This window comes from Linepithema humile, chromosome 1 (assembly GCF_040581485.1).
Source record: "Linepithema humile isolate Giens D197 chromosome 1, Lhum_UNIL_v1.0, whole genome shotgun sequence".
Lineage (NCBI taxonomy): Eukaryota > Metazoa > Arthropoda > Insecta > Hymenoptera > Formicidae > Linepithema > Linepithema humile.
Genome location: NC_090128.1, coordinates 5,140,353 through 5,422,538, shown reverse-complemented (window position 1 = coordinate 5,422,538; position 282,186 = coordinate 5,140,353). Strand labels below are relative to the sequence as shown.

General features: G+C 37.2%; 25 protein-coding genes and 3 long non-coding RNA genes across 51 annotated transcripts; 11 read left to right on the top strand and 17 right to left on the bottom strand.

Annotated features, from left to right (window-relative positions):
• Positions 1-533: 533 nt before the first annotated feature.
• On the top strand, positions 534-14,102 carry MTA1-like (metastasis associated 1-like). Of its 4 annotated transcripts, XR_010891707.1 has the most exons (13): positions 534-1,572; positions 2,648-2,715; positions 2,917-3,010; positions 5,896-6,075; positions 7,876-8,121; positions 8,232-8,500; positions 8,598-8,786; positions 8,873-9,295; positions 9,598-10,189; positions 11,356-11,502; positions 11,630-11,811; positions 11,901-12,080; positions 12,325-12,465. XR_010891707.1 is itself a non-coding variant. In XM_067361151.1 (12 exons), the coding sequence occupies exons 1-12, from the start codon at positions 1,458-1,460 to the stop codon at positions 13,123-13,125; spliced, it is 2,742 nt and encodes a 913-aa protein (XP_067217252.1). In that variant the 5' UTR covers positions 536-1,457; the 3' UTR covers positions 13,126-14,102. The 4 variants fall into 4 exon arrangements, 2 of the variants coding, with proteins under 2 accessions (XP_067217252.1, XP_067217253.1); XR_010891706.1 differs by having other exon boundaries at positions 11,630-12,080; XM_067361151.1 differs by lacking the exons at positions 11,630-11,811; positions 11,901-12,080 and adding an exon at positions 12,969-14,102 and having other exon boundaries at positions 536-1,572; positions 12,325-12,586.
• A 146-nt stretch (positions 14,103-14,248) lies between these two features.
• Positions 14,249-17,194, top strand: LOC137001919 (dynein regulatory complex subunit 7-like). Its single transcript, XM_067361267.1, has 2 exons — positions 14,249-15,177; positions 17,021-17,194. Exons 1-2 carry the CDS (start codon positions 14,836-14,838, stop codon positions 17,183-17,185), a joined length of 507 nt encoding a protein of 168 aa, XP_067217368.1. The 5' UTR covers positions 14,249-14,835; the 3' UTR covers positions 17,186-17,194.
• Positions 15,997-23,424, bottom strand: danr (distal antenna-related). Its single transcript, XM_012380139.2, has one exon. The coding sequence runs from the start codon at positions 21,584-21,586 to the stop codon at positions 20,264-20,266; it is 1,323 nt and encodes a 440-aa protein (XP_012235562.1). The 5' UTR covers positions 21,587-23,424; the 3' UTR covers positions 15,997-20,263.
• A 28,227-nt stretch (positions 23,425-51,651) lies between these two features.
• lobo (lost boys) lies at positions 51,652-137,665 on the top strand. Of its 2 annotated transcripts, XM_067361166.1 has the most exons (11): positions 51,652-52,169; positions 113,132-113,485; positions 113,605-114,022; positions 121,943-122,200; positions 123,351-123,507; positions 127,842-127,908; positions 127,984-128,196; positions 128,274-128,492; positions 128,764-128,985; positions 130,568-130,795; positions 131,485-137,665. In XM_067361166.1, the coding sequence occupies exons 2-10, from the start codon at positions 113,174-113,176 to the stop codon at positions 130,745-130,747; spliced, it is 2,046 nt and encodes a 681-aa protein (XP_067217267.1). In that variant the 5' UTR covers positions 51,652-52,169; positions 113,132-113,173; the 3' UTR covers positions 130,748-130,795; positions 131,485-137,665. The 2 variants fall into 2 exon arrangements, with proteins under 2 accessions (XP_067217267.1, XP_067217266.1); XM_067361165.1 differs by having other exon boundaries at positions 130,568-137,665.
• On the bottom strand, positions 96,265-99,690 carry LOC137001933 (uncharacterized). The gene is made up of 2 exons (XR_010891747.1): positions 97,619-99,690; positions 96,265-96,972 (listed from the first exon to the last, which is right to left on the bottom strand). It is a non-coding gene; the product is annotated as an uncharacterized lncRNA (long non-coding RNA).
• Bili (FERM domain-containing protein 8 Bili) lies at positions 130,881-136,327 on the bottom strand. Of its 4 annotated transcripts, XM_067361217.1 has the most exons (8): positions 136,186-136,327; positions 135,957-136,050; positions 135,438-135,887; positions 135,161-135,348; positions 134,891-134,998; positions 134,613-134,771; positions 132,272-132,440; positions 130,881-130,998 (listed from the first exon to the last, which is right to left on the bottom strand). In XM_067361217.1, the coding sequence occupies exons 2-8, from the start codon at positions 136,045-136,047 to the stop codon at positions 130,958-130,960; spliced, it is 1,206 nt and encodes a 401-aa protein (XP_067217318.1). In that variant the 5' UTR covers positions 136,048-136,050; positions 136,186-136,327; the 3' UTR covers positions 130,881-130,957. The 4 variants fall into 4 exon arrangements, with proteins under 4 accessions (XP_067217318.1, XP_012235559.1, XP_012235561.1 ...); XM_012380136.2 differs by having other exon boundaries at positions 134,891-135,348; XM_012380138.2 differs by having other exon boundaries at positions 130,881-130,994; positions 134,891-135,348.
• On the bottom strand, positions 136,586-139,046 carry LOC105679803 (eukaryotic initiation factor 4A-III). The gene is made up of 5 exons (XM_012380062.2): positions 138,786-139,046; positions 138,070-138,405; positions 137,747-137,969; positions 137,418-137,672; positions 136,586-137,344 (listed from the first exon to the last, which is right to left on the bottom strand). The coding sequence occupies exons 1-5, from the start codon at positions 138,925-138,927 to the stop codon at positions 137,092-137,094; spliced, it is 1,209 nt and encodes a 402-aa protein (XP_012235485.1). The 5' UTR covers positions 138,928-139,046; the 3' UTR covers positions 136,586-137,091.
• A 258-nt stretch (positions 139,047-139,304) lies between these two features.
• On the top strand, positions 139,305-144,937 carry Bub3 (mitotic checkpoint protein Bub3). Of its 3 annotated transcripts, none has more exons than XR_010891714.1 (6): positions 139,305-139,531; positions 139,760-139,955; positions 140,013-140,082; positions 140,169-140,479; positions 140,573-141,077; positions 143,441-144,937. XR_010891714.1 is itself a non-coding variant. In XM_012380066.2 (5 exons), exons 2-5 carry the CDS (start codon positions 139,761-139,763, stop codon positions 140,975-140,977), a joined length of 981 nt encoding a protein of 326 aa, XP_012235489.1. In that variant the 5' UTR covers positions 139,306-139,531; position 139,760; the 3' UTR covers positions 140,978-141,119. The 3 variants fall into 3 exon arrangements, 1 of the variants encoding a protein (XP_012235489.1); XR_010891713.1 differs by lacking the exon at positions 143,441-144,937 and adding an exon at positions 141,163-142,515; XM_012380066.2 differs by lacking the exon at positions 143,441-144,937 and having other exon boundaries at positions 139,306-139,531; positions 140,573-141,119.
• DPCoAC (dephosphocoenzyme A carrier) lies at positions 141,762-145,107 on the bottom strand. The gene is made up of 5 exons (XM_012380065.2): positions 144,967-145,107; positions 144,324-144,640; positions 143,958-144,223; positions 143,472-143,646; positions 141,762-143,145 (listed from the first exon to the last, which is right to left on the bottom strand). The coding sequence occupies exons 1-5, from the start codon at positions 145,105-145,107 to the stop codon at positions 143,004-143,006; spliced, it is 1,041 nt and encodes a 346-aa protein (XP_012235488.1). The 3' UTR covers positions 141,762-143,003.
• Positions 145,108-151,389: 6,282 nt separating this feature from the next.
• LOC137001924 (uncharacterized) lies at positions 151,390-153,159 on the bottom strand. Its single transcript, XR_010891734.1, has 2 exons — positions 152,889-153,159; positions 151,390-152,718 (listed from the first exon to the last, which is right to left on the bottom strand). It is a non-coding gene; the product is annotated as an uncharacterized lncRNA (long non-coding RNA).
• Positions 153,160-153,554: 395 nt separating this feature from the next.
• Positions 153,555-157,592, top strand: Sf3b2 (splicing factor 3b subunit 2). Of its 3 annotated transcripts, none has more exons than XR_001101897.2 (4): positions 153,555-154,077; positions 154,218-156,297; positions 156,456-156,583; positions 157,218-157,592. XR_001101897.2 is itself a non-coding variant. In XM_012380034.2 (3 exons), exons 2-3 carry the CDS (start codon positions 154,255-154,257, stop codon positions 156,522-156,524), a joined length of 2,112 nt encoding a protein of 703 aa, XP_012235457.1. In that variant the 5' UTR covers positions 153,556-154,077; positions 154,218-154,254; the 3' UTR covers positions 156,525-157,592. The 3 variants fall into 3 exon arrangements, 1 of the variants encoding a protein (XP_012235457.1); XR_001101896.2 differs by having other exon boundaries at positions 157,213-157,592; XM_012380034.2 differs by having other exon boundaries at positions 153,556-154,077; positions 156,456-157,592.
• LOC105679784 (GPI ethanolamine phosphate transferase 1-like) lies at positions 156,868-160,638 on the bottom strand. Its single transcript, XM_012380032.2, has 8 exons — positions 160,261-160,638; positions 159,931-160,151; positions 159,644-159,869; positions 159,267-159,552; positions 158,719-159,163; positions 158,169-158,505; positions 157,674-158,058; positions 156,868-157,592 (listed from the first exon to the last, which is right to left on the bottom strand). The coding sequence occupies exons 1-8, from the start codon at positions 160,548-160,550 to the stop codon at positions 157,161-157,163; spliced, it is 2,622 nt and encodes an 873-aa protein (XP_012235455.2). The 5' UTR covers positions 160,551-160,638; the 3' UTR covers positions 156,868-157,160.
• Positions 160,639-160,859: 221 nt separating this feature from the next.
• On the bottom strand, positions 160,860-162,439 carry LOC105679789 (optic atrophy 3 protein homolog). 3 transcript variants are annotated; one of them, XM_012380042.2, is made up of 3 exons: positions 162,286-162,439; positions 161,721-161,907; positions 160,860-161,655 (listed from the first exon to the last, which is right to left on the bottom strand). In XM_012380042.2, the coding sequence occupies exons 2-3, from the start codon at positions 161,860-161,862 to the stop codon at positions 161,135-161,137; spliced, it is 663 nt and encodes a 220-aa protein (XP_012235465.2). In that variant the 5' UTR covers positions 161,863-161,907; positions 162,286-162,439; the 3' UTR covers positions 160,860-161,134. The 3 variants fall into 3 exon arrangements, with proteins under 3 accessions (XP_012235465.2, XP_012235464.2, XP_012235466.2); XM_012380041.2 differs by having other exon boundaries at positions 162,081-162,345; XM_012380043.2 differs by lacking the exon at positions 162,286-162,439 and adding an exon at positions 161,972-162,059.
• A 499-nt stretch (positions 162,440-162,938) lies between these two features.
• LOC105679788 (uncharacterized) lies at positions 162,939-165,140 on the bottom strand. Its single transcript, XM_012380040.2, has 2 exons — positions 164,478-165,140; positions 162,939-163,949 (listed from the first exon to the last, which is right to left on the bottom strand). Exons 1-2 carry the CDS (start codon positions 164,697-164,699, stop codon positions 163,392-163,394), a joined length of 780 nt encoding a protein of 259 aa, XP_012235463.1. The 5' UTR covers positions 164,700-165,140; the 3' UTR covers positions 162,939-163,391.
• Positions 165,141-165,324: 184 nt separating this feature from the next.
• LOC105679785 (ATP-binding cassette sub-family F member 3) lies at positions 165,325-169,001 on the top strand. Of its 2 annotated transcripts, XM_012380033.2 has the most exons (9): positions 165,325-165,536; positions 165,633-165,738; positions 165,921-166,107; positions 166,456-166,799; positions 166,872-167,364; positions 167,568-167,791; positions 167,869-168,224; positions 168,310-168,530; positions 168,622-169,001. In XM_012380033.2, exons 1-9 carry the CDS (start codon positions 165,464-165,466, stop codon positions 168,766-168,768), a joined length of 2,151 nt encoding a protein of 716 aa, XP_012235456.2. In that variant the 5' UTR covers positions 165,325-165,463; the 3' UTR covers positions 168,769-169,001. The 2 variants fall into 2 exon arrangements, with proteins under 2 accessions (XP_012235456.2, XP_067217263.1); XM_067361162.1 differs by lacking the exon at positions 165,325-165,536 and having other exon boundaries at positions 165,633-165,733.
• A 348-nt stretch (positions 169,002-169,349) lies between these two features.
• On the bottom strand, positions 169,350-173,485 carry LOC105679787 (WAS/WASL-interacting protein family member 1). 6 transcript variants are annotated; one of them, XM_012380037.2, is made up of 5 exons: positions 173,221-173,485; positions 172,651-172,814; positions 171,970-172,265; positions 171,114-171,861; positions 169,350-170,046 (listed from the first exon to the last, which is right to left on the bottom strand). In XM_012380037.2, the coding sequence occupies exons 2-5, from the start codon at positions 172,799-172,801 to the stop codon at positions 169,922-169,924; spliced, it is 1,320 nt and encodes a 439-aa protein (XP_012235460.1). In that variant the 5' UTR covers positions 172,802-172,814; positions 173,221-173,485; the 3' UTR covers positions 169,350-169,921. The 6 variants fall into 6 exon arrangements, with proteins under 6 accessions (XP_012235460.1, XP_012235459.1, XP_012235462.1 ...); XM_012380036.2 differs by having other exon boundaries at positions 173,306-173,485; XM_012380039.2 differs by lacking the exon at positions 173,221-173,485 and adding an exon at positions 172,975-173,213 and having other exon boundaries at positions 169,350-170,288.
• Positions 173,486-173,620: 135 nt separating this feature from the next.
• RpL32 (Ribosomal protein L32) lies at positions 173,621-174,949 on the top strand. Its single transcript, XM_012380058.2, has 4 exons — positions 173,621-173,744; positions 173,924-174,035; positions 174,343-174,495; positions 174,747-174,949. Exons 1-4 carry the CDS (start codon positions 173,635-173,637, stop codon positions 174,903-174,905), a joined length of 534 nt encoding a protein of 177 aa, XP_012235481.2. The 5' UTR covers positions 173,621-173,634; the 3' UTR covers positions 174,906-174,949.
• Positions 174,950-175,205: 256 nt separating this feature from the next.
• Pli (E3 ubiquitin-protein ligase pellino) lies at positions 175,206-181,649 on the bottom strand. 3 transcript variants are annotated; one of them, XM_067361204.1, is made up of 8 exons: positions 180,823-181,649; positions 178,464-178,646; positions 176,998-177,180; positions 176,663-176,894; positions 176,363-176,569; positions 175,921-176,208; positions 175,499-175,830; positions 175,206-175,397 (listed from the first exon to the last, which is right to left on the bottom strand). In XM_067361204.1, exons 2-8 carry the CDS (start codon positions 178,496-178,498, stop codon positions 175,271-175,273), a joined length of 1,404 nt encoding a protein of 467 aa, XP_067217305.1. In that variant the 5' UTR covers positions 178,499-178,646; positions 180,823-181,649; the 3' UTR covers positions 175,206-175,270. The 3 variants fall into 3 exon arrangements, with proteins under 3 accessions (XP_067217305.1, XP_067217306.1, XP_067217307.1); XM_067361205.1 differs by lacking the exon at positions 180,823-181,649 and adding an exon at positions 180,341-180,482; XM_067361206.1 differs by lacking the exon at positions 178,464-178,646 and having other exon boundaries at positions 180,823-181,648.
• On the top strand, positions 180,399-186,418 carry Cbp80 (Nuclear cap-binding protein subunit 1). The gene is made up of 12 exons (XM_012380053.2): positions 180,399-180,533; positions 181,971-182,122; positions 182,508-182,976; positions 183,060-183,554; positions 183,681-183,852; positions 183,923-184,128; positions 184,372-184,475; positions 184,810-185,045; positions 185,132-185,310; positions 185,439-185,694; positions 185,820-185,933; positions 186,066-186,418. The coding sequence occupies exons 2-12, from the start codon at positions 182,083-182,085 to the stop codon at positions 186,177-186,179; spliced, it is 2,385 nt and encodes a 794-aa protein (XP_012235476.1). The 5' UTR covers positions 180,399-180,533; positions 181,971-182,082; the 3' UTR covers positions 186,180-186,418.
• A 400-nt stretch (positions 186,419-186,818) lies between these two features.
• Positions 186,819-188,814, top strand: Ntmt (N-terminal methyltransferase). The gene is made up of 4 exons (XM_012380057.2): positions 186,819-187,330; positions 187,486-187,672; positions 187,742-187,850; positions 187,923-188,814. The coding sequence occupies exons 1-4, from the start codon at positions 187,151-187,153 to the stop codon at positions 188,167-188,169; spliced, it is 723 nt and encodes a 240-aa protein (XP_012235480.1). The 5' UTR covers positions 186,819-187,150; the 3' UTR covers positions 188,170-188,814.
• LOC105679797 (heparin sulfate O-sulfotransferase-like) lies at positions 188,458-190,491 on the bottom strand. The gene is made up of 7 exons (XM_012380056.2): positions 190,106-190,491; positions 189,772-190,004; positions 189,482-189,567; positions 189,282-189,420; positions 189,110-189,207; positions 188,820-188,977; positions 188,458-188,695 (listed from the first exon to the last, which is right to left on the bottom strand). The coding sequence occupies exons 1-7, from the start codon at positions 190,215-190,217 to the stop codon at positions 188,484-188,486; spliced, it is 1,038 nt and encodes a 345-aa protein (XP_012235479.1). The 5' UTR covers positions 190,218-190,491; the 3' UTR covers positions 188,458-188,483.
• Positions 190,492-190,792: 301 nt separating this feature from the next.
• Positions 190,793-193,305, bottom strand: morgue (modifier of rpr and grim, ubiquitously expressed). The gene is made up of 5 exons (XM_012380054.2): positions 193,043-193,305; positions 192,712-192,837; positions 191,549-192,639; positions 191,267-191,438; positions 190,793-191,071 (listed from the first exon to the last, which is right to left on the bottom strand). The coding sequence occupies exons 1-5, from the start codon at positions 193,187-193,189 to the stop codon at positions 190,955-190,957; spliced, it is 1,653 nt and encodes a 550-aa protein (XP_012235477.1). The 5' UTR covers positions 193,190-193,305; the 3' UTR covers positions 190,793-190,954.
• A 643-nt stretch (positions 193,306-193,948) lies between these two features.
• On the bottom strand, positions 193,949-196,987 carry LOC105679657 (Peptidyl-alpha-hydroxyglycine-alpha-amidating lyase 2). 2 transcript variants are annotated; one of them, XM_012379813.2, is made up of 8 exons: positions 196,818-196,987; positions 196,389-196,588; positions 196,064-196,215; positions 195,808-196,006; positions 195,418-195,610; positions 194,954-195,142; positions 194,455-194,567; positions 193,949-194,312 (listed from the first exon to the last, which is right to left on the bottom strand). In XM_012379813.2, the coding sequence occupies exons 2-8, from the start codon at positions 196,539-196,541 to the stop codon at positions 194,211-194,213; spliced, it is 1,101 nt and encodes a 366-aa protein (XP_012235236.1). In that variant the 5' UTR covers positions 196,542-196,588; positions 196,818-196,987; the 3' UTR covers positions 193,949-194,210. The 2 variants fall into 2 exon arrangements, with proteins under 2 accessions (XP_012235236.1, XP_012235235.1); XM_012379812.2 differs by having other exon boundaries at positions 196,389-196,574.
• A 450-nt stretch (positions 196,988-197,437) lies between these two features.
• On the bottom strand, positions 197,438-198,952 carry LOC105679658 (uncharacterized). Its single transcript, XM_012379814.2, has 4 exons — positions 198,818-198,952; positions 198,318-198,443; positions 197,979-198,194; positions 197,438-197,818 (listed from the first exon to the last, which is right to left on the bottom strand). The coding sequence occupies exons 1-3, from the start codon at positions 198,950-198,952 to the stop codon at positions 198,012-198,014; spliced, it is 444 nt and encodes a 147-aa protein (XP_012235237.1). The 3' UTR covers positions 197,438-197,818; positions 197,979-198,011.
• Positions 198,953-199,632: 680 nt separating this feature from the next.
• On the top strand, positions 199,633-200,719 carry ND-18 (NADH:ubiquinone oxidoreductase subunit 18). The gene is made up of 3 exons (XM_012379827.2): positions 199,633-199,796; positions 199,961-200,281; positions 200,388-200,719. Exons 1-3 carry the CDS (start codon positions 199,738-199,740, stop codon positions 200,563-200,565), a joined length of 558 nt encoding a protein of 185 aa, XP_012235250.1. The 5' UTR covers positions 199,633-199,737; the 3' UTR covers positions 200,566-200,719.
• Positions 200,720-203,437: 2,718 nt separating this feature from the next.
• On the top strand, positions 203,438-232,230 carry LOC105679782 (uncharacterized). The gene is made up of 5 exons (XR_001101894.2): positions 203,438-204,267; positions 204,559-204,593; positions 221,334-221,570; positions 230,496-230,638; positions 232,030-232,230. It is a non-coding gene; the product is annotated as an uncharacterized lncRNA (long non-coding RNA).
• On the bottom strand, positions 205,365-275,798 carry LOC105679779 (Na channel protein 60E). Of its 2 annotated transcripts, XM_012380027.2 has the most exons (21): positions 272,174-275,795; positions 241,994-242,202; positions 238,966-239,186; positions 235,117-235,297; positions 232,214-232,291; positions 230,486-230,627; positions 229,884-230,018; positions 229,549-229,763; positions 227,315-227,793; positions 226,418-226,506; positions 224,589-225,949; positions 224,151-224,466; positions 222,137-222,253; positions 221,868-222,026; positions 221,361-221,657; positions 220,892-221,046; positions 217,716-218,202; positions 217,231-217,550; positions 216,755-217,114; positions 216,186-216,554; positions 205,365-213,988 (listed from the first exon to the last, which is right to left on the bottom strand). In XM_012380027.2, exons 1-21 carry the CDS (start codon positions 273,575-273,577, stop codon positions 213,610-213,612), a joined length of 7,473 nt encoding a protein of 2,490 aa, XP_012235450.1. In that variant the 5' UTR covers positions 273,578-275,795; the 3' UTR covers positions 205,365-213,609. The 2 variants fall into 2 exon arrangements, with proteins under 2 accessions (XP_012235450.1, XP_067217369.1); XM_067361268.1 differs by lacking the exons at positions 205,365-213,988; positions 216,186-216,554; positions 216,755-217,114; ... (1 more) ...; positions 217,716-218,202; positions 220,892-221,046 and having other exon boundaries at positions 221,606-221,653; positions 272,174-275,798.
• A 1,698-nt stretch (positions 275,799-277,496) lies between these two features.
• LOC105679781 (facilitated trehalose transporter Tret1-like) lies at positions 277,497-281,839 on the bottom strand. Its single transcript, XM_012380031.2, has 3 exons — positions 281,092-281,839; positions 279,285-280,161; positions 277,497-278,376 (listed from the first exon to the last, which is right to left on the bottom strand). The coding sequence occupies exons 1-3, from the start codon at positions 281,258-281,260 to the stop codon at positions 277,938-277,940; spliced, it is 1,485 nt and encodes a 494-aa protein (XP_012235454.1). The 5' UTR covers positions 281,261-281,839; the 3' UTR covers positions 277,497-277,937.
• Between the last annotated feature and the right edge of the window lie 347 nt (positions 281,840-282,186).

The following is a 282,186-nucleotide window of genomic DNA, read 5'->3' as shown; positions in this document are numbered from 1 at the left end:
ATAAATGCGAAATAAAACTGCTTTTTATTTTGTCGGTGTATATTTTTATTAAATAATTCTCAATAGCCTGCTTGAAGACATTTAGATATGCAAATAGATACGAGAATTTCTATCGAATATCTATAATAATAATATCTATATAATAGTTTATGTAAAAATAGTTATTTTTATTTCTGCAGTATTTAGTATATTTTTAGTATATTTTTTAATTAGAAGCATCGTATCTAGATATTTATGCATTATGGCATAAAAATACAACTAGACTGCAGATTGCTGTAAATATATAAAAAATTAAATATATAAAAAAAAAATACATTATATTAATCAACAAAAACCATTTTTAATTAATTTTTAATTAACTATTGTAATGTATTCAAGCAAATTTAAAATGTAAAGACATATGACGTCATTTCCAATGAACTTTAGAATATAATGGATTAAAAACGAATGGACTAAATTGCATTTTTCGAGTTTCCACTCTAGATTGCACACAAGCGATGATCTTGTTTTGCGTGATCTCCTCGGTAGATCCGGTAGTAGCGCTCGCGCCGCGCGTTTTCCATCGGTTGCTCCTCGTCGCATTTGAGTGTGTTGGCTTCCCGCGAGTCATACAGGTGCGGGCGAGGAGAGAAGCGATCACGCTCTCGATCGCGAAGGACGTAAACGACGCGTCGATTACAGCAGTGAATGATTCGCGTGGACACGTTTGTAGGAAGAAGCGAGTCGTACTCAAGGTTGGTGGAGGGACTGTCTTTGGAACAGTCTTGTCCGGTCGTGCGTGTAGCGGCTCGTGCTCGCCGAAATGAAAATGGCGGGCCGTGTGCTTGGCTTTATAAGCGGAGGCAGTGGCCGCCGTCGACGATGCTAATCACCGTAACGGACACGCGAGTAGCCAATTGTCGACCTCTGTTGTACGTGGGTGCATCGAAATTTTCCCGCCTTCGGTGTGTTGCCGCGTGTGCTGTTGCTTGGTTATTGTACGCCGATCCGTTATTTTTGGGAGTATCGTAAAACGGAGCGACTGGAGGAAAACGACATCTGAGGTGTTGTGAATAATAGCCGATCCTAAGCGCGGACGATATTCGGACCCGTAAGAGAGACAAGGTAGCGACCGTGCGAACCGTGCGGGCGGGAGGGGGGAAAGGGAAAAAGACAAAGACAGAGAGAGGGAGAAACAGAGAAGGACGGAGATAGGGCAATAGAAAGAGCGAAAACCCCGAGGGACAGGGACAGACGGACAGAGGACGCAGGGGCGGCAAGGTAGAGACGAGAGCGAAAATTTAGTAGCGGATCGACAATGAGCAAACAAATACGATGGAGTGACTGCGCCGCGAGGTGTTGACCAGTTTGACGAGGACTGCGAGAGTGTGTCGAGAAGACTGCCGAGAAGGATCGTGTGCCGCGATCGACGGCGACCGCGAAAGATTGTGACACGTTGTGGAGGACGAGAAGCCTTGATGCCGATGCCGGCCGAATACCACGAGGGCCACGGTAACCACGAGAACGCCAATTTCGCTCTCGGGTCCACGCAGGACGCCAGCAACATGACGGCCAACATGTACCGGGTGGGAGGTAAAGTAAAACCACATGCATTCCGCCGCCGCGTATCGCCGTCGTCGACGACGTCGACACGACGACGACGACGACGACGGCGACGACGACGGCGACGGCGACGGCGGCGGCAGCGGCGACGGGTACGATGACGCTACGCCGTCTACGCGGCCGTATCCGCGGGAAAGAGAGAGGTAGCGGCTTTAATTAACTCCGAGAAATTAATGTTTGCAAATGGCATCGCAATGGCGTCCCCTATACCCTCCGCGCGGCGCGTTCTTCATCCCTGCTCCTCTACCGCTCTCTCTCTCCCCCGCTTTCCCCTCGCGCGCGTTCTCTCTTCTTTCCACTCTTCATCTGGATCTCCCTCGCACCCTCCATTACCCCTCATCCCCCTTCCCGCTCATTCCCCCCGTTGTAACGTCCTATACCTACGCTCCGGCTTTTCCTCCCCCCTTTCTCTCCCGACTCCTCCATTCTTCCTCCTCTTCTCTCTTTCTCTCTCTCTTTCTCTCTCCCTTGCCTCCCTCCTTCCCACCCGCCATCTCCCTCTCCCACACACCCGCACACCCGTCCTCTCTCATGTCCAGGTCACGCTAATTTCTTGCGCGACAAATCTCGCGGATCAAAATTGGATCCTGGCGATAACAGTCTAGAGCTGTTTCTCTATTTCGTTGTATCGATGCACCGCACGAGAAGTCGTGCATACGCGTCAGCCTTCTTCAACGATGAAAGAGCGATGTCGCCCGCTTGCCCCCCCTTCTCTCTTTGCTACCCCCCTTTCGATTTTATATTACCGGCGACGGCGTGCACGTCTAGCCGAAATTTTCATCTCCGCTTTTATCACGATGAACGCTCCGAAACTCCCTTTTTTATGACAAATTTCTAAAAGGGCCGTTTGTTCTTTATTAAACACATATATTTATAATGATGATTTCCTGACTTAAAAAAAAAAGATGTTGGTTACAGTTACTGTTGATTGGATAATTAAAATTTCGAAAAGAGAGATATGTGTGATAATTTTTTTTTTATTATATATTTCTCGTTATTCGATTATTAATACAGTTCGATTATTAATACAGTTGTTAATTTTTAGATTACGTATATTTCGAGACTTCCACCTCTTCGCCGTATCAGATCAGGAGGATAGAGGAATTAAATAAGGTGAGAATCGATATATTCTTGCATTTCGGTGGGAGAAAAAAAAAGTATGAGCACCGTAACTATTTATTTTCTATTTATATTACTCTCTGTCGTCTCATTCAAGTGTGTTAATCTTTTTAATATACAAGTAATATACATAGGCGCAACTGTATATGTAGATCCAATATACACTCGTTGACTTTCTTGTTTTCCGTTTTTCAGACCGCAAGCGGGAATGTGGAAGCAAAAGTCATGTGCTTCTTCAGGCGGAGGGATTTACCCACTACCTTAGTACAGCTCGCCGACAAGCATCAATGTAAGTAGCATATATCCGTGCGCGCAAAATACGCGTTATCGTAAATATTTGTAAATGTATGGGAGGATTGTGTGTGCTAGAGTCTTATATATTAGAATATAATTATTCAAATTTTCTCTATGTTACTACATACACGTTTGTACGAGGAAAATAATGCTTCCCTCTTTGTAGATTCAGTTAAAAACTATGCTTCTTCAAAGATCCATTCTGACGAGCCTTTTATGACTCCAATCTCAAGTAGTATACTAACAGCACACGAATGTCGCTTTTTATTAGAGTAACATTAGACAAAAAAATTTATTACATGTACTCGAAAGATTACTTTTCTCCATCTAACGCTGTGTAACTTGGGAATGTTGTGAAGGGAATCGGCAATTTTCAGACGTACGCAAAATTCAATAATATACGAGCGAGCCGCTAAATTAACGCAAAGTACGGGAAGGACGAGTTAGTTTTAACCTCGCCGGCGTACAGCAGATCGATAACTGTTCATAGGTGAGGAAAATTCATCCGCGAACACACGGTTTCATCTCCCAACGCGGAAGATTCCGGCCGCAATTTCCAGGCGGTATCGATTTTCTCTGCTTTGGCAATCATTATTGACGAGAGACACCTCTCTCGCGATACGCGGCCGGCACGAAAATTCGAGAGATATCGGGCGACACCGCGTGTAACACGAATCGCGCAGAGCGGAAGAGAGCCGCGTAGCGTTGCTCCGTCAACCTTTGTAATCGTCATCGTGTAACACGGCGTGTAATCGCGGGGCTCGGGTCACTCGCGCGGGCGACCGTTACGACGGGAATTTCTGGGAGATTATCCGTATCGAGGGAAGGAAGTGAACTCGGTCCGTGAAATTTTCACGCGTTCTCTCCGTGATCGATCGTCCGTGCGGAGGATCTCGCAAGGTATGCGAGGTATGAATGTTTCGCGCGCGCACCCGATCTTAGGCGCGAAACCGTTCGTCTTATTTGTCAAGCATCGATACGTTTTCCGAGGAAAGAGGAGAGGGGAAAAAAAAACCTCTTACACGCGACGCAAACACGCACACGCATACACGCGCGCGTATTTCTGTTCCAGCCGTCGCGCGCGTTGAGTTACGCGTTATCCCGGGGCTTTCTCGATTTTTCCTTCGCAATGACAAAGATAATGAGACGCGGGGATTTGGGGTGGGAATGTATAATAAGTAAAGTTGCGGGGGTGGTTGGGCGGGTTGGGAGACGGGGGTTGTATCGATCTGCCCGGGGGGGGAGGGAGGGAGGAAGAGGGTGGACGAGGGGGGACGCTGGTGCACCCGCTAGGTCCCCCTTTTCCACCTCCTCATCCTCCTCCATCTCCATCTACCTCCCGGCCCTCCTCTTCCTCCCCCATCTCTCCCCCTACACCCACCCGGTCCACCCGCCACCCTCAACTAAATGGATGGCTGACGCAGGGGTTGCTTGGGTATATGTTACGTGTATTCCCGACACCGACACACACACCGATACACGTACGTGTGTGCCCGGGCGAAAATGGTGGGCCCCACTAGCCATCTTCGTTTTAAGCATTTGCTACCACCCTCCCCCCACGTTCGTCCCCCTCGCCTCGTCGAACTCCCCCCGTTCCGCCCCTTCTCTCTTCTTTCGCGCGCCACGTATATGTATATATGCATGTCTCTCTCTCTCTGTCTCTCTTTTTGTCTGTGTCTCTCTGAGTGCGAATGTGTGCGTGTGTGTGTGTATGTAACGACTCGTCGTCCGTGTACATGCGTTCGTCCGGCGGTATTTGCTCCGAATTGGGTTCTCTTCCCTTTCCGCCGTATTTTCTCTCTCCTTCTTTCTCTCCTCCACTTCGGGGGTACCTCGAATTTTGCGAGAAAAAAAAATATACGCTTCTCCTTTGTCTTTCGCGGAAGTCGATATACACGCACTACGGGCGCTATTGCACCCGGGTGTGCCCGGGGTGTGCGATTGCGATCGAGAGGGGGGGAAGGGGGGGGGTCAAAGGAAAAGAGCTTTATACAGGAATTGGCCCCGCGTCTGCCGGCCGCCGGCCATGGAAGACTCGCGTATGGATCGCATTGAAAAATCAACGGTTAATTAGTCGATGGCGAGAGTTCGACTAACTGTAATAACTTTTACCTCGTTCTGCGCTCCGCGATCGACCAGCGCCCGCGGGCACAGAAACAACGCGGATGATTTTCATGTTGTTTTTGCGCACCTCTCTCTCCTCTCCGTCTCGAGCACAGCGAGTAACCGCGGCGGCGGCGGCGGCGGCGGCAACGGCGGCGGCAGCAGCTCGGACCGAAAATGCACAGGCGCTAATTACATGGTACTTAGTATCCCGTCGCATCACGCACTCGTCTGAAATACGAAATGAATACGTATCCAATATATATATATATTTTATATATATATATATATATATATATATATATATATATATATATATGTGTGTGTGTGTATATGCTGGAGGAAATATTTCGATTCACGCTTACGCGGAGTTAACGGTCAACGCGGTGAGGTATTGATCTCGTACGTCGCAAATGAAAATACAACGTGAAACTATAAATGGTAAATAGAAACGTAGATGGAATTGGCTGAGATAATTAGAATTGCGAATCACGCGTGATGCGATTGTGCGATGCGCAATCTCAATTGCGTCCGAAACGGATTAGAGGTCAACACGTTGGTTGATGGTAACATAAGTTAATAAGATAAAGCGAGAGGGAAAAACTGTAGAGATGAACGTTTCGTTGTGTTTTTTTTTTTTTTTTATTTTTCCAATTCGTGCGGACTGTAAGGTGGTGTAATAGTTACAGTCGTACGTATCTTGAAATGTCTGTTGTGTACAAAATTAAAGAAAAACGAGAAATACGTAGAGTGGGTTTCTTGTAATGAAAATTCCAGTGGCAAGCGCGGAGCAGCAGAGGTCAGAATCCCCTGCGAGTACGCAGAATCAGAAACTCGAGAATCCCGACACTACTAAGGAAATGAGTAAAGATGGGATCGGGCCCAAAGTGATGATCAAAGGGGGCGGGAAAGGGGGTTGGCTGAAGGCCCCATTATCGGAGGCCCAAGAGCCCCACGGTGAGTGAGAGTAGTTGATCAAAAGATGACCATTACCGATGAATCTGATCGAGTTTTGTAGGAATAGCTGCAAAATAGTCTTTGCTATTAATAATTACGTTTCTTTTTTTTTCCATTCGTAATGCGTATATATTTAATTAAACAAAATTTATTTTTGTACATTCCTTTATCGAGTGAGATTCCATCATCGAAGAGCCAACTTGGACACAATTTTATTGGACACTATTTCTTTTATACTTGGATATTAACAGCTAGCTTTGAGTATAAATATTTTATCCAATATCTATTTATTCTACAACTTTATATTTAATTTTAGTTGAGAACATTGATTTTCAAAGAAATAATAATTTATAAACCAAATACTTATAGTGATATAATTATATATTGTAGTATATAAAAATCATATTTTGTTTTGCATTATTAATAATGATATTTCTGTATAACACAATTGATCGCAAAGTGCGGATGCGTTTAGTGAAGCCAGAGGCGTAGATTCGTCGATAAATGGCATACAAACTTGCATCTTTTGATTATCTCATTAATCTTATATAGAAGCCAGTGACGATACAAGGCTACTGATTTAGCGGCGGGATTTATCAAAATTCTTTGTAATCTTGGTGTGTGCCGTGAGTCAAGGCAAGTTTCACTGTAAGGCCAAAGAGACAATGAATTGGGCGTAACCGGACTCCTTCTATTAAGATAATTGACAAGGGGTTCGGCGACTTTTGTTACAAAAGTGTCCGTACAAGTTATTTGTTCACACACATTCACAATTATTTATACAAATATTTTATCCGTCTTTTTGTTCTCGGTCTTCTCTGTTCAATAATCTTAAATATTTCTGATCTTTTCTATCTATTGAATTAAATAGAGTCTATGCTTATTGATCCGACACGATACATCTCTTTTCGTCGTCATTCACTTATCATTTACACTCACATACACACACACACACACACATACAGAAAAGAAATCCCGCCGCAACGTATATGATGACACTTTAGTAATCTGAGGCTTCTCTAAATGACGTAATTTTCTATATCGATATTTAATCGCCTTTCCGTTGCAGATTATTATTTTTGCCTTGCGATTACTCTTCGTTTGTCTTTATGTTGCCCGCTCTTGCTGATGTTTCCTTTAATTTTTTTTTATTTAGTTCAGTATTTACTCGAGTTTTGATTGATTCTGCCATGTCCTCGCGTTTCATTTACTTCATTACTTTAACTCTGAGCGCGAAGTGTATCAAACGAATAGAAGATTAATTAAAGAGATAACACTAGCCGAGAGATCTCAATCTTGGATTAACCGATAACGCAGAATGTCGTGGAAATACGGGAAATCACTCGTTAGGAATTTTGTTGCGAATAAAGCAAGTAGAAAAAAATGATATGCGAAAAAAATGGTGATTATTTTATGAATGTTTAAGCATGGTTGCTTTCTGTTCATTTATATACGATACAATGCATCTCATTATTATTATTATTATTTCTTTTCTTCGAAACGAAGTTGATCTTTCTTTTTTTTGTAGATCGACAGCTGCCTTCTGAGTTTATATAGATTTAATAGCTTAATAAACGTAGTAATTTATGAAAATTTTAGAATTTTTCGCATAAAGTTAAATGTATTATTTTTTTCAATAGTTTATTATGCAGCTTTCTTAACTTTTTTTTATCGTTGATAACATTTTTTTTTTTTTTTTTTTTTGTAAGTCAAACTTTGTATTGATTTGTAAAAGATAATATTCTGTCTTACAGAGTACGCGACATAAATATATTAATTGGTTTCTTTTATGGTGTATAGGGATGGATGAAAGCGTTCCGGGAGGAGTAACCGAATTAAGTTCTAAGCAACGTCACCAAATGAAACACAGAGAACTGTTCTTGTCGCGACAAGTGGAAACTATGCCTGCTACGCATATTAGGGGTAAATGCTGCGTGACGTTACTGAACGAAACCGAATCCTTGCTGAGCTACCTAAATAAGGAGGATTCATTTTTTTACTGCTTAGTATTTGACCCAACTCAGCGTACTTTACTCGCTGACAAAGGTGAGATATCAAGGTGCACTTTTCTATTAATAGACACATTTGAGAATTGTAAACAACACTGCATAGATATAAATAATCAATTAATGTAGTTGTACGCAATTGTGTTACAGGTGAAATTAGAGTAGGTAGTAGATATCAGGCAACGGATATACCGGCGGTATTGTCGACCGCAGAGAGGGAGGCGGATCCTCGCAGGTTACAAGATCTGGAAACCCTGGTGTGGACTCCGAGACACAATCTGACGGATCGTCAGATTGATCAATTCCTCGTTGTTAGCAGATCAGTAGGTACCTTTGCGAGAGCCCTAGACTGTTCGTCCTCCATCAAGCAGCCCTCTTTGCACATGTCCGCGGCTGCTGCATCCAGAGACATCACCCTGGTAAGAGATCCGAGGATAGATAAATAAATAGATTAATTTACTTCATTCAGAGCTGTGTATCGTTGTTTTTCATTGAATTTTGTGATTTGTGTTACAGTTCCATGCGATGGACACTTTGCATCTACACTCCTATGACTTAGCAAACGCCCTGGCGTCTCTAGTACCTAGCACCGGTCCCGTGCTATGCCGAGACGAAATGGAAGAATGGAGCGCATCCGAAGCGAATCTATTCGAAGAGGCGCTCGAAAAGTACGGGAAGGACTTTGCCGATATACGAGCGGACTTTGTAAGCACACAATTATACTCGTATAGATAAATAAGAATGCGATTGTGTTCCGACAAGTGTACTAATGTGTTTTGTTTGTCCTCTAGTTACCGTGGAAAACGCTGAAGAATGTGATCGAGTATTATTACATGTGGAAAACGACGGATCGGTATGTTCAGCAGAAAAGAGTGAAGGCCGTGGAGGCGGAGAGTAAGCTGAAGCAAGTTTACATACCAAATTATAACAAAAACCCTCCCTCGACCACTGCCCCTTCTACGGCCACAATTGTACCTCTGGGCAATAGTAACAGCAATAGTAATGGAAAGCCGACTAGCGTTTTAAATGGTAATAGTAACGGTAGCATGGCGGGTGACAATTCCGGAATACTTATGGTCGGTGTTGGTGGCAAACCGTGTGAGGGTTGTCAGGTTGTACAAAGCTCACAATGGTATGCGTGGGGACCGTCACAAATGCAATTCCGTCTGTGTCAGTCCTGTTGGACATATTGGAAGAAATACGGAGGACTGAAGGTGCGTATAAAATTTTGTTTTATATTTTAAGCTTTGTGAAATTACATTTGTCACACGTTTGGCCATACGTATGTAAATACATATTACAAATATATCTAATTTTTTTAATGTAAATACTTTGACATTTTATATTATTATGCGTGAATGCCATTTAAACTGTACAAATCTCAAAGTTTGCTCGGCTTTGAATTTATGTGGCGACAATTCATCAAAGTTAATGATAACAATACCATAGAAGTGTCAGTAACGATAAAAGTATGAATTTATATGTTTTACATCATTATTTTTGTATTAATAATTAGGTGCCGCGTCCGGATGATATCGACCTCGAAAGAAAACGTGCCGGTGCGGGATCGGACGAGGAAAGTAAGGGAATCAGCGGTGCACACAGGCCGCATCGGTGCAGCATTCCTACCTGCGGGAAGGAATTCAAACTGAAAGCTCATCTAAGCCGTCACTATGCAAGCGCGCATGGTGTCGATTTGCGTGGTGCCGCTGGAAGTGGCGGTGGAGGCGGTGGATCACCACGACCAGTTATGAAGACCCGATCCGCGTTCTATCTGCGCACTTCTTTGCTGGCGCGTTCCGCGCGACGATTGTGCGCTGCGCAGTTGCGTACGCGTCATGCTGCGCGGGCACCACATCAGCCGGTGAATGCCACGCCATTGCGACACCTATGTGCCCAGCTGGCATCTAAGACTCCTGCGGAACTGCGTATTTTAGCGCGTGCCGTAAGGCCACGACCACGTCCGCGAGTAGCCGACATCGCTTCACGCCTGGGCGATCATCCTGCACCGCGGCAGCCTGGCGACTGGGATTGGCTTACGCTGACCGCCCCAGCGCAACGCAAACAACCTGACAGAGTTTCGTTTCCACGTCCGCCGAAGGCACCTGGTACATAAATCACTTTATATTTAATAGGAATAATTGAACGACGTGTAAAAGATCGAGTAAAATATATGATATAATGATTTTTTATTGTTGGAAACTTATAAAATTATGAAAAGTATAATGACAGAGATGTATTCTCTTTACTTGTTGTGTATATAGTTTTATTAACTCATTGATTTCAATTATTTCAATTAACATTTGTTTTATACAAGATGTTACATACAAATATACACAAATCATGCAACGATTATTGATGTGAGACTGATAGAAAAATTTATTTTATCTATTTGTATTATTTCGTATTTTATCTGTATTATAAATCTTGTTTCTCGTGCATTGTTTACTTTATGTTTGTTATTTGGTTAAAGTATGTCTCGATAAATTATCCTCCTATCTTTCTAACACTTTCGCGGCCACTCACATATTTTTACGTTTATATTTTGATCAAGTCAGGAGCCGATCACGTAATTTTACGTTTACTGTTTTTTGCATCATTGTATTAAGTCGTATAATATGAAATGTCGAATTTTTCAGGAAAGAAGGACGTCTTTTTTAATTCAAACAAACATTCTATTCGTCAAATGCACTGGTGATATTGCAAAAATTACAATTATCTAAAAATTAAAAATACTAAGTGGTAATATGCTAAGAATTGTATAAGCTTCAAGATAACTTAAAAAAATTTACCTCAAACTAAACACGAGTGATGAATTTGCCTCTGCTCAGAAATCCGACATTTTACATGACCTAATAATATTTACGTGACGTTTGACGTGTAAGAATTGTCTGTAGTCGCTTTATACTAGTCACTACGCATGCGTATATATTGTTTACATCAGTTCAATATAACAGAGCGACTCCAAGCGTTGAGCAGAGCCGAATATGTAACGGTCGCGAAAGTGTTAAAAAAGTAAAGTCGATACTCGCATTCATTGCCGCTTTTCCGCAACGTCGATTGATTATCTCGATGTGCGTTACTGCTTACTATCGAGCGGTTGTTATTGCAAAAATTGCATTTTTTTTATTACTTTTGTGTTTTATAGAAAATATTCGAAGCGTCTTCGTAGAGTTATAATATATATTTCTTTGTAATTGTGTGTGTCTAGTTTTATATATTATATATGTTTGTATTATACATAATTTTATGGGATAAAATTTTAATATTACAGATGGCAGTCTTCTTTATGAAAGGGTACCGAATAAACCTGAAGTGGACAGACTCCCGTTGACGCCACCACAGCCACAACCCGTCATGCCAACCCAGCAAAATATCCTGAAACGCACAAGACCATTTGATGAAATCAATGGTTCAGATGGTAAGTTTCGGAATCTGATTATATATATATATACATTAACGATTAGGCCGTACAATTCCGAGTCGTAGTGAAACAAATTTTATTTTTGTTTATCGGTTTCTACTCGGATATGGATTGGGAATTGAAGTTTAGTCAATGCATATGACGATGATGATTATCATGAAAGTTGCGTAAGATATACACATACTTCTCGAGAGTGTGGAGCTAATATGACAATTTTTTAGGATGCAATCGATGGATAATCATAAATGCTGTAATTCAACTTTGTTTATTCGTACTGTGGAAATGTGGTTCTCGATCCTTCATTCCGTCCGTATTACAGTTGTAAATTAAGCGTATCGTACAAAGCGCATAATGTCATTCATGTTTTATTACAGTAGAAAAACAATTTTATACAGGCTTAAACAATTCGTAAATCTTTTATCAACGAGTAATGATAGCAACGACCAATGCTCTGAGATGAAATGGTAAAACAAACTCTCATCTTCGCTTATGCTAAATTATTAACATAAGTAATAAAGAAATAGAAAGACATTTTATATTCATCCCAATAAGCGTCTTACGTCGCGTCTGTACAGGTATCTACCAAAGTAAACGGTTTGTCTTTATCTGAAGTCACTGGCTGTACTAGCGGCGATTATTATATGTTTTTTTAATCATCTGTCAGCACACAAAATAGTTAAAAACTATAACGTTAATAGACCATTAACGTCAATAATTATTAACACACCACGGAGACATCTCGCAAATTTTTATACGATTACGCCTAAGCTTACAATAAGAAAATTCTTCAGATCTAACTTTTGTTTTTTCCATTTTTAGGAATCGCCCTGAGTTCAGGACTTCCTTCAGGTCCACCTCCCGCGAAGAGGAGTCATCACCCGCAGCAACTGCACCCGAAGCATACGCTGGAGCATCCCGCGCCCGCTGTTCTTCCTCTTGCGCCACCTCTCAATGGCAGAGCCACTCATCCACATACACTGCCTCACGGGCCGCCCTTGTCTAGAAGTAATGCGCGTAAACAAGTTATCTCGTGGATGGATGCACCTGATGACGTCTACTTCCGCGCCACCGAACAGATCAAGTTAGTATAAGAATCAAATGGAAACTGTTAAAATCATGTAGGCACCAATTATAGGTGGTGATGCGTAGATAATCAATTTATATGTAAATCCATAGAAATTACGTGATTTCCAACTTGATTACAAAATTCATTAATTGATCAAGTTCCGGCTTAACCACTCGCTGATATTTGTTTTCTCCCTCTTCCTTTCTTTATTTCCTTAATTTAATTTATATACATTATATACATTCTCCGGATTCTCTGTTATGATATCAATGTAATTAACTTTTCGTACACTAATTTAATTATTTTACTGGAATTTGAAGCATTTTTGTAATCACAAATGTATGATAACCCATGTGTTTGATATACCGTATTAATTTTTTTATTTATTGAATTGCAGAAGAGTCAGAAGAACTCTGGCTTTAGTGGAACTGCGAAGAGCGGCGCGCAAACCGTGGCGTAGATTGTCGATCCCTTTGCATCCGCCTTATCTTCAAAGAACGGTGCGCAGCGATCGCAGTGATCGCAGCGATGATACAGTTGTCATTTTGGACTGAATCCGTAATACAGTCGGATGAATTGATATTACATGTTGGTTTGCTGCACGCGAGAAAACGCTGTTATCGTAATCTTTAACGAGTGAAGCTATCCAAAATGAGGATCACAGTTTTGTGTATTATCATCGGCAGCTCCGACCGATCGAGCAAGGATCACTAGAACAAGATCCCAACGTGACGCTCCGTGACGGTATTTTTTTCTTTTTTCGAGCAAGTTGCCGTAATCGAAAAAAGAGGCCTCGCTTGACCGAACATGCATGTTAATAACAGCAACAACGGAAGACATCGTCAAATTGTAACTATTACTTAATAGAGTAGCAGTTTGACAATGTTTTCAGTTGTACTTACTGGAGAATTAATGTTCAGTGAACTAAGTCATTCAACGTGAAACATGATTTTCTATTCGTATTAATTAATTATTGTTGTTATTAATAATTATTATTAATAATTAAATGTACATATACATCCTACTATACACATTCATACCACACATAGCCAGACAACATGACACACAGGACACACCCAGGTGCCGATAGGCGTTCGGTACGAATGTAACGGTGGAAAAAAATTGGCCCATAAGCTCACGAATGTCTGTATTGAGAAAATACAACGATTGCGTAATCATTGACTATTAAGAAGAACGAGTGTATATTTCTAGATGTACACTAATACATTAACTGCATTTTTCGATAACCATCACTTACAATTGTTGTAATTTCTAAATGCGACCAATGTTAGGGCCACGCAAGCAACAGATACGAATGTATGAGCAGAAGTGAATGCATGAGAGAAAGATAGAGTGAGAGAACGAGAGAGTGAGAGAGAATAAGTATAAGAGAACACGAGAGAGTGTGAATTCGTACGTGCGGGAGACAGAAAGAAAGAATGCTCACTGTGAATATTTTTATTAAATTTTCAAGTTTGATGACTTCCGTCGCAACAATTAATAAATAAATATAAGCATAAGTGAAAAGAAACATTCAATCATTTCTCTACTTTTATTAATCCTCACTTCAGAAAGTTGAATTATATCCAATATAACAATGTACAATAGCAATATTTATATGAATTATATTGCGTACAATTGTCAAATATGAAACATTTATTTTTATATCTCGTACTTCAATATTATAATATTAGTTTCAATATTTATTTTCAAGAAATTACATATTTAATGTCATTTAATAAATTATTGCAATTTAATTTTATTATTTATTCCTTTTTTAGAAATTACGAAACGTGAATAACAATCACTGAATATTGCTCAGGTTAGGTATATAAAATGCAGCGCTATTTTTTCCTGAAATATTTTCTGTATTGCTGTTATTAAAGATTATAATTAGAATATGCAAAAATGTAATTAAAACACTGTATTATTTTTTGCTGAAGATTTTAGACTAAGTAGATCCTACAAATTTGATATAAAATCACAATCGGTAAATAATTTTTGCGGTAAAAGCACTGTTTTAGCGTCACCTATGTGAAGTGGTGTTGCAGACGTTGGAACGTGCTGCTATCTGTCGATTGTTACTCGAAGGACTTTACGTTGCTATGGTAACGGCAAATTGTTAGTAGTTGTTAAACCGATTCGAATTGCGGTTTAATAATCGCGTCGCAAACATTTGCAGCCGGTTAAACACGGATGCACGCGGATTTCTTTTCGTTTCAGTGATCGAATCGCGTGTTATTATCGGACTGAACAACGTCGTAATGATGAATCGCGCGGGTGGAAGAAAATTCGACGACAGCACGAAGGCGAGCATGAAAGATGAGAACGCAAAATCCGTTAGCGCGTCATTAACCGTTACAAGATTCGAGAAGATTCTGCGGCAGGTCCAGCGTGAATTATGCTTGATCAAATTATGCTGGACGGACATTCCTCGCATGACGGAGGACCTTTACTTGCGATCACTTCCGGATACTTATAAATGCGTCAGCAATAAAGAAAGATTATTGCTATGGTACGCGGAAAATTTTCGTCGGCAGTTTCATGTGAAATATGCAAGTCGCCGGCCATTGTTAATGGCGTGCGAGAACGAATGTGATATACAAGTAGGTGACAAAATTTAACTCAAAATAATTAAACTTACCTCTCTGGGGAAAGAGATTGTCTAATAAATCAGCGACATAAACTATACATGCTTATAATAACCTAATCTAACCTAACCTAACTCGCAACCAATTCATAATCTAATTAAAATCTAATTAAAATAATCATATATCATGGACTTTAATCATAATCTTATTGAAATCTTTATCTTTAATCTTCATCTAATTACGTATAGTAATTACTCATTTTATATATTATCATAATAGCCTGATTATGCCACTATTAGCTAAAAAGGAAGAAAGAATAATATGATAATAAAACAATAGTTGATAATTAATAATCATATTATAAAAATATTTTACTCACCTTTCTGAATTCTTGAATATATATGGAAACAATCGATTAGAAGTATCGAAAAAGCATTAGAGTTGTAAAAACTGGCTAAATCACAATATTATATATTTGATAATGAGAGAATAGTTAAAAAAAAATGCATTGCTATTAGAAAATTCTTGTTTCTTTTTGGTATTGTCACATATTTCTCAATAGAATTGCAGAGAAATTGATAGTCACTCTAATCATACTTATATATAAATAAGCTTACTTGTAACTTAGAAGTTTGTATCTAAAGCATGTAAAGTTTTTGAATAGATAGACTATCTAGAAAATTCTTACTAAAAGAGTAATATTTAACTTATAGATATTTTGCTCGTTAATTTTTATTAAAGATAATATATATAATATTTAATTTTCTAATAATGCGCTTTATTTATAAAGGTTTATAAAGGATAGGATTAAAAGATTGAAAAAAAATAAACAAATTCAGTTTTTTAATATTTTTTATTTTTTTTTTATTTTTGTTTCCAGAAAAAAAACTTACTTCAGATATTTCACACATTTCTTCAATCATCACCATTTTATCATTCTTATTAATACTTTTGGTTTAGAGTATAAAGATCTTTTCTCCTCATTACAAAAATCAATATACATCACAAATAAGGTAGTAACCGACGATTGAATCAATTGTTACAATTTTAAGAATTTGTGAGATTGTAAAAGTAATGAGGAATGTCGTTATTATGTTGAATCTATAATATTAAATTTTCTAATTTTCTTAGATTACCACACACTTTCCAAAAAATTATAGAAGCGCTATATGAGCAATTATATGAGACTGGATTTTAATAAAGATAAACAGGTGTATAATAAAGCAAATATTGAAAGTATAAATTCTCTAGATTTTTATTTTTCGAAATTATTTAGTTATTTCTTTAAATTTTATTTGGATAAAAAATAAATGATATAAGTAGCGCATCACATAATTAAAAAGTTTGTGTGTGGTTTATTTTATTTTACTCGGTTTTATGTTCTACATAAGAAAAATAAATTCTGTTATATATACTTATATATTATAATATATTACAGTTTCCCCTGCACAATAATGCATCTAAGTGCTATAGTTGCATTTCTAGTGAAGGCGCAGTCTTTATTTACAACCACAGCATTGGTTGTCTTTGGTTAATACTTTTTCTGACTTAAGTTTCATATTATTCTATGTACAATATTTCGTAAATATATAACTAGATAAATACTTGGCGAGTGTGATGTGTCATACCTTTTATTAAATATTTGCCAGGATATTTAATTTCCAATCAATTCTATTTAATATGGAAATGGATCTATATTGTAATGTTTGCTCCACTAAGTCAATAAAATTTCGGAACGTGTCCATAAAGAAAAAAATTGTATCTCAATAAGAAGCACATCTCTAAATATGTACATGAATTCAATGAATATATCGAATACTCAAAATATTTTAACACAAGTCTATTTTGTTCTGTGCAGAAATTCGTATCTACCAGTATCAGAAGAAGTACGCTGCCATATCCACAGCTGCACAAGTGGCATGGATGCGCAAAGTTTATCAGTGATTACATCGATTATCAACCACCGGATGAAGTGTTCAATATGGTAAGTGACAATGTTCTTATAAAGAAAGATTTAAAATAATCATAAAAATGATGTGATAAAAATGATACATATATACATATATATATATAAATGAAATTTTAACTTTATGGAGATCTAATTCCACGATATTATTTTTTACAGTTATTTTAAATCCACTAAATTAATTAATTGATAAATAATGAATGATTCTACAGCAAAGAATGTTAACAGGAAAAACAGCAATGAGAACCAAAGTGGTCATTATAGCGCAAAAAAACTACAAGTTTATTTTTTTTATGTACAGCATAAAACTACCGAATTAAATACAATAAACCACACACAAACTTTAATTTTGTGATGTGCTATTTATATCATTTATTTTTTATCCAAACAAAATTTAAAGGAATAACTAATGAAAATTTATTGTATTCTACTTTGTATTTTTTTTTATTTTTAATTTTAAAATTTTTTTTTATTTTTAATTTTAAAATTTTTTTTTATTTTTAATTTTAAATTTTTTTTTTATTTTTAATTTTAAAATTTTTTTTTATTTTTAATTTTTTAATTTTTTTTTAATTTTTAATTTAAAAAAAATTTTTTTTTTTTTTTAATTTTTTTTTCTAATAAATAACTTAGTTTTTTACGCTCCAACATCCGCTTTGGCTCTTATTGTTTTTTTTCCTGTTAACATTTTCCTTGCTGTTATAGAATCATTCATTATTTATCAATTATTATTAATTATTGGCGGATTTAAAATAGTGAAAAAAAATAATATCGATGACTTAGGTCTCTATAAAGTTAAAATTTTATTTAGCAGATTTAAAAATTAATAAATACATATATATAATGCAACATAAGTACAATATACTACAACATAAATACAATATAATACAACAAAAATACAATATGTGTAATCATATGATAACATTTTAAAAATAAATAATTAACTCAGTAATTCTGTTTGTTTCAACAAAAGTTTATATCGATATGAATGCATATCGTATGGATATTAACATCATTGTTAATTATTTTTTATGCGTGTTTGCGTGTGTCTGTGTGTGTGCGTGAGTGTGTTATTTATCTATAAAAAATGACTATTTCTGATTAAAAATTACATATTTACATATACACATGTCATATACACTTTGCACATACTTAATTTCCTAATAATATACATATTTACATAATAATATATACGTATTCAACTACGGATACGACAGAGTATTTTATCTAATCGTAGATATGAATTTCTGCACAAAATAAAACTTACTAAGTATTTAGAATATTATTCATATTCATTGCGCTTTTTATTGGAACAATAATTTCTTGATGCAAACATGTTTCATTAACACTAAAATCTCGTTGACTCTCATCCCACAGTGAAACAAACATTAAAATATAGATCCATATTTATCAATAATTCAGTACTTCTTTGAAGATAAATATCAATGATATTCGTTTGAAAATAATCGATGAAAATTGATCATAGTAGCAAATATCTTGATTGAAAAATATATCTTCTACTTATTTGGCTTTTTATAATCTTAACTATTTTTTTTGTTCTTTGACGCGGACACATCACTTGGTACAGTTGCCATGCATTTATCGAATTATATATAATTTATAAAATCATGAATTAACCTTTTGACTGCAATCCGTTAAACGCTCGATAAAAGTCATCTGCGTACTATTAGCGGCTTTAGATGCTTGATAAAATCGTTTGAAAATTTTTAAAATTATTCAGTGATTCAACATTTTTTTTAATGTACAAACAATGTACAATAAATTGTTTTAGCTCGCCTGTACACAGCGTCGTGCACCTTACTTCTGAGCGTTCCTTAGTCAAAGGTTAACAATACGTGCGTTAACAATACGCGCGCGTGAATTATAAGAAATATAAATATAAAATGATAAGAATACAAAATGTTTGATAATACAAAAGAATTAATTTTTTAAATGAGTGATTAACTTAATAATACCATTGATTTTGACACAAATTTATGCCAATATGAATTTAGGGATATTAATATCAATGTTAATCACGTCATGCTTTTGGTGTCTATATTGTATCTATGATAATCTAAACGAATATATCTAAAAGAAACCAAAATTAAAAAAAAAAAAAAAAAAAATTTTTTTTGAAATTTAAAAAAAAAAAAAAGAGAGGTAGGAACACGTTTAGAAAAACGCAATTTATAAAATTTTTCATTCCATCGCATTCATACCTTTCGTAGTACTTACTAATAATATAAAAAATTAAATTTACGCAAGTTTGATTATAATAATTACAATTAATATTCATGTAAACCGAATGTAAAATCCAAAAAAATGATCTAATAGTAATTTTTAAATCAGTAATTAACTAAATTTTTTTTTGTATTTTAATATTTGAATTTTGTTGATATGAATGGATGTTTATTAGCGTCACTGCTAATCACATATGTATGTTATTATTTATTCGCTATACCAGTACGTATATCAGTACTTATATTTAGGATAGCTGACTGTGACAAAAATTGAAGTTATTTTGTCTTGGAAATAGATGTCTTTTCCTATTATTAAATTTATCTCATCCATTTCATTTCACATTTATTTCATTAATCTAAATACTTACAACTTATTTAAAAAATAAAAATAAACCTAATTTAAAAAACAAAAATCTAGAGGTAGAAATTACAGGAAAACATACCCGCGAAGTTTCCTAGGAACATCGCATCCTTGTTTCGATAGATTTTCATTAATGATATAAAAGTTGAATTTACATAACAATTTAGACTAACTGCGTTAGTATTCGCAATATCATTTCAATATGTATCTGAACAAGGAAAAACGACATAAGGCGGCGCGGATATAATATCTAAATCGTACGATGTTTTATCGCACTTTTGATTTGTCACAATTTCTAAGGTAACTTAGAGTCGCGATCGGCGACATTTTTCGTAATCACGTGTTACGTATGGGGATGAGAGTAACGAAACTTTTTCTCCCTAACATAGTAGGAATCTAATTATATAATATGTACAGACTATATGCAAAGATTTTTATACATATTTATATATATAACACATACCTCCAACAATCTCATCGTTTTTATTTGTCCTTCGGTGTCTCGCGACACCGTTTTCTGCGCTGCTTCAGCTAGCTCGCGGTATTATTGTTGTTCTTTGATGGCCCCTCAGATTTGCTTCCCTCCATCCAGCCTTGTAGCTTATTGATAATTGTTTGCATCATTCTCACGTTCTCGAAGGTGAAGTACGGTGATCCATATTCTTTTAACCATTTCTCGAGCGCTTGTGCCTGATTAAGGGCCGTATCGATACCGACCGGAATACCATTTGGCCGATTTTCGTTTTCATTGCGCGTACTCTTATTTTGTTGCAGTGCTTCTTCTAACCTTTTTTTCCTCTCTAATAATCCATTTTCTTCGGCTTTCATCAGGATCGTTGCGCACAATCTCTGATAAGCTTGCGTAAGGATTTCAGAAAGAGTGGTTTGTTGTTGGTGAATTTGTTGCGCATGAAATTGCTGCATTAGATCTTCGTAAGGTCTATTCTCTGAGCGAGGCCTGCTGGTTGACGACTCAATCATACTGCCATTAGTTACCCCTGACGCCATTGGAGTTGTCGATCTCTCTGTTCCATCAACAACAGATGCTATATTGGCATGTTTTCTATTAGAACTCAATACTTGTCGTGTGGCGCTATGCTTTCTTTTATTTTCGTTATTTACGCCATTTAAGACCACATTATTGGCCATAATCTGACTGCCGGTAACCGGATTGCTAACCATATTGGAAACCATGCTGGAAACCACACCATTATTTCTCGTATACTGTAAACCATTTTGAGAGTTCAAAAGATTCAAGTTGAAGGCGTTGTAGAACGCCGAATTTTGTTGGAGTATTCTAGCGGTTTCAGGATTGGAATTTATAACATTCATAAGTCGTTGATAGTGTAAGGTGGTGCTTAAATCGCCGTTGTAGGGAAGCCCGTGAGCCTGCGACGATGTGTTAACCATCAAATTAGACATCGAATTGGTAACGACGGGTGTCGTGCAGTTATCCACCAGTTTCGCTCGCTTCGCAGGTGGGAGAATTTCTGCGTCGTCGTTGGATGTTTCTCTCATAACAAGATTCGCCACTCCGGTTATTACATTACCATTCGTAGGCGGTGAACGCGACGATCCCGATCTAAGTGAACTCCTGTCGTCGTCCGATCCGGACTCGATCGGTTGAATCGATCCCTCGAAGCTACTCGATTGATTTTTTGCTTGACTAAATAACTTGTGCTGCGCTTTGCACCATCCTCGCAGAGTCGACTCCGGCACGCCGATGTCGCGTGCCACCGACGCTTTCGATTCTCCATCGTGAACTCTTTTAATCGCGTTTACCTTCTCCTGAGCGCTGAGCGGCTTTATAGGACGTTTGCCCGCTTGCCGCGGAATTGTCTCGTTGCGCGGCATGATGTTCTCGTAAGATTGAAGCTCACCTATTTTTGTTACGCGATACCCGGCACTCTGCCGCAGCTGTCGGCGATCCCGCGTACCTCGCCCCTGGGTGAGGTCCACGGCGTGGCCTTGGCAAGCGTCAAGCCTTGATAAATCCAGGTTGACTAATCTGGCGATAACCCTCTTGACCCACTATCTTCCCCACGATCTTCCACGATGACAGGTACCGGTGATGGCACCGATGATAGTCGATTTGACAATCACACCATTCGATAAATCCGTCTGTTGAAACACGTCTCTAAACTCGTGCGCACACGCGAAGAACTCCGTTCGCAACGTCCGTTCCGGCGCGATAAATGTACACGGAGCAGTTGGCGTCCTGCTGAAAAGAGATTCCGATGGCGACTGGCACGAATAGAACAAGCGACCGATCCGTACGCCACGCTGTCGGTGCGGCGTATGGCGCCGATTCGTATCTCGCACAGTAGTAAATAATGCCGTGTGTAAACGTGGTTACGCCGGCCGGGGGAGTAGTAGTAGTCGGTCCTCCTCCGTGGTGGAATAGCACATGCGCTCACAGAGAGTAATAAAGAACTTTTTTATGAATGAAACAAGTCGGTCGGTCGGTCGGCTACAACCACCACCTCTTCTCCCTGTCCCTCTTCCCTCTCACCCTTCCCCCTCTTCTCTGTAGCGCGTCACGCTGCTGCCCTCCGTTGAAGCAAAGCACCGCTGTTGCTGCTGGCTCCTGGCTCCACTGCACCTTGCCGTTCTTCCGCTCTTCCGCTCTTCTCTCCCTGGCACACCTCTCTCGTCGACGGCGCTAGTGCGAGTAAAATGGAGCGCGTTGCTTCACCTCCTCTCACTCCGCGGTTGTGGCTGCATCAGCCAATCCGCAGTGCGCGCGGGAAACGATATTATTACTGTACCACGAGGAATAGCGTGGCCGGGGTGGGTAGCTGAAGCAAGACAGACGTACCGAGAGAAATCGAGACGGCAATAGCACACACGGTGCGACGAGAGGTCGCGTACCGGCCTGAAGATCAGTTTTCGCCCCGGCGCGCTCGTCGTCGTCGAAAACTGCTTTTCCTCGTCCGAATTCGCGCACGAAATCGCACGTAACGCCAACGTATCTACGTGTGTCTCTTCGCGTCTTCCTTTTTTTCCTTCCGTCCGTGCGCGTTGCTGCACCGTGGAAGCACTCAACGGTCGCACAAGCGCGCGTCGTACGTGCGAGAGTCCGCGATAGAGCACGAAAGTATGAAAAAAAAGTATATGAGTTTTTTACCTAATGTCGCGTTGTCGTATCCAATGGTGCACACGGTCGAAAACGATGAGAAGCTCGACCACGAGAACAAATTCGGAGCACCGTTCGACGCTATTGAAACCGTTCGAAACCGTTAAAGCTGCCGATCGCTACCTGAACTAGTTGCTCTCACCGACCAAGAAACACTGACCGAAGAAAATTGATCGACAGCTACGACTGCCGTTGCTTTTAGAACGCTGCTCAAACTGCGCGATGGTTTCGACAAACCATGACAACCTTGTCAACTCTTCGACGATCGCAACCCGATGCACACCGTGCTACAAATGATTTTAGTTTATTCTTTGGGTTCATTATAAAGCAATTAACAATACGCCGTTCAGTATCTATACACCGCACTACTCTCTTCTGAGAAAGCTAACAGTCGGTAAAGCCTACGTGTGTCGTACTAACGAGATGCACCGCTTGCTTCGAAATGATGTTCGTGCTAGGCAACGACTCACTAGCTACTGGACGAAACCTCCCTTCCATGAATTCTGTCCCTTCCATGCGCTGCGCCGCGATTTGCTCGCCCACTCCTACTCGAGCCCCTACTCCTGGGTATTCTCCCTCCCCCCCTTCCCCTTAGTGTTTCCACCCGCCCTTTTTCCTCTTTGTTCTTCCCTGGCACCTCTCTTCTTTCTCTTGCTTCGTCCAAAAATCCTTTGACCACGTTGTCACGAATCACGAAAATATTTGGTGGAACTCTTAATTCATAATACAGATTTATCAATTAAAGGTATGAAAAAAATTTATTTTTTAATTAAAAAATTAACAAATTGTTAAAATTTTTTTTTGGACATTCAAATATCTGCAAATCGCAAAAAAAATCATGGACTTAATAGCAATTTGAAAAAATGTGCATCGTAAACTTAATAGTTGTAATAATTATATAGATTCTATCAAATTGATATTATGTACGTGCAAAAAAAATATCGGTTTCTTAAATTTATGCTTGTGATAGAGAAATCTACATCGATCACATCGATTTTTTATCATAGACTCATTACTTGATTTATTCTTTTTTTGTTGTTGAAATATTTATCAATTATTCAATACACCCTACATTTTATGTAACAGATAACTTAAAGATCAATCATAAATAATTTCTTCAGATTTTTGACACATTTTTGCCAAAATAAAAATGTAGAAAGAACAACAAATGCGTCTTCGTCGTAGCGCGAACAGGCCTTTGCTTTCATTTTGCATAATGATAGAATTTCGCAATATTTATAATATTTACCGAGAGCTGCTGGTCTTCTGTGTGAAATATGAAAACCAGAGAGAGAGAGAGCGAGAGAAAGAGAGAAAGCGACAGAGAATGTGCAAGCAGCAAAACCCTTAAATCCTCCCTGCCGTCTCTGTCGGCAAACCTCGCGGGAGAAAACCGGATTTACGAGTGCACGGCCTAAAATCCGTACGAGCATTTGAGATGCGGAGTTACATGCGCGGCCCAGCATGCTGTAAGGTCCCCGTCGTCTCTCTCTTTCTCTCTCTCTCCCTCTCTCCCTCTCTCTCTCTGTAATTCGCGGATAAATTTTGCCGCGAGTATCGTTGCCGTCGTCGCCGCATCACGATATTTACCGCTCGCGCTCGAATACGCGACAAGTGTTGTATTTATTACGCGCCGATATCGCGACTTCGTTGACGATACACGCGCACAAGGACCGACCGCATTTCGTCACGTATACCGGCTCGTTTTTCACCACACGGCACAGCACGGTGAAAGGCAGGGGGGAGAGGAAAAGAGGCAGAAACGCCCTGGTCTCGATAAACGCAACGACCGACGCGTTAAGGGTTTCCTTGACTTTACATACCTGCTAAAATCTCGGAACAAAAATCATTCAAAAAAAATTTTTTCCACATTCTTCTTCATATACTCCAATGTGAATTGTGATCTCTTTATAATCGTACGAAATCAGCTAAGTGCTTTAGCACGTACAACTGCGCTTGGCAGAATGTTCCAGAATTGGAAATTTTATTGAATTAACTCGTAATAAATACAATTTTGGTGGACTGCAATAAAAGAGATGATTTGATTTTTAGTTCGTGATGTTAATATCGGAACGTAGTGCGAGGATAAATTTTCTTTTTCAACGAGGCCGTGGCTCGGGTGAGACACCGTTCGTATCTCGTGTGTGGCTTGTGTATCGCGGAGAGTAGCTGACCCCAAGTTTCAGCGTGAAATATACGCGCACACGCGTTGGTTGGTTATGGCGTTGCTAAGAGCGCGACAGCGACAAAAATATGATTTCGCGGATAAGGCGGTCGGTTCGACGGCGCGCGCGCTGACGCGGACGCGGGTTCAACCTACGATTAACGAATCGAGTCTCGCGCGCGCTATACTACGCCGCGGGAGGCGCGAGGAAGCGTCACGCTCGAGGGGAACCGATAGGCGGAAGGGGCGGAGGGGGCAACAGGAAGGCGACTACGACGCCGGGAGGAAAATCGATCGATGGCGTCCTGTGTTATAGGACGCGCGAAGGCGCACACTTTGCACGCCGTCGCGGGTAGACGCAAGTGATGAGAGGCTGCATGTTCCACGAACTCGAAGCGGAGCGGAGTCGGCGACCTGTACAATTAATTTTCACCTGCTTCTGCTCGGCGAGAGCGGAGTCGAACGAGCAATGTCGAGTCGCGCCCGTCGTTGTCGTCCGGTTCGCTTGCCTTTCGCGGAAGGATGTGCACACGTGAGCGCGGACGCGAATGCTCGCTCACACATGTGTGCCGAGACCGCGTCGGGACTGTATATGACACACACATGTGACACACACGGCAACGCGCCGGCTATTTGCGCGACATGTGTGCCGCCGCGTCGCGTCGCGGCCCGAGTTAACGGTCGTTCGCTATCGCTCCTTCGAAGCTGCCGCTGCCCGCACGATAATATCGATAAACGGGCTCTCCGGGCGAGAGTCCAGCACGGCGTCTCGTCGTCGCCGATACTCGCGTTTGGACTGTTCTTTCTCGTAAGCATTAGTGAAGCGGCTCGATATCTTTTCTAATGATTAGTCATCGCGGAGATAATGTCCAAAAAATTGTGACGGCTGAAAAAATACATAAATTACGAGATTTAAGAGTAAACGTCGGAAAAAAAGAAAAAGATCTACAATTATTCAGAAAATCAATACAAAATCCATGTTAAAAACAAGACAGATATGATGATAAACGAGATGTTAAAAACAAGATAGATACAAATTTTGTTTGACCTTTAGATCGCCTCGCCAACATATTCCCAATTCTTCAGTATTCGGAAAGAACTTTGAAGGAGTATGTATTTAGAAAGAAAAAAAACTCCAACAAACTCGCGCGTTATGGAGACGACGTTGTAATTTTTGAATTTCTCCACACGATTTCCATCTGTAAATTTGACGATCTATTGATTGAGAATCAGTGAAGCTCGCGCTAATTTTACCGCAATTCTTTACGTGAAAAATACACGCATTACTCATTGCCAGCTATTGTTGTCGATGTCACCAACAAAGACGAATGTCACGTTCGCGTCACGTGCAGCTCAGATAGAATTCAGTCTGCGCGAAAACGGTGAGAAGCGAAACGGTAGAGAAGGAGAGAAAGAAGGGAAGGTCGAGATAGTTGGTCGGTGAAGAGTTAAGTTCATTCATAAAAAAGAAAATTATTACGAGCGGTGAAGGAGCGCGACTCCCGCAAAGTGAATGATACCTCCTGCTACTCTTACTTCTCTGAATTCCCTTCCCCACCCCTTTCCATCCCCCGCATGCCGCCCTCTCAGACTCCTGAACGACGATTACCCCCACGCTGCAACCTACGCCCCGCGCTGCACCGTCCTTGCAACCGTGAAAGATCTTTCTCGTGATAAACCTCGATCCTTTTCCCATCTTCTGTGAATCATTTCTCTCTCGCTCTCCCGAGTCGTCGGCGCGCGCTGATAGGAAATCCTGTGAAACTTTGACCTCGTCTCTCGTCCCGCAACTTCTTCGAATAACATCGGGATTAATAACCGCCGGAAGGGCACTGGTTGCTGCTGTACAACTCGGAAAAGAGTTGACGTGATCGAATGTGATCGGGCTCGATATATTAATCGGGTGAGAGTGAGCGTTCGCAGATCTGCGAGCCAGAAGTGGCTAACCATCCTCGACCCGTTGACCCCTAAAGTTTGCAAAGCGAGAATTCACATTTCGTGAATGGAGTGACTCATGAATGTATATCTCAGTGTCTCTCACCTTGCGGAGGATTCCGTGTTAGAGTTTATGCCGCATATATTCGGACGCATGCAAATTGTTCTGCTATGAAATGATTTGAGATTCAATTAATTGTATTTAATTTTTGGAAATGATATAGAGAGATTTAATGTAAAGGTATCCCGTAACTAATAATGTAAATAGAATTATTTTATTTGTGTGGAAACTCATAAATAATTAAGAATTCTGGCTTTATTTTCAACAGTCCTAGAGTTCTTGATAGTTTAAACAAATTCTGGCCATTAAACCAACAAAAATGCCTCAGGACAAACTAAGACACCAACTTCACGCAGCGTCTCACTTTGTCCTACAATATTTTCTTTATCAATAATTGTTAGAATGTAAAAAATTTATAGTTCTACAAGAGAGAATTCTAAGAGAGAATTTTTGTAAGTAAGATAATATCCAATAAAATTGCCAATGAAAACTATAAACTAAAAGGTAATTTAAATGACAGCCTATAGCTACAGTATTATTGCGTTAATGGATTCATAACATCATTAAAGCATCAAAATTACACACACAAAAGTATTACGTATTAATTTCATAATTTATAAATACGATATATTGACAGTAGAGCTGGAAGGCAATAGAATTTTATTACTGTCTAAGTCTATGAGGACACGAAATCTTTAAAAAAAAACCCCCTGCTCTCAGAAAACCCCCTGCCTGCGGATGGTGCTTACTCTAATCGGCATGTTAAAAACGTACCTGAGCCGTAAATGAACGAAAATTTTGCTATAGTATATTGTAAATAGGCATAGGCTGAATCAGACTATTGTCAATCAATCGTCCGAGCAAGCTCAGGAGCCTTAAAGATTATTTCAACTTAAAAAACGGGAAGATTTGTTTTTCCTTATCTCCGCTGTACTATCTGTGTACAAGTTATACATCCGAATGAGATAAAGCTGAGAAGAGGGAAATATTTACCGACCAAATCCTATATTTTTGAGGAGAAAAATTGTACAATGTCGGTCGTGATATCGGTAGACAATTATGTTCCATCGAATGAAGCCGCCCGTTAATCGTTAGGCCCGGACGATCAAAGGGTTAAAGTCGCGTTGCAGCATGGTGGCTCGTGCACGAGAGAGGCTTCATTATTTTTTGCAAGAATTAATCTAGTCGATGCTTCCCGCGCACGATCGATCAACCCTACGCCGCGGGGGTGGACGTGTTCTTCCTTCGCCCTTGATGGCGTATCGGCCTATCGGCCTCGCCCTCGCCGTTATTCGCATCCTAATCGAGCTAGTAGGCTCTCTCTGACGCCATCCCTTAAAAGAGGGAAGCAAGAAAAAAAGAATGATTTCTTTCGATAAATTTCTTCCGATACAATGCTAATATATCTGTGCGAAAAGTCCAAGGAACCGCCAACCTATGTTAACGTTCTATTCTATTCTAAAGAGAAATGCGTAAGATAAAACGTCGTTTCTTTTGTGAACCTTAAAACGACTTTGCCGCCCGCGAAAAAAATCTTTCTTGGTAACAGAGAATACGTAAAGGGAAGAATTTGGTGAAACGCAGATTTTTGAGAATGATTGATGTTCGGGAACGTGAAGATATCTCCGCTAGAGCTGTGTAAAGTTGTACCATTGGACCATTTAGAAGTAGGTCGTCTCTGCGTCTTCTCACTCTCTGTCCCTTTCTTCCTCGTAGCGTCGTATCATCTCCTCTTTCTCACTCCCGTTACTTTCCTAAGTGTTTTCTTCGTCCTTGTTTCTATTCCGCTCTAACTCTCTTCCTCTCTTTCTCTCTTGCGTGCGCACTCTCGCACCTCCGCCTCTCTCTGCTATTATGTTCTCCCTCTCTCTGTCTCTTTCTCTCCTCCGCGCTCTCCCTCTTTTTTCTATCTTTCTCAGATCGAGCGAATATTTCGTATAACTACCATGCGAGAAGTCGGACCCTTGCATGGCCTGCAGCTGTCTCCTTAACTCCTCGTGCCTCTTCAATACCCCTTATCCACCGTTTTCCTGTCTTCCGTCCCTTTCTGTTTTTTCACCTCCGATACGGTTTTTCTCTCTCCGCAGAATTTCTCGACACCCACTGTTTTCGCTCCAATTTATCCCGCGAAATGATGAATGAAAGAACCCGTGAACCAGTGAAAACTGACCATCGTTTTGAAATGCTTTTGTCGTATTCTAGGTATTAGAATTTAAGTTTTGTAAAAAATCTTTCACGGACTAACAGGAAACGGTGCTATGAAAGAGACAATCCTGGTTAATATGTAACTCTATAATACATAATATATTTTGTTCCGCTAAAAAATCTCATTTGTGCACATTATTTGTCATTGAAAGTCAATATTTAATTCCGTCTATAGAAAGTCTACAAAAAATATTTTTCTGTCTAATTGTCGCAGGACAAAAAAGTCAGGATAAGATCACCTGCGTTTTAATAAATTCTAGAAAGATTTCACTTGACGAGGCAAAATGCGAACCTTTCGAATGTTGTCTATATAATTTTTTTCATAATTCTATACTTTTGAAAATTTCTATAAACCATAACTCTGTTAGCGTAATTTATAATTGTGCACACAAATATCATTTTCTAAAGATTAGAAAAATAGACTTCTTATATAAATAAATTTTGAATATTGTCAATCTCATTTTTTTTTTTTTTCAACGAGAGATAAACGTGATAGAAAAAAATGTGAAAAGTTAACACACGTAAATAATTTCACGCAGTTTAGAGAAAATGTTCAATCTTCTCTAAGTGATTATTATTACGTCTAATCGCCCACAATTTGGATAAACCTATAATAATAATTTACATTAGTAAAGTACGTACCTCGCCAAGGCTAGGATTAAATTTCAAATAGTCGCGCCGCCGATCGATTACTGCGAATGTCAATTAAATCGCTCCACTCAATTAGGTAACGGTGTTATTATCAAATTAATCGGTACGTGGCTTTTGTTTGCCGCCCTCAATCGGAGATCTCGCGTTACTTAATGGCTCCCGTTTCATCCCTTATGATAAAGCCATTACGGATGCTTCGAGCGTAGTATTGTGTATATATGCCTGTGTGTGTTTGTGTGCTTCGATGTGTACGCGTGCGCTTGTATAGAGTCGTATATCAGAAAGCCGGTTCGGAGTTATAGAAGCGGGTCGATCCTATCTTTCTGCTTGGGGTGGCGACGCATTGCAACAAGTGCACGAGACGATAGCTACCTACATTGAGATTCGGTCTGTTCGGGCTCAATTCCATTCATCGTCGAAACAGTTCCGACCAGATGCTTTAACGATCGGCACTCAAGCCAAAACACACAAATTATCGAGTTAACTGCGTACCCTCCGCTTTTGCTTGCGAAACTCGTGACCTCCTACCCTCTCCCTCTCCCCCCCCCCCTCCCTTTCAACCCTCTCTTCATCCTCCCCCGCTTGCGGACGGTTGCGAAGTAATTTTAATTAGATCACACGAGCGCCGAGGTAATAACGGCTATTATCCGACCGTAAGTTTCGCTTTCGTTTCTGCCGGCCGCACCGTTACCGTCTGTTTTTATTGCGAGCTCTGTTATAGATAGCGAAAAGTACGGAACTCTCTCCCTCGGTCTCTCTGCGCATGTATTTATGTCCGCGTGTACTATATTGCCTGTCCTTGACCCACAGCACACTCCGCACGCTTTTCTTGACAGTCAGACGTTACGTAAGCAATTAAAAAATGGACACAAATTCAGACGAGTGTGATAAACGAGTTTTAACGCTGGCTTTGTTGAACGTACAATAGTTATAAATATACGTTTATTCGATTTCGGCAAACTGTGAAACTATTTCACGCGAGCTGTTTATCATCGCAAAAGTTGTCTCGGGATACCCACCGCATTTCTACAAACACATTGCATCTATCCACGTGGTATTCCATTCCGCTGGTGGCTGAGCGAAGTATAGGTTGGAGAGAGAAAGAAAGGGAGAGAGGGAGAGAGAGAGAGACACTCGCCGTATACGTATACACACATAAAGTAAACGCAACAAGTTTCCTTTTTATGCGGTGACCTACAGGTTATTCAAAAGAAAACTTAAACCGAGAGGGACAGTATTATTACTGCGGGAGGTCACAGGGATGAGAGAGAGAACTACTTATCGGTCCTCTCTATTTCCTCTTTTGCAAACGGGGGAAAGGGAATTCCACGACGGGAGAGGGATCGATTTTAATGCCCCGGAGAATTAAAGAGCCCGAGTTCTCCATCGATCCGATGCCCGAAAGCAGCCCTTTCGCTAATCGGCCGATGCTCCCGTGAAATACTCGTCGTACCAATTTTTCTTTTTCCGTCTCTTTTTTCCTCTCTCTCTCTCTCTCTCTCTCTCTCTCTCTCGCCAAGTAGCGATCGTTTCACACGGCGACAAAAATGTCCCTCCCCCTCCTCCCTCCCGACAAAGTATGATATTTAACGAAGTAACGTGGCGTCAAAGGGAGCCGTACGAGCTTGGAAAAAAGGTATCGTGCGCTATTGGCAGTATCAAAGGCCGTCAAAAAATTACGCTCCATTTTTCCTCCTTTTTCTTTTTTATTTTATTCATTTTTTGCACACACACGCACACCCACACATGTGTACATATATATGTATGTATATACGTAAAACGATGCAATGTCATTCATGCGCATTTTGCCATTTTTAACGTAACGATTGAGGCAAATCGGAAATAGAGCGACAAAACAATGTTAAATTTCTGTATATGTTTTACCCAATACATGCTAAAGTTTAGTTGTCTTGGAAGATTATGCGTTGCACTAGTCTATTGACTGTTAACTTTTTTCGTTATCGATAAATCTCGCTCTTTTGTTCTTTATCTGAAAATTAATGTAACGAGCGCTGCCGATATTTTTCTGTTACAATATAAAAATATTAATGAGCGCGATTTTCATTTTTTCTTGATTTTTTTATGTCTTTATTATTATTTTATTATTACAATACTATTATTTGATGTACAGACATATAATAAATGCAACTGCTATTCAACAATTAGGTGCCGGAGTGCGTAAAAGTAGATGTTTGAATTTTATTGGTTCTAAAGAAAACGGTTTTCCGCGCGAGTTTTATTAGAGTTTTAAAGTAGCTTTGTTCTTTTCCTTTATATTTTCCCCTTGCACATAAATTCAAAATATTTATCTAATGAAATGTATAGAAAAGTGAAAGCGCAAAATGCGGTTGTATTTCATGATACAAAGAATATCCTTGTATAAAATTTTGTAGCTCGTAAATGTAATAAATATAGTGTCGGGCTACGTGACCCATTGATGAACTCATAGTACAAAGTTGTTGAGCATTAAACCGTACCGACGCGAAATATAAAATATACACTAGTGTGTTAAGCCAAATACAAGATTTTTGGTAAATTCTAGCGGTTTGTCATCGATAGATTGTCTTTTTTTTTTATTCAGATTTTTAAAATTTGATTTTCTCATGCGGAAGAATACACAAATATATATATCTTTGATTTCAACAAAATTTATTAAATCCAAAGAAACTTTCAGTGTATAAGAAGAATTATTCTACATTTTCGATTTGCTTTTACACGCGGAATTATTTATTTTGCGACTGTATTGTCCAGTTATAAAACACTTTGTAAGTAATCTTAATCGATAATTAGTGCGTTTAACCAAAGAGACTTGACTGCAGGGGACGTAGTTAAAGCGGAACTCTAAAATTCCAGACGTACTCGCTGACGCGCATAAAATGCATCTTTATCTGTTCCCGGACGTCTGCCTCTCCTCGCGTCGTTTTAATAAATAGCTTTCGTGGACGGCATAATGGTAATGGTCATGGTATGTAATCGCCGCGATTTTCTCGTCTCTGTGGTTGCGCCAGTAGCAGTCGTTCGTAGGTACGACGAAACGTCGTCGACTAGACACGGCAAAGAGAAGGGAAGGAGGAGGAAATGGAGAAAAGGCATCGCGGTAACGGAATCGAATTAAATGTTGCCGCCGATGATGCCGTTCCGACAAATGTTTCTAGGTCTCGTTATAACGGCTTGGCTCATACATTATGCGGTCATAACGTACGCACGAAGATCCAAGCATTAATCGCTTAATCAGTTGTAATAAGTATGACGTTATCCTTTAGCTTAATTCTTTATCTAAAAAAAAAAAAACAAAGCGGCAAGAAGCTCCTGATAAACAGGAGCTTTTATTTTTCTTTAAAATATTTGTGGCAAACGAAGGAAACGAACGGAACAGATTCTAATAAATTCGTATCAGAAAATTTCTATATATATAAACCTAGATATTCTATATAAATCCAATTTTTCATATTGTCATTTTATTGTGTTTTTTTGTACCCGAGTATCATAACAAAAAAAAGTGAAAGCAATGTTAAAATAGGTATTCCAGAGATCATATAAATGTCTGACAACGTAGATCTCCAGTGTTTTCAAGTTATTTCCATTTATCTTGTCGTCGTCATTGTCGTTCCTCGATTTCTCGCGCGGCGTCGGAACGAGCGATATGACATAGCGCGAGCGCGAGGCGAATCGATTGCCGACGCGGATATCTCGTATACCGCGTGGCCTATATAAATGCGACCAGGAGGAGCGAGAAGAAGTGTTGCACATCAGAAGAGGGATCTCGACCCCGAGATCTAACATTCTATGATACGCACGCACGCACGCACGCACGCACGCAATGCGTCGTTCACGCGGGAAATTTGAGCCGCTCTTCCGTCTCGACGCGCGCGCTCGTCATCATTAGGGGGACATATGGGAAGTAGGAGCCGCGAGTGAGCGAGAGAGCGAACGCATGCATGTGCGAATATATATACACAAAGCGCGCGTATCTGCGTAAACGGAGGGACTTTACGCGCCGCGGCACTCCTCCCTATCTCTCCCTCTCTCCGTCGCTCTCTCTCTTGCGCTGTTATAAATTATCGGGTTACCCGCAGCGGGCACTTGTCCGAGAGAAAGAGTATCGGGAAGGGCGTTAAAGTGTGTTTCACATACGATCGCTTTTCCATCGCGACATCCACGGAGAGATCGTAGAATTTTATAAAACTGAGTTCGTCGAACTTGATCATTCTTCTGCAGTCAATTAAGTTATCTCTCTTCTGTCATCGTCAAGTAATCATTGTAATGTTCGATTGATCTAATATATTCTCGTAATAAATAAAGCTGGCTCTATACACACATATATATATACACATTGCGGCTGCAGAATTTGTCGTTAATATGCAAGGCACAGGCTGTGCATGCGTTTTAAAAATTCCTAATTTATTCTTTCTCGCATAATTATGTTCAATCGTTGTTTCTATTCAAGATTATTTTTTTAGAAGTTTATATTGATCTTTTTCGAAACGATTATTTGGGCGATATTAACTGAGAATTTCTTACACAGCTCCGTATCGCTGATGAGAGTTCGTCGTGGCAATTATCTCGTGAACAAACGACAGCGAAACGACGATAAGCCAAATTCCAACGTTTGCCGCGATATTTTGTCGATATCTCTTGCCGTCGGTGGTGACGGTGAGGCATCAGCAAGGCGACAAAGTCGGTCTTTGTTCGCGCAGGATGGAACGGCTCACCGGAGAACCGCGGGCGCTCCTAATTGACGGCTCTCGCGATTTTTACCTCGCTCACCGTTCAGGCCAGAAGTCCGCGGAGCGAGAGCCTCTCCCGCATCTTTTTCTCATTTATCTTTTTCTCTCTCGTCTACGGCAGCCTCTCGTCTCACCGCCCCCTCCGGGCCCGGTTGCGTCCGCGTCCGCCTCTTTCTCTTCCTTCCCCTCGCCGCCTCCCCATGCCTGCTCTCCCTCGACGAAGGAGAGATCTCTCGAAGGTCGCGCGAGGCGCATGTAAAAGAGAGGAAAAAAACTTGAGGACCGGGGGAGCGAGGGGACGCGGCAGAGGAGACCGCGAGGGGACCGCGAGGGGAGCCGCGAGACGCCCAAAGCCGCATTAACGCCGGCGCGGCCGCGGTTCGGCGCGCTATGGCGCGGCACGGCGCATTCGCGATCGGCCAATAACCACGGCTGGTGCCTCGAAGCCTCACGTTAGCGCTCTCGCTTCTGGAACGACGGGATGCCATTCGTCTTGGGTAGGAAGGCTGCGCGAAATTTCTGCCCGAATCTCACCGGTCTCATTCGACCGACGATAATGAATGCGTTCCGCGAACGCGCGGCGGCGAATGTTATGTACGTTGTGCTGGATACGATGCGTGATGAGCGCTCGAAAGTAGTAAGAAATTTAAAAAATTAGAAAGCTTAGTAATATAAACCAAAAAGTTACGCACAGAGTTACGTAAATAAAACATTCTGATCTTTGAGATCTTTGACAGAAAAAGACTTTATTAAATATTATTCTCTCTTTATATTCATTACTGAAAAAAAATAACATGGTTTTCAATTCTTGTGATGAAATTTTCGAAAGAGTATTGCAAAGTATTTCTGGAAAATATCACAATAAAATAATCCTATAAAGTGAATTTGGAAAAGTATTGCGCTTTTGCAATAGAAAGTTCTTGTGGGGAAAAAATTATCTGCACATTTTAAATGTTCTCGATTAGTTGTACGATATTAGCGTTATCGTCGCAGTGAGCGTCGCGAGACTGATTACGTATAAGCATCGCTCGGCGAGCAAGCGAATGTGTGTGTGTGTGTGTCGCGCGAGACTCGAGTTGCGTCATTCCGCCCTTCTGCGGCAGTGGTAACGCGGATCTCGCAGCAACGCGGCCCTTCAAAGGTCCACCCCGTGGCGCAAAAAAGCCGCCCGTAGATATCCGTGACGTCCAATCTCCCGATTTTGCAGCGAAGCGGTTTTGTGTACGGTTCGCTGGAGCCTCACCTCTGCCCTTTCAAGGATCCACCGTGAAAGCCGACGGTGACGATGACGACGACCGACGTGTGGTCGTTCGCTCACGTATGTACATACGTATGTACGTATGCGCGAACGTAAGAGCGCACCTACGTGTTTAACTCTATATATATAGTTAAACTATATACAGGATGACCATTGGAAAGGTATCTAAAATAAATTGCTATAACTTTACAACAGATAGACAGAATAATATAAACTAAACGTCATTTTGTGGAGGAAACTTGTATATGAAATTTTATTACATATAGCATGAAAAAAGTATGTAATGATTAAGTAATTAAAATAAACATTAGAAAAAAATGCTACAAATCTGTCCGTTCAATGATAAATATTTTTGAAGTATTGTCTATTGGAATCGGCACTGAAACTCAAAAGTTTTTGAAAATTTAAATATACTTTTTAACCCTTAGTCCCGACGGTTCTTTTCGGCACCTGTAATCCCGACTCATGGGTCGTTTGCGTCTTTGCGTTATTTGGATCAGTAAAAACGCTTTAAAAAATCTGAAAAAATTCATGGAGCTTCTTTCAACCTTCAACTTGAAGTCCCAATTATAATATTTCGATAAAAATTATTTTTTTATATAGTTTGTTATTAAGAAATGAAGGTATCTTACAGCACTTTGAAATTTCACTTGGGTCGAAAACGACCCATGAGTCGGGACTAAGGGTTAATATGCCTAGAAAAATATCGTGAAGGTATTTTCGAATACTCTGTTTCAGCTTATTATTATTTTTCAATGGACAACATTTTGAAAATATTCACTACTGAGCGCCCAAACAAATTGGTAGCATTTTTTATCTTGTTTATTTTAATTACTTAATTATTGTATATTTCTTTCGTATTATATGGAATAAAACTGGCAAGTTTCTTCTACAAAATAATGTTTAATTTATTTTATTTTGTCCATTCGTTGCAAAGTAATAACAATTTACTTTAGATATTTTTTCAATTCACCCTGTATACATGCGGCATATGCGTAAAGATGCAAATGTCGGCGTTTTCACCTTTTGCACAGCATGCGCTCCCAGTCAAATACCTTCCTATTCCGGATTTGTCCTCCCAAATTTGTTTGGGAAAAGTGTGAACTGTCAGGAAGATAGACGACGAAGAATTGATCGATAAAGAATCAATTAAAATTGAGTTTAAATCTCGATTCCCTTCTCATTTTGCATGACTCAGTGATTATTTCGAAAAATTTGTCAAAACCATTTATCATCAGAAGATCGTTTTCGAAATCCTTACAATTTGGTACGGAAAGGTTTCTTTGAAAATGCGTATTTCTAACGCGAGAAATATTAACTAATGCAATATTTTTTGTGCACTTTTGTCTGATTTTATGAATGAATATTCGTATATGCATGGGAATATATCTCATCCACTGATAATAGTCGCCTTTTATTTCAACTTAGAAACACAAAGTGAGATTGTTCCACGTGAGACTTTTAAGATTTTCTAAGGCACGCAGGAAATTTTATTCTTTTTTTTCCCCAGTTTGAACAATAAGATGGAATCCATAATACTTTGTATTGCACCTGCACAGCGAGTTGTGAAGTAAGCGGTCGCGAATAGGAAAACACACGTGCGATACACGTGCATGCGAATGTTGGCACGCATTTCCATCCCTTCTTAAAAAAGGCATGAGAAGTCGATACTCGAATGTATCGAAAGTCTCCAAAAAAATTTTATTAAAATATTTAGATTTCATAATTATTAAATTATTACAATAAGCGCGCGTAGCGCGCGCCTGTATTGTTCTAGTGATTTCAAACTTTTGATTGTTTTTTTTAAATTGCTCACTTGTCACTTTGCTTCGTCAGTCTTTTATCTTAGAAAGAATTTACGATAACAAATAAAAGCCAGTCCTTCATCTTAGAAAGAATTTACGATGACAAATGAAAGGCAAGAGAAGAAGTAAATATATGCGAAAAATGTGCGAAAGTTAAGGAATTTTGAGCAGCCGAGAATAATTGAACGATTTAAGTGTCTAATGCTGTTCGAATAGACGCTGCAAATGTTTTTTCCTCTCCAAACATATTTTTTTTTTTGTTTTTAATGTCGTAAAAGTCATTTCAGCACGCCTGTTGCTAAAAGCTCCTAGGTAGCTTGATTTCGCAGCTTGATTTCGAATTGATAAATTTTGTTTTATTTTGATATATTGGAATATTCTATAATTAGAAAAGTTACATATTTACAATAAATGCCTGCCTTTTTTTATAACGACGACAGCAATTCTTGGGCATTTTCTGTGACGATGCTTTCTCGATAACACGATACAAAGAGAGATCTACTCGTTTATTTACTGATAAATCATCTACAATGATAGATTTACCTTATTAGACAGTGAGATAAGAAACCGTGAAGCTAATTTTTTGGATTTTTTGAGGTTGCTTTTTTTGGAATGTTATTTGACATATTCATAAATTATAAAATTATTTGTTAGATTTAAATTGTGGGAAAACTTTATTTATCATCATATATAAAATCCGGAGAAAAGAAGTAACGCCAGTTTTTGCATGTTATTTCGCAAATAAAACAATCAGCTCGCCAAATATTTATAAAGCATTTTCAAAGACTTTGTGGATAGCAACACTTTGATTGGAAAATCTTTTATTTCCTGTTATCGGATATCGCACATCAGACATACGGACGCAGCCCGCATTTGCTATTACGCTGTAAAATCATTTGACTCTCAGTGCGCGATAATCTAGTCGAGCCGGCGTTTCCCTGCGAAAGATAACACCCACGCGCATCCATGGTAAACAACCGCCGAAACTGTCCACGAAAATCGGCCAACTCGGCCAGTAGGAAATTGCCGACGATCGTTTTGATAACCTGTTTCAGACTGTTAGAATAATTCGAACGCCTGAGCGCGCACATACGCGGCCGCGTTGCTAGAGATTAATGACTAAACTGTATAAGACGATTTTTGTCGCACGCAATATATTATTAAACAAAAATTAAGATATCTTTACGTTCGGTATAAAAATACTGTCAGATTTATTTAATATGTACAATAGTTTCTTTCAAGTTCCGCTTATTTTCTGACAATTCTTCCTTAATTTAATAATATATCGATATATATATCGATCGACATAATAGAATATAAGAAAATGAGAAAAGTTAATACCTAATTTTTACGTTGTTATAGATATTTTAGATGTAAAGAAAAACGCAAAAAAAAATTATATTTTTATCGCGTACGAGTCTCCCGAGCATAAAATTGACGTTAAACTGCAATAAAAATCATAAAATAAAATTTGTCGTCATTGTCGCTCGATATATTCCGTAGGATATTCCATGTTTACACAGCAACTGTCGTAAGAACGGGGGATGTAAACCACCCGGGGAGGAAAAGCGTCTCTCTCTCTCGGTGGCGCATCCATTACTGGTCAAGCTCGGTGGATTTACGGCGGGTCGCGCGGGTTTTACACCCTCGCGTTCTCGCTTCGCGAGAGCGTAATTATTTAATAATAACGTTAAACGTCCGTCCACCCTCGCGCGAATCAATATATCGACGACGGGGAGATGATTTACATGGGACCAGGGTCCACGAAGGCCCCGAGCACGACAACGGCGCACGACGACGATGACGACGACGACGACGACGGCGACGACGGGATATATTACGGTCTTGTCTATGTATTTAAACGTCAGTCACCATCTCCGGTGCGTACTACGGCAATATGGAACGCGGGAGTCGCTATCGATTATAGATAATCGACCGGTCGGTCTCTCGTCTCTCTTTCTCTCACTCTCTCTCCACTAATCACCGGATTCGTGGCCTCGAGGTGATAGGGCCACCTATACGGATTGATGAATAAAGGACAGGTTCGGTTCGGCAAAGTGAAAAATGTGTCAGAAATGTGCGTGGGAAAAGCCGACAAAAGACTAAAGAATAACAAGTAAAATTTGATATATAAGATCAAGAAAGGTAACAATGTCTGCTCAATATAACAAAAGTCCGCTCAAAAATTAAAAAAGAGAAACGATTGTCACGAGCTGTCACTGCTACCATCTTCTAAAATTCATATAACCCACGATTCCTATTTATATTTTGACTACCTGCGCGGCGTAAGAGAAAATATGCAAGAGAATTAGGGAAGTTAGGGAAGTTAGGGAAGAAGAAAAGAGAAGCGATTTAGGGACCGGATTTTTCTATAGTCCGTCACTTCCTGGAAATAGTAGGAAGTTGAAGGATTAGAAGAATAGTCTCGCTGCATTTTTTATAATAAATAAAAGACGACCAGACGAAAAGTATTCATAGTCACACGCATAAATCAAACATCGTGTTATTTTACCTTTTGAAATTTTTTTGAAATTTTTCACTTTTGTTTTCTTCCTTTATGCGTTACTATTATCGAAAGTCAAAAGGAAAACTCTAATTGACGTTTTGCAAAACACAAAGCAAACACAATGGGTTACAAAGCACATGAGTGATTGCTAGACTCTGTAAATCATAAAAACTCCATGGCAAAGGGTAGACATCAGGTGAAATGCGCAGCAGAATGCGTAGATAGATGGAAAGAGGAATCTGAAGAGGTCGGAGCGGAGAGGGAAGAAGCAGGGAGATCGGCTGTACTCGGCTTGATTACGTAAATCGCCGATGCCGCGTCGCGTGTCCTTCCTTTCAAACGCGTTCGCGCGTGTGTCCGGAAAAAAAATCGCGCGCGGCCGTATATAATCGTGACGGATTAGAATTTCGAGGTGGCCGCGTCTCGACGCTCGCAGGACTAAAATCCTTAAAAATAAGCGCACAATAGAGAAAATATTAAGAATAGAAAAAAAGATTAAATATTAGGAATAGAAAATTGGAATTATTTCATTTCAGAACAAGAAAATGGGATGTATTGACGTATCATGAATTAAATTAAAAATTAAGAATTAGAAAATAATACATTTCATTCCTTTGAAGTAAAATAATTCCAAATTCTTCTTCCTAATATTTAATATTTATTCCTATTCCTAATATTTTCTATTTCTAATATATTCTCTGTTGTGTCTGAATTACGCCCTTATTAGGGCACTAAGGCCTTGTTAGGAGGCCCTAAAGCTCTGAACAGATGAGTCTTATTTTTTCATAGGACATGTAACACAATTGGCGCAATCAATCACTGTAACAGAAATTCTATTCCATAGACTACTAGCGGGACGGAAGAATTGAAAATAAAAAATCACAGATATAATAAAAAATTACATCGATATCAAAATATTTTTATTAGTTTAAAAAAAGTTTAAAAAAAGAAGTCACAGACAAATATATATGTAATAGTTATTTAACTATTTATATTAACTATTTAACTATTGATATAAACGAAATGTACATAATAATTTTTTATATAAAATATTAATATACTCAGAGGGCTTCTAATTAGGCCATATTTTGTTTATATTTTTTATCTATTCCAATTTTTTTTTTTTTTTTAATTTTTCGAAAATCTCATGGAATATTCTCTTTTATTATTAGAACATTCAAGTGTATGCAACAACCAGCCATTTGTAAAATTGAAAAATTTGTGTTTATAAAAATTTAATAACTCAAAAAATAGATTAAATACGTCACTTTTATTTAGTATACGTGTATTTATGTGTCATCAATGCCATGATATTTCACTTTAGTCTGTCCAAACTCTTATTTCTACGCAAGATGACGATTTTTGGAGATTTTTGTTCCTTAGAAATTTCAAGAATGTTGCTAGTCGCATGCCGTTTCACTCTATTTTGTCCTTCCTCGTATTTCGGTGTTGTATTGTGAAAAATGACGGCTATTGACAACATAAGAATCGCGTGTTTGTTAACACGAGGATCGAATATGCTTCGCGTATAAGTACATAAATATCGGAAGGATATACGAAAGGGATAATGTACACGAAATATATATTACGCAGAGTTCCAGATTACTTGCAGAAGCGCTATGATTCATTTTTGCATTTTAAATCGCAACAGCTGGCAAATAATTCTCGAGTTTATATTGCCGATTATGTCGGTGAAAAATGTGTAAACTGTACTAAACTGTGCTATAAAATCGTAAATTTTAATAAATACACGTGACTTCTGCATTTCACAGTATCTTGGCTTTTCGGCAAGCGTGACGAGAATCGTTTCTCTTTAATAATAAATAACAGAACAGAGGAGATAGTGCGTTGATTAGAGTGTCGCTAAACGAATAGATAAACAAATTATGATAAATGTTAACAATAACGAAAATCATGAAAAAAAAGAGAATGATAATATCAGGTGTCCTTTTTTTTAGCGTCGCAAAATTTGTAGTAGTAACGCGCGTCATCACTTCAAATTAGGCGACGAATCACGCGGAAAGAATAACGGGTTATTTCTCCAGTGATCAGATATGCCGTTTTCTTTATAACGTCATAGCGGCCATAGTAATCTCTGGTTTAAATTACGTGACTATTACGTGACGAAAAGAATAATGGACCTACAAAGAAAATTTCAACTTTTGATACCTGAAGTTCTAGGAATTTGGAGAATCACCGATTCAAGGCGAAAGGCCAGCCAGACATATATGCAGACGACTAGTCCATGCTTGATGTTTTTGTGCTCTGCAAAGGCATAATTTTAACGGTAAATCTGAGGATTCATCTATCGGAATCTATAAGATCCACTGTAGCTTTTGAAATATTTTTGAAGGTATACGGTGCAGGCTCTCCAAGCTTGCTTTCGCCAAAGGCGAGGTCCTAAGGGCGTACAAGCAGAACCGCGTTTTTAGGCCATTTCTCGCGATCGCAACCGTCGACACTTACATTAAAGATATAAATAATCAGAAAAAAACTTTCAAGAAAACTATACATCCTAATTTTCGACTCGCCTTTCTATCTTAAAAAAAAAAGAAAAACACAAACACCTAGCAACAGCTTTTTTTGCCTTTTTCTCCCAAGATTATTTGTTAATTTATTGGAGCCTTAGTATTATTATTAATTTTGTTTAAAAAAACCATCTATAAGCGTTAATATTAAAATAAATGATTAAGCACTAAGATCCAGCTACGGCTCTATTTGCTTTATATTATTTTTCCTATTATAAAACAATAGAAGAACCCTCAACTATTATTAATTATTGTTAAAAAAAGTTATTTCAGTTTAAAATGTTATAAGAAAATGATCACAGTGTACCATAGTTTATATGGGGACACTAACTGATACAAGATTTAAGTAAAATACTTTAACACTTTAATAATCCATTTTTTAACCATCGTTTCAGACATGTCGCTTCGGAAATGTTGGTATTAGATCTGGCAAACCTATTCCTAAGGTAACGGCGTTAACACACGTGTAAAATATATTATATCGAAACGTGTAGCTGGTTTAAAATATTCGAGAGATGCATTTTTTAAAATCATTACCACTACAATACAATAATTTTTTTTTTAAATCATCACCAACAATGCGATGGACAGATCTTGTTTATATCACTCGACGATTTACACGATGAAACAGTGGGTCGCTTCATTCGGTGTGCTCTGGACATTCAACTCGAATGTTCAGAGCACGTCGTTTTCTTGATAGTAAAATAGTAGATGTTTAGATTAATCAGCAATTCATGCGGAAAGATGACGATTAAATTCGACTTTTCCCAGATGTATTATTCTTTTTTTACGTTGCCAATCACATTAAAGTTGTGAGACAAAAAGTGGCAAACATTGCTGCTTCCGATTCTTAAGCAGAAGCTTGTTCGTTAGCAGCAATGGCGTCGCCCAAAATGGACAGCCGAAGCCAAACAGAGCCTTCTACACGCGACTATGCGGGCGTGGATCGATCGAGGGGCCCAGTTCTCTCTCGCGAGGAGCGCGCGTGTGGCGAGGGAAGGGACGGGGGGGGAGGGGGGGAGGACACGACGGCAGCCGCCTTTAAATTTCACGCGAGAGAGAAGCGCGCGTTCACGACGCGACGGTTACGCGGCTCTGCTTGGTCGCCCTTAGGGCCTCGCTTTTGCCGGGAGCAAGCTTGGAGAGCCTTCACCGTATACCTTCACGAATATTTCAAAAGTTATAGTGGATCCTATTCGATAGTCGTAGTTCGACTCGACGTTCCGTCAGTCGCAAAGTTGCTTCATAATTATTCTACAACGTGTTGCTGTTTTTAATTCACTAAATTTCTTCTTATATAATATTAATTTTTTTTTCAAGCTGAACGATTAATAATAATTAAGTTAAATAACAACGGTTAATGTAAAATGTTTCGTGTTGAAAAATGCAATTAGATTGTATACAATATGAACAGTGTGGAAATATAATCGGATAGCAATTGATCTCTTTTGTTCGAAATAATAAACGAATGATCGATCCCCTTTAAAAATGCGGCACGAAAGGCGAATACGGTGAACAATGTCGCACGCGGAAAAATCCAAAGTTTAACAAAACGTCATTAATCCCCTTTACCGTTTTCTGCATAAATACGAAATTTTTTTACGCCAACATCGCTGCACAGGTGTTTTCGTGGCGGTCGTGTCGAAACTTGATTTATTACAAGTTATTACTGCCGATTGTTTCCTTTCACGATTGGCGAACGAAAATTCGTCACACGGATGTGACGGAAAAAGGATACTGGTCGGCGATTCAAACGCGTTTGCGGCTTTACAAGAACAAGTTTTGGACGGACTTCTTCGCGATGAAAGCCGCCACTTCCTTACGTAAAAATTCGATTTCGCGATAAATTGTCATTAATTTTGCCTTCTTGCGCCAATGCAGCGACGCTTTTCCACCCCTCGGCCATTAGCTATTTATATAATTATTTATTTCTATACTATTAGCTATATTTATTTTTATATAGTTTCTCAATTGCAAAAATACATCTATGCTTAGAGTTGTTGCAAAACATTTACGTGTATTACATCATTAGAATGCCGAATACACTAATTTACGATATTTTCGATAATGAAGAAATTTCAGCTCGCAAATTGCGACATAACGTGACGAAACCACGTTTCGCGCGATCTTCGATGAGTAATCCTTATTGATGGATTTTTTATCGCAGGACGAAGTGATCGTGCGATACATTGACGGAAGTTTCCGCGGAAGTTTATCGAAAAGTTATTCCGAGTGCGCTGTTTTCCGAACTTCTTACGACGTTTAACTACTTTTATCGAGGACGTATTTTGAAAAAAAAATTCTAAAGTATTATTTTCCTTCGTCGAGTTTATTCATCATCGTTTTCTTGCTAATCATAATTCGCCTAAAAGATACAGGTGTATATTATATGATGTTAATTAATCTCATTTCCAACATAAACAGCTTGCAAAGTGTTTGCCATCGTCGATATCATTGTTGAAAGAGAAGAATATAGAACACACAAGTATCGCGTGTTTTGTGTCGACGATATAATAAATTTTGATGCGATGCGAGAATTTCATTTAGTGAAGTTACAAAGTTTTTATTTGCGCTATTACGCGATCGCCGCTGCCCCTCTCGTATACGTATACACATGCTCGCATATAAACCGGCGATATTACGGCGCGAGATTAATTGGAATAACGCCGAGTGTGCGCTCCCGTTCCCCGACCCGAAAGGTCGGAAGAGTTTGTAAACGATCGTAAAGCCGCAAGGTCGTTTACTAACGCATAGCGTCCGTGAATAACCTATACACGGCCGCTATCGTGGGCCGTCGTGAGTAAGTGCTTATGTGTGCGTAAATGCATGCGTGTCTTTCAACGTGATCATATGTCGACACGAATGTGTAGAGACTTGTGTGTCAGGTTCAATCGGCTTCTTTAAAAGATGCGTCTCTTCCACATATTGGAAAAAAAGCTCGAATAAAGTGCTGCTTTGTCACGTTTATCCTTTCTATTCATTTTCTGACAATCGAGCGTAATTATACGTGAAACAATATTAGTTAAAAAGTATGAAATAAATTTTCGGCACGATAATCTAAGGTGAAGTGACATTAGTAACGATAGTGTTATTCGGTATTCTAAAAAAATAAGCCGCACACATGTTAAATGTTTCTTACGTCTTGTGTAACATTAGTATAACATTTTTAATAACGAAAAATGGGTAAAAGAGCAGTGCATGCTGTTATTACAAAGACGTATATTAATTTAATAGTATATCTTAAAGCATAGACGTTTCAGTTCTATTTCGAGCCATTTTTAGTATAAATGCATCATATATATATATATATATATACAGGGTGGATCATTTTAATTCATCCACGCAAATAACTCCGTAAGTAAGCCAAATACAGAAAAATGGTTCAGACAAAAGTTGTTCAGGACAATGGGGGTCACGTATTTATGCTAGTGACTTTGACCTTGAAGTCAATTTTCAAGGTCATTTAACCCTTAGTCCCGACTCATGGGTTGTTTTCGACCCAAGCGAAATTTCAAAGTGCTGTAAGGTATCTCCATTTCTTAATAACAAACTATATAAAAAAATAATTTTTATCGAAATATTATAATTGGGACTTCAAGTTGAAGGTTGAAAGAAGCTCCATGAATTTTTTCAGATTTTTTAAAGCGTTTTTACTGATCCAAATAACGCAAAGACGCATGAGTCGGGATTAAAGGTGCCGAAGAGAACCGTCGGGACTAAGGGTTAAAGGTCAGAGTTATTTTTTTAAATGGAAACCCCTATTTTTGATTCCAAAATCTAATAGCTGGTGTCAAGAGCTTTTCAAAACACTATAATGAAGTTATTTTTCATTAAGTATTTTTCGAGTTATGAGGCTTGTAAATTACAATATTTTGACATAAAATACAAAATATCTTGTAAAACATTCAATTTTTGGGAATCTTACCTTTATACTTTTATACATAAAATAATGAGACGAATCAATTGGTATAAAGAAAACACATAGTTGCTTTAAAAAAAAAATATGTAGTTTGCAACATGCAACTGCATACTTTTTTTTAAAACCAATGTGTTTTCTTTATACTAATTGATTCGTCTCATTATTTTATGCATAAAAGTATTAGGTAAGATTCCCAAAAATTGAATGTTTTACAAGATATTTTGTATTTTATGTCAAAATACTGTAATTTACAAACCTCATAACTCGAAAAGTACTTAATAAAAAATAACTTTATTATAGTGTTTTGAAAAGCTCTTGACATCAGCTATTAGATTTTGGAATCAAAAATAGGGGTTTCCATTTTAAAAAATAACTCTGACCTTCAAATAACCTTGAAAATTGACTTCAAGGTCAAAGTCACTAGCATAAATAGGTGACTCCCATTGTCCTGAACAACTTTTGTCTGAACCATTTTTCTGTATTTGGCTTACTTACGGAGTTATTTGCGTGGATGGATTAAAATGGCCCACCCTGTATATAGTCAGAAACAACATGAGTATGTTTCTCATTTTATTCATCAAATTTATTTCATTTAGCAAATGAAAATGTGATATCTCAAACGATAGATTATATTGTCCACGTCAAATTTTATACGATTGGAGTTCTGCCGGATGAAAGAAAAACTTATGCTTGCACGTTAACTAGGAAGCTGACTACCATATATTGCAAAGAATGCTCTAGGGCAGGGGCGAACATTAGGCTAAATAGGCAATAGCCTAGGGCGGCAGATTTTAGGGGGCGGCAAATTTTTAATTTTTGAATTAAAAAAAATTTATTAACACTCGATTTATATTCGAAATACATTCTGATTTTCATCAAAAGAGTCATAATATAAATATGTTCGTGATCATTACTGTTAAAGAGTGTATAAAGTGCTATTTTTTCCGGTGCGGTGTTTTCGGCGAAATTTATTTCCCGTTTTTCTCCTCCAATTCTCAACCAATTTTGCTGAAATTTTTTCTTTAAGTTTTTTTAATATTAAAAATTTTTTTACGTTCTTTACATTTCTGGCTTTATATGCTCGGGGTAACATTAAATATCATAGAAAAAATGTCAACAAAATCGGTTGAGAATTGGAGAAGAAAAACTGGAAACGCGCGCGCGCGAGAGAGAATGTGTTATTTATTATTATTCAAAGAATCCTATATATAAGATACCTGTTTCCTATTTTATTATCTATTTCTTATTTAATTAATAAAAAAATTTCCCCTTGCTCCACTGTCATTAAGGAGCGACAAATTTGATTCAGCCTAGGAGCGGCAGAAACCGAAATCCCTACTCTAGGGATACTCAAAGAAACCGCCGTTCGGAACCGATTTACCTTCGACCATTGTGCGTACTATCGTTACGTGCTTTCAAAAAAGATACGGAAAAGAAGGAATTCTTTTTTTAAAATGAAGGATATTCTTATTTTAAAATCTTTTTTTTACATGAAAATCTTGAAATGAGATTATATTGCTTTAAACGAAGAAAACTGGCTTGAATAAAGTCATTTTATATAGTTCAACCAAGAAAAAAATATTCTTATTATTTAAGAATAATTTTCTTGAATGGAAAAGAAAAAATGTTGGATAGAAAATAACATATTTTTCAAATACAAGATTATAATTTTCTTAGAGTAAAATTAAATATTGTATTCTTCTAGTGATCATTATAAAATGGAAATAAGACTATAGTATTGTTAAAATTTAAGATTATTAAATTTTTATCGGAAGATTATAAATTGTTGCGTATATACGAAACAATGAATGCGTTAATTTGAATATATAAGCTTTGATTTGACACTACTTTTTTTTCCGTGTTGATAACAATTGCAGATAAGTGTTTTGTATCGCATATGCACATTCCACATGCACACGTTTACAATTGTTCAAAGTTAACTTCTTGATTTTCTCATTGAATGGTTTTTCTAATCGAATGTCTCGAAACCATAAAATAATTCTAAATAAATTACAAGGCAAAAAGAGTTGAGTTTTTTTATAGATTGTACTTTTTTACTTAAATGATGTTCTTTTTTGTATTGTTATTGTGTGCTTAAGAAATATTTGCAAAATTGTAGGCAGTTTATTTTACCCTTAATTCCACGGAATTGTAAGAAATGAACGACAAAAAGATGAAGTGCGGATGTAATGCAGAAGATTAATGATGATATGAGTCGCGTCAAAACGATACGACAAATGAAAGTTTGGTTATCTGAATATAAAAAACATCCGTACGTGCTAAACATTAAATAACGACTGCTCTATCCTCCTTCGCTCTTCCACTTTTGCTGCTCTTTCTTTTCTTCTAATATTCTTTGCTTCTCATTATTGCCATCGCGATAGTTACTTTCTTTCCGCTTTATCTTAATCTCTTTTATCTTTCCCGCTTTTATCGTTTTTTTCGTCCGCTATCGGTTCTATACTCTATTTAGGTATCTATCTAGGTATATTCTATCTGTACCCTTCGGATTCCCGCGGCCCTATACTTTACTTTAGCTCGTATCGCGCAGAAAAAAAAGATAAAGAGCAAGCAACCTCTTCCGCCACCGTGTTTTTGGGCTTATGTGCGTGCGCTACGTCCATGTAGTAAGCGTTCTCGCGGCTCTCGCGACCGCGAGATTCCTCGCCGTCCTGTTCTTTCCCTCGCCCGCCATCGTCGTCTACCTTCTTTTTTTCTTCACTCCCCGTCACGCCCCGCGGACCCACGAATCCGTTGCGCACGTATATTCGCGTCCCGTTTTACCGAGCGCGGTCGAAGCAACCGCGCGCGGCGCGTCTCCCTCTCGCTCGCTCTCACGTTGGTTATTAAACGGGAAAACGAGACCGGCGGCGCGACGCGATGTAAAGGAGAGAGACGCGAGCAAGATAAAGATCGAGAGAGAGAGAGAGGGCCCCGGCGGCCTCGCGATCCGCGGCCAGGCCGCCGTCCGCCGCGGATTCCCTGGCAGCGGTTCGATATACCAGAGGTTATTTAGACTTAGCGAACACGCTCTCAACGCTGCCTGCCTCCGGGCCGTTCGGTCTAAAGTCGATATCGAGGAGGAATCGGGGGGAAGAGAGAGAGAAAGAGAGTGAGAGAGAGAGAGAGAGAGAACCTCCGTGTCGCCGGCCGCCGCGGCCATTCTACGCTATAACGAGACCGCCGCCGCTGCTGGCGATCCGTTCTACGAACAAGTCTACGAACGCGTTCGATGCCGTCCAGATCCCAATTAACTTCGCAAAGACTACTCTAAGCATTGTACGTTTAATATTGATGCATTTAATTTTTTCCCTTCGAAATATTATCCGTTATCTCGTTCAATATGCTTTCTGATTCTACGTTTTGTACAACACGAAGATCGCATCCGACATTAATATGGAATGAGAAACAGACGAGCACAAATTTGCGATGAGAACACGAACCTTGATCTTCTATCTTCGAGTTTAGAATGATATTAGTTATTCTACCAACAATATACCAACGTATACGTATGCGTACGTGGATGCGAAAGCTATTTTGCGTAAGCGTTGTCCCGGACATCCGCATTATGATAAAATTAATTAAAACCCAAAGGTAATGGAATACAAAAAAAATGTTAATGTGTTAATAAATTTAATAATTCACAGCGCAACGAACTGCAAGTATAACGATATCAATAAAAAGAACATGCAAAATTGACTTTTTCTCAGGAGAATTACTTATCGCACATTTAAAACATACAGAAGAGAATATAAAAACTGCACAGTGAATACTTTTTTTGTGAGATATAATACATAAAAACTGTATAATTTACAGAATAAAATAGATATTGGAAAATGAAATGTAATTAGTGACTTTGGGTCATCGAGCGGACTTTACAAATTGATATTACGTTCAAGTTGTTCAAATTCAAAGCTCATTTTTTTTTTTATTTTAGATGTAACAATATGTTCAGATATTTCCCAAGCTTTAATTGTATTTGAAAATATTTAAGAACGCAATAGCAACACTCCTCACTGATCTCGTCGATATAACGTTCGCATTGGATCGCTAATACTCGTGCGAATTATCTCTAGGCTCGTTGCGAAATCAAAAATGCGCATCGCGTCGCGTCTCGCCACGTTTCGTCGCGTCGTGTTACCTCGCGCGCGCCTGCCTCCGCATATATCCGACGCGATACACGTGGCGCGACCCGAAAAGTATTCGCCGCGCTCTCGCGGTCCCGCGGTCGCGCTCTCTCGCGTCCCTGGAAATCCGCGAAGCGCTTGAAAAATATATTTGAGTAAAACAAGCGGCGTGCACACATGTACACATACATACAGCAGGCGAGAGAACGGCCTGTAAATATAGCGCCACCGCGCGCTGCCGGTTTATCCGCGTCAACGAGCAGCCACCCGTGTTTTCAGGCTTACGTATAACGCTGTATAACGCACGTTTATACGTGGGCGTTATATATCCTCCGCGCAACGCGCCCTTTACTCCTATGCGGCTACGCGTCTCTCACTCGCTCCTTCTCTCTTTCTCCTTATTCGCATCGCTCGACTCCCGTTCGAGCTGAACATCTCGGTTATTAAACCAGAAAATGAGCCGACGGCGTTTCACGAAAATGGAAATTCCATCGCAAGGCGACAAGGAGGCGACACGAAGGCGCGAGCGCCGTGCAATTTAGGCATTTCGAAAAGCAACGGCCAGGCAGGTAGGTAAGCTGGCCGCGCTGATCGGCCAAGCAAACCGACAAACAGACGGACACGCAGGCACCGCGAACTTTCTCCGAACGGGGAACGGTCGGCGGCGGCAACGGCGGCGCAACAGCGACGGCAACGAATTCATGACCTTGCGAGACCTTCCGCTCGTGGCACCCGGCCGCTACGTGGCTGATGACATTGAGAATCGCGCGTCGCGAGTATTCATCGCCGGTACGATCACGTGGAGCAAAACGCGCTCGTTCTGTGGAAACATCGACTTCGAACCACGATGCACCGCTATAACAAATGAGGAGAGGATTCCCCGTGCTCCGTACCTCACTTGCCGGCACTAACCGGCACGCTTTAGTTTGCGCATTCCTATACGTTTCCTTTCGCTCTCGCTCGCGCCCCTACCATTTGCAGTTCGTTCGTTCGTCTCTCTTTCGCCGCCGCCGTCGCCAGTGCGCGTCTCTTTCTGCCGTCGCGTTGGAGGAAGAGGGTATGCACGCCTATAACAACACGTGTATATATATATAGATATAGATATATACATATATATGTACATACGTATAACTACACATAACTCGGTCTCCGAGTTCTCCAAGTGTTTCTGTTTTACCTACCGCCACCGACTCGTAAACGCAGTTTAAGCGACTTCGAGATGGCAGTCGGCGGCGCCGTTCTCGTATTACGGAAGTAAAGTTTTCAAGTTCCACGACACTGACCCAGTTTACCCTCTCCTCCACATGGCCGTTCCCCATCTCTCTTTCTCCGACTCTCCGCGCATCGAGAATCTTGGCCTCTCCCTTCCACCTATTTAATACTTGGCACTCGACGATACAGCTTCTCGAAGATATGTAAGTATAAATGCCGAACCATCGGCGGAAAAGCGCTCTCACTCTCGTCCTCCGCGTCTTTATGTTTTAAATTTCAAATGCCGCCGTGCCTTGGATGCGAGCGAGACAGGTGAATACCATGTGGATTTCCAAAAAAAAAAGAAAACAGAATAAGATTAAAGCAACGCTTTATCCATTCTCAACTCTTAGCTCCTTTGATATTTTTCAAAGTTTCGGTCCTCCGATCGCCACGCGAGAGGCGTTTCAATTGCGTTTGCATGCCGCGCGGATGGGCTAAGAAACACCAAGGCAATTAAAACAATGCGCCGAGCGTAATTGCCCGGCAGTAATGAAACGAGATGCAATAATGAGCGAGGAAAGTCTAGATGTAGAGAGAAGCGGCTGTTATGAAATAATCAGCTGTTGTGAGAAAATCGACGGCAAGGTTCTTCTGTCGTGACTCAACTCGAAATTCACGCGTAGTATCACTTTTGGTTCGTCCCTACGGTTGAAATAACAATTAGTATATTACGATGCAGGAACGCGTGATGATTTGCGGACGCGAACCGATAATTTAACACGACCTAGAATCGTCGCGAGCGCGTGATAATAAATGAGATTCCTTCGTGCGAGTAATAGATTTACGATGACATGCGTGCGAGAATGTCACACCGCACGGTGTTATTGACCCTGACACTGACATAAACCACTGTCGGCCGATCACATTTGTCTATAACGTAATACAAATTTCGAAATGTAATAATCGTGCGTTCGCAAAGTATCTTCTGCAGTGTCTGTTTGTTTTTAGGTAGCTCTTAGAAAAGAGCATTTTCTCGCAAAGAGCGACTTTCGTCGCTACGCCATTGTAAAAATCAACCTTTGTTATTTCCATGTCTCTTTTCTTCTCATCTGGGTCATTCACTCTAGGGCCCAAGGGGGGACACGTGACGTATGCTTTTGTGCAGGTTTCCCGAAAAATCAACAAAACCGGAATAGTGGCGCCGGGACTGCGATATCGCATCACTGCTACAGAAAAAGTTACGCGTTCATTATGCGTTAAATACAGAAAGTGTCATTCAAAGACATCTTAATGTTTAAAAGATCCTTCTTTATCAAAGCAGGATGTGTCCGTAGCGTGCTCAATATTGACAGCGTTTTGTTGTTACATTAAAAAAAGAATTAATTAAAACAACTCGAATTGTTCTTACACATGGCGAAGAAACAATCGTACTTTCCTGAACAGAATTTTTTTTTTGTGTTTTTAATATCTTATTTGTGATCTGACTTGATTTTTAGTCAATCTGACTCGATTGTAGTGAGTGCGACCACTATCCTGCGCAACTCGAGTGCGACCACTGTCCTGCGGAACTCGAGTGCGACGATATTCTCGCAGCAACTTTAAAACTCGGTTGCTTTCAGAGAAAAGAAAGAAGAAGAATTCGACTTATAGAGGTTTCGACGGAATTTAATTTTTAACACTAGCACACATGAAAATATACATTAAAATTGACATAAATAACTAAAAGTTATCATAAGAAATCCGCTGTGCTGCGCCGCGAGCGAGGCAAACGAAGGTAGGAAAGGCGGTAAGAAAATAAGAGTCAATGGGAATACAAGGAACGCAGCGTGAAAAAGAGCGAGAGAGTCATTTGGCGGGAAAAGCGAGGAAGTGGGTAAAAGGAAGTCCGTGAAGCGAAAGAGAGAAAGGTAAAGGATATGGAAGTGAGCGGATAGAGCACATTAAACAGAACAGAAAAGTTCTTTACGTGATTTTACTTTGCTTTATGGCTTTAATTGCTTGGGAATCTATAACGTTTTCAATTTTTATAAGAATATTACGAATTGATCTCTATATCTCGAAACAATTCGAGTTGTAGAGGTGAACTAAGATAATTGTTATTCGAAAATACTTCGAGTTAATTTATATTTTTCCTCGAAACTTACATTAAAAAAAGAATTAATTAAAACAACTCGAATTGTTCTTACACATGGCGAAGAAACAATCGTACTTTCCTGAACAGAATTTTTTTTTTGTGTTTTTAATATCTTATTTGTGATCTGACTTGATTTTTAGTCAATCTGACTCGATTGTAGTGAGTGCGACCACTATCCTGCGCAACTCGAGTGCGACCACTGTCCTGCGGAACTCGAGTGCGACGATATTCTCGCAGCAACTTTAAAACTCGGTTGCTTTCAGAGAAAAGAAAGAAGAAGAATTCGACTTATAGAGGTTTCGACGGAATTTAATTTTTAACACTAGCACACATGAAAATATACATTAAAATTGACATAAATAACTAAAAGTTATCATAAGAAATCCGCTGTGCTGCGCCGCGAGCGAGGCAAACGAAGGTAGGAAAGGCGGTAAGAAAATAAGAGTCAATGGGAATACAAGGAACGCAGCGTGAAAAAGAGCGAGAGAGTCATTTGGCGGGAAAAGCGAGGAAGTGGGTAAAAGGAAGTCCGTGAAGCGAAAGAGAGAAAGGTAAAGGATATGGAAGTGAGCGGATAGAGCACATTAAACAGAACAGAAAAGTTCTTTACGTGATTTTACTTTGCTTTATGGCTTTAATTGCTTGGGAATCTATAACGTTTTCAATTTTTATAAGAATATTACGAATTGATCTCTATATCTCGAAACAATTCGAGTTGTAGAGGTGAACTAAGATAATTGTTATTCGAAAATACTTCGAGTTAATTTATATTTTTCCTCGAAACTTACATTAAAAAAAGAATTAATTAAAACAACTCGAATTGTTCTTACACATGGCGAAGAAACAATCGTACTTTCCTGAACAGAATTTTTTTTTTGTGTTTTTAATATCTTATTTGTGATCTGACTTGATTTTTAGTCAATCTGACTCGATTGTAGTGAGTGCGACCACTATCCTCGAAGGTCGAACCTATAAAGGTTTTCTTTAGGGAATGAATAAAAACTGGAATTGTAGAAATTTTTGTCGAAGTAGTTAACGAGCTTTTCGACGCGAATTATCCCTTTCTTCGTAGTGACAGAATCAGGCAGAACGATGAAAATTTTTGTTGCTAGTGAATGATGTCCACCAATCCATACTGCAGATAATGGTTAATGGTCGAAATATTTTTTCCCGTCAAAAAGACGGGACTCTCTTTCGCTTTTTTCCACGCTGCGTCCCTTGCGTTTTCCTCCGCCTTTTTCTTACCGCCTTTACTACCTTCGTTGGCTCGCTCGCGGCGCAGCACAGCGGATGCGTAAACGAACGAACAGGCGGGCGTGTGAGCGAGTGAGCGAGTGAGCGAGTCGACGATACATATGGCAAGCGAACTACGACGCAGCGAGTTTCAAACGCGCCGATTTAACTCGCGCGATGGAACTCGCTGCTCGCTCGCCCGTAAACAATCGTAACGGTCTCGGGTTTCAAAACGCGGGTTTCGAGAACCGCCGCGCGTTATCTGCGACGGTTTCAGCGGCCGACTGGCTATCGCTAATCAGAGAAGACTTAGTTGCTCGATTCCTTGAGGTGGAAGACGCGGGAAGAACGATTGCGCCCGATGCCGATACGTGCGTATGAGAGATACGCGCTGATACATTCGACATTATCGCTGACTGTAGAATGCGTAATATGATTCCGTGAATATCGCGCAATACGTAAAATTATCACGTCAATACACAAACTTGACACAGGCGTCACGGAATATCGCGATCAACATATGTACAACCTCGAAAATGTCAACGATATCGATTTTTAATCCGCGACCCACAATATTTGTATGATTTGAGAAAACATCGCGTTCTTTTTTTGCACTCTAGAAAAACTTTATTCGTGTGCATATTTGGGAAACGTGGCCCTCATAGTAGCCTATTGTCGAGGTAACCCTATAGTAACGGGATAGTCTTCCTTCGTCGTTCCTAAATAGTCTTTAAATATATTGTATCTTAGATACAGTCTTCCGTATTACGATCGATTTTACGTCTGAACGAGTAAGATTTATTAAGAAATATTTAAAAATCTAACTAATAATCGTGAGAAATATAAAATAGAGATGTATGCAATAAAATCAATGCCAATTTTCACTTATTTTTCATTGTTTTCTCGCCAAAATCGTTACAAATTTTAGCAACGCATTATTTTCCTTTTCTAAATTGTTATTTCAAGTGCAAAGCAAGTTATATATTCAGCGTAAAAAAAGATTATATATATGAAAAATTCTTGTAAAGATTCGAATCGAATCTCATATTTGTATATTTGTATCGACAACTTTATTCGTCGGTCATAAACGTTTCTCGTGACGACATGTCGATACAGGATGGATTTGAGGAATGCTGGTTTAGGTCCGATAGAAATCGTTCGCGAGCACATTCTTTTGTACCGACTATTTACCGGAGTATCGGTACTTTATCTCTCTTTTGATAAGTTATCGCTGCGCCCGGCCGCGCACGGTCGCGCGATTGCCCTCGCATAATCGTGGACACTCAGCTCTCGCTCCCTCGAAATTGCGAGCGTGGCACGGAAACGCTCACGGTTTCGCTGCTCGGATTCCCCTGGCCAAAGTCGGTTGGGTCTACGACGCAGAATACATAGCACTCGCGCGAGCGCAAACACGAAAGAGAGAGAGAGAGAGAGAGAGAGAGAGAGAGAGAGAGAGAGAGAGAGAGAGAGAGAGAGAGAGAGAGAGAGAGAGAGAGAGAGAGAGAGAGAGAGAGAGAGAGAGAGAGAGAGAGAGAGAGAGAGAGAGAGAGAGAGAGAGAGAGAGAGAGAGAGAGAGAGAGAGAGACGGAATCAGGGAGATCTCTAGACCGCGGCGATCGTAAATTCTCGAAAGGAACGTAGCAGCGGCTCTGTTACCTTACCTACGCTCTTCCCGCGATAATATTACTCGGCTTATATTGCCGGGGACTTTGCGGCGGGTGGGATCGGGAACGAGCAGAGAGGGGGGAAAAGTCAGGCAACGCAGCAACACGAAGGGCGGAAAACTGTGGGCACCTTTTGAATGGTTTTCTAAAATGTCTGCCAGCGCTTGGTCGCGGCTAATACATCGCGTGGTCAGTAAAGTCTAAGGGTCTAACCCTTAGGATCGACCGCGTAAGGCCTTGGGTTTAAAAGTGGACCCCATGAAATTATATCCATTGGAATGTATGCGTGCGTGTAAAGGTGGTAGAACTCATGTTTGTGAAGGAGCAGCGAAACGCGGTATGCTCTCAGGTATACAATACAGTGCACCATCACCGTACCACGCAGCGAAGGTTAACAATCACATTCAACGTATACGTATACGTATACGGTCGAATTTTCTCGCGCGATTATGCCGGGACACCGGGATGCCGAGACGGCGGTGGACTTCAGTGGAGTGCAACGGAAACGTCGTGCCGTGAATGCAAAGATTTTCACGACTGTCGAGAAACACGATTGCCGAAAAACACGACAGCCGAAAAACACGACAGCCGAAAAACACGACAGCCGAAAAACACGACAGCCGAAAAACTTGGAAATGTCGAAACAACAAAATTCTTGTTTCAGAACTATGATACGAAAAAGAATACGACGATAATGACGATGATGACGATGAAAGAGCAACAATATCGATAATAAAGACTACAGATGATAGCCAACGAATTATAGACGATAGACACGTGAAGCAATCTAAGATAAGTAAAATCAGAAATTTAGTCACCGTGGTCATTTATTGTGTTTTTTAAAAATCATGAGTTTTTTCAATCTCTAATCAGATTTTTAAAGTTTTTCTACTGATATACAATAGAAGATAGAAGGTTTCAAAAGTTTGTTTACTGATATACAATATAGTTTAGAAAAGAGAAGCCGGAAAAAAATAAATCATTTTTTAAAGTTGCTTTCTGATTGTTGCTTTCCAAAGGTATTATCTGCCTCAAACTTTCTTCTTCTATTTTTCTTTTTTTCTATTTCAAATACATATTTAATCTGGTTAAAAATTTGATCAGATATCTGCAAATACAATGATATTGCTATGAGAGCGGTGGTGTAGAAATGACGAAAATAATGACGACGACAGTGGTAATGAAAAACTGCGATGACTGTATAACAATTGCGAATATAACGACAATGATGATGAGTACGGCGACACCGTGACGATAATGACGACACCGTGAGCCCTCGCTCGGTGAGAACGGCAGCTGGTCAGCATTGCCGTGCATGCGACACCTCTTGTGATCTGGTCGCGGGACCCGCATGCCACGGCGATCGTCGATCGTCTGGCCCGAGGGCCAGATACGCGGTTCTCTCTCTTTCTCTCTCTTTCCCGCACGCACACGATACGGTCACACAAAGGCGGGGGAGAGAGCGTATGTGCGGGCCCCGCGGGGTGTGTTCGCTCCGGTCGTCTCTCTCTCGCTCCGGATATGTCGCGCTCGCGTTCGCTTCGAACTCGACAACGGGCTTGGTAGCGGAGCGAGCGAGCCGAACCGTTATAATTCATTCGCGCGAGCCTAATATTCGACGGCATACTTTCGCGAATCTTATACCGGATGCGCTTTCCGAATGATGTTCGGATTTTATCGAGCGCCGATGGTATATTCATTTCGATATTTTTACAATAAGTTTTTTTTCGAAACTACTAATGCTGCATAACGTAGCTACTGCTTGCTCATAGTGCAAATTGTGCAAGAGAATTATGCAACAACACATTGATCAATATAATTGAGAATGATTAACATTTGCTATATATTATTTATCATTATTATTATTACATCTATATCTCTTATATCTTTCTGCTTTTATATTATTTTTATTATCTTTATATTTGACATTTTATGCGTGCCGAGTATTGTATTATAGATGTTAACACTATATATGAAAGATAAAATATAGCACAGTCATAAATTTATCAACAACTAGGAATCGATATTGCGACGTCACCAAAGTATCGTCAGTGTTTTTATCCAAGTCTTAATTTTACTTGCGGGTGTTTGATCGATGCGTGCGTGCAATAGAAAGAGAGAGAGAGAGAGAGAGAGAGAGAGAGAGAGAGAGAGAGAGACAGAGATAAAGAGACGGCGCAATCGCTCGTTTCATTATTAATTTCTTGCGTATCTCGGAATATCTAGATGTGGCCACCGCGTAACGCACGTATTATACAATATCTCGCGAGAGGAATTTTATCAGGAATTCGGATGGCACGAATATCGGTTGCTTATTGGTAAAGTAATAAAGCGATGCTGTGGATCGGATTATCGGGCGCGCGGTAATTATCGAAAAGGGAAGGAAGCGTCGGTCGGTCTTCGACCTAGAACGCACGCGCGCGATCGACGTTTTAGGTAATATTTCACGTTCCTCCGCGAAGGCTATCGCCACGATGGATCGCCAAAATGGAATTCGCCCCCGCGATATTTTACGTCGTGTGCTATAATGCGCGCGCGCCCGCTCGCACGGCCGCCATGTGCCAATTAATATCGAAGACTATAACCCCGAGGGTCGCGCGGCATCGATTTGAACTTTGCTTTATGTACAAAGGCACCAAGTACCGCGCGTTGGGCCTTAAATTAAGAATTGATTCCGTGCGAGCAAGTGTTTATTAATCTTGCAGACGGAGGCTAAGCGTCGTATGAGAATTATTCGTGCCGTGCGAGTCCTCCGCTCGTCCGTGCTCTCGCTTAAAAGTGCGCGAATGCAACGCGTTGAATATTTTACGCAGATCGCAGCAGGAAGCGCGAAACGTTATCACTTGCGAGTTGCAAAACACATGTCACGAGCAGATGCAATAAAAGAGGTCGTCGACTTTCGGAAGACAAACTGAAAATTTTACGTTCTCACAGAAATTGACAGCTAATTGACTGATGGAAGTTAGCTTTGACGTATAAAAACGAACGAAAGGATAAAAAATCATTCTATCGATTCTAAAAAATTCTAAAACTTAGCAAATTATTGAGACTTTGTTTAGGATCGGTGGAGTTCTAGATCAAGCTTTGTACACCTTTTTTAAGGTATTGTATGTCTGACAAATTATTATACAAACCTTTTGGGATGCGAAAGGTAAATCTATTCACATAAATCACATAAGGACTTTTTATCTTTTGCATAGATTGGTAAGTAAAAGTATAAGTAAAAGTAAAAATTAGTTGTAAAGAAATAGAATGGTTTACGGTTATATGCTGAGAAAAATGTAAGTCTTTAAAAGAATTCCAAAAAACTATCTCAAATCTATATCTATCTAAAATCGTTCGGTAAAAACTGACCAATGTGTTTTGAGTGTGCTACGTTCTGTTCAATCGGCGCGTCAAGCGCAGACAAAAGGGATCGGGCTTGGCGACCAGCGGGATACGGGAAGAAGGGAAATCGAGGGGAACGGCTAACGGCGACGCGACGCGAAACGAAGCGCGCGCGCGAGCGGGAACGAAGGGCGAGGGGAATGACGACGACGACGACGAGCACGACGGACGCGCGGGGCCTGGCAGCAGGAAGCTCGCGATGCGTGACTCACCGAACGAACGGCCGCGTGTGACGTATAGCGAGCGAAGCGAACCCGCGGGTTCGTTCGCGTTCGCGCGTTCCCCCTCGCCGCCAATCTACCGATTTCCCCCTTTGGACGCCCGCTGCCTGATCCGAGGGAGAAGGAGCCCCCTCGGCCGTCTCTTCCCGCGGTTACCGCCGGTTACCTCCCCCCCTCGCTCCGGCTCCCTTCTCGTGTTCCCGTCTAGCTCCTAATACCACGTCGCGGAGCCTTTGTCCTCTGCCATCACCTCGCGTTATTTCGCACTCTCGCGTGCGGGTATGTCTGTGTGGCGTGTCCGGGCGTCTGTCTGTGTACGTCGGGCGGACGAGAGAATACTCTTGGCGAGTTCGGTCGACACGGCGAGTTGCGTGCCGTACACGCTCGGACCCAGCGAGTGCATGCGTATTGGTGCGTGTTGGTGCGTGTGTGTGCGTGTCTGCCCGAGCGGCATATGCGTCCGTCCGCCTGCCCGTCTGCACGCGTGCACGCATACGTCCGCGCTCTGAGAAGCGGTGCATGCGTGCGCTCGGGTAATCGCGCGCGCGGAATAAGCCGCCACTCGCATCGCTAACTGCTTGCGAGCGAGAAATTAGCGAGTGCGAGCGAAAGAGCATCACGAACCAGCCGCGCGGCTTGTTACGAACGGCTCGAATATGTGAGATACGGTGTCTTCTTTATTGTCTTCGCTGCGCTTGTTTGACATATTCGAAAATTGATACGTGACACTTTTGTTCTTCTAAAAAAAAAAAAAAAAGGAAAGAATATTAACTTTTAACATTGTTGCATCTATTACCAATAGATAGCATTCAAGTTAAAATGCTCGGAACACTAAAAACGAATATTTCATATTTTTTTGGTCTCGTGGACTGAAATCGTGCCATCTCTTGCAAATTGTTGTATTGAATTCAGAGCAGCAGGATACACACGGTCCCTACTTTCGAGAGAATTATGCTCATTCGCGATTTTCGAAGTTCGCACATACAGCTGCGGCCGACTCTGAAATGGTCAACCCGGGCTTTGACGAGATACCTTTGATAATTTATTTCGCCGGAGCGCAACCTTTTCCTCTTGCATCGTCGTTTCGTCGGTTCGTTACTCGCGGCTACAAAGAGCTCCAGGAATCGTCGACGCAAAGTAGAGAGCGCAGGATCGATTTTGCGTTCGATTAAATCCGAAAAATTCCTTGAATCGCACGAGTTCTGAATCTACATGCATGTTCGGCAAGAGAAAAGTCTAATTATGTGTGTGCCAATTAGAGTTGTAAGTCGCGCTGGGTGGTTAAAAAAAAGCAACCAGCATATTAATTGATATTAATTGAGTCTGCGCATCAATAGCTCGCTGCTATCTCTATCTCGACTTTATATCATCGTGACGTGACGGTGTTTTTTTCTTTTTTTTAGAAGAATTTCACATTTCGATAATAATCCATTAATCTACAATCCGTTCGGAGAAACAAAATTCGATAACGAAATTATTTCTAGCGAAATAATTCGAAAATTTTGTTCACTAGCTATTCGTTCGTTTTATATTATTTTTTGTTCGTTATCATAATTTTGATAATCTTTAAGTGTAATAAGTGTATTCTTTCCTTTTTTTATTTGATACGGTAAATCTCGTGTTTTTCGTATTCTTAGAAAATATTGAAAATAGACCTTCGGATTAACGGCACGGTAAAAAGTAATCAGCTTTGAGATTGTATTTAACACGGCTACATCTTCTCGAAATGTTCCTGCGGCTTCCTGTGGAACTTGTATAGCGCGATAACACAAGTAGCATCCGATAAGTAACACGCTGATAGAACTAAAATTTGACGAGCAGTAAGCCGCTTAGTCCTGAGTGGCCAAACAGGCCGCGTTGCTAATTCTTGGTCAACGGTGCATTAAGCGTACAATATTTATACGGAATTAAGGTTGGCTCTAATTACTCTCGCTATTCCTCGCTTACTAATGCCAGAAGAACGTGTAAAATCGATCGGTGATTGTATCTTCTGCCGAAAAATCGAATCAATCAAGTAATTACTCTCGCGCAAACAAATGTCAGATAATGAAAAAGAATCAACACGTAGAATGCTTTTAAAAATTGAATTATGTGTATATTTACTGTGCATATTTACTGTCAACACAGTCATTAGCCTTACAAGACACATTAATATTTATTTCAAATCCGATTTCTGCGATCTCATAGATATTAAAAAACAAATAATAATGTTAATAAAGTCGACAAAAATTCAGGTGTGTAGGAAATTAATTAAGTACAACTCGTGTAATATAAAGTAGTTGAAAATCCTTTGTACTGATGATGGCCAAAAGATTGGCCGAAACGTATGCAAGTTAAGAGAAAATAAATAATATTAACAAGCAAACGACATCTGGTTTTTGCTTTGGATCCTCGAAGCTTAATACGCTTTTAAAAATGTTTTATTTTATTAAAGAAAAAATCTCTATTTGAAACCATGACATTAAATTTATTTGGTTTATTTTTATACGAAATTCTTGTACTGAACTTAAAAATAATAAATATTCATATTTTTGTCGATTTCGACAACTAAATTTATCTGTGGGATCGAGAAACGTTGACATTTCTGTAATGATATGACCAATACGCGCTGTGGCCGCGAAAGGCCTCGAAACGAGACGCGAGAAACTCGCGTCCTTTTGGCGTGTGGGGGGGACTCGCGCAATTCTGTCCCGATATGTTAATGGGTAAGGTTAAACCGTGACGCGCCGATCTTTCGCTTGCGAAACGACGGCACGTTAAAACCGCGCTTCGTCCGCGGTGGCGACGCGGCTTGGTCGCGCTCGCCAGCTCTCATGTCTGTGATGTAATCACGGCTAGCAAGCAGGCACAAGATTACGCAGAGTTCCGTTTGCGATTTCTACTCGTCGCACATCGACATGCTGCGATTCGCCAGATAGGTAGTGAAGCAAATTTTTTTTTTTTTTACAAAAGTGGCAGTAATGGATATAACTCTTTTTTTATTTCGGCAGAGAATATTTTTAAAAGATAAAGAAATTGTTTTCCTCTGTATATCCACATTTCTTTTTACACTGGCCAGTAAAGAGCGGTATCTAAGAGATGCGATATCATCGAAATGTTGCTAAAATGGACACGTCGATCAGCTTGCGCTCGTATTTCATTTAGACTGTGTAAATCGCCGCGTACAATGTTTCACGGCGTTGGATTTATGCCATTCTCAGAATAAACGGCTCGTTCGATCGATCGTGGAACCGCGGTGGCGCGCGAGGCGATTTCGCGAGCTCATTAAATTCGCAAACGTAGATCTCCAGGACTTGACTTGTCGCAGTTCGATAGCTCGCGGAAAGATTCATACTGCTTCCGGCCTAGATTGCTATTTAAACGCTTGACGCGCAGGACGTATTTCGCGATTTGGCTGCTTTCACGACGGAATTATTCGGTGGATGTTGCACCATTACACGTAAATAATGTATAGACTTAGTTTTAACGCTTTAGAATTAACTGCTGCTATTTTTTCGAGAAACCGATTTTTTTGTGTTGGATTTTTTAAGAAAAGGTATTGGAAATGATCGAAAATAGTCGAAGACGACAAATATTGAAAGAGCATGAATAAAATAGAATTTGAGATGTATAATGATTATAAGTTAAATAATTTTAACATTATATAATTATTTAAATTTTAATTATCTCTTTCTTCGTATAATTTTTGACGTTTTTAAGTTTAAGTTAGAAAGCTAAAGTAGCGCTAATGCAAATATTTTGCAAATGGAAAAAAATTTCAACATGTACGCGTAATGTCACGAAAGCGAACGAATTTTCAAGCGTCCGAGCTTGCTGCCTGTCAGTTTTCTTAATCGTTCTTTTTCACGCTTCGTAACACGTAACGGGATTTAAGAAATATGATAAAGTATTCCCTTCGATATGCGGCAAAAATGCGTCGTATGACTTTAATCTTGTCGATAACATTTATCATCTTGGCAAACGAATTAAATATAAAGATTGTAAAAATTCTTTTTCTTTTCCAAAATTTAACATTTATGTGCACGTTTTTACAGCATTTAAAAATTTCATGCGCAAAAATTCCAGGAACTCAACTCACATATTCTCTGAAGTTGTGAACTTTTGGAGTGATTAATAGATTTGTATACAATTACCATACTGAGAAAAATGTTCTGTTTAATTCAGCAAACCTGTCTGTTCGATTTTGGACGAAACAGACAGATTCTGGTTGAATCTGGTAGATTCAACAATCTGTTTGATTACAAACTTGTAGAGCTTCTGGTAGATTCAACCAGAATCCGTCTGTTTCGTTCAAAATCGGAACAGACGGTTTGTTGAATCAAACAGAAGATTTTTCTCAGTGCATCTTTGTATGCGGTACCACCTGTGGCATATCTATCAATCCACGTGTAAAACGTCCATCTTAAATTATTTGTGTAGATAATTTTTGCAAGTTGAATCTCAGAAATGATAGAAAAAAGAATGGTTTTCTCCTTTTCGCCTCACGCAGCTCGTTCGATCGTAGACGCGTCCTGATTAACGAAATTAAAACCAACGGACCAATTTGGTGCTGCGGCACGGCGCAAATAGAGATTACCTATGCGTGTACGGGATAGAAAATATTTGCGTATACAGAATGCGCGTTGATAGAGCTAAACTAGTAATCTAGAAAATTATAAAAATTGCTAAAATTAGGAAACATCCGCACAAAAATATCATTTGCCATATTAACTAAATATTTCGTAATAATATTTATCGTATTACAAATTCGTAATTTAAAATAATAATTTCATAATCATTGACGCACATCTCTCTTCTTTCCAAAATTTTTTATTTTTCTTTAAAGTGTCGCGGCTTTGAAGTTGCAAATTAGAATATCTCAAGACGGGACGTATGTGCTTCCAGTCTTTGCGAGTCATGCGCCAGAGAGATTAATATTTCGCGATGTTTTCTCGGCGCGCGATGGCATCGTTGCCATCGAGGGATGCGGTCGATAATTTCGCGAAACGCGCGAGGCGAAGAAACGCGCGATTTCGACGCGTTGTGTGGCGAAGAAGACGGGGGCGCGCGGAGGATGTCGGAGAAACTTTAATTCGCGCGCACTCAATAACGCGTATCAAAACTCCTCTCACCTCTCGCGTCTCTCGTCTTTCCAACGGCAAACTCGTCGTTTCGTCCATCCCCCTCTCTCTCCTTTTCTCTCTCTCTCTCTCTCTCTCTCTCTCTCTCTCTCTCTCTCTCTCCTTTCTCTTTTTTTCTCCGCCCTGCCGTCCGCTTTCCTCTGCTCTCGTCCTATCGGCAGTTTTTATCACGCACCGAAGGCACGGTGCTCGCCTCCATTATACCCACATCCATTCTACCGTAGCCCTGCTGGAAAAATCTGGCATCGGGGGTCTCTCGTCGACGGACGAGCTTCTCCCTCCTTCGTCTCACCCTCACCGCTCCACCTCTTCCTGTTTCCTCGTCCTTTTCTTCTTCTCTGTCTCTCTCCTTTTCTTCTCTCGCTTTCCGAGCTCGTTCCGCGAATTTGCGCGCCCTGTTGGATTATGGAAGAGAAAGAGAGAAAGAGAGAAAGGGAGGAAGAGAGAGAGAGAAAGAGAAAGAGAGAGAGAGAGAGAAAGAGAGCGCAATTCCCTTTTCCGATTTTCGTTCTAGAAACAGAAACTGCGCAGTTCGGAATCAGCACGAGGCGACAGTAGAATTTATTGCGGTCGCGCGGAATTGCAGGCGTACACGAGAGAAAGAAGGTTTTTCCAAATTACGGATAGCGTCGAATGTGGCATTTTGGAAGGACCTTGTGAATTCTTACACCGAGGTTAAACGATGATGTACAGCGTCGAGTTGAAATTGCCGACATTTTGTACAGCCAAGATTTCGAATTTAGCTTTCCTCCAATTTAGCTCTCCCCCCTCTCCCCCCAATGTTTTTCCTTTAACTTCTACGTTCTTTTTAACGTTGAGAAAATTCAGTGAACGAATGTGAAAAATTGTTACTCGCAATGTCACGGTTGTTCCTCGAAATATCAATGTGACATTTTACCACGCGATATTCATAGTACGCGAAGGGAATATCGTGTTGAATTTTTCACTAACAATTAATGTCGCCGAAATTTTTTTCCCCGTTAATAATCACTCGTGTCCATCAATTAGTCACGCCTTGTGTCTTCCTCGAAAGTTCCTCGGCACTTTTTCTGCCTCTTAGGTTGCCTGAATTCCAGCCGTGCGTTAAAGGGAGGAGCAATCGCGGGCTGATACATATATATAGTATACCTATAGACTGGTGTACTCGTTCATTGTCCCGCGCGCTGGTAATGGCGCTTCTTCGCGAAGTCAACGTTTTCCTAATGAGATAAACAATACCGTATTCGCGAATCTGTTACAGTTGCTAAGCATTGGCGTGTTCAAGGCGTCCCGGTTCGCGCAACGGTCCGTACACGTGACCCAGATCCATCTATCTTGGTCGAAACGCATCATTGGCAAGCCATAGCTCTCTCTCTACACCTAATTGAATCTAATTAAAAGCTGCAGGCTAATTAGCGCTCATAGCCGCGACGTTACGTTGAAAAAGATGAGGCAATAATCTTATAATTTTACGCGTTCGTGCGTTCGCGTCGATAAATTGTTCTCGTCTAAAAAAATTCACTACTCTTGTATTCTTGATATTTATTATCAACTTTGTCCTTTGTAAGATCTAGACCAGTGTCGTCCAATTTTTTTGTACATGCAAACTATTTTTTTTTTAATAGAGCGACCTCGCAATCTACTCATGTACAGAGGAAAAAATATAATATTAAATATAGATTGAAATTGTGAGTGTATGCTCTTGTCCAAAATAATAAAAAATACGTGAAAGAGGATTGACAGCCAAAGCAGGATGTCAAACAGCCTGTATCAATCTTGTTAATTATTGATTATTAATCAAAGATAATTACATTCATAAACGTTTCAGTCAAATCTTGACCATCTTCAGTACATACAGTTTATATACTATTAGTAAATTATTTTTAGTAAATGACTTAATTTAATGTACTATCTTAAGGAGGGATTCTAGTCTAGAGGTTTGGAAAAATCGAAAAAAATTTTTTTTTTTTATTTTTCGCAAGTATTTGCCCTATAGAATAAGTGGCTAAAAGGATTTTTCCCGATTCGAAAAGCTAACATGAGTTTAGAGCCTAGAAAGCAGGACTCCCCTAAGTAAAGTAAAGAAGTTAAAAAAACTTTAAACGCGTTTTTCGCGAGACCATTTTTTTTCAACTGGTACCCATGATATCTCAAAATCCATTGTTTCGATCATTCTCAAATTTTACACACATCTTCAGCACACGTGTGGCTATGGTTGGAACTAGAATCTTTTTGAAATATGATTTTTTGCAAATTCTACAACACTTTAAAGTTGAAAAAAGTCGCGAAATTCGATACCTTACTTTTAAAAGCGCACAACTTCCGTAAATTTTAACATTTTATAAAAATTCTAGTTCAAACTAGAGCCACACTTTTATATTTTGAAAATCTCTTTGAATTTTTTGTTTCCGATCACTACAACGGCCGGAATCATGGGTACCGTTTATCACTTTCTTTTTAAATGGGTTAGAAAAACCACATGTACCGCGCTTCTTTATTTATATTTTAAAATAAAAAAATTTTGAAAGATACTTGAAAGGTGCACTAATAGGTATGTAGGAAAAATCCCCATCTCAAAAAATTCCGTAGCTTTTTCACAAAAAAATCGCAGATAACCTAAAAATCGGGTCTCTAGACTAGAATCTCCCCTTAATGGACAATTAACGATTATGCACTGAAGATGGTCCGAACTGAAGATTTGACCGAAACGTTTATGAATGTAATTATCTTTGATTAATCAATAATTAAGAAAATTGTTACAAGCTGTTGACATCCTACTTTGGCTCTCAATCCCCTTCTTCACATATTTTTTATTAAATATAAAATTAGAATATGATTTTAACATTTATTAAACATATTAATAGAGGCAAACTAAGTGTCAGTATATAAAGAAATTAATAGAAACAAAATAAATAAATAAAATAAAATTAGGAATATAAATTTTATAATAAAATCAAACAAAGTAAAAATCAAAATGTAAAACTCTGTCAAAAAACACAATGCCGATCGACCGACAGATCACGATCGACTGGTTGGGCACCCTTTTTGGACACCTAACATAACGAAAGGAAGGTAGGTTAGACGTTACCGATGCTCGTTCTGAGTTTCCACGCACACAATCGAGAGCCATGTTCATGTGTTGCGCAGAGTTTTCTGATATCGTGATCCGGTCGAGGTGACGTGTTTTTAAATCTTTACATTTTAATTTTTACTTTGTTTGATTTTATTATAAAAATTATATCTAATAATTTCTTTATATGTGTGCCGAAATGATTCCACGCGACAAAACAGCATAAAAAATAGAAACGTAACAATCATGTGCCTCTCTACGGTCTGCACATCATTTGCACACTTTTTTGCATCGATCTAGAGATGTCGAGATAAGGAACAGTGGAGATAGGGAAGATTGTTTGAAGGTAATTGTTCACTAGATTGAATTCACCGATAATATTCAAGTCCAATTTATAACACTTAATTTAACACTTAATTAACTAACACTTAATTAACACTTAATTTATAACACTTAATTTAATTAACACTTTAATAAATTGAGCAATCCGTCTTCACATTGAATATTCTTGTGATGTTAAATGTGATATTCATGTGAATCATATTAAAGTGCAAAAATTTCATTAAAATAACAAAAAGCCTTACTAAATTCAAATTAAAAAAACTGCTTCATTAACAATCAATCGGATTTAATCCTATATAATTGCTTTTTCATAAATCGTTTATCGAAATAAATTTTCGCCAATGTTTACGAAAATCGCACGTGAACGAAAATTCCGGCCGACTAAATTGCTTCGATGAATTTCCAGGATGTTTTCAGAAACACTTTTCCGCGATTCAATCTTTTTTACTTTTAATTCTTAAAGAGATTTCTCAGGATAACAATTAATCTCTTATAACGAAATATTCGATAATCAGACATAGCAAATTTTATTCTAAAAGTTGTGATTTTATTCGACACATCGAATGATCTCCCACATGATGCAGGTTTTAGAAAGTACGATTCACGTGATACAATACCGCATTTTCGGTCACCGTCGTGCCATTCGATGAGCAAAAAGAAATATTTTTTTAATTGCCCAAAATGCCAATTTTTATTCATGTTCTTTTCGTTATTGACATAAAAAATGGTATATCAGAAAACACCTTTGTTGGAGCAAATTTTCAAAGAAAACCGAAAAACCAAATGACAAAAAAACAACCAATCAGATAGATAAGTAGTGACTTCGATCTGCGACGAACAAATAACATATACATACAGCCAGTGTCTGATTTGAGAAGCTAAACAGGCGACCCCGCGGGGGCCTTCGCGGGGCCCCGACTTAAGTAAGTTTGACTCTGCGTGAAGCTCAGAACGCTTTATACACGCGATTTTCTCTAAAGGCCCAAAATAGATTCGAGAAAAGAACCTAAAATCCAGGACCCTGAACCCAGAACAGGTCATAGAACAGAACAGGTCACACTCTATGGTTCTATCTTTCTCGGATCCGAGGAAATTTGCGAAGGCTGGTAGGCTTCAGACATCACGTTTCTTTCCATCAAGCTAAAAAGTTTAGCTTCCTAAAAGTTTTTGGTTAATTGGCGTCAAACGAAACTGTCCGACGAAAAAGCGATGTAATGTAAGTAAAGTAAAATTTTTATAATTCCGATTTTTGTGCCTTTCGAAAAATTTTTCGAAAGTTCTAAACTTTTTCTTTGCTGAAGCGTGAAGTAAGTGCAATGAAATTGACTGAATTTTATATCAATGAATAACTAATGAATGAGTAAATAATTTGTAAAAAGTACTTGAGAAAATACCTTAAATTAAAAAAACTGTTGTATTTAATTTCTTTACTGAAGAATTTTTTTCTCGAATTTTCTTTTTCAAAGTTTTGAGAATTTTCTTCTCAAAATTTCTCCAAAGTTGAAACCTATGTGTTTCTCGTAAATTTTTCAATATTTTTTTTCCAACATCGCAACGCACTATCTTATTCTCAATAACACTCGCACGCTCTGAAGTGTACGTACAGCGCATTTAAGAATAGAGGCATAGAAATGTGTGAATAAATTGTATACGAGAAGAAAATTTATTACTCTAGTTTTGATAAATTTAAATTATCTCAAACTGGAAAGCTATATTCACATGCGTTTATGCGAAACGTTATATTTTGCATTTCATCTTTGACGAAACCTGTATATTGCCTGTAAATCTGCACATTTACAAAATTACGAGTTTGATGAATTTATTAATCTAGAAAATGAAATCACATGCCAAAGGTAGAACTGATTCGTATTTTTTGGAAATTAGTCGAGAGAACGAGTAAAGAACGTAAAATGAAAAATTGAGATATAATTAACTAGACAAAGTTACATGTGGTTGTTTGCGTGTGACCGTTATGAATCACTTAACGTAATGCCTTAATTATCTGAAATATCTCGAATTTCCTTATTTCGTCAGCATTGTTAGTGACGAATAGGTTTGGACCATGTTGAACACACGTTTTCGAAATCCTTGCGATAAGATTCGTTACATAGCTTGGCTTCACGTTGCTTTCAATGATTCACCTTTTAGCTCTTTTCCACAGCGGACAAACAAGAGCACCGGTTCTCAATCAATTAAATATATCAGAATCATTCTTGAGAATATCTCACGATAGTTATTCTCTCAAAAGTCAATATATCTTGTACTATTATTATATATTATTCTCTCTCTTTCTCTCTCTTCCGTTATATATATATATATATATATATATATATACGCGCTACTCCTATTCCCTATATAGCATGTATGTGTGTATGTGGGTGTATGTATGTAGTAGATAGGGTGGCAGAGAGCGGTGGCCATGGGTCGCGCGGCGCAGCACACGACGCGGCACGGTGGCCAGAGAGCGAGTAGCGACGAGGAAAGGGACGCTGAAGGGGACGGCAGAGGGACGAACGTCGACGCGGATAGTCGCGGCAAGAGGGTAGACAAGGGGCAAACAGGGGAGGGACGGGGCAGCGGGTGGCGAGGGAGAAGGTAGAACGCGGCAGCGGCGCGAGGGAGAGCCGACGCGCGAGTATGGGCGAAGGAGAGCGGTGGCTGCGGGGTAGCGGAAAGGGGGGCACAAGCAGCGCCAGTGGGCGACTGTGGCCCGAGGGGGGTACGCGGGGAGGGGACGAGGAAATGGGATGGGAAAGGGACGCGGGGAACCGACGTGAGGGGGAAAGCGACGAGGGGAGAGACGTATCAGGGAGGACGGAGGTAATTTGAGCGTCACACGCCGAGCGAGCGGCAACGAACGAACGCCAGGCAACGTCTATGTGCTACATAAAGAGGGTCCCCCCTCGTGTCCCCCTCCGTTCTCGCGCTCGCGCTCGCGCTCGCGCCCTCGTCCCCCTCGCCTGCCACGCCACGCCACGCCGTGCCGCGCCGCGCCGCGTCCTCTCCCCCGCGTTCTCCCCCTTATGTATCCAACCCATCGCGAACCTACGATGCGACGCGACCCATGTACAACGCGACCCAAAAGTCTGCGTTGCCTGCCTGCCTGCTTGCCCTGTGCCTGCTTGGTTGCCTGCTTCTATCGCGTTGCCTGCCTCCGCTCCGCTTCGCTAGAGAGAATCGCGCTTTCGTGGGTAGAATATACGAGGTGGGACCACGGAGATGCGTTCCTGGGCGAAGCCATGCTGGGAAATGGCTTTAACCCTCGGGTTAGAGAATGAACCGTGAGAGAGCCATCGGAGAGGCGCGGGAGAAACCGGAAGATGCAGCAAGGATAAATATTTAAGTGTTTTAATTGTTGGATTTCGAATTTACAATGCAGGCGGTCTACGATTTCTTTTTGTAAAAAAATCTAAAGAAAGGAATCACGACGAAAAAATGTGAGGAGAAAAAAAATATGTCTTGTAACAGATGCTGCTAAAATTCCGTTTGACTAATTTACAATGCAGGGTGTCTGCGATTTTTCTTTCCACGGATTAGTCCTTGAACAAAGTCTTCTATTTTCGAGCTCAATGGTGATGTATTGGTTTTTCTTAAAGGTATAGACACATAAAAATCAGATGCATTGTTCGTGTAACGCTGCGAAGACAATGCAAAGTTTTAAAACCGCTGCGCGGTATACCGGGAATTCGTGCGCGCGTCCGTTAGAAATATTCTTGCGTCATCGCGGTGGATGCGCGGTCTCTTTCATTCTTTTTTATTCCATCTAAATATAAGCAGCAGGAAGTAACGCTGATGTCATACGGTGAACCGTATTGACGTTCGAGGATGCATCGCCGCGTAAAAATGATTAGATATAATTGGAATCACATCACTCGTGATGTGTCTCAATGACATTGTGTATCTACATATTTGTTCTATGTTAAGGAACGCTCATATATCTTCACAGGGCTCATAAAACGTTTCGATGGCACGACAAAGCTTACCGCCACACCTACTTCTTTGCAAAAAGAATTGTTAATGCTCTCAGTTTTAATAGCATAAATAATAGCAGCGGAGTTTTTGACTTTCGCACAAATCTATTACGTGTTCTATAAACCAGAAGTTCGCCATCCATTCATGTTCTAATCTTGAACAAATTTATTATAGATTGTTTGTTCCCTGTTGGCGCCTCTATGTAACAACGCATTATGTACATCGAAGTAACTCATTATGTATATTGATTCTTTTTGCGCATTAATTTAAAAAAGCCTACCATTATAGACGGCAATCTATTCTCGGAAATGTAAAAATAAGAGGCGAAGCGCGTTTTACGACAATTCAAAATATATCATACAGAAAATAAATATTATTTATTTTTTACATAATATTATTTCTCAATGCAGACTAGAAATGCGTTAACTGCTATTCAGTTGTCAAATAACTTTCACCATCAACCTAAAAAATCCATTAAGACGAATCTTAAAGTCCGAAATGTTAATTTTGAATCTGCGCGATCTAACATAACGAACCAATGCATCCGGATTCGTAATGGATGTATTGTATTGTATGTAAAAATAATCTAAATACGTAAAATAACAAATGGATCTTTTTAGAAAGGATTTATGGATTTATGAATCTATACAAAGAGATCTATACAAAAAGTAATAATTTAGAATTTCTGTAGAATTCTATTGAAAAAAAGTGCACGGTTTGTGCACCCAACAGTATTCGGTATGCATTTTTTCAAATTATGACTTCTTTCGTACCGAATATTCTTACGCACTGAAACAGCGGGTAACTGACGGTTTAAAAGCAACAAAAAGGGAAAAAGTAAAAAATGGAAAAAAGCGTGAGAAGAGAAAAACACGATCCTCACGGATACGCGCGTATCAGGTAGCTCGCGAGATCATTAAACCTGATAACGACCTCTCGATACAGTGACCTCTCGCGCGTTCGAGCGGCTCAGAATTCACGAGTCGAACTTCCCGAGCATACGGTAAGTCAACGTCCCTTTCCCTACCTACCTGCGTTTCCTCGTATTTTTGCAAGCAACGGTGCAGCTTTCCCGACGTCAGTCGCGTACGCTTCATCGGTGCTGTCGTCGTTGTGTCCGATGTCGGCGGCCCGATGAGAAAGAGAGAGAAAGAGCCGTCACCTATTAGGCAGCAATTTATCCCTACAGCCGCGTCATTAATCACACGCTAATTAGTGAGCTTCGCGCTACTTACGTTTATGGGCGCACATACGAGAGTTTAGTCGAGACGCCGCCGCGACGGGGCGAAAGGAAGCAAAGGAGGTGAGCGCCTCGCATTCAATATTGAATGCAAATATTTCGAGAGCGAGAGCAGTGTATCCGCGCGCGCGCGCCGGTTTCTTAAAGGTCATTAATCGCCAAGTAATAATCTGTTCATTGTTCTCCGACGAGTGTAGATTATACGTGCCTGCATATCAAAGTTGCGATTCAGTCGCGACTTTCGGTCGATTTTCGAAACGGATGCCCGCTCTCTATTAATCTCATTTGCCGGCGTTTTAATCATGTGAGTAGATTAAAAACGCGTTAATAATGCATCAGTTGTTAATATATCAATAAATGTTCGTAGAGATAATTTTAAAACATGTTACGCATATGAAATAGATTTGTTATTTTCAGAAAACGCATACCGCTTGAAGGTATTTGCGATTAGATGGGAAAATAAATTCATATCAGCTAACGTGAGATAAATCGCTTCTGAGAATAAACAATGTTAAGAACAAAATGCATTTGAAAAAAAACTGTACAATGAGTGTGTTAGAGAGAGGAAGAGAGAGAGAGAGGAATAAAATTTCCGTCTCCCTCATGACGGTTCCCCGAAGCATAAAAGCTTATCGATATCGGCGAGCTGGAGCGCCGAAAATCCGGATTCGTCGCAGGCGTCGATCATAATGGGCGCGGAGACGATGATAATGGGCGCGCGCACCGTCGTCTCTTGAAAGTTCCTACCGGTGGAAGGCTGCAGCGTACCCGAGATACGTGTATCGGGTCGGTATTGGGGCGGAACGAAGAGGGTACACGGACACCCAGGCGTGCGCACGCACACACATGTACGTTTATGTGTATATAAATATATATATATATATATATATACACATATATATAGCTACATGCATATCCGGCGAACACACGAGCGTGCCCATATGCCCCTGCGATGGGACGTGATGATAAACATGACGTTCGAAAAGTTTTCCGTTGCCCGTTTTCCGAGATAGGTCGCGGGCGAGCGAGCGAGCGAACAAGCAAGCGCGATAAAGAATCGGCGGCGGCCGCGACGGGACGAAGCCGGCATTAACGAAATTGTTGCGGTGAAACCCCCGGGTTTTAGTCCTTCGCCGTACTCGCCATCTCTCTCCCCTTTTCCTCCCCTCCCGACCACCCTCGTCCGCAACGGCCGTGCGCGTACCGCGTTCCTGAGGTACCGTTCTGCCGTATCGCGGAAGGGTTGATGAAATTGGCGCGCTGATTAAATTGTTGCCAGGCGGGAAAGCCGGCGCGCATACATATGTAAGAAATTTCTGGCCCTTCGGGCCAACCAACACCTTCGATATCGTTGCAAGATTCTTCGGCCCTTCCGAACGGAATTATCGGGAATAATAATTTGCTCGTCGATATTCATCGGAATATCAAGAAAGACGAGACTTGAAAAGAAATCGGTGAACAATTGAGAATTAATCATTGAGCGCTGTACTAATAATAATAATATAATTAATGATAAATATAATAATTCAAATTAATGATACACCGAGAAAAATGTTTTGTTTGATTCAACAAATTGTCTGTTCAATTTTGAACGAAACAGACAGATTTTGGTTGAATCTACCAGAATCTTGTTGCATTAATAAGAATTTTGGTAGATTTAATCAGAATTTGGTACATTCAAACCAAAATCTGTCTGTTTCGTCCAAAATTGAACAGACAATTTGTTGAATCAAACAAAACATTGTTCTCAGTGTATTATTACAACTACTATTATTATTTATTATTTATCAATTATAGCGTTAAAAATAATTATTCTAAGCCATGGTAGTTTTGTTTTCAAATCAAAAACACTTTTCTCATCATGTAGGAAAGGTAAGGTAAGACGGACCAATTTAAATATTTATCCTACTTATATTTTCTACTTATACTTTCCTCTTATAATTTTCTACTTATATATTTGCTCTGATTTGAGAAATATTTTACATCTCTTTTTCTCTTTTAACAATTTCTTATTTTTTAACCATTTCTCTAGTTGCTAAAGATGCCTAGAAATTATAAAAGAAAATCGAATCGATGTAAATGAAATGAGAAAAATTTATACAGAGCCATGTTAGAAGAAAACATTGGTAAACGAGAAGCTGCAAAAAAATTCTCTGTTCCAGCAACAATTCTTTATCGGCTTGGTCCTTTTTACCCCACTTATGGGGTAAAACGGACCAAAATTAAATTTTATAAAAATCGTAATAATAATTCAAACTTTTGCAAGTTTTGAAAATTTAACATTATGATCTTATAGTAAACAATCTACATTTTCTTTATGCTGAATTTCAGTTATTTTTTGTCATTAATACAAAAAATATGGCTATTTTTGCTTAGGGGATCCGTCTTACCCCACCTTCCCCTGTGTATTTAGTTTGTAGTTTTATGTGCTATTTGAAAAAAAAAGAGTGGTCGAAATAATTTACATCTCGTTATCTAATCATCGATGATAACAGTGGACAGCGTGAGTGCACTTACAGGCTTTAGTTCAATATCTCTTTGCTATACAATCATATACAACGAACTCGTGTAAAGAGAATCAATCGTGCAGATAATCCGGCCATGAAAGTTCTGAAGAAGTTTCCGCGATTTCAACGAGTCGCAGTTGAAAGCTCATGAATGAACGGGCGGCGCGGTGAGTTTCCACTACACTCGAAACAACATATACACCGAGAACCCATTTCTTAGTGGAATGGGGGGGAGGGGAGGAGTTTCTCTCTCTCTCACTCTCTCTTTTACTCACTCCGCATTCTGAAACTTCCAAGTAGTAAAGTTGCGGCGGTAACGACGCGAATGCGCGTAGCAAAACGCGGATACCAGAAAATTAAAACGGTCACGCCGCTACAACACGTGCGTGCGTGCGTGCGTGCGTGTTTCGTTATTTCGTTTCTTTCGTTTCTCGTACATTTTTCACGCGAACTCGCGTGGCGAGGGGGGAAAAAAAAGGACCGTTCGCAAGATAAATTGATATCAACTCCGTGGAAGAGCCCGCGGTATCTCGCGAATTTCTCACGAAAGAGCGGGGAGGAGGGAAGGACGAAGTACGTATGTTCGGCGAAGACGAAGAGCTCGCGTGACGTCGGCGACCATGACGACGACGACGGCGAAGACGAAGACGACGACGACGGCGACGCCGACGTAGCAAGGACGAATCGCGAACGTCGGTATTCGAGGCGCGGCACAAAGAGGATAGGAGAAGGTTGATGGAAAGGTCGAGCGGGACAGACGAGAGGCGGACGAGGACCGGGGTGGAGAGGAGCGGGGGGACCCACCCGGGGGTCGAGGCGGAGGGTCGCGCGATTAATTCGCAGAACGGCGAAGGATATTCCCGCGGCTGGCCCCATATAAACCCTCCTGCCTTCCCAACGTCCCCGGCCGCCGCTATCGTCGCCGCCCCCGCGTCTCTTCTCCTCGCCTCGCCTCGCTTCGCCGCCGCCGCTGCCGCCGCCGCGGCTCGGTTCCCCCCCTCGTCACCTCCCCCCGTTGCGCGCCACCGTTTCTCTTCTCATCTCCACCCGGTGTCCGCGGCATTAGGCGTCGATCTACCGAGATACGGAGATCGAGCCGGCGAGAGAGCTGGTGGTGCGCCTCTGGCCTCGTCGATGCCAGGCACGTCTGCCTTTTGGGGCGCTCCCGAACACATATGTAGATCCCAGCGTGCACATGCCCATCGCGTACATATATATATATATATCTCTATATATATATATATATATATATATATACGTATATACTCGCGTGAGCGTTTATAGTATATAGACAGTATACATATAATATATACATATATATATACCGCGGGATACCTATATACGCGCGCGCGGATGCACGTTTTCACGTCCGCGGGCGCGCACATACGCGCGGCTCGGACGACGTAGCGCCGCGGTATACCTAACGTATATCCCCCCCGGCCGCCCACACCCCCTTCGCCTCTCGCGAGGTATATAACCGTAGGTGTATGTACCGGCAGGCAGCCGTGGCGCGGTATGCTATGTACGCCGCGGTGCCGGGGCGGCGAAGGGAGAGCGCTGCCGCGCGGTTATATACGGACGGATCACACGACGGTCGGTCGCCGCGGTACATAGCGTTGGTCCCATGTAAAGGGCGGTAGGACCACCGCGTCGCCCGTCTCTCTCGCATCGCCGTCGTTGCCCGATACTCTCGTCCTCGTTCCTATCCGCTCCTCTTCTCCCTCGACGCGATCTCCCTCTCTCTCTCTCTCTCTCTTTCTCTCTCGCTCTTTCTCTCGCGCTCGCTCGACCGCGCGTTCGCGTTCGCTCTCCCTCATCAGCGCGGCTCCCGCGAACCGGGGTCACTTATGTATATAGGGCCGACCCGACTCCACGGTCTCTCTACCTACCTACCTACTCGCCTCGCGAACTCGCCTGCAGACCAGATCCATAGTTAATTACCGGCCTAATCTCTATTCGCGATTGCCCGAAACCGCTCGTAAATCCCTATCGGTGTGTGCGTGCAAAGCGCCATCGCGAACGCGACGGTGTTCCCTCTCTCCCTCTCTCTCTCTCTCTTTCTCATCCTCTCTCGCACCGCCGTCTCCGTTTCCGTCTCTTTCCCTTTTGCTCGTCGTCGCGGACGTGTTTCGTACCGACATACATATACACACGCACATCTACATGTACACGGAAAAGTGTGCGGGAACCGGCGATTGTGGAACACGATGGGGGAAACGTATACCGCAGGATCGATCTTCGCGATCGATCGCCGCGATATATACCGTTAAGAGTGAGAGGGCGAGAGAGAGGAAGAGAGAGAGAGAGAGCGTGAGAGAGAGAGAATCGACGAGATCGCCGAGTTCCGGGCTCGAGACCCGCGTCGCTTCCGGTCACGAGGAGAGAATCGCGGCGTCCAGCGAGGAAGCGCCTGGTGGGCATCTCTATCTTTCCTCGGCTGTTTCCTCTGCCGCGTCGAGCCGCGTCGGTTGGCCAGCGAGCGAACGTGGCGTTCGATTCTTTCGTGCGAACGTCGGGAAAGAAGTAACGATCGCGAAACCTCCGATGAAACTGGTCTCGAAGCCGTAATTCTCATTGCGAAATAAAGTTGAATTATATCTGTCGCTCGTTGACGGTCAAGTGCATGCTTTGTATAAGAATGTCCGAAAATTATTACTACAAAAAAAAAAAAGTAAGATCAAATATTTAGAAAAAAATATGTATTGTTTAAAAAACTTGATCGTAATTAAAGCAATCTTTCGCGTCACGATTGAAGCGCTGCTCGATCAATCTCGTCTCGGTAAGAATCCACGGCTCGTCGATTGATCCGTAAGAGCGATGTACCGAAAAGATCGGAAGCCGCGTGCAAAATTGGATCGCGTCGCTGAAGAAAGGCGCGGCTTTAACGAGGAAGTGCTCGATCGACGTCTCGCCGCTTGTTCGCTATCGCGCCACGAACACGTCTCGAATGTCTCGGTGGTGTACATATGCAGGGTCTGGCGACTTAGCTAAAACGAAAGATCCAACGTGATTTTTTCATTGTTAGTGAACTATTGTACGGCGATGGGCGTAGCCCTATTGACTTATTTCGCCGCTTTTGACGAAAATTCTTCAATCGAAAGTTCACACGCATATCACCAATAAGATATTTTCTGCAATATAACGTAACATATGTTGTCTATTAACTCCTTGTGTATTAGCTCCCTTTTTATCTGAATCTTTTGTGCTGCCCAAACACGTTCGCCAAACAAACGGTATATATGAAGGTCTGAGGTCTAAGTACCAAGGCTTCTTTAGAATGCTGGAAAGCCTGCCGATTGTAAATTAATCAATAGACATCGTTGACTCTTGGACTACACAACAAATTGTCTCGACATCGTCTTATAGATAAACTTTCTAAAGAATGCATATCTCTAAAAGTAAAAGTTGTTTGACGATAAAACGCTTTTATTTGAACAAGTTTTGGTTATTCCGCGAAACCGTAACGAAACTTAAAATTTTTAATAGAAAGATAACTTTGGGGAATCCATAGATGCAATTTAATTGTGAAGAAATTTCTGAATAACGAGTGATACATTTCTAGAACTAAGGTTTGGCTGGCATATCTCTCTCTCTCTCTCTCTCTCTCTCTCTCTCTCTCTCTCTCTCTCACGAGGAGGACAAATCGAGAATCGCGAAGGCGATCACGCGCGAGCACGGCCGCGGTGCCATTAACTTCTTCGCTCCTCATACGCCGCCGCCACGAAGCCACTCTCGCGCTATCTCCCCGCGGCTATCTGCCACGTAGTCGCGGCACGGCGCCGCGAACTGTACGGCTTCTTTTTCTACGGTCACCGTCCGGTGCGGTCTTCGAATCGCTGAGCCGTGATGAGGCCGCCGCCGCTGCCGCGCCTTAGGTTTAACGCGTGTTCGTTACGTCTCGCGAGCGCTCTCGCTCTTGCCCGGCTGTGTAGCTAGCGAAGTCCTGATCGACAATTACCGGTGGCAACGTAATCGCGCGATTTTGTACGCATATGAAAATAGAGTGGAGGAAAGAGAGCTAACGACGGCACTGTCAATAACAATAAGTTTATCACGTCGCACTTTGTTATTACCTCGTAAAGGTAATTACTAGGGTTTAGGAAGTTTATGCTCTAAAAATTGCTTTAATATGCATGTAACTATGCTCTTAAAATGTGCAAAATATGCACTAAAATTTGTGAAATGTATCATTAAATCTATGTAAACTTATATTTATTGTTGGGAAATTAAAGTGTTTGTTTTCACATCTAAAAATAAGATAATTAAATTATAATTGCAGTCTACAAAAAAATAACATTGCTTCAATGCATCAAACAACGCAGTAAAGAGAAAAGAGATCAAGTTCAATATGCATCATTAATATTTTAAAGCTGTTTTCCAATAAATTAATTTTTTTACGAGGCTAATGTTAAAATATGATATATTTAGAATAAAGTAATGCATATATATATATATACTTTTTAATTTTTACATTTTTTTACGAGGCCCGTATTAAAATATGTTTTGTTATAATAAATTTATGAAAATATGATGCAGTTATTTAGAAATGCAAAAATATGCATTAATATGCGCAATAAAATTTATTCAATAGGTTAGAAAATATGTGATTTGTACAGATAATTGATCAGCACATCAGTAACAACCGAAAAAAAGTATTCAAATGCACAGTGAGAAAAATATTCTGTTTCATTCAACAAACTGTCTATTCGATTTTGGACGAGACAGACAGGTTCTCGTTGAATCTACCAAAATCTTATTGCATTAATAGGAATTCTAATAGATCAACCAGAATCTGTCTGTTTCGTCCAAAATCGAACAGACAGTTTATTGAATCCAACAGAATATTTTTCTCAGTACACAAACTTTCTAATTCTAGTAATCACATGAAATAAAACGAAATTTTCTTGCAATAATATAAGTGTCAAATATAAATTCTTATTCACGATATACTATAGAAAGTGAAATTTTTTCCCGTTATCTCGTTTTTTGTAAGTCTTTTACGACAGCCATTTGAACTTTTTTGTTTCTTTTGTGCATTTTGAATAAAATATTTTTAGGTAAAATTATGGCTGTGAAACTATTTGTCTAAAGAAAAATTTGTCTTGAGAGACTCGACTAGGGTTTCAAATTCCGATTCCAAAGAGATGCTGCCTAATGACCATTTGACCAATTGACATAGTGTTACCTTCATGCATTTTTACAGTAGGTGAATATATAGGATAGCCATTTATGAATGTCCTTTGTTTGCTGTGAAAAATGACAGGATCCCAGGTAACTAGTGATGCATCATAAAAAGCAAACTACTGCCCGCAATCGTGAGATGTTACTGCTATTTCTACTATTTACTTTACTGCTATTCGCTTGAATTAAAACAAGTTGTACTTTACCGTGATTTTTTTATCCGCAATATTTAATAATTACCAAAATACTAAACGCTGAATATTGCAAAAATTAATGAAAAATAAAGAAATTATTTCATTCAAATGTTTTAAAATTCAGATTTTTTTTGAGATTTTTTCAACAAGACTAAAGAATGACGAATATTTTGCAACGACAATCTCTAGCTTTAATGAGATTACAATAATTTTTCATAAAAAAGACGAAAAAAACGATTTTTTAAAATTATGGAGCTTCTTTTTACGAAAGTACACTATTCAGAACAATTCGGAAACACATTTATATTAAATTATTAACGTCTAGGATTTAAATATTTTTTTAACGTTTATCATCTTATTGTTGGTTGTTAGTGTAGATCATCACTGCACTGTTTTGCAGTGACGTGAACATCTTTCGACGTTGTCCACGTGCGACGCGCAGCATACGAGCAAGAGAACACGGCGTCCATTACAGCAGGCGTGTATAAGACACGATCGTGCTGCGGTAACGTCATGCCTAATAAACTACTAGCCGCCAGTTACTGCTTTACATCAATATCGTGTACTTGCTCGCTCTCTAAGCCCGGGATTCCAGGCCTCAGATTGACCTGCATGTATCATCAATTATTTCTCAGAATAATTTTTTCACAAAGGTCCAATTTATGATTATCGAATAAATAAATTTTACTGTGATACGATTAAGCACTCGTATGAAAATGCACGTGTTCTCGAGTAAATCATTCTCAGATGCAGCTAATTCCGAACAACAGAGATACATTAAATGAGCGACTAATATATATTTCAAATGAATATAGATCTGTTTGATTTTTTACGATTTCGATCTCTTTATACTGTATAAAGTTTCACAAATTCGTCGTCGAGTAATGCAAACGCCGACGCAAGATTCTCGATAGAACGTTCCGAGGTCGATCGAGGCCGCGAAAGGCACAATGGGGAAAAATATTTCGGCGACAGCTCGTCGACGTAGAGCCGGCCGACTTGGACGCGCGACAGGTGGTGCAATCTCGTTTAGCTGCTGTGCGCGCATATCCTGTGCACGCATTGCCATGAGTTACCGGTTAAATTACATTCTACGCGCCTAACGACGTCGCGCGCGCCGCGTAACTTCGCCGCGCGTCGACGTCGAAGTATAACTTGGAAGTAGCAGCATGTAAGCGTGGCATACAAATTATCGGCCCCGATAAGGCGCGTGTCATCAAAGCGATGACTCGCTCCGCCGTGTCACGATAACGTCGCCGTGCGGAAAATCCGGTATCCGGATAGCGGCAGCATCTGCCGCATCTCTCGGATCGTCACGAGATAAAGGACACGGCGCAGCAAACTGCGCGCAATATTGGATCCTTCGCGTTCACGTTTCCGTTAACAAGATTCTCGCGCTGCTCGGCAAGTCGATTTTTCGTCGTTTAATAACAATTTAATTGCGTGTCATCCTTCTCAAAGATATTAAAATATCTCGGTAATTAGACTTTAGATTAAAATTCCCCGTGTCTGCAGATTTATTCTCAGCAGAGCGCTTGAAAAACAGACGGAGAGTTATAGGACGGGCAGGAATAAAAAGTATTGCGAGTATCGACGGCATCGATGGCGGAGAAAGGTTTCTCGTCGGCCGTGGAATTTCCCTCATTGAGATTTTTGTATCTCGCAGGCGCGTGATCGGCACGTCAATCGATAGCGGATCGCGGTCATGATTAAAGGGGGGTCCGCGGGTTCTGGGGTGTTGGCGACCAATTAGAATCGAGCCAGCCAAGCGGAAGACTCGGTCGTGACTGAGTACACTACCGAAGAGACCTTCAAGAAGGCGCCTTCTTCTTCTTCTACTTCGTTTACACAAACGCGCCGTGGTCGCGCTTGGTTTCGTAGTCGCTTCGCGAATCAGGAAGGCGCGCACCGTGGCGCAAAAACAGGCGTTACACATCGAGGGTTTTAAGCGTTTCGCACGCCTCTGCGGCGAGCAGAGGACGCTCGATCGCTGCGAGATTACCGAATCGCGAGATCGCGAGATCGAGCTAGATCGAAGGCTAGATTTAACGCGCTGGAGCGTGCATTACTTGATTTTTCTCGTTATTTTTCTTTCTACGGGAACAAGTGAGATCGTTGTTCGATTATGAGCCATTTTTGCAAATTTCTGCCTGCAAAACTTATCGTCAAAATAAAATTCAAATAAAATTATGAAGTCGCGAGATTATTTAATCGTTTAAGAGCCAAAGGATCACAATGTATCTTCAATTATGCAGATAATTAATTACTTTTTACTAGTATTGTCATTTATAATATATTGCACGAACAACTAGTAACGGCTGTTTTCGCCTTTTGCTCCTAATGTTGATTGCCAACAATAATAAATGATGATGGTACTAGAGATTTGATAGCTTCATATGATTAATGCTTTTCTACTAAATTAACATTGGTCGGATGTCGACAAAGATTCAGACAAAGAATCAGATTCAACAGCTTAAAAGTATGCCACAAAAATGCCGCTTTTATTTGCCGCTCTGCGGAGCCCATTCAAGTCGATCTTTTTATGTTCCATTTATCAAAATTTTCGGAAAATTCAAGATTTTTTAAAAAGAGACTGAATGGCCAATCTGAGCCGCCAATCGGCAATGGTCATATTCATAATCAGCGCGCAATAATACAATAAAAAACGTAGTTTGAAGCAAATTGGAGGTGTGGACTTTTCGGAACTTCATCTTTATCATTTAACAACCTTCTTACACCGATTGTGAGTGAAGCAATGGGGGGAATCATGAGGGGTTTTCAGACATGATTGGCAGACACTAACTGAACACCTCTGCAAATTTTCAGATTTCCGCGAATTATTTTGAGGTTTTGATAAAATTTTGCCTTTATTGACTGGGCTAAAAGAGAGGAAAGTAATGTGTCGCAGAAAAGCTGAAGAAATTTCAAGCCACTGACACTGCAGGGATCCAAATTGGCTTGTATGTAGTTTTCTTTGTTGTTTGTGGAAACTTATTATGCCGAATGTATCGAAAGTGTCTTTGAATATCATTCATCACGATAAGTATTTCATCTGTTATTTTCTTATTTATTCTTTTATATACTGAAAATGAGAAAAATGATCTTTCTTTTGTTCGTGTGTCGTTTTATTTGTGCGTGCACTCGTGGATGGTTAACCGTTTTTCTTATTTGGAAATTTCCATAACTTTTTATTTTCTTTGCAAGAAAAAATACACACTGAGTAAAAATAATCTTATACAATAATTAAATTTATTTTAAATTTGCATTTTAAAAAACATTATAATTTTGCCTGAAAGTTTCAATAAAAATACCCGAACTAGAGAATTCTCAGGGATTTTTTTTTCGAGAAATCAATAGAATGTATTGTATAAATTAATCGTCCTCAATTTTTGTGATTAAAACACAATTTAGGATAAATTACTTGTACATCTTATTGTTCTGAATTAGACAAAAAAGAACAATTGTTTCTATTAAAACAATTTAATAGAGACACTTTGCAGCAATTGCATAAAGAGTCGATCAAAAATACTTTATAGAAGCACTCTCAGTCGAATAATCAGTCGAAGTCTTTTTTTTTTGGTAAAATTATTCTAAAATAGATAAACTAATAATAACTAATACTGTTTCAGTAACTCTACATCGCGTATACACTTAAATAAAAATAGTAGTAGTAGTAATAATATAGCGGGTGGGGCTAATAGCAGCTCCCGCCTGTCACCTAGATCTTAATATTCTTCTGATATTCCCCTACCAGACTTCTTGCATTCGAGCCTTCATGTCATGTCTTACGCAGAACGTTTTGGGCAGCAACCGTACGCGCTTTTCGCTTGTGGGGTCTTTCTGACGCTTGTGTGTTTTCGATTCGCGCATAATATTTTTTAGATCCCGTCCGGAAAACAAGTCGTCAGTGCGACATGCATGTCGTCGCGGTCTTTTGGTGTAATGCTGACTTGTCTTTATTTTTCGTTGCCCAGACAACGATTGAGCTAAAAGAGGAAGAGGCTCGTCTCATAAAGCCGCGATTCCACGGCGCGTAGACATTCGCCGAGCCAAAGTAAAATTCGGCACGTGGAAGCTTGCATCTAGGAAAGACATCGCAAACGAAAAGAAATTTCAAGTCAGTAAGTTGTAATTTACTACTACATCTAATTATTATAGGATTATTAAAACATTTATTATTTAATCTCAAGTTACTCATTGTTACTCATTGACACATTATTTAAACTTCTCGTCGGCAAAAAAAAGACAGACTTAATTTTATTTCAGCAAAAGCGACGCTCAGGCGTTTTCAATAGCTGCTTTCCGAAATTCACTGCCAGTACTGAATCTACAATATACGTAACGTAAACTGCAGATTTTCAGTACTGGCAGTGAATTTCGGAACACAGCCAACGAAGAAGGCAGACATCGCACTAGCTGACGCAATACTACACTGAGCATTTTACGCGCGACATTTACCTCAAAAATCATCGTCCGTCGTCGGCGTCGCATCGCGCCGAGTCGCGCCAGCGATTGTTTCCGTAGCGCCACTTTCCAGTAATTATCGAAGCAACGGAGCCTCTCGGCGCGGAGATCCCACACCGACTTCAATTTGTAGGCTGGCATTAATTCAATTGCCCCGGCGACAGTTACCAAGGTGGTATACGTGTGGGCGTTTTATCGCCTCGGTTATACCCGCGTATGTCTCTTCGCACCCTCTCTCTTCCCTTTGCGATGCTTTGTTCGCTCTCTCGCTCCGTTTTCTCCTCTCTCTCTCCTTCTTTCTACGTTTCTCCATCTCCATCTCGTGTGCTTACGGCTATCATCGTTCTCCTCGTGGTCGCCGTCGCGATCGCCGTTCCGCGTTCCACGTTTACCGCCGCGCTCACGATACGCTCGCGATGAAGAGAAAAAAAACGATCATCGGCATTGCGTGTTGCTATATTGTGCAAATTCGCATGACGACGATAGCCTGTAGCGGCAATTACGACTCCTTGCGACGCTCACCGTGGTGTCTTTTCGTTTCGTCTTTCGCAACGTTGCCTTAGCTATCCAGAATCGACTAGAATTTTCTAGAATTTTCTAGAATTTTCTAGAATTTTCCAGAATTTTCCAGAATTTTCTAGAATTTTCTAGAATTTTCGCTCCTTTCAACTACTTTGCTTTTTTCTTCTACTTTAAATTGATCTGCGAAAACGAGTGAAAAATTTTCAAAAATATACCATTGTGTTATTATTATTTTAATCTAATTTGTTCGTAACTCGTAACTGTTATCTAAATTAAGGCAATGAGCAGCGAAAGGCACAAGTAACGCATCATGTAAAAAATTACACAATTTCTTATTAAGGGCATAAAGGGATTCCTTATTACATCGGTCGCTATATTAAAAAACGAAAGCAAAAATCAGTCGGTGAAATCGAAGCAGCATCTAATCGCGATGTCTTCATTGCAAATCGGATGATCTCTAGCTCTTCCATTTGGCCAAACAACATGTCGCAACGACGTAATCGCCGGGATCGCAGGAATGCAAACAGCGGTCCGATTCCACCCAGGAATCTCGGTAAGATTCCACGTGGAATTCGATCGTCGAGCGATTCGTGCGTTTTTCGTGCACATTCGTGTCGTCGATCGACGAGACGACGAGGAAGCGAGCGAGCGTACGAGCGAGAACGAATGCGAGTCTCGCACTTCAGCGCGCGACGAAGTTCGCCCTCGTGACAAATTGCGCGAGATTACGTCGGCCGGGTAGAACGGTCCATCATCCGGATGAACCGCGATAATTTGACGATGGATAAGTGCATCGCGCCCGGGTTGCCGCCCATCCGATGTAGTGTAACGCGCGTAGATATCGCATGATAACACGCGCGCGCACGGATGTCGTTATGAAACAACATCGCGAAATTTTGCGTAGTAGTCCCCGTCGCGTATCGGCATCCCGGCATGCGCTTGCACGCGCGCAAATGCTTTCCAATCTAATTAATCGTAGGAGGAATGCTCTCTCCATCACGATACGTCGTAAAATAATTATTGTGTAACTATTTATCAGAAGTAACTATATTATGTGTAATTGTCACTACGTTATTGGGCTATCACGTGCGTCACTTAAGTAATACACAACGCGATATAATGAATCGTTATTGATAATAACTTGAGTGTACGCAAAGGTCAGGCAATTCGCGATCGCTATTTACTAAATTCATGCCGTGTGAGACCATCGAAATCCGTCTCAGATAAACGGAAAGTGACGAAAGTGGTTCAAGTTTAAATAACGAGACTGACTTTTTTTAAAGTAGTGTAAAAAACATTTATTTAAAAATATATCGATTATTTTACACATTTCTCTTGGAGTTTGAGACTTTTTCCAAATTTTTTAAAAGGTTCTGTATATCTTTTTTGAAGAAGATTATTAATGGAATATTCGATTAGGGACTGTAGCGGTTCGAAAAAAAGAGGATCGAAAAAATCAGTTATCTGTCAATCTGTCAAATAAGTCAACCTTTATAAGTCGGTCTGTGATAGATTCTATTGTGTTCTTAATTGTTGTTCCTAGTTTCTATTGTGTTCTGTGTGTGTATGGTCCATCTTTATTAGCAGAAAACCTTTATTTTTTTAGACTTCTGCGCCTAGAAGAGCGGATTTTCCTTTATTATTCAAAATAGAGAAATAATAAACTGTGTTTACAGTTCTTTGTTCGCTTAAAAAATCGGCATAAATTACGCCTTTGAAATCCAAAAAAGACATTGTTACTTTTCCGATGACTGGCGAAAATGATATTCATTTTCGATGTGTTCACGTCCTTGTCTGAATAAATCACCACTTAAAGACTTGAGATTTTGAAAGACAATCATTTGTAACTGTTTTTTTAATGTCTTTTAATTTCGTTTAATTTCGATTAATTTTATATTTTTTTTTACCAATTTATTCACTCTATGGATAAATTCAATTTAAAATAAAAATGTGTTAATTATTGATTTATCTAATTCAAAGGTAGACGTAAGGCAAGTTATACTATTACTACTTATGTTACTTTCTGAATATTAAAGGTAATTTTCATGTATAGATAAATTTCTCTAAAAATATAGATTTCTTTTATAGCGGTATCTGTCATTTGCTTGAACTCACAGACAATGACAGCACTAGTAGAAAAAGGCAATCTTTATTTATAACCGTACTTTAATTTAACGACAGTCATACATTACAAAATACAATCACAATATTTAATAACAAATAAAGTCTTCTTTACATTTATAAAAACCAATGTCTTCAGGATCGGTGCTAACTCAGGTGTAAAAAAGGCAGATAGACCGCCTAGGTAGGATAGTTAGGCATGCCAATAATCATTGTCAATAAAATTTCAAAGAAGTTAGACCTTTTTGTTTGACATTTTTGTTCGAGTAGAAGAAGCAATTTACTTTTAGTTCAGGGTTTTTTTGAGCTCCTTTTGTCAAAAAGTCGAATTCCAGTCGAATTGACTGAAACTATGACATTTTATAGCTTATAAGGTAATCAAAAGTTTTCATCAAAAAGTGTCAAAAAATGGACATTTTTTTTCTGACAAAAAAAGCTTAGAAAAATGTCTTATTTTAAAATACCTTGGACATACTTTCGGCAAAACCCGAAAATTGGCAGAATTCATTGTACTCTGAAGGAACACATCTTTGGTTTGTCAATTTTAAGAAAAACTATTTCACGGAGATTATGAGTGTAAAGTATCACTTTTACACTCAAGTGCGGTACGCATGGCTTAATTATCGACTAAGTGAATGTGTCGTTTAAACGTTGATATATTATTTATGCCTCACGAGATATCTCATTTTTACGATTTTTGTTCAGCTCAAAAAGCACGTAAGCCACAAGCACGTAAAATATAGTAAAAGTAAGTCATTAACAGCTCGACTGATTACCGAGCGAATCAATTTTATATTTTGCCGTCTACGCTGATATATCGCAATATACATACTTAAAAAATATATGTATATTGTTAAATCATAAAAAAATAAGGTTACTTAAATGCATTTAATTTAATGCTCAATAGTGCATTTGTTATTTTATATTAATAATACTCAAAATCTTATAACTATTGTGGATTATTTGTTAAAACCATTGTAGTTAATTTGAATAACGTTCTGGCATCATTAAGAAATCGAGTACTGGTCATTTACCAAGTCTGACGCATACAAATATGTTCAAATTAGAAAATCGGTTAGATTCTAAATCTACTTTTGATTAGGTCTTTAACTTATTGACTTTCGTTTGTGATTTTAACACATTCTCCTTGCAGGACCGCACACAAATATGTTCTAGTTAGAAAATCGATTAGATTCTAAATCTATTTTTGATTAGATCTTTAATTTATTAACTTCCGTTTGTGATTTTAATACGTTTCCTGCCGGACCGATTTTTGACGATTTTCTATTCAAGTCGTGTGAGACGCATGCAGTAACTCATGTAATACTAAATTGGATTACTTCAAATTTAGCAGATTAGTATGCTATTATAATGAAAATCATAAAACGAGATATCCCAGATGATTCATAGGCGTTGCGTTAAGATGCTCAATATAAAAAATCAAAATTGCGAAAATAGCGATAAGTTATTACTTATGATGATACTTAAGGTAGTTCCAACGATTTTTCAATTATTCGAGATTTATTTGATATTTAAAAAAATAAATATATGCAATGTCAGGCATTATCTCAAATTTTTTACCACATAGTTATTAAAATATCCTTTATTTAACATATCATTTACTCAATGGTTTTTATAGACTAATCAGACAAGAATCAAATAATTTTGTTTAATTATAGGAAAACTACTTTCAAAGTATTTACAATTGAATCGAAAAAATTGAATATAATTAGATAAATATGTTATAAGAATTATATTTAAATTTTGCGATTATTTATCACGTTATTGTTGAATAATTTTTATGACAAAAATGGCATTTAATATCATGCATGGAGAGCAAAAAGACAGCAGCAATAAATATTTACGTCGTCATTTGCGTGTAAAAGATAGTCAAGTGAAATGAAAATTGTTCTATCTGCTCTGTCTTCATATTTTCCGTATCTTATTTCATATCTATATTTTTATCTTACTTTTTCCATATTTTTTGGCAACGATTATATCGCGTCGGACCTTAAGAAGGTAAAAAATATTATTTGGAACTTGGAACCTGGAAATATTACCGGTTAATAAAACCTTGAACAACACAGTCATTTGTGCTACAAGTTATATAGTTTTATTGTCCCTGTTCACGCTTAAGCGTTTATCTTTGTATTGAGGCGCGACGCGCACACAATAGTAGAAAAAGAACCGGGGGAGATATACGACAGGAGAGAAGAGAAAGTGAAATGAGAAAGAGGAGTGTGGGCCGGCTCAATAAGATAAAAAGAGAATCGGTGAGATTTGTCGTCGCATTCAGTCGTGCGGAATATTACGACTCGGTGACGTCTGTGTTAGAACAGTTCCGCTTTAAAAAGAATACTTTAAAAGCCGGAGGGTTTATAACGGGGCGGCCGGGTGGGGTATACAGAGCGGAGAGAGCGGCGTATAGTATAGGGAAGGAAGAACTACATATAGAGGTGTAACGAGCAGAACTCAACTCACGAACTCACTCCCAGTTTTTAGTGGCAACTTGTTGCTCTATGCCCATTCATACGGCTCTAACTCCCATTACGTCACGTCACATCAACTTATAATAATGGTAATAGCGGGAGAGCGGCTGCCGCCGCCGCCGCCGCCGCCGCCGCTGCTGCTGCGAAACCCGAATTCGAAACACGATTATTCGTATCTCCATGCAGGGTCGGGGACAAAACATTTCTTCCCCCGTCCCGTTCTGTCCCGCTCCAGTTTTGACGGATCAGCGTTAAACGGATTTACATACGCATATCCCTGCCTCCTGTTTCGCGTATTTACGGAAACGATTTCGCGATATGAATCGCATGTTATTTGACGTTTAATCGGGCGCTTTATGGATTACCGTTTAAGAAACGGATCGGCAAGAAAGGCGTAAAATAAAAGTTTGAAATTCCAATACAATATAAAGTGCGAAATGTTTAAAAACATAAAATATAATAAATATCGATACAATAGACTTTTATTTTTTTTTTCAAATTTGCGTAGTTACAGTTTTTAAATGCGTAAAAGCATAAGAGCTATTTGACTGTAGTATTTTTATTTGTAAAAATTTAAATTATGTCAAAAATTTTGATAGTTTTGGTTAGCTTTGTTTCTGAAACAAAAAAATCAAAATTACAATCTAAATAAAGATTTACGATAATGTATCTTAAAATTGTATTGGTTTTTGGGAATAAAATGTTATAGTAGATTGCAGCTTCGACTTTTGTCCTGACTTCAATAAATACTGTCTCTGCCGGTAGAGTGAATTATACCGGTTATTGTGTCTGAGATATTGTGTAATGCGCGAACTTGAACTGTAAGGCGTGCTAACAAAACGTCCGTATTCTCTGCTTTGTCCTTGACGCATAGCGTAATTGCACTCGCGTAACTATCACTCAATCGCTGTTTACAGTCCTTCGCGAAGTTTTGTGACGACGACCTGTAGCGTCGTGAAAATTTTCTTAAAGAATAAAGAATTGAATTTTTTTAATTCAAAATTTTCGTCACAGTTTGTTATTTTAAGTATTCTTTCTGTCAAAGTGCCCGTCACTATTTCAAACAATGTGTTGCATGAAAAGGATCGTTTTACGATGATGAATAAGTATTCCATTCTGATCTATATCTTTCGTATGTTCTAGATCTTATATTCTATTTTATATCTTTCTATTCTATATCTTTCTATTCTACAAGTAAAATGTACAAATTTTAATGGTTCTAAAACATTTTCTTAAAACATATTTTTTTTAATGTGATATATTTTTAAAATAGTGACCTATATTTATCCATTTACCTGCTCCCTTTCAGTTTGGTCTTCCACTGATTTTGGTCTTTAGAATGGTTCTTGAACAGTAGGACACACCTCCAACTGGACACAGTCCTCACAGGCCTGGTTTCGTTGATCATATGCGTTTGTGGTATAACATATTTTAGTGTGTTACGAAGAAAATTCGAAACGTGGGTTTTTTAATATACGAACCATATTACATTATGGTCTGGTTCGTATATCTGTGTATATTCAGTATAATCGTATATGGTTCGAATCTTTAGCTTGTGAAAAAACATGTATTGTAATATCACTATCCATTTCGAATTAAAAAAGGGACAACCAATCTCCGACCTCTTGGATTTCATTCAAGTTTAATATGTTGTATATCCTTGTCACTAATACAGGGTATAATACTCGCGCCAATGTGTAATACTTTATGAGATATTATTGTTTAAAGTTTTCCGATACAAGTAAACTCGATGAGCTGGAAACGAATCTATCCAAGCCGCTAATTGTGACAAGTTAACGCGCTGTGGGACATACGTGGCTTGTTATAGCTCGTTGCTTATCAATTTGCGAATCCAGCATATGCAAATATCTATGCCAGTCAGTGCCGGATCTACACATAAGCTAGATAAGCTACAGCTTAGGGGCCTCACATTATAAGGGGGCCTCTTAGAAAAGATTTAAAAAAATGTATTTTTTGTTAATAAGAGAGGGCCTCCTTAAGATCATAGCTTAGGGGCCACAAAATGTACATTCGGCCCTGATATTATAATAAGCAAGTCACGAGTCATGACAAATCAGTCGTGGGATACCTGCTTAATAAAGATCTTCTAAAATTATTTATTTTCCAAAATTTACAAAGTTACGTAGTGCACGTTTCACGTTTTCCTTTTTTTCGTACTATTTACAACATTGACAATGATTTATTGATTTATATTTTAAAGCCGTGTAGTAGGAATTTTTTAAACCACGTGGGCAGGCTTTATTTTCTTGCCTTTTTGAGAAGAAGTTGTCAGTAAAAAAGTATTGCTGCGATTATAGAGAATAAAAACCGATCATCGAATACAGTCGCAAACAAATTATCGTATTGTACACTATCATTGTACATTATCGCTATATATCTCTTAATTTGAATTTATTTTATTGTGCGTAATGAGTGTTTCGGACACGATTGATACAAACGCGACATAATTGACATAACTGAAAAATCAAATTAACTTATCGCGGCGTTGCACTTTCGAAATAGGTCATCTTGAAAGTATCAATGAAAACACTTTTACTTTCTCCGTATCGTTTTGCTCGGTGATTGACTCGTCTCTGCAATAACCAAAGAAAGTAAAACTTGGTAACGGCTTTCTTCTTTTCCTTCGGAATTCCCGAACTTTATCTCGGGGATTTTTCGCTCAACTTTTACACTAGTGAGAGTTCGCTATTCTGTGCAGATGTTAGGACATATTAATACTTTTCCAAAATGTTACCGACTTTTGGTTTTTGAAAACTCATTAATTTATATGTGTACCCGAGAAAAAAATGGCACAATATGGTTAGATGTAAATATATATAATTAGTTATGAAAAGGTCTGATAACATGTAATATTTTATATGATTATATAAAATTACATATATTATGAGATCTTTTCATAACTAATTATATATATTTATATCTGACCAATTATACCATTTTTTCTCGGGTAAAGAAACTTTTGAAAATAGTTTTTATCGCTTAATCGTATAAGAAATGAAATATGAATTAGTTGGTGGAACCGGACATTAGAAATCGTGCAAGAATATGACATTTCAAAGGCATACATATATATATATTGTCTCGTCGCATTATGCGTATCGAGAGTAAGTTGAACCGAGCTTAAAGTTAATCTACGTTGGTAGAACCGGGCATTAGATAATTTTTCCTTTTGTAAAATTTTGTCTAAAGCTTGATTTTAGAGTTATAATTGAAAACAGTTAATCTAAAAACCAACTCAAAACTAAATATATATAACTCAATATAATATATAATATATAACTCAAAGACATCAGATTGTTTTGAATCATTCTGTATATTGTCTTTGTATATCTGTATAGAAATCGCGAGATACATACAGATTTCAGAATATAGAGGAAGGTGGGGTAAGACAGACCGCGGGGTAAAATGGTCCATTTATTAGATCTTATTAGTAAGTACCTTTATCTGCTGGATGAACATACAATTACTTTCCTTTTTGATGCTTTTCAACGGTTTAAAAATTGCGTCATTATATCATAAGACTATCGTGAGTTATTTATAAAAAAACGTCAAATTCTTGCAAACAGATCTCGTGATCTAATTTCTTAGTATTACATTTGAAGTGACTAAGATTGCAAAACTTAATATTTTTTTATTTTTCTACAAGTTCCATGTTTCTGGTTATTTGGAAGTAATAATTCATAAGTTACATTTAAAAAATAATTTTGATAAAGGTAAATAAAAATAAAATAATATTAATGTTGTTATGTGGAGTAAAACGGACCAATTTAAATATTTGTTCTACTTATACTTTCTATTTATAGTTTTCTACTTATATATTCTATTATATTTGCTCTTATTTGAGAGATATTTTACATCTCTTTTTCTTTTTTAACAATTTCTTGTTTTTTAATCATTTTTCTAGTTGCTAAAGATGCCTAGAAATTATAAAAGAAAATCGAATCGATGTAAATGGAATGAGAAAAATTTATACAGAACCTTAAAGCCATGTTAGAAGAAAACATTGGTAAACGAGAAGCTGCAAAGAAATTCTCTGTTCCAGCTACAATTCTTTATCAGCTTGGTCCATTTTACCCCACCTATGAGGTAAAACGAACCAAAATTAAGTTTTATAAAAATCTTAATAATAATTCAAACTTTTGCAAGTTTTGAAAATTTAACATTATGATCTTATAATAAACAGTCTACAGTTTCTTTATGCTTATGAAACAATTCTTATGCTAAAAATCAGTTATTTTTTGTCATTAATACAAAAAATATGGCCATTTTTGCTTGGAAGGTCCGTTTTAAAGGAAGGTCCACCTTCCCCTATGTATTTAGTGAAATAAAACGATTTTTTAAATCATCCGTTTCTTTACCTCACTCTGTATTAATGCTTTTCCAATCGCCTTGTCGACTCTTGGTTTTTGGAAATTCATAAGTTCATATGTATAAAGAGAGCTTAAAAATTTTAAATAAAGTAAAAAATATTTTATTACTTACTAATCATATAAACAATAAAATACGCATAATACAGTTTTAACACTTATAAAACTGTAAGGTGGTTATTTTTTTATAGGTTTAATTCGTAATTTTTTCATTGGTTTATACACATTTTATATTTTTTCCTCAGCAAATACTTATTTTCGTGTTTCTTAATCATTTACTTTTCGTATTCGCAATTTTAGGTCGCAATTGCACGGGTTATGCGTCATAAATTTAGCGTATATAAAGTACACTGAGAGTCGCGTAATTCATTAGTCCACCAAACGCGACGTCCTTGAATTATTTTTCGCACCCGTGGCGTTATTTAACACATTTTTAGCGAATTTTGAAATAATTACGAGTGCACTCTTGACCCGCGCATCGAAATATCATAATTACAGAAGGGAGAGAGGCATATGGAGATTTTTTAATTAAACACTGGGCACACGAAAATTGATGCACAATCCTGCGGAATGAGTCCCCGTAAGGCGTGACGCAAACATTTTCAGGGCCTCGGGCAGGGTAGATAGGAGGTAGTTAGCGGAGGAAGGCTCGTAAGATTTCGATGTGGTGGTACGTACTTTATCCTGTCCACCGCGCCGACCTTAAGATTATTCCACACCGGAAAGCGCGGTGTGATTTCATACCTGCTTGCTCCTGCTTGGTACCTGCTGTGTTTCTTGTACCTGCGACAGAAGACTGTAACACAAAAATTGCACCTACGATGTAAAATTTTATTTTGATCGCGGTTTGTAAAGAAAGCAAGAAACATCTCGCTATAAAATATATTAAAGAGATACAATTTGTTATTTCTTTGGCAGATACAATTTCAAATAAAATTACTTGATTTCGAAGTAAATGTATTTGTCAAGATTAATTAGAATTTTAATGTATATTTTACAGAAAAAAAAGTTATCAAATCTCATTCTTGGAATGTCAAATAAAATTAATTTTTTATTGTTTAAACAACTAAATTCAAAATTTGATAGAAAGCGGCAAATCTTTGACATTAATTTAGTACAAATTTGTATCATTGATATTTTCTCAATTTTCTTTGCACGATAAAAGAATATATTTTTCTATACAAAATATAGACAAGTAATAATAATTAATGCTAGCGATTACATTACATAAATGAGTGAATAAAATATATTTAACGTCTCATGGATGACTGCTTTGCTTTTTAACTTTTCGGAAATATATGCTTGTGTCCTGTGTACGCAGCTTAAAACTTGCGGGTCGCCCACCCGCGCACAAACACACACGAACACAGCATCGTTATATATATATGCAACTCGCGGTGCACATACTTGTGTTTGCTTCTCTCTACATCCTACTCGCTCACCCAGCCTTCAACTGCATCTCTCCTTTTCTTTACCCTCGAGTACCGTTGGCTGGTCTCCTTCTCCGTCTTTCGCACTGCAAACGCGTCCATTCCTCCTTCGTTTCGGACCTGAACACCGAAGGTAGATCGATCGGACGATTTTCCTCGGGGTTTTCCTCTGCGACGACCACCCCGCGACGAGTCGAGAAATTGCTCTCAGGGCTCCCGATTCGAGCGTGGAAAAAAATTCAGGTCGATCGAACGCACTCTCGCGAGAAGGACGATGGGAAAGAGGAGTGGGAGCTGAGGGTGGTTGGCAGGGGTCGAATGAGGGCGGAAGAGGGCCGCGGGCGGAAAGGGGAAGCGGTGAAAAGAGAGAGAGAAAGAGAAAGCGACGCAGAGAGAGAGAGAGAGAGAGAGAGAGAGAGGGAGGGAGAGAGAATGAGATAAAGCGAAAAAGGGTGTCCCCAAACGAAGCGTGGACATCGCGGATCTCTTGACGGATTTACCATCGGGAGGGGAACGAACGAGGTCACGGACTAGAGAAAGGAAAAACCCGCGTTTCGACGAAAAATTTTTACCTTTTTTTGTTTTTTTTATTTTTATCTGTAACTAATCGGCCGAAAACCGCCCTGCTGTGTTGCCTTTTTTCTTTTGTCTATTCTTTGGGTCCGTTGGGACGATTCGTTCAACTTCCGGCGGGAGAACGCAGAATCGAGGGACGCTTCTTCGCGATTCCCGCTCCCGGCGCGATAACGGATCTTATCGGTGCGTGCGAAACGAGTTCGTTCCGGTTCCGCGCTCGCGCCAATTACGGTCGCGTCGTTATCGCTCGTTTTCGCGCGCTCGCCGTCTCGTTTTATACATAGCCCAGCACGGGAGAGAACAACGACAACGAGCAACGGGTTCTGCAACTTCGTACGGCCCTGCTTTTCGACAAACTCGCACCATGGCACTGTCGCCGACCGATAATTCGAGCCACCGCGAGCAAACTCCGGGCGTCTGCTCGCGACGCGACGCGCAAAGTTGGCGGACGACCGGCGTGGAATGAGATCGCCGCTGTATCCGGAGATAAATACGCCGGGAGAGAAAGAGTGAGAGGGAGAGAAGGAAAGAAAAAGAGAGACAACGAATGGGTGAAAAAAAAACGCGCTACTCGTTCTGGCGAGTACTCGCGGCGACGAACCAGGTGATATCGCCTCGTTTCACGTGGCTTTATTCTCGAGACTAGTGACGCTTAAATTTAATGGGTCGTCGATATTTTTTTGTCCACTTGTATCGAACGCCGCAGGTATTAATAACGATCAGTTACTATATTCATTATCTGTCCGAATATCAGCCTGTCACTCTAAGTATCTCTCGTCGGCGATAGAGCGATGAAAATTCCTACATCAATCAATCGAAAAATCTTTCATATCGATCAATAAAATTAGAAGGAAATTGATTATGAATTATTGATAAATCTTTGACATTTTTGTTCTAATTGCAGTTTGTGTTCGATATCGTCCTTGAAATATCGAATGCGTAAAGACCGAGCGTTATTTCTATAAAATTATTCGGCGCAAAAAGCAAAGTATTATTCAATACTATCAATACTGTTCGATAGCGTTGAAGTTTCGTGAATCTCGCTGTGTAACTTTTACGTGACGCCTCGAAATAAGAGAGCGGGCGTACACGGCCGCTGGTAAACGAAGGAGAAACGTGCGCCAGCATCGAATGAAATTCAATTGGATCGACCGTACGAGATAAGGAATCTCGCGTTCTATCTTACGGCGCTGTTATGCCGATTACGGCGTCTTTAGTATCCGGTGATACAGCTATTGACCGGCTTAACGTGTCGCTCGGCCTGCTTAACCCTGCACTTACTTCGATCTTTAGCGGAGTATTAAAGTTAACGCCGGAAAGTACCATGCAAGCGTGTACAAATCGTTTTATTAAATATTCCCAGGCTCTAACGGCTCTTGAAAATTTGCAACAAACTTAATGAGTGTGCTAATTGAAAGCGTTGCAACTCCACGCGAAACGCGTTAATGATTTCGCGCAATGTGTGAAAAGTATAAAAAAAAAAAGAAAAAAGCATTCGAACGTGTATCTCGCCGTGAAGACGCGGCGATAATCCGGACATATCCTTAATGACACGAGTCTTTCGTTATCCGGCGATAATTGAAGTATTGCGATTCGCGCTCGAGACGAGATCGTGTCCAAGGCGCTTCCTCCACCGGTTTTAATTTCGACCTCTGATCCGCTCCTCCGCACCGTTGCACCAAGATTACCGGTTTGCGCTATTATCGCCCCGTTATTAGCCATTTAATAAATTACTGTGAAAGCATCGGAATAAAAAGAAAAAAAAGAATATCGATCGATCGATTGCTGGGAACGAGCGAACGAGCGGCGCTCATTAATTCTAACGACCCGACAAACGGATAATGACGCGTACGCATCGTGACTATTCCTCGATTCGCACGAACCGGCGGCAAAATGACACTGTTAACCTCGCGCCCGGCGATAACAAATATCGGGAGGGCAATAATCGTGCACGCACCGGCGAAATGTTCGCGACCCGCGGGGCTTTTAACGATTCGCGCGAGTCTCTCGCTTTATCTGGACGAAAATATGTAAGTGTAATTGTAACGCAATCGCAATTCACGCGTGATGCGATATAAAAGATTGCATTCATTTGATACAAGTACATGCGTCACTAATAACCTTGAATTAATCTTAATTTTTTTCGCTTTTAAAAAAATTATCAACATATTGTTATTCAACCTATTACGTATTATTCGCTTCGCTCTATTATTAATTACACTTCTCACGCAGGAAACTAAATCGAGAGCGCATTTCGCTTTTAATAAAGTTCATCCCTTTTTTTCCACCTTCGCACGACACGATGTTTTTCGAACTCGCCGCTCGACGCGAATGCATCGGTTTTTACAAAAATAACGACGCTTTCGCGTCGCTGCGCAACAATATCATCCCACCCCATCATGCCACCCTACGGACGGCACCTTCTACCTGCGCACACGTGTGTTATTTATGATTAGAACTGGGATTACCTCGGGGGGACATCGATGTAATGACCGATCCTGGCCGTTTCTCGACCGTTTCACGACGGAGAGTACGGGACATGCGCGAAATTTTTGCGAGGACGAAATCGCCGGCGTGAACCCTCGTACTTACGGGAACGAACGCGCTTACACACGTGGAGTAATATGTGTGGCGATTACGTGGCGCACACAGGGCGGAACGAAACGGCGCTGCCGTGACGTTACATAGCTCTCGCTATGACTATGCCTGTAACGAGCGAGGAAGGGAGAGTGAAAAATAGAAACCCGGCGGAGAGCAACGTAAAATGACGTCATTCAAGTTGGTGGACAATTCTGGGCTCGACCGCCCACGTGGCGGCCTCGTGAACCTTTTCGCCGATAATCTTCAGGTTCTCCCAAAGTCCTTCGGAGTACGAGGTGACGGTCGATGCACTCGAATCGAGCGAAATTGATTCACGCGGAAACTTTGTGCATGTATCAAGCGGCCCGGCCCTTTGACCGATTATCCTTCGATTATCTGTCCAATTTGTTTGATAGAAATATCTTTTTAATATAGCTTCTTACATAATCGATTAATAATAGAGACGTGAGGAAGAGGGAACACAAGAGAGATAACACGCGTATAAACAACATGAATAACGTTTAATGTCGATTCTCTCTCGCTTTACGATATCGATCTAAGCTTATTAAAATACGCCTTTTTATCGCGCATCCTACCGAAAAAGTAAAAAAATAAAGAAACGCGGGAAGAAAGTCGTTATGATGTCTTTTCACGTCGTTTGAGCAGTTAAACGAGTAGTACAGATGTTAATTTCATATCGCGTTCTCTCTTTGTGATTCCAGATTAGCAATTACAATCGCGCTGCCGCTTTAACGCGATATCCCCGGAGTTCGCGCGGATTATTATGTATTTGTGCAAACTTGCGAAACTTAGTTACGAGATGTTAAACCGGATAATTTCTGCTTAAGAGTACCTTAACCCGACCTTTATTACATCTGCCCGCTAATCGTTTTAATGAAAATAAGAGATAAACACGAGCGGGAACGGAACAAAGATTGCACGATAAAGTCCGTTCGTGATCCTGGATCCTTAAAGGTAGTGGACTTTAATCGAATGCCACTCGGAAACAATAACTTCAATTATCGTTCTCGTTGAAAGCGCCCTTTATTCAATGCGTCATTATTGTTTCTCTTTATTAATGCAATTGGCATTATTCAATGAAGATATCGACGCGAGTGCGTCGATAAACCGCTGAAATCGCGCGCGAGGCAATGAAAAAACTAAAACAATTGGAGATTAATTTGCAAGCTACTTCAACGGAAACAATTTGCAGCAAATTAAGTCCTCGTTTAGTGCATTATTCGCAACAGCTTGCGTGAACCGTCACGAGAGCCCGGAACAAACGTAAGAAGTCGCGGGAGATATTTATCTGGCTTATGCTAATGAGACGAGGAGCCGAAGCCCAATCGGTGATACCGATTTTAATCGTGTACCTTGGCGGAAGAATCGAAAATTGGCGAAATTACATCGGTATCGTCGAAATTATCGCGCGGCCGAGCGCCGCCTCTCTCGTTCCTCGGCCTCGGAGTCGCTCGCGAGCGAATATCGCGAGATCGGATCGACCGACCCGGTATATCCGCGATCTCTCTCGCCTCCCGAATCGGCTCCCGACAAAGAAATACACCACCCTTGGCTTGCCTTGCCCGAGCCCATCGCGTGTACCGTCGCCATCATCTTCGACGTATACATAATTTCGCTCGGTCGCTCCCTAATCGACTCCTCGCGCTCTCCCTTTATCCCTCTCTCCCTTTCTTTCCCATTCCCCATCTTTCTCTCTCTCTCTCCCTCTCACTCTCCTTTCCTCTCGTCCCCTGTTCTCGCGTATCAGGTGCGTCACGAAGCTCTCCCGGTGCCCGCAGGCATCGATTTCGATGCCCAACGTCGCAACCCGGCTCAACGTCGTAAGAAACTCGTCTCTACCCTCCGCCCCTCCTTCCCAGCCTTCGCCCTCCCTATCGCCGGCGGTAATTTTGGACCGGGTTGCCGCACGGTTCTCGCGCGCGAGAGGAGACGGCGAGGAGCTCTGCCTTCCACGATACCTCCGATCGCAGGATAGGACCGAGGAAGCTCCGGAATGGGGTAGATGTTGGCGTTCGAGGGTGTAGAAGGTGGACGAAGAGGTCGCGGACGACAAGGGGGGAAAGGCCGCCACGACCGTGTGACGGAGAACGTGAAGGGTGTGAGGGCGCGGAGGGTGGTAGAATAGGATGGCCGGAGAGGGTGGCGGACGTGAAGGTGGTCGTGAAGGGTGACCCGAGGGTGGCCGGACGGACGAAGAGAGTTGGAGAAGGAGGGACACCTTGCTGGAAACGCGTCGGTTCGCCGGCACGCTAAGTATAGGCGTCCTCGCGACGCCGGCCGTCAATATACTACCCCTAACTAACCCCCCGGAGGGTCCGTGGGTGGTGTGTTGCTGACGGAGAAAGGCAGGCGGATCGTGCCGGAGCGAGCGGATCGAGCGAGAGGGTGGAAGAAGAAGCGGGAGAACGCGCGATGGCGCGCGAGGGACGCTCGAGCGAGAAAGGGCGGAGGGACGACGACGGCGACGACGGCGACGGCGACAAGGAGGACCGCGAGACGTAGTCGTAACTGAGAGAAAGGAAGACGGCGTGTTGGAAGGAAGAAGAAAGTAGATGCACGAGGGGTCGTGCCGTTGCCGTCGCCGACGTCGTCGTCGTCATTCTCCTCGTCGCCGTCTCGCTGGTTGTTGTGTGCGCGCGCGAGGAAGTAGATGGGCACCGCTATCCGACCGAGCATCCTATCCCATCCTATTCCTCCCGGCACTATCCTATCCTGACGTGGCTTAGTTTAGCTTAGGGCCTCGCCACCCTGGAAGCTTCCTTGTTGGAGGGACGAGGAGAGATACACGCGAATCACCGGCGCGAAGAAGAAAGAGAGAGCGGATGGGCAGGGAGAAAGCGAGAGACAGAGACTCGGCGAGCGAGATCGCGGAGGGAAGGCCAGAGACCGCGATGGTCGGAGGGTGGTGGTGGGCGGCCGGGTGGATGGCGAGTTGGTGGAGGACTCGCAACGACGACGACGACGACGACGACGGCGAGGGAGATAGAGCGCGGGCGAGAGAGCGTAGGGTTGGCGGCGGTAGGACATTGCGGATATATTCGCCTCTATCCGCCAGAGCGCCGGCGAGAGAACCGGCCTCCTCCGCGCGCTCGCTCTCTCTCTCTCTCTCTCTCTCTCTCTCTCTCTCTCTCTCTCTCTCTCTCTCTCTCTCCGCACCACCAACCGGCGTGGCGTAGCACAGCATCCTCTCTGGGGTTTCTCTCTCCTGGCCATCCTGCGACGTAATCAGCGAGAGAACCCGCGCCTCCCGTCCACCCCACCCACCCGCTCTTCCACGTCAACCTCCCCCGTGCCACCGCCACCGCTGCCGCGTTCGCGCTCGCCCACTGCCTCCCCCTCGTCGTCCTCCTCTGCTTCGGATCTCGCCACCGACCCACCCTCTCCCTCTCTCTCTCTCTTCTGCTTGCTCTCCCGCTCGCTTTCTCTCTCACTTTGCGCTCCCTCGGCACCCCCTCGGCATCCCTTACACCACTGCCTGCCTGCCTGCCTGCCGTGGCATGCATCTATCCGGACGTCTATCTACCTATCTATCTCGATGCACTGGGTGTCCGTCCGAAAACCAGCTTCCATTTCTCCGCTTGAATAAACGCGAACGGTGCGAGCGGACGCGCGTGTCCCACCGCGCGATCGCAACGATGCAAATCCGCCGCGATTTCCCCTCGCGTTTTAACTCGAATCTTTAATTCGCACGAAAATCTTCAACGCCGAAAATGTCCAGTCACTCGATTTTCGCACGGACACTGCCCTTCCCGCATTTCCATCGAGGTGACAATTCGTCAATTTGAACTCTTAATACGTTTCATATGTTTAGAAATAGAAGTATATGCTAAACAAGAGGCGATTATCGAAGGAAACTAAGCAACGCTATCCTGCGATATAATGTCCTGCGGTTCTTATTAATAGTGTCCAGTTTCATTAGCAAACGATCAGAATGGACTGCTGAACATCATCGAGCGACTGCCAAATGAATGTTAATAGTTGTAATTGAATTCCAAGTGACGGTTGAGAGATGAAGGGGCATCTTTCACAAAGTTACGCGAAAATTGCGCATGAAAAAACGAGAACCGAGACAGCGTCGCGGCTCGACGAAAGCGCGATCGAAATTTCATTTTAATACCGAAATCGCGCGGCTCATAATGGCCACTTTACTGCCACTTTACTCTCTTTCCGTTTCTCTTTGTCTCTCCCTCGTCCTCTTTTTTTCCTTCTTTTTTCGCAATACGCCGCGTCGCGAGTAATTATGGCGAACGCGAGCGGACAGGCGGGAGAGAGAGAGAGAGAAAGAGAGGGAGCGAGACGACAGTGTGGGAATACAGCGCGGCGTACACGTGTATCTGTTATTGTGATATGGATGTTAATAGGTTAGGGGGTCTCCGGAGAATGTGGGGTGAATCACGATTTCGATAAGGGTTTATGTTCCTCCCTCTCTCCGCCGGCCGTTCTTGCCCTCCCGCCCGCGCGCCCATCCCTCGATGCGCCCTCACCTCCTCTCTCCCGCCCCTTCCGCGTTCTCTTTCTCTCTGTGTTACGCTGTTCTCTGTTTCTCCCTCTTCTTCCGGCCCGCACGCTCATTGAAAACCGGTTCTAGAGTGCTTCTCCATCGCGCCGCCGGCCGGCCGGCCGGCCGGCTCACATTCTCGCACTCGCTCGCACTCGCTCGCGTGTCTCTCGGCACGGATGGTGGTGGTAGCCGCGCATATATGAAACCCGTATGCGCGTGTCCGTTCGTATTTTATAGCGCAGACGTCAGAACACGTGTACCGCTCGTTAGAGAGTACCAGCGAGCCCCGATCGCGCCGCGTGTACATACGTTACACCGCTATATAACGTAACGATCGCCGGCCGCTTCTCATCGGTCTCGGGCGGCGAGTCCTCGAGGTTCATTCGATCTCGCAATTGATACGGCGATTTTTTTCTCTTTCTCGAAGACTGCGGATATTGAATCGTTAATACGTCAATTCGTGTTCACTGGCGTAACGGAGTATCGTTGAAAAGATCGCTCTCTCTCTCTCTCTCTCTATCTCTCTCTCTCTATCTCTCTCTCTCTCTCTTTCTCGTGTGCGCGCCGGAAGCGCGTATCCGGCGAAACATTTTGGAGATATATACGTTGTATTTATTACATTTTGTTTCGTGCAACGCGCGAGAATTAATGGAGCGCCATAAAAATCTCGACCCGAGCGGGTCAACTTTCCGGCGTCCTTCTACAACTCGGCAACTTCTTTTCGCTTTCGTCGTCTAAAGGCGCGTGCGGACGCGGTGTTTATAAAGTTTCCGGCTCTCTTCCCGCGCGTCCCTCCCGCCCTCCGCCCCGCGCACAATCAACGCGCCATAATCCGTTCAGTTGCACGACAAAGTTTCAAACTCGTCGGGCGGCCGCCCACGCGGCCGTCCGCAAGCGGCGTGGAAGGGCGTGCGGGGCGGAAGCGCGCCGCATACCGAGAGCAATTATGACGTGCATGGTAACGTTTAACGGCGCAACGCCCGGCCGCGTTAAATACCGTCGAATATAACATTTCTGCCGGCGACACCCCCCTCGTTCACCCACTCGTATTCTCTCCGTCTCTGTGCGCCGAGCTCGCGGCGCGTCATCGCGCGTAAATACTGACGTCACCGCGTCGTTCGCGCGCCGCGGACGCCGACGTGCGAAAGAGGAGCCGAGGCACGACCTCGCCTCGCTTCGCCGCGCTTTGTCGCGAACGCGGCGTGCAAAAATAGACGCGCTTAATGCCTTCGCCGCCGGCCGGCAGCGGTGAGGCGCGACAAGAGGAACGGAGGAGAGGAGACGTCCGCAGAATGGCGTTTACGAGATTCAAATTACGTGGAAATCCCGATTAACGACGCGAAATCGCCGCTCGTTCGCCGGCGATTACCGAGAAAATACTCGAAACCAGTTTTACGCTGCCCGGACGAGAGCTGTGACGTCTTTTACATCGCGCTCTCGATCGCGTCTCGCGATTGCGGTCGCCGTATCAGACGTATCCGGCCACGAAGAGGAGCGCATTTTTCAATAATCGTCTTCTCGTACGTCCATCTATATTTATGAAAACATCTTTAAAAATATGATATGAAAAATATAATACGGATGACGGCGTTCAAAAATAGAGAGGAAGTCTAATGATCCTTATTTTTCAACGTTCCGCCTTAATGAACGTTCCCTTAGTATGTAGCTCGTTTTCAAAGGTACGAATCTTGAAAAAAAAAACGAAAGGAAAAAGAAAGGAAAACCCGTGGAAGGTTGAAAAACGGACGCGAAGCCAAGTAATCTCGAGCGCTTCGACGAGCATGCTCGCGCATCTTCGACGTAGCTGCGGCCCTCATTTTTCGATATTCGCCTTTAACGAACGTCCCCTTCGTACGTCCTCTCGAGTTGGTACGGCGCGCACGTAATGATGCCGCGCGATAAAACCGCGCGTCTCGTCGTTGGCGACGACGACGAGAACGACAACGATAGCTCCCTCGTCGTCTCTCGCGCGATCGCGGGGGTTCGACTTTATTCCGCAGTTTTCCGCACACCGCGTACACACGCCAGCGAAGGGATGGCGGCATGTTCGATGCTCTCGCCGTTGGCTCTCCCGTGTGCACGGTTCGCAGGGCATGTAACCGCGTAGGTGTAAGCACACCCATACGTATACGCGCGCTTACATAGATAGTATACGTTTACGCGTGTACGTGTATGTGTGTGTGTGCAAGGCGTTTTCCACCTCGCGCACTTACACGCGCGTCTCTACGGGGACGAGGCGAGGTAGTACATAGGCTACGGGCAGAGGCTAGGTACTATCTAGTATCTAGTAATACGGGGTACTAGGTACGTGCGCGCCGCGGACGCCAAATAGTGGTTCGCATATTCAGAGATAGCGACGTCGCTCAGCGCGATCGCCCCTGATTTAGGCCCTCGTTCCGTCCCTCTCCCTTCCGCTCACTCTCTCTCACTTACTCACTCACTCTCTCTCTTCTCTCCCAGCTGTCGTTCTATCTCTCTCTATCATTTCCCCTCTATCTCTCTTGCCCTTTCGTACTCGCGAGAGCGAGCACTCCTCCCTTCGTCGCCGACCGCGCTTCTCCCTCGGTCGCCGTTCCATCTTCCCTCGCGCGCTTGCACACAGGCACACGGGCTATATATATGTGTATATATATATAAAATATATATATGTGTATGTATGTATATGTATGTATGTATGTATGTATATGTGTGGACCCTCGCGCGCACGGGTTCACACATATATACACGCACACAGGCTCTCGGGTCCACGGATAACGTCCTCGATACGCCGCGCGGCACCGGCGGCACGACATCGAGGCGCTCCGAAAAGCGCTATCTCCGCAGCACCTCGCTCGAAGCCTCGACTAATCAGCGCTTCGATCCGTGCTTTCGAGCGTCCTACTTTGATCATCGCCCGCTCGCTCGTTCTCTGTGAGAGCGCGACGTCCTCGTCGTGTAACGACGTTGTACCGTTGTATAAATCCGGAGATCCGAGACGCGAAGAAATTCTCTCTCTCGCGCGCGGGCGAATCGTTCGAGCGAGCACCGCGTGCGCGGCAACGCACGGACATCGCAGAAGACGATGAAGACACGTCGATGAGAGAGGAGCGATATATTTAGACGCTTCGGACGTCTATCCTTCGCGATTCGCCTCGACGCGCGCGCGTCGAGCTATTCCTCTCGTTCGGTTCTATCGGCTTTAAAGTGCGATTTCGTCCGCGCTTAACAATCCCGCGCCTTCGTTATTGCGCGCCATTTTGCCGCGTATTTTGCATCGTCCGGGTCGAGTTAAAAATCACGAACGCGGCGAAATAGGTCACCGCGTTAACGAGGAAACGCGCGCCCGCGAAAAAGCGATAATTAATTATAAATTCGCAGAACCGCCGGTATAGCATTACTTCGTCCGGTAAAATGGCCGATTTGCGAGCGTAGTGAAAGCGAAGTTTCGAATTAACTCGACGACGACGAGAACTGCGGCTGAAAGAAAGGCCGCAGAGCGTGAGAAAAAAGCAGAAAATTTCAAAATACCAGGACGCGTTCGTAATTCCTACCAAAGTGGCTGTTAAATCCTCTAGTCTATTTATCATCTCGCTCGCGCTCAACATATTTTGCAATATATTTGTCCATATGTGCGAGACGCGTAATTCGCGAGTCGTAAATTTTCGCAGCTCGCGCTCGAGCGTGGCCCGCGTTAAGTTCGCGGTTGAGAAACACTGAGCCAGCTGCCGCGGCGCGGTGGTATCTCTGCGTTGTCTGCTACCTCACACCCTCGTCTTGCGTCCCACGTGGATGCCGGTCGAAGGGGTCGCGCGGAATGAGGGTGACGCGCGGGGCCGTGGCGGCGCGGCGCGGCCGGGGCGACGGGGAGATGCGGGGGGAAGGACGGAATGACGGCGAGGCGCGGCGCAGCGCGGCGAGGCAAAGCGCGGGGAGAGAGACGGCCGAGGGCAACGGCGGCGATGAGGGAGGCCGCGAAGGGGAAAGGCGCGGAAGGGAGGTAGGTAGGTTGCTTCGGTATGGGTTGGGTCGGGTGGTCAGAGGGGGCGGAAGTGGGCGAAAGGGTCGAGGGATATCGTCGTTGCCGTCGCCGCCACCCACTGACCATCTCTCTACCCTGCCCTCATCGTCGTCGTCGTCGTCGTCGCCGCCGCCGCCGTCGTCGTCGTCGTCGTCGTCGTCGTCCAGGCTTCTTTACTACGCATCTGCAAAAAAACAGTCCCCCTATATAGCATTTCGAGACGTGGCGAGATCCGCGAAAGGTGAAAGAATAAAATGCGAGGCAGCGTCCGTCCGCGTACGCGGCGCCTGTTATTTCGATGGATTTTCCCAGTGAGATTGTTCTTCGGCAATCTGTCGGAGATAAAAAGTTGAAGAGCCAGGAGAAGAATGAGCGACGCAGCGATATCGAGAGCCGGCGGAAGGGTGGGAGAGCAAGGGGAGAGCGGGTGGCGGGTGGAAAGTGTTTAAACGCGATCACTGGGACACGCGTTGTTACGCGCTCGCAATGTATTTTTCCGTCTCCGTCAGTTCCTATTCCCGCCCGCTTTTCCCGTCTCTCTCTGTCTCTCACACACCAAGTGCGAAGAGAGAACGAGAGTGCGGCGTTGTACGGTGCAATAAATTCTACTCGTAGATTATAATACGGTGGTGTAGGTCATGGACCGAGGACGATACGCACGCCACGCCACGTGCTCCCCACGTTTGCTTGTATACATTCTGTCTCGCTCCGTTTCACAGACCCTACCGCTCCACGTCGACGATTACTGAATGTGTTCACGTATTTACTCTTTGGTATTATTATTATTATTACTTCTCCGGTGGAGACTGATACGGAACATATGGTGGATACACTCGAGCGCTTATCCACCGCTGATGAGGCAGTGTAGTCGTCGTAGAAGACGAGCTCTCTAGTGCAACAGTTGGAATATCACGGTATACATTGTAAAAATTTATAATAATTATATCATTTGCAATTCCCGATGTTTCATAAATGTCTATATATATCTTTGGCACCGTGTATTATATATTTCCGCAAAAGTGCATTCTTATAGTTATCTTCAGAGTTTAGCTGGATTATTATTTCTTGCTCCGACAGCAATATTTATTGAAAAAGCGCTGTGCACAGTGCATCTATGCACATTTATGCAGTACTGCATTTTTCTAATGGTATCTCGTTGATAACTTCTCGTATAATCTTTGTTAGATTATAATAATTCTGTACTGGTTGATGGTAATAATGTACAAAGTAGTGCTATTATTTATCCGAAAATACTAGTAGAGGGCAGCTGTAACCACCAGTAAACAAGGTGTTTTATTTTAATTTCCCCGAGCAAATATTTCGAAAAATATGAAAAAACGTTTCGTACAAAAATTTTCGAGGGGAACATAAGATGATGTCATTGATTTGACCTTGGATAGTCGTTTGAACATCACATGAAGATCACCTTCAATTTCTTAAATGGAAATCCCCATTTTTCATTGCATATTCTTGTAACTTACCTCGAGAGCTTTTCAAAACACTACAGGGTAGACCATTTTATTTAATACACGCGAATATCTCGAAAAGGAGAAGTTTTTTCAAAAAAATGTTTGAGATAAATGTTTTATGGCTTCGAGAGGAAAAGACGATGACATTATCAATTTAATTGTAGATGGCGCCACTTTCGAGATTTTATCATGGCTGTCATTTTTTTAAACAAAATACTCTATTTTTGATTCCAGAATCGAATAGCTGATGTCAAGAGCTTTTCAAAACACTATAATGAAGTTATTTTTCATTAAGTACTTTTCGAGTTATGAGGCTTGAAAGTTACAGCATTTTGATATAAAATACAAAGAATGAAAAATCCTTTTCTGTAATTAAAGTATATATGCTTATACAGGGTGCACGGTCGATTTGAAAGGATTTTTCATTCCACGCAGCCAAAAAAAAGAAATTTACGAAAAATTGAAGGTAAAACAGATCGGTACCTGTTTTTACCTTCAATTTTTCGTAAATTTTTTTTTTTTGGCTGCGTGGAATAAAAAATCCTTTCAAATCGACCGTCCGTAGTGTATTAGCATATGTACTTTACTTACAGAAAAGGACTTTTCGCCTTAAAGGGATCCTAAAGTGGTCTGTTTTACCAATTTTTTTCAACAGACTATACTTTTTTTTTAGCTGTGTAGAATGAAAAATCCTTTTCTGTAATTAAAGTATATATGCTTATACAGGGTGCACAGGGTTTTTTTCACATTATGGATATTCCATGTATATACGTAGGATATCGAATGTTTACTGGGTATATGACAAAAACACTTGGCCTAATTAAATAATGAAATAATTTTAATTTTAAATAATTTATTTCATAACATTAAAAATTTTATGGAAAGTGGAGTCTACACTGGACTCCACTCTTAAGTCAATAAAAAATAAACAATTTTCATTTATTCGGATATTTATCTACTCAATTTTTGAATAATCAGTTTATCTAAATTCCCTGTGTTGGGATTCAGATATTAAACTGATAGAAAAAGTTTCTACATCTTCAATATTATTATGCTGTTTGTAAGTTTTATGTTTTCATGATTAAAACTTAGGCCGGTATTCACACATAGTCCGTTCTTATATTTAAGATTGTCTTAAGTTTTGTCTTAAAATGCTACGAACCAATCAAAAAGCCATATTAGTATCTTAAGACGACGATGACGACGACTTAAGACGATCTTAAATATAAGAAATGACTATGAATACCGGCCTTAAATACGAGATCGATAGCACATAATGCGTCACATAGCGGCAAGCAAACGAACTAATGACTGATTCTATGGGCGGTATTCATAGTCCGTTCTTGGCTGCGTTCCGAAATTCACTGCCAGTACTGAAAATCTACAATATACGTAACGTAAATTATAGATTTTCAGTACTGGCAGTGAATTTTGGAACACAGCCCTTATATTCAAAATCGTCTTAAACACGGACTTATATTCGCTCTCTTCGTCACACATAGATTGTGTCTGACGAAGAGAGCGAATATAAGTTTATACTTAAGCGATCTTGAATATAAGAACGGACTATGAATACCGGCCTATGTATATCCATACGATATGATTGTTGCCTATGTATGCCTATGTATATCCATAAATGTATCTACATCAGCGTATATCGTATGTATATACGTTACATGTGTATACATGGAATGTACACGAGGTATATTCTATGTGTATACAGGCAGCGATCTCGTTCGAATATACATTCTATGTATATCTATAAAATATCTTATGTATATCCACAAATTTATCTACAGCGTATATCATATGTATGTACATAGTATATACAGTACATTTTTTTCACATTATGGATATTTTATATATACATAGGATATCGAATGTTTACTGGGAAATTTTTATTTTGTATTTTAAAAATGACTGAAATAATAAATACTCATTATTTCAGTCATTATCATATAAAATACAAAATAAAAATGTATTGAATATACGTGTATATGTATATATTAATTGATTAATTAATTTTGTATTTATTACATAAAGATAAAAATAAGAAAAGTGTCAGACATAACGGCCTACTGGGTGGGAAAGATTTTTTACCGATTTTCCATGAGTGACTCTTTTGCAACGTGTTCTTTCAATCTTCGAAGCATAGAATGTTATGAATTCTTGTGATTTTTACATTAAAATACAGCATTTATGTTACATGATGTTGTTGAGAAAGATTAGAATCGCCTTTACAAAAGTAAAGTCCTCTCATAGGACCTCTCATAAGTTTTCTCATAGGACGATAAAGTTTTAAAATCATAACGAAAGCAAACATAATCGCAAGACATTATTAATAAAAATTTTATCATTAATGACCGTGATTTCTGTTTCAGCCAAAATACTTGCGATCGCCGACATGGGTGCTGAATTTTCAGATGGGCAATAGCTTCGAGTGTGCGACACTTTTGGTCAGCTTGTTGCTTGGACAGGGTTACAATGCGTATGTTGTAAGCGGATATGCATCGCGCGAGCAAGTGTTGTGCGATATGACTAGAAGAATTTGTCCTTATCTTCCGGAAAAGGAACAAACACTACCGCGTACTGAGATGCCTAAAATCGTCAAATATCAATTAAAAGCACCGCCAGATTTCAGAAGTCAATTTCTGTTAGAGCTAGAAAATCGTGAGAGAAAAAGAATAGAAGACGATTTGCGACAGCAGGAAGAAGAGCGACAAAGGATGATCGCTGTACGTGTTAATAAAAGCGCGTTTTTTACTTTAATAAATTATTCAATAAATGATAAATATTATTAGATCTTTAGAATTTATTGTGTTTTGCAATTGTTTATTTAATTCTACGATTTTAGGAGTTCGAACATCCGCGACCAGATAAATATTTCGGCAACAGAATACATGCATGGGTGGTTATTTTACCGGAAGAAAAAGGCGTGCGAGATCGAGAAATTACGGAGCCAATTTTTATCGAGCCTTCCTCCGGAAATTCGTATAATCCTACCGAGGATGAAACCAATTTATTGTATTTGGGAGTTGAAAGTGTTTGGAACGATCAAAATTATTGGATAAATATGCAGCCCCGCGAGAAGAGCTGCGCGGAGATTATTTGGGATTTGAATAAAATTGAATTGTGGGAGCATTTATTGCCCGGTGAACCGCGAGCTACGCGAAAGGACACGGACGAAGTTGAAGAAGACATCGGCGTAGAGCAAGATAAACATTTAGATATGCCGGCTTCGTATGTGAGTGAGATTCATCTTAACGATTTAGGTATGTAATTTTTTTATATCAATTGCCTTCAATGACATATTTCGAATATTAATATGATATGATTACTTTTTAAGCTATTTAACACATTGCTACCGTCGTGCGGTTGAAATATATATATTATAATATATATAATACCCATAATATTATAATGTATGTATATATTATAATATATATTATAGTAATTAATAGGAAACGTTATTTTTAACGCAATTCCTTCTTTCCTCTCTTCTGGAGGAGAGAACAATTTAATATTTTTGACTTGTGTCATTTTTCTTACGGGTGTGCGATATACTAAGTGTTTTATAATCTTCGTCAAAACGCGCGTGTATAGGTAAACTGAATAGAAAAGTCCTTTACCGTTTTGCAATTATATATTGCACAATAATGTATGAGATATTAATTAAAAAGTAGCAAATGCCTCAACTGTTGAGTACTAATAGAATCTACCATTATTTATCGTTTTTTAATGATTTTTATTTTGTTAGCTTTATATCATGTTAGCAGGACTACGATTTTTTTTAAATAACACGCGGTACAAAATTCTTTCTGGTAGTACAAAATAGTACACAATAGGTAATAAATAAAGCGATAAATATAATTTGATTTTGCAGATTAAATGTTTAAGAGATCGGAAGAGAGAGAAAGATCCTTCTCGAGGTTAGATGAAATGGGGGTTGTTTTAAAGGGTTAATGGAAATATTTTGATTTTTTTTGGATGGCACAAATTAGTACAAATTCAGCACAATTGTATACATTGTGTATTTTTCATTTATATATATATATATATATATATTTTTTTTTTTTTGGTTCTGCTAGCTTAGTATAAAGTTAGCAGCGCCTTTTTTTTTAAATGGAGTATAGAATTATTTTTTGTGGTACAAAATAGTACGAAATAAGTACTAAATAATTTAATAGGTCGCATTCGAGTCTGTTGATTTGGTCCTGCTAGCTTATAAGAGGTAAAATAATTTGGACTGCCTAAATCGGCCAAATATCTGCGCGCTCGTCCGATTTCGATCGTTCAGTTTCCAAAATTAACATTTGTAGGCGTATAGAACCGTAAGACTTATTTAGATATTTCGTAGACGGTTGGGAATATGCGATTGACCTTGAGAACCGTCGTGAAGGTCATGTCAAGGTCGGCATAAATTTTTTAAACGGGAACCCTATATTTTTATATCATATTCTTGTAGCTGACGTCAAGGCGTTTTCGAAACACTGATTACAAAACCTTTTTAGATGATATTTTCCTGAATTATGAGTTCAAAATGTAAGTACCGCCGGCGTAGCGTTACCCCCCCCCCCCCCACACGTAAGAGGCAAGGAGACTTACTTTCATCAAGCACCTCGAAGCATGTAAATCCGATCGTGTGTTCTCCACGCGATACATCTTGGGTACATTTGTCCTACCCTGAGTTGCTGCTGCAAGCTACCGGACATGGTCAAAATCCTCTTTATTCCACTGCATTTCCTTATCAGTCCATTTTCATTAAATTGCTCGTTCATTAATTTTCTGCCGTTTCCTTTCCTTTTTTTCTTTGGACAAGGGGGGGGGGAGGAGAACTTATCATGGATCCATTATCCATAATCTTCTTCACATACTATACATTTCTTATTTGCTTCGCATATCATTTTCACATGTTCAAATTTGAAACAATTATAGCACAGGTTCTATTCTGATTATTTAAATTTTTAATGTAAGTGTCGATGATTGCAATCGCGAGAAATGGCCTAAAAATATGAGATGAATCCTGAGATTTCATTAAAATTATGCATTTCTGGGATAAAAAACTTCCATTGCTGGACACGGGATCAGCCGATAAATTCCGGGACTTTCTCGGAAATTCAGGACTTTCCCGGCGGCAACCATGATTCTTCATTCTTGTCCTTACTTACTTGAACCCTACGGAACCCTCGATTCCTTTCTTTTTAACTCAACATTCTCATGCCTTTTTTCTATCCCTCCTACCTGCTCCGTTCTATTCTAACCTGCTGTACCTCTTTATAAGGACCAAAATCTCAGATTTTTAAGTATACGTTACGTATATTATAGATATATGCGCGCATATGTGCTTTACGGAACGCAGTTAAGATCATACAGGATGTCCCATTTTTTATTCCAAAATCTAATAGCTGATGTCAAGAGCTTTTCAAAACACTATAATGAAGTTATTTTTCATTAAGTACTTTTCGAGTTATGATGCTTGAAAGTTACAGCATTTTAACATAAAATACAAAATATCTTGTAAAACATTCAATTTTCGGGAATCTTACCTTAATACTTTTATGCACAAAATAATGAAACGAATCAATTGGTATAAAGAAAACACATAGTTGCTTTCAAGAAAAAATATGTAATTTGCAACATGCAACTGCGTACTTTTTTTTAAAACCAATGTGTTTTCTTTATATCAATTCATTTGTCTCATTATTTTGTGCATAAAAGTATTAAGGTAAGATTCCCGAAAATTGAATGTTTTACAAGATATTTTGTATTTTATGTCAAAATGCTGTAACTTTCAAGCCTCATAACTCAAAAAGTACTTAATGAAAAATAACTTTATTATAGTGTTTTGAAAAGCTCTTGACACCAGCTATTAGATTTTGGAATCAAAAATAGGGTGTTCCATTTAAAAAAACAAAGTTGACCTCCATATGACCTTGACATGTACACCCTAGGTTAAACCAATGTCATCATCGGATGTCCCCTTCCGAACCCAACAACTTTTGTAAGGGTTATTTTCGGATTGGTGGCTCCCCTGACGAGATATTCAGGTGCGTGATTTAAAATGGGACATCCTGTATATTAGATACAGCAACTATCGGAATACTAGAATACGATAAATCATGCTTAACACAAACATTTTACAAACATTTATAACATTTTATTACGGCGTCTGTTTCGCCCTATCCGTGGATCAGCTTCCCTCACGGGAACGCTTAAACAATTCTGTAATAAATTGATCTCTGTGAAGTTGGCCCCCCCTTTTTTAAAATTGAAAAAAATTATTAGAGTTCTGGATGCCCCCCGAGGAGTTCTAAAGTTTTCAGACCATTTTAGAAAGAGTTCTGCCATTTAAAGTAAAGAAAACACCATTTGAAAAATCGGGGGGCTAACTTCACGACGCCCCCCATTATGTAAAAAATCCAAATATTTTTATAGTTCTGAGTAGATTTCAACTAGTTCTATAGTTCTAGATAAGTTTCAAAAATAGTTCTGCTTGAAATACTACGTAAATTAAATTTGAAATTCTCGACTTAGAAAACGAAAAATAGCGAGAACTCATTCAATTTTGATTTTAGCGTTTCGTGCCTAAAGGAAAATCGTTAGAACTCGTGAGAGGCTATAAAGAACTCTCAACAGAACTGCCGGTTACCGAGAAACAATTTTTTTTCCTATAGGACTTAGAAATTTTTCGAATCCGAAACTTCAACCATCGAGAACTTTTTTATTTCGCCTCTGAGCGCTTCGAGTGTTAATAATTATCGCTAGAACTATTCGGTGGGCATCCAAAACTCTCAACAAAACTATCGGTTACCGAGAAACAATTTTTTTTCCCGTAGGACTTAGAAATTTTTCGAATCCGAAACTTCAACCATCGAGAACTTTTTTATTTCGTCTCTGAGCGCTTCGAGTGTTAATAATTATCGCTAAAACTCTTTGGGGGGCGTCCAAAACTCTCAACAAAACTATCGGTTACCGAGAAACAATTTTTTTTCCCGTAGGACTTAGAAATTTTTCGAATCCGAAACTTCAATCATCGAGAACTTTTTTATTTCGCCTCTGAGTGCTTCGAGTGTTAATAATTATCGCTAGAACTCTTCGGGGGGCGTCCAAAACTCTCAACAGAACTGCCGGTTACCGAGAAACAATTTTTTTTCCCGTAGGACTTAGAAATTTTTCGAATCCGAAACTTCAACCATCAAGAACTTTTTTATTTCGCCTCTGAGTGCTTCGAGTGTTAATAATTATCGCTAGAACTCTTCGGGGGGCATCCAAAACTCTCAACAAAACTGTCGGTTACCGAGAAACAATTTTTTTTCCCGTAGGACTTAGAAATTTTTCGAATCCGAAACTTCAATCTTCGAGAACTTTTTTATTTCGCCTCTGAGTGCTTCGAGTGTTAATAATTATCGCTAGAACTCTTCGGGGGGCATCCAAAACTCTCAACAAAACTGCCGGTTACCGAGAAACAATTTTTTTTCCCGTAGGACTTAGAAATTTTTCGAATCCGAAACTTCAACCATCGAGAACTTTTTTATTTCGCCTCTGAGCGCTTCGAGTGTTAATAATTATCGCTAGAACTATTCGGTGGGCATCCAAAACTCTCAACAAAACTATCGGTTACCGAGAAACAATTTTTTTTCCCGTAGGACTTAGAAATTTTTCGAATCCGAAACTTCAACCATCGAGAACTTTTTTATTTCGTCTCTGAGCGCTTCGAGTGTTAATAATTATCGCTAGAACTCTTCGGGGGGCGTCCAAAACTCTCAACAGAACTGCCGGTTACCGAGAAACAATTTTTTTTCCCGTAGGACTTAGAAATTTTTCGAATCCGAAACTTCAACCATCGAGAACTTTTTTATTTCGTCTCTGAGCGCTTCGAGTGTTAATAATTATCGCTAGAACTCTTCGGGGGGCGTCCAAAACTCTCAACAGAACTGCCGGTTACCGAGAAACAATTTTTTTTCCCGTAGGACTTAGAAATTTTTCGAATCCGAAACTTCAATCATCGAGAACTTTTTTATTTCGCCTCTGAGTGCTTCGAGTGTTAATAATTATCGCTAGAACTCTTCGGGGGGCGTCCAAAACTCTCAACAGAACTGCCGGTTACCGAGAAACAATTTTTTTTCCCGTAGGACTTAGAAATTTTTCGAATCCGAAACTTCAACCATCAAGAACTTTTTTATTTCGCCTCTGAGTGCTTCGAGTGTTAATAATTATCGCTAGAACTCTTCGGGGGGCATCCAAAACTCTCAACAAAACTGTCGGTTACCGAGAAACAATTTTTTTTTTCGTAGGACTTGGAAATTTTTTGAATCCGAAACTTCAATCTTCGAGAACTTTTTTATTTCGCCTCTGAGTGCTTCGAGTGTTAATAATTATCGCTAGAACTCTTCGGGGGGCATCCAAAACTCTCAACAAAACTGCCGGTTACCGAGAAACAATTTTTTTTCCCGTAGGACTTAGAAATTTTTCGAATCCGAAACTTCAACCATCAAGAACTTTTTTATTTCGCCTCTGAGTGCTTCGAGTGTTAATAATTATCGCTAGAACTCTTCGGGGGGCATCCAAAACTCTCAACAAAACTGTCGGTTACCGAGAAACAATTTTTTTTCCCGTAGGACTTAGAAATTTTTCGAATCCGAAACTTCAATCATCGAGAACTTTTTTATTTCGCCTCTGAGTGCTTCGAGTGTTAATAATTATCGCTAGAACTCTTCGGGGGGCGTCCAAAACTCTCAACAAAACTGTCGGTTACCGAGAAACAATTTTTTTTCCCGTAGGACTTAGAAATTTTTCGAATCCGAAACTTCAACCATCGAGAACTTTTTTATTTCGTCTCTGAGCGCTTCGAGTGTTAATAATTATCGCTAGAACTCTTCGGGGGGCGTCCAAAACTCTCAACAGAACTGCCGGTTACCGAGAAACAATTTTTTTTCCCGTAGGACTTAGAAATTTTTCGAATCCGAAACTTCAACCATCGAGAACTTTTTTATTTCGTCTCTGAGCGCTTCGAGTGTTAATAATTATCGCTAGAACTCTTCGGGGGGCGTTCAGAATTTTCAACAGAACTATCGGTTACCGAGAAAATTTTTGTTAAAAATTTTTCTAACTACAAAAATTTCTAACAAAATTTTTTCTCTGTAACCGATAGTTCTGTTGAGAATTCTGGACGTCCCCCGAAGAGTTCTAACGATAATTATTAACACTTGTAACGCTCAGAGGTAAAATAAAAAAGTTCTCGATGGTTGAAGTTTCGGATTCGAAAAATTTCTAAGTCCTACAGAAAAAAAAATTGTTTCTCAGTAACCGGCAGTTCTGTTGAGAGTTCTGGACGCCCCCCGAAGAGTTTTAGCGATAATTATTAACACTCGAAGCGCTCAGAGGCGAAATAAAAAAGTTCTCGATGGTTAAAGTTTCGGATTCGAAAAATTTCTAAGTCCTACGGGAAAAAAAATTGTTTCTCGGTAACCGACAGTTTTGTTGAGAGTTTTGGACGCCCCCCGAAGAGTTCTAGCGATAATTATTAACACTCGAAGCGCTCAGAGGCGAAATAAAAAAGTTCTCGATGGTTGAAGTTTCGGATTCGAAAAATTTCTAAGTCCTACGGGAAAAAAAATTGTTTCTCGGTAACCGACAGTTTTGTTGAGAGTTTTGGACGCTCCCCGAAGAGTTCTAGCGATAATTATTAACACTCGAAGCGCTCAGAGGTGAAATAAAAAAGTTCTCGATGGTTGAAGGTTCGGATTCGAAAAATTTCTAAGTCCTACGGGAAAAAAAATTGTTTCTCGGTAACCGACAGTTTTGTTGAGAGTTTTGGACGCCCCCCGAAGAGTTCTAGCGATAATTATTAACACTCGAAGCGCTCAGAGGCGAAATAAAAAAGTTCTCGATGGTTGAAGTTTCGGATTCGAAAAATTTCTAAGTCCTACGGGAAAAAAAATTGTTTCTCGGTAACCGACAGTTTTGTTGAGAGTTTTGGACGCCCCCCGAAGAGTTCTAGCGATAATTATTAACACTCGAAGCGCTCAGAGGCGAAATAAAAAAGTTCTCGATGGTTGAAGGTTCGGATTCGAAAAATTTCTAAGTCCTACGGGAAAAAAAATTGTTTCTCGGTAACCGACAGTTTTGTTGAGAGTTTTGGACGCCCCCCGAAGAGTTCTAGCGATAATTATTAACACTCGAAGCGCTCAGAGGCGAAATAAAAAAGTTCTTGATGGTTGAAGTTTCGGATTCGAAAAATTTCTAAGTCCTACGGGAAAAAAAATTGTTTCTTGGTAACCGACAGTTTTGTTGAGAGTTTTGGACGCCCCCCGAAGAGTTCTAGCGATAATTATTAACACTCGAAGCGCTCAGAGGCGAAATAAAAAAGTTCTCGATGGTTGAAGTTTCGGATTTGAAAAATTTCTAAGTCCTACGGGAAAAAAAATTGTTTCTCGGTAACCGACAGTTTTGTTGAGAGTTTTGGACGCCCCCCGAAGAGTTCTAGCGATAATTATTAACACTCGAAGCGCTCAGAGGCGAAATAAAAAAGTTCTCGATGGTTGAAGTTTCGGATTTGAAAAATTTCTAAGTCCTACGGGAAAAAAAATTGTTTCTCGGTAACCGACAGTTTTGTTGAGAGTTTTGGACGCCCCCCGAAGAGTTCTAGCGATAATTATTAACACTCGAAGCGCTCAGAGGCGAAATAAAAAAGTTCTCGATGGTTGAAGTTTCGGATTCGAAAAATTTCTAAGTCTTACAGGAAAAAAAATTGTTTTTCGGTAACCGGCAGTTCTGTTGAGAGTTCTGTATAGCCTCTCACGAGTTCTATCGATTATCCTTTAGGCTCGAAACGCTAAAATCAAAATTGAATGAGTTCTCGCTATTTTTCGTTTTCTAAGTCGAGAATTTCAAATTTAATTTACGTAGTATTTCAAGCAGAACTATTTTTGAAACTTATCTAGAACTATAGAACTAGTTGAAATCTACTCAGAACTATAAAAAAATTTGGATTTTTTACATAATGGGGGGCGTCGTGAAGTTAGCCCCCCGATTTTTCAAATGGTGTTTTCTTTACTTTAAATGGCAGAACTTTTTCTAAAATGGTCTAAGAACTCTAGAACTCCTCGGGGGGCATCCAGAACTCTAATAATTTTTTTCAATTTTGAAAAATGGGGGGCCAACTTCACAGAGGTAATAAATTGCTGTTTCAGATTTCGAGAAGCGATATCCGCAAGGCAGTAAAACAATATTTTACAAAAAGGCTAAAATAGAATTATTCGCACCACACATAGAAACAGACGGCTTAATTCAGCGAGTAACAACTTATGAAGATTACGAATATACCGTTCCTATTCAAAGTTACGAGAATTATTTAAACAGAAGCGACTGCCTTACGGAATCCAGGAAGCACTTCGAGACAAATACTGTCACGGATTATTTTATAAAAGGTCGATTGGATCACTGCAAAAGTATGATGAAATATGTACTTCACGAAATCACATTGGCCGATTGGACACTGTTAATTCGGCGCCGTTGACATGTCAAAAAATCACACGGCCATTGACGTGAGTCTCACAGATCCAATTTAAAATTTTGATTAATTACAAAACTATATACAATATGTGACGTATTAATTATTTGCATTACTTAGTAGTTATTATAAAATCAGATTAAGATAAATAAAACACACATGTAACGTACGTATCTCTGGCAGCAACACAGAGATATGCACGAATTAAAAAATATCAAGTTGTAAAATTGTCTCGGGTCTCTCAGATCCGACGTCAACGGCGCCGGGTTAAAAAAATAGAATATCAATCAATAAAAAGGAAAGAGCGTAAAGAGCCAAAAACGCTAAATTTTGATGCGAATCAACTTGTGTATTAGCCTATATCATCTTATAAACAAACGTTTCTGCCTGTTATCAGGCTATCTTCAGTGTCATGTAAATAATTATTTATTATTTAGGCTAATACACAAGTTGATTCGCACGAAAATCTAGCGTTTTTGGCTCTTTACGCTCCTTCCTTTTAATTTATTGATTGTTTAATTAGCAGAGCCTTTAAATTTTATTTTAAAATAGAATATCTCCTGGTAGAAATTTACTCTGGACCTTATTATGATCCCGACTAGCTCGTCAGTCACCAACTCGGGCGTGATACTGGCGAATTAGTCGGAACCACACACGAAATCATAAATAGCTGTGCCAGCGCCATAGATTCACCGCAATACTGGGGCGACTGGGACTGTGAATTGGCACTATCTATCTATCTATCTATCTATCCCTTCTAATTTTCTTAGATAAGCTATGATTTGGTAAACAAGTAAGGCCCAAACTTTTTTTTCCGGGCAGCAAAGACTGGCGAACGCTACTGATTAAATATAGCGCCAGACTAAATATCATTCTGGGCCATACTATAGCCCTTCTAAATTTTTTTAGATAGGCTACGTCTTGGCAAACAAGTGAGGCCCATACTTCTGTCTTGGCGTTAAACTGGCAATTTCTACCAGGATCCCTTCAAGTTTTATTGTTATATGTGAATTTTTTATTGAATTTCAAAAAAACTTTCTAATTAACCCAGTATATCTATCTATATTAACATAAAGTAATGTCGACAGCGCATCGCTATTTAGCATCCGGCAATAATACAATAGACAGCGAAAGCGTAATTGATTTTTATGTTAGCGCGCAATTTGATGGATTATCGCGCATTGAAATAGGCCCACTTTATTTGACTCTTTATTACACGGATCGTGATGATTTTCTTTATTATAGGTAAGCATGTTTTTCTTTGATATTATTTCACCAATATTTGATAACACGCATGGCAGCAACAAAACTATATATCAACAAACAATTTATCATTAGCTCGCGCTAATTTTCTCTTTATATTTACACTATTTTAAAATCTATACATTTCTCCCATCTACGGTTATATTATCATTTTATTACATTAATTGTTTGTTACATTGCTTGTAGTTGAGCGTGTATTTCAGTTGATTTTTATGGTTTTCTAGACAATACACATGTTCAAAATCGGGACATAAGGCGTCTTGAAAACTACATTAATTTAGGGTGCAGTTCCGAATAGGTAAAACGCCCGATTGTTTTGAAACTCCACTATTTTATGTAGTTTGGCGCGCTGATTACGAATATGATAATGAAAATCGCCGACTCAGGTCATTTTCAAGGTCAAAACAAGGTCAGAAAAAATGAAAAAATATCACTTTGAGATTATTTCGAGAAATATTGATGTAACAAAAAAAAGTTTCAAATAAAAGTTGTAGTTCTTGTAAAAATACATCATTTATGTCCTATGCATTTTTTGTGTAAAACTGATAGTTTTCGAGAAAATTGACATTAAAGATTAAAAACTTTGGTAAGTAGGATGAAACACGTGGGGTTCGGGGGGCGGAGCCCCCCGAGGGGGAATGGGTGCTGGCGGGGAGGGGGGTGCAGGAGGGAGGGGCGGAGCCTCTCCCCCCCGCCTATTACATAGCTAGTGTCTATTATAGAAGTTGAAAATAACTTTCAAACACAATATGCTCTCTACCTTGCGTAGGGGTCTTGCTAATCTTTCCTGTATTTAAAATTTTTAGTATATAGTAGACTCATCATACTTTTAGTAAGGCAAAGATTTAATTCATATAAACTTTCTGCGCGCACACACCTTGCGTTGGGGTCTTGCTAATCTTTTCAGTATCTAATATTTTTAGTATATTGTAGACTCATTAGATTTTTAGCAAGGCAAAGATTTAATAAATATACACTCCAGGCCAAAAGTTTGGATACATTGCTCTAAGCAGCATTTAAATGTGCTTAAACGGAATTTTTCGCTTCTATAGTATTTTCTTTTATACTTATCGCGTTTATTATCCTATTAGGTATTTAGAAAATGCATATATGCCTAGGTCTAAATGTACCAGAGAGGTAAATTAATTAAATTTGAGTAGTGTGCATATTTATTTAAACACTTGAAAAAAGTTCTTCGTACGTACTCGAATTTCTGTAAGTAACTACTTGTGTTTATGTTTTGCTTGCGATAATATAATCACTTTGAAGTGCGCTGCGGACTTGTTTGTGTATGCTAAAACAGATAAACCTTAATAGTGAAAACGACAGCGAAGCTTTAACAACCCAATAAACATTAGGACATTCTATGTACGTCCTATGTATATACATATATGTATATTGTATATTCTATGTATATACAGAAAATGTGAAAAGTATATAAAGCGCATATCCTATGTATGTGAAATAATTACCACATGTATGTACATAGGATGTCCATAGTACATACATAGGTATATTCCAAAAATATGCAGTGTACATTTGTGGTATATACATGGGGTATATTCCGAGGATGTGCAGTGCACGTTCGCAGTATGTACATAGGATATATTCCGAGGATGTGCAATACAAATTTGTGGCATGTACATGAGGTACATTCTATGTATGTACATAGTATATACAGTACGTTTTTTAATAATAAACAATTTTCATTTATTCGGATATTTATCTACCCAATTTTTGAACAATCAGTTTATCTAAATTCCCTGTGTTGGGATTCAGATATTAAACTGATAGAAAAAGTTATTACATCTTTTCAAATTGAAGACTTCAATATTATTACCCGCCTTTTGCAAGTTTTATATAGTTTTCATGATTAAAACTTAAATACGAGATAGATAGCGCATAATGCGTCACATAGCGGAAAGCGAACGAACTAATAACTTATTCTATGTATATCCATAAATGTACCTACATCAGCCTATATCATATGTATGTACATAGTATATACAGTACATTTTTTTCACATTATGGATATTTCATGTATATACATAAGATATCGAATGTTTACTGGGTATCCTCTAATATTTTTTCCATATCTGCTATATATTTAGATTTGTCCATTGCCACCGTGGTGTTCCCCTTGTCCGCTCTTGTAAATATTATATTAGGGTGTTTTTCGATAAATTCTTGTGTTTGTTTTTTATATTTAGTAATTAACTTTTTATTGTGATTTATTTTTGTGTTATTGTTTCACATATTATTTATTGTTTCTATGGTCTTATTTCTCACCACACTCTGCAATTCTTCGTCTTCTCTTTCTATATTTCTTTCTATATTTTTGATGAGTTCAATGGTATTTCGTTTTTTATTGTAATTAGGAAGATTGAACCGTTCTCCTAATTGTAATAAATATTGTACTTCTGTAGGTATTTGTGTTTCTGTCAGATTTATGAACCATTTATCTTGTACTTTGTGTAAATTTTTGCTATTATCTATGTTGAAGTTCATAGGTGATATGATTTGTTCTACGTTATTACCATTGTTCTTATTATTAATTATTATAGGTTTTATGTTTAACTTTATTGCAGAATGCCGTTGTGAAATGAGCCATTTTAATTTTTTATCGTGTTGTTCATTTATGCATTTCCAAATTTTTTGCCTTCTTTTTTCTTGGAAATACATAAATTGATTTATAATATTTGTTGGTAATCTGTTGTATAAAGCTCTGAGTATTTTGCAAATTTCTTTTTTGTATTTTTCTAATTTTAAGTAATTATCTTTTATTTCTAATCTTAATATTCTTGTCTTTAATGTTTGGACTAATTTTTTTAATGCATTTTGGTGTCTGTTATAAGTAATTAAAATGTAACGTGTTAACGTGTAAATTATAGCGCTGAAGAAGGCCCAAAAAAAGGTGCCGAAACGTTCGAATGACAATTATATGTAAGATATATTAATAAATAGCACTTAGAACAGGCTAAGGCTCAAAAATAAGCGTTTATTATTATTTTAATATTTAAAAATTTTTAATGTTTACTGTAAATTTGAATTATTTAATTTAATCTTGTATTAGAAAAATTGTGCATAAAATTTGTATTATATATAAAAAAAAGTAACGGAAATTGTAACGATTCGTTACTTTTTGAGTAACGACAATGACGACGGCAACGAGTTCCTTTTTAAAATTGGTAACGAGTAACGATAACGAATTAGTTTTTAGAAAAAAGAACGATAACGGTAACGAGTTACTTTTACAAAGTAACTTTCCCAACCTTGATTACATGTATATACATGGAATGTACACGGGGTATATTCTATGTATATACAGGCAGCGATCTCGTTCGAATATACATTATATGTATATCCATACGATATCTTACGTATTTATATCCATACATGTATCTACCTCAGCGTATGTATATCATATGTATGTACATAGTATATACAGTACATTTTTTTCACATTATGTATATTTTATGTATATACATAGGATATCGAATGTTTACTGGGCTGCCACAAGAAACACTAAATAAACTTGTCGCCAGAATGCCACGACTTGTAAATGCGGTTTTGAAAGCTAAGGGTTTTTTCGACGTTTAAGATTTATGTTTGAAAAAGTGTAAGATTTATGTTAAACTGTAAATATTTTTTTTTTTATTAATTTAGAGTTAATAATTTCAGATTATTTTGAATTTAATATAACAACTTTTTCTAATAAAATATTTTTTTATAATAATTTATCACATTTTTGTTAAGTGTATCCAAACTTTTGGCCTGGAGTGTACATAAATTGTATACCCACACACGCCGCTACATTCTTGAACGGCATGCGCATGCAAACTAAAGCCTACCTGTTTACCAAAGTTTTTAATCTTTAACGTCAATTTTCTCGAAAATTATCAGTTTTACACAAAAAATGCATAGAACATAAATAATGTATTTTTACAAGAACTACAACTTTTATTTGAGACATTTTTTCGTTACATCAATATTTCTCGAAATAATCTCAAAAAAGTGATATTTTTTCACTTTTTTTGGAGTTTTGACCTTGAAAATGATCTTGTCGGCGATTTTCATTATCATATTCGTAATCAGCGCGCCAAAATACATAAAATAGTGCAGTTTAAAAAAAATCGGGCGTTTTACCTATTCGGAACTTTATCCTTAATTTATTTGAGAGAAATATTTAAAGATTGTAATATGTCAAAAATTAAATCTTTTGATTGTTATTTATGAATATCTTCTTACATGCAAACTATTTCGTATAAAAATGTGATGCCACGCATATAATAATATATACTGCATTATTTTAACAGACACGTGGAATATTTGACAGACAAAGGCAATTCAATAATGGATGGTATTCATTTTCGACGTATCTCTGTAATATCTTATATGGAAAAAAATTTTGTATTATTATGAATAAAATGCATAATTAATCTTTGATGTAATTTATAGAAAATAGTTGAAAAGTATCAAAGAAACAAAGAAATTCCGGCTTGTAAAAATATAGCCGAGCGCGAATTTACGATGATAAAAAATGAAATATGCATCAAATTTCATTATAACGAAGGCCAAAATTCCAGAGCAACTCGTACATTTATAAAACCATTGGTAGCAGATAGAGGAGATCGTTTAATATTCGATCTTGCAATGACTCACGGATACAATGTAAACTTTTCCTTTTAAAACAAAGATATTTGACTAGAAAGAAATGCAATATAATTGTGCATCTTTGTTTCTTACAGCCAGATTCAACTGCACTGCCAGAAAAAAATCTTGATCTCTTTTACGATCTCAATAAACACCTGATAGATGAAGATTATTCCACATCTTGTATCAGAGATGCCGAAATCGAAATTGCAACATTCCTGAAAAAAAGAGCCAATGAAAATATAAATCCGCGGCTTACAATTTCATTGTTCGATAAAAATCGTGTTGTGAAAACAACAGCCGAATTGGGAACGGTATTTATCATTAACATTTTATCGGCAGTTCTGTTGAGAATTCTGTATAGCCTCTCACGAATTCTAACGTTTATCCTTAAGGCTCGAAACGCTAAAATTAAAATTGAACAAGTTCTCGCTATTTTTCGTTTTCTAAATTAAGAATTTCAAATTTAATTTATGTAGGACTGTAGGATATGAAAATGACCGTTAGAACTGTGACCGTTACAACTGTGACCGTTAGAAAAGATATAATTTTTCATAGCTTTTAAGGAAAATTTCCTTTGTATAGGAATTACAATTCACACAAAAGGATGCCATTCAAAACCCATTGAACCCATACTTTGCACGATTTGGCAACCCGCGTTACATTAGTAAAGCGGAAGAATACCTGCTGCGCGACGAATGTGTAAGCGACTTCAAAGAATTTATGATAAAAAAAGCAAGTCAGGTAGTTTCTCGAATAGAAACATTATATTCACAAACGAAGAAACTTCAAATTTTGCTGACTCAGGTATTTATTGCACAAATATTTTAGAACAGCGCTCGGAATTAGTTGCACATTTCGGGCCGATTTCCGAGACAACGCCTCCTGTTCCCCCACTACCGCTCGACCGCTGGCGGCCGAGCCGCCGATAGCTCTGGCTCAGGAGCGTTTTATATTAGAAATAGGCTGGATTGTTTAGGCATCTTTCGGAAAATCGTAACATTTTCTTCACTACATAAATAATGTTTATTTTTATTAATACATAATATATATATATTTAATTATTTGTGCAACTAATTCCGAGCGCTGTTTTAGAAAACCGTTAAAATTTTTTTTTCGTATTTTTTTAAATTTGGTAAATCTTGGGAACAGGGATCGGCATCATCGATATTTTCAGTAATATTTACAGCTTTGATTAACAATTACTTAGATCAGTGCTGTCAGTTATTTGCAACTTTCGGCCGGATTTCTCGATTAACCAATAATCAAACTCGAAAATTATTTGATTACTTTATCAAGCAGTAATCAGAAAATAAAATTTTTGATTACTCGATTAATTGGTAATCAAACTCGAAAATTATTTGATTACTTTATCAATCAGTAATCAGAAAATAAAATTTTTGATTACTCGATTAATCGGTAATCAAACTCGAAAATTATTTGATTACTTTATCAATCAGTAATCAGAAAATAAAATTTTTGATTACTTGATTAATCGGTAATCAGAAGAAAATAATTTCAATTACTTGATTACTCAATAATCGAGGTCTGATGTTGAGTAATTTTTATTTTTTACGTTCTCCCAAAGATACAATTCGCTTTTGACAGTACTCTTTTTTCAAAATTGTCATCTGTCAGTCGATTAAATTTTGCAGCATCAAACATGGTGGCAAAACTGAACATTCTTTCGACTGGAGCCTTTTGCTTATTAATTAACTAAAATAATCAAGAAACATCAGACCTCGATTATTGAGTAATCAAGTAATTGAAATTATTTCCTTCTGATTACCAATTAATCAAGTAATCAAAAATTTTATTTTCTGATTACTGATTGATAAAGTAATCAAATAATTTTTGAGTTTGATTACCGATTAATCGAGTAATCAAAAATTTTATTTTCTGATTACTGCTTGATAAAGTAATCAAATAATTTTCGAGTTTGATTATTGGTTAATCGAGTAATCGAAAAATATTTTTCTGTGATAAATAATTAATTAAATAATTAAATAATATTAATTTATTATTAATTTTTTGCCGATCTCTGCTTGGGAATATTGTCCTCAAAAAAGTAATGGACAAAAATGCTCAATTCCCATGTATTTTTGCCTTCTGAACACGAATATAATAATAATATTTGGCGGTCGCCATATTTTGGTCGCCATCTTGAAAAAACATGCAAAAAAAACATTTTATTACGATTATCTCCGCAACTATTTCCGGTATCAAAAAATTTTTCAAACAAAAAATGTAGAAAATGAGATTTACTACAAAAAAGGTTACACACATTGAGCATTTGAAATTGAGCATTTTTGTCCATTACTTTTTTGAGGACCATATTCCCAAGGTTTACCTTAAATTTTTATATAATTTAATAATTACATAATTGTAGTCTGAAGATTTATCGAAAACGGAGGAAGAACAGATGTTAGCCAAGATTAACGAGATGAACTTCGATATACACGTGCTAGAAACATACCTCAATCGGCACAGAGATATGGTATCAAAGAAATATAGATTGTTATTTGATCGTTTACAGCAACATTCGCAACTCCAAGTCCTTCAGAAATAATATTTGAAAAAAATATTTGGAAAAAGAAGTTTGCACGGAAAAAATTATGTAAGTATACGCGATATCAACTTAAATTAATTTAAATTAAATTACGACAAAGAACATTTGTTTAGAAAATATTTAAAAATGCATATTCAATTTATATCGTCAAGGAATATATTGGTGTCACAAAATTTACAATCACAATGTATTTATTGAAATCACAATTATTTATCGAAAGGACCATGAACCCATTTGACCAATGCATCTACCTAAAATAAATTTGAAGAATAAATAAAGAGAAATAACAATAAAAACACTAATAAATTAAGGAGCCAAAAGCCTATGCTGGATGGACATGCGTATTTATTTCAAACAAAATATCCACAACAAACGTTTCGATCTCTATAACTATGCCTTCTTCAGTGTTGTCATCAATATACAGGGTTATCCCAGACTTACCCGTATCATAACCAAAATTCTGACAAGCTGATTGGTAAACTTTAAGCCTTTCCCATTCAAATACTATAGTAGCCTCGACATTTTGGTATTAAGATTTTCGTCTCCAAATGACCTCAGGAATGTGCCATTAACGGGTGATACGGTAAGTCTGGGACACCCTGTATTACAATATAAAATTTAATAATTGCTTCGCATGGTATGAACAATTAACTTTCGCTTGGAGTCTTAGGATCCCAGTCAGCAAAGTCTGTTCGAACAGATATTGCCAAACGTCTGCTACAAATTTTTGTCAACAGAAAGACTGCAGATTGTATACAAAACCTGTTACATCAGATGATGATAGCAGAATGTCAGCAGAAATGTTACAAAACCTGCTGACATAATTTGACAGCAGAAACCGAGTAGGATTTGCTCGGAATTATTACAGCAGATTGGCGGCAGAAACCGAGCAGGACCTGCGCAACGCAGTTTGATATCAGATTGACGGCAGAAATCGAGCAGGAAATCGCGCACTGATTACGAACACGACTATGCCGATTGGCGACAAAGTCATTTTCAAAGTCAAAACTACTTGAAAAAACTCAAAAATTATCGTTTATTTTAACATTATCTTGATAAATATTGATGTAACAAAGAAATGTTTCAAATAAAAGTTGTAGCTCTTAAAAAAATACATGATTTATGTCCTATACATTTTTTGCATAGAACCAATATTTTTCGAAAAAAATGAGATAATACGAAAGACACTCCCCCCGCATTACGCAGTGTCTTCCGCCTTCCTGCGAGGGGCTCCACCATCATAAAACTATACACATAGGTTTGGGTTAAAACCTCGCTTTGCGTGGAAAATTGTAAACCTATGTGAAACCTCGCTTCACATTGTACAATGTATAGTGCATAGTGCAGGGGGAGTGTCTCCCCTATACGTCTTTCCTATACGTATTTATACGCACGAAATAAATACGCACGTCCATCCATTATAGGCTTTTGGCTCCTTATTAATATTTTATTAGTGTTTATTAGTGTTTTAATTTATGAGGCCTCTGATATAATTTAGAAATAACAATATATTAATTTCATTACCTTCATCATCAAAAGTGGCCAGCGTAAATTTACTGAGCTTATTTGTGAAACTACTTCCGGTAGGGGAAACTAGCGGATGATCCAGTTGATCGTTGTTGCCGTCGCTGTTGATAAACTGTCGACGATAGTCCTCGGCAAAGCCAGATATTAATGTGTCCATCATAGGTGCCTATGAATGCAAAATATCAATGTATATCTTGAAACAACAAGCTGATAGAGCAGGAGCTAGTTATAAGTGCTCAAATTTTCCATTTATTACAAAATAATTACAAATACAAACGTTTCGGCCTAAAGGACGTGGCCATTTTCAGTGTAACAAATTAATATAAATAATGTCGTCGTTAGTCGAAATACGTTGACAAGATAAACATGTTCTCAGACAATACTTATGATTTAGGTAACGCATCCTGTTAATGTAAAACGAACAAAACGAGTTAAGAGCGTTCTCCAAGCCCGAAATTAACAAACAACAGATTTTAGAAAAATAATTATGTATAAATACCTTTTATGACACGGATTGTACATTTTGTCATATCAAACTTATGTGAAGCCAAGGATCATCTAATTTGCAAATAGAAAAAATTCTCGCATTCTGTTTTTGAAGAAATGTATTCGTTATAATGTCACACCTCCGCATCTTAAATGGTCTATTACAAAACATTTATATCTATACCATATGAACTCACTCAAAAAGTTGACGAACATAAACAAAGATGTGACTAACAAAATTATACGATTGAAGTTGAGCGACGCCTATTTCTTTTTGCGACATTTAAGAACTGATATTTAAGACAATTTTGAACATATTTCCAATGCGTTACCGATGAATCTAACTTGCGAATTTTTCACTAGTCAGGAGAGACGAATGTCGAGACTATTATACAAGAATCTTAGGGATCAGGATCGAAAGATCGAGTGGCTTGTTGCATTGCAGAACAAGGAAAAGAAGTCTAGAATTAAATCTGTCAACTATTCCTTTAAGACAAAAACGGATGATCCTCATGGTGAAGTATGGGCGTTGTCAAAATCGGATAATTGCAATAAAGAAAATGTTACCATAAACATCACACCGGATAGATTCAAGTTCAGTAATGAGTTTGAAAGAATACACGATAACTGGTTTCTCAACATTTCAAGCGTTACTATCCCAAAAGAAGTAATTCTGTTATTGCAATTGGGTGATAGATTTAATTTACCTACAACTAACGAAAGACTGATTTCTTTTAAATTTATCAAAAATATAGAAAGGAGCATAGAAAGGTATGATAAAGAGACTCAGTGTTCTGTGAGGAATAAAGCCACATCGATGGCTTCACACGAAAGGAAATCATGACTTCAAATGGGACAAAGTTGACATACTAGACAAAGAACCGTGTTATAGCAAAAGATTAACTTCCGAAATGCTACATATAAAAAGACAGAGTACAGAACTGAATAAACAGAAGGACACGGAATTATTACTTGACACATATCTACCTATTCTTAAATTCCCCACCCTTTAAACTTCTCCATAATCTATCCCCTCTTCTCTTTCTTTCCTACATTTTTGCCAGTCAAGCCCGGCTCACTACCGTCGACGCATGTCTTACTTTATTTGTTTGATACACATGTCTAACGGATCTGCTAAGGTATATATCTTTTTCGAAACTAATTTATTTTTCGGTTTATTTTTGCTTCTTCTTTTAATTTTTAATTTTTAATTTTAATTTTAATCTAATTTTTTTTACATTTTCTTAATTGAGTTAATTTTCATTCCTAAATTTTAGTAATCTCTGACCTATTTCTTAAATCTTATTTATTATATTTTTTCTATTTGCAAGTTAGATGATCCTTGGCTTCACATAAGTTTGATATGACAAAATGTACAATCCGTGTCATAAAAAGTATTTATACATAATTATTTTTCTAAAATCTGTTGTTTGTTAATTTCGAGCTTGGAGAACACTCTTAACTCGTTTTGTTCGTTTCATATTAACAGGATGCGTTACTTAAATTATAAGTATTGTCTGAGAACATGTCTATTCTGACTATCTTGTCAACGTATTTTGACTAACGACGACATTATTTATATTAATTTGTTACACTGAAGATGGCCACGTCCTTTAGGCCGAAACGTCTGTATTTGTAATTATTTTGTAATAAATAGAAAATTTGAGCAATTATAACTAGCTCCTGCTCTATCAGCTTGTTTCAAGATTATTATTTTAATATTTAAGAAAAAGAGCTATATATTTATACTATTGTATCAATGTATATGTTTGCACGAACATCTAGCATCGACGCATTAGCTTCTTTTATTTTGATTTAATATTTTGTATTTGGTATTTTGAAATGCTTTTACCTGTCTTGAAAATACTTGTAAAATCTTATAAACCCTTGCCCCATTCTCTCGTACCGGAAATTGCAGAAACAAGCAAGGCAAGCAGTCAGGATTATTTTCATCCGAGGGTTTTGCCATTTCCCAACTCAGTTCCGAGTATTTTAGCCCTAATAGTAAGCTCTGTATAAATATATTTCAAATGTTACTACGCTATGTACTCTATAAATATATTTTATACGAACTTCTATTCAAGATTGTCATATTTAAATGAGGATTTCAGCTTGATATATTGTACTTACACATTGCATGTCGTCTACTATGTATACTCCTGATGTATTAATTGCTATGAGCACCTGCATGTCGCGATTAGTGATCCACGATGCGAGACTTCTAACGGGTCGCTCAATCTGTCCTTGAAAGAAGGCCGCGCCGTAGGAAGGCAAATTCCAACAGAATTCGAGATATTTTCTGATCAGTTTCTTAGGATTCGCATTTGCACTACCATTATGGCTAGGTATTCGCTTATATTGTTCGAGAAGATGTGCTTCTGGTGCGCCTTTCCCACCTACCAATCCCAATCCAAGCCCCAATCCAAGCAGGAGACTGGGAGAAGCGTGATGGTGCGGCAAGAATCGACCGCGGTGCCTTCGGAAGAAAGCTAAAGTATGTGTCTGAGCATTGTAGGGACCAAGTTCAATTCTAGCTTGTAAAGCTCCTAAGCTGGCATAACGTGCAGGACCATCGCACGCATATCGTCCTAGAATATAACACAAGTTATATATTTCTTGTAATATGATTTTAATATACTTATAGTTTTATTTTCAGAAAAGATTAAAAGCTACTTGCCTTGTAAAACATTGTGTCTCGCTTCTGCGTAAAGCAATTCGAGCACTTTGGTGTCTTTGATCTGTTCCTCCTCTGCTCTAGAGAGAAATATGTTTCTGCGGAAATATAACAAAGGCTCTTCATCGTTGGAATTTTCTGTGTGAGAACTATATTTATTGACGAGATAATTCCACTTAGCAGCCAGTTCTACAGGCTTGTGTGTTGGACGCAATTGTATTTCCAGCTGTGGAGAACACATCCACAGTGCAAAAACTGGAGTAGTGGTCACTAAGACAAATCTCGACAGACCCAATTCTGCTTCCGACTGCACTATTGCGAAAATCTGCTGTGCAGTCGCGTTTTGTTCGACTTCCATTGTCAGAAATACTCCTGTCATCAGATAAACTGCTATGCGTACTGTGGGTCTCCCTGTATTCGAGTACTGTGGCTGATTTGTCATTGATTTATTTACTACAAACAAAAGAAAAGAAATTAGTACTGCAAAATAATAATGCTACAATTCTAGAAAAAATTACACACTGGTGGATGAATGTCCCTCCGTCTTGTACTCATTTGGATAGCGACGCAATGGTTGGCCTCTTTGAATTGTGCAATCATTTTGTTGTTCCATTGTCTAGTTGTCAATTTTTACAAATTGTAAGTTTTATCGACACAGCAATAAAAAACAATTTAAAATCACAACAAATGACGATCACACACATTGAATTACAGTTCTACCAGTCTATTAATTAATACTGATATTGTTTACCTTCTTGATTTAAAATCTTGCAATCAATAAACATGCATACCATCTGAAACTATATAATGTTTATAACTCTTCCATTTGCAAAAATAAATGACTGCTCTCCTAAATCCATTGTTGCGTCTTAAATATTTTATCGACATTTTTAACACGATAAACTATGCTCACTGGTATCATTAACTCATATATTATCAACGAAACATATTTAATTTCATTAATTTAGTTTCGTGTCGAGTTCAACGCGTGTTACTACCTCTGCCACGCTGCCATCTGAACTATGGAGCTACAGCAGTTATTGATTATTTGTATGTAGATATAGCATATACTATACACTAATGTCGTTCACATTTTCTGTGAAATAAACATTTATATAGAAAGTGGAAAATAATGTTAGGAGACTATAAAATACTTCGTTAATAAATTTATTGATTACTTTTCATATAATTAGAATTATTCTCTACATAAGTAATAATGTTGTGCTTCATGTACAAAATAAGAGATTTATTCCGTTTTCATGAAAAAAACTATAATGTATTATCAACTTAAATAATTCAGTAAATATACGAACAAATTATTTGTACAGCTTTCTCGATCCAGAAATACATTTTAACCAGATATTTATCATGTATGATAATATACAGAATTATATATTGTTTCCTGAATATCAAATTTATCGACTTTAAATAATGTGCAAAAAAAGCTATCAAGCAAGAAATTTTTGTATATGACAGATACGTGATCGTGAAACGATCTGATCATAGAAAATGCAAGAAAGCTATACATATTTGTTCGTATATATACTGAACTCGATTCAATTTGACAACACATTCCAGTTTTATTCGTGAAAGTTACGAAAATTAAAAGACATTATAGTACATGACAAATATTTGGTCTGGCTATAAATATCGTGCTTTATATCAGATCAGCTACATTCATTGGCATTTCGTCTATCTGTGTGGAATAATACTGCTCGATATCTCGGAGAATCCTTATATCGTCTGTTTTCACGAAATTTATCGATACGCCCTTACGACCGAAACGTCCTGATCGACCTATTCTGTGAATATATAATTCACGATTATTAGGCAAATCATAATTAATCACAAGTGACACCTGCTGAACATCGATTCCTCTTGCCCAAACATCCGTTGTGATCAATACACGACTGCAAAGAAAAAGAGATATTAGAATAGTACAATTCTTTATCTTTGAAATTTATCTTTGAAGTATAATCTCACCTCTGACCAGATCGAAATTCTTTCATTATGTTGTCTCGTTCTTTTTGTGGCATGTCTCCGTGCATGGAGCATACTGTGAAGTTAGCTTCCCGCATCTTTTCTGTCAACCAGTCCACTTTACGTTTAGTGTTACAGAAGATAACTGCTTGTGTTATCGTTAATGTGTCGTACAAGTCACAGAGTGTATCAAATTTCCACTCTTCCCGTTCTACAGCAACGAAAAACTGTTTGATCCCTTCCAAAGTCAATTCATCACTGAAAAAAAAAAAAACAATTAAAATCAGTTATATTCATATTTAGTAAAATGCAAGGTAAAAAAAATTATTCACCGTTTGACGAGAATGCGGATTGGATCTGTCATAAATTTGCTAGTCATCTCAAGAATTTCATGTGGTAAAGTAGCCGAAACTAAAACGACTTGCGTTGCTGGTGGTAAATATCTGTATACATCATAGATTTGCTCCTTGAAACCCTTGTTCAACATTTCGTCAGATTCGTCCAGAACTAACATTTTGATAGCTCTAGTTCTGAGTACTCGCCTCTTGATCATATCTAAAAATTTCATAAATTTTATATAAATAATTTTATATAAATAATGGTACTAATAATTATTTAAAAATAAATCATGTTCAAAATTAAGCATAACACTTACCAAATACTCTGCCAGGTGTACCAGATACAACATGTTGGCCGTAATCCAGCTTTCTGATATCTTCTCCAAGATTTGTACCACCAATGCAAGCGTGACATTGCACATTCATAAAATCTCCCAATGCAAGAATAACTTTTTGAATCTGTGTGGCAAGTTCTCGTGTCGGAGATAAAACTAGAACTTGAGTCTCTCGTACTTGTGTATCCAATGATTGTAATATTGCAATCGAGAAAGTAGCGGTCTTTCCTGTTCCAGATTGTGCCTGAGCTATTACATCTCTGCCCTTCATGATAGGTTTAATGGATCGTTGCTGAATAGCAGATGGTTTCTCAAAACCTATTCAGAAATAGAAACATAAATAGTATTTATTTCTGACATGTTTAAGTGTTTAAATTAAAACTATTACATTAAGCTTAATGAAACATTCAAAATTGTTGATAAGTAAATATTGTGGGTATTTATTCTACATAATTATTATAATAATGAAAATAAAATAAACATACATGGAGGTAAGCTGATAAACTTGATTAGCAAATAAATTGCTAATGATTAACAAATGGTGGATGAAAAATTGACAAAATTAATATCTGTAGAATAAAAACATGTCTCGCATCGATTGTGTACGAGATAATTTTTATAATTTAATATAGGCCTGATGTAAAAATAAGTCGCAAACTTAAGATAGGTTAGATAAAATGAATGGAGAAGATCCGCACCGTACGCATAGATCCCACGTAACAATTCATCGCGAAGACCCATGTTGTCGAAAGTAGGAATGACTTCGACATCTTCGCTGGTCTCAAACTCAACGTTTGACAAATCTTCTGATTGTGCCACACGGCGTGATTTTTCAGCCATTTTGTCAAAATGTTTAATACAGTTCAACACAATTCAATACAATTCAATACAACTTGTGAGTTCAACTGATAAACTTGAGAACAGTGGGCATATGTATACTCGGCGTCGTTGCAGTGTTACCAACTGAAATTTCTCAAAATTTTCGAGCGTACACTGAGTAGGGAATTTCGTTAACATGTGCATCGATCAATGGCCGCATTCAGCGAACTCAACAGTTGAGCAAAGTTACTAGATTTTCCGCTGAATGATGCTGTTAATTTGTTGGCTCTAAAAGTAAGAGCCAATGACGTTTGATTGCTACTGAGCGGTTTGTTTCGTTGAATGCGCCCATTCATGCATTCATGACTGTTTCCCTCTCTACTCTTTTTAGTTCGTTACTTTCGGGGTACACGGTATGATGGCGTTTTAGTTGCGTCTACTTTTTCAAGAGAGAGTGAGAGGGAATTGCGACTTCTTAGATTGCTGTGTTACAACTGTGGTTGTTATAGAACGAAGTTTTTTTTCTTTTAATTATATTAAAAACTACGTATCAATAATTGTAGATTTTTATACTGCATAGAAGTTGAAAGCTTCCTTTTTAAGTGTTCTATTAGCTCTATATCAAGTAAGTACAAAAAATGTTGCTCAAGTATTCTAATCGAAATTATGTGGGTTATGTTATGTATTCAAGATTCATTTTTAGCTTAAAAAAGAAATATTTAGCAACGAAATTCTCTCTTTTTATTTGTATTTTAGCTAACATTAGGATTTAAAATAAATCTGTATAATTAGTTAAGGTTTTTTTATACATCTTACATTTAGCTGACAATGTACATTATTGTCTATTTTGTAGAATGGAATCCAGGACTGAGTTTAAAATAAAGTCCCCACCGACTGATGCGATTTCTGCAGTAGAATTTGGACCAAACTCCACGCAATTTCTATTAGTATCATCATGGGACAGTACAGTACGATTGTACGATATTCATGCGAATACTATGAGACTGAAGTATAATCATGATTTACCAGTATTGGATATCGCATTTCAAGTAAGTAAAAGCTGTTAATTTCTCTATAATTCTTTTTACAATAAAATCTTTTTGCAGGATGCTGTTCATGCGTATAGTGGTGGTTTAGGAAACACTTTAAAGATGTATGATATCAACAGTACTACTGGTATTACATATATTTTTTCTTTAACTTTTGATACATATAATTAAGAATTGCAATTTTACAATTGTGCAATAAACAAAAATTTATAGAGTCTGTTATGGGTACACATGACAAGCCAATCAGGAAGATTGAATACTGTGCAGCTGTGAATGCAATATTAACTGGTGGTTGGGATGCTGCAGTAAAATTGTGGGATCCGAGAACACCTACTTGCGTTGGCAGTTATTTGCAACCAGATGTGGTGCTTGCTTTGTCTGTATGCGGTGACAAATTTGTGGTTGGAACGGCAAAAAGAAAAGTTTGCATTTGGGATTTGAGGAACATGGCTGGCATGTTTCAAAGACGAGAAAGTAGTCTAAAATATCAAACACGTTGTATCAAAGGATTCCCTAACGAACAGGTGAGTTTATATTCTTACATATTCCCTTATACTTGCATATTGATATGTTTTATATCTATAATCTGTCACGTTTTTGTTTACTTTTATGTTTAGGGATATGTATTAAGTAGTATAGAGGGCCGAGTTGCTGTCGAGTATCTCGACACAATGCCGGAAGCTCAGAAGAAGAAATACGCTTTTAAGTGTCACAGGATAAAGGAAAATAATGTCGAGCACATTTATCCCGTAAATGCTATTAGTTTTCATTCCGCGTACAACACATTTGCAACTGGTGGTTCGGATGGTTACGTGAACATTTGGGATGGTTTTAACAAGAAACGCTTGTGTCAGTTCCACCGGTACAACGCTGGTGTTGCTGCACTTAGTTTCAGTCATGACGGCTCTGTACTTGCGATAGGTGTCTCATATTTGAATGAAACTGAAATTCCACCTGGTGGTAGTGACGAGCAAGAAATTTACATAAGATATGTCAACGATCAGGAAACTAAGCCAAAGTAACAGTCAAGAATAGTAACATAAAACGATTGATATGATTAGAAAAACTTCTAAGACGCTATGTATTTGTAACAGGGAGAACAGATAAGAGGAGAAACATTCTGTAAGTTATATAAATTGTAAATAAATATTCTAACTAAATTAATTTATGTTTTATATGAAAATAAGATATTAGTAATTGATTATAGGTTAAATAAATACATTTTATAGAAATATTTTTTCTCAATGTTCAAAAATAGGAAGACAATCACATTTGTACCCACAAAGTTCTTATATCTTGACATAAAAATTTGATAGTGAGTATCGATATTTTTTTTTCAACAGTCAGCATGTCAATATTAAATATTTCATTATTATTATTTAATTAGTTATTATTCATTTAAAAATAAATGTTTTTTTACGTATATGAATATAATAATTTTATATCAAATAGTTAATATTAAGATTCGTTATTATTATAAATTATATCGAATTATATTTGATTTCGAAAAACAAAAAGTTTTTCTACTTTTGATAAAATTATAAAGACAAATATAAATAAACTGGGACGACAAATACCGTATAAAATTTATATATTTACTAATGGACTTCATTAATCAATACAATGATCGCAAACAAGCTACAAAACCTTTACAGAATAAATAGCAGTTTTTACAATGCATATGAGTATGATATAATTGACATCAATTCTCTAAAAATTTTTACTTTCAAAAACCAGCATCTCGAAAAGAAACATTATCAAATAGCAATAGCATAAAATATTAAATAGGATAGAGAAAATAACGAATTTTTCATATCAGTCATAAAACTTATTTCTTTTCGAACGATACAAAACGTAGCCATTTCCCATTCTTGTCGCGCTAATTCTATACTTCAATATCTTTTTCAGCGTAAAATAGTACAGCATTTAGCAATATGTACAAGATACTTAAAAGTATTCGATCGTAAGATACTCAAATGTAAAAGTAAATCAAGTACCTATGTATAATCTTCTTTAACACTAACAAATTGCAAAGCAGATTATTATTGTAAACAATTTATCATAATATAGCAACGGAACATTATATAAAATGAATCTTCACGATGCTTCAAGCTCTAAGCTTTATTGTCGTTATCAATTGCAGTTATTTGAAGAAACGTGGATTATTCACTGCAGCATCAAAACGAATCAATCGATTACATAATCAATAAGCATAACAATTGTATAAAGTGTAATCTAAATTTCAATTTTGAACGCAACTTATAAAATCTGTACAATAGTTTCATATGTTACAAGATCTTAAGAATTGTCATTGGAAATTTTTTGAGTATTTTTATCTTTAAAGTAAAAGATAAAAAAATTAAAAGTTATTTGAATTATTATATTACATAATACATAATTTTGAGCGCAAAGTATACCAGCTTGTTTACTTTTACCATATGTAGAACTTGTAGAAATAATTTCGCGCAGAGTCAAAAATCATATTTTTACATCATGTTTCAAATAAAAAAAAAAAAAAAAAATGATTGAGGCAAGCTAGAATATTATATTGCCGGATCAACATATAGTGCATGTATGGTTTTGTGTATGCACATGTATACTCTTATTATGTCTCTCTAACTTTAACGATCTCTATAACGTTTGGAATAACAATATGTACATAATATTTAACAATTTGTACTAATGATCTCCTGTTACCTTTGCAGAAATGCCCTCACAAATTAACAAAATCATTATTCTCTCCGCGCATCGTTATAACGCATCCACTTCATTATCATTTTATTCTCTTTGCGATCAACTTTGTGCATTTTTCTTTTCGTTCAAGTTACTCCGAGATTTAAGCTGACATTTATCCATCATTAAAGCGATTTACGTTAGATGATAGAATTAAGTCATTATTAATAATTATAATTATTAACTAAAAAGCTAATTAAATAATTATTGTTAATAAATTATTAACAATAATTCCTTTAATATAATTGTCCTTAATAATTATAATTATTTTATAATTATTAATGTCAGATTTTTAATATTTATCTTCTCTTAGTTCTACGTATACCTATCTTCGCAAATCACGTCCCTCAGTGTATCTCTTATTGTGTCGTGTGTGGCGAAGCTGATTCCAACCGCAATAGGACCCTTCACCCAATTCATACTCAATCCTTTGTAAAAAGCCATTATTCCTTCCTCCCTGTAAAATGGAAAAAAGAACAATATTATTCAGTTTTATATCATGTACAAATATCTCCTTATATTTGTTATAAAAGATATACCAAAATATAGTATTAGATTTTAACTCTATATTTCAACAAATGTTCTCAATAAAATCCATATATTTGGATATCCATATATTCCTTCAATGAATCTAAACATTTGGTTTTGTTTCTTTCAAAATTATTAAAAGAGATATTTAAGTGTTCCATTTCCAAGTGATTCTGTATCGATCGATAATTTAATTCTAATATTCTGCTATTCAATTATTACAGGGGTATTTAAAATGACGCGCTGTGTACTTACGTGTAAATTTTCACGATAGTCGATGTGATGGTGTGATAATGCTGTCCCTTGATCGCCGACGTCTGCATTCTCCGCCGCACAATGTCCAGTGGGTAGCTGCTTGTCTGACCGACCATTCCAGCGATGCCGCCGCAGATGAGCGAGGTGGAGAATCCCGGAATAGTCACCGTGTACACTGTTCATCGACACGTAGCCATCATCGAACATGAAGCACGCAGCACTTCGAAATACGCCGCCGGTCGGGCTTGTCTCGCGTCGCTATTAAAGTAAGTACCGTCCCAATATCAGGGGAAACAGGGTGCCCCCGACGTGCCCCATCGGTACCCTGCTTTACGATCATATACAACAGCCACTCTCATTCGTATAACCCTCTTTTTCTTCTCTTTTATGTGTTATAGGTGAGTGTGTGCGTGTGTGTGCAAACACCGCCACCGCCGGCGGGCATCAAGAGAAATTACGTTAATATGAATAGGTGCGGCGACTTACCGGCGAATAAATTTCTCAGCATGTCGTACGTGAAGAAGCTGCATCCGGCGTACGGGATCGCGCCGAGGAGCGTGGCGGTGAAGCCGCGATAATACGCCAGTATTCCCTCGTCTTTGTAGATACGCCAGAACACCTGTCGCAGCGTCCTGTACTCGGCCTTCAGGGTCACCGCCATTCTTGCGCGCATCAAGTCCAACGGATACGTCATAGTCTGCGAAGTCACGCCCGCGAGAGCGCCGGCCAGAAAACTAGCCCACGGTTTTTTACTGCAAAGTTATATATTCATATAATTTATTATTTTTTACAGAATGTTCACTTAAGTAGGCTGCTCGGCTTTGCTTGCCAATTACGCTGTTTTCGCCGTACCTTTCCGCGCCGTTTACGCTCAGGATTCTCTTCCACTGTTCGTGCGCTGTGAACTGCACCGCCGAGTACGGAACAATCCTGATCATGGTCGCGCTGTTTCCACGCCATAGGCTGAGAAGACCCTCGGTACGCAACGCTCTTCTCAGGAACTCCACCGCTGCCCTGGCTGAGTATGGCTGCTTCGAGATTTGGAAGTTGATCTTCGTGCGGTCTAACGGCGCTATCGTGGTTTTCGCCAACGCACCTGCTATCGCGCCGGAAACCAGACTTGTCCAGACTCGTTGAGTATTTGAAATCTCCTTTCCGGTGCTTTTTTTCTGCGCATTTGCGATTATAGATATCAGTGTGGAAAATACGTCACAGGTATAATTATCGTATATAATTTCACGCCAGCTGTTGCTTAGCATATGATTAGAATTGAGATTTGCATAATGCATTGTTTTTTTTTTTTCAAGTTATTTAAGTCTATTACAAATCTACTTACAAGCCGTTGCAAGTTACGTTAGCGAGTAAAAATTTCGACATTAATAATAAATTGATATACAGTTATATAACATTGATATATTATAGTATAGATTTGTATCTTTTCTCTCTGAATTAATCATGCGTTAGTGGATATTGCTCGTTGAACACATTCTCTTACCGTCACGTTCACATCTTGCCTCTCCATTGATGTAACGGCTGATGTCGGAGCGTGTTTTCCAGTGATCGGCAGTACAGATACTTGAATGCGCTCGAGAACGGCTTGACCACCTTCGCCGGGACGAGCTGCATGCCCGCTCATCTCTAGCACACTCTGGCTACCTCCGGTTACCGATAGACTCTCATGCAGATCGTCGTGTCGCTTTTAATACCGCTGACGTACGCAATCGGTATAAAATACTACTGCAAACATATCGCTCGCTTTGTGACCTGTATTTGAAAACTAATACACTAGAAAAATAGGAAGTCGGAGATTAGAAAACTTTCTTACAAAAATAATCTTATCAATCTCTTTTTCGCGATTTATTTCGTTATCAACGAGCGTTTCGCCCACACTCAATTGTTCGTTTTATTCATACGTTTTATTTTGCACATTATTCGCGATGGTATCTCTCTAATTTGTACAATTTGTGCCGTGTAAAACAGAAACGTCATTCCTTTGATAAGGAATATAAGAAAGAAAATGACTAAGCTGTTATAGAGATAGGAAGATACATAAAAGTGATCTCGAGTTTCAAAGAATAGAAATTAAAGCTCAATGTTATCATTCGTTCGTGCATAGATAATAATACTGACGTCAATGAGATCAGAGTACAAACGACAAATTAAGGCATGGCATTGCAGCTTGTGCTCAATAAATGCGAGAAACTGGAACATCTATAGTAAAGGAGATAATTCTCGCACGTATATAAAACAGAGAGAGAGAGAGAGAGAACAGTAAAAAGTAATTTTATATTTCGTATTTAAAGATACAGAAAATGCGGTAAAATCCTTTTTAAAGCATAGACAATTTGCAGAAAGAATTTTTTTTCTCCAAAGTTAATTTTTTTATAGTGTTATAACGTGCTGAAGTTTTTTAAATACAAAATTTTGTGTTCTTGCGAATGAATTTAATTTGCATGATAAATAACAATAGTTATTAAAGAGAAGAAAGATAAAGAAAACAGAGAAACGTTACACATTAAATAGAGTTCCACCAAAGATTACAATGGGAAGGGTTTATCTCTCGAGTTTTTTCAAGATTAAAAGTAGAGATGTTATTTCATTTTTTTTTTGGAAAACAAGATTTCAAGCAACAGACAATTGCGGGAGATTTTTCTCACTCTACTTCCTTTTGCAAACATTTCCTCTACCTCTTTGTATATGCTAATTAATGTTTACGCTCAAGATCATCTTTCCATCTTTACCGCTGTAATATGATAATTGTCATGCGTCAAGGAAATATACACATCACCAGATGGTCGATTTTGTGCCTAGTCATGCGACAAACATCGCGTACTAAAGATACCGTGCGTCTATTTTTCAAGGGAAACGTATAAATAAAAAAAATCAACAATTTTTTAAATTTTGGTTTGAAATCAACAAGCTCAAAAAACAAATTTGTTAAGTTTGTACATATATGTATATATTTTTTAACTCTAAAGTAAATTTGAATCCGCTCTAGACGCGATTAGAAACATCAGTTTCATCTCGGATTAAACCGAGATCAAAATCTGTATAATATAAGCACATATTTGTACTTGTTTTCAAAATTTAATCTACAAGTGCGTTTTAAAAATCAATTATGTCAAATTTGTTTTTAATAAGCTAAATAATAAACATACGATAAATTGATTTTAATTTTTGGCAGCAAAATTTACAATGGAAAGTTGTAATCCATGATTCAGTTCGGATACAAATACATTTTCGGCCGAACACCGAGTCTAGAAAGGATTAGTTTGATTTCCAAAGCAATTCAAACTTGCTACAAAACACTATAACATTGCGAAAATGCTATCTTATGTAACGTGTTATCGATATATGAAATTCTATTTAAGAACGGCACTCGAGGCCAACTGAGTGGATTGATTACGACGCTAGAGCACGTGGAGAAACAAATTACGATGTATCAGCGCGTGATTATCATGTGTAATGCTGTCATACTGTTGGATGACGAGCGGATACTTGATCCGTGTTTCTTTCAACTTTTTATTTCGCATTTTACTTTATATATTAATCAAGGCTGCACTTATTTAAAATCAGATATTTATTAATGAATTATATTAATTATAGTTAACGCTTTGTTAAAAATAGATACGATTTAATTAAAGAACGTATGTCGATTTAATATTAAATTTTTATTAACGAATATCTTCTATTTTATTAAAAGAACGCGCAAAGAGCGTGCAAAATTTTAATTGAAAAAGTAAAAGTCAATGTAGTACTAAGATGCGTAGCGTTAATAGTAATCACTTAATTATGCCTCATAATATATTTGTTGATCAACGTTACATTACGTGAGTATAACTATTTGCATTGATTTAAAAAGCGATAAGAAATGATAACTGAAACAGAGTAATCGACATAAATAAATATTAAATTGTAAAAATGCTCGAAGGACATTTGTCCCTGACGTTCAAACGTCCTTCGGACTTCTATGCTTGACTTTGTAAAGTCAATTAATCAAGATGTCGGTATCATAGGTTATCTAAGGAATTACAGCCTATGTGTGATAAAATGTATCCCTCTATTTATATTACAGCTTACTCTATAATTTAACGAAGTGATGACAGGAAATCGTCGAGCAAAGTGCGTCAACGCAGAGCGACGGTGTGCATGTACACATATGCAGTCAACGAATACTCCGAATATACACTTTATGCAATCGAATTCCGGATTCGGAATATCACGAATGTATATTTGTTCGTTAATGTGGCGTGATCGATCCGCCCACGGATCGCAGCCCCGAAAATTTCTTGTATATTTGCAACTTCACGTCGAAATTCCAATTGTCACCTCGTCATGCGACTCATCGTGCTCGATGTAAAAAAATTTTAAACGTTAGCCGTGATTTTCTCGCCTCCGACCAAGTATTATTTGCGACATATAAATAAACCAACCTCTCGTTGTTTGCACTCCGGATAGTAGTCTGTCGGACCAAAGTCCGCCTCATACGTGATCACGTCCGCGACAGTCCGCCAACTGCAGGCTCTCATGATTTCTCACGGTGTTAAATAATATCCGCAGCATGATACAGTAGCACCAACACTCCGATTTTTTTAATTAAAATAAATGTTGCTAACATTAAAAAAATTACACATTGAAATTATTGTGGAGAATTCACTAATTCTAACAACAGAATTATGTGTCTTTTTAGAAACGTTAGCTAATGACATTTATGTTTGTGGAACTAATTTTCCTATCAAGCAGGGCGGATTTTTATGAGTGTGAAAGTACAGGCCGGGACATGAGAGACAGAAGACAAGTACTAATCTGTCTTTTTCTAATGCTGTACTATTCAAGTTGAAAATAAAATTATTACGTACCGCAAGTTGTTCACTTAACCTTTTTAACGCTGTCACTCGTGTCTTCTGATGTGTTGTGATCTTTATCTGGCGCCGTTTCAAACTGCAAAATATTTTTCAATGTTATTCTATTCAATATTAGTGTTAAACTGATTTATTTGAGACGAATAATGATATTTTGTTACGTTTTAGATTTCTGTTGTAATTTTTATTGTTTTTGTTCCAAATAAGAGCTTTAAAATGTTTTGTAAGTAAACTCAATGTAGAATGTATTAATATATTAAAGGAATTTAGTAGTTTCTTAATGGCATATCATTAATGTTTTTCAGAATCAAATTTGAGGACTTAGTCACAATGGTACGAACATGCATTGTACCTGGCTGCAAGTCAAGTGCTGAAATACTGTGCCACCGCTTTCCAAAACTTCCTGCACTATCAGAACTATGGACAAAAGCAATAAAATTACAGGAATTGTATAATATGCCTAGCATGGAAAGGACAAAATATCGCGTGTGCCACAATCACTTTCCAGAAGATGCATATGTATGTTACACACAAAGAAGAATACTTAAGAAAGATGTAGTACCTAGCTTAAATCTTCCAAGTGAACAAATAATAGAGGGGCAAAATGTAAAAATTGAAATTGATGTGCAATCACCGATAACAAATGAAATTGATATGCAGCTGTCAACGGATAATTTGGAATATATCCCAGATATACCATTAGAGCAAGATGAAAAACATATAGAACAGATGCTGAATCAAGCAGAAGGAATGCCTACTCGATATTACGCAGATGACATATCGTTAAATTTACAAGAAACACAAGATGACCATGTGTACTTTGTATATGATGCCAATGATATAGAACAAGTACAAAACATTGAATTTGCAGATGATATATGGATTAGTTCAGAAACTGAATGTGAAACCTTACCAATTTTATTGGAAAACAAAATAGAAGCAGAAGAAAACACGAATTATTATTGTATTAAGAAGGATCAATTAAAATTCCAACTAAAACATATGTACCAATCTGATTTTATAAACCAATATGATCTAATTAATACACAGAAGGTATTGTCCAACATGCCACGCTCAAAAGTATGGCAACAAAATTCACAGGAAGTTTTATTAAAACCTGGAATATGCAAAATTATTAGACAGCATCTGCGTAATAAAGCATATACAATGAATTGGCGAGAGAAATATTGTATATTGATATGGGATAATACAGTTTTGGCGCCACATATCAAATATGACAGTTTAAATGATATTATTATAGGTTTTGAGGATTTAGGAAACAGGAGAAGTAATAAATTTGCGAATTGTGCACTAATATTTATGTTGCATGGTTTAAAAAGTGATTGGAGATTGCCTATTTGGTTTGGCTATTATGAGAATAGAATAAAAACATCCCAATTAGTTAAATGCATTAAAGATATTGTGAAAATGGTAACCAGAGGTGGATTTAGAATTGTAGCCACAGTTTGTAAACAAAGCCCAGCTAATGTAGCAGCAATAAATTTTTTACTTCGAGATACACAAAGACGAAAATGCCTGGTTAATAAGCATAGTATGTATATGTGTATTTCTTTTATAATTGTATCATTGGGTGGCAAATTAGTAAATCTTATAGACAATATAATATATGTATACTTTTTTTATATATACAGGGAACATTATTGAATTGTATGGAACAAAAATTTTGCCATTTTTTGATCCTTCCAGTCTTATTAAAGCTGTAAGGAATAATTTATTGATCAAAGATCTTGAGATAAATATTTCAAAAAATGTTTACCACGAAAAGCAAAGTTCATATGCAACATGGAAATGCTTAGAATTGGTGTATATCATAGATACTCGCAAGAATGCATCAAAACGTGTGTTGCCACAGATAACAGACAAACATATAATTTTTGATAAAATAAACAAAACGGAAGTGAAGTACGCAACACAGATTTTTGCCAAAAATGTTTCCGCATATATGCAGCTGTTGTCAGACATTATAGGTAAACTTGAGCTATATGTAATAACTTATTTAAGATCCATAATTTATATTTTATATTTGTAGGGTACATTGAGACTGAAATAGGATATTTAGAAATACCGATAGAAGGAAGTACAGCAACAGCAAAAGTACTTGACTTTTTTAGTAATCTTTTTGATTCCATAAATGGATACAGTGAAGATTCAGATGTTCCTTTGCTAAGAAGCATAACTTATAATAGTGCTCATCATGAATTCTGGTCATCTGCTGTTACTAAGCTAAGAAATATGAGATATGTGGAGCCATTATCAAAAGAGCCAGTTAAAAAGTCTTTATGTTTGAAAAATTGGATTCAAACAATACGTAATTTTCAAATTCTTTGGAAAATGTTAAGAAAACACGGGTTTGAACAATTAAGAGCACGTCATTTCCACTTAAGACCTTTGGGAAAATTTTTTGAATGCATCAAAGAAAAGAAATACAGAAATCCTACATGCACAGAAATTTGTGCAGCATATAAAAAATTATTAAGAAATAGTTTTTTTTGGTCAAATAGTTTTGACGAAGATAAAATAAAAAAGAATATATCGTTAAAAGTTGCATTTAAACATTGCAGCTTATGTCAACTTACAGTGTCGAAGTATGGTGCGTTTAAAAGAGAAATTTATCGAAAAATGCGAAAAGTTGTAAACCAATACATCAATATCATGCATTACCAATTTAATATTAAAGAGAAAATTAAAACTGTGCTTGAACAAAAATTTGATTTTAATTTCATATATTGTGCAGAACATTACAAAGCCCAAAAAACATTGATAATAGATTTTGTGATAATTACATGTCTAAATAGATGGTGTAAGACAGTAAGCAATATGCTTAATGGGAAGGACACTACAAAAAATGAGATTCCAATTATGAAACAGGCACAACAAATATATAGACAGACACTAAAGAGAAAGAAGAATAAATAATGTGTATATATATCGCAAATGACATATATCATATTGATATGTAATTGAATTTAACAAGACAAAAGAACGAAAAGATTTTTATAAGAGTAAATCAAAATAGACAAATAAAAATAATATAATTTGCGTATAATTTGTATCTTTATTTTTTAATTGCCCAATTCTATTTAATATATATAATTTTAAAACTTTGCTGTTTTGTGTAATTATTATGAAGTATGGATTATTACTGTAAATTCATTGTTATTGGGAAGATTCAAAAAACAATATACAATGTAAAAAGGATAAGTCCAAATATAAATTTAAAGTTAATCTATACAATTATTAAATATTTATAGGGTAAATATTTATAGGGTGCGTTCCACTTAGCGCCCGCAACACCCGTAAACTCGTTCCACCTAACGACCGCGGTCGCTGTGGTCATACTTGAAACGTCATAAATGACGTCATTGATAGCGACGCGTCGGCTCACGACGCACGTGGTTGAAACGTGAGTCGTCGTGATCGCAGCCATGTTCGCGCATGTTTTTAAACTGTTCGTAGTGTTTGACAGTGACAATGTCGTCGCAAAAAATTCTGTTTTACAATACTGAAAGCGACACAGTGATAGAAGTAAATTTATCAGAAGAAAATGCTGTTCGCGCTCAAAATGGTAAGTCAAATACTTTTTACATATCAAGAAATTTTAGTCAATAAGTATTTCCAGGACAAACATAACCTTAAACAATATTCTGTATGTTCTAATTTAATAATTATTACTAAACCGTTACTAAAAATTGGTTAATACTTACTAAATCATTTAGTTCTAGTTACTAAATAATTTTGTGATAAATGCTAAATAATTAAGTAATTATTACTAAACCGTTACAAAAAATTGGTTAATAGTTACTAAATGATTTGATAATAATTACTAAATAATTAGTTAATAGTTACTACATTATTTGGTAATAATTACTAAATATTTAGTAATAGTCAACAAATCATTTTGTAATAGTTACTAAAAATTTGGTAATTACAAAATTATTTGATAATAGTTATTAAATATTTGGTAATAGTTACTAAATATTTGGCAATAGTTGCCAAATTACTTGGCAATAGTTACCAAATTATTTGGTAATATTTACTAAATATTTGGTAATAGTTACCATATCATTTAGTAATAGTTACTAAATATTTGGTAATAGTTACTAAATATTTGGTAATAACTACTAAATATTTGGTAATAGTTACTAAATATTTGGTAATTGTTACTAAATATTTGGTAATTGTTACTAAATTTTTGGTAATAGTTACCAAATCATTTGGTAATAGTTACTATTTGGTTTATCTGTTTCATTTTTATTCATTGCAGGTGGATCAGGTATATTAAAAAGTGTTGGTATGGCGTTTGGTTTTAATTTTCGCCAATTATCTGCTCGACCAGTCTCAAACTGTGATTCTTCAAAATGTTTCTGAAATAAAAAAAACTGCTTATAAGATAAATGTCCTTATTGATTACAGTTATTCATATTTATGTAATTTTAAACGGTGACAAATCTAAACTACACTTAAAAAAACGATCCATGATTCTAAACAAACAGAAAAAGTTACATAAATTGAAAATTTAAGAGAATAAACTTACTTCACAGAGACGCGAATATTTGGTTGATATCCAGAACTCTCTGCAGAGATTACGTATCCATTGCTGTCGACGAACATCATCCGCAGGAAACAAAAATAATCGAGCGCCTTTTTCTGTTCTATTGGTACAATTGACCGCAACGCAGCAAGGCATTTTGCATATTTTTTTTGTTCACAGTCGGATAATCAAAATACACGTAAACACAGAGTTTGAGCAGCTTAGAAGCCATAACCTAATCATCATAAACTTTTCAGCTCAGTGACAGAGGCGAGAGAGCAAGGAGTGGGGGAATGGAACAAAAATGGCTGAGACGTGAGCAGACCTGAGAATACCTACATCTTTAGTGCTCTATAAATACAAGGGTATGCTTTTGCGCACGCGACCAATCAAAATTGTCAAAGTGTGACGTCACAGATAAGCGGTAAATTTAAAACTACTGTTTCTAAGCAGCTTATATTAGCAGTATTCTCGTCAAATGTATTATTTTGATTTCAAGTTTGAAGAGAAAAATTTATTTTGAAGTAATATTTTATAAACTAATAAATATCCTGTAATAAAGTATAATATAAATAAACATTATAAACTCAATATAGAAAAATTTAATATAAAATAAACATAAAAATATTAATCTTTTTTGTTAAGGTATTAGCATTTTTTTCTTAGATATTAACATTTTTATCGGTTACGTTTTCACTGAAAAGATTTCACTCAATCATGCGTTTCCAAACATAAACATCAAGCACTGAGGGTCACCATGTTTAGTCGAACCGTTCGGATGGTCTGATTGGCCCTAAGTGTGACGTCACACTTTGCTGCGCAGTGAGTGAATACGAGATGAGCATACCCTTGTATTTATACTTTATACCATGGTGCTTGCTTATAGCGTTTTCAAGTGAACGGATTTGTCTTGTGGCGGATTTACTATGCATTCTCTCTACGACTTTCTAGGTCCAATGAGAATCTTTTAGGGACAAAAATATTGTTGGCTATAATTCCCATAGTTTATTGATAGTGTTCAATCTTATAATTAGTATATTTTATGATTTACGCTTGTCTATGTATAAAGTATAGAATCAATCGCCGGGAATAAAATTTTAATGTGTAGCGAAAATTGATAAACGAATCGAAAACTATATGTGTGTGTGCTTGCGCTGAATTATATGTTATTCAGAAAGTTCTGAGAATTAAGGTATGTTTAAATATAATGTTTTATTGTAATCGAGGTTTGCATCAATTAACCTGTTATTTCAACTACATAGTGAAATACACAGTAAAATAAAACACTCAAATTTAATATACCTGTTATACAAATTATAAATTTTTGTTAAGGTTATTTCAAGTCTAGTTTTGATATCAGCCATTCAGTATGGATACAAAAACTCTTCCGAGTCTCTTGAGTTTAAAAGTAGCTCCTCCATCAGAGTTACAAAATCAAAACATTGACAATGGAGTTGGAGAAGGAGAGGGTGGCTCTGTCAAGCTTCCGGCTGCCTTAGAACAAGCTCTAGCATTTAAAACTGAGCGGGCTAAAGAAGTAGGCGGGGATCCCAATGATGTTGTTTCTGTGGATAAATCACCGAAGGATGATGGCGAGGATGTTCCTCAGATAGAAGACGTCATAACGGAAATAGAATCGACTACGGAAAAGGTAGAAGTCAAATCAAGTAAAACAAAGAAGAAGAAGAAGTCGAAGAAAAAGAGACACAATATAGAGAAGAAGGATGCAGAACAGAAGAAGGACAGTGCCGAACATGGCAAGAATAAAGAGGATATGCCAGAGATAGAATATATACAGGAGATACCGAGCATAAACGATTTAGAACCGATGTACCGTCAATTTGCCAGAGTCTTTGAAGCGTTCAAACTTATAGAACCGGAACCAAGTCCAAATGATGCGGCTGATAAAGGTGAACCCATCGGGCAGTATCCACCAGTAACGAGTATACAAACTGCTGGCACTGGTGTGCCGAGCAAGGTACCGCTGTTGGATGATTTTGATGATGATGCAAATCAGCAGCAGCAGCAACAGGGTACTGGCGAGAATGGTGCTCCGCGTCTGTCCAAGCGGAAACTGAAGAGGCTCACGCGGCTAAGCGTGGCGGAACTGAAACAACTAGTGGGTCGTCCCGATGTCGTGGAGATGCATGACGTCACTGCGCGAGATCCGAAGCTGCTGGTGCAATTGAAGGCGCATCGAAACACGGTCCCTGTGCCGAGACATTGGTGCTTCAAGCGAAAGTATCTGCAGGGCAAACGAGGCATAGAGAAGCCGCCCTTTGATCTACCGGACTTCATTAAACGCACCGGTATCACGGAGATGAGAGCGAGCTTGCAAGAGCGGGACGACACGCGCACATTGAAGGCAAAGATGCGAGAGCGGGCGAGGCCCAAGCTGGGTAAAATCGATATCGATTATCAGAAGCTGCACGATGCGTTCTTCAAGTGGCAGACGAAGCCCCGCATGACGATTCACGGCGATCTGTATTACGAGGGCAAGGAGTTCGAGACGCGGTTGAAGGAGAAAAAGCCCGGTGAACTGTCGGACGAGTTGCGCACAGCTCTAGGAATGCCGGTGGGTCCGAATTGCCAGAAGGTACCACCGCCGTGGCTCATAGCTATGCAACGTTACGGCCCGCCGCCGAGTTATCCAAATCTCAAGATACCCGGTTTGAACGCGCCCATACCAGAAGGCTGCGCGTTTGGTTATCATGCCGGCGGATGGGGAAAACCACCTGTGGACGAGACAGGCAGACCGCTGTACGGGGATGTATTCGGTATATCACGCACGTCCGGCGCGGACGCAATGGACGAAGAGATAGACCGGGGCATGTGGGGCGAGCCCGAATCAGAGTCGTCAGGCGACGAAGACGAAGACGAGGACGCCGAGGAGGGCGGCGAGGGCGGTGAGGGCGAAGGAAAGGATGGCGACGGAGACGCCAGCGGACTCGTCACACCCGGCGCTGAGGGCCTGATCACACCGAGCGGCATCACGTCGATCCCGGCCGGCCTGGAGACTCCGGAGACCATCGAGCTGAGGAAGAAGAAGATCGAAAGCGAGATGGAGGGTGGTGACACACCCGCACTGTACACGGTGCTGCAGGAACGCCGCACCGAGGGTCTGGGCGCCAGCATGATGGGCAGTACGCATGTTTATGACATGACTGGTGCGGCCGGCGGCCAAGCACCGCCGTCTGTGATCGCCGCGCGCCGCGGTGGTATCAGCGGCAGCGCGAGTGACGCCCGAGCAGAGAAGGACGGTGCGGTGGAATTGACACTGGACCCCAGTGAGCTGGATCTCGACTCCGAGGCGATGGCATCTAGATACGAAGAGACGATGAGGTCGAGGCAAGCGCATCTTAGGAGGGAAGATTTATCGGACATGTTGCAAGATCACGTACAACGGCAAAAGGTATGCATTAAATGGCAAATAATAGTATTCTTTAATTCACGACTGCACCGTCAGATTATCCTGCAACTATATAAAATAGATTTGGCACTTAAAGAAAAAAATTAATTGTTCTTTGAACATGTCGATTTTGAACTAATCCCCTTTCGTTTCTATTTCAGAGCAAACGTAAACGTCAGCAAATTCAGGATACAAAGACATCTAAGAAGTATAAAGAATTTAAATTCTGAACACTCTGTCATCTCTTCGTTTGTGTATTGTACCATAGGAATTAAATTGTTTGAGATAAGTAAGTATCTGAGCTAGACTTAACATAATGCATTATACTTTAATGGTATTGCAATACAGTTATAGTGTTTAATAGCACAACTCCTTTTTTATATGTTATATTTAAAAATACTATATGAATGATAAGTCAGATAGTGTCATATATATATTGACGATAGTGATATATCAATGATAAAGCTATGAATAATTGAATATTTTCCAACATAAGAATAATAAATGCAATTATCTATTTTTTGGAAGAGAAACACAAGTAGATGAAATAAGTAGACTTTGAATATACATATATATATACACACACACATAGAAATGCATTTGTTTACTTATATATACATCTCAACATACTAGTAGTGACAAATATATGAATAGGTATTTCGAATAGTTCATTTATTTAACGCTCTGTAAAACCTAAAATTGCTTCAGACTAAATTTCATTGTAACCCGTTAATTCAGTCTCAAAGTAATTATCTATAAATAAGTTATGTACATCCTAAATAATGTACAATTTAAATAATCACTCTCTGCTTTGGTCCACTGAAAAGCTAATAAAAAATTGACTTACTTTTCATACATATTAAAATCTATACGATATGCGACTTTTGAGGCAGTAGGTTGATCCAAAATCGTTCTAAGTACAGGCTCATCAACGGTCGTGAGAGGCATCGTAACAGTACAAAGAGACACGGAAGAGAGATAGCGATAATAAATTTACTGATAGCGCTACCGATGTCGAGCCAGCTCCCGTACGGCGTGACGCAATACATTAAAGGCAGCGACAAGCAGTCACCTAAAAAGAGAATAGCTAAAGAAATAGGTTTCTTATATTCTTCTGACTCCAGAGCGTAGCTCGCGCATCCGACTAATATTAAAGGAATACTAAGTTTAAAGAGTATCAAAGACGTCATTAAAAACGGGGAGAAGACGGTGACGAAGTGACGTGTCCACGATGGATCAAACGAGCTGATGCTTGCCATATTACCTGTGCCGAAAAAGCACAATAGTATATACAACATCTGTAATCAAATATTAAAGAAAATATCGAATATCACTGAACCTTAATGGAACCTCTTCAATAAACTTTTCAAAAAGGATACAAAAAACGCCGCTTTGAACAAGTCTTTCGTGATCTTTTGTGTATCTCCTGAGCTCTTTGAAGTAATTGGAGCGACTCGCAACCAACAAAATAAATTGACCGTAAGTGTCAGGAAGAAGAGCGGCTCGTAAGATGCAGATAATAGCGTGAGCGGGCAGAAGAATCCCAACATTACGCCCAGCGTTCTTCTTTGAGTCTCTGCTGGATAACACCAAATGCACAAGGGTGTAGTCAGCAAGATGATCCAGGATATCCAGTGTTTACCATCGATAAACTCCGTATACACAAGGCTTGTAACGATTAAGCGTAGAATCTCCATTATTCTTCGACTCAACGATGTTTCATTGACAATCATTACTGACATTGCAATACATACGCCGATTATTCTGAAATTAATCGCAAAAAAACATCAAAAATTTATTTCTCAAATTAAAATTTTTTTAAAAACATTTTCTTCACATTTTTAAATTAATTTCATAATGTTATCTCGACTCACACAATGTAGACGCGTGGATATGGCTCTACGACTGGCAGTAGTGGGAATACACACAGCGCTATGGACGTCCAAATCATAAGAGTCGGTACACTTTTCGACTTCGCTCTTCGTATCAATATGGTAGATAATATTCCTATGCTGAGAGCAAACCTATATGTCAGTCCAACAAACAGTATCACTAATAAAAACAGGGTGCCCCCGATATCTATAAAAAGCTTCTTGCTGTTCCTTTTTACGAACACCGGCGTCCACACAATTATGGCAGCGACTGCAAGCCACACGGATATTATGGCGAAGGACGCGTAGCACGGTAATCTCCAGTTGCTGCAATCGGACACTGCAATAATTACACAAAAATTAATGCATAATAAAAGTGATCGTTTTTTAGGTTTTGAAATTGGTGCAAAAAAGATGATTATACGTTTGAAAGATTTTCAATTCCTTTCAAGGACAATCAGTAACTTAAAGTAAAATGTAATGTTAAAATGACATTTTCATACATTTTTTGCACCAATCTGATTTAGACATTTTTTCTGAAATAATTTTTCACCTAAATGTCCAACTAACGTTATTATGAGTAAACTTGCGAATCCAAAGTTTATGAATCGCAATAGAGGAATTTGCAAATTTCGACGCTTTATGCCGGCTATTTTCAGGAATAACACAACTATCCAGCCGAGCCACATTATCGACAAATATATCAAAAATCGTGTTCGCTGATATTGCCTGAAATATAACAGAGCTTCCTTGCTAAAACTAATCGCTTCGTCGCCTTCTCGAATTCCTTCCATTACATTTCCTTTATTGAAATGTTGTTCAATTTGACTAATTTTGGCATTTAGCTGTATCTCTCGCCAATCAATATTGCCACTATCTTTGCAACTTATTGCACGATTTCCTGTCACTTGATGCATAAGTTGCTTTATATTGCTGAGTAAAGAATGTCCGACATATTCCTGATAATCCGTATCGAAATATTGCCACGGTAGAGCACCCTAAACGAACATTTTACATATAAATATATATATATATATATATTTCATACAATATACTAAATTCTATGTAAACATTAAATATAAAAACTAATGTTGATCTTACCTCGTTATTTATAGGAACAGGAATTCCTATTAGAGATGCCATCAAAGGAGCGATACTCGCTTGCTCGACATCTCGACGAAAGCCGGAAGATTTTATTCCCGCTCCCCAAACAATTAACGGTGTTTCCGTTTCGGATGGCAAGCCACTGCCATGAGATCCCCAGTCGGTCATTCCATGATCGGCTGTGAACACGTAAGCAGTGGTGCCCTTCCCAAAAAAATGCTCTGTCAGATTCACAGTCTCTTTGATTTTCTCATCAACGTAGTTCATATTTTCAACGTACTCCCTAGATGCAAGATTTCCTTTTTATTAATAAATCCATACTTATATTCTCTGAAAGCACAAAACTGTAAGAATGTGCAACAAGTCTTAAATACCTGGAATATGGTTTTTTAGCATGTCCCAGAGTGTCGCAGCCAAGCAGATGAAAAAACAAAATGATTTTATCCTGATTTCTCACTGCTTCAGCTGTTGAAGACTGCAGCCATTCTAAGTAAGCGTTAAACACCCAGGAATCCAGACGAGTTGTCTGATTATTCAAGTTTGCATCAAAATCTTGCCATGAGGAAGGATAACTCTTTCCATGAACATTTTGTTTGCTACCTAAAATTTCAATATTAGCATGAGAAATGATTGACAATTTTATTACTTCTTTGTGGTATACCTTTTGTAAACATTGGAATTATATCCGGACTGCCCCAAGCCCAAGTAGTATGGCTTTGATTGAAGACAGAATCAAAGTCCACTGGATTTTCCTGCCATCCTTTGAAAATGGCACTAGGATCCTCGTATAATCCTGCAATGATTGCGACGTGTCCTGGTCTTGATTCTGTGGGCACCCTTGTATGAGATATTCCCCATACACCCTTATTTTCCATTACATCCCTGCAAAATAGACTTGATGAAGTAAGGAAATAAAATAAAAATTAATTAAAATTAATATAACAAAGATGAAATTTCTCTCATTAGATATTAAGAATATTTTTAAGCATACCTGAGATAAGGTGGTGACTTATTTATGAATGTATGAAACCTCAGACCATCTGCCACGAAGAGTAGCAGCCTTTTAGCCGGTGCTCCGCGTGGCGCCGGTACAACTGGCAGTTCTTTAATAATAGGCGAATGAAAATTAACATCGAGCACACCCCACAGTAAAATCAAGTGCATAATAAACCCCCATAAACTAAACAAATAATTGTTGCTTGTATCGAGCCATCGCTTCTTGTATTTTTTCGGATAAAATAATTCGCGATCTGTAGTATCGAGAAATTTTCTCATAAACATTTTTGGCAGTTTCTTATATTTTCAGAATTGACACATGATTGACAGACCGCAGCACAGCACTTCATCGAGCACTCGATATGATATCGAGATATCGAAACCTATTATTTTTGCTCGATTTTTGACATCGATAATAATATTTGCTTGCTTATCTAATATCGATAATTTTATTTAAATGTTAATTGCTTATGTAATAAATTATATAAAAATGTACAAAAAAGACAAATAATGCAATTTAGAAAGTTACAAATGTCTATCATATAATATTTATGCATATAATATGAATGAGGTTATATAAATAATCGATGGATATAAATTTGTGTAAATTTTATTCACGCATATCTACATTTGTCTTAAAATTATTTTGATATACAAGCATTTTTATATAACACATATATCTAAATCTCCATGTGGGACTAGTGCAAATCAAGAGAGAAAGAGAAAGAATAAATTACATATATATGATATACAATATGGATTTTATATACATTTTGGTATTATATAATCTTTTTAATGCTAGCACCAATTTACCGGTCAATATTTCTAATATTTTCAAATCACATATCTCAAAAAAGAAGTATAAAACATTAACTAAGTTTTTCCGCTTTTAGTTCATTGTTATAATACACTATAGCACGCTCTATCAGAGATCTATTCTCACTTTCATCATTTGCTTCCGTTGGGTTTTTACTATTTTTGTTAGAACTTTCCTTCGTATTGTCGTCTAAATTATTACTGTTATTTGTTTGCTGTAATACCGGTTCTGGTGTCTGTATTTTATGTCTTGTGTGCTTGGCTAATTCTTTCATAGCATCTTGCAGATAATGTATTCGAGCTTCTTGTTGCAATGTAGTATTGTGCAATGCTTGAATGTCCTCCGAAAATTTCAATAATTGCATCTGTCTAACCTCCTCTTTTTTTGTTTCTTTTGTTACTTGTCTGTTGTATTCAAACATCAAACATCCTCCTGCTATGCTGAAAATAATAGCCTCGCCTATCAAATTAGCGCCCAGTTCAATTGCCATAGCTTCATTTAGTTTCGCTACTTTTGTGGGCTTACCAAGATTCATAACATACATCTTTGTTTTTACTTCTGCCCAATGGTAAACTATAAATGTATAAAATAAAGACAATGACTACTTTGCAATAATATTTAAAAACTTAAACACTTACATTGAGCAGGTGGTATAATAAAGTAAGTTCTGAAAACTGGATGGTTTTTGGCTTGACTGACAAGAAACTTGGCTAACGGTTTACTGATCTGTTTCACAAATAGTACGCCCAATTTAAAGGCTGGAAATACACCAACTGCCATTTTTGCCAATTACTAAGTCAGCTTTTCATCTATTTTTTCGATATCCTGAAAGTGTTAATCATGTGTTAAAATATACTGTCATTATATTATTATTAGTTTTACTCATTACTTTGTTACTACTAGTGTCAATATCTAATAACAACAATGCTGCCATGATTGACTGTTAGTTTAATAACATTCGATTTCTGTTATGTCGTAATCGGCAATCATTACCTCACCTTTGAAATTATTTTTTCGGAATGATATCGCGGTGGTAATATGTCATGACAGAAATCTCTATGATCTTGCGAGCAATCGTTGTGAAGCATATTTTGTTGTTAATAAATATCCACTGAATCACATCATTTAAATCACATCGTTAACGTATTCGTGGATTTTTGTAAACGATAAATTCCTTCGAAGATGGAGTAAATGAACACCAACCTTTCAAGTTGATCACCAACTAATCCGGCATACTGAAATAAGTACAATGTGCGAAACATTGGGGCAAATCCACGCAGCCAACGCGAACAATATAATTCTCTTTCATTCATATAAATTTCTAGAACGTGCTATTGGATTGGCTGTCAGATAGAGAATTTCGAAATCCGCAAAATTTTACGGTACAGTAGAAAATCAGAAAATTATTAATTATATGCAAATTCTAAAAATAAAGTGCTAATTTTTCATAGATAATTTATTTTCTTTTACATCGTACAACTTTATAGTTATAAATTTTTATGATTGCGTTACCAACGTGTAACTAACATATCTTTCTTCAGTTACTTTTATATGGTTGGTCAACTGTTTATTCCCGCATAATTTGAAACAGAAAGGCATAAGAAATGGCAAATTTTTCTCATAAAAAAATTTGTGTTGCTTTTCATTTCTTATTTCCATATCTGTAACCATATCATATTTAATGAAAAAATTGTTTATAGTTTTCATAAATATTATGGTTAATATATTAATGTTGAATAAAGAATTCAGCAGGAAGTAGAGAAGAAAACAAGTTATATGTTCAGTAACAGTAAGGAAGAGGAGCCTGTGCGACTTCAATTTTACAATAAATTTTATACTATAATCAAAATAGCAGCTTATACTTCTCAAGGATGTATTGTTTACAAAGCTAATTTGATTTAACATATATATAAATGTAATTATTGTATATATGTACACAACAATTACATTTCTATACATATTTCTATATACAGAAATATAATTAATGCGGTATCAATGCTATTAATAGCTAGTCATTAAAAAGAGATTAATATCGGAAAATTGTTACTGTAACGTTATATAATATTATCTCAATTACTCAATAAAATAATTCTCAAATCTTCATAAACAAATCATTACATTGGAATGTATATATAGTATAAAACGTTTTGAGATTATTGCTTGTAAAACGCATAACTATCATATAATAAAAATCAACTATATAAAATAAAATGTATAAGTCGTGACAAGTTTATAGAGCACAACAATTAGAGATGTACTATACTACTATATATAAATACACCAAAAAATTGGGCGTTAAGCAGCATTATTCAACCATAATCCACACTCAGAGCACTCAGACCTTTCTTCTTAATTGCCTCTCCTACGGCGCGTTCTAGGAAATCTTCTGGCTTATCACACTCATATACTTTATCCGCATCCAACGTATCCAACGCATTGCATCTTCCCGTTTCAACATTGCTGTAGACAGCTCCATAAGGAAAGTCCTCAAGTTCATACATACATTTTGACGAAAACGAACAATCCACACCTATACATTTACAATAATGTGGCTGGAGAGCGAGCTCGGCTGATTGGACTAACCCATGATTGCGTATTGCCATTGTCACCGCTGTGTCTTCCATATCATTACTTCTGTACGATAAAGGGTATCTGGAACCGACAGAATCTTCCTCTAATGGTGGATGCATCGTCCTGTAGTAAGCCAAAACTTCATTAATGCTATTGTCCATAGACCCTTCTTCTTCCTGGAAAGCCTGCCATAATTTGAGTTTTTCCTCAACTTGTATTTGGTATATAATTTCATCATATTCAATATTTTCTACATTGCTGGCTGTTTTCTCCATATTTGCACTTGTGTGTTGCTCCTGAAAAAATAATTATTCTTTACATATATATAATCACAATTATTTCATAATGCACAATTATAATAAAACATAATACTCATTTATCATGTATAAATTTATTACATAATGAAAAAAGTATTGATAATAATACTAAATTTAAAAATACACAGAACCAATGTCTTAATATATAAAATTGCATTTATTTTGACAATTTGAGAAGATGTGTAGGATATGTTCTTCTTCATTATGCTGCTAAAAAATCCCAAGCTATATTTTGATAAATTTATTTATCGTACAAGATATTGTTAATATTTTAATCAAACTATTTTAAGTTATAATATCAAGATATATAATATGCGTACCACAAATTGTCAAAATACGATACAATTTTATGTTTATATTATTGATTTCAAGTATACAATTTGTCAACAAATAGAAGCCATATTTATTTATACAATTAAATAAATAAAAATGTAATATTGTAAAAATAACATTGTGCAAACAATAAGAAAAAAAACAGATACTATTGTATTCTCTACAAATAAATACCGTATCTGAACGAGTTTCGTCGACAATTGTGCTAGACAAATTGCCAGACAATTGCGTGCAATGTCGCTTAGCCGGAAAGAAAGCACACTCGTGCTCATCCATGTCCGAGTCCTCGTCGTCGCTCGCAACTACTTCTACCGCATTTCGCCAAAGTTTTTTCCTGGTGCGTTCTTTACTGGCGCTTGGAAAAGGCGGAAAGAGAAGAATTTCATGTTTGTCCATGTTCGTGCATAACTCTCCGACATTCGACTCCGCGATGTCGGTCTCTTTGTCGTTCTCTTGAATTTCCGCCAGCGCGTTTTGTTCGAGCGCGTACGCGCTTCGTTCACGATTTTTCCAGCTGCGATTTCACCACATCGAGACCGTTGTCCGAGCCAGTGGCATTTTCGGCAGCATAAAAATTCAACGCGACCACAGCCTTTCGTCGCTCATTCGACCCGTTATTGACGTTTATTTACAAGAAAAGACAGCGCGTAAAGCGTGTAAAATCGCACGTAGCGAACGATGACACGACTTTCACGGTCAATTTAAAAATTAAAAAAGTCGTGTTCGACAAATGGAATAACAATCACGAATATCCGCGTCGAACGCAATCGGAATCCGGGAGACGTGACTCCGAAACCGAGCATCATCAGCAAGAATCGCTTTTGACAGCTACAAGATGGCAGTCACTACCGTAATCATTTGTTGCGTTGAAAAACCAATCGATAGGATTGTTGCAAGATACAATGAAGACTTGAAATAATGTAAAAAATTACATCTACGCGAAATGAACGTTAATAAACATTAAAAATTTTTTTTGGATTTAACAAGGTGCGCTCCGGTGCATAGTTGATTCACCGATTGTTCCAAAATGGCGTGAACATGTGTTCACGTAGCACGGTAGATACTTGACGGCTGATCTGTCAGCGAGACCCGCGCTGGCTCTCCTGATTAGTATTACCATTTTTTTTCACGCTCACCCTTTAAATAGCCACCGTAGTATTATGGCCACTTGCGGCGAGTATATCCGCAGCCAATTTCCGACGATCGACGATGATCTGTATCAATATGTAAAAGGTATGTTCCGTGCAATAACCTGTAAAAGATTTTTACCTGATTCCCCGCGTGACAACGCGAAGCTCTATATTGACGCGTATATTTTCATGTGCAAAGATATCCTAGACAGTTCCAAGGACGACTTCGAGGATAGCGACGAGGTGTACGAGGCTATCGGACAGGTACTCCACGAGGTAGCAGACAAATCTGAAAACGAGGTTAGGTCTGTAAATATGTTCTCACTTGCCATCTTTTAATTAATAAAACATTTACATATTTTTACGAAAGATTGTATATTTTGATAGAACTTATCATATTTTCTGCTGCAAGATTGCAAAAATTATCAATCTTTTTGATGGCACACCTTGATGCTACAACTTGATCATTTTTTTAATACTTTTACAGGCAAATATGCGTGAAACTGCTAGAAATGCTGAAAGGTAATACAAATGATGAGGACATAGACAGGAGAAAAAACGGTGTTAATAAAGTATTAAATGCTCCGGTGCATCTGGGTGCACTAGCTGCTACTTTAGAAGAACAAGTTGAGCAAATCAAGAGTATATGGGTCACAACTAGGGACGATGGAATGGTAATACACATACAATGTATTTATTTTGAACGATAGATGTAATTGCACAGTGATTGTGCAGTATTACTTATGTAAATCTTGATCATTATCAAGTCTTTATCATTCAAATTAATTTTTACAAATAAATCAACGTAGTTTGCTAATTATAATCATGTATTGTTTCCATTATTTGGAAAACTATGCATGTAGGATTATTGTAAAGCGTTATGTTGAATCCATCTCAATATTAATTTATCGATATGATCAATAATATATATAGATAATTTATCAATATGAATGATATTACTAGTTTTTACATTTGATTTATAGACATTGTTTATATATTAATATTTTTTATTATTCCAATAGAAAGTAGATGCTAAAAAATTAGAGAAGGCAGAGGCTAAACTGCAACAGAAACAAGAGAAACGAATTGTAAATGAGCAGGGATCAGCCTCTCGCGTCAGCACTGCCAATAATGCGGCTGAAAGCGCGGCTAGCGCCAGCCAAATGATGAGTAAAAAAGATAGTCGGATGGAGACTAAAGGTGGAGTGAATAAAACCCAGGATATCAGAATAGAGAATTTTGATGTCGCGTATGGCGACAGAGTGTTGTTGCACGGCGCAGACTTGACGCTTACCTTCGGCAGGCGATACGGTCTGATAGGCAGGAACGGACTCGGCAAGACCACCTTACTTAGGATGATATCAAGGTATGATGAAATTCACTGCTCGCTTGTTCAAATAATATTTTCAATTGACATAATTGGTCTCGATTGGTTTAGCAAACAATTAAGAATACCATTGCACGTGCGAGTGTTGCACGTCGAGCAGGAGGTAGCTGGCAATGAGACATCCGCGCTTGAGTCCGTATTGGAATGCGATTATGAACGAAGCGCTTTGCTTAGTCAAGAGGCAAATCTGCAAGCAGCTATAGAGAAGGACGGATCTAAAGACACGTTAGGCGAAGAATTGGCCCGAGTGTACGAAGCGATGCAGTTAGCCGAGGTCGACAAGGCGCCGGCTAGAGCTAGCGCAATCTTATCGGGTCTTGGATTTTCCGTGGAAAGACAATCTTGGCCAACCAAAGCGTTCTCCGGTGGTTGGCGAATGAGGCTTGCTCTCGCGAGGGCTCTATTTTCTAAGCCAGACTTATTGCTACTCGATGAGCCGACAAACATGCTTGATATTAAGGCGATACTCTGGTTGGAAAGATACCTGCAAACGTGGCCAAAAACATTGCTTGTAGTATCACACGACCGCAAGTTTTTAGATACAGTAAGTCTACCCATATTCGCAATAATAATTATTTGATTAATGATCCACTCACGAATATAATTATCTAAAAAATAATCTCAATAAAATTTTAACGATATTCATATTTTTCCTCTAAACTATATTTATATAATAAAAATTTATTAAAGAATAATTAAACATTTTTATTATACAAATATACTTATTATTATTTCTTTCTTCAACAGGTACCCACTGATATTTTGTATTTACGTGCGCAAAAGATAGAACCGTATCGCGGTAATTACGAGCAATTCGTGAAAACGAAAGGCGAGCGCGAGAGAAATCAACAACGTGAATACGAAGCGCAACAGGCGAAAAGAGCACATGTACAGGAATTCATTGACAAATTCCGGTACAATGCGAATCGAGCATCTAGTGTACAAAGCAAGATAAAAATGCTAGAAAAATTGTGAGTCCAATAACATTCTTTACAGCATCAATAGAAATTCTCGATTGGAATTGACATAAATTTACGTTACTCGACAGACCCGAATTGAAGCCGATAGAAAAGGAGAGCGAGGTAACTCTCAATTTTCCCGAAGTTGAGCCACTGAGTCCGCCGATATTGCAGCTTAACGAAGTCTCCTACAGCTACAATGGGACCGATGTGGTATTTAGTAACGTGAATCTTACTGCCAGTCTGCAATCGCGTATCTGTATCGTCGGAGAGAATGGAGCAGGCAAGACCACTCTCCTTAAGATCGTCACAGGCGCACTGAGTCCGACACGCGGCACGGTGCATGTGCATCGTAATCTCAAGTTCGGATATTTCAGTCAGCATCACGTCGATCAGCTAGATATGCGAGTCTGTCCAGTCGAATTGTTACAAACACACTTCCCCGGTACATGCTTACAATTTGCAAACATGTATCCCATTAAAAATTGTTAGAGAAGAGAATGATTTACGATACGTTTGTATCATTACAGGTAAACCGATCGAAGAGTACAGGCGAATGCTTGGAAGTTTCGGAATAAGCGGCAATCTAGCCTTGCAAACTATTAATTCTCTCTCAGGAGGACAAAAGTCCAGGGTGGCGTTTGCCTTAATGTGCGCCGCGATGCCTAACTTTTTCGTGCTCGACGAACCCACGAATCATCTCGATATTGAATCGATCGAAGCGTTGGGTAAAGCTCTTAACAACTGCCAAGTAAGTATTGGATTTTTCTTTCTTGTTTATGTGTAGCTCTAATTTCCAAATTTTTATATTCATCTGTGTATTAATATTTTTATCATTACAGGCAGGTGTAATATTGGTATCGCATGATGAACGTTTAATCCGGATGGTTTGTACAGAATTATGGGTTTGCGGAGAAGGATCTGTTCGATGCATTGAAGAAGGTTTCGATGAATATCGAAGGATTATCGAGAGAGAGCTTGAATTATAAGAAGTTAAATTTTCTTATGTGATATCATCATTTTACGTTGTCTTTTACCGAATAATGCATTATATTGTGACAGTTTTAGAAAAATATCGATTACTTTAATTAAAATAATTTCGGCTAAAGTATCTACTTTATTATATTTAATTTTTTTCGAAACATTTTATCGTTAAAGGTATCTTATTTATTTTTTAGAGATACTTTCCGTGAAACAAATCAAATATAGCAATTATTAATTACGTATGTACGTTTTATTTATCTACTTAACAAGTCTCTTTCTTCCCTTTCTGGTTACAGAATGCAACTTTTGTCCTAAAACAATTCATTATTATAAACTATTTGTTTCTTTAACATATTAAATTAACACGTTACTCAATTGTGACATTTACAATTGAACTTAGAAATTTTCACATTTATTATTATTCTATTATGAAGAAAAATAATAAAAGATATTGTTAGATAAAGAATGTTCTTCCTTTTCTATTTCATTTAGAAACAAATGTTAATCGATATTACCATCTTTTATGTAAAGATTGTATTTTTATTATACATAACGCATTAATACACATTATTCTTAAATCAACGAATTGTTGCTGCATTTGTTTATTAGTATTGAAAAATAAGTTACAACTTTATATTTTGGCCTTTAATATCTAAGCAAATAACTATCAATAGCTGATCATCATACATTGATACATTATCGTGAATTAACGATTTTCATGTGATATTTTTTTCCGTTAATTTTACAGATATATAAGAAAAATATAACACAATGATTAGGAAGATTAACTGAGTATGCTGTTTTAGAATGAGAGTAAATGTTGCCTTTCGCTTTAATATACTTTACATTTCTGTTAGGTATTAACAGGCCTAAAATTTCTAACGATTTCTTCTCTTAATAAGTAAAATCTCTATATTAAATAGATTTCCCTAAGATAAAACTGTACAGAAAATATTGTCTAAAACATTTTATTGTATAACTGCGCTCGCATGAATTCGGGACCACTCTCACTCTCTTTCTCTCGCTCTCGAACGCTTTATATATATACTCTACCGATTCATTCTTTCCATGCTCACTTAGTTTAACAATTTATTGTGGCAGCATTGAGACGTTTGTTAAACAATAATCAATGCACGAAGCAATGATTTAAGTATACATTCAGTATGCCAAAGAAGTCGCGCTGTGTTGCCACTGTTTACTCCCAGATGAAGTATTTAACGAATGCAGTGAGTTAGGGGTAGAAGACGCTTGAAGAGGTGGAGCCGGAGCTTGTTGCTTTGCTGCTGTAATTTTGGAAACGTCATGATTATTTTACCAATAACTGAGCAGTATATTTTGTACATTTCAGGATAAATACTTGTGAAAGTGTAATTAACGTTAAGTGCAATGGCTTGATTGGTTATAGACAATCAGTATAAGTTCGTGTTATATACGATTGTGTCATACGTGTCTTGATGTTTTGTGTTTTTTCCGAAACACAAAGTAGAGAAGCAGCGTCAGCAGAAGTTAGCACTTTAAAAGAAACCTTGAAAAATAATGTCATAAAAAGAGGATGCCTCGTGTAATGCCTCGTGCAAATTGTGTAATATGCATATGAATATATATACATTGCTAAAAGATCATGTTAGCAAATTATATTTACAACATGCGTTTAGTTAGAATGCAATTAAAAGGCGCATCCGAGCATGCCAGCGTCATATACGAGGTGGCCAAAAATTTCTGATTAAATTAACAAAAAATATCAATAAAATAACACTAAAAATATAAAAATAAAACAGTAAAACAAACCAGTAAAAATAAAAAATAACAAGGTTTTATTACTCTTAATATTTTACGTAATTCCCAAGATATTCAACAAATTTGGTAAAACGATGATAAAGTTATAAAAATCTTTTGATATCTTCTTCAAATCGTCGGTTATTTTTTTTTGAATATCCTCAAATTATTTCTTTTTTAATTTTGGAGAACAAAAAGTAATCAGATATTGGATTGAACATTTGCTGCCAGCCAATTACTTTTTATTTTTTAAATTAATTTGTATCTAAAAAAACAATTTTAGAACATTAAAAATATTTAAAAATGTCAAAACCGATGAATTGAAAAAAATATGAAAAAAAAAACTTCCGAAACATTTTTCAGATACATCACGGGAATTGTGTAAAAATTAAGAGCAAAAAAATTTTATAAACTTTCAGTGTTTATATATCGATTCTGGAGTTTTCAACCATTATGCATGCATTATTGTATATTTAGTTTTAGAATAAGGAAGCATATATTTTTATCACCCAACGCCAACATCACATACTCCAAGTAAGTATGTCAAATAATGTGTTTTGCTGATTTCTCTCACCATTCCTGCTGCTGTAGACTTTGACGAATCCCTTAAACGGTTCCGGAGGTGGGAAACTCGACACCGTGTGAAACATCTCAGTAAATCGCATTTCTAAGTCAACGGAGGTCACTGCCTGACCACCGCCATTGCGCACCGACAAGCTTCTGGTAGGAGGAGTCGGAGGAGGCGGTGGTGGCGGTGCCAGTCTCTGATGCGTGGGTGCGGGACGATGCGGGAGCGGCGGCGGCGGCGGCGGTATGCAAGGTGCGGTGACCGTTACTCTCGACGGCGGTGGCGGTGCCGCTCTCATCGCGGTTGCGGCAGGCATGGTGTTCGTTCGCGAGGCCGGCGGCGACGGAGGTTTCATCCGTGAAGTCGGCGGCGACGGCGGTCTCGTTCGCGAAGTCGGCGGTGATGGAGGTTTCGTTGTAGGCATGATACCCGTCCGCGAAATCGGCGGCGATGGTGGTCTCGTTACGGGTGGCCTGAGCACTCGATTCGTATGTCTCGTGGGTTGCGGCATGGTCTCGTTCAGACAATCCTGCGACTGGTGCAACGACGAGGGCACCAAAACCGGCGGCGAGCGCGGTAGTCGCATGCTCTGCGCCCTCGCCACGCTCGCGCTATTCAGATTTAACTTCTTAGGCGGCGGTGATGGCTTCTGTAGAGAGGGAGACGACGTTGGTTTAGGCACGACGGTGGACTTCGCAAATCCTCTGGGTGTAATGTCTGAATTATTTGTCGCAGAATCGATACTTTGTCCCTGCTGTAATCAATAATTTTATAAGTATACAATCAATAATTTTATAAATATACAATCAATAATTTTATAAGTATACAATAAATATTACAACTAATTCAATAATTTTTTTACCTGACTGAATAATTGTGGTTTCTGCGCAGCTGGTGGTGGAACCGGAGGTGGTCCACGCTTTATACTGTGAGATGATCCGGGCGACGAGTGAAGGAAGCTAGAATTATTTACACTTTGTCCCTCCTTGTCCGTCATATTCCCTCTCAGTCCTGTTGGTTTTAATTTTGGCATACCACCCGCGAATAATCCACCCAATGACATAGGCCCACCATTATTGGAGTTACTCACTGTATTGGAATTATTATTCCTACTATTGCTATTCAATGAAGGGCTTGTTGCCTCACCTTTTACTTTCCCTAAAATAGATATTTATTGTTATTTTCTAATTTCTCATGTGATTACATTATAATAAATATAAATTTAAAATGACAATTCTTTATCATATTATTTACTCTTGTTCAATAAATTTGACATTATATACACTTTTGTGTTAAATATATGTTAATAAGTAATATATTTAACATAATATGCAGCTTTATTCCCAATTGCTTATTTAGACTGATATAACATATATATATATATATATATATATATATAGATATAGATATATATCACCAAATATTTTAATTTTAAATTTTTGTTCCCACATGTATATAACAAGACATTTTTACCTTCAAACTTGACAATTAATACAGTTCACGTATAATTTCGTATACTTCTAGTTTACTACTAGTAATTTACCAGCGACAGCTGGTGCACTTTTGTCCACAGTGACAGTTTTCTTCAAAGTTTTGCCCGTCCTTATGGACTGCAGCAGTAAGCCCCTTTGGTCCCCCGCTGGTGGGCCAAAAACGTTGGCCTGCGGAGGCGGCGGCGGCGGTGGCACAGACATTCTCGTTATCCTCCTGCAAAGCATGACAAAGATGTAACATTTGATCGACACCGATAAGAAACGAAATGTCATATGGATGAGGAATTTCTTTATGAGAACGTGAAACACTCCGCGGCAAACCAAAAATATACATCTATGGAATTTTATTTTCTAATTTGACGGCCATTATTTACGATTTACGATTTCGGATCGTTCCATCGAGATGTGTCATTCACGCGGGGAGGGATCAGCCCGTTTCCCGTTTTCAGAGCGCAGATGAGAAAATCCCAGGAACAACGAGGCCCTGGTCACAGGGACCGGTGGTGTGCGGTCCCCGACGATGAGGCCCTCGGTAATAATCCCGCTAAATCCCGCGCCGAGGTGTTCACGTGTGCGAGGGGAAAAGACATTTCTTCTTCGCGCGACGCGCGAGAACACACCTTAAAGGCCGTTTTTATCCCTTTATCTTGCCCGTGCCGTTTCGCACGCGTGCGATTGTGATTATTACGGGATGCGAGCGATTACCCAGATTAAACGGCTGTCGCAGCTGTATTTACGTCCGGAGATAGAATTCGCGGCCAATGACACTCATAATTAAACGGGGGCCTGGCGGATGGGATCCGTGCCTATGATCCGCACTGTGACACGGCGACATAGATTATGGCGTCATCAGATCCGTCAAAGCTGGGGGTCCACTCGCGCCCTGCCATGAACGACGAATATCGCAAGTTGAGAAATACGCTGTCGCGAATTGATTTTTCATCCGCGTTTTCAATCGCGAATGGTAAGGGTATATTCACAAATCCATACAAATAATCTGGACCAATCATATATGCCTAAAATAAAGGAAGCCAATGATTGGTCTATTTCCTTATGCATATGCAAGTTTGTCTGGATATACCTTTAGACTCACTGGTTTCTTCTTCGTATGGTTAATAACCTCTTTCTTTTACGACAGGGAACGGTATGTATTACGCGTAAAAATCTGTAACTTTCTCAATAATCATGTATAAAACGAACGTTATGTAGTAATTAATTGATCGTCAATGATTTTTCCTAGTGTTTAAGCGTAATATTTTGTGGAATAAGATAAAAGCGCAAGAAATATAATCAAAGTGACTCATATTGTATCTATTGTTTTAGTAATTCTAAACAGAACAAAATGTCCATTCGACCGGTCTACCGACCAAAAATTGTAAAGAAGAGAACTAAAAAGTTCATAAGGCATCAAAGTGATAGATATGACAAACTCAAGGTTGGTATATTGCTTCATTTTTATAATTGCATGTGCGTGTCTGTAAAGTTTGGTTATGTATTTGTATTATGGATTGCATTATATTTATGTGATAAAAAATACTTTGCAATCGAATAAATTTGCTAAAGCCTTTAGTAGGATACACAGTATTCAACTCAATAAAAATTTAAATATTTTTCTTGCATGCCATATTTAATGTCATTAATTTAACCGTATTCTGCAATCACTTATTCTTCAAAGTTTTAATTTTCTGGATATCATTAAGTGGCATATTTTATAAAAACTACAATTATTTAATATTTTGTAGCGCAACTGGCGTAAACCAAAAGGTATCGATAACAGAGTCCGCAGGCGTTTCAAGGGACAGTATTTGATGCCTAGCATTGGATATGGTAGCAATAAAAAAACACGGCATATGCTACCAACTGGCTTCAGGAAGGTCCTAGTACACAATGTTAAGGTAAAGAACACTTTGAAATCAATAAATTTAGATACTTATCAAAACTAAAATTTGCATGGAAAAAACAAATTCCTTAAGCAATTGCAATCATCTTTGTCAAATTTATCTTACATCATATATTTTTTATCATAATTTATTTGTTGTAACGTAATGTTATAGAAATAAAAAAAAAATAGAATATAAGGAGATATATTTTCTTTTCTATTTTTTGTATACTTGATAATATATAAATAAAGGCTAATTATTTACAGGAACTTGAAGTCTTGATGATGCAGAATCGTAAATTCTGTGCGGAGATTGCACATGCAGTCAGTAGCAAAAAAAGGAAAGCTATCGTTGAGCGTGCACAACAGCTCTCGATACGTGTGACTAATGCCAGTGCACGTTTACGTTCGGAAGAGAACGAGTAAACATTGTTTTCCGTCTGTATTTTGGAAATAAAATATTAAAAATATTTCCTGTCTTCTCAATCTTAGTTTTTTTTATATAAACATTTGTAAAACTTAAAAAAACTCAGAATTCTTGAACTGTTCACATATGTAACAGTAATAAGCTTTTCAAGTTGCAAGATTTATTATATTTATCGATTCACTTACTGAATGCGCAATTGCAGATCCAGTACGCATAGTAGTTTACATCTGTTCTTTAACACGTAGAAAAAAATAAAGAATTTTATTATGGGTGTTCAACGCGATTATTCACGCATCGGAGGAGTTTAATAATCCTTATATTTCTTAAGAAGTTATTAATATTTCTACATGCTTCCATTATATTTTCAATCTACATTATCCTGAAAAATTAATTTTACATATCCTGGCGTTCCCTCCAGCGGCACCGCGCAGAAGGGACAGATCGCGATATAGCCGTTTGTGCCATGCGGTATGGCTACCTTTTCCCAATATCTGCAAAATAAATATAAATAACGAATAGAAGACATCGTGTAAAAAAAATCAAATGGTATACTTCAAATATAATAGACTAGCGATTGGCGTAAGTTACTAACTTGACAGTCTTTTCTGTCGCCATATGTCCACAAGGACTAAATGCGTAAGTGGGCGGTCCGCAGTCCACGTAGAAGGCAGGCTCTATTCCCATAGATAGCTTGACTACTGCTCCTGCGACCAGGCACATAGGACACCTCCTTGTAACCTTGTCCTTCTCCTGACCCCAATCGTGATGTCCTTGCACGTGACCACACTTGAGGTAAACATATGGCTGCTGCTGCGCCGAGTCCGAAGCCGCTTTGCGCGGTATGACCAACGTATTCAGGCCTACTGGACACTGCGGTCTGCCGGCGTTTATAGCGTCAACTAATTCCTCCAAATCTTGTTTCGTCTGCAAAGAAACATGCACATTACATTACAAATAATGAAAATTGCGCAATATATAATTTGAAAAATTTTTTTCGAACAAGACAAAAATTACCGGAGACTTCGCGAGGCCTTCGGCCGATCGCCAGAGTAATGTAGCGCCGCAGAGATCGATGAGGGTGCCGTCTTGCAGAACATTGTTCTCATCCTCCACGACGTTACCCTTCTGTTGAGCGCTCCGACTCTCCCTGAGCGAAAATACTCCTCCGCCCACGCTGACTTCTCGCCAGAAACCGCACTGCGCCTCACCGCCGCAGAACTGACCCCGTGGATGCATTATCAAGACCCCATTTGTTGTGAGTCCATCAATCTCGTGATTTTCCTGCCATTTAGTTGCCTTTTCCTATAAAAAAATTATTTATAAAATATCTTCTAATTGAGGAAACTCATTTATTTATTAATAAATAAATTTGTTTAATGATACGTTAATAGCAAAAATAATGTTTGCATACGACATATTGAATCGTACGACCAATCGTAGATTTTTTGAATCTTACCCCTAAAAAAATGTTACTCGAGCTGTCGAAGCCCGCGGCGTAAATCCTGGCGATTCTGGGATCGGATCGATCCGCCAAGATCCGACAAGCAAATCTGCTGATGGTGCTCTGTGCGACGCGTCCTTCGTTAGCGGGCCCGCCGTCGGCACCGCCGGCATACGTGTCCATCACTACGAAGTCAATGGGCGACTCGGACGAACGGCCGATCTGTCGAACAAATTTATCTAATAAATATAATTTGATAAAACAATTTGACGAAAATTTAATCAATTATATTACTCATAGAATATCTAGACTTACCTGAAACATATCTGTCTTCTCATCCCCTGTATATTCGACAATAACGGCCTGTGTTCTGGAAAGTGTGTACGAAATCGAGTGCTGCTTTGTATTGAGAATGGCTTGCGAACTATGGGGCGTTTTAACGATATAGTGTTTGCTACGCTTAACGCCGTTTGGCACGCATCTTTTGTATAATACGAATTTACTTCTCCTTCTTCCCCTATCACCAGGTGGAAGGTAACCATTGTATCTGAAAAAAATTCAAAGGATTCGTTAGTTACAACGTTTCGCCAGTTTTCTACTTTATATTATACATAATTTTCGTATTCTTTTTTTTTGCTGGGAAAACTCACCCAAGTATAACTAGTTCACCGTATTTCACTACTTGTTTTGGCTTCTCATGATGATAACTGTGAGACCGATGTGGATTGCCATGTGAATGGCTGTGACTGTGTATGTTGCGTGGACTGTGAGGTGCGCCGACCGTCTCTCCTTCTTCTACGAGCAATGGGCTCTCACTACTACCGCCGTCAGATCTAATATAAAACACACAAGATGTGTATATATATATATATATATATATATATTTTTTTTTTTATTTGAGCATGTAAGGTGATAATTCCCATCATCACAATTTATTGTTATGCAATATTTTTCAATATTAAGTACTTGAGTAATAATCAAGCTTCAAATTAAACATTCGCTACAAATAAATTAATAATTGAAATTAATGCAATAGTAAGAATGTTAAAGTTAAAGTTAATTAAAAGATATCATTGTTTCTAGAGTATTGAATAATTTTTTAATTATCAGAAGATTCAAGCAATTATTTTCTTTTTTAATGTTTGAGGTTGACAAAAATTATTTATGTGTGACAAAAATTATTTATGTGTGATAGTGTCACTTTACATACAATAATATAACACAATTAGTTCTTTGCAAAATAACTGATTTCGTATAAATAAACGCAGTGATATTCTATGAACTAAGCCCATGAAGCAATTAACTTTTTTCTCTTATTATGATTTTTAATATTGCAAGAGGAGAAGAAAAATCCTTAGACAGAAACAATGCAGTCATAACAGCCCTAGTTAGGAGATCGTAAGAGTAAAATGGAGGATGAATATAATCTTATGGAGCACTTTGCACTAAACTGTACAAATTATACTCATTCCCTGAGTATTTCAGTAACCTTGCGTGACTGTAACTTCCACCAGGAAGAAAAGGAGGTTCCATTGGGAATTGAAACGGGATTAATATGTTAATAACTGTTGAACAGAAGGATGTCTGTAACTGGAAATACTTCCTGATACCAGAAGAAAAAAAAAATATCAAACATATGAAAGATTGTGTAGCAAAGTTTCAGTATTTTCAGAATTCTTACGTCAACGTGACTTAATATTGTTAATGTACCCGTGAAAACCAGCCAATTCAGTCAGGCAGACGATTTTTTTTTTGCACTTTTGAAAGCTCTTTTCCATATCCCGCATTATTTAAAGATAACAGCAAGGTTTTTTTTTGCTGATGAATAAAGCACTCGACACATCGTCCATACTGTACAGTAGATCTGTATGCTAGATTGCGTTTTCCTTTTATTTTACAACGCAGTTGTTTTTGCAAAAGCTCTTATTTTCGTGTTTCGCATAGACAGCACGATATGTTTTCGCGTATTTCTTACAAACGTGTATGTTCCAAAAAAAAAAAATTCAAATCGCATCTGATCATGAAAGCAATGCCGTGAACGCAAAACGAGACAGAGAGATAGCTTTTCCTTGCGGCTTTTTACATTACGTAATACGTAAACCGTAGACTTACTTACCGCGAAGGGTATGGAATGCGTTTAGTTACTGGCATCCTCCTTTCAGTGGGATTTATAGACTACTACTTCCATGGTACTTGAAAGGGTACTTGGTAAGGACGGGCAGTCTTAAGGATCTTCACGCGGTTGCAGACAAATCTGAGCAATTGCATACGCGGCAAGCTGCGAATTGGTAATTATGATCTGCAATGAGAAATATTCAAAATAAGGATCATAAAATTGAGAGCTTCCTCTCTTTTTTTTTTTTTTTTATTTATTCACGCGAGTAAGTTTGTAATGCGGTTTTTGCGTAATAGAATTTTTCGGTATCCGTGAAAATGCACGTGTAATCGCCCGTCTTTACTGTTGCCTCTTAATTGCTTCCCTTAATGACTATTGGTAATTATTATTGGCAAAAATCGGCAAAATTTTCTTGGCTTTCGCGCTATCACGTAGCTATCCCTATAATCATTCTAATATCACATATGCTTTGATAAATAAGTAGTCGATATAATTGAATTCGAATAATATAAAGCCCTATGAATGTGGTCCTATTTATTAATCAAATCAAAGTGTATAATAAAAAGTGAGCTATTAGACCAATGCTGGAGGTTCGTGCTCGTATTTATATGTTTATTTCAGATGACATAACGTTTTGATCAATATAAATTAGTCAACGTACAGATTCAAAGTTTCAACATATTTGAAGAGGTCAAATTTATGATTCAAGCGTACAATACAAACTCAAACATTTATCATTGGCCCACTTTTATTATACATTTAAATTAAATTCAGGTTATATTAAAAAGATAAAAATGGAACTTATTATTTTATTACGACTCTTGGCAACGCTGCTGGTTTTTTGTTTCGTACTTTTCTTCTTAATGTTCGTAAATTAAATCGAATTGTTTAATAATGTGAATAAAAAGTGTTTCCATCTAATCATCCTCAAATTTTCTCTACAGATACCTATACACATATGTAAATGGGCTATTACGACTGCTGTAATTTGTATATTCCTTCCATCTGCTCAAACTTTGATTAATATTTTTTGATATACAAAAATTGCCTTATTTAAGTCGATTTATTAATTAAAATTAATAACAAAAATTAATTGAAATTAATTAGTTAACAAAAATTAATTAAAGTTAGTAATCTACATTTTCTTTTCACTATTCATTTTTCATGGGTATCGTGTTTCATGATTGACAATAAAATCATTCAGTAAAGCTTTGAAATAAAGTGTGTCCATGCTGTACACAACAAGATAACTATCGTAGCTTTCAGCTTACTACATTAGCAAGCTATTAACTGACGCATAAGCAATTACAGCAAGAATGTCAGCAGGCATTCAAATTAAGACGAAAGTGTACTTATCGCGCATAATGTAAACATATCTTTCGTAATCGTTTAAACAATGCCAATTGCATTCCTGACGTTTCGAAAATTTTATCATTTTCGCAATCGGTCGTAAAACAATTTTTATTAACAATCGTATTCTCAAGGATAGTCCTGCGATGTGCTTTCCTTACGATTTTTATATTATTATCAAAGAATAAAAAATCGATATAACTTTATCAAATTCGATTTTGCGACAGATAAGTGCGATCTTTCTCCAATTGTTACAAAATTCTTTGCACACATCTATCGCGTTAAAAATTGGATCCACTGGAATTATAATTCTTGTTTATTACACATACATTGTTAATTCGATAAATTCTGCACTTTCCAGTACTGCACTGCCTTTTTGCATTAAAAATGGAGCAAACAAATAAGAGATAATTATTTTTGTGAAAGAAAACAGAGGTAATACTAAATTGTGTGCGGTGGACTAAAGAGAACAGGTCCGATTATTAAATGCTAACAAAATTATCGAGCAATTGTTATTGCGCATTTACATGCACTTCGTTGCGATGGGCTGAATAGTGGGCGCATAAACAAAAGCCAACGTGGGACGGTGACGTTAATCGAGGATGAACAAGCGATCCAGTGCACCAGTCAATTTCACGGCACGACAAGCATCTCTGACGTGGTTCGAACGGTAGCGTTTAAAGGCGTCGAGAAGACCTCGGCAACCGTGTCCTGTATTTGGTAAATACGCAAAACACACACGCAGAAATGTATCTATATATGCGCCACACGACGCAGTATCGGTTGCAGATAGGGAAATCGTACGGTGCACTGCGGCACGTCGATCGGTGTGACACGATTGTCATGCAATGCTATCGACCGCGCGCGGGGGAGGACCGCTCTCACACATACGTACACATCTTTCTCTTTCTCTCTCTCTCTTTCGCTCTCTCGCTTCTCTTTCTTTCTCGCCCCCTCTTTCTTTCTCTCACTTCGCTTTGGGAAAAGATAAATAATACTGATTATTTACCGAATCACCATTGTGGCACTCTCCGCATCCGTACGGACTCGCTGCACGACGCGACGTACACACGATTAGCAGCGAGCAAGACTGAGTCCTTCCACTTCTTCTTTCCGCTTCTTCTATGAATGTCTGATCTCTATTGGAAACACAGCAGCACTCTTGCCGTCTCTTCTTCTTTTTTTTTTTCCTCTCCAAAAGAAGTCCTCTAATTGCGAACTAGTGATTTCCTGCTGCACACTGCTCTCATTTCACGCTTTCGTCTTCATCGAATCGCCGCGGTCCGTCGTGTTTATGAGCAACGACGACGACGACCCTCGGACAGGACGGCGACCCATGATTACGCGGGTTATGCGAATGTCATATCGATTACTGACACCGATTCCCGTCTCTCGCGGCTCCAACACTTCACGCCCGTCCGTATCACGTCTTCGCGACGCGCGGGCACTCAGCTTGCCTCCGACCGTCGATGTTTGTTTTGTGTTACGCACGTAACTGCGCGATAGGTGTCACAGGAGACAGACTGTGTTTCCGCGACGATCGGAGTTCTGTTTTCGTCGCGAAACACACACAGGCACATGCATATGCCCAAGCACACACCGCGCTACTAAACACACCGACGAACACTGGCGAATTGCTTTGATATGCACAGCGGGCGCGATATATATGGCGACGCTCCAGAATGCGCGCAAACGCATTAAATTCAGCCGCGAGATAACAACTTGCTCGCGCACTACCCGATCTTACGTGACAAACGAGAAAATCGGATTATTTTGATCCAATTTCGTTTTAAATATACGAAGTGTTTAATACTTTTCCAATGATATATTTTATGGCATTCCTAAAGCCACTTAAAACGGAGAAAGAATATTTGCGGCGTTCTTAAAGTCATATTTTACGCCACTCGAAAGGCATTTTCTTATGCATATGCATACGCATCTATGCAAGTTTGTCTGAATATACCTTAATACGTAACCAATTAGAAGCTTAATATAGGCGAAATGACGTAACGTTACGTTTTTATTAAGCTTCTGATTGGTTGCGCGATTACGCGAAAAGTATGTGCCACGAGTGTTATTTTTATGCTTAACCTTGTATTGCATCCCTATCTTATGCTTTACTACGTCTATGATTGTGACATTTAGATGCTGTTATAGGTTACAGTGGATTCCGGCATTGCGTGTTAAAAACTGTTAATCACTGCTAATAACGAACGATATTTTAGTACTATCAGTATTGAAAGTGTATATCAGACGTAGCCTATGAAACATGAGTCGTAGAAGAGTACACGAAGAAGATGATGGCTACGGTAAGTAACGATATTTTTCAGTCAAGATTTTTCTGATACTGCAACTCACCAACTTTGACTAATTATTTTATTCCAATAAAATTATATTTTGAATAGAAAATCGTTATTAATATATGTATATATGTTAATATATTATGCATAATCATATAAAAACAATTGAATAATAGATACAATACATATGTACATATACAATAATCTGTAAAAGCTATCAAATAAAGATTACTATTTTTCTCTGCTTTTACTGTGTAAAAAAGTCGAAAAGAGATGAGTTTAGATGCTACTATAATATTTAAATATGTAAATTTATGCACTTGTTTATATGTTTAATATATATCTACACACTTAAGTAGCAATTTTTTAGAGCTATGAATGTATTCTTTTTCAGAAAGAGTATATAAAAAGCGTAGGAGAGTGTCGGAGAATCAAGAGATTGAAGATCGTCTTGAATCTCTTATTCTCCGTGTTGGAGAGAAATCAACATCATCTTTGGAAAGTAACTTAGAAGGATTGGCTTCTGTATTAGAAGCTGATCTGGGTTTATTCCGTAGTAAGATTCTTCGGATTTTAACAGACTGTGCTATTAAGATGCCAGAGAAGTGCACAATTTATACCACTCTTGTTGGTTTGCTGAATGCTAAAAATTTTAATTTTGGTGGGGAATTTGTTGACTATATGGTAAAAAATTTCAAAGATTCACTGAAAGCATGCAAATGGGATGTAGCTAGATATTCTCTCAGATTTCTAGCTGATTTAGTAAACTGTCATGTTTTATCATGTGGATCATTGATGCAATTGTTTGATAATATGCTGGATGCTGCAAATGAAGATGGTGTACCACAAGTAAGACGTGACTGGTATGTAAAAAAACTTCATTATATGGACTAAAGTTATATAATCTTTAAATTGCTTTCTCTAATAATTATAAATAATAATACAGGTATGTTTACGCTGTTCTATCGACATTGCCATGGGTTGGGAGAGAATTATATGAGAAAAAGGAACAAGAATTGGATCACTTAATGGTCACAATAGAAATATTTTTGAACAAACGAAGTAAGAAACATCAGCCAGCGTTAAGAGTTTGGTCAAGTGATACACCTCATCCCCAAGAGGAGTATCTAGATTGCTTATGGGCACAAGTTCGTAAGCTAAGACAAGACAATTGGGCTGAGAAACATATTCCACGACCATATCTTGCGTTTGATTCAATTCTGTGTGAAGCATTGCAACATAATTTGCCGCCTTTAATGCCACCACCACATCATGAGTCTTATTCCTATCCATTGCCTACTGTTGTTTTTCGTATGTTTGATTATACTGATTGTCCTGCTGAAGGACCATTATTACCAGGAAGCCATGCTATCGAGAGATTCCTAATAGAAGAGCATTTGCGGCAGATAATTAATAATTATTATTTTGAAAGAAAAGATTGGTAATATATATATATATATATATATATATATATATATATATATATATATATATATATATAAAATTTTCTACAATTATTATTTTTATTTCCAAATTACATGGACTATTAATCATTTTCACTTTGCAGTGCTGCACAACTATTGAACTTCCCATTCAAGGCCAAAATTCCCTTAGATTATTGTATAGTTGAAGTGATATTCAGTGAACTGTTCAGACTGCCTACTCCAAAACATTTAGAGATTTCTTATGGCTCAATTTTGATAGAACTCTGCAAGTTGCAACCTTCAACTATGCCACAGGTTATAAAAAAATTTAACATTTTATTTGACATTATAGTGAAATGCTATAAAATAAGATTTTAAATTTTAGGTACTAGCGCAAGCCACAGAAATTCTATTTCGTCGTATAGACAGTATGGCAGCTACTGCTTTTGACCGTTTTGTCTGGTGGTTTGCTTATCATTTAAGTAACTTCCAGTTTCGTTGGTCATGGGAAGATTGGGATTCCTGCTTGCAACGTGATTCAGAACATCCAAGACCAAAATTTATACGAGAAGTTTTGCTGAAAGCTTTGAGGTCAGTATGTCATAAATTATTGAGTTGTGTAATGAGTAATTTCGGATTTTTCAATAAATTTTGTATTGGAAGTTCTGAAATTACTTATTACACAACCCAATACTTTTGATAAATTTGATTATCTAAATTATATTATTTTGTAGAATATAATTTAATATTTTTCACGTAATTGAGACAACTATCATAGTTGCCCATTATTAAAATTTGAAAGTGAAATCATGCGTAAAATTTGTACACTTTCAGGTTATCATATTATCAAAGGATTCGAGATATGATGCCAGACACGTATGTGGATTTGATTCCGGTAACTCCAGATCCTGTATACAAATATTCATCTGAAGGTGCCAGTAAGTATGCAATAATGGAATAGAAATCTAATGGTATTAGGATCAAATCTATCTTGCCAATCAAATGCACACTCTTTTGCAAAGTTTTTTGTACTTTATTTGCACTTTTAAATAATTTCTCTTGTTGCAAAATTCTTAGTCACTTGTGTGTAAGCGTAAATGTATATGTATATGTATGACCACAGTGTGTGTGAGCTCAGGTCTATAGATTTGCTAAGCCCAAGTGACTGTGCAGTTCAGTCATCCTTGTGGAAAAATGACAACTTATTTTTTAATTATTATTTGATAGTGACATCTGACAAAAAAGATTTTTATACTAAACAAACTATTTCAGGTTCACTTCCTGGTACAGTTGCAGCACATGAATTGGTAGTTTCTATAAGACGCAAATGCACACCAGAAGAAGTATTAAATGTATTAAATACATTGCCAGGCCCTAAAGAAAATGAAGAGACGAATAATTACAATCCTTTAAAGATCGATGTTTTTGTACAAACTTTACTGAATCTCGGCTCGAAAAGTTTCAGTCACAGTTTTGCAGCTATAGTTAAGTTTCATTACGTTTTCAAGGTGAGTTAGAATTATTGTTCTCATTTTAAATGCTTATATATTTCTATGCATGTACATTTTTTTATACAAGTATGTTTTGTTTACAGGTACTTGCTGAAACAGAAGAAGCACAAATATGTATATTAAGAAACATGTATGCATTGTGGAAGAATCATTACCAAATGATGGTAGTATTAACGGATAAGTTTTTAAAAACCGGTATTATTGAGTGCAGTGCTATCGCTAACTGGATATTTTCCAAAGAGATGGCATCAGAGTTCACAAAGTTCGTTTTATTTTTGTATTTTATTAAAATGTGTTCATCTATTTCCTATAAAATTATTAGCAAAATATTACGCAAAAAAATATATCAGAAAATGGTAATACAAAAATCGGGGAACTTTTTGTTTTTAGGTTGTATATTTGGGAAATACTGCATTTGACAATACGTAAAATGAATAAACATGTGACAAAATTGAGTACAGAGTTAGCAGAGGCCAGGGAGAAATTAAGAAGAGCGGAAAGTAGGTCAGGCTCGTCTTCGGAAGACGAAGACAATAACAAGGATAGAAATAGGGAGAGGCCATCTGAAGATGTAGTAGAACGAATGGAAGAGAAATTGGAAGCTGCACAAGCGGATCAGAAAAATTTATTTCTCATCATATTTCAGGTATAAAGAAGTGTTACTTATCATTAAAGATAAGTAGTATTTTTTAATTATTATTTACATATAAGAATTCCTAAATGCACTGTGTATATATAAGATTTATATCGTTATATATTTTTTTCTTTCAGCGGTTTATAATGATTCTCTCGGAACATTTAGTGCGCTGCGACACAGATGGAATTGACTACAATACGCATTGGTATAAATGGACTGTTGGGAGATTACAACAAGTTTTCTTATCCGTGAGTTCTACCTATTATTGCAATATTAAAATATTTTACTTTATGAAGAATATAAATATTTATTATAATTTTTGTTTGCTTTTTTTTGCATTACAATTACAAAATGTTTGAATATCTCTATTAATTTTACAGCATCAAGAGCAAGTACAAAAATACTCTTCAACATTGGAAACTTTGCTTTTCACTCCAGATTTGGATCCTCATATTTTGGACGTATTCCATCAATTCGTTTCTTTACGGGCGTAAACGTATACTTAAAAATACATTTATTTCTTTTATGTGTTATGCATTAAGTAAAAAATAAATTATAACAATTTAATTATATAAATACTTCTGTTTGCAATATAAGAAAAAAATATGATCTAATTCATATTTCAGTTAGTTTATATTGCAGTTGACAAAAATTGGTTTTAAGAAATTGATTTCTTAATTTGCTTATATTTTCATTTTTGTAGAATGTCTAATAAAATGATATATGTGCAACATATTGTTTTATTATTATAATTATTGCAGTATAAATATTTTTCAATATGGTACAATAAATATTTCTTCAGTAATATAAAAATAAATTATAAAAATTTTTTTCTTATCTTTATGTACTCTTTATTGAAATATATCACAAAGAATTAAATAAAACTTTAAATTGGCCTTAAAATATGTGTTTATTTATTTATATAGCCTATATAATATATATAGTACATAGTAAATAAAAAAGTATTTTAAACTAATCATAGAAGTGTATAACTGACTAAAAAATAAACATATTTATAGGTAATAAACTTATTTTTTATGATACTTTTCTTGGATATCTATTATAAATAAAAAACAAAATAAAAAAACAGACATTGACATAAGATCAAATTCTTGAACTAATATTAATTATCTCGCGTTTATTGATGAAAGTGATTTTTTTTTTATCTCAAGACTCAATCAATGTATGTATGTACTCCTATCAATATATTATCCCATCAGTTAGTTTATTTCGGCTTTCTTGCTGAACAACGTGTGTACCATAACCTCTGAAAATTTTCAGCTAGTCATTTCGTCAATAATAGGCATTAAATTATTTATTTTTTAAAAATTAGTGCATTGAGATTTTTATTTAGAAATTAATACAAATTTGTGATATATCTTAAACTATATTGATTGTAACGGGAATCGTGTGATTAAATATATTAGCGAAAGCATAGCGTACAATAGTCGTGAATAATCGTACAATGCAGTGTGCGAAAATGCAGGAACACGAGGTAAACACATGTCAGGGCGAATTTTATACCGATGCCGCAAAATATTGGGATCGTATTCCACCGACATTAGACGGAATGTTGGGAGGTTTCGGATTTATCTCCCATACAGACATAAGAGGCTCGATGTTCTTCCTAAAATCTCTCTTCGAGGTATATACAGTTATGTTCTAACCAAATCTATCTTTTAACTTCGCAAATTTGCTGTTACGACTGAATAAATTTGCATACTCGATAAAAAATTAAACAAATAAATATGAATTAAATGGAAATAATATTACGAATTGTAATCAATCGATGTATTTCAGTTAGAAAACTCACCTTCCAAAGCATTTGCTTTAGATTGTGGTGCGGGTATCGGTAGAATTACCAGGAATTTATTAATAAAATTTTTTAAACATGTAGACCTTGTGGAGCAAAATCCCAAGTTTTTAGAGGTAGCAAAAATCTCTTTGGAAAACCATTCCTCAAGAATCGGCCAGTATTATCCTATAGGTAATATATTTATCTATAAGTGATATTTCAAACATAAAACAGATATATAAATGTGTTTGTTTTTTTAAGGCCTGCAAAATTTTTGTCCTGTGGCAAATAAATATGATCTTATATGGTGTCAATGGGTATTGGGGCATCTGCAAGACGACGATTTAATAAAATTTTTCAAGAAATGCTCGTAAGTTCTGTTACTCTATCACAAAGAAGGAGAATGAAGTATTATTTCTCATCTTGTAATTTAAATTTGTAGATTGGGCTTAAAAAATAATGGTATTCTTGTGGTGAAAGAAAATATTACCAGCTCAAATAATTTGGAAATGGACAAAGAAGATTCTTCTATAACAAGATCAATGCAAACCTTGCTATCTTTATTTGAAAAAGCTGATCTTATTTGCATTAAGGAACAACAGCAGACTAAATTCCCACGTGGTTTATATCCAGTTTATATGTTTGCCCTTAGACCAAGAAATTATGGCAGTGAATTAGCAAGTGTGTAAATGTATGAATCAAATATTTAACAATTATTTATTTCTTAAGTGATATACTTTTAGATAGACCAATATAAATTATTTCAATTTTTTATAAACTGTGATTTTTTTAAAAATAATACTGTAGAGAAAAACTTCTATCTCGTGCAATTTATGTACAAAAAGAAAATGAGTATTATAATTTCATAAAAAAAATTGTTAACTGGTTTGCAATTGTGTAAAATACACATTCAGTAATAATCTACCAGAGAAATGTTGAAAGTAAATTTGCAATGTTATATTAGTTTTTGAGTAAAGTTTTGTGTAAAAAAGTAGATTTTTTTTTATTTTGGCCGTATTTTTTCATACATAAAGCGCTGATTTGCATCTTGAAGGGAAGCATTTATGAGTCGTTTTTTCACTGCATGAAAATGTTCTAAAGCAAAATTATACAATTCATTTTCCATTTTCCACACAACCGATTCTTGAATCTTCTCTATTGTCTCAGGCAATGGATTGAGTTTTTGAGTAGTTTGTCGTAAGTGTGATTTGTTGTCTGAAATCAAAGAAAATATTGATGTTTTATGAATTTTATTAACTTATAATGTAATAAAAAGAAAATTATGTATTGCTACATCTTGAAAACCTTTTAATAAATACTTGATTTCATGAATACTTACTGTGTAAAAAGAAGTTGTATGCTCCTTTAAAAAAGCGTGGTAATACATTTTCCAATACTTCCACAAAATCATTTAACTCCTCTGTTACTCCAACTAAGAAATAATGCTTTTGCAGATTTCGTTTGGCTTCCTCTAACGCCCAGCTATTACCAACTTCCCTGTTTGTTGTATATTAATAATAATTATTGTGTATATTTTAATATCTAATTAAGAAATATAAACTCTAAAAAATAATTTTTTATCAAAGCTCTCTTTGTTTGTAAAGCTTTATAAAAACAAAGAAAATTTACCAACAAGCTGGATCGTGACCGCACAAAAATGGAATTTGTAACCACATATTATTAGGATCACAGTCAGGTTGACCAATATTTATGCACTCGTCAAATGTCTAAAGAAATGGAATAATTTGATCAGTTAGATGAATTTATTACCTGTATTTCTGTAATCTTTTGGTATACAAACCTTTGTATCTCCATGCTTTTTTCTTATAAGATGAGGTCTAAAATTATCTCCATATCGTAAGAAGTAATAATATGATACAAATCTATCCAAAGGTTTTCTTAATAAATTTATATATAAAGGTGTACGTTTAATACCAAATCTGCAAAATAAGAACATTTAGTTATCGTGAAAAATAAATACAAATCTTATTTTATACCTACTTCTCAAAATTTAGAAACGCCATGTGTCCATGATAAAATGCTGGTTTTATAGCGTTCCAATTTGATATATTATTTGCAAATTGAACCTATATATAATATCTCTGATTAATAGAACTTATCTATTATAACTGCAAAATGCTATCATATAATTTATACCAAAGCAAAAATGGATTTTGATAAGTAATTATAAATGTTGATAAATAATTAAGTTTTTCAATGAGATTATGATGTTTGGAATTGAGACTTAAACATTATATAAATTTTTTGAATATATAATGGACACATGTAACCTGGTTAGTGAGAGTAAGGGTGTGCATATTGTTGGTCACGTTAATATGCAAAACATGATATTTGTTTTGCTTGCACAAGTCGTAAACTAATCCTACAAAACTAGTAGAGGCAGTCTTGGGTACTCTATTGTATATCACGACCATGTCTTCCAGAGCATCCTCGTCATTTCGCGCTTCAGCGCGTATGCCATTTTTAGCGTCATTTCGTACTTCTACGTTTTGTGCGGCATCGTCTGGAAGCACAAAGGAATTATTTGTGTTATTCCTGCATCGTGGGTAAACCAAGAGAGATTAGATATGATCACATGCACGTATAAAGGTTATGTCTGCATACGTAGACATTTCTCCTTCAGTTCGGCAATTTCCAGCCGTTGATAAATTAACACGACGGTGAAAATCAAGATCGGAACCCATTGCACAAACGGGAAATTCCTCAGTAATAACATTTTACGTTGTCACACAAATCATAACTGTCATTTGCGTTAGTCGGTCGGAGCGAATCACGATCCGAGACGCCGCGGTTCAAATTTTGTATACCCGGTTTTCGTCGAAATATTTTCCTTTAACTTTCTTGAATATTGGCTTCTTCCGCAACCTAGCACAGTAATTTTTATCTATTAACGTTTAACTAAATCTATAACATTACGTCGAGACCATATTGTTTGTTGAGCACGCGATTTCATAGGTTAGTCAATCAATGATCTGCCATCATGTACAAGGTGCTTCATTTCGTTTCCTTAATTAGTTTAAAATTTTAATTTTAAATAATAAATAATAAATTGAATAACAAAATCTCATTATTTATTTAAAAACTATAGCAAAATAAGTGAAAGAATTTTATATAAAAAAATTAAGAATTTTTCAAAACTTTTTTAGATTCCTATGTATTACTGAAATTTTTCTTGATTATTTTACAAGGGCACAAAGTGAAATAACAATGTAAAAAATGTTAATACGCATCTTTTATAATAAATTCTGATTGATTCTGATTTTATTATTAACAATTGCGATTAAGAAATAATTTCTATAAAAAAAATGTATATATTTATTCATTATACATCTCTTAATATAATATATCACAAATTATCGATTTATTAAATACCTTAGATATCTATGTGCTAATTAATGTCTAGATACTCTGTTCAATTACACAGATTGATTGTAATTTATCCATTTTGATGTACTAAAGCGGCGTCACAACATCGTGCATCGCATATCTCCATGTCCATGCTCTAGCCACTTCTTCAAACTTTTCGCGATCATTCATATACATTTCTCCTAGTTCTGGTTCCATGCAGACCTATATACATGAATTATATATTAGCAATAATTTCAAATTATGACTTTTAATCCTGCAATGATATAAAATTTATATAGTTTTTCAGAAATTCTTTTCATATAACTTTATGGATTTGTAATTTGCTAGTTAAAAGTTTTTATTATTTAAAATAAAATTATACTTCACACATTTTTCAAATTAGTTAAATGCACTTACTTGACAATATGGATCTGTAAGAAGACTTTGTACACTAATGAGAACTTTAGATATTGTAAGAGCCAATGACCAATTATGATGTATAGAATCTATACCGACATCCCCATGTCTAGACACGTTCGGGTGAAGTATTTTTGTTAAAAATCTAACCACAGGTGGACACATGGGATAACTGGAGAATACAAAATATATGTATTAAATATTAATATGTATAACAAATGTTTTATAGTTAAAGGAATGGAAGATTGTTGTAATAAATTCTCTACAAGTTTTAATACATACCTGAATGGTACTTGTATATGTAAATAAAACAATCCCCCTTCATACGGACTTCCCACTGGTCCTGTGATAGTAGCCTGCCAATGACAGCTCATATGATCAAGTGGCATTGCTTCAATCCCCTCAGGTGGGTCAATTCTTAAACTTTTCAGTTCGCTACGCAATCTGTTCCTTCGCCAAGAGTTCTCTTCCATCCTTGGTGGTCTTGATCGCAGAGAGGTCTGTGCCAAGCAAGTGCGACATGGCGCCGAGGAAGCTAGATAATCATACACCTTATACCAATTCTTAACGCAGCCAATGGGCTTGTAAAGGGGCCAGCGTAGCTTCACATGTTGCTTCCATTGCGACTGCGTCACGTGTGTTGATAGCAAGCCGCACCACCGTCGACAAACGTTTGCTGCTGACCACAGGCTGATGTCGTCAAGATGCGAAAAAATGGCAAGCAAAACTTCAGGTGGTAATCTCTCTACAAGACCGGGTTCGTTGATGGGTTCGTGCTCAATGTGCTTATGATTGGACAGTATTTCCAGTCTCTCCGACAGATTGTAGGACTGCGATGATTCACCGACATCATCATGCATCCTGTAGTTACAGTGATATTGTTCAGCATTGGCTACATGTTCATTATTTTGGCCATCATGTCTTGGCATCTCCAGTGTTCCCCGTAGATTCTCTTCCATCATATCTTGCGCGTAATGAGCTTGCGCATTCGAGTTATTTCTATTGCTGCAATTTTGATGACAGCTTCTTGTTCGACAGATCATATTTTGCAGATCAAGATTCATATCGCGAGGTTCAATCGATGCGTTTCGTTCAAATGTCATACACTTGTCAGCAGAAACACTATTCGAATTGTTTTGCAATGCGTGATATGTATAGTTGCACGAAGGCGCTATATTTTGATACTGAGCATAAGATCTGCGGGAAACACTTGGGTTGTGATTAGGTGCATTCTGTTGTGCGTTTTGCTGTGCGTTTGAAATGTTAGGATTGACACTCTGTGGAGAATTTTGCTGTTGTTGACTAGTCCTTCTTTCATGATTATAATAAAGATCAGTTGGTTCATCATTTCCTGAATCTTCATCATCTGTTTTCTGTTTTAAATTAAGAAGCACTTAAGTAAAATAATACAGTTTACAAAATATCTTGTATAACACCTATTATACCTCGCTAAATATTGGGACTTGCAGCAGACCAACATCGTTTGGAAATAAGAATGCATGACAGGTTGCACAGACTGGTTCCTCAAAACATGGTCCATAATATCCATTACAAATGTTACATGCTGTTGTCTAAAATTAAAAATAATTATCTTATATACAAAATATACATATATATACAAATATAACACTACACATTATGTGCAAATGCAAATATAAATGTTACATATGTTTAATCAAATTTTTTACAATCAAAATATTAACAATATTAAGTTATTAACAAAATCATGTCAATGACGAGAAATGTCAGTAAAATATTAGAGTAGAATCAACTTACTGAAAATTGAAATTCAGGACAAGGGATAAATTCTATTGATTCGACGAATTCGTCTTCTAAACTCAGATTGAGATTTAAATCGCCATTCTCATTTATTCGTTCACTGTTACCGTTTTGCGAACAATCAACAATTTTATCGCCTGCCATTTTGTAACAATCAGTTAATCAGTGTATATCAATGTACGAGAAATAGCAAATTGTGCCATGTGATCTCTTGCAGAGTTGCCAAACTACAGGTTAAGGGCCATTCTACAATGCGTCGCAAATGCCCCGTCACCAGTCACGAGCGTCACGAGTACTCCGTCTTACCAGAGATAACTAGAAATAGCGCTTTTTAATTAGTAGTCGCCATCCTTCACGACTCGCGTAAAGCAATTATACGTTAAAGCCAACTTCCAACGCTCTTATGCTTGTATCACAGCAGCACGTAGTGCAGCGCTATGAAACTGCATAAAAACTAACATGAAAACTAGCATTGTGTATGTACACAAGTCAGCTATACGAAACTATTATCAACTGATTATTCATTGATTATAAAATGGTGGGCGACAAAATTGTTGATTGTTCGCAAAACGATAACAGTAAATAACAGTGAAAGAATAAATGAGAATAGCGATTTAAATCTCAATCTGAATTTAGAAGACGAATTCGTTGAATCAATAGAATATATCTTTTTTCCCGAATTTCAATTTTTGGTAAGTTGATTCCTACTTTCTAATATTTTACTAATATCTCCCGGCTTTTGTTAAAATTTATATATTTTAGTTGTGTTCAATGTTTAAAACAAATTTTAAACATTGAAGACAAGTGATATTTTTAATTAAAAAATTCTCTTTTATCTTTCTCGATTTTTGAATAGATAATATTATATAGAATAAATAATGTATTTGTTAGATTCGCTACAAGTTTTCAAAATAAATACATATTTTTATTTATTTTTTTAACAATAAGGTTTTAAAATTTTTACAATAAATTATATTAAGATCTCATAGAAAATAAAATTATTAATAATGTCAATATAACATTAACATGTGTGACATAACAAAGTGAGTAATGGATTACTGTTTTTTGTAAACTTGATCTCTGATTCTCTCCATAATCAGGCAAATGAGATTAGACGACAAATTATGAAGATAATAATATTGATTAACTTTTACGTTAGTAAAATTCATATTAGATTAAAGCTCCATACTTTGTTCGGTCCAATCTCTGATACATAAAGGGCTGTGCCAAATGGGCATACAGCGATAGCATGTGGTCTTACAAAGGGCTGGAAAGAATAAAGTACATTTTTATTTGCTGTAAAAAAAGTGGCTGTAAAAAAATTTGCTGGAATAATGTTACAAAATATCAAGGTAATTTTAAATATAAACGTGAAGCAATTACAAAATATGTCTATTATAAATACTCACTGAAGATCCTGGACCCCAAAATCCTGTTACATTTCGATTTAAGGGATCAATGATAAAGCCCATAACTTCAGTGTTTCTAGATGTTACACCATTGACAGCATAAATAAAATTACCTTAAATATTCAATATAAAAATGTTTACAACTTACTCCTTTTGTTTTGGTTATATATATATATATATATATATATATATAATAAATTTCTTAAATATATTTTTATTTTACAGAATACTATTAACAAATAATAAAAATTGAAAAAATGAATGCAAAATGTGAAATTCTGATATTATTACATTTCACTAAAGAATATAATTAATATAATTGATAATTCTTCTCTTATAATAACATTAATACTTTCTGTCTTATGTTAGAATAAAATTTGTTTTCAAAATTTTTAAAGTAAAAATATATTAGATACAGAATTCTACACTTAATTTTATTTTATGAAGAATAATTTTAACAAAAATTAATAATGCGCAAAAATGGTCATAAATTACTTACGATAGGATGCAATACCGAATATGCGACCAAATTGTTGATGACGAATTGAATAGGGAGGTTCGAAATGTCGGCTCAATCCGGAAAGTGTCACATCCAAACATACGATTCTTGAATTTTCGCGATCTGCTACGCATACTTGTTCATTCGATAAAATTGTCAGGGAGTGCGGAACTCTCAAGGAAATCCATTCTAGATGCAAATACATTGTTTTTTATTTAAAATAAAATTAAATAATAAAAAAATTTGATATATCTTGTAGTAAAATTTCCATAAGAATACTCTGGCATATTAAAATATTTAAAATAAACAAAAAAAATAAACACTGTTCTTTATTCATAAATTTGTGCATCACTATTATATGCATACTTCTTTCGTATAAGATATAATTGATTGCTAATTACGGATACAAACAAATTTAAAGATAATAGAAAATTTAAGATTGATTATTATTTATTTTAATGTACCTTCGCCAATACTGTACTTCGGTTTGCCTCTTTTGTCAAACAATACTATCCTACTATTACAGTATCCATCAGCGACGACAATCTCGCCATTCGGTAAAACGACGACAGAGGTTGGTTGACAGAAGTGTTCCATGTCATTTCCAGGCTCAAATTTTTGACCGAGAACTAATTGAGCATCTCCGAAAGCTGAATACTATAATTGTTACGAATATAATTGGTCAAAAATAATATTTTTAGCAACAACTATATATAAAAGAATTACATATTTTGATAAATCGTTAGTCAGCAAAGTGTCCTTTATCAACTTACTAATTATTTTATTTATCTATTTAAATTTTAATATACGTTTATAAATAAAATGATAAAATCTTGTAAATTGTAAATACATACCTTGAATACTTGATGGAGAGCAATATCAGTCAGCCATACGTTTTCCGAATTATCAACGTAAATTCCATGAGGTAGATAGAATGTCTGATTTCCCCAACCGCGCATAATATTCCCAGTGTTAGGATCCAATTCTAATATTGTATTATCACGAATAGGACCCTTGTATTTTTCTTGATATTCTGCATTTTCGTTGAAGGTGCTAAAAATTCATTGAATGCATCATAAACATTCGTTAATTTTTATTCAAAATTCTTACTCGTAATCCCATGTTCGATCTCCACGATGAAAAATCATGACAACCCCTGTGGGGCTCACTGCGACTCCGGAAACTTCACCAAGATTTTTGGGACTGTGCCAGTGACGATTTTCAACGGGAAATGGTGCATCATGCAATTCCGAAAATTTATCCTGCAAAATTATAATGGTTAGTAAAAATTGAAGTGAAAAAGAATCTACGGTGGTTATTAATTTTTCAAGTTTGTATACCTAAATATCATTCAAATATTATGATATAAGAATGTATAATATCATGGTACAAGAATTTATATTATCAAATGTGATAATTATTTGGACATACTTACAGGGAAGGATCGAGAAAGTTCATTATGTACGCCGAAACGATTTGCATCCAAGTCATTATTGTCCGTATAAGACGTGACTCCTTTAAATAATACTATTAGAAGCACTGAGAAAAATCGTCGCAGCTGATTGTGTCTGTCCGCCATCGTTTCCATCCTCTTCCATAGAAGTATCTCAGTTAACGAGGTCTAAAATTGGATGACTGAATCGATAACGAATTTAAAATTGGCAGAACTTGGAAATACAATGTCAAGTATATGCATTAAGTAAAGCAAAAACTCAATCAATATTCGAATAAATAATATAATTAGACAAAAACAAAGAGATTCGAGTCTTCGACACTTGACATGCGCAATAGCGCATTTGATAATCTGATTACACTAATTTAGCTTAAAAAATGTGTTTTTTTTTGTTTTAGTTGAATCAAATACCTTTTCCAAATTGCAATTCTGTCAATGGCAAAGCAAAATAAATAGTCAAGTAAACGGTAGCTGGCGAGAAACAGTTGTTGCACCAGTTCAAAATTAACTACTGGTCCACAATCTTGAGAAAGAGTCTGTCGACACAATCAGACAGGTGCCGATCGATATTTTCGCGCAGGTGTCCTAGTTGCCGTCCTAGGAAAGTGGGAAGGAGCGCTGGGTAACGTATCCTGGAAACCATTGACGTCAGAGTTTGTATCTTTTCACAGGACAATCAATAACTCAGTAATGTGTAATAATATTCGGTCCAGATACGCACATATAATACGTTAACACCACAGAAAGTATTAAAGATAATTTGAAATTAAATTTGACATTATTTCAATAAAGAATAATTATATGTTTAAGAGTTTTAATTACATATTTATAAATTATAGCCATACATTAAAGGCAAGAATTAAGTGGCAATTATAATTTTTTGAAAATAAATATAAGAAATAGATATAAAATTAAAACAATAAAAGAGTAATAATATAATAATATATTAAATTAAAAAAATTAAAAATTAAAAAATTTTTAAATTTATATGATTTGCGTGAATTATATGACAATAAGTGAATTATTCAAAATTTATTCTTTTAGAACTTTATTAATAGTGATCACAACGAGTTCATATAACACAGTAATTATAAACTCTTGGCAGCGTAAATGTTCGTCGATGTGCTAATGCTTACAATAAATTATATTGCTTTGGGCCAAATGTCCCAAGTGTCTTGCATGCAGAACCATTCTCTGAACCATTCTTCTCTGAGTATTATGCAACGTTACAATTTCCTTCCTAAACGAAGCTATTAATAGAAAATTGCATTCCAACAATTGTGCCATATTTTAACTGGTGAATAAACAATCTGCATAAACTCTAATGATCACTGATTTTGATTTTGAACAAGAGAGAGAGAGAGAGAGAGAGAGAAAGGGAGAGAGATTTGATTTCCTTTGTATTGCCATTCCTGTAAAAAAAGTAGACATTTTAATATTAATTTAAAAAAATTTATTTTTATGGAATTAAATAAATAGAAATAAATAATTTTTATAATAATATTTTACTATCTCTTTCGATGACAAAAAATTTCTAATTTTGCAAAATATTCTTATGGAGAATCCACTTACTTTTCGCAGAGTTGATACTTCATAGCGTCGTGTTTATTTATCGATTTCCAGGCTCAGCGACGTTTCCGGTTGGGTCCATATGTAGCCTGTGCGAGTCATGCTGCAGTGTGCATCGTAATATCTTCCTGGTGCACGGCAATAGGACCATCTCGGGCAACGACATCGGAACTTACTGTGAAATTCCTCCTTGCACACTTCATTCCACCAACAGGTTCTCTGAAAGAATTCGTTATATAAAAAGTTAAATAAAATCGTACACTTGCTCATTCGTATAATATTACAAATTGGACAGCTTTTGTTGTATACATTATGTCGCAAAATTCAACTTTAATCGCTTACCTCTGCTAGATAGCCTCTCACACTTTGATCGCTGTAATTTCTCTTGGTAATTATATGCCTGGCGTCTGTCGAATATACTCTCGTGCACAGCGCGAATATCAATAAGAAACATAATGTAGTTCTATCCTGCAAAAGGAGAATACATTATGTACACAATCGTTTCGTATATGAAATAAATTATCTTTTATTAAAAAAAAAAAGATTTAACTTCCAGAAATTTTTATTGGTTCCTGTCAGTCCTTATTTTTTGCAGGATTTAATTTAATTTTTATCGTTATTTTAATCGTTAAATTTTAATTTTACCGAATCAATATAATTATTTTTAAATAAATAAATGTATTTTGTAAATAAATAAATGAATATTTCTGTTTCAGTTAATTATACTTTTCAGGCAAGACTTGAATACTTCCATGTTTATTAAATGCAACACTTGTCGCTACAACAGCACTGTGATACCAAATATTTTATGAAATTTTTTATTCATACGTTTGTTCACTTACATGCTCCTTCATTTCTGCCATGTCGCATAAAACACACCACCTCGTTCTCGATTCCGGATTACATGCAAAAAGCGCCGAAGGGGTGGCGAGCCCACGCGAACTGCATTTGCCGCCGCGGTGCCACTTGCAAAGCATTATCCCTACGTGATGCAGTTCCTGAAGGGAAGGAAGGAGCGAGCATGCGTATATCCATCCCGATATTTGTTAATATCATTAAGGGTAGGTCAGTCTGAATCCGTGACGAGATCGATCGTCATGCAAGAGCTTATAACAGCTTATAACGCATGAATTGTGTGATCTCTTAATAGCATGCGTCAAAATAGGATGTGGAAGTAATAAAAAAAATGTTTATAAAGTATGCAAAAATTTAATTGTAAAATTAGTATCTAAATATTTAAGCACTATGAGCTTAACGATTGATGAGTAACAATATTAAAATATTAAAAAATTAGTTGTAAAAAAATATATTTTTTTAAATGATAAAATTAAATATATTTAAAAGAGTAATATCTTATTAAAATAAATTCAAACAACTTTTTAATAAAAATAATATTTATCTTTAAATAATATAAACTAAATTTTTCTACCTAATTTTAATTTTTAAATGAATAGATTTGTAACAAAAGTTTTGCATTATTTGATAGCAAAAAAAATATTTCAAGAGATAATAGAATTCAAGAGATAATTTATGTAAGACTTCTATTAGTATTTCTATTTTATTTTGTTTACAATAATTAAAAATAAACATACGAATAATTTACAAGAATATACTTTGAATGTAGCAGTCATATAATGCGTAATAGTAATTTTGCTTCCACAAGTCAGATGACAGCACTAACTGTCGACGATACATGGCAGTTTCTTCTCCTTGCATCGTTTGTTTTGTCATCTGATTTGTCATTTATTGCATTTTTTAAAGAATGGCATCTCGCATATTACTACGACAATGTGCAGACGGGATTAGCAAAAACAGTGCTGGGTACGTATAACTTAATTTTATTATTTCTTAAATAATTTTTTCCTGTATTTAAGAAAATAAGTAGGATATAACCTTACAATTTTACATAATAACTCTTATTGTCAGACTTATTGAATAAAATTGTAATATTTACAAATTTATCTAAAAGAGAACTTTACTTACAGACTGAGCAGGTTACTTTCAAGCAAATCTACAGAGGTAGAAAAGAAACCAGATATACCACAGCGCAAAAATTTTCAAGAAACTACACTGACACAATCAGAAGCTCAGTATATACAAGCTTTGAAAAGTCCTATTACTGTGACTGACGAAGATGTAGGCTATGTATCTGGAGTGCCTGAGGAGCATATCAAGACTCGTAAAGTACGGATTTACCAACCTGCTAAGAGTGCCATGCAATCGGGAACGAATAATATTCACTTTTGGCAATTGGACTTTGATACACGTGAGCGCTGGGAGAATCCATTGATGGGATGGACTTCTAGGTAAATATTAATAAATATTAAAATTTGAATTGCCTATGTGATACTTGAGATATATATTAAAATGTATAAATAGTTTCTTATAGTTACACTTATATTTTTTATACAGTGGAGATCCTATGTCAAACATCCAAGTTGATTTTGCGACGAAGGAGGAAGCAATTGCACACTGCAAGAAAATGGGATGGGACTATTATGTGCAGAAGCCAAATATCAGTCAACCGAAACCTCGCAGCTATGGAATGAATTTCTCTTGGAATAAACGCACCAGAGTTTCAACTAAATAATCTACAGAAACTTGATTATTTTGTGAGATCTAGTTTTGTGCGATAGTAACGATGAGCATATTGCAAATTATAGTCATCTACGGTAAGAATTTTTGCAATAATTAAATAAATATGTATTATAATGCAAATAAATGTATATATTTAACGCAATGTATCTAACGATTTATTTTTAAAATAATTTTTTACTACTTGAACATTTTTTTGTAAAGCGAATGCTAAGCATTATAAGATTATCTTATTCTCTTATCATTTTAGTCTTCAATTTATGATAATATTTTTTTCATATAAAAACAAGATCTTAGTAAAGTTTGGATATTCAAAAGACAATATGAAATCTTTAAAATTAATTATAAGCTATGAAGATTAATGTACAAAAATAAATCATGCAATATATTTTGGTAATTAATGCATGTCCGTGGTTCAAACGTGGGTCGTCGTGATCGTAGCCATTTTCGCGCGTGTTTTTAAACTGTTCGTAGTGTTTGACAGTGACAATGTCGTCGCAAATAATTCCGTTTTACTGAAAGCGACACAGTTATAGAAGTAAATTTATCAGAAGAAGATGTCGTTCGCGCTCAAAATAGTAAGTCATATACTTTTTACATATCAAGAAATTTTAGTCGATAAATTTTTCCAGGACCATCATAACCCTAAACAATAGTCTGTATGTTCATATTAATTTATTTGTAATGTCCTCCTTTACTCTCAGATGTAGCTTTTGCCAGAAAAATCATGGAGACTGCTTTGAAGCAGCAACAGGCAACAACAACAATAAATTCAATAATTTTAATAAGTCGTATCAAATTTTTCAGTGCACTGAAAAAAAGGATTGGTTATAATAACCCAAACTTGATAAAAATTACTAAGAACTTTGATGACATAGTTTCAACTAAACATATTGGTAATAATGACAAAATAATTTGGTTAATGTTAACAAATAATTGTAGCAAAATTTGATGATTATTAACAAGTAATGATAAATATTATCAAAGAATTTGATAAGTATAAACAGATTATTTTTAAATAATTATCGAAGTGTTTGGTAAATATTACCAAACTCTCCGTTTCTCTGAATCTGTTGACACGAAATGTTTCAAATCTGCCCTCGTGTTGTTGAATACGTATGACTATGCATTACGTTTTTAGCAAATATACAGCAACTAGTCGAAAATTCATGCTCAGCATTAAGTTGCATGATTTTGCAAAACATGCTTGGCTATCAGGGTGATTCAACCATATTTTTATAGTTAATTCAACCATACGGATTATAGCTCAATCAACCATATTTTTATAGTTACTAGAACAATACAGGCGCGCGCTACGCGCGCGTACTTATTATAGTAATTTAATAATTAAGAAATCTAAATATTTTAATAAATTTTTTTTATTTTAAATAACCGTCAAAATAACCTTCGCTCTCAATTTATCAAACTATCAGAATAATCGTGATAACCAATCAGCGTCGCGAAAAAGCATCAACAATACTTCCGATACATTCGAGTATCGATCTTTCATGCCTTTTTTAAGAGTGGATCGAGTAATTCTTATGAGGTGATTATGAGGTATAGGCTTATTAATTATTAAATTATTAAATATGATAATATCATTATTATAATTATTAAAGATTACGTCACACACACACAGAAAATGTGTAATACGAATAATTTCGATAAAGTTTATATATTTTTATTTAACATAGCATATTGATATATAGTATGTAATACATAACGGGGCTAAACGAAATACAGATTATTGGATTTTATTCTATCATTGTGTTGCGATGTTTTTGGCACGTACCATCTCAATACCTTACATTATTAAATAACTTGAGTCTTGAATTTCTTCTTTTGATGATAATACATTATAATGCGAGATAATATCTAAAATATCACAAAAATATTACCAAAAACAATATTAAAAAAAAGAAACATAAAGAAAACATACCTTATTACAATTATATAAAATCGTATTTTGAAATTTATTTTTCCAGGTACTAATTTTACTGTAGTAAATCCTCTAGCTGCCTCACAAAAATAATAATAATTAATAAACCTCATAATCACCAGATAAGGATCCTAATTAATAAGGAACTGATCAGGCAAGAGTGATCGGATCCCGATGAGTACACCCGATCGGGACTCGAGTAAAAATATTAATAAAGTTTCGATAATAAACTTATCAGGCAAGAGTGATCGGGTCCTGATGAGTACACCCAATCGGGACCCGAGTAGAAATATTAATAAGGTTTCGATAAGAAACTGATCAGGCAAGAGTGATCGGGTCCTGATGAGTACACCCGATCGGGTCTGGATCAAAAACACAATCGGGTCCCGATCAAAAACCCGATCGGGTCCGGATCAAAAACCCGATCGGGTCCCGATCAGAAACCCGATCAGGTCCGGATCAAAAACACGATCGGGTCCCGATCAAAAACCCGATCGGGTCCCGATCAAAAACCCGATCGGGTCCCGATTAAAAAACCCGATCGGGTCCCGATCAAAAATCCGATCGGGTCCCGATCAAAAATCCGATCGGGTCCCGATCAAAAACCCGATCGGGTCCCGATCAAAAAACCCGATCAAGACTTGCACTTCTAATGGATAAAATAGGCGATTAATGATAAAATATTCCCGCTCTGCATTCTGAACCGTTCAGTAATGACATAAATTGCACATTATGGTGATCGGCAATACTACCAATATTGAAATTTGTAAGGCCAAGGAGCATAGAAAAGACATAAGTAAGATTTTAGCAGCAAACAAATTAGTCAATCACAGTCGAAGATATTCAACTGTGATTGGCCAATTTACTGACTACCTAAGTCTTACTTCTTACGTTTCCTATATGCCATGGCTCTAATTATGTCACATCGTTGGCCATACTGCCAATCGATGTTGATCAATGTGCGCCCTCTTTTGAATTGCTACAATAAATTTCTATTAACGACAATTAATGTTATGTCGTTAGGATCATTAACAATATTACCGATTGATGCAGCGCGCTTTTCGCGCCATATTTTCGGCTGCCATGACACATAGTTTTCATTTTTACGATACGTCAGTTCGGTATGTGAGTGTTTCGCGATTAACCGCGTATTTTATTTGTTAAAAATGTATAGTAAGTATAATTTTTGTTAGAAATATCGATTAAAATAGTGAGCAATTATCGGAACGTATTATTTAATACGGGTGTTCATGATATTCGCGAGTGTTCCGCAATGTATCGCGTCGCGACGTTTTGTTGGTTATTGTACTGCGAGTTTTTATCCGGAGTATCTTAATTAAAGTGACGAGCGATTGCCGGAAAGATAATTATTTATCGCGTATTATTTACTGCAGGTGTTCGCGATTAATGAGATTTCGTCCATTGTTGTATGATCAAACGTCGATTGTGTATGATCAAATGTTGATTTCTTGCTGTCCCGTGGATCGAAATGCAATGTACAGTGCTATAATACCAGTGAATACGTAGATTTCGATCACTGATTGAGCGCGCGGTGTAGGTTAATTTCGTTAGATGTAGTATTTTGAAAATTTGCGACGTATTTTCGCGTAAGTGAAGTGCACGAGTGAGTTTTGTTTGATAGTGTGTGTAACTACAAGTGAATTTCGATGTTCATCGATTCTCCGATGGAGCTGATGCGGAATAGTTCAATTGTAAAATGGAATCTGCAGCGGGTGAAGCACTGCAATAACCTAGCTGGTGAGCATAATTATTTGTTTATTATTCAAATATGTACATAATTTGTGTAATAACACATATATATAATCACAATCTGTACGGGTGTATTTATGATATATATGATTATTATAAGATATTTATAAAAATATTTACTGAGACATTTATTGAATATTAATTAAATTTTCAAATAATTATTAACACAATTTACTCAATATACTTGTTCTATTTAAAATAGAAATAATTAAATAATACATAATAATTAGCATATGTATAAGAATTTTTAATGATTCAAATATATATTAATTTTTCCAGGTAAAGCTGAGGGCGTACTTAGATTACAACGTTCGGTGAGTAAATTTATTCATTATACTCACATAATTATACAAAATGCTAATTTTATTGCTGTTTATTCCGTAATTCACACGACACTTCCGACGCGTATTTTGCCATGTTAAGACAAAAGTAAAACTCGAATTCGTATCGCACGGAATACATGTTCAACACCCTGCCGTATATGCAACAGGTAACGATGGAAAGGGGGAGGGGAGTTGGAAAGTAGTAAGGAGTAGTATTGGAGGAGGTAACGCGCCGATAGAGAACGATCCGATCCATTCGAGTGCCGCCGTGCGATTAACAATAGGTAGGGGTACGTTAAGGATAACAGAATGTATAACACAATAGAAAGAGATAGTGGTAGAATGGAATGTAAACAATGACACACGTACGCCGTACCATTCTTTACGTAATGTGATAAACCGCTCCTCATCATTGTCGTGCAAAATATCATACAATTTTCGTAATAAAATTTGTTTTGTAAGTATCATATAAAATGTGTAATATAATACTTAAAATAATTTTTATTGTATCTAAGTAATGGGGGGGGGGGGGGAGAGGTAGTTAAAAAGTTTAATACTAGTAATTTAAATAATTATTCTAAAAAATTACAAACCGGTCATGTTGACCGCTTGCCAGCTTTGAAACATTTAATACGAGACGAAATATATTTTACGTATTATGAAATAATATACGAAGGAAGAAAAGAGAGAGAGAGGAGTGAGAGAGAGAGAGAGAGGGGGGGGGGATAATGTTCTAACGGAAATAACAACAATTTTCTAACGTTTTAACATTTCTAATTATTTCGTTTGTTTTATTATCTATAATTATATACTACAATATATTATTAACAACGTTGTGTATTGACGAGTTGCGCGCCTTCGAGTCAGGCGGAGAGCGAAATAAGAAATATTTTCCAGTACGCATTTCAATTCAAGACTGACCTAAAATTATTAAAGATTGTGTTATAATTATAATGTCTCGATAGATCAGTATCGCGCATTGATAATGTACATTTCTTTCGGGTCTGTTGCATCGACTTTCGTATTTATTTTAATTAAATAAGTTTATTTTTTCCATTTATAAATGTCTTGCAATTATCGCCGTTTTTTCCAGTCGACTGTACTGTAGTTAAAAAGTTAAATTTATTTATATAAAGAAATATACAAATACTTTCCATGTACATTGATACATTGACACTTGTTTAATGTTAAAAATTGAAAAATTTTTGACAATTATACTTTAAAAATAAATGAACAATAAAATTTTCTTTGCTTAAATTTGCATGGATTTTAATCTAAAAAAACTTAATTAAAGATTAATTTGTAGGATAATTTATTTGTTACTTTAAAAATTTTGAAATTTTTTTGAACTTTTGTTACTAAGAGAAAGTGGCAAGACGTGGTTGTTCTAAATATTGCAATTAAGACTATGATTTGAAAACAAAGAAATAAAAGATTGTCGATTGTAATTAATTAATCGTAGTCGTTGCAACAGACTCTTAATTATTTATAATTAAGGGTAAAGCGAAGTAAGACGTGCACAATCGTATTTCACGGGAGCAGAATATGAGAAATGGCCTATCGCGGAAATGTCGTTATCGCATAAAAAGTATGCAGTGGCAAGAGAAAATTATAAGTAAAGGAAATAAGTTGCAGTTAAATTGCGGAAAGAATCCCCGAGGCATCTATATCATTAAATCGTGTAAAACATTTTATGGCATTTATTAATATCCTAAGTAATTGCTCTGCAAGAAACGGATGAATTAAAGGAGATATTAGCGATTCATTCAGAGAAATTCTAAATCGTTATTTTACAGAGTTAATCAGAATAGGTCGCTGTTCGATTTCCTTTAATTCATCCTTTCTGTTTTACACGCGAAGAGCAATGGACTAATGTAGGTCGTTCTGCGGTTTTTTATATAAACTGCGAATGATGGAGAATTATTATTTTAATACGAAATCACGATATCGCCAACTATTCGTCTAGACCATAAAATATTTTAAGCTCGATATATGTAAGTCCGATGTGTACGCTTGTCTCGTGTGAGATTTCTTCTCTTTATTATGTCTTTTATAAAATGATTTTTGCAATGAGTCCTTTTCACAAAGATAATTTTTGTTTTATCCTGCGGAAAATATGCGAAAATTGAAATAACAAAACTTTTTTTTTGCGAACCTACAAATTTCTGAATTTACGAAATTATTTTTCTCAAGAATTGTTTTTATTGCTTTAAATTTAATTATTTTCTTATTTTATTATACTGATTATAAAATTGTACATAATTTTACTTTAATTTCATAGATCTTAAAATTTTAATTAATACATAATTGCATAATTATGAAAGTAGCTATAATTAAGAAAATAACATAAATGCTTTAAATTTATTCAATTTTTCCAATAAATAAATTATTTATTTAAATTTTATTTTATTTGTGTTTATAATTTAACTTGTATTGAACCGTTTCTATGTAGTTGCTATATATTTTTAAATTAAAATTATTTTGATTAAATATAATAAATTTTTTTGAAATTGTTTTCAGCAATTTTCAGCAAATCAATTTCAGTAATTTTGCAATTAGCAATTTGCAGAGAAAAACAGTTCCTAATATCATATATTATATGTGTATGTCATATACAATGTATTAAGTTTGCACATAAATTACAATCTCTTTAGATTCGTCTACTTTCCGCAAGGTACTCAAAGACGCATTTTTTATGATATAGATGACATACGATTGAAAGCAACTGGCTAACGAATGTATCTAATGTATTACGCTTTATTTCGAAAAAGCAGCCGCATAGTATCGCCTTTATCGAGCAACTTTCTTTGCATTTACAGAGATTGTATGTCCCAACCAGATATTTTTAAAGACACTAATAAGCCATTAGTGTCTTTAAATATATACATATATATAAGTGGCGTGTATGTGGTACAATTCATCTCTGTAACTTGCGATAGATCATTCTCTTTCGGTTTTAGAGCTCGACAATACGCGGGGCCGGATAAAAACACAACTTAGGCCCCTAATCTTCAAGCGAGAAAGTGAGAAAGAGGGAGGGGTAAGGGGGTCTGATTTAAGAAAGCTTACAGCAAAGGAGTTACTCGCTCGACTTTCATTCTTATTTCTCGCGCAAAAATCGTTGCGAGCTCTTTCTCGTAGCCGAAGAATGGTCCTAACTGGATACATCGATACTGCAACTTGGAAATAATAGCGATATAAACTGTCTCTTGTCTCCTTTCTCCGACATGTATATATGCATTATATATTTATGTATTATATGTATAGTGATATATTACCATGTGTATATATTATATATCAGCGAGTATGAGTATCTGTGTAGGCTTGAGCATACGCGGATTTATTCATTTGCGGACACATACGCAGACGCGCGATCAGAAAAGGGCTAATTAGTACTCTATATAGGGTAATTTTTTTTTAGACAAGGCGAGTCGCCCCCGCATGATTGTACAGTTGTCGAAGAAGATGCAGCCTCTCGAAAGTGCAGCTTGCATACATTCCAGTCTCTTCCGTTCCGTAATAACAATAGCTTTATTCATTTTATCTATGTATATATGTACAGGTATACGTATGCGTGGAAATAGATGCACGTACACGCACGCATGCACGCACGCACGCACGCAAGCATGATAAATTTTTACACGCGCACACACACACGCACACACGCAGACACACACACACAAAAGTCATATTGCGATCGTATGAGCGCTTATGACAAAATGCCTTTTTTGCGCCAGTTACGTAAGTGTACATGCACGCGCGCGCGCTGGCGTATGTGTATATATATATATATATATATATATATATATATATATATATAATTTTAATTGACGTATAATTTTATATTATATATATGCCTCGTGAAAACCAGCTTCCGAGGATAATCCCGGAATCGTTTGCCGATTCGCAAATTCGCCAATCAAGAAAACGTTTTCCTATTTTCTTTTCTCCTCCTTTTTCTTGCTCTTTCTTTGACGTGCGCGAATGGAGTTGTTAAGCTTGTCAAGCACAGAAGTACTACAACCTGATTAATTAAGATTGATATACATAGTAATATTGTAATAACGCTACGCGAGCCTAATTTATTCTACGCACATGTTAACGTCGCCTTTCGTACTGCGCAAATATTTAACAGATAGATTTCATTGAACATTCCGATCTCTGAGTATTTCTTAAATGACATTTTATTTGTCGTAAAGATCATTTTTATTATTTTATTCATTGTATAAGATTTTATATGTAATATAATTTTAAGTTAATTTCTTTTTATCAAAACGTGAAAGCAGCTGTTATCCAATCTCTTAATTTTTAATATTAGATATTTCTAATAATAAAGTATTTCAATCAAAAGAATAAAAAACTATTTTCGCGAAAATAATTATTAAGTGTGTTAATATATATATATATAAGGAATATTCAAAAATCTTAATTAAATACTTGCGCTATGCGAGTTGGGATGCTTGCAAAAATGGGATTTCGGCAACGAGATATTCAATCATTCAGTGTCCGCTAATTGATAATAGGCACTATAGGTCAACGTGAGGTTGTGGCATTTCAGTGGCAACATTTTATCTATAAAGGTAACGAACTGACAATAAGAGAGCGGGGTATTCCTTTTTCGGAATAACAATGTTGGAAATCTCTGTAAGAAATGTCGGAAGGTTCACGTCGGAACATAATACTTATCTAGGATAATAAATATGGTTACGAGGTGTTCCTTAAAATAATTCGTTGTCCGTGGAAATTCAAAGGTGCGTTCGTATGTATTTCTTCTCCGAGTGTTTGAAATTCTAACAAAATTATTAACAAAGCCAGCCTCACGTGTTTTTCTTTATAAAAGATAATATTTTTTTTGTTAATAATAACATAAACGTAGGTTTTGCTCTAAATATAAGGCAAAATATATTTTTTTAAGAGCGGCATAACATAAACGTAGGTTTTGCTCTAAATATAAGGCAAAATATATTTTTTTAAGAGCGGCATTTTAATATTGTTTCTTTTAAAAGATACTTGTAAGATCAAAATCTATTTCATTTATTATATTGGTTAAAATTTAATTGAAGTTTGCAAAACTAATATTGAAATAATGACAAAAAAGTGTTCAAGAAGAGTTTATGATTTATTAAATTAGAAATGATGTAATCTAAGGATTTTTGCGCAAGATATTAAATATCAGGATATATTTGTGACAAGAAATCTTGAAGATATAAATGTGTAATTATTGTGGCAAGCTTCAGACGATTTTTTTCTAATTGTAAGATTAAAAAGAGAGATAAAGAGAGAGAGATCTGGTGGACGTTTAATAAATCGAGCAACTATGGCAGTACAACGTATTAATGATCGTCGCGGTTGCACGCACTTTTTGTGCCGCGCGTTAGAATGAAAGATTGTCTCTCGAATCAGCTACCTTCTTCGTCGATTCACTAGGAACATTCGCACGATGTTGCGAGCGATAAGCGAGGTGAACAAAACGTCTTTATGATATTGAGGCTGGCTAACGAGCGGTGTCAAAAATTTACGCGCCATCTAGAGCTATATATGAAAGATTCATGACAAATTGATCGTAATTTAGTTTTTAGAGAAAACAGGGTCAAAGAAATCCTGTATTATCGTGGAGAAAGGAATCCGAGTACTTTGGTTACGATAGTAAAATCACCGAAGGAAGCCACATTATCTCCGCCCGTATTTTATTCGTTTTTTTTTTTTTCGATTCACCTTGCCGTTAATTACTGACACGAGTGATTTACCCTAAGATTTGAGGCAGTACTCTTTTTGTATACCGGTAAAATTCGTTCTTCGTAGCAAACTCCGAGCGGTCTGCGTTATCTACGTGCTAACAATCTATGAGTTTTTCTTTCCATTTTTTATTTTCTGAAAAGAAAATCGTTCAATGAAGTCGAATGTGCCCAGATTTGGTCCGACCACTCTTAATCGCGATGTAAGAGACAAGGATCACGATATAAATGTAAAGTTAGAATGTAAAAAGGTAGTTTCGAGGTTTTTCAATGAGAAGTAACTCTCTCTGTGTGCACGCGCAAGTGCAAATATGACTTTCTTGATTACTGAAGCTACGTTAAATCAGTGTCAAGAAACTATTGGGCGAAGTTTGAGAATTTAATGGAATGAAATAACAACGGCTGAAACGTTATCCCGAATAGTAAGCAAGCGATTCAATCGACTTTGCGGTTGATGAAATTGTTGGGTATTTCATAATTATCTTCGGTAATTAAAATTACATTTTTTTCTAGAAAATGTCATTTTTGGCATTTTAATATTGAATATTTTAATTGTAATTTTGTCTCCAGAATTTCCAATTTGAAATTTTGGTGTTAAAAATTTTTATTATTTTTACAGAGTGTTGAAAAGCTTTATTATTTCCAAAGTTTGAAATTTCAATAATAGGCATATACGTATAATTTACATATAAAATGTTTAAATCATTTTTTGAGAAGAAATCTTAATAAATAAATAGCAACATCTTCGTATTATTTGTCTACTTGGATACATAAAACAATAATTTGAATATTTTGTCTGTACATTATTTTTGTATAGATACTGAGATTGAATAGCTAAATTTGATCAAAATTGATTAAGGAAACAAATTAACAATTAAACCGAAAGTATGCTCTTACCAGGGTAGCGTAACTTACTAGAAATAGTCGCTATCTCAGAAGAGAATCCGTCGTTTCAATTTTAATCTTATCTCATTTAATCTTATCTCAAAATAGTTACTAGTAATTAGTTAGTGATAATTGCGTAAATCCGACTGTACTCGCAAAAGTGTCGACTGGCGTTGATTATTTTGTACGAATTATAATATTAAGCTACTGCGCTCTCGTATAATTATGTTTCTCATTCATCGATTAACGCAATATTTTTATCTGACTGACAAAACTACTATTAAAAAGTTGTATCTCTGACTTACATTTAATACTAATTACACGGCACAGACAAAACTGCTAATATAAACTAACGCTGCGAACAATTTGTACATATCAGTATGATCAAAAGGCGTCGGAAGTGCGCGGTTAAAGTGTGTTAAAGATTCATCTTTCAAAGTGAAAAGCATTAAATTGTCCTTAGAACTTACGATATATATATATGTATATATATATATATATATATATGTATATATATATATATATATATATATATATATATATATATATATGTGTGTATATTAGTCATGATTCGCATCAAATATGGATTTCTTGTTAGCAAAAATTAATAATATAACCGTTTGTTATTTATACTATGTACACTGATGCCTAATATTGCGGTTCAATCTTTTACTGATGTAATAATATGATAATAATATTTTTCATTGATTGATCAAATCGTCGGAGTTGATCTGTTGTCGATGATGATTACAGTGCTCGAAGTAAAAAAAAGAAAAAAAAAGAAAACTATCGGAGAGTCTGCGATTGAAAAGATAATATTTTTAATTCAGAGATCTTTTTCTTATAATTAAAATTTCATTGGTCAAAGTAAAGAAAAATTTATGAAAGTCTCAGAATTGATGATTGAAAAAATAAAAATTTTTTAAATCCAGAGATCTTTTCTCATGATTAAAATTTTGATTCAAAATAATCGATTATCATGTTTTTAACCTTTTTGTAAGAGAAAAATTTTCATAGACAGCTTCGAAAAAAAATCTTTAAAAAAGAAAATATTTATCGTGTAAATAAATATTTATAACAGCAAGATAATTAAATCAAACGACAAGAATCTAAGTATAATCAAATTGTTTCATTTTTAGTCAATAAAATCTATTCTAAATAATAATTATTTAAATTAAAACATAAGAAATCAAAATTTACTTTTAAAAAACATACAAAATTATTCATAGTCTATTTATTTGACTTTTGAAAATTCGCGTCTTAACGAATTAGATATTAATCTACTTCGAGAACTGTATCTTGACAAATTATATTCTCGTTTCGAAAACGGCTACATCTGGTACTTTCGCTACGCTGGTAATTCGCTCATTGTTACGGGAAACCCAGCATTGTGGTGCATATATTTTTTGTCAAAAAGCGTTATAATAACGTTCAAGTTTCTCCGACGATGCATTCTATCTGCGATTGTAATGAAAAAGCTGTCGAAAATTCTCTTTTAATTTCCTCATCCTTGTCCCTTTCTTCATCTCTTGATGCAATGGCTCTCAACCTTGCTCTTGAAAAAATTTTAATCTTAAGTATTATGTTCCTCAATTAGGAAAACATTGAAAAAAATTGCACAGTGGATTTTTTCACAATTTTGTCAAGCGTAAGCTTTGAAATAATAGAAGCTTTATTTTTGTTCGAAATGAAATGCAAATAATAATAGAATAATAATTGCCTCTAATTGGCCTTTCTATTATTATTTATTTGCATTTCATATTGTAGAGCTTTTGAATTTTCTTTCTTTAATAATAAGATGTTATGTTATTCATTTCTCATGTTGTATATACATAAATATCGCATGTAACAAGATTGCGCGAGATTGTTACAAAAATCGCATTTTGCATATTTTGTTTAATTTTTGTTGTTAGTGAGAATTATATGGACACATCCACACAGAGATCATATAATTTAGAAAGCATTTCCTCAATAATTTTGGATGCTACTCATTAATTTTAATCACATTTTTAATCGAAAACATTGTGGATTCAACAAAATAATCTCACGTTTCTAAGATTCAATGAAGAATCTGTCATTTTTTTTTCAATCTCTTTTCTAATTGGCCGAGAACCATCGCTACGAAGTCTCATTTGACATTTCGACGATAAGTGCACGCACACATACAGACGCACGCACAGCGCACGTCGCATTTCGTTTTGAGGAGATTCGCTTCGAAGAAGCTATTATTCTACCTAATTAGATCTGCGCTGTGAAAAGTCTACATGTATTATATGTCTACGTATGTATTATCACTGACAATGAGTCGTATCGCTGTCGCCGCGCGACTTCTCGTGATCCGACATCGTTAGAGGGCATCGACCACTGGGACGCACTCAGGACTAGGATCAGCTGTCATCCGGCGTGTCTCGGTACTCCTCGCTCTCTCGGTGGACTAATACGTGCACCACCGTCGCCTCCGACTGCTGCCTGAGCAGTGGTGGCCGCGCCGTGGGTGGCGCCGTGTTCTCTGGACTAGGTTCCGTCACCAGGATACTGACGTCACTACCCTCTGGTAGTTGCACCGGTTCCGGTGGCGGTACCCGCCGTCTTAAACTGCCGCAGCGTCGATTGATTGCCTCTTTGATGTCGCGCTGCAGCGTGTTTAACGAGAGCGTAGTGCCGCTCGGACGTAGAGAGCCGCGCTTCGAGATCGGCGGGCTGACCACGTCCTCCTCAGGATACTTCTCCACTGCATCCTGTCGGCCCAGCGTAGGGCCCAGCGATCTGCGGACAAAGAACGGCTGGATGAGTAAACTTTTCATACGATAATATCTGATCTTGGTGTGTATCGCCAAACGTCTGGATGCAAGACTCACATTTTCAATGATAGCAATATAAAGTTTTTGCTGTAAATTTATAAAAATTAATTTTCTAATTTCAATGTAATTTAAATTTAATTACCCAAAATTTAATTAACCTTTTACACAATCTTGTTTTTTCCTCTCCACGCGAAGTATTTTCCAAATTGACAGTAGTATGATCAATCGCCGAGAGATTAGAAGAGAAAATCCGGTTCACGTGGACTTGAAGATTTCTATCACTTCTAATTTTTCGGCGATTGGTTACACTCCGCGCGTACTGTCTCCGATTTGTTAATAGTTTAGCAGACAGTCCACGTGGACTTGGGCTCCTTCGCCTCGACTGATTAATGGAGAGTTGAATTTCTGCGGTAACTTCTGTGGCCCAATCAATTTATGTCATTATCCACGTGAACTGTTCACCTTATTGATTACAGTCTCGCCAGATTAAGGATAACGATCCGAAATTGAGTCGACACGTTGCTTGATTACTACGTATCATCTTTTGATAATAACGCAATTTTTTTTTGCGCCTTGACACATAATTTTTATTGTTACAAAACCATACGTCAGAACGATATTTATAGATTAATTTAGAACGATAATTTATAGATTAATGCAATTTTTAATAACCGTTTCCTACTTACAACAATTTACAGTGAAATGTGTTATTTTCTCAATTATTGCACGTAAATATATAAAATTCTTTCATTTAATGCGAAACATATTTAATATTTAATGGAAAAAACGCTGAATAACATGTTAATTATTTATATCATAATGTTAACTAATTTTTTGTGTTAGTGCAATCGAAGGTATGAATAATGAAGTACAAAATGTCATACTTTCTCGTATGTGTCTCTTCAACTTGTATCAAGCGAGGTATAATAACAAAACAAAAACAATATGCTTGCGATAATATAACTAAAATATTTTTTTTTATTTAATCGTACTTTTGTTTTACACAATATGCTATGAAGTTATTATGAATACATTTAGCATGCAATAATTCGAAATTACATGTTTCGATTGAAAAAAATGTCTTACTCAAAGCCGACTAGATTGAAGCATGACACGATGCTAACAAAATTACGTTAATTATATCTAAATGTCATGAAATGCGTATCAATTAATATAGAGCGGCCAAATAATTAATATCGAATAACAATAAGAACAACTGGTTTTACTCAACTATAGAAGGTGTAGAAAAAGTTCAGACTTTTATAAATATCTCGGAAATTAAGCATTTTTGAAACAAATGCTTATTTTTGGATATATTTAAGAAATTTGCAACTTTTTCTATACTTTGTATTTAATCACAAACCGATAAGCAATACAGTGAATCATTACGGGGATATAAATTATGCACAACGAGCAGTTACCTTCTAGTCTGCTAATATAATATATTGACTAATTCGCTAAAATACGTTTACGTTTTCGAAATCTGCGTTTACCAAAGTACATTTTGCATCACAATGGTATATATTTTATTTTAATTTTTTGTGGTGGGGGTGCTAGCTTAACAAGGGTAACGTACACTATATATTTCTTGGCAATCAATGTATGCAATACTTCAACTTCTAATTGATATTTTTAATCCTCATTTCATGTAGCATAGTACAACAAATCAAACGATAAAATTAAAAAATTTCTAAACATATGTTCAGGTTTACCTGCTCGGTTTGCCTGAGGAGTTTTGAAAGAAAAAGAACTAGGTTAATTTTAGTGTGAAATATATTATTGCTCGTTAATAGAATTGTTTATGTGCAAACTCCTCAGGCAGATACAATTATGCGTATCTTATCCTTTGCAATTAATTGAAATTAAATTAAAAGTGAGCGATATTCGATAGTAGAAATGTCTCTCTCTCTCTCTCTCTCGTTTCATATTTAATATTTAATTAAATTAAATTTATTTAATAATAAACTAGTGGCATATATATAAATTAATTAATGTCGCTAATATTTTAGCGATTAAATTGAATTTGCAAGATATTTTACATTTTTGAATTCAAAATAATGAAGAGGAATTTAATACAGTTTATTGATCGACATTAATTGACTTAATGCGATCTCGAGATGATTCAAACAATTTTAAAATTAATCTCATCGTGAAAAACTAACCTGACAGTAGCGTGGGAGTCCGAACCAGAGCTGGAGGCGGCGGAAGGTTGTTCGGCGGTTGGCGAGGGACGGGACACGGTCAGTGCCGGGGGTTGCAAGTCCTCGTGGGTTCCTGTGGCGCCGGAGAGCAACAGCAGAGGTAGATTTGGGAATAGCCACGCCGAGGCGGTGCCGAGTTCGCTGAGGTCACTGGCGTCGCTGGCCCTGGAGGACTTGCGGCTACTCGCCCGACTACCACGGTGTACATGCAGCAGAGCCGACAGCTTACCGCCCCATCCACCCCCGCCCCTACCATCCGTGCCACCCGGACTCGAGGTCTGCGTCTGCGAGTCCACTTCCTGGGCGATCCTCTCGCGTTCCCTCTTCCTCCTGCGCGTAATCGTCGTCACGTTTTGTTTTGTATTATTTTTTTTTGTACATCTATTAGCATACATTTTGTGCAGAAAAAAAGCTAAAAATTCTTTTTTTAATCAAAGTTATTAGACAGCTAAAAGATATTCATCCACAAGAATTGTTTTTTTTTAATTTTTTTTTAATTTTTTTTTTATTTAAAAGCTGCTTATACTCACGCGACAAACTCTTTTATGGACTGTTGAATCAATCTGGCAGCCTTGTCTTGTCGCTTCCAGATCCTCGTGGAAGACACTATCTCCAATTCTTTTCTGGTCGGGAACTGCTTCTTAAACTTAACGTCCATCTGCTCTTGCAGTTTTCTGAAATCGTCTGATTCTTCGACGTGCCCGAGAACGTGCTTGACGAGTGAGTGCAGGATGTCCAGACAATGAATCTTGTTACCCTTTGCGATGGGAAGATTAAAGCTAACCAACGCCACCAAGTTAGGCTTTGATATCCCCAGCGGCGGGTCCAGGCTCGCTATAAAGTCGCTCAGCTGCGAAAAGCTGATAAATTGTGTTGCATGCGGATCGTACCTATAAGAAAATGGACATTTTTATTTAGAATCGCAACAAGATAGCCACGAAAATTATATATTTTCTAAATATTCCTAATAGAAGAATAAAAATGGATAAAGAGAAAAATATCTTACTTCGACCATCGAATGTAGAACATCTCTAAGTCATCCTCGACAATACCGATCTCTTCCTCCTGATGAGCTTGATTGAAGTTCTCCAAGATAATAGCAATGTACATGTTAATGACTATCATGTAACTAATAATAATAAATGATGTGAAGTACGTGATTGCAAGCAAAGGATATCCGCAATCTCCGTTCATCTGTCGGCTGTTCGGAGTAGGATCGCATTCCGGTGGTTGCACCATCAGCGACTCCAACACATCGTTCCATCCAGCCGAGGTCATCAAACGGAACAGCAGCTGCATACTTCTACCGAAAGTTTCGAAGTTCACCTGAGAGCAAAATTTCAATTTTAACAATTAAAAATATTCTTTTTGTCCTTGTACTTTCTCCATAGATATATATAAATTGAAAGAAATTTTAATGCTAAATGTAATTTTAATTAAAATATATATTTAATAAGCAATCAATTTTAATGAATGACTGTTCGTACTTACCATATCGTCCAATGCGCCTTGTTTTCTGACATGTCCGAAAACGGACATGCCGATGATGGCGTATATAAATGTGATCAGAGCCAGCAAGGCTCCGATGTTGAAGAGCGCTGGAAGACTGACGACGAGGGCGAAGAGCAGCTTGCGGATACCTTTCGCGGCCTTGATGAGCCTCAAGATTCTGCCAATTCTGAACACCCTCACGACTCGCAAGAGCGTCGGGGACACAGGGAAGTCTATCATGATGTCCTCCATCAGAATACCGAGTATCGATGCCAATACCAGCAGAAAATCGAACAGGTTCCACGGCACCGTAAAGTAATGATAGCGCAGACCTACTATTTTTACGATCGCCTCCAGACCGAAGACGGTCGTAAAGAACGCGTTTGACACCTCGAGGACGAAGAAGATGGGATGAGGTTGATTGTAGTGCTCGATTCCCATTGTCAGCATGTTGAGGAATATCAAGACGAAGATAGCTATTTCGAATCTGGAAAGAGGCCGAAAGTTTATACCAAGGCTTTCATCTCGCGCTCTCCCTCTTGCGATAAACTTTGCGATCTTGATTGATTAATGATTAATCGTTATTCTTCTTGCGGTGCAAAAGTGGCGCATGCATGTAATATTTGCATGGTAAAAATAGCGTAAATAGTATCTGCTGTACAAGATGTTACAAGATGTTAATTCTTACATTTATGCGCTTTCCTTGCATATCCTTGCGAGCTACGATGGACTTCCTATAATCTAGATCTATGTATATACAAGATCTCAAATTTTGCGTGCTAAAGAACTTGTGCGAGTTTTTACATTAAATTAGTTAAAAACGATTAAAAAAATATAAAAAGTATTTTAATGAATAATAAAATTAAACTGCGATATGTTAAAAAAAGATATTATGTATTATACACACACACATTACTGTTCGAAAGCTTAATTTTATTTTTTAATATTGAACATATATGTAATTTTATTATTTTAATCTTTGCATAGCTTGCAGAATTATAAATCTGTTAAAACAGTTTAAATGAAATAATGGAAGTTTTATTTATGTATAATTTTTACACTGACATACATTTTTTTATTGTGCAATTAATTCTACATTTGCATAAAAAGAGAATGAAAGAAAGAAAGAGGAAGAGGGAGAAAGTTTGCGTCTATAATCCAGCGTGTGGAATTATAAAGTTACGACGTTTGCATAAGCTCTCAAGCTGCAGCTTATCTCATCCATTATGTACAGTTGTATCACTATAAGCCGACATTGCGTCTACAATTTAGAGACGGTGAACGTAAATGTCCTTTAGATATCGATTTTCCATTATTCCCAGTAACAGACTGCGGACTCGTAACATTTATCTCTCGCGGTCTTACCTCTACCGGAAGCTGAAAAGAAATTTCACGCATCGGGTCTCATGGCGATTTGTATAGATATTAACGATGCCTGCAAGGACTTTTCGGGTGTAGAAAAATATTATGGCACGAAAAACGAATACGCCACGCGTTATTCATGGCCGTACATGAGAAATATATGTAAACTACTGTATCTCCTATTGAATTGGCCTTAAATCTGGCAACGGTGAACGGAGAGAAGCAACACGCATTAGAAGAAATCTTTCAATCTTCTAAGCATTATGCAATTTTTAGTGATCTTAAAATTATGCACAATGTCACTTGAAAAAATAATATAAAATTTTTATATTGTTATAAAGTACAACTACATAATCCGATTAATGTGATGTAAAGTAAAGCTTCCAATGACTTACCTTCGGTCTTCGATCTGAAGTCTTTTTGTCGTTGATGATAAGCACATTGAAGACGAAAATAGTAAGATCACTTCTCCGATATAAAAGTTGACCGTTGATGAATAATAATATTATTTATAACTCGAGCACAATCTGTGTGCTCTGAAAACCTATCTATACAAATCTCATCGCAAATTGTAACAAATTGTAACAAAATACATTGATTCAAATTCTGTGAAGCACATACCCAATCACAGCGTGGCGTGAACAACGAAGAAGTGTTGTCGTGTAGTTTCAAAACTACTTTGTTGTTAATAATTCGCAATACAGATGTCTGTAAACCGTTAACATCCGCAAGTTATTATATTAAGAAATGAACTTGGCAAGAGTTAAATTTTGAGAATAAAAACGATAAGTTTATTAATTATATATGATGACACTTATTCAATTAATATAATTATTAGCATATACTAACTAAAATGTTATTAAAAGGTAAAATATCAAGAATTGAAAATTTATATTCTACCAATTAGATTAAAAAATGCACACAAAAGGAAAGAAAACGAGCGTTCAGAAATATATATATTTCTAAACGCTCGTGTGCATTTTTTAATCTAATTGATAGAATATGCTAAATTTTCAATTCTTGATATTTTTCTTTTAATAACATTTTAATTTATTATATATATACGTCAACAGCTCTTGTTTTGCAATTGTCATGACTTGCGTATTAGTTGTTAGCGATTTAGCTATTAAGACATCTGTAATTTGCAGAAAAATACACTTGCCGCACTGCTCGCGCCGCATTGCGATCAAGCGCGTGCTGCACAGTCCGACCGTCGCTCGCATGATACCATTTACGTCACTTTGACCACACCATTTCTACGCGTTCATCACATTGTAGCAAATAAATGCGGTGAATTTAATTGCATTAAAACACTTTGGCGCCGAATAAATGTTTCAGACCAAAGACTTGTAGAAAGTTAAAAAGTAAGATTTTTATGTTATAGTGAGAGTTGATTAATAAAGCATTAAAAACAATGTTTCTATGTATGTAACGTAGATAATATTTAGAGAGAATAAATATAAGGAAAAGAAGAAAAAATAATTAAGTTACACATGAAATATGAAAGAAATAAAGAATCTTTATCTTTAAAAGAAATAATTTTTATATTAAAATAATTTTGAATTATTATATGAATTTTGAAATATTATATGATATGATATTATTATGATATGATATTATTATGATATGATATTATTGAATTTATATGAAAAATGATGAAATGAAAGGATTTGACATTTGTTACTGTTGTGGAGAAAATGAAGTCGGTCGCCAAAGTGTTATTAAACAGGCACAATTATTACGCAAAACAATTATAAGCAACAAAATTCTCTGCTCATATGTGCTCTTTTTGTCATGAAGGGATATATAATTACCTGCGTGAATTGGACAGGTCGTAGAACATTGCGAGGAATTGGTTCATCGGACGTTTTATAACTTTTTGCGGCTTTTTACGGCCAAGCTTTTTCATGGCAGTGTAGTAGTGTTTTTGACTTTCGGTCAAAAACATTTCTAACACCCCACCTTCATACTGAAAGAAAAATCATGGTTTGATTATTTTGCAGTTGAATTGTACGAACTTTATCAAAATTAAAACACGTGGAGAATAGAGTTTATTACCCACATTTGAAAATTATACTTAAATTTTTTTTATCGATGTTTTTAAAATTAAATATTAAATTATCTAATGAAATGTTTTATGTCCACCGCATATACAATATGCAAATTAAGAAGGAGTTGATTTGTAATTATTATAGATATGTAAAAGGTTAAAATATTGAAATGTAATAAAATGACTATCTTTTCTTTCGTTTTCAGAAATTGTAGGCCGTCAGCGGCGCTCACCTTTTTCTTCAACATGTTGAAATTGTCTATGATCACTCCAATGAAGAGATTGAGCGTGAAGAATGAACCACAGACAATGAATATGACGAAGTAGAGGTAGGCGTACAGATTCGCCTCTCTCTGTGGCTGCAGATCCACTCCCCGCGCGTCCACCGCATCCTCCATCACTTCCATCCATCCCTCGAAGGTCGCCACTTGAAACAAAGCCAGGTAAGCGATGCCTACGTGGTCGAAAGTGATCTTACTGTTCTCCCAGGAGTAGTTCTTGCTGAAGCATTCCTCCTTTGTGTTCACTATCTGAAACCAAAACGGTTGCATTGCCAATAAAATGCATAATGACTAAAAGCTCTAAAATTTAATCTTCGTACTCTATTTATATTATATAAATTTATTTTAATATTAAAAATATTATATTATATAATATTTGAAATATTTGAGATAAAATTATATAATTTTTATTACATTTTTGATTCTTAAAAAATTGAATTGGATCAAAGTATTACTCACCGAAGTATCTAACATTTCCCCATACTCATCGATGCATTTGAAGAACTTGCCGCCGAAGAACTGGACGCCCATTATCGAAAAAATAAGCCAGAACACGAGACAGACGAGGAGCACGTTGAATATACTAGGTATTGCATACATCAACGCGTTCACTACGATCTGCGAGCCGGGAAGAAAAATCCTCAATGATGCGGAAAAATGCGTTCGCGTATTGTGTTGTTCAAATGGATTTTTCGAAGTAGAGTTTTTTCTGTCTGCGCAATATTTACCCTCATGCCTTGCCATCTCGAGATTGCCCTCAGCGGCCTCAAGGCGCGTAGTGTCCGCAGTGATCGCAATACTTTGAGATTCTCATTTTCTTCTATCAAAAGGCTAAACATGGATACCTGTTTAAAGAGAGAATTGATTTAAACCCCTGAGAGACGTTGTTTGTTTTTATTTTAAATTCTATTCAAGAAGTTCATGCAAATATTTTTAGTATTTTATACTTATGATGTCTATACCAAAGCTGGCACTAAATTATTTTGATAAAACAATTTTTAAATAAATTATTTGAAATTTGCGTGTACTAAATTTTATAATGATTTATTTTGTATGAGAAAAAAGAAAAAAAGTTATTTATTTTAAAAAATTATTTTATAATCTAATAAAAAAAAATATAATTTTGGATGATATGCAAGTAAAGCTCAGAATTTGTATTCAAATATTTTATATTAAGCTCAGCAGAAAGTAGAACGCAGTAAAAATTAGATAAATCACATATACATGTATAAACACAAAATTTTAGCTCTACATGCAGAGAAAGATAAATTTTAATTACTGTATCAATGCAGAACAATGATATAAATACAGAAAAGTTTTTCAGCCCAAATTTTTGAGTCCTTCTCAGTCTAATAGAATTGTAATCGGTACAAATAATAGTGATCACGTGTAAACACTGTGCGATTGAGTGTTTGCGCGTGCTTACTGTTTACCGGTGTTACAATATCAGACTGAAGAAAACTGAAAAATTGGATTAAAATGTTTTTCTGTGTCATTATTGTGTATTGATTTGTAATAAATTTTTTGCGCTCCGACACTAGTGTATAACTCTTTTATCAGTTTTTTTGTTATTATAGAACCATAAGTCACGCTATTATTACTATATGTATCTAAAGATTCTTTTATTTAATCAACGACTTTTACATATGTAGCTGCATTGCGGATAAGTATAAAGTAATGGATTTCTTATTTAGCGAGAAAAAGAGCAAGAGAAAGGAAGGGAGAAAGACATAAATATAATATAATACAGAAAATACAGGATACATTGGTCAAGCAAAGTTAACATTACATATGCATGAAAGGAAAGTAATAATTTAAGCGAAATGTAAAGATTAAATTTTAATAGGGCTTTAAAAAGAAATAAAGATACAATTTATAAAAAATCGAAGAACATTCTTTTAACACATCTCGCGCCGCATCTGTTGCATGATATATAGACGTATTTTTACGTTATCGGAACGTGAAATATGTTAATATAGTTTTAATTAATATTTTATGAATACATCTTTTAAACATAATGTTCTTCATTTAATCAAGCAAGAGAATCTTTTGACAGAATTTTCTTCTCTTTTCATAATGTATTGATTACAAATTATTTCCTTCATGCATATGTGAATTTAATTAATAATGCAAACATTGATTTGTCTGACAACATATATATTAATCAAAAAGCGACGTAGGAAATACATGCGCTGTAACATTTGCGGTGAATAATATTTGAAATTATTCGTGATTGCGTTTAAATTACGGAAAGCTGAGGCATATAATTCTCAACGTACCTGGATCCATGGGGCCACATATAAAACACATGAAAGGGAACACGGAAACAAGTACAAACAATTATCACACGTAAATCGTACAACATGATTTTAATTACTTAATTTTATCATATATACAGGGCAAACCACCTAAGTTTACGATAAAAAATAATTATTACAATTTCTATCGCAAACAAAAACTCAAAACTTTATTGAACTTATCATTTTAAGATTACAAAAGAAATATTTGTATTAAAATATTAATTGTTTTATATATCACTCATCGAATACTGCACAGTTATCGTTAGCGATAAAAATTGTAAAAGTTATTTATGAAATTAGGTGGCTCACTCTGAATACAAATACGTGATATCTGGAGGACAAGCAAAGGAATCGACGAGCACAATTCATGCCACAGCGCTCGCACACAACATTTCGCATAATTAACGCCGAGTCCGGCGCGCAAGATTTTCATTGTACTTACGAAAACGATTATAAAATCCAGGATTGTCCAGAAACTGGTGAAGTATTTACAGAAGCCTAAGGCTAGCCACTTGAGAAGCATCTCGACGCTGAAGAGCGTGCAGAAGCCTAGATTGGTCCAGTAGAGAATTTTTTTCAAAAAAGGATTGTCGTCTAAGTAGATGTCCTCGAAGCACAGCGTTATGGAAGATGCGAAAATTAAGACTAGGATCATCCATTCGAAGGCGGGTGTGTCGACCACCGACAGGACGACCGTGCGGATTCTTATCCACTTCTTGCCGATGTCCGTGGCAAGGCAGCGATTGATACAGCTACATCTTTAACAATCGCATTTACCGAATATTATTTAACAGCAATTATATTAATGGAATTGTGTACGCGAGCAAATTAGCAAGCGGATGAATCCTGAATTTTATTACGGCAGAGAAGCACGTCTTACTTCTGATAGCAGTGCTGGGGGAAGCAATCGAGTGGCTCCTTGCGTTGCTTGTTCCTACCGAATCCCGGAAACGAGCCCATGCCGTCGATGTAGCGGCCCTTGCTGTCTCTTCTGCCACCGACCGTGAGCTCGTCCACGTAGCTTACGAGGGCGTGCCAAGGACGTTTCTCCATAACCTCGTCGTTGCGTGCGGGAAGCGGATTTTCTTCCTGCAGCATAGCCACCTCCTCGTCCATCTTGCTAACGTCCTTGAGCACTTCCAGCTCAATGCCCTCCTCCGGATTGGTCTCGTTACTGTTGCCCTTCTCGGTCAGCTTCTTGTTCTCCTTCACCGTCTCCTGGCTGCTCTGACTGTAAGTGGTGAGGGTCGCCTGACGGTAGATCGGATCGTACGTGAAAACCGGCTGATTGAGGCTCTCCTGATACGATCTATTGTAAATATTGTCTTTGGGAAGGCTCAGCACGGTCTCCTGGATTGCGTACTTCTCCCGGTCAGACTTGTCCATCACCTCGCGCACGATCTGCTCCAGCCGTATGTTTCTCTCATTCTCGGAGTTCTCCTTACGGTGTTTCTGCTTGCGCACGATCGACCGTATGCGATCGAAGGAGCGCGCGAGCTTCGATTCCTCGCCGACCTCCTCCTTTTTTTGTTTTAATTCCTCGGAATTGAAGCTGTTGAGCAACAACGCCAAGAAAAGGTTGAGGACCATAAAGTTGCCCATCACGAGGGCCGGGAGAAAGATCGCGAAGCATGTGCCCGGCCCGTCGTCTCTCTCGGCGCGCATGCAGTCCCACAGCGGCTCGATCCACTCGCCGCACAGGATGCGGAATATCATCATGAACGAGTGGAAAAAGTCGTTGAAGTTCCAGCGCGGCACCGGATCCGGATAAAACTTGTCGAAGGTGTAGTCCTTGCTGAACAGCTGCATACCGATGACCGCAAATATGTAGATTACGATCACCAGCACGAAGGTCAGATTACCGAGGGCGCCGATCGTCGAGATGATGATACTGAGCAGGACCTTCATCGTCGTCCAGGATTGCGCGAGCTTCAGCACGCGTAGCAACCGGAGACCGCGTATTACCGACAGTCCGTCCACCAGCTCGAACGTGAGATCGATGAGCGACGCGGAGACGATGATCAGGTCAAAATTGTTCCAGCCGTTGTTGAAGAAGTCTTTGCTAAGCGCTAGAAGCTTTAGGAAGCATTCGAACGTGAAGATGCTGGTGAACACCTTGTTGCCGATGTTGAGCGTCTGTCGTACCGACTCGCTCATACCATGATGCTCCATTGCCAGGAAGCCGGTGTTCAGAACGATGCAGAGAGTGATCAGTAGCTCAAAGAGAGGATCTCTCACCACCTTGACATGGATTATTTACGGATTATTCAAGAAATGTATTCTTGTATGTATATACAAGCGTGCGTTCTCGTTTGAAAAATTTTCTTGTTTGAAATTAAAACTAACTATGAAAGTTAAATTTAACGATCAGAAATCGTTCGCCTTTTGTTTTATTTTACTAAAGAAATAAATGTTCAAAAATATCGCTGTTATTATTCAGAGACAATGCTCTCTTTATATTCTAAGAACTGAATTAACAAAACTAAATTAACAAAAGTGACAGGAGGACGAAATAAATGCCCTAATATGATTATACTCGAAAAACCGTTTCGCACCAGCGGAACCAGGTCAACGTTAAGCATGTTTTACTCCGGTCGCTGCTCGACAGTAATTAGTAGCCGTTTGTTCGGGTCAATTACGCCCGTAGCGCATAATTTATTTACAATCGAACTGTATGATACGTATCTTAGCGAATATTAGTAAGTTTACCTTATATAGGTGGTTCTGAAATCGTAGCCATCCTTCGTAATCTACGCAGCATTGAATACACTTATCGCAGTTTCTATCTGGAAGATCATCTGTAACATATTATTTGTCGAAAGTTTTAGTTTTTTATTTAAAATTTGCATACGCGAAAAATTTACAATAGAAAATATTTTAATAAGTAAACTAATAACGCGGTCTATGAACGAAATATACCTGTAAACAAATCTTAGTGCACTAATCCGATTGCAGCTAGTGTTATTTTAATGAAAAATACCGGGTCACATTCGAAAATGTGTGCTGCTTAAATATTCAACATAGAATGTATTAATTGAGCCGTTGATTTTAAAAGTGGTGCAAGTCCTATTTCGAGAAAATCGATAACATGGTATTTTTGAGTAAACTAAAATGCAAATCTTTTAATATTTCGTGGACAAGGAAAAATGGACTCACACTACTTTCAAAATAAAATAATTAATTAAATTATAAATCGTAATTTTGTAAGTGCAAGTTTTACTTGATTTTAAGTAAATAGCTATTATAGTTGTATTATAGTTTATATATAGTTGAGTAAAAGTGGACAAACTAGTTAGACAATATGTAAATTTCAACCCATGAATGTTAATTCATTTACAGTCGATATTGTTTCAACAAACAACGTCCATACATCAAGTATTGTCAATTGCGGCTTTGAGTATTTAATCTTGATCACATTTTGAATGAAATCATGAATACCGAAAAAGCTATGTTAATTAACTTCCAATTGGTTTCACGGTATTTCAATTAAAGGCAAGTTATTCGATAGCAAGTTCGGACATTTTGACTCGCTAATCCGTTTACATGCGGTATTGCTTCAATAAACAAATGCTTCAATCAACAGACGCGATCGTAGTGTTCGCTCACCTAAAACTACAATGTGCGACAGGTACTCTGACGGCAGCGCATACATATGTTTCTTGGTTTTGACCCCGTTGCACTTGAGCACGCGGATCTCACGGTTGCCAGTCTTCACCGACACGGTGACCGGCGCCGGCGGGCCGAGACGGGATTGTAGGGCTCCTGTATCCTGAGCCCGGCCGTGATCCCGCGGTGACCTTTCCTGGGACCGCTCGACCCGGTGCTCTCGCGACTCGCGCTTGTCGTGCTCTTCGGCGGACGTAACATCGTCGCCGTCGTGATCGTCCACCACCCCGGAGTCGTCCAGCGACGACTGCTGATTGCTGTTGTTGCTGGCCTGTCGGGAGTGCAACATGCCGCGGTTCGGTGCCAGCCGATGAATCGTGTTGGGCTCAGGCGGTCGAGGACTGACATTCTGCAGCGGCAGGTGGGAGGGTCGTACGTTCGAGTGTCTGGGACTCGGGCTCGGACTGGGTGTAATAGATCTACAACAGAACGCTCGTCACATTACAAGGTTTCATTGTCGTGAGAGAAAAAGCGTTCTTCTTGGCTTATTAAAAAAATGGATTTTATAAATTTTTTAAAAATTACGATAGACTGCACGGTGCTTTTGATTCTCTAACAATGTCATTTCAATGTCTATCAAAATAATAAATTGCAAACCTTCCTCAAACAAGTATCACATATCTTTTTTGATATTTAAAATCATGCTTGTGATCAGAAAAATTTAACGAAAATGCATATTATAAATATTGGCATTATTGGTGGCATCTGATGTTGACGTAGCACTTTTCTTTCGATTGTTTTTATGTAATATAATTTTTAGAAAAATACTACTGAAGCATAGTCGTGATTAATGAGTGCATATTTCAGTTTTATAGAGATCGGATATCACTGGACAAATCAGCGATTATTCGAAGCATTAAACTAATTAGTCTCGGCATTGTATGGAAGTGTAGATAGGTCCGATGCGAAATCGATGCTTACATTAATAAGCGACATTAACCCTGGGGACACAGGCACTTCCTGGTTGCATGTGTCACCCAGCTTTTCAGCTTGTAGATCGATATTGAAATGAAATTATTAGAGCGTCAAAAGCATTGTGCAGTCTATCGTAATTAAAAACGTTCTAAAACTATTGCCTTTTTATCTGCAACTTTTTTAATTAGAAATCTAGTTTTTTTCTTTTTAAAAAATTAAAACACACGAGTATGTATTATAAGTCGATTTCATCCTGAACAATCGAAATAAAAAAAGTTTCGGCAAATTAATTTTTACAGGCGTAAATAAATAATTGAATTTTTTATGAATCTACTTTTCAATTATTTTAAGTGTACTTCGATTCAATAAAATTGTAATATATTTTTAGTTACAAGAATACTTAAAGCTGAATGCGATCAAGTAACTAAAAAAATTACGCTTAATAAAATTGTCGCATTGGGCAAAAAAACTACTGCAAATCAAAGAATTTAGTAGATAAAGGTAGGTGGATAATAGTTCTGAGATACATCGCATAATGTTCGTCAGAATGCGCACTCCATACGGCTTTCCATTGTAAGATTGCAAAGCAAACTCGTTTTTCTTTTTTGCTTTTATTACTATACAGTTCCTTGAGAATGAGGGCGTTTATGATCTCTCTTTCTTTCTGTCTTTCTTTCCAGAATCAACATGCAGTTTAACGACTTCGTAGCAAGCTGCATACAGCACTGTAGGAATTACTTCTAGTTCTCTGTATGAAATAAATGTACGAGTACTTTTAGCGCGGAGATGCTGATAGGATTAAGATTGCTTTTGTTACATTTGCTAAAACTTTTCGCTTATGGAAGCAAATGTTTTTATTTCAAAAAAATATTCTAATGTCCTCATTCTTCTGTGGCGTTTTTTCCATTAAGAAAAACAAGAGCATTTATATTTCACGATGTATGTCTTTCAATTTCTTATTTATAAAAAGTTGAGATTTAAACTTTTTCAAATATTAAATAGTACTAATTTATTTTATATATTTTTATATAAAGTATATAATTCACGCAACTCAACTTTAAAAAAAAGATGTTCCAATTTTGAATATAAATAGATACTTTAACACGTTTTTAATCATTTTTGTCGAACTTGTTTTCTTGATTAAAACGATCGAAGGCTCCACTTTATGACCTAGTTTATTTGAGTACACGCGTGTCCCGCGACAATCTCGTGACAAATCGAGCCGCAGAAGAGTCGGTCGTAAATACAAATATAGAAACCTGCTGCGTGCACCACCATTTTTCTCTTGACCGGCGCTGCTTCTACCGCGTTTTCTTCTACGCGTCTTCTTTCTCGTATAACTGCTTAGCAGCACCCCTTTACGAGCATCTATCCTTTTCTGCTTGTTCTTCGTTAATGTCTTAATGTTGATCTTTGACGGATCGAAGCTGAATGTCGAGTCCTCACGATGATCCGTTAGATCTTTTCTTCGTTCCTGTGCACGCGAAATGTGCTCGGTAGAATATAAATAGCGTCAAGCAACACGCAATAAAAATAATTAATCAAGAGATTAGATTTTGCAAGTTTCAATTATCTTTAATTTATAAATATGTACCTCATTCGTAATCTCGGCTTCTTCTTCATAACTTAGCGCTACGACGGCCAGCATCAAGTTTAGTAGATAAAATGAACCGAAGAATACGACTACTGTGAAGAACGTGACACTAATGGGTCCGCATGCCGACAACACCTGCTCCGCGAAAGATTATTTATCATTTTTATAACTTATTCAAGGCTGTAAAGAATATATACAATAACATAACGTTTGCTTACATATGATTAGAAAATGTGAAATTTAAATACAAAAATTCTAAATAAAGCAAAAATTTGTAATTTAAATTTTATATTTATATTTAACGCGTCGATTTTTTTATGTAACATATTTGACATATTTCTTATTTCACATATGTTGTATATTAATACACGGTATAGTTTTAATTATTCTTAATAAACTTATTTTTTTGTTAATTTTTTAAAGACAATCATCTATTCTTATTATCAATGAAAAAAAAACTATTACAAGAAAAATTTTTAGAGAAACTTTTTATCTGAAGTTTTCAAAAACATGTTGAAGAAGTTGTCTGATAATACAAAAAAAAACTCACAATTTTTAATATGTCGTGAAACAAAGCATAAAAAAATGTTTTAAATATTGACCTTGTTATAGACGTCCTCCCAGTAATCCAAGGTAATCAGTTGAAAGGTGGTGAGCATTGACCACAGGAAATTATCGAAGTTGGTGTAACCGTGGTTTGGATTGGGTCCAACGCAGAGACAAGTGTAGCTCTCGTTGCAGTGCCTGGAAAATAGGTAAGTCCTATATTGTCGACATTGCAATATCCGTGATAGCTGTGAGATCGTTTCGAGTGTGTGTCCGTATTATCAAGTGCGGAAATATTACTTGCCGCGGCTTTTATCGCATCAGCCTTCTCCGCATGTTACTCTGCGCAACTATCGACTTCCTTGCTCCCGTTAGTCAAAAATAATTAACCCTTCATCATTTAAAGTGCTTGCAAAATGAAATCGTATAACCGCGTTTTCTTGTTATTACTCTGCAAGATTTCCTACTTTAAACGAAGAGGAAAATGTTGTTTTCGTATTACATGATTTACTTATTCTCTTTTACATACATATATTCTTTTCTCTAGTTTCTTTCTCATTTACTTATTCTCTTTTTCCTTTTTACAATATTTGGGTAGAAAATAACTTGTATTGTATATCTCTCTGCGTTGTACATAATAATTTTACAATTGCAGTACATAGTTATGAATTCTATATAAAAGGTCCGCGGGGAATAAACATTGCCCCCGAGGGCATAATATTGTCATACACTGCGCTCGGCTAAGCTGCTTACAGCAATGTCTCATCGAAAATGCAAAGAAACCGTCAGCTTCGGACGTATCGATCCAATAAAAAGCCTACTTTCCGCGAGACACAGCGCCGATACCGAAAGTGCGCCGTAAAGTTCGTGCGCCACGTAAAGCAGTAAAGCTTTTGCAAACTTATTTATACGAACCGTACGAATTCCGTCGCGCATACGTGCCGCCGGCGTAATCATTTGGGAAATGGATGCTTCGGGAAATCGATAAATATGGAGTAGCTCGTACGTTCGCTAGAGTGCATGAAATAAATTTGGGACAAATGATATTGCAATTGCACGCGCAATTAAGTATAACCGAATATCATAATGGAAATCTTGGGTCTCCATGATTAATTAGCAACTTAAAAAAATAATTACACAATATCGTCGGTAATTATCTGTAACAATTTGCCGACAATTTTCTATAATTGTCTATTATCAATAGGTAATTTACATCACGTAACGAGAACGAGCGTCACGTTTCTACTCAGATTTACAAATTGCTGGAAAAAATTATTTTGATCATAAATAATTTTGATTTAAGAAATTGTGATTTTTCATTTTAAATGTTAGATCATAATTATAAAATTTTTGTTTTTAATTTAATTTTTTCATTTATCATTATTCTTTTGATTGATTTTCTTTCTAAAAAAGATCCAAAAGTTCCAATAAGTTAAATTAAAGTTGGTTCTCTTCACGGAAATTTTATTTTATATTAGATAAATTTTTTATATAATGTCGAATGAAATTTCCGCCGGAAAGTCGAAGATTCGCGTGTCTCGAGTATCGAAAAGTGTGTGTGTGAATGTGACGTTGAGAAGTTTAGAAAGTCTTTTTACAGGATAGACATGTATCGGCTCGGGAAGGTATTACACAAATTCTCCATTTTTCCGGCTTCTTTTACAATCTCACGGGGGATGAGAATTCGAGTGGCACTTGTTTGGAGATGTGTTTATACAAGGTAACCGGTCGTCGGATTAGCTTATCTGAAGTGGGGATCGGATAAACAGAGAAACACTACTAACCTGGCACCGGTTACATTGCCGCAGATGATCGGCTCTTCGTCCTCGTTGAACGCCCAATTGGATGAGTTCCAAGTCCACCTGTTGGCGACACGAAAATTCTGTTAACGTACTTGCAACCTTCAAGCTCGTGATCTCCGGAGATTTAAAGTGAAAAAACTACATGTCCGCCACTTTTTCGTGTGCGTGTATATTCTCGCGAGGCAGTTAATTTATCAAATCACTTCTCTCTAATTTGCCGATGTCCAATCACGCTGTATCGCACAACCAGATCAAGTTAATTTTGAATGATGTCGCGCGAATAGCGCGACAATATAAATGTGTAAGAGAACGTAATAAAGTACAATTATTATTCAGTATTATTTATAGATTGCGATAAATTAGAGAAATAATTCAGACCTTTCAAACTGAATGTATGTTGGAACAAGTCAAATTGTTTCAACTAAATTCCGCGATCTAAAGGCTTGGAAACTGACATACGTAAAATAAGCTATGCAAAAATAAAAAGCTATGCAAAAATAAAAAACTTGATTACACAACGTTTCTTTTTACAAATTATTATTATTATTATTTAATGCTCGTATGTATTTACTATGTGGCTGACTTTATACGATTTTTTTATCGATTATTTTTAAATATCTATAATATATCAAATTATACAATCGCGCCATGAAGTGAGGCAATTCCTCACTTTCACTTAATGTCGCATTTAACGCTAAAACGCGAATCTAATTACCTGAACGACACGAGATGTGAATCATGCAACCACATTCGGCGGTAAATTAACGGTGGTGAGAGAATACGCATATTATCTTCTATGCGTGCTTTTGTCCGCGGCGCGTTTCCTTGTCATGAACGTATAACAGGATCATCGCGATACCTATTCACGACAGGAATACAACACATGTAGCTACCGACCATTCAGCTTTACGCGATGTGAAATGGTATATTCTATCGAGCGGAACAAACTACATTGTACTTTACTGTCATTTGCCAGAGAGCTACATTACAGAGAAGAGATGCAATCTTTTCTTTAATAAAAACTGAATTTGCATAACCTTACATCGCAATAATTTTTTTATCAATCTTTTAACATCTTTAAATTAAATACAAAGATTCAGTTTAAATAACATTGTTTATTTAAAACAAATCTTATCAGCCACGTGTAAATTGTTCTTCCTATCCAATTCTCATGGAAGAAGTGCTTTCCGAATGCTTCTTTGTCGGCGCTTTAAGTGCGATACAGCGCGTCCGCGCGTCACGCATCGCGAGCTGGCAGGACGCGGATGTGCCGGCAAGTGAATGCGGATCGATGTTGTCGGACTAGAAAGCGCGGACAATGAGATCCGCCGGCGGATAGCTTCCTAAGCACGCGGCGAGTGGCCCGTTTGGCATCGCGACCGGAAACCCGATAGCGATGCTCGTAAACGCGCACCGCACGCCGAGGGAGCGGAAACGAATGCTCGTTGAGGCGCGGTGCACCGCGGCGACCGCGCAATGACGTATTATGACACGGATATACTACTAGCACATCTCGTGCTTTCGTGCTTATCATTTTAATCTCTTCGGCTTAGTTAAACTTTTATTTATTTATTTTTTTTATATTTATTTTTATAATATTATATAAAATATATCAAATAAATTATAATATTGATTTGTACAATATATGTAATTTATTTTATTTATTTAAATAATTTCTGACTGCGCAAGTAATGACAGTTCGTATAGAGTCAGCCACATAGTAAATACATTCGAGCGTAATTCTCTGTTTACATGCAAACAATTTTTTAGAGACAATTTATGCATATAATATTTTTTTTAGATATTAAGCGTAAAAAAATATATTTATTTTTTATTTTTTAGTTATTTATGATAATTGTTTAGAGACAAAAAGCTCATTTCTATGCTTTGCTTAAAAGTTTCAATACAATTCCTCGTTAATACTGTTGGTTTTTGGATTCGAAATGTCTGAATTCACCACGTTCGTGGGAATTGTCGTCGATTATGGTCCAACGATTAAGCGGGGCTTTAAGCGTTCATATACATTTACATATCTGTGGCAATACACAGAATGCTTATCTTGATTGCTCGGAATGGGCCTTCCACCCCTTCAAATAAACATTCCCTTTCTCGCACGATATGAGAAAGGCCGATAAGTAGTCAACATAGTGAAACGGAGTAAAATTTAATCTTTTGTTTATATATATTATTAACCAGAATTTATTTCAAATAATAATTAGTAAATAATAAATGAGTTTGAACATATAATGATAGAAAGTATTTCAAAATGTTTTACACATATAATAAAATGTGTTTCACAGAGACATTTAATTTATCAGATTTCAATATATTGATTAAATCGTACAATATGGCAGAAAATGTTGCAAAAACACGATATGTTAGTTAGTGATTTGAAAGATTACTCTTATAATATTTTTCAATCTCATCGTTTATTGAAAATCCACGAATATCGTGGAAAAAAACTCTTGATATTGTAAAGTCGATATTATTTAAAACAAAAAAATATATTTACTCGATTTTGCTTTGACTCTCAAAACTCCTGTAAGACAGATATGTGCATAAAAATTTACATAAGAATACATCATATGAAAAAAATCGATGACCTTCTTGCGTTTAAATATGCTACTCTATTTAGAGCTCATTAAGATTGGAGAAATACGGCTCCATAAGTTGCCATGTGAACGGATCGTGTTCAGACATATTTACTGCGCACGGCTGACTCCTCGCAGGCTATAACTACTTGCGCTTAGTCAGAATTATTCATTACACGTATTCTACATTTTCTTAATGATAACAACGAGCATATTTAATGATTGCAAATATATCAAGATTTTGAAACTTAAAACAAGATTTCATATGCAAGCGAATATTTTAAAATCACTTACTCGATCCAATCGATTTGCGTGACGTTCGGTTCTTGTTGCTTCACACACTTATTTCTAAGTTCACCCATATAAACCTGCAAAGCGAACAGTGCAAAAACCATCAGGCAGAAAATCGTCAGCGTCATTACTTCGGCGAGTTGCTTGAAGCTGTGCAACAGTGCGTTAATGATAGTCTTTAGACCTGCAACACACAACAGAAATACGGATTACAATTTTTAATACTTTCCGTTAGATTTCGTTTCTTATTTAACGAGTAGGCCTTAAATTTATAGAAACTATTTTACAAACTAAATTAAATTGACAAAATATTTGATATAAACGATTAAACATTTACGAAACACGATTATCTCCCTTTTTAATTTTTATCAAAGAGTGCAAGAGTAGCGGTAATTCTTGTACTCTCGCGTGATAATGAGTCTAATATTAGCCGTGAAAGAGCAATTGTGATATAAATCGCGACTATTTTTAGAAAATTTGCGAATGGTGAGCAAGCCATTATTATTATTAATCCTAGCCATTAACTACGAGAACCAAATTGCAGCTGCTGCGGCTTCGCTTTTCTATACAGCCTCAGTGATACTGCAGTGGTTTCAGTTGAAAAACGTCCTATTGACCTACTGCCTAAGATGCACCATTCACCGGTTCCATTCGAACGTATCGTTAGCGAAGCATTCATTCATCCGTTTTTAACAATTTCTTCGAAGCACGAACAAGTCGCTCCGCAGTATTTCCATTGTGTTCTCGAAACCGCCATCGGTTCTTGTGGATCTCGAAAGCGGGGTCTCGTGCGTATTAAGCTTGCGAAGCTTATCTCTTATCGGTGACATTTATCTGAACTACGTTATACATGCCAGACACGTAAAACGTGTACACTTGATTCCGAGCGTTTCTTTACACGACAAAATGTGACCCGTAAAGGTTTTGCTTAGGAAACTTAGAACTTATGATACTTCGCGATTGCGCGGATAAATGCGATTTTATTTGTAGATTTTAATTTATAAAAATGAAAGTCTTGTATGATAATTCTAATTCTAACAATAAATCTTAATATTGCATAATAATAAAATGAAATGTAGATTTTCCTTAATTTTTTTTTGTTAATTTTTTATCAATTATTACGTCGGTGGAATTGCATTTAGACTTAATTTGTAGTAAATATGTTTAAAAACAAATTTTTTGATCTATTTTTTATTAAACTCAAATATCGAAACGCATAAAAAAGCTTTTTGCAGTCGAGCCAACAAATCGCGCGATGAACAGTTAGCAAAAACCGATTTCCATGAAACTTTTCGTTTTCGAAATACAATCGGCCGGTGTATATTCACGCGATGCGCAACTTTTGCGACACGTGCGCGCGCGCGCGGCACATGCCAAATCGATATATGGAAACAGAGCGTCAAGATAAATTGCGATACTGTTCATTGAATGCGTGATGGACGCGAAATGGAACGGTCACGATGATATCCGAACTAATTCTCGGCGGTCTTCGAAACTGAGGAAAGACGACACGCTTATCCACATTCCCAGTGAGTTAGTCGAAGTTCGCTGTATTTACTGTATAGCCTTGTCATCTCTTTTGTGGAAACTTAAATCCGTTTCTGCCATCTCAACCGTCTCTATGCCGCTTTATGTTTTGTCCCAGTGGTCAGCGACGGATCATTCTTGTTGCCTTCCATTGTGTCTTTTGATCTCTTTAATTTGGCTAAACTCGCTCTGGGACCGAGCTTCCTTCGTACGAACTGCTCACATTTCCGCGCTTTCGGGCATGCTTTGTTATACCTCGCGTAAAGTCCAGTTACGCTCGGTTTCAAGCCGTTACATGCGTCGATGCCGATACACTTCGCACACGTTGCGCCAGTGTTAGCTTTTCATTTTGCACGTGCTTTATTTTGATAATGTTTACACAGTTGTTAGTTTTCTTTTGCCCTAGGTATAGGTCCATCGTTGAACGGATAAATTTCAATATCACTAAATAACACAATAATTAATGCAATGAGAAGACAAAGTAGACACGTAAAAAAATATATTAAAAAATTAGTAGAAAAGAATTTCGTACACGTTGCACCAGTGTTTTTTTTTCATTTTGCATGTTCTTTATCTTGATAATCTCCTCGATCGTTAATTTTTCCACTGAATCTAGGTCAATTGTTAAATATATAAAATTTCATATTGGTAAATATATTAAATTTCTTGAATTAATATAAAAGTTAATAAAAAAATATTATTTAAAGTAAATTAAAGAAAAATTTTTTGAGAGATATATATATGTATATACGTATATATGTATATATAAAACATATGTGCATATATATATATATATGTACATTTTTGATAGTTTATAATTACTGATAATATTGCTGTAAATTACATAATTTATAATTTGATTTAAAAGCAGCATATTTATGGCAATATAATTTAACAAAAGATTCGAAGCTTCAATATTCAGATATATCAGGCATAAAGTCGGTATTCAGATGATTTTTAATCCCAAAAATCGCTCTTCAAAAATACCATCGTCGAGAGGATGTGAGTAAGATAAATGAACCTTCCCCTACCTTATGTAAATTCAATCCTGTCCATAAATTCCTCGGGTCGGTAAATCAAAGATAAAAATCGAGCTATTTAAAATGTCCGTGCCGTATTCTCGCTTCGTACGCATTACCATATACCTTCGACGCACATTACATGTGCGCGTCAAATACATTACGGTTGGTCGTTAGTAGCTGTTACTATGACATAATTAATCGAGGATTGTATTATAAGTCTATATTATCTGACGTAATTAATCGAGCATTGTAAGTTTGTATTGTCTGACATAATTAATCGAGAATTACAAGACTGTGATGAAGCGCGAAAGCACATAAGGCGATGTCGCAATTCTCTTTAACACGTGGCAAATATTTTTTTATACTACATTCCCGAGTCGAAATTTAAATACCGTATTTTAGATACTAGTGATTCTGTGAGAGATTTGAGTGCGCTTTGAATATTGCAAGAGATAAAAGATTAACTGAAATAATTCATAAAGGACTTGGTTTTGGCAAACCAATGTTTTCGTGCAGATATTAACCGTAAAACTTATAACAGCAAAAATCCACCGACGTTATATATGCGGAATATTGCGAATTTTGTTAGAGAATATTATAAAATATTTTATTAAAGATCAAGTTATTAATCTAATATTATTTTGTAAAAATAACGATATTAATAATAGTAATGATATCAAATGCAACATATACGGTATAAGTATATAGATAATAAACTATACGTTGCAAAGAGAGAGTATTACATGCGCAAATAACTCTGCGACTCTGCCGCTGTAAATAAATTAATACGATAAATCATATATCATGCCATACAGAATGTTTTTAGTTATCTGGAGCGATTATTTGTGCTCATTTCAACGAAACGTGCAAATGCGGGTTCGATTTAAAGCTCGAATTAATATGAAACATTTTGGTTTGTTTGTAGCTAATTAATATGTGTCTGTTGATATCGATCGCGTTCATTTAATCGTTGTGGCGCAATGATGCTTAATATTGTGTCAACTGTCGAATGTAATTGACTTACACTGACACATTCATATTTGATTGTGGTCGCAATATTTAATGCGCATTTTATTCCAGAGAGAGAGCGAGATAATTTTTTTTTTTTTCGATTAATTACCTGAACTAATTATGAATTATTAGTCTGCAATTTAATTTTCTCAACTTCTCGAAATAATGGGTTAGAGACGATTGTTGCACGGAAGCCTCCAATTGAGGCGAGAATTTCGTTTCAGTAGTAACAGTCGAGTCGAGTCAGACGTGTCGGAAAATACATTTTCCCACCTTAGAGTCGCTGTATTACCTGGCATAATGGATACAGTCTTAAGTGCTCTCAACACCCTGAACGTCCTGAGACCGGCCAGATTGCCGACTTCCATCCCGATGGTGGCATATCCGCTGGTAATCACCACGAAGTCCAACCAATTCCAGGGATTTCGTAGATAAGTGTACTTGTTCAGTATAAATCCCTTCGCTATTGATTTTATCACCATTTCCGCCGTGTATATGGCTAGGAAGATATATCTGGAACATGAGAAACACCGGATGCGTGAATTATTTCGGGACATTGGATCAGCGTGTACGGTACGATATTGATATCCTACAATCCGTTTGTTGAAAAGTCATAAAATTGTATACATATTGTGTTTTTGCTTGTCATTTATCATGTTTTTACACACGTTTATTTTATTACGAAATACATCAAAATTATCTTCTTTTTATAATTTTTTACTTTCAAAAAATTAAAGTGGAGATTTTTATTTTAACGTTTACAACATTTTAATAATGTTTTAGATAAAAAAAATGCAAATGCAAATGCAAATGCAAAATGTAAATTTTATGCCAATATTTAAATAATAATACTGAATAACAAAATTATCTTATAAAATCATCAATTTGTTATTCAATGCAAACAATGTTTTGTACATAGTTGACTAAGTAATATCCTTAAATTGAGATTGGATGCAAGTCTGGACTTGCGTCTATATAAATCATCTTGTCTTGTCCAACCACCTGTGCCGAATCGATCATGTTGAGTGTTACAGACTGCTAGCGATCAATATAACTTTTTCAACAGATACATCATGCTTATAAACAAAATTGCAATCTTATAAGAAATCTTAAATCGCCTATATTTTGTTACATATGTTAAAATATTATATAAGTTATCATACGGAAGCTATCGCAGAAAGAAATAGAGAATATTTTATTCTTTGAAATACTAAGAATAGAGTATTTGTTATACGATAAATTGTTATACGATAAAAATTTGCGCAAAATAACGGCTTAATTGCGATACTCAAGAACAACGCAAAATTTTCTTGCAACCATTCTTTTTGCGTTTTGACCTCTTCTGCGTTTGCAAAGAATTTTGACCCAATTCGATGGCGCCGGCGAGGAAGCGCACGAGCGGAGCGGATTTTCATCTGCACCTCGAACGTTGCGCCCCGCGGCATTTCGACCATCTCCGCGCGAATGCACAGGCACTGCATCGCCGTGTAACTCGGTCTGCATTCTGCTCGTGAAAGCATGGAATAACGGCGCGCCGGCCTTTGTTTCCGCTTTTGCGCGATGTGATGAGGTGCGCTCGGCTATCGCGTAGTTTGCGCGACCCGCAACGATCTTAATGAACATTTTGCATGAGTGCAGGATCATCGAGTGCATTTGGGTTATCGATGTTAAAGTGTTCCGTTGCTCAGAAACGATTAAATTAATGCAGCAGCACTGAAATCGGCGTTTCGCTGTAGGTAGATTTAATATTTTAGCATCGACGTTAATTAATAATTTTATTTAAGTATTTCAGATAATCTACTTTTCCTCTTTATTAAACTCCTCTCTTTTATTATTCCTCTTTATTAGATATCTGTTAATGAATTTTGAATGAAAATGAACCAAGTACTTTGCAAAACATATCTCAATCTCTCGTCTTTAAATGAGGCAGACCAATTTAGTTGCCGAGGCGAACTTTCAAGAGATCACTTATTCACCACCGTAAAAGCTCGTTAATCTGACACGCCTTCGCGACTCAAGTCGCACAGTTGTGGAAAATTATCGCGGGACATATTCGGCGGAAACGTGTTAAACGAATTGCTATCCGCAGTCGACGAGAAACTGTCATGAGTTACTCACTGGAGAATACTTAGCTTAAGAGGATTACATACTAAATGAACACATATGGAATAAACACTAGTTGTGTGGATATTTAAAGAGAACCCGTCAGTTCGCGTTAATTCTCTGAATGTCGCATTTCGATTGACTGACAAATTAATTAAAATTAAAATCTAGCTTAAGTCTGACGAATGATGACATATTTAATATTGGAATAAACAAATTTTTTAAATAAAAGAATCGGGTGATAATCACAGTGCAGTTTGTTGTTATAATTTTAAGTATTTCATGAAAACTGCTTTTTTATCACTAAAATAGAATAATAATTCTTTATATGTTTGACAATTAATGAAGATAAATTATTCTACGTAAAAAAGGAAAGAAAAGACTATCGATTTCACTAAACCAGAATGTTCCGAGATCGTAATAAAATGTTCATTAATGGTATGAACTGTACCAAACGGACAAATTGCGGCAATTTTACGATCTTATTTTATGGTTTGACGTCGACGCATAAGAATCAATGTAGAAGAATTTAATCTTGATTGTGATAAAACAATTTCCTGTAAATAATCCTCTACGGATCTATCTTTTGTACGAAAATGATTTACTTCGGCTATCATTTTAATGCATTTTTCTATTTTATAGCAATTATGCATATACCACTTAGAGTAATATTGCTACTATAATATTAAATAACAGATAATTATAAAAACAGAATTATAAAATAGAGGAAATTACCAGTGAGTGACTACTAACTTATTGATTGTTATAATTTATAACGATAGAGAATTTAATGGAAGAATTAAAAAATTCAGACTTGTTCACTCTAATTTAACATGATGCATTAATAATTATTAATTAATAATTTATTAAATTTTTAATTTAGTTTAGTTAATTTAGTTAATTAATAAGATATGTAATAATTAGGAACTTTTTGGACTGAAATTTTTAATATTGGGAACAAGAAGTCGAACACACATACATATATAAACAAACTTTAAATTTTCTCTAAGAAAAAATCGATTCCAAATTAGATAACTGAGAAATTCTAATTTCTTAATTCTGTGCAGTTTATAATATAAAATAATAATCTTGCATCTTTATTTTTGAAAAAAAATAATACTTCACATTAGAAGTGAGCGTCGATATTCAGTGAATGTTGATAGGTAATCGACCTGTCATTGCTACTGCATAATTATGAGGCACTAGTCTATACTTACTCGGCTTCCTCGACGGTTTCGGTCATGGCCAGGAAGACGCAATTAAGAAGTATAGTAGCCATGACCACGTAATCGAAGTACTGATTCGTACTCAGGAAGATACAGCACCGCCGTATAGGATTCCACGGGGAGAATATGAACCAGCTGTTGGTCGCCGTAAACCTGTGGATGTAGTTCTTGCGAAACCTTTTCGATACCACGCAGAACGTCTGAAACACAAATGTGGAATGCGTGCCTTATTATTTGTGTCTCAGATGTGAATTCTCTTTATCGGAAAGGGAAAATGGATTACACTAATTCCCTTGGATAATTATTTCCGAGATATACCACATGTGCCCCGCGGTTGTAGCACCATGTGCATCACACGACGGAGTTATAAGAGATTTGTTGCTTGAATTTTTCTCGCGAATATGTTGATTTTTTCAAATGCATTTTTTTAAATTGAATATCTCGTTAATATGGTCACAAATTAAACTTCTGTCTGAAACAACACAAGTTGGTATTATTTGAAAATAAGGTTTGTTTGTAAAGACGATTTATATTAAAATAAGCTTCTTAAAACTTAAAATATGCAAAATCATGAACTCACGGGTCTTGAGACCCAAAGGGCTGACGCTCAGGGGCTATTAATCTATTTAGGTCAGTCTAGCGAGAAGATCAGTAGCTGTTATTAGCGCACTATACATCGAGTAAAGCATATTGTATCCCACAAAATTTGCAAAACTTTACACAAAACATAAAATTATATACAAATTATTGGTACAGAAAATGTCATCTTTTTATAGATAAACAGTTCTTTCGGTACATTTTAGATTTGAATGGCTATATTGAGTTGATTAAAATAAGAAAATGCAAATATAAGTTATATTTGTAAAATTTGAAACCGCGTAACTTTTACGAAAACTGCTGTCAGAATGAATTAAATTTTGTTATCGAAGAAATTACCCCCCTTTATCCACGTTTCGCGAATTACAGTGAGATGCAACATGGCGTTTGCTCCGTTTTGCTGCTTAAAGCGAGGTGCTAAAACGGCGCAGCCTCCAAATGCGGCAGTGGGTCAACGCGTAATTATTAATGAGTTCTTTCGGCATTCGCTTTAACGTCGGTGGGGTATCTGCGTATTTAAGCGATAGTTTCGGTGGATGGTTTTGAACCAGCGTGCGACTATTCGATTATAAAGCGCTGATTTGTTAATTGTTTCCTCGATGACATATAAATCGAATTCTGTCACTTTTCTCGGAGTTTCTCATGCAACATTTTTATCTTCGAAAATATCTTGCGTTGACAGCAAAACTTTTTCGTTAATAATATAAGAATAAATTCACCAACTTCATGAATTATCCATGCAACTTCGGGTAGTAAAAAGAAATTTTTTCTAAAGAGTTATAAAAAATTAGTGCATCGTTTTCGGTGCATTCACGGCATAACAGAGCGAAGGCCAACGGCCTACTTTCGAGTCATCAGATGTGACGATGTGCCGTAGAAAGTGGAGCATGCTGGAGCCGGGATTATTAATCGAGGGTGTCGCGTCGCCTCAAGAGCCGGCTTGGTCTGAAAAATATGCGCGCAAAAATGACGCGCTTTGCAGCAGTTGTCGCGATTTGCATTGTTTAATCCTTCGCTGACTACCGTTCGCTTAATTTCAACGGCACGTATTTCTATGTGCGTCCGGCAACCATAAATTTTTGATTCCTCGGTAAATATTACTCTCACTTTTGCAATTAAGAGATTATATGCAATAAAAAGTTTCTCAGAAATAAGCGCACAAGTGGAGAATTTTGTCCTGGAAATGCTGGAATGTACTCAATAACTCTTGTGCTGCAATGAGCTGGAAATAAAGAAATTTCTCATGAACAAAGCTAGAAGAAGAATAAATCAACAGTAAGATCTTATTAAGCAGAATTTTAATTTTTTTAAATTTATCTTTAATTTTTGAGATATTATGCTACAAAATAAATTACAAAAAAAATGGCATTTAATCATACTTTGTTTGAAAAAAAAAAACGACATTAGAAGCAAAGATATAAGCATTATTTAAAAAAAATGCATGAAGTCGACATTTTGTCGACTAAAAGATAAAAACTGAAGAATTTATTCTGAGAGAAATACCGGGCGAAGAATAGATCTAGTTTATGTTGGAATTTCAACAAGTGGAAATTGGCACAAATTCCAGTTTTAATAGCTTAATTTAAGGATATTTATTTCACACTCAAATGACACAAGACGTTAACGAACGCAATTACTTCTTTTTTATTTTGATTAATTATTTAAATGTAATAAAAAAAGTAAACAAAAATATTACATAATACACCATTATGACAATGTTAAATAAACGTTACGAAAATGGGAAAAATATCCGTGAAATTATTTATATGCATTAATTTTAAATGCATCGCGGAAAAAAACTACTTTGTTACTTTATTAATTTGCCTAATCAGCTCATTTTCGTCTCAAATTTATCTAAATTTAAATCGTTATAAAACGAGAGATTAATCTCAAGCGTAACATTGCCTTTTTGCTTAATTAATCTTCGTTAACTCAGCTAGTTTATCAACAAAGAGTTTATCAGCCTTCCTTTCTGACCGTTCTAAGTGCGATCGACGCGTCAAGCGGGAAACTATTTCTGTTGCTAAAACACAAATGAAAGCGGTCGATAATCGTTTTCGCGGCTTTTTTTCTGTCAAAAACTTTGTTTAACCGATCCTTGGCTTAACGACCTCGTTTTACGAACACAAACTTATTTGGAGCTGGAAGTGTGGCGTTCAGAGGTGTTGAAATTCGAGATGATGATATCAATCGGATCGATTGACTATAAAATAATGGCTTCATTACAGTCGGTACGTAAATTACGGTGATCCGTTTAGTGATCGTTTTGCCGATGAAATGTGTAATCAATCGTTTATCAATAATCATTAAAAATGAATTAAGAATAAATTTTTTAATTTATTAAACTTTATTAATTAATTAAACAATAATAGGTTATGTGATAATGTGAATGCAAACGATGTGACTCGAGTCTTTTCTATTTCTCAGACATAACATCGTAACTTGATGCGGTATATCCAGATCATAAATACGTAGATATTATCACTTACGCGGATGTTAGTTATGAACATAAAGGATAATGTTTGTTGATTGCTCGATTTAGCGCCTTTAACCCTTGGTTACTTGACCTTGCATTAACCGAGCCCGGCTATAATCAGCAGTTAACCCATCTAACACGTACTAGATTAGACTGCATCCGTGTTTAGATTATATCTAAATAGGTACCACGCGGCTCTTTCCCACCGTTCTAGAAATAGTTTGGAGAAGTCTCTATAATTTTCACACACGAAACGTTGTGCGATTGACGCAAATTACTCTTTTCTCATTTCGTAAAATAAAGGAAATTTAAGGAAGAACCTAATACAAAATTGTAAGCGTGGCATTAAAATATCAATGCCTTTCCTCAAATACAGAATATTTTAGCATCAATTAACTAGAGATTGATCAAAAAGATTATGCATGTGTAATCGAGAGTGAAATATGTCATATTTATATTTTTAGAAATTTTATTGCCAAATGGATATCATTTTATATTCTTTGGTCATCCACAATACCTTAACAATACTTAAAGTTCTGAATATGCATAAATAAAAGATAAACCAGAGATAGTATATTCAAGCCATTTGAATTATGCGGGATATAACATTTTACTTTACAATTTTAAATATCTTTAAATATTGATCCTTTATTTTCACCTTTTTATTTTTGATCGAATGCCTATTAATACTTTATGCGAACTATTAAAAAATTTAATTTGTTAAAATTACCCATAATTCTTGAACATTGTGTGTCTCTACGTTAACGATCCCTAAATCCATTCTCGACTAGACTTTGTCAATCGGATATTTATAACAGGTCGAGTAAGGTGTGCTGTAATCAGCGTAAAAGCACATTTTCCGTATATTTTTGTTTCTTTCCATTTATCTTTTGTCCTCATTCTCCGTCCGCCACCCTATGTCTGCATTTAACCGCCATTTAAGATAGCTTCCGTTTTTGGTGTCAATTCCGGATCCGCGCACAGTCGATTCGAGTCCGTGCCAGCCAATTTCCGGGAGAAGGAGGGAGTTGCGCTATTTTTTGCTATTTTTTTTTATACCTTTTTGAATAGCCATTCGTTTGAATGTCGGCAGGCAACACGACCATCATCACCGTCGCCCTGCCGCTACTGGGAATCGGCCGGGCTTTTTGCGGCGTCGGTCGGGTCGCGACGTTTCCGCGCGCTGCAACGGCTAAATATCGATCCGCGCCTTGAATGCTCCGCACGAGCAACACGTGCACCAACCAAGCCGACCGACCAACGGCCGACCAACCAGGTCAACGTCGGGCGCGAAGTGTCGCTTCGGCTCTCACGTATATACCTGTTTTAGATAAATAATACATGCGTTTCCACCGGAAACATGCCGTTGCGCACAATCCAGTCAGCTTCGATGAGTTCGCGATCGGGCAACATCAATGACTTTTTTCCAGAGAACTTAAAGAGCGCTGTATTATACAATTTAAATTATTGCATATGTTAACGATATTGATCGTTCACATTTGTCAACAAACAATATGAGACGGCAATTTAACAAGATAGTTTGTTAAGAATTTAAAAAAATCCCATTGTGAGGAATCAAGGATTAATTAATTATATTATATCATGATATTTAATTGTGATTACGAAGTAATAATAGAAAAATTGCGGAAATTATATTAGAGCAAAATATAAATTTGTCAAGCAAATATTTGTTATTTTCTTATATTCAAAATTATGCTTCAATTTTGAAATTGTTCGCAATTATCTGTCTTTTAAGTGGTATTTTACATTTTGTAAACTTACAAGTTTGAAATATGTAGAGTATCAGGAAAGTTTCGGTCATATATCTGTTTCGTTTTATGTATCAAAGTCGTTCGTGTTATGTATTAGTATTACTGATACGTTTCTGGACAGAGAATTCCTTCGTATTTCATCAGTTCGAATCGGTTGTTGGCCAAGTCAAGGTGATAGCGCAATTCAAGATAGTGATATTATAATAGTTTTATTAATTAAACTTTTTTTGGTCAAAGTGCTACATAAAATTTAAAGATCTGATTCTATTTTTTTATACAAATACAATAATAATGTCTAGATACACAGACAGGCTAAAAGTTTGCCTATGCAACTTATTACAATTTTACTTTATCACAGCAGTGCCGCGATACTTAATTAGATACATAATTAGATACTTTGAGATAGATGAAGAGGTACACAGTTTTCATGAAAGTTATTTGCGCTATATAACTATACTAAAAATAATGGAGGAGGTTATAAAAGCAGATGTCTTTAATCTTTACCATTAATATTTACGATACACTTTGCCAATACAGTTTTAATTGAAATATATTATTTGTCTAATTTTATATTTTTGACTAAATCTGAATGTAATAAATAATGTTCCATTATTTATTAAATTATACTGTGAATAAAATTACTCTCTTAAATTATTTGTGATACATTATGTGAGGTATGATACATTAACGGTTTCCACTGGATTTTGAATTTTCGTTAAACAAATTTTGTTTATTTGTTTCGATATAAATATTATTAAATACCGTTATAAGACGTCGAACACCGCGTCGCGAATAAATGTATGTGCGAAATGTATTAATCTGGAATCGGTAGATCGAAATTTAATGATGCGTGAAATTCTGGATGAAAGAATGCTGTATTCAATATGCGGTTTTGGATGTAACGCCTGATTTTATCTCAATACTTCGATAAGTTTCAAGATATTTCTACACGTAAAGTGAGGTGAGCTAAATTTTTAAACATAATGATAACATATATACGCAGTATTTGTATTTTTTATAATATTAATTTTATTTCTCATGATAAATTTTATTTATCATGTTTATTTCACCTTTTGCAAAATCTTAGAAGTGACAATCTTTTAGTAGTCGATATAGTGTTTACGTATTTAAATACAGTGAAAGGTTGCGCTGTGGAATTGTGAGAGCGTCGACGTCTTGTCGAAACGAAACAACAATAGAGTCGTCGTCTAATAAGAAAAGTTGTCGAAAGTAATGATACGTGTATTACCGATAAAGATGGATCTAATATAAAAATTATTTTTACTTTCGTCATAAAAATTGCTACAAACTTATCAAATGGTCCAATACTTAGATTTATAATTAAGATCTTTCTGCTATATTTTTCTGATAATAAAAATAATTGCAAGAGTACGGTGCGTACATGACTTTTTCGCGTATCATCCAAATAAGAAAAATATTGGTGAATCGAAAAATCGCCAATATTTTTGTTTGTAAACAAGATAAATGCACAATTGCAATCATTATGACAATATTAAAGCATTATCACTTGTATTTGGGACAAACGTGTGTTATTTTTGGATCATCGCGCGCTACGTCGCTCGACATTATGTGACGCATTCATGTTGCACCCCTCAAATGCATCATGCGGACACGCGGCCGCTGCAAAGTGCGCGTGTCTCTGTGTGTTTAGCATAAACTGCGGTCAAATTACCGGACCGTTCCGAGTGCAGTTTAACTAAAACATTCTGCATCAGGCATACATGGTCTGGAATTAATGCCGCGCCGAATACAAAGCTTTGTCGTCGCGATAATAGAAGGCATCGACTGAACATCGATAATGTGAAGGAAAATTACTGAAACGATCATGGATTTCTTTTAAAACATATCCCCGTTTCTTAAACAGGTTTTTTAGATTTTGCAGTCTATCGAGTTCTTGAAATTCGAAAGTTTTGTTTTTGTCACTTTTTCTCTGATAAATTGCACAATTATCAAAATGCGTAAAAAAAATCAAAAGTACATAAAGCAACGTAATTAGAATGTAAAATATTTTGTAAAAACAGTAGAAATAATCTACAAGAAGATAAAGAATGATTCAATGAAAAGGATAGGAACAGCAGGAAGAATCTTATTGACGTTCGAAGCATGTGCTTATCGAAGGTATAAGCGATCGGCCGTTTATAGTGACTGAACCGAAAAATCATTTACTTTATCGCAAGTTTCTCCGTCGAGGTGTTTTACGACGAGATCGATCGTCGCTTGATTGCATTCTCAAGCCTGATTCACACAGCTGATGATCGTCTCTGATCATTCACAAGTCAGATGACTTTTCTTTCAAAGATGATGATAAACATGAAATAGAAATTGAAAACACTGCATAATTTCTCTAAATTAAATTATCGTTGTTTTACAGAAAAATTATAATAGTAATATTCAAGCGGAGTATAAATAAAAATAATGCAAACGCTCAAAAGAAAATGAATCTTACAAATCACAATTTTGCATAAAACTTTTGCATTAACAGCTTAGAAGAACATAGCACTAATAAATTTCTTTTTTCTTCTTTTAAGAAAATTTTTTATAAGATATTCAGCTTCTAATCGCGCATGAATTCGTCTTTAGATCCGCAGGATGAGCTGGCGTCGTTTCGACGGCGCGATAAGCGCGGCTGTGCTCTTTCGACGATGCGACGATCGCGTTTCGCGATTTCTATATACGAGCGATGACGAGATTTCTTTTTTTTTCCCCTTTTTGAAGATTTTTAATCTCACCGAAATACGTGACCGGGGTCGCAAAAAGTCCGAGGTGGACGATTCTGATAACGGCAGTTTTTCCGCCAAACCTGCGAACGGGTTACGGCGACATTTTTATGAGAAGCAGTTTGCTTCGAATAAAGTTTATCTGCAGTTACTCGTAAAATAAAGTATACATGTACATAAAAAATATATTCACTTAACAGATAAACATGTTTACATATAAACTTTAAATAAGAAGACGATTTTTCAATCGTATTTCTGGTATTTCCTTCATGCATTATTTTGGAACGAAAAAACTATTTGAGACAAAAGTTAATTTTTTCTAAACAATGTTTGTTAAAAAATTAATGAGAATGTTTACAATGTGCAATTACTTCAAACTTTGTGAGACTATAATTGGCACAGTAACAAGGAATGTATAAGTATATAATGGCACCTCAGCCGGGACAATTACGCGCAACTGTAAGAGTAGTTAACACGTGTAATAATAGCCGTTGGTGACTAAAAGTAAACCAGACGGTGTCTAAGATCGATCTAGCGTAAAGTGACGGTACTTGGGGGATTCAATAGAGTATAGATAATCACGTCACTTGTGTAATAGGATTCAGAAATAATGTGAAAATAAAATTAACAATTCTTCAAATCAATAATTCTTCACGAATATCGATCCGGCTGAATCATGCAATCGTCGCTATTTATGGGCACAAAGAGCAAGCGATGGCTACGCGATAATCCTGAATCATAGAAGTTTAATCGAGCACGATGGAAGTCTTGCCACGAAAAAGTCTCAGCGACGATCATAAAGTTTTGAAAATTTATTTAGTGGGACAAAACGGTGGACGAAGGAAGTGCTTCGTACTTATGAATGATTTGAAATTGATAATTTTTCTTTTCTATTGAAAAAAAAATGTTATTATATTTAAAGTCATTTTATCTGTGGTGATAGTTTTATCTATTTAATCAGCTGGCGTCCCTCATATTTGCTTAGATGCATTCTCTTTAAGTGGAATTGTAATGTCATATTAAACGTCCATTGTTGTCATTATTATAAATTGCAAGTATAAAATTATATATACATTATGTATATATAAACACTTGTAGAAATATGGAAAAGAATGTTAATTCTTATAAACAAATTTGTTTCGAAAATTTGTTCAAAGACAGAGTGGAAAGCACGCGGTGAAATCAATATTCCATCAAGCGCGATCAAGAGGTTTAAGCGAGTTTGTCACGCGGCAAAATTATACATTCCATCAGCTGCGATAGAGTGGAAGATAAAATAGGTCGCGGTCGAAACACACGTTGCGCGCGTCTCCGTAAATGTGCCACGCTGTATACTATTTGTGTGCGCGTAGGTGCTAGTAACGGAGAGGGGTACGATGATAAAGGGACAGAAGGGGTCGAGACGAGGGACGATGGGAAAAACAGAAAGGGTGGTTGGAGCGCGGCGGTGGAGGGTAGCGGTAGGCGGAGCGTGTGATTCTTTCGTTTCTCTCACCCGTGTGCAATTTCAGCGCAATGCACCAACTGCTAGATCGGATGAGCCCGTAAGATTGCCGCGCGCACCCTAAATAATAGAAGCATTAGAAGCACGGTGTTTCGTGCCGAGACGTTCGTTCTAGATTTCGCAGCCACCTCAAGGGAGAGGAGCGCGCGCTTTCCGCTTCTCGCCCGATATATTTGCCCAAACTTCCGTTCTCGAGGAGCGAAACTGTTGCTTGTTATTTCCGCGCAACTGGCCCGTCGTTTTTCCGGCGGGGAAATTTTGCACGGGACGGACGGATAATTTAAAATTCAAATTACTGATATTTGCGCGTAATCCTTTTTCTATACGATGGGTTTATTTGGACCGATTTAATCCCTCGCTTTCCTGCCGAAGCCGCTTTTGCGCCAGCTCTTTATCATCGAAATTATTCGAATGATATATGGACCTTATGATATGAAATCTGGGAATTTCGAGCAACGCTCTGCTCTCTCGTAGAATGAAATATTGTTATCTTTTATAATATTATAAGTAATTATTCTAAAAGGAATCTATTTAGATTATAATAAGTAAACAGTAAGATTTCTGTATTAAGATAACATTCATTATTGAATCGAGTTCAAATTTCTTCTCAAATTAATTTTTATCAAGTGGTACTTTTGACATTAAAAAGAAAAGTTTTTTATCATGTTCTGTTGCTTGAAACAGAAACGATAGCTCTGTCGATTGTAACTTTTGTCAGAGATCAGCAGAGATTTGTGCTCAATTTCTTCGACAAAGATATATCTTCATAAAGTGCACGCGAAACACGAATGAGTCGTAAATAATTTGGCGAGAAAAACAGAAGGATCTTTCGGTAATGGTCGCGCCAGTCGGGGTCGACTTCCCTCCATATTTGTTTATTTCAAACTCCGAGCGCTCTATTTCCCACGATGTTGCCTCGCAAAAACTTGTTTGCGGAGAATGTGATATATAGAGTAAACAGTGTAATATGATAGACCCTTCAATAGGATAGCAGAAATCTCGTCAATATAAAAGCAGATAAAATGTCATTGCCAATCAAGTTGTCATTGCATAAAATTTAATATTTAATATCGCAATATTGAAGGTATTATATTAAAATATGTATTAAAGCAAAAAATTGTTTTACTGCTGCGAAAATACATATTGCATTACAGTATTTAAAAAATTTCATGTCAATAGGAATTATGGCTTTTGAAGGTAATGTGTGGACCAGTTGAACATATTTGCTTTTTCGTAAAATTTTCGGCAAGTAACATTTAAAAGCCATAAGTCACGCATCGTGCAAATATGTATGACTTTACTATTACCGCGCTCTGATTTTCACAGTATCAAAATTTCAACAAAAAATTTTCCGAAGAGCTGCAGCTTAATCAATATCACATATTATTTACACGCTACAGTCAGTGATGTTTGATTAAAAATTAATTAATTTGGAAGTAAAAAAAAAGTGTCGACAAAAATAATAGGGAGAAAAAATCATTGATTTAGAAAACGTCGATATTTGCAATATTCGACAAAGGAAATAAGAAAAATGCCAGATTATTCTTTTCTCAAAATAATATTCGAGTTTACGCTTCGGTAATTTCGCAATCGGCGCTCATCATTTCGGCGTCTTGCAGACGGCGCCGTGTTTCCCTTCAGCGAAATTTCTGTCGGCAGTTACATCGCGTTACGTCGCGACGTAGGGGAAGATAATAAGCTCGGTACACGCAGGTATGTGAGACTGAACGGCGGCTCGCGCATCGACCGCAACTACTGCGGCGTTCCATATACTTTGCAACTATTTCCTAGCCTGTCCTTCTCCATCGAATCCGCAATTGAGTGATGACATTCACATTTTAAAATGATGAGCTCTATACAGATGTGATATGAAAAATTATAAGAATATATTGTAGAGTAATGAAAACTATGACAAGATATTGAGAGATACATTACTTTCAAACTCAGTATTGGCAAAAATATTGACGCACGGATTCCGCATAAATTTAAGTTGAATGATAAAAACAAAACAGTTATAATATGATAAAAATTATATAAAATAAAACTTAATGCAATGTATTATATGTTTTAAATCTGGTTATAATTTGCTTGTGGCTAAATTGAGTATATATTTAATAAAACGAGAAAATTATACATAAGAAAAGCGCTGGAAAAGAGAATTGTCCAATGGTGCTCTGATCTCCGACCAAGAGGTCCAAATGGGAAATAATGGTCTCTAGCTAACTTCGCTGGTCTCTCGATGGTCTTTGGTACGAGATACTTCAATTACTGAGAACATGTTGCTTATTCTAGAACTCGCTTAAACTGAACTTGCTTTTAAATTTCTAATAGAATACTTATTCACTTCTCCGTTTGTTTTTCTCTCTCTTTTTTTCTTTCTGTCGTGTGTTCTTTCCGTATTCATCTCTGTTTTATTTTCTTTATCCTTTATCTTTATTTTTTTATCTCCCTGTCTCTCTCGATATGCATTAATGTGTTGATATTTGTTTTCTGTTTGTTTGTTTTTTTCTTATTTGTTACAGTATCTGATCAGTCACTGATCGGATTAAGGGCAGAAAAATATACGTTAACTCTTCCAATACTTACATTCTGATACTACTTTTTGTGTAAAGAAAAAATAACTTTATATATGTATAATAAGCATCAATTTATGATATCGGGGATCGTAAAATTGCTTAGAAAGTTTACTTTTTTAAAGTGTGGTAGCTTTCTGCAGCACATAAATTTATATATAACATTCGCTTAGTGGTTCTTTCAAAGACTCGTAAAAGTTTCGTGTTTCTTCAACTACGCTCAATATAAGCAGCCATATTTATTCATTTTTGCTCCGTTCTACCTGTCGATTCAAACAACATAACGTTACACTGTGTGTAGAGAAGAGATCGATAGTGTGCTTTGAGAAATGTATATGATTACACACAAAGAGTGTTGCAAACCGACCGAATTGTCTTATAAAAGGAACCGTGTATAAAATCGTAAAGTAAACTTGCGAAAAATGTATCGCTAAAACTGCCCCCAAAAATACGTTGCGTTAAACGGACGATTAACTTGACGGCTATTCTTGCTTCAAAAGACATAGATATAAGTGGGATTTTTTTTTTTATTGGCAACTTTGTTGACGAGTTTACAATGTTGATACGGCTCGGAATGGCGCGTGTCTCGGCGAACAACACGCACGCAATAATTGGAGAAACGTGTCAAAAAGTTGCGCCGACACGCTTCACGCAAATGTAACATGCAATTCTTTGATATTACTCGGTCGCTGCAAACTGCCGTTTTCATATTGCCTCGCTTTGACGTCTAAATAACACGTGGAAATATTCGCAGCATCTTCAATGGCGTGTAATACAGTGATCAAAATTAATGCCATCGTGTAAACATAAAAATAAATATACGTTAATGCTAACTTCTAAATAATATATGATACTTGCGGGAGCTTTGATACACTGGGCATAGTTTTATATTCCGTGATGCATAGTTAAATTAAATTTTATGTCGTTATACCACAAAGTTAGTACATGTACATATGTGTACGCGGAATAAAAAAAAGCAGAGATAATTACTGCTATTCACTGGTGACACACATATTTTTCTTGACAACATTCTTCTTTATATTGATGTCCTCGGCATATTTATTAAGACTATTTTAATTTTTTAAATAAATTTTATCAATTTGTCACGCTTTCTCAATCAATAAATAATTATATAACTTTGTAAGGATATTATATAAATAATAAATAATAACAGAAATTTTTAACTATCTTTTTCAACAACATAAATTTCATTAGAAAGAAGTAAGCATCAACTTAGCAATAAATAAATGTAATTAAATATCTTTATTATTTAATACAATTTACCGTCTGTATAGAATTGTTTTAATTATTTCGCAAATAATAATACGTGAATGCGCATTGTTTTTACGTAAAGTTTGATTATGCATGACGTATTTCTGAACAACGCAAAACAAGATTAGCCGTGTAATCACCGTGTGGGTGAACCGTATACGACATTAACGTCCAAAGTAGAAAAGCGCGTTGAGTGAAGTAGCCGGCAACAAAAAACTGCTTTGTTTAAGCCCTCTTCTCAGATTTTCCATTTTCGTATGTCACGGAATAAAGTGCTGACCTACTCGGTGAATTCGGTCCTGACACTAATTAATACTATGGGCACCACCGTGCGCAAAAAGTGTATACGGGAAACGGCACTCGGTGTAATCCGTCCAGCGAGTTTATCTGAAAAACGTACAAGTGAAATGCGTAATTGTTATGATACATTTAGTGCTGGGTGGTTTTTTGCGTGCGTTTGCAAAAAAAAGGAAAATAAAAAAATATTTCATTAAAAGAGTAGAGCGACGGAGTTCACTGTGATGTAGTCAGAAAATTGCACGGGTAAAATTGACGATCTGATATATTTAATGATCGTAAAAAATTTGAAATCGAAAGGCTTGAAAGTAATCAATATTGAATTGAAATAAAGCCGTATGAAGTAATGGTTTTATAAAATATCACGTGCGATTATTTTTTAGCATTTATATGCACTTTATTGTAAAAAATTAATATCGACATTTTATGATCACTGTAGATTGTAATTCTTAAATCATAATATATTACAAAATAGTTTTATTGTATATATAGTTCGCTGAACATACTCGTAATAAAAGTGGATTTTGCAAAATTCTCATATAAAAGAATATGATAATATTCTTTCCATAATACTATTTCCATTAAATAATTTTAATGGTACAAAGCAAAGTGACCTTGCTGGTTTATAGCGTAAAAAAAGTACGCGTTTTATTAGACGTTATCGCGTAGTAAAATTGAATTTGTTTCATTAAAAAATTTGTCCTCTTCAGTAACATTTTCGCGAAATATCTTGTCAAGAATGTAATAATTTTTATTTTACAACTTTGTTTTAAAGTATCAGTTCTAAAATTTACTTATTATTTTTTATGGCACCGTCGTAAAATAATGTAGTTCTTTTTTTATAATGTAGTTATTATTCTTTATAATGTAGTTATTATATATATATATATATATATATACTTCTCTTTTATAATACAGCAATGACAAAACAACTGCGTTATTTCAATAAGCAGTACATTGTAACTGTTATACATAGCATTTGATAGCCAAGTTATATATTTAATAGCCAAGTTATCAAATATGACAATTGATAGTGTAACGGTGAGATGTAATAATTAAATATTTATATATATAAAAAAATTGTCGGTAGATAAATTAAAAAATTTATAGACAGAATGTGATGATAATAATACACATTCATATCGCTGTACGTCCGTCGTCTCTGTTGTGAACATTAGCATTTCAATCGTTGTAATACACAGACTCATATGTCTGATTACAAGATGGTATTAACTACTGCGCGTGGGCGGTGCGAGCTTCTACCTTTCCACTGCGCAATAGAATGACAGTATTGTCGGTCATAACATGAATCTGCCCAAGAAAATTACATACCCGGATAGATGCTGTATAAAAGTCACCCGCAGTTGTATATCACAGTGCCGCAAAAGCATATGTTAGCAAAAATCGAAGGTCCTTGTCTACTTTTATGTGTAATCCTGTAGTACGTAAAATGGCTTAGGTCATATGCATTCATAAAATGGCATTATATAGATTGTTGACAAAAGTAGTTATTTTATATTGATAATGAAAACAAAATTGTATGAATATTGCTTTGCTAATTTAAAAAAAATGTTTTTTATAAAAACTAGCAGATTCAGTCATCCTTCAAATTAATCTTGTTATATTTACTGTTATATTTACTTATTGTATATTTATTTATTGATCACTTCGAGTTCATAAAAATACTATCATGCGATGCAGGGAGTCTTTTCTTTAAGCTAACAGCTATTAAATTACGTTGCCAGCTATGTGCCAACTAAGTCGAAAGTATTTCACGTCGAAAACTTTTGGAGTCCACGCGTTTATTATAAATTAGGCATTTTTTGCGTTCAATGTTAAAACTCTACACATGTTTCTGATAGTTGGAAGGCTAACTTGGATAACAGTTTTATCCTGCACGCATGTATTTGTGACATTGAAAACTTTTTAGTGAAACCACTACAACCACGAATGTGGCTATATTTGGAAAGAAAACTCATTTCATTTGTAAGCTCGTTTATTCAATTGTATAAATAATTATATTTTATAGATAATTAGACACTGATTATATATATATAATCTATTGCTAAATTTTACATAGATTCTATGTCATAGAATTAAATTTTCATTTTCGGCAATGAAAATTTTATCAACTTATTATGGCTCGCATTTATTGACATTAACGAAAAGATATTAATCATTAATATTTTGAATTAATTATTAATTATTGATATTTTAAAATATCAATTACAACTTTACATTGCAATATTTCCACTTTAATCATTTATCTTATATCTGCGTATCACATGTCACAAAACCGCGCGTCGAAAGCTTCCTGAACTCACCGCAAACAAACCAAAACTCCAGTGATTGTTGTAACCTGTATAAGCAGATTCTAACTTGTTACTATATCCAAAGCCGCACGTTAAACCGTGTCGTCGCTTCGAGAGAGTTCTATATATCAAACGTTTCATCGATATAGTCGAGTAACCTTGTATGAATTGTTGCTTATAGTGTCGAGTGATGCTTTTAATTCTTTTTAATTCTATTTTTTAACAAAGATATGCTACTATAAAGTACAGTTGCTCTGATCATTATATAAATCGTCGTAAAGTGATGTGAAAATTCAAGATATATGTAGATACTCACATGTTATTGAGGAAACGAGATAATTGAAATCGCATTTGAAACCCCTATTATTCCTATCGCCTTCCTTGCTTTTCCGCGATATTGAAAATCCTCTCGGAAAGTTGTCCGACAGAAGAATACGACCATGTGACATGAATTTATTAGAGATCGCGCTCTTTATCTTTCCATTACAAAGTGAAATGTTCAATGTTTTCCGAGTGTAGTCGGCGCTTAAAACCATTGGCGTGTTTCGAAAAGAGTTTTTATATATAACAGCAGCTATAAGCAGATAAACGTCAGTTTCGGAAGATAAGCATATAACGTAAACGTTTCGTTTTATGAAAGGATAATAAAAAGATACATATATTTTGCGAACCTTTTACTAAATTTCTTCATATAAAATGCGGACCATTTATCACTATTAAGGGTCGGATCACTATTAAATTCGAAGTTTTTCTTTTACATTATTTCATTTTATATGATTCTTTTTAATATCTTGTTACTTCCACTAAGTTTTTTTAGAAAAGTAAACCAATAGGATAGCTTTTTATATTATTTGACTTAAATTTCATTAAAAGTGGATCTTGTTGTTTAGTTGTATTTTTAGTGCTTTATTTATTACACACTAAAGAAAGGAGGACGTAAGAGAAATATGTATCTTGCCGATTACTTTCTTGGACACTTTGACGTTTCTGAAATCTGGTTTTCCTTGCTACGAAGATATCTCGGGGCCGGGTTGCAATCCTGGTCCATCAGAAGAGCAGGTTCTTTTCAACGAAAACGCGCATCTCGCAGCCTGCCTTTTGCCACGTCCTGCTGTCTCTCGCCGCTCTTTCATCCGGGCGTCCCGACGTTGGATATATCGTTATAACGCTCTACCGTCTACGTACGCGCGAAATGGATCCCCGTTATCCCATTGTGAGGAGATTTCCAATAGACCTCGTCAGCGTCCCTTTCACACGAGACTTCACAACGGCTGTTTGCATTCGGCCGCGCACCGGTAAAGCTACAATATATATCGCGGGGCTGCGTTATACACTGTCGAATCGTATCGCAACGCTTACGTGCCTCGCGTAGCAATGGAAAACCCACGGAACGCGCGCCCGTTCCCTGTTGTACTATAAATAAAATGATTTAATTAAATCAGCAATGTGCCGCATCGCTGATCGTCACCGCGTCACCCCCGATTGTGCTAAATCGTACTACGATTGCTGAATGCTCGATATGCATTTAGGATCCGTGACATCTATTATTGTCACATAACCGATTTATAATTCTCTATCCGTACGAGAGTCTATTTATAACCGTTAAGAGACGTACATTGACTCTTCCTCGAGTATCTTAATAGATAAAATAAAAAATTTATCATTACTCCACTGTACGAGAGTAATAATACGTAAACTCACTAGGCTATACTTTCCGACGACATTGTTAATATTTGCATTTCAAATATAAGACGTATAGGACAAAAATAATAAACTGTGAAAAGCGGGATAGAATTCGACACATTTAAAAAAAAGGATTATTTTTTTATAGCAAAGTTACAAATATAATGCGATGTGTGCTGGCGATAAGCCTTTCGAGACTCACTATTAAAGGACTAATCTTTAGCGGTTATTTTCGTGAACTTGCGAACGACTTGTGCGCGATAGTATAAATATAAAATAAAGAGAAAACTTTATCGCACAGCGATAAGAAGGTTATACTGCGGCAGAATAAAATATTTCCTCGTAATATCGTTATCCGATTGCATACACCTATAAAGTTAAACGTTAAACGATCGATAGGTACCTGATAAAAAGAAACCATCTTTATCGTCGTGGCCCGATTGGAAATAATCTTCGAATCTAACGAAAGGAGAAAATAGGTTGATCCGTATTTAGAACACGCCTGCGAGATCAGATATGAAACGCGTAGTCGATCGATTCTGATGGTTGTCCACTTTATATTAGTGTCGCGAGAGAAGAACTTCTGTTTATGAAAGAATCTGAATAAAAAAAAAAAAAAAAACAATTTAATAATATACATATCCCAAATAAATCGCATCACCCATTAATCGCATTACAGCATTTCAAAAATATTAGAATTAAATATATCTGATATATTTTTTGCCGATTAAATAAATTGTGTAGCGAAATAACTTTTATTCTTCAAAATTAAAATCGTCGTGTTTGCACCAAAAATATAGAAAGTCAAATAACGTTTTTAGATAAATATTTTCTTCTGATGAAATCGAAAAATGTATTGAAAATACAAGCGTTTTTTGCTCAGCGTTCCGTTGTTTTCGCAGTTTACCTTAATTATGTCAATTTACTTAAGAGTTAACTTCCCATACCGGTGGAATTACTATAACCGCAATTTATTTTGATTGAATAATTCGGCCTAAATTACGCGCCCTATTTGCTGACTATCGCGTTACATTATCAATTGTAACTAGCGTCATAAAGTGCGCTCCCGTGGTTGACGCAATTTAATCAGACCAGCGAGCCGCGCAAGCTGCGCCATTCATCAATTCAAATAAGCCGCAATCAAAGTTGGTTTGCGCGCGGTGTATCCCGTCAGATGTATTCGACGATGCAGGGTGGCTCGCGATAGCGCGGCAAGGGAAATGATAACAAGTCTCTCCCTTCGTGCTCCCCCGTGCGATTTCGCATTATCTGACACCGAGATCCGTGTGTATCTACTCATCGCGAACTCAAAACGGAACGTTCGACGGATCCTGATCGCGGAATCCGCCGTTGCAATCCAATTGCACGATTCTAAAAACTATGTTTACGGAAGCTAGAAAATGACCGCGCTATAAAAAAATGTGGCGAATTCGCACAAATAATAGATGTAAAAATTACACGACAAATAACGAAAATCTACAAAATCATCATTTTATTTCTTATTGTAAACAATTACTATAAAAGCAATAGAACATTTTACAAATTATAATTGCATTGCGAGTAAAGTAAATTTACAATTGTAATTTGCTCATGTGTGAAATTGATTACATTATATAATAATACTCACTATGATAATTTATTACACTAATTTTTTGACAGTGCGGATGTAAATATTTCTTTGGAGTTTGAAGCTTTGTAACTTTGCAGTTCGGAACTCAAGTCGAATAAAAGCATCCTTTACTTTCAGAAAGTTCCAAATTGAAAGTTCAAACTTGAAATGAAACAGTTTCGGATGCTCCATAGATAGTCTACTCAATGAGTTGATTGAGTTTTATACACTCTATAAATAGCTCAATCAATGAGTCGATTGAGTTTTAAAATGGCAAATGTGATTTTCATAATTTTAGCGTTTCTTCCATATTTTATTAAGTTTCACACGGTGAGGCACACCTGGCTGCAATGAACGAATTGGGTCTTGTTATCGTGTTGGGAAAACCGAGTTTAAATCGCCAACGACCGCGCGTTATGAAATAACTAACGGTACTTGCGCATGCAATCATCGTTGATTGAAGTTAATTTCATTGACACGGTGCGAAAGAAGTGGAACGAGCAGATTCATAACCATTTCGATTTTTTTATTGCGCGGACTCATCGGACCTTTTATTGGGGACCACGTATATATGAATGTAAAGCAGAACATTTATCTTCCTTTTTACATATTATTCGCACAGAAATAACAATTTCTCAGAAATCGATTAAAGTCGTTAATGCGATGTCGTCCGTTACGTTTGCGATGGCCTGGTTATAGACAATGTGACACTAACGATGCCACGAGATAATGCACTGGGCGCCGCCTTGTGTTGAATCGTGTTGCTGTGCATGTTAATATCTGACCGGCAATGTCTTGATAAAGTGAGCGGAATGCACCTTAAGCGTCTGTTATAAACTGCTATGCAAAAATAATGCCAGTAAAATTATCATGCAAATGAAATTATAGGCAGAAACACCATGCACATGAAATCGCTAGTAAAAGTATCACGCAAACGAAATTAGCAAGCACTCCTTTCATACAATATGTAACTTTAATACGTAATGCAAATTAATCCTTATTCCGCTAATCGATATCTGAATGTTTCTACTTACACGAATAAAATAGAAACTATCGAATTAATTTCATTCACTCTTTCCTTCATTTTATTTCACTCTTTTGAAGTATTTTAGTGATTAGGATATTTGAATCCTTATTTAGAGAAGATTTCTTTCCGAAGAACGGTTTCCTGGATTTGTATTCTCAATACAAATAAAAATTATTAGTGTAAAAGAATCAAAATTAAAAAGAATAAAAATGAAAAAAAATTATTCGTCCTCAGCGATTGTGGCGCAGATTGCGTGTCGTCCGTATTGAGCGCTTCGCACTCAAAAAATGCACTCATAAACAAAACCTTCAATAAGGATAAAAATATTCCGATGATATATTATCTATAAAAGCGTGCTATAAAACTTGTTTACGATCTGACGTATTATCATAGTTTAGAAATATGGGCATTTTATAACGAAAACTTGAGAATAAGTATTTGTGATCTTATTCGAATGACGTTTCATAAAATAGGTTCGTGATTGTGTGCTTTTTGCATGTACGCGTACATTCAAAGTTGTCTTGAATTGTAAGACTTTTTATTACTTACGAAGCAATAATGCAAGCAATAATCAAAAACATAAAGAAATTACGACCGTAAGCCGTGTTGCCGGTTTCCTTCGTATTTCGCTTCCGGCATGCCGACAGCCTAATGGCTGAATAATATGAGGTTATTACTACTGCAGGTTGAAGAAGCGGTTTACAGGTCACATATTTAATACGGACATAATAGAAAATGCAAATATATAGTTGAAAATCGAGTGTCACGTGTATATGCTCCATAAACTATAAATTTAACTTTTTGAGTAGTGCGGAGCGCTTTAGAGCTAAGCGCTCAATACGGACGACACGCAATCTGTGCTGACAATTGCTGGGGACGGAGAATTTTTATTCATTTTTATTATTCTTTATAATTTTGATTTTCTTACACTAATCATTTTTATTGAGAATATAAATTGAAAAAAATTATTAAACACATATGCCCATAGCAAAAAAGGTTAATAACAAATCATGTTGTAAGAAAGATTGGATAAGAATTAAATAATTTAATTTTCTTTTCATAAAATAATTATTGTGCTAAGAAATATTTACAAATTTCGAAATGTGCTAATAACAATATTAATTAAACAAATCCATATTATTCGGCGTATTTAAAGAATCCGATATTAACTCTTGCCTATGTACATAGGCTCCATATCTACTGCTACAGTCTTTGCAGACTGCTACAGTCGCAGTCGTTTTATTTACATCGCTCGAGACAAAGTACTATGCTAGATATCTCCTTTCTTGCTTTCTGTCTTTAGAGCAAAAATTTAAATAAAAGCGAACATAAAAAGCGAGCATAAAAGCGAACTTCTACTATGAGTTCAAATTCTACTGTCAGATTGGCCATTCAAAGATTAAATATCTTTTACATCTGTTTTCTTTTTCTCTCATCGCAATTAATTTATAAATCATGCTTATAAGAAGCTTTGAAGACCGGTTACCTCAATAAAGGGAGAGTATTATGAAAAAAAAACCTAAGAAAGGCCAGAGGTGAAGAAAGTTCGGATTCCGAGAGCAGGTTTAGTAACAAACTTTTGCATCGTCTCACATATTCATAATCTTGAATATTTATATGGCATCGAGAAAGAGCGAGGCTATTTTTATCGAGCTTACGCGGCATGTGTTGTACACATATCCGCAGCAAATTTTCGTCATTATGTACTTCACCTGGTAGTATCCGGTTTTCATCCTTTTTCTTTCATTTCATCTTACAGCGTTTTCTCCCGCGGAAGCTGCATCGTGATAAAATTCTGACGCAGTCACGTTCAGTCAGCGTCTGTTCAATACTTCCGTTGCGCCTGATTTTGTTCGACACTGTAATATTGGGTTAATCTTTCTCCGACAATTATTGTGGTCGATACCGAAGCGTTCTGTGCGTCACATGTTCAGACGAAGTAGATATGATTGAACATACATTTGCAGAAATTCTACTATTACATTTTACTATGCGTTTAATTACAAGCACATAAAACATGATTTATCTCTAATTGTCACGATATTTATTGCTTGTCCTGTAATGGACAGTTCATTCATTCGTCATAAATTACAGATTTACGTAATCTGATGAATGCAGCTGTCTGAGTGATGATTAATGCCACTCAAAAATGATCGTCGCTTTCTTCCGTTTATTGACATTTGCTAGCATTATTATTTACGGCGCTACCAATCACGTAATTTTATCGCAATTCTCGATTTCCCGAGTAACTTAATTAATACATAGCAAACTACCAACTGCGAATACGATCGATTTGGTAATATCTCTCTCTCTCTCTCTCTCTCTCTCTCTCTCTCTCTCTCTCTCTCTCTCTCTCTCTCTCTCTGTAATTTCTCAATATCTCGGTATTAATCCTAGGAATCACGGAACATTCATTACAAATATTTATCTCTGAAACTGAATTTATTTTTCCGAAGGGATTTATTTTTTCAAGGCGTCAAATCCGATTATAAAATTGGGTATCATGCTAATTTTTTTCCGTTGCAAATTAGTTTGCACCGTTAATCCTCTTTGTGTATATTGCAAGAGAATTATAGGAATTACAAGGAACAGATAATTGATAGCGGTCGAATGATTCGATTTTCAAATATCAGTATTTCAAATGCCATTTTTTTACGCGAGGCTATTCCTTACAGCATCTTCTGTTATCGCGTCAACGGGGTGAATTATACGTTCCGCAGAGAGGAAAACAGGCAGAGCGAGAAAGAAGAAAAAGGAACAAAAGAATAGTAGAGGGTAGAAGTTTCAGTTCCTGCAGCATTTCTCCTTTTTCTGCTTTTCGCAGAGAGAAGAACGAAAGTAGTCTATGGCTTTCCGTATGCTCTTGCCGTTGCTTTTATTTTTGTATTCTAACTGGCCGTCTTAAGCATTTATTTCAATTTATTGTCGGATGATTCTACGGATTTTGCACCTATTATGTGTCTGGCGTTTTGCAAATTTATTTACGCAAAAAATGTTTGGCAATTAATAAATGCCGCGGTGTTTATTTGTATTTGAGCTAAATGTATCGCATTTATGGCAAAACTACTTAATACGCTGTATTGTAATTATTGCCACATGAAGTACGCTAATAGTATAAATTGTGTACTTTATAAATTGCATAAAATGATAGTTTCTAAAGATTATACGGTTCTATTCTACATTGAGTCCTTCACAGTTGTCAACTTGAAGAAACTTAGCAAATAGATATAGATATACGTTTTGCTTATAAAATTAACAATAAAAAATTGAATAAACTTTGTTCCTTATCGTTACTGCATCAACTTAGAAATGCGTTGAAATTCTTGAGCACTAATGGCTTCTGATAAAATCTTTTATTAGGAAATAAGAGAGTTCTAAATATGAATAATAGCTTGATCATTTCCCGCGTGAAATTCCCATTATTCTTGGTGAAAATGATATGTATATATTATAAACAAATTTAAGGAAAGAAATTTTAATAGAAGAGAATTATATTTCTGACCTGCTTTATGCAATCATAATAAGGGGAATGAAGAAAAATATTTCTCTCTTAATCCATTAGTTCCATTAGTGATAATTACGTTTGATATAAAAACTTTAAGAATTAGGTTATTTTTAGATAAATATTTTTAATCCTGCATGAGATCGACGTGACGTCGATGAAATTGATGAAAAGTACCATTCGTGCGATATCGTCACGTCTCTGGGAAAATATCACGAAATTACAACCTCGCCTTATCACGTCAACTGCGTATTTCTATGACACACTTTGCCGCGGTATGCGGATAAGTTATCAATAGTTTGTATCGCGTGCAGATGCCGTGTCAGTGATAAATTTCCGCTACTAATTCTGTGCATCATCATCGATGATGCACATTGAAGCAAAAATGTCAAACTTCTTTGCAGCCGCTTCACTGCGCTAAGCGCTGAAAATGTCTTCGGGAGTGCATGTATTGATTTGCGAAAAACGGAATGTGGTGCTAATGTAAATTATGAAATGCGAAGCTATTGCTGGCGTCGCTCTGTGCCATTTTATGTTATATTTTTAACTAATTAATAGGATTTATTTTTTGCAGCTTTTAGTGTAAACATTTTTAGCAATAAAATACTAATGGCTTTTTTTGTCAAATGAAGATTTACTTAAAGTTATCTAAAGTTAACTTGGCAATGATTTATTGATTTACACTTTGTTAGGCATCCTATTAGTATTTCCTTTTTACTTTATCTAATTAAAATTCCTTGAAACTTTTTTTAGAGGAAGAATTAATTAATTTAATTTCTTCTAAAAATATATCATGCTAAAATATTGTGGTGTATCATACAATTATCGCTTTTTAAAGAAATAAAAGAATAAAAATGTTATTTAAATCTGTATTTGTGTTACACTTTAAAATGATCACTTGACTGAAATAATAATATTTATTTAAAGAATGTTTTTCTTTTTTTTTTTGAGAGCAGTAATTTTTGGATCTCGCTTACGCACGACTTGCAAGCTGAAATGTCAAGTGTCATGAGTAGAGTTCAGCTACAATGTGAAACAAAGTTCATGCTGCGGCCGATTAATTTTATGTTAAACGGAAATACTTATGGCCCATTTTAATTGCCTCTGACCTATACGAATGCACTTCGCGGATTGTTATGCTTGGAAATATATTACGACTTCAAGCCGAAGAAAAGAAATTTATGACAAAGACAAATGCGGTTGAAGCGGGCGAATCTAGCCGGCATTAACGGAAATATGATGAACGATAGTTTATCGCTCGAAAAAGAAATTGTTGGCCGAAGCCGTATTTAACTTTATCGTTTCTCAGCCAGATTAAAGAGATGCTTATCGTTTCTCTTTAGCACGCTATAAAATTCTATTGATTTTTACTTGGTAATTGTTACAAAGAAATAAATATGATCTCGCCATACTGTACAACGATTAAAATTAATAACCATAAAAATATTGAAATTTATCAAAACTTTATCGACTAAAAGTCGAGTCAAAGTTATATGATATACTTATGCTTAATTATAGATTTTAGCAAATTATGTAATTAATACTCTCTCTTCATTTTACAATCTTAACATTTTAATTGTTGAAAAAAAAAAGATAAAGAATCGAAAAAGAAATATTGCAGAATTTCATATTGAGAAAGCAATTTGGAATTATTCACAAAACCAATTTTTCCTTCCAATTATTTTGTAAAACAGCATTTACTATCATTAACTTGAAACTATTTTGACGAATGAGTCATAAATAATTATACATAAGACTGACGTCGAGAACTTTCGTAATTTCGCTCGGCGGTTGATATGCTAAGTTCTTTTCAGTCTCTATCAGCGAATACTTCGGTTAACGAACGACTCCGAGGGTTTCTTATCATTTAGTGAGATCGGCACGTTTTTTTCTTTTATGCGCGCGCGTTCTTAAGAAGGGGAATGGCAAAATGACCGAAGTACACCCCCTCGTAACAATGTGCCGCCATAGGGCTTATACGAATTTTGCTGCCGCTTAAAGTAAAATTGCGTCAAAGGGCTCGCGTGATCACGTGACTCGTGGAAATTAAATGTACCATATAGCGACGAGGCGAACGATGGTAGTGAGTAACGTGACTTTTGTACGTTTGAATGACCTTGATGTTTTATTTATTATCGATATTTTACGAAACTGCGCTGCGGGATACCGTTATAACGTTAATTCGATTTCTCGGCTGCTTCTGATATATTAAAATTGATGGATGCTAAACTTTTTCATAAATAAGAACCACAGAATCATCGAAAATTCTCTTAAATTTTCAGATTCTCTAAATAATTTGCCAATTCTGTAAATAAAAAAATAACAATTGAAAAACTTTAAACTAAATTTAAGAAGTAAATTCGTGAGATATTTTAAGAATTTCTATAATAGCAAGAGAAATGTGAATGTTGTAGATTCAAGTAATAGATTTGAAAATGTTGAAGAAAAGATTGTCTCATTAGGTATTTCTATTTATATACCTCGTTTAAAAATTTTTATAACTCTTGTTTTCTTTTCCACCGTTACGGGGCATAATTGTATTCCGAGAGCGTAGAATTAGCGTAGAATTCAGCTAGCTCTATTCTAAGATAGAATTATTCATTGCGCAGTGAAGCGTATAATCACGAGAAACCAGTTAATGCAATGTGTCTGCTGAAAAGTTAGTGCGGATTCGTGAGAATTGCGTTGCAACCCAATATGTAGGAAATTGGAAGCGGTAGCATCGAATTCATGATTTCCGATAGAAGTCGTGAAATAGAAAAAAACGAGTCGAGACGAGAGAATTCAAGAACAAGCGGAATACAAAAAGCTACGTGACATGTCTTAATCATGTCGTTCAATTAGCAATTATCCCCTTTTTTCTTACCAATAATTGACATTAATTTGACTTAAAAATTGTATATTATTAGCTGATAATGGATTTTTCATTGCGATTTTCTAGTTGCGAGGTGGTTTCTTCTTTTTTGTTCGATTTTGATCGAACGTCAATTCTTTGTACAATTTCTTAACTCGCGACGTGAAATGGCGTAGTAATTAAGCATGTCAAAGTAAAATTCTGTAAAAATAAAATGTACTTTTGAAAATAATCGATCAATAATTAACGTTTACTATAAATTTTTTAAAGAATATGTAACAAAGCAAAGGAAAAAATTGTATAAGCTGTGCTCTCCGAAATAAAAATTTCTCAGAAATTTTTCTAGAAATATATATGTAACAAAATTCGAAGAAGAGAGAGAAATCGCTCAACAATGTAGGATACGTATTGAACCTAAAACCTAAAACGTAGAGAATATTCTCGGATTTCATAACAAATGATATTGATAGTGAAGCGATATTCCCATCGGTTCTCTCGTATTTCTTTCTTGCTGAATTGTCAATTTACAAACATACATGGCAGACAGACGATGAAAATGCAGCAGATCGGGTATCGCGCACGTGATTCGCCTATAAAAGGATGAGGTATTGGGAAATTCGGCTTCATGAAAAACATCTTGCGTTGGAAAATCTACGACAATTAAACTCATAATATCTTTATTCGTATTCAGCTGAAGAATTCTATCGGAGAAATTTTTTATCTTCCTTCCGGACGTAATTGTACGTCGTGGACGTTTCAGAAAGCGGGTCATTTCTCGCTCAATTTCTGTCACTCTGAGTTACTTTTCCTTCATTTTAAAAGAGACGAAAGAATTTCGTGATTACGTTCTTTGAATAATCTGCTTTACCTCTTCTCTTTCATCATCTGAACTACTTTAAATTTTCGTCTAGGTCAACATCTAGAATGTATATATTTATTTAAAGAACTATATGTATTAGAAAGGTCTGTATTTATTATGCAATCTATTATTGCACATTGCAAAGAAATAAAGGCAATAATTACGCATCGTGAAAATCATACGGAAATTATGACGCACGATTTTGCAATCTATCGTATGCGCAACAATAATACAGCGGAAAATACGCGCGAGAGATTATTAGTACGAGTTTAATTTACCGTGGTTATGTTTGTCGGCCGAGATAGAAGCTTTGATAATGGTGACGATGGCAGTCGATCCGAAAAACCGTGAGCTTTCTTCGCCGCAGGGTTTCGTGACACCGAAGAGCGTAAATAACTCGCTCACGGTTAGCGAAGCGATGCACACTCAATAAATAACGCTTCCCTATTCTCTCTCGGTCGCGCGTCGCCCCATTCTCCTGCCTCGTGATATTGAAGATACATTAACTCGCGCAGTGGACCGGCGAGTTTTTGCTCTGGCCGCGACGGGAACGGGCGCGAAAGAAATATGACGGCGCTTCCATTTGAAAAAGCAAGAGCGCGAGAGGAGAGCAATAACAAGTTCGCTAGTCGTTCGAGAAAGATTCATTGCTCTGCTGCATAAGGAACCCCTAACGAGCTTACCAAAGCTTAAGGTTTTTCTTTCTCTTTCGCGCTCTGACGTTAGGATTGAACTCGAGTATGGAACTCAAGTGCCGTGAACAAACGGCAGTACACAAACATGTGTCCATTAGAATAATTTACGAGCAGTGGAGTATAATGGGAATTGTGTTTTTACATATTTACAACATTAAATGGAAATATTATATTTACATAGTTGCAACATTTTGTTGTCTGTAATTTTGAAAAAAGTCCTTTAATGATAAATATGTCTCTAATTAGATTTTTTTGAAAGGTTTTATTGGGAAAAGTTAGTTTCATTAAAGAATCTCATTAAAATTTCACGTGAAACAGTCTATATATATATATGCAAAAGAAACATTATATATTAATTATATTAATTTTATTATTAACCTTTTTTGTCTTGATTATTTTATTTATATAATAATTGTATCGCTCGTTTTAGAAAAAACTTAATTTATGTGACAAATTGGTGTTCTTGTATTTCCTGAAAAATAACAATTTTAAAATATTTTTTATAAAATAATTTATTCAATTGATAGGCAAACTGTGTTTACGTTTTCACAGGACGAAAAATAAAAATTGCGTAATTAACGAGTGAATTTAATGAGATTAACGAAGTTAAAAATTGTTCTGGCCATGTTTGACGCCGTTATTATGTTGACCTCGTATTTTAGCATCATAAATATAGTAAGCGCATTCTTTATTATAATTTACGATCAGAAGTCCAATGCAAGTTATATTAACATGACTTTTATTTCGATAGACAAATTGCAAAAATTTTCTTTCTTTAAATTGCTACGAAGATGCAGTGATTTGTTTTTCTTTATTGGTAATTGTTGCTTTGCTAGAATATTCAAAGCACAGATTGGAAATAAATAACAAGGATTCTTTTTTTTACTTAAGCAGTTTGACTCGGATATTTAAAATTCGAAACACTTTGTACAGTAAATGTAAATTAATATTTTTCTCTCGACAAAGTCGCAAGAGCGATTAAAGACAATTAAAGAAATCCGACGCGTGCGTCAAATCCTTTGTGACCCACATAATCCACCGCGGATCCGATAGAAACTTCTTATTTGAGAACAAGTCACGAATAGTCGCGGTCGATCGATTTTTAATATAAATAGATGTGTAGCGCACAAACACACGTGTAAAATACGCTTAATTTTTTCCGCCTTTCATCTCGTGCCACCCTTCTCGTTTCTTTCAGAGTTTCTTGTCTTTTATCCCTTTTATCTCTTTCCCACTACTCGTCCGCCCTTTCTCTGTCCTTTTTTACCACTTTATCCTTTTCATCTCGTCACTGCCTCTTACCGCCAACTCTCTTTCTCTCTCTCGATTCTTCTCTCCGTTTCTGTTTCAAGCCCTCTCGTCTGCCTTGCGCACACATCTCTAATTCTTTTTTGCTCTTCTTTTTCATTTTTTTTTATTGTCACCTACCGTTTCCCTTGACACCTTTATTCCATTCGCTTTACGACCAGACAAAAAAATTTATTTACTGAAACGAAAATCGCGCACTTCTGATATTTGTTCACCGACTGCCGACAACACCACTCAGTGATATAAACTAGAAATACTCGACCGCGCTGAAATTGCATCGCGGCGTTACGTTATAGTGTTCCCCAGTCGCGTAGTCCTTTAACATTTTCTCGCGGAGCTTTGTAAATTTAAGATACGACTATGATAAGCTGGAACTTGGATCTTGGTTGTACTTTAGAATCACGCTCTAATTTCGTTTAAATTTTGTTTTGCAGAATGAACGCAGTGCGGCATACGTGTTCCAATAGTTTATTTAACCAAACGCGGTTGGTTATATTCGTAAATCTATTAGTTCTCTGTCTATGAAAAAGTCCCTGTATATTCTGTTATTATATGAAAATGTATCTGTATACTATATATGAAAAAGAGTCGAGAATTTTCATAAAATTTTTATTAAAAAATCAGTATCGATTTTTTAAATTCAACAAATGTATATTTGTCTTCTCCTTTACATAATTCAGATCTTATCAGATATTTTTTTAACGATTCGAATGTATAATAATTTAAAAGCACGAAATCTGAACTGTATAAAAAATGCAATAACTGCATAATATATCCATCAGAAGATGTTTTTCCGAGGAATTGGAAAGTTATTAAACAGCCAAAAGAAATATTAAAAAAAAAAACACGATGATTGTTGTAGAAAAGTAAGCTATTATTTGAAAATTTTAATTATAATATTACTATTATAATATTTATTTTTTAATAATAACTTTAAGAAAATTCTTTGACAATGTTATTCTATATGTTGAATATTCTCTCTCGTAGACGATGTTATTTTGTAGAAGTCAACAGAAACTGTTGCTTCGCTAATTTTATCGAACGATGAACTGGAGATGAATAAATAAGACCGTACAATAGAAATTGAACTCACCTCGTCGTAGATGAAGTTGTCGATCTCTTCCAGCGGCCTGCCATAGAGATCGCTCGGGAACGGTTCGAATTTGTGTGGCAGTACCGCGCCATCCTCCACCGACATCTTCCTCTTCGGTTGAAAACCGTACTCGCGCACCAATTGCACAGTCTTGTTCTCCAGCCTGTCAAGGCTCTCCCTCGTGAACGGTTTCACCGTCTGCTTGCCGCTTTTACCGGCGGGCGACCTCCCGCCCGGCGATCTGCCCTCGCTTCTGGACACGTTGACGTCCAGGACGTCGCCGGACGTCGCGGTCTGCGGCGTCACTACGTCCGCCTGGATCTCCGCGCTCCCGGAGTCACCGGTGCCGGAATCGGCGGAGGTGCCGGCGGTACCGGCCAGAGGCGGCCGCAGTCTCGTGCTGTCCTGCATCCTGGAGCCGACTCTCTTCATCGGCGGGGACTCGCTCTTCTTCGACTCCGGCGACGTCGGATTCTCCGTCAACGGCGTGCGCGACGGACTCGACGGGACCTCCGGCGCTTTCTCAACGCGCGAGTCCGCCAGCTTGGCGGACTCTCTCTTGTCTCCCTTCAACGGCAACGGCGAACTCGGACGTTCGTACGGCGAACTTGCACGTTCTCTGTCGCCGACTTGATAGGCTCTCGTCGTGGTCTTAGGGCAAATTTGCGGCGCCTCCTCGCGCTCGCTGTACTCGGGCGGACTCAGACTTGCGTACGGCGGCGGCGATTGTCCGCTAGGACCTCCCGATGTCCCTTGATCCCCAGGCGCCATTGAGGGGGGCACGCTAGGTGCGGGTCCTTTGGGACGTCTCGGCAGGCCCTCGAGACGACGCGGTCCAGCCACCATTCTCGCGTCATCGCTAACGATTCGTACGTCAACAGAACTTCCTCTGGGCGACGCGGCAGCTCCGGGCCGAGCAAACGACTCTCTCCAGCCGACCGGAAACTCGGAGGATCCTCGGACGGATCTCTCTGGCGAGGCCTGTCCCGGACGGTCCTCCGGCCGTCTCGGCCAGCCTCTCTCTGTCGGTAGCGAGCCATGATGATCCCGCCGCGTTAAGTTGTCCGACAGTCCGGATTCTCGGTAGCGACTTCCAATGCCGGATCTTCGAGGCGGCTGGGGTGTTCTGGAGGTCGCGCCTCGGAGATGATCGTCCAAATCCCGGCTGCTGCCCGGTAGATTGAGACTCCTCTGACTGCCACCATCCCTGGGTCGGTCGTTCGGATCGCCCGTGGGCCCGTAGATCCCCTCCTTCGACAACTCATCCAGCTCTTCTCTGCTTAGATTCTTCACGTAGAGCCCGGCCACTCGCGGTCGGTTCGTGAAGCCATTGTCCTCCGAACCGCTGCTCGGAGGGCTGGGAGGACTCTTATACCCCTCGCTCCCACCCCGCCGAGATGTCATTGGGATCTTTGCTCGATCATCCCTTTCGATCCTGGATTTCTTCTATCGTCGGTCTCATGCTAGATCGCTAATTCGAAATTTACTTGCCGCTGATCGATATCCGGCCACGCTGTTATTGGTTTTGATAGCTGGCAGAATTGTAAAACGCCAAGTGTCGCCAGGGATTACAGCGCGATATCGAGCTGCCAGTTTCTGCCGGATTTGTACGACATTTCGATCATTATGATTGCATCTGTGGTATTTTGAAACGGCGAATTGACTTCGGCTACAAATGTCAGCAAAAGCTCGCACAAGAATAACATCTCTCAATCGTATTTCTGTCAATTAATGTTTGTTGTTTGAAATCTGCGTTCGGAAACGTTCTGCTAAATTAAGAATTGTATCTTGATAAAAGTTCAAGAGATTGCGAAATGCAAAAGGCAGCGGCCTCGCTGGAATCTCGGCTAATAACGTCTGATGAATTACGCTAGAAAATTGCACTATGCGACAGTTTGCTAATTTACTATCGACGATTAATCGACGCTGAAAAGTGCGTTTACATATTACGGATGGTGGCAGAGATTCTTCTTGGTTGTTCTCAAGCTTCCGCAAAAGTTTCAAGTTTTTGATCTCGCTCTCGTGGAAAGTCGCGTGCGGCTGCGTTTGACGAGATTGCGATGGTGTTTTCGGTTACCGCGACTTCGCAAAGGTAAAGTGCGTATAAATTGACTCGACGTGCCTTCCAAGTCGAGCTCGGCAAACTTCTTCCGAGAGAGATCTCCGAAAGTTCGATCGCCAATTCCCTTCCGAGCTACACAGCTGCCGTGACTCTCGCTGGATGCGAGACACGGCCGTGCCGTATCGTTGAGCAGTACGGTTTACACATGTTCGCGCGAGCACACTTCGCGTATTGCATACGTCGCGACTTTAAGAGGTCAAGGAGTTACCGTATTCCGCACACAGCTCATTCCGAATGTCGGCGACTGCCGAGTGTCATGATACTACCCGCTGTAGTAAGCATCGACCGACCGCCTACGCCAACAGCGCTGGAATCCCGCTTCGCTGACAGTCAGAGTAAATTTCATTACAAATGTATGCGCGCGATGCCGAGTGAGAGTCTCGATGCCACGTGATTTCCCGCGGCTCGTCGTCGTCGGTCATTAATCGCGATTAATTGGGCTGCGTGTAACTGTCGATCGCGCGTGCAGTGAACGGCGTGTCGCGCCGGCGACGGATCGCGATCCACGATCGATAGCTCGATCGATAGTCCAGAGACGTGGAGACGTGTTTACGCTCTTTATCCTTCATCGATCGACGGAGACTGCCGTTCCTCTTGAGAACGAAACTTATAGAGACGGCCGGAAACACCGCGATGTGTCACGGTGAGCGTCGCCGTCCTCCCGGTCGATCACCCTGACCCTCTCAACGTTTATAGCTCGCGTTCCAGCGGAATCACGTGAACGTAAGCGCCGGAGGATCCTGAAGAGACGGACTGCGCGCGGCCGGTTGCCTCGTTAAAATATGTACACGCGGCGGGGAAAGGCGCATCCACCCGCACACGTCCGCGTTCCCGCAAACAACGTGGCCGCCTCGTATCGGCGGGTCACTATCGGGTCATCACCAGCACCCACCACCACGCGGCATCGAGATCGGCGGCGGGACCAAAGTGGTCGCGACTCGTATCCCCCGTCAGCACCACTCACTCACCGATGATGTTGTCCCGTCACCTCTACTCGACGGAGATGCGGCGGTCGTCGCGGCGCGAATGGCACGGCCGTGCGAGAGGTTCGACGACGGTGACGGGAAGAAAAGCCGAAAAGGAGACAGTTCGCGGTAAAGAGAGAAAATGTTTGAATGGCAGAGCGGTGAGAGGGAAGAATCGAGCGAGAAGAAAAGACAAACAGAAAGAAACAGAGGAAAAAAAAAGAAAAAGAGAAAGAAAGAGAGAGAGAAAAGAGAAAGAGAGAGACGGAGAGCCGTGGTGCACCCTCGTCGTATAGTCTGGTAAATTCTGCTCGAGCGGGGGTGCAAAATCACGGGTGTCTCTTCCGAGAGCTGTGGCGGCACTGTCGGCACTGAACCCCATCGGTATCGTGCGCGCGCGCGCATATCGAACCGGCGAGCCGAGCGGTGGAGGACGCGAGCCGCCGCGGAATCTCCATCGTTGTAACTATCGTATATACGTGTGGACGTACCGCCTCGGAGTGCGCACGCACACACGCGCGCGCCCACATATACGTGCACGCACACACACACACACGACGCGGGCACCGACGACGAGTAATGGGGTGAGAGCGCGGGGATAAGGAGGAGGACTGACGGAGAGAGGGAGACGGCGACAGTGTGGTGGTAGTAGTTGGCGATGGTCGCGGGGGGTATCGCGTACCTGCATGAACACCCACCGCTGCCGTCGCTGACGCTAACCCCCACCGTTCGGTTTAGCGGCGAGCGCAACCAACCCCCCTGTGCAGGTGGTGGAGGTGGTGGAAATGGAAGTAGCAGAGGCGAGCAGGACACAGCGGGCGGCCGGGCGAACGGTGCCCCGTTGTACCGCGGGACACGCGCGCTGTAATTAATCCACCAATCGGCACCCAGATTCCGCCGGATGCCAGCGGGTTAACGCGCGAACCGGCGAAACGCTTTTCGCCTTTCCGCGAGGACACCGTAATTCTCTCGGACCTAACGCGATTATCGGTCTCGCGATACGAGAGATGTTAGCGGCGAATGATCGTCGATGCGCCCTTACACGCTAATTGTCATCGAGATAATTGCGGTTCAATGAGATCGATGCGATTAATAGTTAGGCTGACGACTCTGCACGATTTTCTGGCCATCTGTTGACGGAAGATTAAGCTGAGATCTTGTTGCGAACCATTTAATCGAGAAATAATTCCTTTTGCGGCGTTTTATTGTATATTTTCAAAATAACGGATTTTTATCTGATAAAATTGAGGAAATTTTTCAGCAGTTTAGCAATAATTCGCAGAAATTTAAGTAAGAGCATTACGAGTGATAAATAAATACGTGGAAACCCAGGAGCTTGATATAAATAAAACGCAGAGAAGAGAGCTAGTTAATTCTATTTAAATTTCTGAATAATGTCAGCTTGTTATTCTCTATTACGTCATGCCTATTATAATTCTAAAATGGAAAAAGTAATTCTGTGATAAATTCTCTTTCAAACTATAGATTATAAAAATTGTTTTACGAATTGTTCTACATAGAATGATTTTACATAGAAGCGTGTGGTTTTTTTATCTTTTCTTTTTGGAAAAAAATACTATTTAAAGAAGGCTAAAAGTGATCGTTCCCGCTCTTTTTGTATCTATTTCTTATCTATTTCTATTCCGTACTGCTATCTGCATCTGCATTTTAAGATTGAAACTACACATCTATATGCTTTTCTCTACCCTGCCGGCAGCGACACCGCTGTCTATCTTGTAATATCTGTGTCAGATCCACAAATTATGAATCTCAGAAATGCACGTATGGAGTTAATTATGCAATAAAGAAGTGTAATTAATTAAATGTGTGAGAATATGTACTATTTATAGAAATTTCTATAGATAAAGAGACGAATACGCCGGATATTGCTTTCAAATTTCACTCTTACATGTCCAACCATTTTTACAATGTACGATTATAACTTTTCTGTCATCTCCCGCGTTCCATAATGGCCTTCGGAGAAAAGCAGAAAGGGACGACGAAACTCCACAATGTGGAGCGTCATCAGCGGGACTTTATGAAGGATAAGTTGTTCAAACCTCCGGAAACCGAGTCCTACTTAGGATTTATAGCGTCGCGAAGTGCTCATCTCTCCGCAAGTGCTGATGTCTGCTCGTTTATTTATGCTTTCATGAAGGATTCTATATCTTTTCTGGCTTGAGCGTAACGGCTATTAATCTTATGACATGAAGGTTTTATTTCGTTAATGCAATCCTTATGAGTTATTGATATTATATTTCTCTTATCGATTATCGCATACATACACGTATTTACATCTCTGTGCGCGACTTTTTCGCAAGATATTTCAAATGCATTTGACAGAGATTGTTACGCAGATACATATATTATGTATTTACAATATTTGAATTTACAATACAATAATTATGTATAAAAAAAATCTAATAAAGTTTTGCTAGATGGTAACATGTATTCTATAACAACAAGATAAATAATATAATATATTCTTGTTAAAAAAAATTTCAACAATGTAATATATACATCTTTATCGACTTCGAAGAAGCTTAATGCTTTAGAAACACCGCTTCGAATCTCGTCACTGTAAAAGCCCGAATGTTTGAACTATGAAAGACAATGAATGTTTTTGCTAGCTGTGCTGAGATTATCAGGCCCGCTCAGTCGAATATTCCGTTCTCACTTAGTGTCTTCGTTCGAGTTTTCTCTGTATCTCTTGCAACGTTTTGCCCTTCGTCTCCGGCACTACAAAGTACGCGAAAGCCACAGACGTGATGGTGAAGAATGAAAACGTCCAGAAAGTCGCGGCCTGACCCATCTTGTCCTCCATGGTGGGAAACAGTTTGGTGACGATGAACACCAGACTCCAGTGCACCACGATCGACATGCTGCTGGCAACACCTTTGGTTTCCGGCGGAAATATCTCGCTTATTACTGCAAACGGCACGGAGCCGTAACCAATTGAGAAGACGACGTTGAAGAGAGCGAGACTGGTCAGTGGCAGCCAGCCAAAGGCGCTAACGTCACTTCCTCCGTCTTTAAGCTTGAAATAATAGCCCAGGACACCTAGACAAGCGGTCATCATCACGCCGGATATCATTAGAAGCGGCTTTCGGCCGAATCTGAAGAAAGAAGAATATTATGATTTTACCAAATATGTGTATATTACATTTTGTGTTTTGAAAGTGTGCCGAAAAAGTACGCAATTTTTGGGAAGTTGATTCCGATCGGCGTGAATATTGACATCAAAGCGGAAACACACCTACACTTTCAGATTATTTTCATACTTTTTATAAGTTAAGTAAAATGTTATCACTGGATAATAATTAATTTGATACTTGAAAAAAATTTTCATAAAAAACGGCTTAAAAAATTGTATCACGACGCTTTAATTAAATTAGTACGATGATAAATATTCAATATTCTTAATTTTTTACCGCAATTATACAGAGTGTCTCAAAATGATTGTGCCAGTGCTCGTGTTTTTAATTAAATCTTAATTCTTTTTAATTAATATCTTAATAATTATCGCAAAATAGTAGAGAACTTTTCTGTTCTACTTACTCTACCCACTTACGAGTCTTGGCATAATCATTTTAAGACATTTTGTATATATTGTCTAATGTTTTATTAATTTACAAGTAAATTTTTATATTATTATATTTCGGCAAAATTTAAAGCTCAAAGATGTGGATAAGATAATAATTGGACAGTTTAGAGTTTTACGATCGGAATCGTAAAACTCACAATAGCCGCCTTGAAGTGTTTTAAATTGTTGATCACAGTGGCGAGATAAACTAGTTGATAAAAACAATTCATGAAAGTATAAAAGCCAAACATTTCATTAAAAATCTAAATCCAGTTGTCATGTTATATTTAAAATAAATAAAGATTCCGATTGAGAGAGAAAGAAAGAGGGATTTTGAAAGACTTCTACAATCTCTAAAATCAAAACCACTAATTTAAAGAAATTGCCAAAAATTCTAGATAAATTTCCACAAAGAGATATATTATTTTGAAGTGTTCCAACCTGTCGATCACAACAGCAACGAATAGCGTTATCAACACTTCGGTAATTCCGACGATAATTGCCGCCACGAAGGGATCGATCGTACTGTCGGCTGCTTGGAAAATGTTGACTGTGTAGAAGAGAACCGCGTCCACGCCGCATAGTTGCTGGAAAGCCATAAGTCCCATGCAAGTGATAACAGCTCGACGTCCGGCTTTGGTCCCGACGAGGTCTTTGAAACCACCATTTGCGTTTACCATCCTGTCTGCGTCGTCCTGAAGAACAGTTATCTCCTTTGCGATGTCGTAATGAGGTCCTCGTAAAATCGTTAGGACTCGGGCGGCCTGGATTTTACGGCCTCGCTGTATCAGCCACATCGGCGACTCCGGCATAAAAGACGCGCCCAGGACGAACGGCAGCAGGATCGCGCAGCAAGCGACATTGAAGACTACGTAAGAGCAGTACGCGCCTACTGCGTATGCGAAAACGATGCCTGAGGAGAAGAGCAACGGGAAGAAGGCGCCCAGGGCGCCACGAATCGACGCCTGGGCGATTTCACCGACGTAAACCGGCACGAGGACGCACGCTGCACCGGCGCCGATTCCGCCGATGAACCGGGCGGCGTATATGCTGGCGACGTTTCCGGTCAACGCCAGAGTGAGCCAGGAGGCCGTGAACGGCACAGCTGTCAGGATGATGGCCCATTTTCGGCCGAGTCGATCGGCGATCTTGCCGGCCGGTACGGCGCCCACGATGGCGCCCAACGCCAGCAGGGATGATATCCACGAGATCTGATCATCGGATAATTCGGGGAGGAAGGACTCCTTTGACGTGAGATACGGCAAGATCGGTGACGACCAGCCGAGCGTTATACCGGCCTGCATGCCGCCCAGCGCAGCTGCAAGCAAATGGTGTTGTTGTCAGAAGAAAGATTTAAGTAACCTTTAATAATGAATCCAAGTTAAATCTATGGAAAATTTTTGTTAGAAGTGTAGTGTTGTTATTAATGCTTAGCGTATCTGTGTGAAACAGATTTCTCGCGATAAAAATGATAAGGATGTTGATTTTTAAATGAAACGATGATTCAGAAATGATGATTATTATTTATTCTATGTACATGTGTGATATGTATATTAATTGTCAAGCAGAGTACAAATATTTTTAAACTCTAATTATCAAAACAATCGGAATGCAATAAATCGAACGATAATGTACAGAAGAATATAAAATAAAATAATGTCAAGTGGTATAAAAATATATATTATTGATAATATTTAAGGATTTTTATTTTAAGCCGCAAATTCTACACAAGTGTGCTATAATACCCATTTGAAAATCAGAGTTTCTTTCTTATATACATACACATATGTCATAGACATGTAGACAGATAAGTGATTGATTTAGTCTTAAAAAGTCAATCACTTTAGATAATATGAATTTCACTCACCACGAGACTATGCGTCGGCTACTTATATACATATGATGGCATATGATAAAGCCGCGCATTAGTTTTATACAAATTTTAATTTTCAACTTTTATGATTTTTAATTAAAAATATGTGATATTAAATGTTTTCTTTAAATTAAATATCTATTATCTATATGTGTATTTCTTATAGAATTTTGAATTTAATATTCCTGATAAAATTTTGGCAATTAACTATTTTCTTGAATTTTTTTTGTTTTTAGTATCGAATAATTTAGTAACTAACTAATTAATATTACAAAATTAGTTTTAAGGATGAAAAGCATATTACGTATAGCTTTTTATGCTAAAACATGATTTTTTATTTTTTCTTTGATCTTATATATAAATATATTTACTTACCACACAAACTGATTAGAAATTGAAAGTGTTTCCTTTCTTTGCCCTCCAAGCCGGAAGACTTGATGTTAGTCGACACGTACTCTTCCTTTTCTTTATTCGGCAGAGTAACAAAAAGTGGTTTCGACGAAGACTCATCAGCGCGCACTGTCGTGGTAGTTCCCATCGTCATTTTAAAAGAGAAATCGATTTAAAAGAAAAAAAATGAGGCAAAAATTTTTTTTGCGATGAAATTTTGGCCGCACGTTTGCGACGAGTACACTGCAATTGCGGACAAAAAGTCATGCTCCGCGCCGCGCGTTCTTTGGCTCACTCGATATAACGGTGCGTGTTATCGTTCCGATTTATATCTTGAATAAACGCTTATCGGCCACATCGTCTCTAACGAAACGCGCGCCCGATACCACCCACATGTCGCCCACCATCACTTGCGCAATTAGAGATGTCACAGAGATTGTATTTTTATCGGTGCAATAAATTCCGCTTAATATCACGATTCAAAATAGGAATGAAAGCACAAAAGCACAAAATAGGAATGAAAGCAAAAAACTGGAACTGAAACATTGACAATCAATTTCTCATTAAACCTGCAATATGAATTTTATTTTTCTTCGTGGATACGGCACTTAAAAATGTATTTATTTAGCATATTTATCTTAAGTAGCAGTTATCTTTTACGAATTTCGCTTTCAGTTATTTCATTCAAATTATGATATAATAAAAAGTTAATTTTTTTGATATCTTAGCATTACATAGATAGGTATATTGAATATATATATATAATATAATATATATATATATAATTTAAAAATACATACATATATATAAGCATATATTATTGAGGCTAAAATATTATATAATTTTTAAACTTAAATGAACACCTGTCTTCATATTTCTACCGAGAGAAAGTCGACTTCGAATTAACGAAAAATCTCTGCTAATATTTAGAATTTTAACGCTCTTCTCTGTTTGATTTTTGTTGAACGTAGAGAAAATGTTTGTGAATAGAGGTGAAATTTCTTAGAGAATTCTTGTCAAAAGTAAAGCTACTCGAGCAAATAGCTTGAAAAGTCACTAATTAAACATTTTTTTTCTTTA

What these genes read in the sequence shown, in the direction of transcription:
- MTA1-like (XM_067361151.1), top strand. Translation starts at nt 1,458, where the DNA reads ATGCCGATGCCGGCCGAATACCACGAGGGCCACGGTAACCACGAGAAC. An exon ending in GGAGGCCCAAGAGCCCCACG is followed by an intron (nt 6,076 to 7,875) that starts GTGAGTGAGAGT and finishes TATGGTGTATAG; the next exon opens with GGATGGATGAAAGCGTTCCG. An exon ending in CGCGCCACCGAACAGATCAA is followed by an intron (nt 12,587 to 12,968) that starts GTTAGTATAAGA and finishes ATTGAATTGCAG; the next exon opens with AAGAGTCAGAAGAACTCTGG.
- LOC137001919 (XM_067361267.1), top strand. Translation starts at nt 14,836, where the DNA reads ATGATGAATCGCGCGGGTGGAAGAAAATTCGACGACAGCACGAAGGCG. An exon ending in AGAACGAATGTGATATACAA is followed by an intron (nt 15,178 to 17,020) that starts GTAGGTGACAAA and finishes TGTTCTGTGCAG; the next exon opens with AAATTCGTATCTACCAGTAT.
- danr (XM_012380139.2), bottom strand. Translation starts at nt 21,586, where the DNA reads ATGCCGCGCAACGAGACAATTCCGCGGCAAGCGGGCAAACGTCCTATA.
- lobo (XM_067361166.1), top strand. Translation starts at nt 113,174, where the DNA reads ATGGGCAATAGCTTCGAGTGTGCGACACTTTTGGTCAGCTTGTTGCTT. An exon ending in GATGATTTTCTTTATTATAG is followed by an intron (nt 123,508 to 127,841) that starts GTAAGCATGTTT and finishes TTATTTTAACAG; the next exon opens with ACACGTGGAATATTTGACAG. An exon ending in TTCAAATTTTGCTGACTCAG is followed by an intron (nt 128,986 to 130,567) that starts GTATTTATTGCA and finishes ACATAATTGTAG; the next exon opens with TCTGAAGATTTATCGAAAAC.
- Bili (XM_012380136.2), bottom strand. Translation starts at nt 136,047, where the DNA reads ATGGAACAACAAAATGATTGCACAATTCAAAGAGGCCAACCATTGCGT. An exon ending in GAGACACAATGTTTTACAAG is followed by an intron (nt 135,349 to 135,437) that starts GCAAGTAGCTTT and finishes GTTATATTCTAG; the next exon opens with GACGATATGCGTGCGATGGT. An exon ending in TAGTAGACGACATGCAATGT is followed by an intron (nt 134,772 to 134,890) that starts GTAAGTACAATA and finishes ATATTTATACAG; the next exon opens with AGCTTACTATTAGGGCTAAA.
- LOC105679803 (XM_012380062.2), bottom strand. Translation starts at nt 138,927, where the DNA reads ATGGCTGAAAAATCACGCCGTGTGGCACAATCAGAAGATTTGTCAAAC. An exon ending in ATCCGCATTCTCGTCAAACG is followed by an intron (nt 137,673 to 137,746) that starts GTGAATAATTTT and finishes TTTTTTTTTCAG; the next exon opens with TGATGAATTGACTTTGGAAG. An exon ending in GAATTTCGATCTGGTCAGAG is followed by an intron (nt 137,345 to 137,417) that starts GTGAGATTATAC and finishes TTTTCTTTGCAG; the next exon opens with TCGTGTATTGATCACAACGG.
- Bub3 (XM_012380066.2), top strand. Translation starts at nt 139,761, where the DNA reads ATGGAATCCAGGACTGAGTTTAAAATAAAGTCCCCACCGACTGATGCG. An exon ending in TGATATCAACAGTACTACTG is followed by an intron (nt 140,083 to 140,168) that starts GTATTACATATA and finishes AAAAATTTATAG; the next exon opens with AGTCTGTTATGGGTACACAT. An exon ending in AAGGATTCCCTAACGAACAG is followed by an intron (nt 140,480 to 140,572) that starts GTGAGTTTATAT and finishes TTTTATGTTTAG; the next exon opens with GGATATGTATTAAGTAGTAT.
- DPCoAC (XM_012380065.2), bottom strand. Translation starts at nt 145,107, where the DNA reads ATGAGCGGGCATGCAGCTCGTCCCGGCGAAGGTGGTCAAGCCGTTCTC. An exon ending in GCTGAGAAATTTATTCGCCG is followed by an intron (nt 143,647 to 143,957) that starts GTAAGTCGCCGC and finishes GTCGATGAACAG; the next exon opens with TGTACACGGTGACTATTCCG. An exon ending in ACTATCGTGAAAATTTACAC is followed by an intron (nt 143,146 to 143,471) that starts GTAAGTACACAG and finishes TCCATTTTACAG; the next exon opens with GGAGGAAGGAATAATGGCTT.
- Sf3b2 (XM_012380034.2), top strand. Translation starts at nt 154,255, where the DNA reads ATGGATACAAAAACTCTTCCGAGTCTCTTGAGTTTAAAAGTAGCTCCT. An exon ending in ATCACGTACAACGGCAAAAG is followed by an intron (nt 156,298 to 156,455) that starts GTATGCATTAAA and finishes TTTCTATTTCAG; the next exon opens with AGCAAACGTAAACGTCAGCA.
- LOC105679784 (XM_012380032.2), bottom strand. Translation starts at nt 160,550, where the DNA reads ATGTTTATGAGAAAATTTCTCGATACTACAGATCGCGAATTATTTTAT. An exon ending in AATTCCAATGTTTACAAAAG is followed by an intron (nt 159,870 to 159,930) that starts GTATACCACAAA and finishes TTGAAATTTTAG; the next exon opens with GTAGCAAACAAAATGTTCAT. An exon ending in TGTTCAAAGCGGCGTTTTTT is followed by an intron (nt 157,593 to 157,673) that starts GTATCCTTTTTG and finishes ATTTGATTACAG; the next exon opens with ATGTTGTATATACTATTGTG.
- LOC105679789 (XM_012380042.2), bottom strand. Translation starts at nt 161,862, where the DNA reads ATGGCAGTTGGTGTATTTCCAGCCTTTAAATTGGGCGTACTATTTGTG. An exon ending in TATTATACCACCTGCTCAAT is followed by an intron (nt 161,656 to 161,720) that starts GTAAGTGTTTAA and finishes ATACATTTATAG; the next exon opens with TTTACCATTGGGCAGAAGTA.
- LOC105679788 (XM_012380040.2), bottom strand. Translation starts at nt 164,699, where the DNA reads ATGGACAAACATGAAATTCTTCTCTTTCCGCCTTTTCCAAGCGCCAGT. An exon ending in ACGAAACTCGTTCAGATACG is followed by an intron (nt 163,950 to 164,477) that starts GTATTTATTTGT and finishes TTATTTTTTCAG; the next exon opens with GAGCAACACACAAGTGCAAA.
- LOC105679785 (XM_012380033.2), top strand. Translation starts at nt 165,464, where the DNA reads ATGGCCACTTGCGGCGAGTATATCCGCAGCCAATTTCCGACGATCGAC. An exon ending in ACCGCAAGTTTTTAGATACA is followed by an intron (nt 167,365 to 167,567) that starts GTAAGTCTACCC and finishes TTTCTTCAACAG; the next exon opens with GTACCCACTGATATTTTGTA. An exon ending in GTTACAAACACACTTCCCCG is followed by an intron (nt 168,225 to 168,309) that starts GTACATGCTTAC and finishes GTATCATTACAG; the next exon opens with GTAAACCGATCGAAGAGTAC.
- LOC105679787 (XM_012380035.2), bottom strand. Translation starts at nt 173,012, where the DNA reads ATGACACATCTCGATGGAACGATCCGAAATCGTAAATC. An exon ending in ACGATCCGAAATCGTAAATC is followed by an intron (nt 172,815 to 172,974) that starts GTAAATAATGGC and finishes CATGCTTTGCAG; the next exon opens with GAGGATAACGAGAATGTCTG. An exon ending in AGTCTACAGCAGCAGGAATG is followed by an intron (nt 170,047 to 171,113) that starts GTGAGAGAAATC and finishes CCAAAATTACAG; the next exon opens with CAGCAAAGCAACAAGCTCCG.
- RpL32 (XM_012380058.2), top strand. Translation starts at nt 173,635, where the DNA reads ATGATTGGTCTATTTCCTTATGCATATGCAAGTTTGTCTGGATATACC. An exon ending in TTCTTTTACGACAGGGAACG is followed by an intron (nt 173,745 to 173,923) that starts GTATGTATTACG and finishes CTATTGTTTTAG; the next exon opens with TAATTCTAAACAGAACAAAA. An exon ending in ATAGATATGACAAACTCAAG is followed by an intron (nt 174,036 to 174,342) that starts GTTGGTATATTG and finishes AATATTTTGTAG; the next exon opens with CGCAACTGGCGTAAACCAAA.
- Pli (XM_067361204.1), bottom strand. Translation starts at nt 178,498, where the DNA reads ATGCCAGTAACTAAACGCATTCCATACCCTTCGCG. An exon ending in CGCATTCCATACCCTTCGCG is followed by an intron (nt 177,181 to 178,463) that starts GTAAGTAAGTCT and finishes GTTTTATATTAG; the next exon opens with ATCTGACGGCGGTAGTAGTG. An exon ending in GGTGAACTAGTTATACTTGG is followed by an intron (nt 176,895 to 176,997) that starts GTGAGTTTTCCC and finishes AATTTTTTTCAG; the next exon opens with ATACAATGGTTACCTTCCAC.
- Cbp80 (XM_012380053.2), top strand. Translation starts at nt 182,083, where the DNA reads ATGAGTCGTAGAAGAGTACACGAAGAAGATGATGGCTACG. An exon ending in CGAAGAAGATGATGGCTACG is followed by an intron (nt 182,123 to 182,507) that starts GTAAGTAACGAT and finishes ATTCTTTTTCAG; the next exon opens with AAAGAGTATATAAAAAGCGT. An exon ending in AGTTTCATTACGTTTTCAAG is followed by an intron (nt 185,046 to 185,131) that starts GTGAGTTAGAAT and finishes TTTTGTTTACAG; the next exon opens with GTACTTGCTGAAACAGAAGA.
- Ntmt (XM_012380057.2), top strand. Translation starts at nt 187,151, where the DNA reads ATGCAGTGTGCGAAAATGCAGGAACACGAGGTAAACACATGTCAGGGC. An exon ending in CGGCCAGTATTATCCTATAG is followed by an intron (nt 187,673 to 187,741) that starts GTAATATATTTA and finishes TGTTTTTTTAAG; the next exon opens with GCCTGCAAAATTTTTGTCCT. An exon ending in AAATTTTTCAAGAAATGCTC is followed by an intron (nt 187,851 to 187,922) that starts GTAAGTTCTGTT and finishes TTAAATTTGTAG; the next exon opens with ATTGGGCTTAAAAAATAATG.
- LOC105679797 (XM_012380056.2), bottom strand. Translation starts at nt 190,217, where the DNA reads ATGTTATTACTGAGGAATTTCCCGTTTGTGCAATGGGTTCCGATCTTG. An exon ending in ACTGAAGGAGAAATGTCTAC is followed by an intron (nt 190,005 to 190,105) that starts GTATGCAGACAT and finishes TTGTGCTTCCAG; the next exon opens with ACGATGCCGCACAAAACGTA. An exon ending in GCGTTTCTAAATTTTGAGAA is followed by an intron (nt 189,421 to 189,481) that starts GTAGGTATAAAA and finishes CTTATTTTGCAG; the next exon opens with ATTTGGTATTAAACGTACAC.
- morgue (XM_012380054.2), bottom strand. Translation starts at nt 193,189, where the DNA reads ATGGCAGGCGATAAAATTGTTGATTGTTCGCAAAACGGTAACAGTGAA. An exon ending in AAGTCCCAATATTTAGCGAG is followed by an intron (nt 192,640 to 192,711) that starts GTATAATAGGTG and finishes AATTTAAAACAG; the next exon opens with AAAACAGATGATGAAGATTC. An exon ending in TTACAGATCCATATTGTCAA is followed by an intron (nt 191,072 to 191,266) that starts GTAAGTGCATTT and finishes TCATGTATATAG; the next exon opens with GTCTGCATGGAACCAGAACT.
- LOC105679657 (XM_012379813.2), bottom strand. Translation starts at nt 196,541, where the DNA reads ATGGAAACGATGGCGGACAGACACAATCAGCTGCGACGATTTTTCTCA. An exon ending in AACTTTCTCGATCCTTCCCT is followed by an intron (nt 196,216 to 196,388) that starts GTAAGTATGTCC and finishes ATAATTTTGCAG; the next exon opens with GATAAATTTTCGGAATTGCA. An exon ending in ATTCGGTATTGCATCCTATC is followed by an intron (nt 194,568 to 194,953) that starts GTAAGTAATTTA and finishes TGAATATTTAAG; the next exon opens with GTAATTTTATTTATGCTGTC.
- LOC105679658 (XM_012379814.2), bottom strand. Translation starts at nt 198,952, where the DNA reads ATGCTTTGCAAGTGGCACCGCGGCGGCAAATGCAGTTCGCGTGGGCTC. An exon ending in TGGCAGAAATGAAGGAGCAT is followed by an intron (nt 198,444 to 198,817) that starts GTAAGTGAACAA and finishes CTCCTTTTGCAG; the next exon opens with GATAGAACTACATTATGTTT. An exon ending in TGAGAGGCTATCTAGCAGAG is followed by an intron (nt 198,195 to 198,317) that starts GTAAGCGATTAA and finishes GAATTCTTTCAG; the next exon opens with AGAACCTGTTGGTGGAATGA.
- ND-18 (XM_012379827.2), top strand. Translation starts at nt 199,738, where the DNA reads ATGGCATCTCGCATATTACTACGACAATGTGCAGACGGGATTAGCAAA. An exon ending in ATTAGCAAAAACAGTGCTGG is followed by an intron (nt 199,797 to 199,960) that starts GTACGTATAACT and finishes CTTTACTTACAG; the next exon opens with ACTGAGCAGGTTACTTTCAA. An exon ending in TTGATGGGATGGACTTCTAG is followed by an intron (nt 200,282 to 200,387) that starts GTAAATATTAAT and finishes TTTTTTATACAG; the next exon opens with TGGAGATCCTATGTCAAACA.
- LOC105679779 (XM_012380027.2), bottom strand. Translation starts at nt 273,577, where the DNA reads ATGACATCTCGGCGGGGTGGGAGCGAGGGGTATAAGAGTCCTCCCAGC. An exon ending in GGCAATGTAACCGGTGCCAG is followed by an intron (nt 230,628 to 232,213) that starts GTTAGTAGTGTT and finishes CCTATTTTCCAG; the next exon opens with GCACTGCAACGAGAGCTACA. An exon ending in TTCAGAACCACCTATATAAG is followed by an intron (nt 225,950 to 226,417) that starts GTAAACTTACTA and finishes ATCCATGTCAAG; the next exon opens with GTGGTGAGAGATCCTCTCTT.
- LOC105679781 (XM_012380031.2), bottom strand. Translation starts at nt 281,260, where the DNA reads ATGACGATGGGAACTACCACGACAGTGCGCGCTGATGAGTCTTCGTCG. An exon ending in ATTTCTAATCAGTTTGTGTG is followed by an intron (nt 280,162 to 281,091) that starts GTAAGTAAATAT and finishes ATTTGCTTGCAG; the next exon opens with CTGCGCTGGGCGGCATGCAG. An exon ending in GTTGCTGTTGTGATCGACAG is followed by an intron (nt 278,377 to 279,284) that starts GTTGGAACACTT and finishes TTCTTTCTTCAG; the next exon opens with ATTCGGCCGAAAGCCGCTTC.